At 41.6% G+C, this 288358-nt stretch overlaps 2 protein-coding genes, 1 non-coding gene and 2 pseudogenes across 11 annotated transcripts; 3 read left to right on the forward strand and 2 right to left on the reverse strand.

Moving 5' to 3' along the window:
* Positions 1 to 6456: 6456 nt before the first annotated feature.
* On the reverse strand, positions 6457 to 6767 carry LOC132365264 (U6 snRNA-associated Sm-like protein LSm7; annotated as a pseudogene).
* A 20532-nt stretch (positions 6768 to 27299) lies between these two features.
* Positions 27300 to 183139, forward strand: SCHIP1 (schwannomin interacting protein 1). Of its 9 annotated transcripts, XM_059920458.1 has the most exons (9): positions 27300 to 27368; positions 59699 to 60385; positions 152555 to 152673; positions 173133 to 173250; positions 174201 to 174398; positions 175285 to 175408; positions 178497 to 178590; positions 179043 to 179133; positions 182498 to 183139. In XM_059920458.1, the coding sequence occupies exons 1-8, from the start codon at positions 27309 to 27311 to the stop codon at positions 179089 to 179091; spliced, it is 1449 nt and encodes a 482-aa protein (XP_059776441.1). In that variant the 5' UTR covers positions 27300 to 27308; the 3' UTR covers positions 179092 to 179133; positions 182498 to 183139. The 9 variants fall into 9 exon arrangements, with proteins under 9 accessions (XP_059776441.1, XP_059776440.1, XP_059776444.1 ...); XM_059920457.1 differs by lacking the exon at positions 179043 to 179133; XM_059920461.1 differs by lacking the exons at positions 27300 to 27368; positions 179043 to 179133 and adding an exon at positions 41146 to 41209.
* On the forward strand, positions 29787 to 30029 carry LOC132365266 (cytochrome c-like). Its single transcript, XM_059921954.1, has one exon. The coding sequence runs from the start codon at positions 29820 to 29822 to the stop codon at positions 30027 to 30029; it is 210 nt and encodes a 69-aa protein (XP_059777937.1). The 5' UTR covers positions 29787 to 29819.
* On the forward strand, positions 176156 to 176286 carry LOC132365621 (small nucleolar RNA SNORA18). Its single transcript, XR_009503149.1, has one exon. It is a non-coding gene; the product is annotated as a small nucleolar RNA SNORA18 (small nucleolar RNA).
* An 11679-nt stretch (positions 183140 to 194818) lies between the features above and the next one.
* On the reverse strand, positions 194819 to 197416 carry LOC132364346 (small ribosomal subunit protein uS2-like; annotated as a pseudogene).
* Positions 197417 to 288358: the final 90942 nt, after the last annotated feature.

A 288358-nucleotide genomic window follows, 5' to 3' on the forward strand; every position in this document is an offset into this window, starting at 1 on the left:
CAGGGAAAAATAAGTAACTCTCAAAAGAGGTGGCTTTAGAATCCAGGCTTAAATACCATCTTAAGCTAAAAAAAAAAAAAGAAAAAAAATGGTGTGGAGGAGGCCAGTTATGGGGAGATGACCATGAGCAGGAGGGTTTGTTATGTAGATTTACATTCTTTTAAATCTCCATTCGTAAGAGTTTCTGGTGATTTAGAGTCATCTTTCTCTCCCTGGTAGGGAAAGGGAAAGAAAGAGAGAGAGACTCTAATAAATGGAGATTTCCTTTATAAATATAAATTTCCCTTACAAAAGGGTAACTTCTACTCTGTTTTCAAAGCTTTTCCTCTGTCTGCTGTTTCTCAAAATAATCAGCTCAAAATAACTCTGCCAAAGAGGCACATTTTGGGGTGGCATACTTTACCACCCTTCACCACGAATAGTCAAATTAACTCTCATTGATCTTACTGATCCTTCAGACTGCATTTACTGTGTGTTGTGCACTGTGCTAAGAGCAGTATATGTGTTCCTTGAACCGTAACTCCAATTTAGATGTCCTTCATTTGGGCTCCTAAGCATTCTATGAATACCTCTATTAGAGCGTCAATCATAGATAACATTCATTTTGTCAGCCTCATTCATTTATTCAACCAATATTTATTTACCATATGTCATACGATAGTGGGCAACTTAGACAAGTTTTCTACTCTCCAGTTCTTACAGTCTAGGAAGGAAGAAAGACACCTGAGAAATAACAATAAAGTGGGTAAGTGTCATGGGAGGGAAAGTGGAAGGTTCTGCAGGTTATGGGGCTCTTAACACCAGCCAGAAGGTCAGAAAAGGCTTCTCTAGGGAGTCTTCCTTCAGCTGAGGCTGAGGCATGTTCTAGGAAAAGCGTCAGCCCATGGAAGACCTAAAAACGAGAGAGCACATGCATTTGTAGTGAAAGGAGTTCACTACAAATGGAGACAGTCTGGCAAGACACCAAGTTTGAGAGGCGGTAGAGGCTTGGGCGAGTGGAGGGCTGTGGAAGCCTTTTTAAGGAATTTAGGTTCTTATCCCCCAAATAATGGGAAGGCCATTGATCAGAATAAGATAAGAAGGGAGTGACATGATCAGACTTGCCTTTTAGAATGATCGCTGTGGCAGCCCATGAGTATGGAGTGGTTGGGGGGATCAGGAAGAGGTTAAATGCAGGGACACGAATTAGGACACTGTTACTAATCCAAATGAGAGATGATAGTAGACGAAACTAGATAGTACCGGTAAGGGTGAAGAAATGTGGACAAACTTTAAAGCTGCTTGGGAGGTAGAATTGACAGGATTCATTGACTTATTAGAAAAAAAGACGTGAGGGAGAGGGAGTCAGGGATAATCCCAAATTTCCGGATTTAGAGGAGCGTAGGTATCATTCCCATAATTGGGAATGTTTGGATGGAGAGGCAGTTTTAAGAGAAAGAAAAAAGCTCAGTTTGGGACACATAGATTTTGAGGGAAACAAACAAGTAAAGTTGTCCAGTGGACATTTGAATATGCATGGACCTAAAGTTCAGAGAAGAAGATGAAGACCAGTCTGGAAATAGACATCTGAAAGTCACTAGCATATAGGTTGTAATTAATTAAGGCCAAGAGGATAAATATGATGCCATTAGACCGTAGGTCTAATGAGGCAAGAGCCGTACATTATTTACCTCTGTAACACCAGGGTCTAATATCATGCCTGAAACAGAGTAGGTGCTTTGATCATTTTATTGACTGAATGAATGAGTGAATGAATGAATGTGAGTGAATAAGTGAATGAACAGTGTGAAATACAACCAAGTTTAATTCAAAAAACTGCCTGAATATAAAATATTGAAAGATTAAAATTATTATGGTATTAATATGCACCAACCAAGTTTTTAGAACAACAGTACTGGAATGGATAATCTAGGGAAAAAAGTTGCATAGAATAATAACTACTCTGAAGACCAATCAAATGCATTTCATTTCTACAAATTAAAGCACAGTTACAGTCCAAAAATTACCAAAGCAGGTTGCAAATGCTATTTTATTATCATTATTCATACGTGTCTGTGATGGTGCAATTAAAATTTGATAATCATATTTGTCTATGCATAATGATTAGCAAGAGACAGAGATTAAAGGGATAGTTAAAGAGAAGCAAAAGTGAGCAACCTTTAAGCCTCACCTTTGGCGTCACACAAACTTCCTTTCAGCAGTGGCCTGTCATGGTGCCTTGCTTTCCATTTTCTACTTGCTCCGCTCAGAGATCTTAAATGTGAAGATACAGCAAAACTCCTCCTGTGTATTATAGTGGTAATTTTCTAATTATTTTCAAAGGGAACTCTTTGAATCTTTTTGTTCTTTCATTGAACATAACATTTAAATATAGGAACACAGTCTCTGGAACCAAACCCTGTCTACCAGCAAGGGAAACGGATGTTGGCTCCACTACTGAAAGACTCTGTCCCCGCTACTTTGTAAGCATGTCTCTTTTTTTTCTGTTGATTCTTTCATTTCATCAGAAAGCCTAGGAAGTACAACTGAGAGATTTTTATTTTTGATTTCTGTTTCATAATCCCAGTCATTAGTACAAGGCCAAAAGATAAATCTCAAGTGAGTCGTTATCAAGTGCATACATAGTAGAGGAAAACATCCCTGCCAAAGGCAGACATGGGTGCACGTTGCAATGCACCTGTTCGGTAGGTGGAGGAGCTCAGAGAAGGTTGTTCAACCTGTGTGGGCCTCAGTGATCTCATCTGTAAAGTGAGGGATTGGATTTGGTTGCTTCTAAGACCCCCTACTAGCTCTATAATTTTATTATTTTATTATACCCTCAGGAACATTTTATTATTTTAAACTATGTAGACTTTATTAAATTTGACTTTGCTTCATCATTTTATTATATCTGTTCTCTATTAAATACCATTTTATGATATACTGACTATGTCTCCATGGCTGGTGGAAACTAAAGTGCTAGAGACATCTGATGAGCATGGGGATATGACAACACTAACCATAGCGCTTCCATTCCTTGGGTGTTTACATGGGCCAGGCATTGGCCTAGGCATTTGCTCTACCTCATTTAATCTTCACAGCAATCCCATGGAGTAAGTATTAATATCCCCTTTTTATAGAAGATGAAACTTACGCTTGTATGTATTGATAACTTGGCAGCTAGAAAGTGGTACAGCTCAATTACAACCCCAGGTCTGCCTGCGTCCAGAGCCTCTGCTCTTAACCACTACGTTAGATCTGGATTTCTGGCTGGGTCACATTCTGAAGGTTGGCGTGAACCCAGTAAAACCAGGTAGCACTTGGGGAAGAGAGTTAAACGGAGCCATCGTGGGTGCTTATCACAAAATACAGACTTGAGAGGTAAGCAAGGGAGAGAAAACTAAAATTGTGCTGGAGGATTGTTCACATTGTGGTTGTAAGCCTACATGATATGTCACGTCCAAGAGGAGAGGCAAGAATAGACATGGGAAAATGAACAGTGACATGGGTAACCTGTAGAATCTTAGCAGAATTCCCTCCAAGTCTTCATCATTAAGGCCAGATACAGCAGGATCATGTGGAAATTCTCCTTTAAATAGTACTAGTGGTGGCGTAAGGAAATAGAGTGAAAGTATCCATAAGACAATGGAAATGGACCCCAGGAAACAGATGGCAAGTAGTTTGTGCTCAAGAGAAGCACGTTAGAGAAGCTTTCTGAATTGGTCAAGGAAGGAAAGGAGAGATGGAGAAGATGCGCTGGGCAGAGATCTCATGTGTCTGATACTTACGACTAGGAAATACAACAGGTGTCATTGGGACTGGTGTTCTGTAATGCCAGGCCATCTTGGGTCACTTGGTGAAGCCCTCAGAGGCAACCACACCCACTGTTTAGAAAGGCTTTAATCTTAACAAAAGGTGATTTAGAACATCAAAAGTAAGTGGATTGCTTTCATCAGAAAATTGCAATTGGTTCTTATAAAGTACTCTTGCTTTTTAAAAAAAATTAATCTGAATCTAACCAAACCTCTATATTAGTTATCAGTTTATAGCAAATGGAGGGGATAGAGAAACAAGTTAAATGATACCACAAGGAAGTAATCAGCCAAATTTTGTATTTTATAAAATCCAGTTTCTCCAACCACAAATGTCCCAGTTTCTCCAACAGGCTAATGGCATGAAATAAGGGGAGATAAATGGAATAAAAGATACTTCGATCTTAATTTAGAAATAAGTAATTGGTGTAAGAATACAACTTGTAGTCATTTCAAGGAAGTAATTGGACAATAGAGTACATGTGTGTATGTGGGTTTCCACTGCTCTGTTGTTTGTAATGGTGGAAATACAGTGCTTCCACTGAAAAGGATGCAGTATTGAGACAGAAAAGTAAAGTAAGAGGGAGGAAAAAAAGCAGGGTACAGGCAGTATGGACCATATGCATTGTATGGTAATCAGAAAACCTAGATTTTAATGTAAGGCTAGTTCCCACTGTTAGACCTTGAGCAAATCAACCTTTCTGAGACTCTATTTCCTCATCTTAAAATAAATTATAGTTCCTATCTCATAGAGATGCTATGAGAATTAAATATAATAATGTTAAGCACAAAGTTTGGCAGAGTAAACATTTGCTATATCCTCCTAGAATATACACCAGACTTTCTAGAGTGGTCATGGCTCTCTAGAGAGGAAATTATGGATTTTTTCCCTTTTCTGTTTTAGATAGAATTTCATTGTCATTCAACTCTAATGTTTTTGTCATTTTCATTGTAAGAATACATGTGTGTATCCTTTTAAAATATTAATAAACTTTGTTTCTTAGAGCACTTTTAGGTTCACAGCAAAATTGAGAAGAGAGTACAGCATCTCCACATATGTCCTGACCGCACACACATACAAAATCCCCCACTATCGACACTGTGTCCTTTTTGAACCATGAGTTAGTTAGGTCTGATTTTTAATTTTCAAATAACTGGGAATTTTTAACAGATAATTTGATATTTAGTTGCACTGTCATCAGAGAAAATGGTTTGTATAATCTTGATTCAATAAGAATTTATACTTAAACTTTCATTTTCCTATGTAACCTAATACTTGGTAAATATTTGAAAAGAAAGCATATTTTCCATATGCAGGAGTCTATATATTTTCAATATGCTGTCATTCTTTAACATGTATTTTTAAATCCCTGACTACAACTGTGGATTTGTCCATTTTTCTTGTAATTTTTCTTGTGTTTTAAAGGTTATATAGCAACTCTCTTAATCCTGATTGATCTTTTTTGCCTCCTGTTCTCTTTTGTTATGTGAACTATTTACATAAGGTAGCACAGGAGAAGAAGTGATAGCGAGATGGGAAGACTTCCAGCAGTGCAAGATTCAGAATGCAGAAGGGTGTAGTGGTTACTGGCATGTTCTTTGGATAAAGACTGATGTAGACTGAAGTCCAGGCTTATCATGTCTGAGCTTCAGTGTACTCATCCGTACAATGTGGCTGATGACAATAACAGTACCCACTCCAATCCAAACTCACATCTGGTGGTGCCTTAGGCTAAAGGTCGGGGCATTGCAGAATCCTGAAAGATTTCCTAAAAGTTGTAATTGGGAAATTAATCAGTGTTGACTTGAAATAATGCATGAGCTTAAGAGGGCTTACATACTTGTAGTAATGAAAAGGGAATTATAAAAAATCATTTCCTAGCTAAACTGAAATCCCCAGAGGGTCATTGTAGTGCCACTGGTCGGTGTTCTTGAATCCTTGGTTCATCACCAGTTTTCAGAGGCACTAGAGGAGCTGAAGAAATCCCCTGATTTCTTTTTCATTTTATCACATGCTCCATAGGCAAAGTGAAAGCTTTCCTCAGTTCTTACTTTGTGAGTAAATTCTGACTGAACCAAAGTAATTTGTCAATTCAGTCATAATATTTCTAATATCCCAAGAAACTATAATAATCTAAATAATAATGGGATTTCACTTAATGCCTGTTCCTTTTACTTTCTTACATAAATTAAGACCCTCTGTCCATCTTTTCTCCATGAAAGTACATAAAGCCAAACCTAATCTTCTCCTGACAGAACACATCCATAAAAATGAGCTTTGAAGTCTGCAGATCGCTAAAAGGAATGTTCTGCCTGGAACGGACACAGTTCATAATAGTTGTGAACGTTTAACTTTCCAAAGGGTCCACAAGATTTAATAGCTTTATCCAGCTCTAAAAAAAATACCCTTCTCCGGCCCTCATTTATCTAGAGATCAGTTTATTAGCAAATATTTGTGCTCTGCTATGTGCCAGGCACTGTTCTAGGCTTTGGGGAAACAAAAATTGGTAAGACACGGTCCATGGTGAAGGGAATCCTAGTCTGTTTAGTAAACAAGCAAAGCAATGAATTAATACATTCATTTTACAAAAACATAAGCTATACAAAAAGGAAAGTTCCGTTCCTAGGGGTGGCCTGAGTCCTGGGGGAGGGGCGGCCCCGGGCGCTAGGCATCTTGCTGCTGGATGAAGGGCTGGGGATGGCTTTCATGCCGTCCTGCGGGCAGATGAGCACCACGGAAGTGCCCCTTCACACCACCAGACCCAGCTGCCGGGTGTCCTCTGTGAGCTTGTACTGGTCGTCAGGGTCTCTCATGTACTCGATGGTGCCATCCAGCACGAGGCTGAGCAGCGGGTCAAACCCTTTCAGGATTCCACTGGCTTCTCGGCCTCCCTAGAACTTCACTAGGATCGTCTTGTTGATGTACTTGGACAGGTCCAAGACACTCTCCTTCTTTTTCTTCTCTTTGTCTGCCATCTTGCCCGGCCGCATCGCTGCCTATCTAGGTTTATATCAGAGGTTGAAAAGTAAGCTGAAGACATTTGACCCACGTGGCATTTTTGTTTTTAATCCAGAAATTTCAAATAGAAATATGAGTTTTGGGGTTGTCTGGAAGAGTCAACAAATGTGAAAGAATGGCACTCTGGACTAACTTTCCTGTGTGGCTGCTTTTAACCAAAATTAAGAAGCCCTGCTCCCTTTCGAAGGGACACATACCCCCTCAGGCCCACCTGCTTCACATACCTGGGTTATCTGCCGGGCTGCTGGAGGAAGGAAGCCTGTGACCTTGATCTTTACCAAATAATCACAAACAAGGTGGTTTGCTGAGTACCAGTGATCACTCGCACAGCACTTATAATCTGTGCTTTGATACTTCTTTGTAATCTAAAGATAAGATTCTAAATTAAATTATTTTAATAAATACAAAACCCAGCATCGTTAGTAATGCTGCAGGAGACCCTCAGCAGCCAGGAATGATCTGGAGGTTTCTTTGACTAAAAGATAAAGGTACTAAATATATAAAACTATCTACAGTGAACTGGACCAGATTACTCTGTAAAAGAGTAGTTCTTTAATTGATTTTGTTCAAAATGGCAACATACATGTTCATAATGTTTTTGAGATCTTTTCAGCAAATAACCTATAAGTGTCGTACATGGGTAAGGAACAAAATATTTGCTATTAAGCAGAGAACATCTGTAAAGTAATTGCCCATGTAGTCATAACCTAATTTGAAATGTGTGGGGCAGAGCTCTCTATATCTGAGAGAGCCAGTCACTAAGAGCAAGAAGCTAAGCTGAATTCTACAAAGAAAAAAAATGCACTCTGAAAATAAGTTGCCCAGATAACTCCTAGCAGGTGAATTTAGAACCTGATGTTAGTTTCTGATTGAGATTTTCTGAAAATGAGTACAGCGTTTGAAACTGAAAGTGCAATTGCATTCCTGCACTTAATTTTCCAAGGTTCAACCACATGAATTTAATTATACATGGTTTATACATTTTAAAAGTTTAAAAATATTTTTTCCAGTTCAATGAAAGGATTATTTTCTAAACCAAAGTATAACAAGAGTTTGTGATGATCTCTTGAAACAAGTAGACTTACCAAGTAGGCTTGTTAAAGCCAGTCAATGATACAATTTTTCTTGCATTTCCATTTATCAGTATAAGAATGACAATTCTTTCTTAAACAATTGTCAGTGTAATTGACAAACTACATGCATTTATTCTTCATCTGTTTGCCATTCTCTGAGTGCTGAGGTGTAAAGGAGGAGGCGTTTGTTTGGGACCTTGAGTTGAATTCATACTTCTGATCTTAATTCAGCCAATGATTAGAAGCCAGTGTAGTACCTTTCTGCCTGGACTGGAGAGGGAAAGGAGAATCATCCATAAAGAATCAAATGATTTAAGAATTTGAGCTGCAGTATCCAATAAAGTTCCAGGGTGCTTATAGTTTGAAAGACTAAAAACCTTATTCCATTAACCATTTGCATTGAAGGAAATTGGTTTTCAAAATCTTCTTCTATAAATGTTCTCTTTCCATAATCATTTCCCCCTGATTAACCTAAGAACACATGGCAGAGGAAAAATCACGTCAAAGCTTGGCAGTAAGTTACATTTGCCATTAGCTTGGGATGGATTTCACCCAAGATTTGTAGCTGACCTACCATAGAGATATGGGTAAATTATGTCACAAAAGAACTGCAGGATTGAACTAGAGGTCCCACAGCAGGACCTTTCACTATATTTTACAAAAATTGGATCCTCGAGCAATCTCCCTACTGGAGCCAACCCCTGACACATCTCTGCTTTTGGGTTCCTAGCATTTCTGAGGCACCAGTGTCCCCCAGTATAATGCACTTCATTCATACCAGCATGCTTTTGAATGGCATCCACTTACACAGTCAGGGTTTTATTCCTTTTCTTTTTTTTTTTTTTTTGGCTGAGTTGGATCTTGATTGCTGCACATGGGCTTTCTCTAGTTGCGGCAAGCAGGGACTACTCTTTATTGCGATGCGCGGGCTTCTCATTGCGGTGGCTTCTCTTTGTTGTGGAGCACGGGCTGTAGGTGCACGGGCTTCAGTAGTTGTGGCACATGGGCTCAGTAGTTGTGGCTCGCGGGCTCTAGAGTGCAGGCTCAGTAGTTGTGGCGCATGGGCTTTGTTGCTCCGCGGCATGTGGGATCTTCCCAGACCAGGGCTCGAACCTGTGTCCCCTGAATTGGCAGGCGGATTCTTAACCACTGTGCCACCAGGGAAGCCTGAGTGTTTTATTCTTAAGAAAGAAAGAACACAGGAATTCAGAGAACTTGAGTTCTTTCTTGTGTGTTGACCTGTGTTTGGACAAAAGCCATTCTACTCGGTCTAAATCCATGCAAATTGTCATTCTCCAAACATACTCTTGCATCTCTTGCCTGTGTTTTTCTTGTGTTCTAAAGTATCCATCTCATGTTTCTCACTTCTTAAGCTCCCACTCATCCCTACAAGTAAAGCCTAGCTTCACCTCCTCTGGGAAGTCCCCCATGACGCCCTCTCCTAAGGCCTTCTTTGTCTGCATCAAATAACGTTAAATACAATGTAAAGTAATTATTGTTTTATCTACCTATCTGTCTGCTATACAGTGGGCACAGGTGACATGTCTTTCCTATATATTTAGTGCCAAAGTTTGACCTGGGGCTCAGAAAACATGTTGAATGAATAACTGAATGAATGAGTATACCCATACTAAAATCTCACTAGAATGTTATTTCATTGGAATAAAGACTGCCCTGTTTGTTGCCAGTCAGTATATTGATTCCTATGATTTCCAGACACCTCCTTTTTAAATCAGGAAAGTGGAAAAGCAAGTTCCCTGCCACCTAGCAGTAGCTTAATAAATATTTCTTGAATGAATGAACATTTTTTAATGAGAAGTTATTTTTTGTAGTAGGCAATTCTGTTGGAAATTAAAATGAGAATTTCCTTTACAGAAAATAATCTTTCTTCAACACCATTTAAAAAATTTGAATCCTGTTCTTGAGGCTAAAAGGATCAATGGCACAAGTACAGATAGGGCTTAGTAGCAATACAACTGTAACAGGATAATATCTTTAAAAATTAATTTTGTGCCTTTCTTTTCCCAACCTTCTTTTATTTGACCGCATTGCCTCAAAGAGAGCAGGATGATTAGATTGAGAATAAAAGAGAAGAATGGTACATGTTCAGCTTCGCGGCTCTAAAGCAGGATTTTGCGAATCAAAGGGACACCTTGAGAGAGCCCAGAGATCATGACATAGAAACAAAAAGAGATTAGATGAAGGACCAAGCCACCAGCCCACATGATGACAGCACTTAGGGACAGGGAATGGAGGACAAAAGGACCTGACCTGGGGTACCTGTGAAGTACCACAGGGAAGAGGCTTGGTGGAGGTGAGTATAGGCAACACCAAAAGATTCCCCAGCACTGCTGGAGTTCAGCACCAGGGGGAATCTGAGATTACTAGTCACCTCTCGAAAGAACACTGCACGAGGCATAGGCAGAAGAGCTACTTTGCTAATCCTTCTATCAATAGGTGTCCTCACGTCACCTGTGGATTTTCCAACCTAAGAACATTTACTTGTATCTCAAGTCTTTTCTGAATTCCATCCATACCTCCCCATGTAAATAATCCCCATTTTTTATTGTCCAGGATACCTGTAAGCCTCCTACCAGTCCCTTAATAGGGTGAATGAGAATCCTTGGCCTCCAGTGATGCTGGAGAATAGAGTGGCATGGAAGAGAGGGGCCCAGCGCAGGTACTAGGGGGCCACTGGATAGTGATTAGGTAATTACCTTTATTACACATATTTTAAATAGAAGTTGAAAATTTCTTCAAACTCTATATCAATCCTAGATAAGATTAGCATCTTACTTTAGAGTCTAATAAATCTGGTCAGAACACATACAAAGTTCAGATCTTTATCCTGAGTACTGAACATGACGAGCACACATTCCAGAGAATGTGGACAGATGATCATACAAGGATTGTCCCAGGTACTGGACACATGCAGCCCGAAGAAGACAAGACTTGGATGAAGGCTTTTTTGTGGGTAAGGAAAACTGGAGTTCATTAGTATGCTCCCCTGAACGATGGCACTAGCAGTCAGAGTGGTCCAAAGATGTTTCAAGAACAGTTGATTGACCAGTTGGTTAGAATGATTCCATGGGACTTCTGATGAGTGAGTGGAATAATTAGCAGCTGGGGTGACTTCTGACTCTGAGAATCTATAAGTCTGTAAAATAAAGATAAAAAGTCTTATTAAATCAACCAATAAATGTTTATTGATCACTCACTATATGTCAGGCACTGTGTTCTAAACGCTGGAGATGTAATGGGGCAAAATGACATGCAGCTTACGGTTTAGGGGAGAAGCCAGACATTGATCAAGTAATTAAACAGATATTAATTTCAGTGGTGACAAGTGTTACAAATAAGAAATCCATGGTGCTATGAAAGCTTTCATGAGGGCAAGAAGGTGAGGATGGCTCCCTGAGAATAAGACTCTTGATTACAGATCAAGGACGTGTAGGAGCTATCCAGGAGAGGAGGGAAGGGCAGAGCAACCAAGGTCATTGGAAAGAGCAGCCCTGTCTTTCCATTTCCTGGCGGAAAACAATATGCCTCATTGAGAGACAATATGGCCTAATTATTAAAAGATAGACTTGAATTCCATATCTTTCACTTATGAGTTGTGTGTCCTTGGACAAGTTATTTAGGCTTTCTGCACCTAAGGGTTCTTACCTGTCAAATTAGGAAAATATCTATCTCACAGCGTTGTTGGCTAAGATAAATGAAATAATGAATGTAAAATGCTTAACCCAAGCCTAATACATAGTGTTTATTAAAATTTGTCTATAATCCATAAATAGACATGATGTGACAATGACAATTTATTCATTGAAGGCAAAACATAAGCCTTTTCAACTGCAAACTGGTAGATTCTGGGACATTAAGTATCCCAGCATTAAGGCTGGGAGCACCAAACCATTAAAGGTAGAGAGTGTGAACCATGGTCCACAAACTTGTTATGAAAGAAATCTCACAATTCTTCCTTTTTCTTTGAATCTAATTAAATCTTATTCTTTACCCAGGTCAAGAAATTTTTTTGCTAGATCAAAGAGTTCAATCTCAGTTGTGGCTGGATTCCTTCCCCCTTCCTTCCTAATCTTCAGTCTGTCAAGGTTATTAGTGATTAATTCATTGTCAGAGATAGCTTCACCATTGAAGGCAGGCACCTCAACTGACCAAGGTCTCTGTCCATTTCCTCATCTGGGCACTCACTCCTCTCTGGTGGTGGTGGTAGTGGTGCTTCTTCCTCTTCTTCTCCCCATGCCTCATGAGGGAGGGGTTGTGCACAAAAGGATGATTATTCTTACACCTCTTTTCTCCCATTCTCACCATCTTCTGCCAGTGCCTCCAGTGACCCCAATTGGAAACCAAAGAACAAGGGAGCCTGGTGATGTAATCCTCAAGGGCTGGCCTTCTCCAGCACAGAGTAGGTTAGAAGAGGGCAGATAATGGATGGAAGCAGGGGAAGGGTGATAGTAAGTGTAGTGCAGTCATCTGTGATGAACATTTATGCCATCAAAAGAGATTAGCTATTTTTGAAAAGAAAAAAGCGTAGAAATGAAGAAAAGATTAGTAGTTGTTATGGGTGGGGTTGGGAGGGAAGGGGGTGTCTATAAAAGGGCAGCACGAGGGATTCTTGTGGTGATGGAAATGTTCTGTATCTTGACTGTATTGATACCAATATCCAAGATGTGATATTGTACTATAGTTTTGTACGACACTACCATTGGGGGAAACCAGGTAAAAGGTACACAGGATCACTAATATTATTCTTAAAACAGCATGTGCATTATAATTATCTCAAAATAAAATGTTTAATTAAAAAAGAAAAAACAGGTTAGCTTAAGATCAGATGCTAGATATTTTCTGGCCTTATATCATCAAAGGAAGTGTAATTATTTGCTTCCCCAAAAGACTGAGTATTGCATTTGGTTTACACAGAAATCTGTAGCTCCTGGGATTTTTACTCAGTAATAGTCTCAGAACAAATTGCTTTTTGCTAAAAGGTGCCTCATTCTTCAGCTTGACCACATCTTTAGAATATTCGCTAGATTGCAAAATCCCAAGCACACCCATGAATAGCCTAGGTCTATTAAGACATTGGCAGAAATACATGCTTCAGCACACAAAAGCAGAGAGGACTGAGGAACAGGGGTCTAGTAGACATAACACAAGGAATAGAGTAGGGAAAGTGAACGAACTTTATTTAAATATTTATTCTCCATCATATTACACCAAGGATTTAAAATGGGTTTCAAATATAATACAATAGGATTTTTCTTAATATGTGAAGAAATCTGGGTGAAAAGAAAACCAATGAGTAACAATGAGACACGGTCAGGGGTGGGGTTAATACACAACATACAAGCATGATGTCATGTACGCTATGAGAAGTCAACCACTCAGGTGGCCTTTGGCCCTACCTTTCTGACAGCCAGTGCAAAAAGCAAAACCTGATCTATTACATGCTTATAAGGTAAAATTTGACTTGAAGGAAACCTCTTTGCTGTGTTGTCACAGAGGTGACATTACCGTTTATTCAACATCCTTAGGGTTAATAGAACAACTAGTTTCATAGTTCAATAAAAGCAGTTCTCTCAAGGACCTAAATGATGCAGTTTAGATGTACAGCATTCTGGCTTTGATTGGGGGGGCATTTTGGAGTATATTCGAAATGGAAGAATTATATCCTTTAAGAAACAAAAAAGATCGTTTTCAGCCAATCTGTAGCTAAGGATTAGTGAGGTGGCAAACTAAAATTCCTATAGGGTCCAGGAAGGTAAAATAACTAAGAAAAGTGAGACATCTCTTAAACACACACACACACATACTACAAATACAGTGAAAATGGCCTCCAGTTGGGGAGTTCACTAAGATGTGGTGGGATCTATGCAACCTACAGGCCACTGCTCATTACCAGTCTACTGTTACCATAACCAAAATCAGGGCTGGATGTTACCAGAGCTCCTCTTTTTCCTATATATTCATCAGAGTTCTGTTACAGAAAACAGAAACCACTCTAGCTATTGTAAGCACGAAGGGCAAAGGTCTTCAAACAGGGAATTAGGTTCTCAGAGTGTGTTAAGGCTGGGCCTCCAGGGCTGACCACCAGAAGAACAATGAAGAACCCATCCCCCAAGGAGGCTGCCGACTCCGCCTCAGTCAGGAAGATGAGAAACAGTTCAGTTTCCCCTGAACTGTTAGCTCTAGGAACAGTCTGGAGATTAGGTAGCTACTGATGCAGTCACTGCTGGCTCCAGAGCCATACCTCACCTTTTAAGTCCATGCTGGCAACAAAAATAGAGACCAACAGCTAAAAGATGCTACTGATCTCACTCGTTGGTCCCCACAAAGCTGCTGTCAGGGATGCTGCTACAGAAAAACCCAAAGCATCCTTGACGGTCCTGCCACCAGGGGCAACTGGGACCTCTGCCTTTTACACCTCCCCTGAGTGCATCTGATTGGTCTAAGCTAAAAGTCACTTCCAGATGCCCAGTTTAGAAATGTCATTTTTAGCTGCCCAGTCTCTGGGGGTAGGGAGGGGTGTGTGGAATGCATGCAAAGCAGCAATCTATCTTATCCACCACAATGTATTTTTATGCAAAAATCACCTGAGCTTTTAAAGGCTGGTAATTAAATCGATTTTTAATAAAAATTAACAGGCAGACCAATAATGTGGGAGATGATCAAATACATCTGTTAACAGATTCAGCTGCATGGCAAGTAACCAGAGGGTAGTTTTTGGTCCACTTCAGCACATGGAAGAAGAGAAGATTAAGCCCTGCCCCCTCACCATCAGCTGATATATGAATAACAATTTGTATGGTGCTGTGCTATACTCAAAGCACTTAAAATGTATTTATTACAAATGTAGTAAATGCTTGAAAAAACAATATTCTACCAACACATAAGTTCATACAGTAGAAGTTAGTTTTTCTTTTCTCACTTCCCGCTGTCACTCCCCAGATGTAACTTCAGATAACATTGTGAAATAAATCAGACTTCACCGTGTTTGAAGTTGACTCTTCTAGAAGCACCCTTTGTTTCAAGTGGTCTACCAAGAGAAATCTAGAACCAAGTGTTTGAAGCGTTTGGACTCATGTGAGAATCTATCCAACACATATTTGGGGGTTTAATTAGGCTCGTGAGTCTATTGACTAAGGAACGGGCTTACTATTGAAAGCAGAGTTCATATTCAGTCTGGGAACAAATATAATTTCCTATAACATACTTTATAGCTAAGTAAACAAATACCATTTCCTGTATCAGACATGTTTACAAGCTTTGTGGCAATCTCAGACTTTGTGGTTAATGGTCATATTTATTGTTAATATTTGAAAATCTTAGTGTCAGCCTCTTCTCAGTAAACATGAAAAGACAGGAGCTATAATATATTATATTCTAAAACACTGTAGGCAAATATTTAAATTTAAATTAGACCTTTGTTCCCCTCTGTTGTCTTTCAACAATGTTCCTCATTTATTGTGCTCCTGTTTTCACCAGAAAGTAAATATTCTCTAACCTTCTCTTTCTTGTCTTATGGAAAAGAGTAATAATCAGCACTTCTCAAAGTACTTGGGTCAACAAGACATTTCCTTCTCAAGGCATCTCATCAAATCCATAGTGATCTATCATTTTATTTGCATTTAGCCAAGGTCAAATCAGGGAATTAGGCTTCTGATTATTATATCCACAACTGTGTGACATATACACTTAAGCATTTATAAGATATATATTTTGTGTGTATGTATAGAGACCTGTGTGTACATGCACATGCACGTTTGTATGCATATCATTTTTTTCAAGCACTTTCACATATTTCACAAAGATCCCACTTCCAAATACCATCACATCAAGGGTTAGGGTTTCAACATAAAAATGCGGGGAAGGGTGGGATAGGTGCACAAACATTCAGTCCCCTTAACATGAATTTAGTCCATAGCACTTTCTTTCTTTATAAATGTAAATATTTAAAAATTAAGATATACTGTTTATTCTCTTTACATGTTCTTTTCCTCTAGAAATAGAAATATATCACAAATATATTTCCATGTCATTAAAGAGTCTTCTATAAGAACATTTTTAATGATTGTCTCACTGCATGGTGTCACAGTTTACATTATATTCCAGGTTGGGCTTTTAAGGGATTCCTATTCTTCACCATTCTAGATATGCTATGCCGTTTTAATTTCCTTTCTCTTATGGAGCATGGAGCACCTAACCCTCATCCCACAAACAGCCCCTGGAAGAAGTAACCCTGTACATCCTATGACAGTTCTCTTCCCAGACAAACAATAGTTGATTGGATGAAGTCAGTCAATCTATTGGCACTCAGCAAGCAATCAGTCCAAATCAATCAAGAATTTTAACTAAGAGAACCAGAAAATGCAGAAGAGAATAGGCATTTCAAATGCTTCCATTTGAAAGCCTTGCATGCCTTGCAACCTAATACTTGCAACCAAAAGAAGCTAACTAAAAAAACTGTGGTAAAGCTCAAGGCTGAATCTTTTTTTTTAAAACTGATTCATGCTTATTTCATAGAATAATGCTTAGAAGTGGGATGCTAGCTCAACTTTATATATTTAAAATTTTTTTTTGACTTATATTGCCAAATTGCTCTCTAGAAATGTTAAATCAGTTTATTCTCTTTCCAACTATCACTAAAGATTAGTTTTTCAATTTTATTTCCAAAATCATATCTCACTGTTTTAAGTTGTACAGTTAAACTTAAAACAAGTTCCAAGTGAGCTTTAATATTTTCTGTGGGTATTAGCCATTTGTATTTCTTCTTTCATGGATTGCCGTTAGTGATCATTTGCCCGTTTTTTTCTGAAATAATCATATTTTTCTTATTGATTTAAAATAACTCTTTATATGTTACAGACTTTAATCTTGATCAGGATCCTTTTCATTGTGAGCTAGTGGGAATTAGAAGGAAGGCAGAAAAAGATGGACCAAGGATTTGGGTAAAGGTCAGCAGCCAAAAGAGGGTCAGGTCAGGGGACGCTCCACCTCCTGACTCTTCTTCCTTTTCCCTAGATGTGTCTTAAATGTGGAATACAGGTGTCACTGGATACTCACAGAGACTTTCAAAGGGGTATATAAACAGAGAGATTTTTAAGTCCAGATCCTCACATTTCATATAACTTGTTCCTTAAATTGACTGCCTGAGAACTCCTTTCCTACCTCAATTTTCCAATAGTGTTTCTCCTGTTTTAGAAAATCTCATTAAGGTGATTTGCACTAGGGCATGCATACTGGGAGACATTGCTATAACCACCTTTAGTCCCATCTATGTGAACAAAATTTCTCAGTGTTTTTACTTAGATGCATTTTCAAAAATTAAAAATTATTTTTCTTAAGAATGACCTATCAAAAGTTGTAATATAGGGGCTTCCCTGGTGGCTTAGTGGTTAGAAGTCCGCCTGCCAATGCAGGGGACACGGGTTCGAGCCCTGGTCCGGGAGGATCCCACATGCCGCGGAGCAACTAAGCCTGTGCACCACAACTACTGAGCCTGCACTCTAGAGCCGGTGAGCCACAATTACTGAGCCCACGTGCCACAACTACTGAAGCCCACGAGCCTAGAGCCCGTGCTCCACAACAAGAGAAGCCACCGCAATGAGAAACCTGAGCAACGCAAGGAAGAGTGGCCCCCGCTCACCGCAACTGGAGAAAGCCCACGCACAGCAACAAAGACCCAATGCAGCCAAAAATAGATTAAAAAAAAAAAAAGTTGTAATAGATCCATGCTGTTTTGATCAGTTACGGCATATATTGATCAGGATAGTGTAAGCTACCTTACAGTAACTAATAAACCTAAAACTTCAATGGCTTACCCAACAAAAGTGTATTGCTAATTTTTATATCACAGTCTGGTGAAGACAAGGAGGCTCGTTTGGGGGACTCTCCTCCAAGGGGGCCTTAGATAACTCTGCTTCCATCTTGCATCTTTGCCATCTCAGAGTTTCCAGCTTTCAACAGAGAGAGAGAGAAGGAGAACTAGAGCTCAACTCACTGTGAACTAGGACAGGAAACAATACATCATTTCTGTTCAGACTCCCAAAGGGAAACTGAGAAATATAAACTTCCTGTACCTCCAAGAAGATAAAAGGATGTGGTGAACAGAGCATTGTTTCTGCCACAGGTATTCCCAATAATGATTGTAATGATGACTCAATCCAGGTGAATTTTTTTTTTAGCAGTTAGAACCTTAATGACCAGAGGTAAGGAAAAAAATGCTCTAATTTCACTTTATTTTTATAGAGAAGTATGAAATGGGAAATAGTTAAATACTCTTAATCACAAAAAGACATTTTATTAGGATAAAGTTCGGTAAATGAATAGAAATAAAAATACAAGGGGAAAACGAAAAGATGTAAAATTTGCAACTCTTACCCAGTGGGTGATAGCAGGTATCAATTTGCTGTAGTATTTATTCCATTCCATTCCATTGGATTTATTATTATTTATTTATTATGATGAGTTAAGTAACAGTATCACTTTAAAAAGCCAATACTGACAACAGACCATAAATTATATCCTTTGCTACTGTTCAAGATTTTGATGAAATGTTTTATATTACAACATAAAACTGAAGGAGGGTGCATTGTTTTTCAAAATTCCATTAGGAGATGGTGAACAAAAGCATTGCAGCCCAGTGTCCTATCCTATCTTTAAGGAAACACCCACCCAGTTCGATTTCTTTCTTAAAAAACTAAGAAAGAAAAATCCACTGTAATGGAACTGCTTCTGTTGCACTGGACTTGCAGATGCCGTGAGCTGCAAACCACAGTAGTTTATGACACCAACTTCCCAGGAAGTCCAGGGATAGAGAGTGCCAGATACAGAAACATATTTCTTGGCAGAGTTCACATGTCAAGGTAACAACCAGACCCACAGTCACCCACGCCCTGCTTAGCTTTGCGGTCAAGCTACCTTAGGATTTAAGTCTTCCGCCCAGAAGTCGGTGAATTCTTACTGCCTTGTTCATCAGCTGGTCATATTCATCCACTCTCCCAGCTAAATAAACATCCTGCCACTTTACAGAAGAATCTAAAGCAGCCTGTCTTTTTGACTGTGGAAGATGGCAGTTTTAGACAGGGTTCTAGCTCTCCTTCCTAAAAAGGCCCATTGACCTTTATTGCAAGTGAAATAGCTTATGGGAACAGTAAATGGCTAACCTCACTGTACCATAAAATAGAGCTCCCTACAGCCTCTTCTCTCTCAGCTCTGGCAAGAAGCCTGTAACAGCACTCCTCATAAAAGCCTCTGTGCCATTCCCCAGGTGCAACCCTTACAGAAGTACAAATAGGAAGTTTCCAAAATTGCTTGAAGAGAAGATAGTCTAAGAATAATGCCAACTATTTAGCAGATGTTTCTTGACCGGAATTTGAGATCCCTTTCTTTTTCTCATTTGCTCTTTAACTAGTATAAGTGACAACTGACAACATACTGGAAACATAGGAGAGGAAGCTTACACTAAAAGGCAATTGAGAATGCCATCTGATTTGGAGATTAAAAAAATAAATTCTACTCTCTGAACCAATGAAGTTAGAAGTCATAAAATAGAAACTTTTGTCAGGTTTCAAAAAATAAATAAATACCTGATTCTAAAATATTGATTGAGCACCAACCATTTGCAAGATGAAGTGCTACAGGAACTAAGAAGAAAGATGAGATCAGCTTCAAAGTCAAGAATTCAGAAAGTCCTTTTCTGACCAACACACAGTCATCCCCTTCACATATCTTATTTTATTTTCACCATGGAGTTTATCACTACCTGACATTTGCTCCTTTATTTCTTTATTGGTCTCTCTCCCCATGAGAAAGTAAGCTCCATGATTATTGAGACTTTGCCCATTTTGTCCACAGCTATAACCCCAGGGTTCTGAACAGAGCCCAGCATGTCGTAGACTTTCAGCACATTTTTGTCAAAGAATGAGTAAATTCCCAAGCCTCAGAAGGAGCGTGGACTCACAAGGGGCAGAAATTGAAACCCCAAATACAAATAATATTCATTTATGTATTCATTTAAAAAGAGAACAAACAGCAATAAGACACAAAGAATTGAAGGATCTTATGGAAAGAATCAAGTTTCCTAGAGGAACTAATGATATTGGGCTTCAATTCCCTGGGCTAGTGTGGGGCTGGGGGACAGGGCAAAGTGTGGAGTATACACAGGGAATATTGGTTCCATGCCTATAACTTCATATAAAAAGAAGGATTGCTAGCAAAGACTTTATGATAGTCAACCAATTATTAAGCCTTTGTTCAGTATATTTCCTGTACCCTACATCATGTGTTAGTCAGTCCTTCCTAAATATGGGTATCCAGATGATTCCTGGTTCTGCCCTCTCAGCTTAGGTCACACCCATAGCATCACCAAATAAAAAACCCAGTCTTTAAAAGGAAGGCAATCTGTAATCTTTAAAGAGGCCTCCACCTGGTATGAGCTCCCAAGAGCACATTTTAAGTATGTAATCTACATGATTTCAGGTTACTCTGTGATTGTCTTGCTAGGGCCTTAGGGACAGACCATATGCCTGTGGATGGGTGGATGAACACTTCCTAGAAGGGAATGAATCTTTCTTTTCACTGTCGTTCTAGAAGTTATCAATACTGGGCAGAGAATAAGGGCTCTGGAAGTGGGCCTTACACTTGGGTCAGAGATTATCTTTCTCCTCTTTTATGGGGGAGGGTGGGTAGTCATATTGTCCAAACTCCAGGAAGTAGAGGTTCTCTTGGCATCTGGAGGCAGGTACCCAGCCCCAAAGGGGACCCTGAGGCCAGTCCGGGATGTGTTGTTCTATTTCTCTTCCATTCACTTCCACCTTTCAGTAATGTCTTCTTGTATTTTATCCTGGTGTTAACTGTCTTGGAGATAGAGGTGGGAATCTGTCTCACATTGGTTGGAGTGACAGAAGGGAGAAGAGCTCCCCTTCCCTGTTACCCCCAGTGAGGCTGTCATGGGGTGAGCTGCAGTGGTCACCAGCAGAGGACAGCTGAGTTCAGAAGCATCTCGTGAAGGTCACTTGTAGCAGTGACAGCTGAGTAGAGAGAACAAAAGGAGGCTCTGCCTGCCTTGCTTATGCTTGAGATGGCCTCTGAAAGCATCTGGAAACCTGGAGGAATAGCTGAGGGACAGTTAGAGGAAGAATTATCCCTGGCAGTCAGTTTAGTCACTAAAATTAATAAACTTGTTCCAGATAAATTCTTAGTAAAATTGAAATTTCATACATAACTTTTTTTTAAACATCTTTATTGGAGTATAATTGCTTTGCAATGGTGTGTTAGTTTCTGCTGTATAACAAAGTGTATCAGCTATACACATACATATATCCCCATATCCCCTCCCTCTTGCATCTCCCTCCCACCCTCCCTATCCCACCCCTCTAGGTGGTCACAAAGCACCGAGCTGATCTCCCTGTGCTATGCGGCTGCTTCCCACTAGCTATCGGTTTTGCATTTGGTAGTGTATATATGTCCATGCCACTCTCTCACTTTGTCCCAGCTTACCCTTCCCCCTCCCTGTGTCCTCACGTCCATTCTATAGTAGGTCTGTGTCTTTATTCCTGTCCTGCCCCTAGGTTCTTTATAACCATTTTTTTTTTTTTTTTGGATTCCATATATATGTGTTAGCATACGGTATTTGTTTTTCTCTTTCTGACTTACTTCACTCTGTAAGACAGACTCTAGTAAGGAATTATCCATTCTAATTTTTTTCCAAGGCAGCATCTTGCTCAATAGTGAAATACAAGGTTTCTCTTTAAAGTGAAGAAAAGGCAACATTGGTAACGTATTTCACATATAATATTGTTCAAGTACTACCCAATTGGATAAGAGAAAAATATATATAAATAATTGAAAAGGATGAGCCCCAATGATAACTATTTATAGATGATATAATCACATAGCTAAAAGCGAGCCACATGGAAAACTCCTGGAAATGATAAGATAATCCAGGAAAACTGGTTATAAAATGCAATAATCTATAACCAGTAACTTTTCTACATAAAAACAAATTAGAAAATGTAATGAAAAAAATTCCCATTTACAAGAGTGCTCAGAATAGTAAAATACTTTACAAGAAAAATAACAATAAATGTTCAGGATGTTTATGACTTGGAGGAATCTTGAAAGAATAAAATGGCATTTTCAATGTTTAGATTAAAAATTAAGTATTATAATGATGTCAACTTTCTTTAAATTAAATTATTCATTGAATGTAACAGCAACAAAAATGCCAAGAAGTTTTTTTGGTTATTGTTTGAAATCACATGTCTCAAATAAAGATATTCATTACACAATTATTGTAGTTGCCATAGCCTGGAAACAATATGAATGTACATCAATAAGAGACTGGTTAAATTATAGTTTATTCCCAGAGGATACCATTATGATATCCCACTATTTTAAAAAAATAAGGGAGGGAATTCCCTGGCAGTCCAGTGTTAGGCCTCTCTGCTTTCACTGCCGAGTGCACAAGTTCAATCCCTGTTCAGGGAACTAAGATCCTGCAAGCTGCATGGTGTGGCCAAAAAAAATTAAAAATAAGATAAAATGAAATGAAATGAAATGAAATAAAATAAAACAAAATAGTAAAGTAAAATAAAATAAAATAGAATAAAGGGAGATCTGCAGGCCTGGATGTGGAATAATCTCTAAGTGTATTGTTAACTGAAAAGCTCAAGTTGCAGAAATACATACACACACACAAATGACATACTATATCTATACATGTGTAGATATATAAAGATATACACACATAGATATACATACACATATATACATAGATATATTATGATGTCATGTGTAAACACACACACACATACACGTGCTTCGAAGAGCACTCAAGAAGTTTTGCCACTGGAGATAAGGAATGGGGGATGGTGTAGAAAAGACTTACCTTTTTGCTATATATCCTTTTTATGCCATTTGGTGTTTTTACTATACGTATATCTTAACTTTTCAAGAGAAAAAAAAGTTTTTAAGCAATAAAATGAATAAAAGCATAGACCTGAAAAAGATACTTGTTCAGGTTAACGGTATCAAAATGTAAATGGGCATTCCCATCTACCCGCTGTCAACTTCTACTCATATCCTAGAGAAATTCCTGCCCATGTGCACAAGTAGACACGTACAAGGAGAGAGGGGCATGGCATGGAGGGGGCAACTAAAACATTATCTACCTCTATAGTATCTACGACTTAGAATGTGAATACATATTCATAATAAAAAATTGGAAACAAATATCCATCAGTGGGAGATATTTAATAAATTTTGGTACAGCTAAGGACTATGCAGATGTTAAAAGGAATGCAATAAGTCCATACATAACACAGAAAGTTGTTCATGTTATAATGTTATTAAGTGGAAAATCAAATTGTAGCACTATGTATGTAGTAGTAGTAATTTTTGTGTGTAAGCATAAAAAGTGTATGGAAGGAAAAATATCAAACCATAAATAGTAGATGCCTGAGTGAAACAGTATTTTATCCACTTCCTCCGAGCCAAGCCTGCTCCTCTGTATTTCCTTCCAAGCTGCTTCCTGAGAGAGTAAGAGGTTTCTGTTCTGGGCTGTGAATCCTGGTGAGCTGGGTCACTGATATAGTCCTGGCTCCAATCTGGCCTTTAGCAACTCTTTAGTGGGGTGCAGAGCTCTCTTACAGCCACCAGCAACATTATACTCTGGTTCCTAATCTGCAGCTCCTTGTGTGTATTGGCTCCTGGGGGATTTTGCATGGGGGGGAATGATGGCGTTGACGTGTTCCTGTGGCTCCACCATAACCCCTAAGAGATACCTCCAGGCGTCTCTAGAGGGAACTTTCCCTTTTCACTTTTTACAATCGGCATCCATGGATTTTTGGAAAAAAAGTTTATAAAACTGTAAAGCAAATGTAAATTGCAAAAAAAAAACTTTGACATTCCTAAGAATAAGCTTAACCTTAAGCTTGAACATAAAAATAGCACACGTAAAATGATATATCTTTACTGATGCTTCTCACCATCATGTGCAAAGGATTTGTGACCACAAGAGGATTAATAACCACTCTACTAAACCTGTTTAGTTTATTTTGTTTGTTTGGTTTTTGTTATACTCATTTTTTCTTTTCCAAAATGGGTAATATACTATTACTTGATATGTATTTAGTTAAAAAGAATATTAAATAAGTTTGATCAAGCTACATCTTTACTAGATAAATTTTAGTTTACATTATTAACATTTTATTAAGAAAAAAATTTATTACTTTCCTTTAAGCATTTTATTAAGTTTATTAAGTCTTGATTTATTTACACATTCATTTGGAATCACATGGTCTCCTCTCCCTTTCTTTTCCCTTCTCCCATGAGAGAAATTCTCTGAAATAATTTTAGAAAAGAAAATATGATTACTGAGTCAAAAGCTACAAAAATATTAATGCCTCCTGATGCAAGTTTTCAGTTTGCTTTTTATAGCTTAACTTCTTTGATTTTGCAATACCTTATAAGGTATAAATATATTCATTTAATACAAGCCTCAACAGCTTTAAGCAATACATATAATTTTTAACTGCTAGTTAATTTACACCAAAGTTTCCCTCTTTATTCCTAAAATAAGCCCATCCTCTGAGACATATCTGTTTGTTTACTGATAAACATTATCAGATTTAGAATCTCTCGCTGGAAGTCTTCCCACATAAGGAAACATGTTTGTGAGACTTCTTTCCTGAACATCACTATCACATAATGCTTTATCCTTACCAGGTCCACAAATCATAAGATAGTCAGTGAAAATGGACATTGTAGGATATCACTTTGACGTACAGTCAGTTCAAGGGCGACTGAATGGTAGCTCAGGTGTGTGGCGTGTGACACATGCAGGCCCCACCCCCAGGTGCAGTGAGTCACTCAGCTGGCAGAGAGCTCCCCTGGGATAATGGCACCATCAAGAGAACCTCTTGACACTCACTAATCTAGGCTGATAGCGTCGTTTAGACAAGCTAAGAGCCAAAAGAATGCCAAGGTCAGTGTTTTTGTAGCAAGAATTAATTTTTATTAATTTAAAAGTGAAAATGCTAAATAACATTTAAGACAGTCTTAGAGAAATCATATCATAGTCCAACACTATGAACTATACAGCTATTTTCAGTTTTGCATATGGCCTTCCATTTCTTATAGATAGTTAGCTACTCACAATCATAGGTATTTTATCTTCTGTTTCTCTCAGTTAACTGTATATCACAAGCATGGTTCCATGTTTGTATAGAGCTTTCATAATTATTATTTTTAATGGCTGCATGAAGGCCATTTGATTAATTTTATTACTCTGTCTATTCCAGTGCCTATTATAATAGGCACTGATGAGAGCATAGGATGATGCTAGTCTAAGTGCTGGTGCCAAAACACCTCAGTTCAAATGTAAGTTTATTAACCTCTGTGCCTTAGTTTTCTGGTCTTTAAAATGAGGTTGACGACAATTCCAACCACACGGGTTTGTCATGATTAAATGAATTAATTTGCATAAAGTACTTAGAACAGTGCCTGGTACGTGGTGAGCAGTCAATAAACGTGAACTATTATTATTGATGTATAAATGACTTTGGAGCCTTCAAGTCATCTCTTGCTTTTGCTATTACAGACAGCAGTGCAATGAACATCTCTACTTATCAGATGTTTTGCTTCTGTATAATTATTTCCTTATATTAAATTTCTAGGAATCAGATTTCTGGGTCAAAGAGTTTATCACAGTGATTACTTTTAAAGAAATTCCTTGAACCTTTGCCCTTGAAGAAAATGTGATGGCATGGAAAACAAATACTAGTTGCTATAAAAGAGATGATCAAGAAGAGAAATCATGGCTTTATTTGATAACAATAATTTAGTAAAACCCCATTTTATTCATAAAACTGGGTAGGTAGATCTTATACAAAGAGCCTGGGTTCCATTCAACTGATTTAAGCCAATAAGTATTTCCCAGTCTGCTCTATGCTTGTTCCATGCTAGGTGTTAAGCAGAGTATGGAAGGATATGAAGTGGCCTTTGTCCTTAAAGAGTCAAAATCTATGTAAGAAGGTAAGATATGAAGGTAGTATGAGACTATAGAATCAGGGGCCAAATTACATTTTTTTTCATCTGAAATCTATGGTACAGACATCAAATATTAGGCATAGTCAGCTGGCAATAAAGAGACAATATTCAGTTTCTGGTGAAGAAAAAAGTGTGTGTGGGAGAGACGGGCAATGATACAGATGAACTTGTATACAAAACAGAAATAGACCCACAGACATAGAAAAACTTACGGTTACCAAAGGGGAAAGGGGGGTATGATAAATTAGGAAGATGGGATTAACATATACTCACTACTATATATAAAACAGATAACCAACAAGGACCTACTATATAGCACAGGGAATTCTACTCAATATTTTGTAATAACCTATAAGGGAAAAGAATCTGAAAAAGAATATATATATATATATATATATATATATATATATATATATATATCTTAATCTCTGTGTTGTACACCTGAAACTAACACAACATTGTAAATCAACTATACTTCAATAAAAAATTAGTTCATTGATTAAATATATGAAGGGAAAAAAAGAGAAAGAGAAAAGTGTGTGACCATCCAAGTGATAACTAAACTGAGCTCCACTTTTTTTCTCAGAATCTAACATTTTATAATTGCTTTCAATACACCTCAAACCAACAGGCCAGACCTGCATTTGAATATCAGCCACAGAAAATGTTTGCTCTTGCTAAAACACATTCTTATCCCTGCCAGTTAAGATAAAAGCACTCAGACTTCAACTGTGGGCTTTAGCCAAGGGGGCCCAAAAAGGGTGCTGAGGAGTGGAGATGGCTTTGGTGGAGAACTGGGGGTGTGTGTGTCTGTTTAGGAAGGGCCCCTGCTAGCTGAAATAACAAAATCATCTCTATCTCGCCTGTTTTTAGGGAGCAATGCTAACGTGCCTGAAACAACCAAAATCTCCCACCACCACTCTGCTGTCCTCTCTCTTTTGTCTCAGTGTCGAAGGAAAGGGGTCCAACTGCGTCTCCTCTCTGAGATGAGCAAGATCACTGATTTCCAGGAAGCCAGACCTGAAATAGAAGCAGAGCCTTTTCTTGTCATTGAGGAAGACTTCCCAATCACTGTAAACCCTTTCCGTAGGGGGCAAGCCCCATATAAAGGGTTTTACGGTCTTTGAAAATGGCCTGCCAAACACCATTCTTGTGCCTTATCCAGCAGTTATCAAACTGCCTACTATGTACAGATCCTCTCAAACTGACAGGTACCAGATGCCCCCAGAAGGCTTAAGCCTCTGCAATGTCCAGAGAAGGAGCTGCTTTGCCCAAACAGGTCCCGAAGCAGACAAGTGAAACTGTCTTCCTTATATGGTGAAAAGTGCCCTGTCGCTTTAAGGCCAAGAGACTTGGCTGCAGATGGTCCCTGGGAAGTTTTCGGGCAGCCCCATCCTGTGTCTGAGCCTCGCAGCTGTGCAGGTGAGTTCCCAAACCTTCTTTCCCCAATTTGCCCCCTGCAGTCTCTCTCCTGGCGTGGCTGTTACAGAGGGCTAGGGAAATTCAAGGTCAGTAGAGATGGTGTTGTTTGGAGAAGTTTGAGTTGAAAGGAAAAAACAAGGTTACTAGGGAAATGTGCAGTGATGCAGCCAGTGAGGAGGCTTCTAACTTCCAGTGGGGAGGAAACATCCAGGTTACAAGAGGCCCTGAGGCTTTTCGGGACAAGGCAGGGGAAACAAATTCAGCAGAGGAAGAGGGACAGAGGCTAGGTAAGACCCCACAGGGCTACGTTTGGAATTCTGAGCTATAGAACCTGGTCAGCTGCAAGTTTAAACCAGACATAGGTGGGAGGAAATAATGCTTCTGCAAATGCTGAAGGCTTTGCAGAGCTGCAGGGCTGACTGCAGAAGAGAAAGTGGACGCGAATGTTTGCAGCATCTACTGGAATGGAAGGCTGCAGCCTTAACCCTTCGTTCAACCTAGCTGATTAGCAAGTAGGCTTTGACAGCACAGAACACAGGGTGAGGGTGGGGACACCTGCGTGGAGTATTGTGGTAGAAGACTAAAATAAATGGATAAGACTGTGATCGTGGAACCGCATCTCTGGTATCCCCACAGTCCCACCTGCAGAGAAAAGAGATTTTTCTAAGCTCAGAAATTCTGTGTCATCCACAAGCAAAGAACTGGAAGAAGAAGTCTCATTTAAGCTGATTACTGCTCTGTCATTTACTAATTCAGTTTCCTGACTTATTTTATCCTGTGGCCGGGAGCCTCCTAAAATATTAATTTGGAATTAACGAATAGAACTTTTTAAAGGCTAAAGATGCGCTAGCAAAGCCCTTTGACTGAGCCCACTCATCAGCTACAACCAAAATAGAAGTCCACCCAGGAATTTAAAAAGAGAGATGCCAGATTATAGGACTGGGCTTGTTTTCCCTCTTGGTTGAGTCTGGGGCCATTCATCATTCAGAGGCCAGTGGTTTCTCTACAGTTGTTGTGTGGGGAGTGAACACGGAGGCTGGATTAAAATTCCTTACATACCCCATGCCTTTAAAAAATATTCATTCATCTGGGTAGTCACTGAAGAATTCGTTTTATTATTAACTAACAAGTGCTCTATCTACTTGTTTTCTAAAGACAGAATGTTCATGAAAAAAGATTTGTTTTATCAACAGGGATTTGTTAGTGCAAGGGTTCCCCTTTTCTCACTTCTGATGGCTGGGCCAAGTGGGGATTATAGCTTGCTGAATAGGAAGATCTGTTCTTGACTCTAAAAACAGCAAAGGGCTCTACTTGGGCCTTACCCATTCAGAAACGCAGATGTTCTGAGCAAAAAGTTAACTTTTGAGTTCATAATTTGGAAGAGAGCAGGGTGCGTGGGTATAATTTTGCTTCCTTTGTTTCAAGTTAAATCCAGAAAGCGGTGTCAAATATACTGCTTTCAAATATGAATGCTGCCAAGAAAAATAAAATCCAATCCCCAAAGCTGGAAAATCTCTAAAAGTAACAGACTGTGACCTTTTATAAGCTAAATCAAAGTGTCTAAAAGGAAAAAGGATGTGGCTTCCTGAACATTTCACATAGTGACCCTCAATCACATACTGACTGCACAACATCTCTTAAGCTATTTATTTTATCTGTGCTTCGGTTTCCTCACCGTTAAACTGTGCATTGTTGGGAGGGACTTTCCAATGAAGTGGAAAGATCCATTGGAGATGGAATTGAGCAAATCTGGGTTAAATTTTCAGTCTCTTCATTTATTCCATAACCTTAGACAAGTTACACAGCCAGTCTGAACCTCGGTTTCCTTATTTGTAAAGAGAGTAAATAATTAACAATGTCATTAGAATTAGAGGAATCTACCAGTACACAGGCTCAGGCTTGCGTGTCCTTGGACTTGGAGAGCAGGATGTCCTGCTCACAAGCAGGAACCTTTGTATCTTGCATGAAAAATGGACGATCTAAAAATGGGTGATGTTGGGACTTCCCTGGTGGTGCAGTGGTTAAGAATCCGCCTACCAATGCAGGGGACACGGGTTCGAGCCCTGGCCCGGGAAGATCCCACATGCCGCGTAGCAACGAAGCCTGTGGGCCACAACTACTGAGCCTGTGCTCTGGAGCCCGCTAGCCACAACTACTGAAGCCCGCATGCCACAACTACTGAAGCCCGCGCACCTAGATCCCGTGCTCCGCAACAAAAGGAACCACGGCAATGAGAAGCCTGCGCACCACAACAAAGAGTAGCCCCTGCTCGCCACAACTAGAGAAAGCCCGCACACAGCAACGAAGACCCAACGCAGCCAAAAATAAATGAATAAAAATAAATAAATTTATTTTTTTTTAAAAAACAAAATAAAAAATAAAAAAATAAAAATGGGTGATGTTGAGAAGGGCAAGAAGATTTTAGTTCAGAAGCGGGCCTAGTGCCATACCATGGAAAAGAGAGGCAAGCACAAGACTGGGCCGAATCTCCATGATCTGTTTGGGCAAAAGACAGGTCAGGCCCCTGGATTTTCTTACACAGATGCCAGCAAGAACAAAGGCATCTCTTGGGGAGAGGAGACACTGATGGGGTATATGGAGAATCCCAAGAAGTACATCCCTGGAACAAAAATGATTTTCACAGGCATTAGAAAGGGCTGACTTGATAGCTTATCTCAAAAAAGCAGCTAATGAGTAATAGTTGGCCATTGCCTAATTACAAAACAAAAGTGTCTCATGATTTTTTTTTTTATGTGTACCATATTTGAATCGGCCTCATACACCAGAATTCCAATCATGAATGGCTGGTAGGATATTTCTTTTGGACGGCCCTGATTTATATAGATTGACTCCTAGTTCAATTAACATGATCAGCTTTTTGAATTTTGATACTAATTCCAGCTCAGCAAGTGCTATCCCTGTTTTCCCCTTCTAAAGATATGATTGGACTTGATGTTCAGCTCTTCATAGAGATGGTGAACGCCATCTCAAAACCTACAGGAAATTGGTTTTATATTTAAACTTATATAACTGGTTATATTAATATATTTAAATACAGAGGATATCCCTTCACTGTCTCATAGAACAGTAAGACTCACCTGCATTTCACGTTATATTCATTAGCCTGCTAAAGACCAGGGCTGAAGGTAAGCTGGCAATGTCCACTTTATCTTTTTGGTCTTAACTATGCCAATTAAATTAAAATTCCCTGTATCTAAAATGTTGTCTTTTACTTAATGAAAGGCATTTTAGTGTGGTTTATGTATAATATCAAATAAAGAATATTTAATACTTCTCACATTTCATAGGTGATCTATAAGATCAAATGCTTTTAAATTTTAGCATCACAAGCTATTGCAGCAAACTTTGCTTATGAATTCTTTACCAAGTCAAACTAAGTTATAATTCAGGATTGTCTTTTAAACAGCTATTCAAAAACACATGCAACTGTAGAATTGCCAGATACGCATGATTGGCAATGGTGCTTTTGCCAACTCGTTAGAAAGATTAGAGGAGATATACCATCAGCACAAATTGGTAAATTATGTGATCCTAAGGCTGGAGATAATTAAAAACAAAGTCACGGATCAAAAATAAATTAACAAATAAATAAAGAAGAAAAATTATTAAAGGAAATTTAGAATCCAGTAGAGTCTCCATAAATATTATTTTACAGTTCCTTCTTTTTCTTTATGACTTAGGAAACTATATTGTTCCTTGGGGGAGGAAATGAGTTTTGAGAGTGGAAACCAGCTCTGTAGCACAACTTTAGAACCACTGCTAGTTCACCCCCTTCTCCCCACCCTCCTTCAAAAAAGGATGCCCAACTCCCTTGGAAATCCATTCCTAGTTATTAACCAGGCTCATTGATCAGAAGTCCTTCTTAAAGCAAACCCACTTCTACCTATTTTGTGTTCAGAAATACAAAGAATTGTTGGTTTTCTTCCTATGGTATAGTTATTCCATATGCGTGAAGAACAATAGTAAGCCACCTCAGAATCTCAATAAAGGTGGGCTATCCAAAAGCAAGTTTGAACAGCATTTTTAAAGGAACTTCTTTTGTTGTTATTAGAAGCCACCTCTTACAAGTGGTTCAATAATAACTAATTGCTACCTTTCTGTAAAATCTCCTAACATGTTCACACAGCTATCTTTAAGAACGTGGTTAGTGCTACTCTCAGAATTTTCATCGTTCACTTCAGGCCACTGTAAGAGCAGGGTTGCCATACCTGCAATGGGGCTATGTGTAGGACACATTTTTAATCTGGAAACATTCTCTCCACCAGCTTAGAAAGGTGGTGATAAATTTCAGCAGCAGAAACATTCCATTGGAAGCACAAATCGCAGCACATGCATCAGCTGGGAGTTGAGAGCTGTCAATGACAATGACAGCTGTCAATGACAATGACCTAAGGGTAGGTCACCCCTGTAGCCAATCTTCTAGTGGTGGATTAACACCGCCTCTGTCAGGAGACTGGTGTTTAGGATTCACACTTGGCCACTTAAAGTAGCTGTGGGACCTGGCTTACGTGTCTGAGTCTCAGTTCTGTGGTCTGCCTCGTGGGAATGATAACAATTCCCACGTATGTGGTTATGGGAAAGACAGGAGAATTGGCAGTGCCGAGCTCAGTAATTATGTTGGATCCAAATGCCTGATGGTCTCTAATAAGGTCCTTGTTCTTTACTAATAAGGCAGTGGCCATAGACCTTGTCTACACCCTTTAGACCAATCTGCAAGTATGAGTATGTGTCCAAGAATGTGTGACTTAAACTTTTAATAAAAGTTAAGTTTCAAGTTAGGTGGAAGCAAAGAAAAGTAGGGGCTGAGGCCATTCTACATCGTGCTGCAGGGGTTAACTTTGGAAACAGGTTTAAAATCTGCTGGGTCACATAGGGCTTTGGATTGATTACATTCTTTAAAAATATTTTATAATTTTTGACCCCATGGGAGGTACTTCTGTGTCTGGTAAACTGGCAGAAAGAGTCGGAATGGGGGAACACGATGGTCTAGATTGAGCACATAGAGTAGAGAAATCCTGGTGGAGCTGAATCTCTTGACACATCTTTGATGCCCCCTCCTCCCCACTGCCCCCATGCACGTTGAACTTGTCAGATGCAGTCCTTTCATGAATTCACCAAGCTGGGGAAGCTTGAGAAAGTGTCTAGATCGGCTTCTTTTGCCTTCAGTCAAAGCTGCTCTTGAAACAACCAAGAACAAGGGCCACCTACCTCTGCTCAGGGAAGAAGCCTTTCAAGTTCCATCTGTTGTCTACTTGCACTGGGGCTGCATTTGGGAAGTTATCCTTATGCCTTGTGCTACAAGCCCATTTTCTCCTAACGAGCTCTGGGTCTGTCCTTTGTTGCAGCAAATTGCTATCCTGCCTGTGGAAGCGGCCACTAGGGTGGGGCATGCTCATGGTCACAGCCTCTGCGAGGGGCGGCACTTCTTGTTTCCTCTCTGATTAGTCACCAGGTGAGCAGACATGCTTCTGCCTTGATTTTGTCACCTCTATTCCCCCTCCACCTTCCCTCTCCCTACTGCAGTGCTTCCCAAACTAGAGAGAGCGTGCATCAGGAAGGCTTGTTAACACACACAATGCTGGGACCCATCCCCAGTGTTCTGATCCGTAGGTCTGTGCTGGGGCCTGAGTATTTGCAAGTTGTAATAAGCTCACAGGTGGTCTCAGAACCACACTTTGGGAACCACTCATCCAACACTCAGTCTCACTCTAGTGTTTCCAGTAACTTGCACCGCCTCCTACATATCAAGATAATACCTCCTCTCTGTTCTTGGGGACGGGGATGGGGGTGTGAAATAGAGCCTTCTCCTTACCACTGTTCCGTGCGACTATTCAGTGAATTCTGATTGTAACAAGCATGGTACTAAATACTTTAGAGACATTATTTGCTCTTTCCCAATAACCCTACAAGTTTGATGTTATGAAACAAACGGAAAGAGTGTGAGAAACCAAGATCTCACCAGTGACAAAGAGCAGATATGGTATTCAAACTCAGACTGATCTGGAAAGATTTGCTCTTTCCAGTATTCCAGGTCTGGCACATAGATGTTTAAGTTGTATGTCAACTCCGGTTCACTGGTAGCTGCTGCCTGGAGCACTGTGTGGAGAGTCCCAGGTGGAATGGGTTCTCAGCAAGAGGAAGGACTAGGATTGGTGAGCTGTACCTGCCGAGATGCAGGAGTGGAGAATGAGAACCCAGGTGCTGTGTATTTGCCATCCCCACACGATGCCTTGTTCGTGAATCAATTTTGTCAGCTACTGAAATCAGATGAGAGATGGGTATTCAAATTTGTTCCACAGAGAACAGTAAAACTTATTTCCTTTTTCATCCCCTTCTCTAAAGGGTGAATCTAAATTTTTTTTAATTAATTAATTTAATTTATTTATTTATTGGCTGTGTTGAGTCTTCGTTGCTGCGCGCAGGCTTTCTCTAGTTGTGGCGAGCGGGGGCTACTCTTCGTTGCTGTGCACAGGCTTCTCGTTGTGGTGGCTTCTCTTGCTGTGGAGCACGGGCTGTAGGCACGCGGGCTCAGTAGTTGTGGCTCGCGGGCTTTAGAGCGCAGGCTCAGTAGTTGTGGCGCACGGGCTTAGTTGCTCTGCGGTATGTGGGATCTTCCCAGACCAGGGATGGAACCCGTGTCCCCTGCATTGGCAGGCGGATTCTTAACCACTGCGCCACCAGGGAAGCCCCTGAATCTAAATTTTTGAGGCTAGACTTGAAAAGGTATAATAACTTGTAAAGTAAAATGAAATGCAGCTAGTATATAGATAGTGGACATTTAGCCTTAAAGTGACAGGGATGAGATAATTTATTAATTATTTATGTCTCTGTATGTTATATGTCTTTCAGTGTGACCTAATAGATCACCTTATACTGAAATAATCCACTGTGACTTAATAAGGAGGCAATGACATTTCTGGTTTTGTTTCTCCCTCCATCACTAATATTCAGTGTGAAATTTGTTATTTTTAGTGTCTTAGTGCTTTATCTAAAAAAATGAGTTTCACAATGCTTTTCTGCTTCTTCCTAATATGTATTATGTACATGATTAAATGAAAAAATAACTTTATGGCATCTATTATTCAATCAACAAATATTTATAAAAATTTATCCCCAGGCTCTGGGGATATAGCAAAAACAAACAGACTGCTCTCATGGAACTTACATTCTGGAGAAGGGAGACAGACAATATACAAGTAAACAAAGAAGAAAATTGTGTATTGTGATAAGTATACATAGTGAGAGTGACTCTGTGTGTATGCGTGTATGTGTGTATGTATTGCAATTTTAGATGGGGTGGTCCAGGGAAGGGCTTTCTGAGGTGGTGGCATTTAAGCTAAGACTTGAATGTGGAAAAGGAGCCAAACTGGGTAGTCTGGGAGTGCTTCTTTTCCAGGCAGAGAAAAGAACCCATGCAAAGATCCTGAGGTTGAAGATAGGTAAGGGCCAGATCAAGTAGGCTAGGAGGGATTTTCAGCCGGGGGTGATGCAACCCTCCTTCCCCTACCTAGGTGGTGTTTGAAGATGTGCAGCTGGTGATTTGGGTGCAAAATATGGAGTTGGGGACAGAGCACTATTGGCTTTTGTGGGCAGGACCAGGGATGCTAAACATCTTGTACTGCTTTGGATGGAGGCACATGAGAAGACTTGTGCTGCTCATACTGTCCTGAAGATATTGTCTCTGTTGAGAAATCCTGAAGGATCTCCAAGGCCAGGGTAAGAAGTTTGAATTTTATCCTGTGTACAGTGAGAAGCTCTTGGAGAGTTGTAAGCTTTAAAAGATGATCTTTAAAAGATCATTTTGGCTACTGAGTGGAGAGTGAACTGTAAGAGACAAGGGTGAAAGCAGGGAAATTCAACAGGCAGCTATTTCAGTAATCCAGAGTAGAGACAATGGTGGCCTGGGCACGGGGGTCATGGTGAAGGTTTTGAGAAGTATTTCTACCTTCAAGAAGAAGGCTGCTTAAATAAATATAAAATGCCATTTCTCATGACACCCTATGTTATCGTTTGTTTCCCTTTAAAGATTTTACAGTTTCGGAATCCACTGGTTTCCTCTGCAGCCGTTTAAGAGAATCTTTGCGGCACCACAGACCTCGCTCTTTCCAATGCAAGTCCTTATCCTCTTTCTCTTGAACCTCACAGATCTGTGTGCATTTCAAGTTGTTCATAGCTCGGGAAGGTAATCTATTTGATTTGGGCTTGTAAAAAGAGAGAAAATTACATGCGCTTCTTGAATAACAATATGTGATTTCTCTCTCTGAAGGGTCAATAGGAATTAGCCTACATATATCATTTTAGGAAACCGGTTCCTAATCACATGAATAACAGGGACCAAGTCCACATTTTTTCTGCTGAAAGAGGAACGTGAAGTGAACATCAAAATCTCTTGAAGAGATCGCAGGCATCTCAGTACTAATTTTACTCGGGCATTAAAGCCTTGTCAATAGTTTTCAGGTGCATCAGCTACTCCCCAACAAAGGCAATTCAGCTTCCACAATTTCAGAGAATCCTCCTCGCTGCTATCTTCCTCTCTCGTCGTAGCCATCTCTTCTTCCTGTCCCCCCCACGGAAGTGCCCCTACACTGTCCTCGGAGTGTCCCTGCCAATGCAGAGATCCACAAAGCAACAATGTGGGAAGCTATTAGCTCACCTGCAGAAGAACCCACTTCTCAGATTCCTGGGGGGAGAAGCCTCCTGGCCCCCAGGCTGAGCTGCGGCGGTGGCAGGAGATGAAGAGAGAGGAGACAGCTGGCTTCAGGCCACCGCGCACGGGTGAATGGTCCCACTGAGTGTGGAAGTCAAGAGGTGGGTCTTCCCACCAGAACCTTGCGTCCTGAGAGCGGAGTGGGGGTAGTCACCAGAGAAACGCCGGGGACTGGATGCAGGCAGGCGAAACAACACACCACAGCCTCCAGCTAGAGCTGGTGGAGCCAGGTACACACCCAGCCACATCCCGCCTTCCAATTTCTAGATAAAGCTGAAGAAGAGACACAGAAAGTGGATAGGACCATCCCCCCCAAGACAAATTATTGAAACCCATCACCTAATCTATGTAAGCCAAGCTCCCAGGAATTAAAAAAGCAAGTGGTCTCACTGAACTGTAAAAACCAAGGAAGAGGAAGCTCTGCCTTCACCTCTGGGCACAGGTGTGGTCCAGCAAGAGGTGGGCCACCTCACTGCTGACCGCAAAGGGGGAAACCAGGACCACGTATTGGAAGGGAAGGAGCAAACGTTTCGCATTAGCAGATCCAGCTACCAACTAGCCATGTGAATTTGGACAAGGTCACCTTCTTGGGCTTCCAAAATAGAGTTGATCAAAAGCTCTTTCCGACTCTGATGTGCTTTGAGGCTGTAATTCATAATTCAGCTCAAGGTCTTCATGGCTCCCCTAAAGCCTCTTGCAAAGCAAACCTCCAGCTCACCCAACTCCTATTTCTCTCTCTGTCTGAATTAATAACTGTCCTCATGCTGCCCCCGTTGGGTCCTGAGAACGCTCCTGTTAGCACACCTAGAACACTACTGCTTTTCTTTCTTTCTTTGCATCTCTCTCTCTCCACTAGCTCTTCAACGCCCCGCCCTCAAAGGGAGGTACCAATGTCAGGTTTTTTCTTTGAATCTCCAGGGTTTAACGCTATACCTGACACTCACTTACTAGATGTTCAATAAATGTCTGTTGTTGAATGAATGGAAAGGGAGGATATAAAAATAGAGAAGAACGAGCCCGAGCCAATTCAAAGCTCAAGAGCCAGCTTTTGCTAAAAGCCATATATTCTGCCCATAAGATCTTGGACTTCTTGGAATTAAAAAGAGAGAAGAGGGAATTTTAGAAATTATAGCAATAATTTTCAGACCTCACAGTTTCTAATACCCTATGTCTCCACCGAGATATGCCAATTTCACAGGATTTTAGAAATACTAGAGTTTTACCTAGCCTTTATGGAATGTCTTATATTTGTAAAAACCTAGTATAAAATTGCTGAGTAGGAATTTCCAGATCCCTTACTTCCTGACTTCATGCCTCTTTAAGCTGTTCTCGGGGAGAAAAAACAATCAGAAAGTTTAAAACTGACTACGTCTTGTCTTCATAAACTTTGATCCTTTCACTTATTTAAAATTCATAACCACGCTGGCCTAATAATTAGAATTGCTAAAGTACGTAGGGAAGGCCGCGAGGGATGAACCCCCTGGTCTGTCTAGACAAGTCACCAGAAATGGTGAACCCTTGCTGGTATGGTGCTGGGAGGAGAGGAGGGGCCTGAGGCTGCCAGCAGAGGTGGCCCAGAGCATGACAGACCCAAGCTGGTCCAGTTCCAGGAGTTTGGATTTGAGGGGACTGAGATCCGGTGCAGCGTCAAAACTTTTGGGCAGCGGTCAACTGTTTGATGAGCTTTGGCCTCATCAGGGAGGACCACGCACGAGTGATTCCAGACTCAGGAAAGGGGTCAAAAGGAAAAGGGAAACACAGTTGACCGTGCCTCTTCCTTGTACCAGGCCTGCTGCTGAACGGATGCTTCCGCAGGGCGGGGGCAGGGAGATGCTGTCCCCAGAAGTGTGGGTTCGCCAGTGGTGTCCCCGAGGGATACTGAATGAGGGTTTCTTCCAGAATGTTGCCCACAAGCAAGAACAAAGTACATCTCCAGCTTCAGTGTGGTGATGTGCGATGTATGGTTCATCCATCCATTTGTCTAAGCAACTTGAGTAGCCAATGTCATGAACTCAATTATTTTTAGTTTTTCTGTTCACTGTGTAAAGAAGTGAGTCCCTTTGGCCCTCATGAGTGCTGTCCTGAGACCGGAGAAAAGCATACCATGAGACCATGATACAACCAGAGGTGTAATGACAATAATAAACCTTATTTGAACCAAAAAGAGCAGGGTTTTGGTAGGCTCCCAGGGGTCTTATCTAAGGGGTGCACAAGGGGAAGGCCCTGGGAGGTGGGAGAGACTATTTATCACAGGGCTGCCGGAGGAGTTATATCAGGAGCTCACATTTGCTGTGACTCCGCAGGCTGTTATCTAGGGCATGTGCTTGATAACATGAGGGGCTGGCATCAGTTTAAGTACCCCACAGGCCTCTTGGCCAAACACATTGGATGCTGAAGCAGCAATACCATGGAGTAGCTTAGCTAAACTCTCGACTATACCTTATTGTAAAACTTTAAGGAAAGGCAAGGGGTTAAGCTAAATTTTAGGATAATGTTGAGGAGTCAGAAGGAGAAACAGAGGGAGAAATGTGATTAGGGTGAGACACCCAGAGGGCTTCAAAGGTACCAGAATAATCTGACTTTAAATGGAGAGGTGGGAAATGCTGGTGTTCATTTGATCATTATTCTTTAAACTGTGCATTTATGTTTTTATACCCTGATTTGTATGTATGATATATTTTAAAATAAAAAGGCGTTTAATTCCCTCCCAAAAACTAAAGACCCAGAGCCTGAATGAAAGCAACTGATCAAGAACTAAAAAAAGTTGCCAAAATAAGGCCACTAAGACATTAAGTGAAAATTTAATCTCTTTCTCTCTCTCTCTTTCTCTCTCTCTCTCTGCCTTCACTGGTAAAATTTCTGCTGACTGGAAAAATCTCTGTGGGAGTGAGAAGCATTAGAACTTATCTATGAATTACATTTGAGGGAAAATACTTTTTCCCCTCCCTTCCCATCCTGCTTGTCAGGGCAGGATTGATTCAGCACACGTTCTTTTCCAAAGTTGAAAGGTTAAAAATAATGCCCGCCCTCTGGAAGCCATTGGACAGAAGCCCGCTTGACGTCAGAATGTGTTCAGCTGGGCTGTCCCTCTGTCCTGCCCTCGGCGGCTGCCTTTCCCTGGGTTTGTCCGAGGCTCTCCATTATGCTCTGTGCACCAGCTCAATACTTCTTATTTTGCTTCACTCTTTACACGCCTTGAATAGCTCTTTTATTTTTTTGCTGAGCCCTGGCTTAGCCAAATTCCTTATATTTGGTTTCTTTGATCTTTCTGATCAAATTATTTTCTGTTCCACTCCTCTGAGCCCCTTCCAGTTCCCTCTATTTCTCAAGAAGCCAGGTGTTTAATAAAGAATCTGGATGAGGCTCAGGCAGAATCGGGTGTGTGCAGCTTCTTGCCCCCAGGTCACTTGCTGCTTTCTCCTTAAGCAACGAAGATGGTTTACTAAAGGCATGTGACATTCCGGAGACACCACAGTGCCCTGCACATGGCAAGTGCTCAGTAATTACTGAGTGGAGGAACTAATCAGGATCTCTTTTAAATGAGCTAGCCTATATTCCAATTTACACTTAACCTGTTGCCCCATCCCACCCTCGGACCAGCTTTCTTTCTGCTCTCAGGTTTTCCTTTCCAGTCTAATAGTTATTTCATACCTTATTTCCTTGATGCTTTAGTTTACACATTTTTAAACTCAATTTTCTTTTGTTTCCTGTTCATATATTTAACCCCATTAGTTTAATTCATGTCGTAGGATTTTGCTAGTAACTTTGTTTACCAGATTAGCATTATTTCTAAATTATTGTTTTACCCATTTCTCTAAATAACTGAAAATCACGTTCATATTGTCTTATTAATTTCTCTTTATTAGAAAGTAGACTTTACTTACATATTTATGACTTTTCAGTGTTTTTCTAATTGGCCACAGCGCAAAGTTCATCATATCCTATGATTCTGACACAGGTTTGGGTTAAGAGTAAAGATCATTGTCTTAAAATGATATGATGTCTGGGATTTGCTTCAAAATAATCTAGTAGAAGGATTATAGGTGAAACAAGATTACCGTGGGTTGATAGTTGGCCGAGCTGGGTGATGGATACATGGGGTTCATTGTACTATTCAATTATGTAAATGTTTGAAGTGTTTCCACAATAAAAAGTTTTTTAAAAAAGAAAAATATAGATATATAAATAAAAGTTGATCCAATGGATTATCTTAAGATACACAGAGAGGGAATGCCTCCATCATTCTCCAACCTTCCCTGTCATTGTTACCTACTGGAAGTTCAGCCAATCCTCTGCATTCATTGTGAAGTTTAGCACTTGCTCCTCCCCTTCCTTTCTTTCCAAACTCTTGTTCTCACCTGGGAGATTTCCTTGTGCTGGTGTGTGGCTCTTCCAACACCTCACATCTGCAATGCTAATCGTCTGCACCTTCACGCCCTTTCAGCAGCCCACTATCCTATCCCTTGATTTAAATGGTTTCTTACATGATGCAAATCTCTATCTGCTTACTGTCTAGCACTTTGGCTAAGGCCTTCAGGTTATGTTTTGATACAGAATTTACTTTTTCTCAACATCAGTCAACACATAAAACACATGTATAATCCAGCCATTTCTGGCTTAAAATCTTTCAGGTCTCTCTCTGAACTTCAAATTCAAGTCCAGTAAACTTCGCATCCAGTTCATGCTTTCCTACCATTTCCAGACTCTTTCTCTACCATCCTCCAATATTCACTCTCTTTTCCAGTTATATTAAAGTGTCTCATTTGTGGGTAACAGATCATGCTTTCTTAACCTCTCTAAACTTTGACCATACTGTTCTCTGAGATTCAGATGTCTTTCTGTCATTCGGCCTCCGGAGGACTTCAGCAACTTTTGTTTATACCTCAAGACTCAATTCAAGCATCACTCCTTTTGGAAGACTTCCCTGAGCTGTCCACATTGAGTTAAATGCCCCCTCCAATACTTTTTTCCATTACACTCTTTGACTACGCCCACCCTAATACTCTGAAACCCAACTGTGATCACTGATGTTCTTCTTTTCCTTTCTAGACTGTGAGCTGTTTGACCTCTTCCAACTCCTTCTTTCCAAAGCCCAATCCAGTGCCTGGCACAGGTATTTCAATGAATGAGTAACTGAATGAACAGAGGAATGGAAAAATGAATGCTGTTGTCTTCTTGAGGTAGCACCTCCCTACCCAAGGGCCTTCTCTAGAGGTCTGGGTCAATGCTCTTGGTCCTGGGCAGCCCCTTCAGGCTTTGCCTCCTAACTGCCTTCTTCAACCTACCTGACCCACCTGGTTCTAGCTGTAACCCAACTGTCCCTTTCTCTACTGAGTCCTTCATACTTGGTGCTCCATCTGGACAAGTGTTGCCCAAAGTGTGATACCCAATAATTTTTAGGTGATACTCAGACAAATGTATTTTGACAGTCTTGTATTTACATTCATATATCTGGCAGCAGAGAATGAGCACATAAAACCTGTAATTTCATAGAGAATATTGCTCAGGATGAGACAAATGTAGTAGTGCCATGGTAATCAACCTTACCTGGACCTCATAAATCAGGGGTGGGATGCTCAGGTATAATCATAAGTGTTCCAAGCCCTCAATAACTGAACCATTTGAAGCACAGACAGCCAGGACTCACACCAATAGGGAAGAACTCCCATTCACTGAATTCTACAGGCACCTCTGTGTTTTATTCAGTGATATGTTGAAATATCACTTCCTGAAGTTGAGTATGTAATATACATTTAAATAATACAGATAAAACAGTAAATATCTTTTGAGCTATCTAAATATATCCTCATGGGAGTTCAGCTTTTTAGTGGGTTACTATAGAAACTGACAGATTTGTCTCATTGATGTAGATCCTCATCTTTGTCTGAAACTATCAATTAGAATTTCTAGCTATTTTGATCCAAAAGTTCCATTGTCATCAACAAGAAACTTATATTCAGCCATACATTTTATACATTTTGATTTATTATATTTTTCATTTTTCATTTTTAAAAGTTTAATAACTTTGTTTTTTATAGAATTTACTATATTTCATCAAATCTAATATACCACTGATAAGTAAAACACATCATTATTTCATGTGCTACTATAATATGATGATGCCAATTACAATTGCAAGATGCCATTGATTCTAAGATACATCCAAATTTCAGAGGCGTTAAATTATTTTTAAAATTGATAAAATGTAGTTTGTGTATACTTCACTTCTATTTTAGCAGATAATACTTATATTCCATTTATCATAGTGATATAAAGCTTCCCCCTCGAATGAATTTAATTTAAAAACAATTCATTTAAAGAAAAATATTATGTAAATAGGAGTAGAGGTGGTATACAGTATGGCAAAATCCTGGAGGTGGTAGCCAAGTGACTGTGACTTGGACAGAAAGCCTAGACCCAGATACTGCCCCTTGCCCTACCTGCCAGCTCAGGCCAACCCGACCACCCTCCAGCACTGTGCCCAGATCCACCTGAGGGAGAGCCTGGGTCCTCCACTGAGAATGGGAGAGGAGTTTGAGGTGATCCCTATGCTCAGGTTGAGGAATATGGCTATCATTCATTGAAGGTATTTTATGAGAATGAAAAGAAATTCCTAGGAAATAGACTCATTATAGGTACTGGAATAATGTGGACTTGCCTCTATTTAAATAACAGCATACTCGGAGGTTTCTGTTTTGTTTTCTTTTGAACCCAAGAAATAAGTAAGGAGGGGAAAAGGGCACTTCAGTCTCTGTTGCTTGGCAATTTATTCACTGATCATGGCTACCTAAACCCTAAACACTCAGTTTCAGTGATTATCAAACGAAAGAATGGTCAACTTAGTTCTTCATAATAGATTTATCAGTTGAGAATAACTATGAATAACTTGAAGCAAAATGTATTTCATTGAGAGAGTAGAGAAGTAGCTGATTTCCTTATTTCAGAATAGGAAAAGTGAAGAGAAATCACTTTAGAGGGAGGAGGGAAAAATGGTTAAGTTTCCATTGGGGAAACTCTATGTTTTGTACAGCAGCTACCTGGCTATTGCAGATTTGTGTTCATCATGCTTCCAGCTCTCACTCTGTGCTAGATCCAGCCCTTGGACTGCTGTACACATTTCTCTGAGAGCTATGCACAGAAGGAACCCTATGACTTACTCAGTGCTTATTTTTGAAGATTATTATGAATTATTAACCAGATGCAATAGTGCATGAGGTCACAAACCATATAGGTGCTACGGCTCGCCTGTTTTTGCAAACTTGATTTTGAAGTTTTTAATGTAGGTGTAATTGAGAAGATAAATTGAATACATATGCATATTCTAATAAAGGTATTCTTCCGAGTCAGCAAATAATCACATCATAGTAAGCATCAATGAACCCATTACAGTATAATAAAATGGGAAAGTCTTATAATAAAAGATTATTTATAGCCTATTGGTTATTAGTATAATTTTTAAAATGTAATCAGAAACAATTAGCAAAATTGATAATATTGGAGATGCAGCTGTTTCTACTCACTAGCACAAATAATACTAGCAATAATTCTATATAGTAATGTCAATTGAAAGCTAAATCTCTTCCAAGTTCTTTGTTTATCTTTATGGGTGTTTTTGTTTATCAGATCATTGCTGCATTTTTTTTTTTTAAGACTCTACTGAGTCAGTTTTATTTATTTATTTGTTTGTTTGTTTATTTATTTGTTTATTTATGGCTGTGTTGGGTCTTCGTTTCTGTGCGAGGGCTTTCTCTAGTTGCGGCAAGTGGGGGCCACTCTTCATTGCGGTGCGCGGGCCTCTCATTATCGCGGCCTCCCTTGTTGCGGAGCACAGGCTCCAGACGCGCAGGCTCAGTAATTGTGGCTCACGGGCCTAGTTGTTCCGTGGCATGTGGGATCTTCCCAGACCAGGGCTCGAACCCGTGTCCCCTGCATTGACAGGCAGGTTCTCAACCACTGCGCCACCAGCGAAGCCCCCATTGCTGCATATTTTACAAGAACTACTTCCTGGTATTCATAAAAGTTACTGACATCATACAGTAAATTTTGAAATTTATTCTAATTTTTGAAATTAGAATAAAATTTTAAGAATAATCCAGTCCTGTATCCTTTCTCCAAGCAGATGTAGTGGTCAGAAAGCCAAATATATTTAGAAAGTAGAATCACTGGGATTTGGTGTCTTAGGTCAGGTTCCCTAGAAGCAGAGCCTGAGACAGGGATTTGGGTGCAAGTGGTTTATTAAGGGATAGGCCTGTAAGGAAGTGAGAGAAGCAGGATGGGACAGGAGAAATGTCAAGTAGGATGTGAATCAGATGGTCTTTCCATGGCCTGATGAAGGTGGAGGGATAAATTGCACTGTAGAGGATAGCTGTGAGCCTTCATAAGCCAATATTCACAGCAGCTGGGGGGTGGGTGTAGTGGCCAGGAACAGGGATCTGCTTGGAATACTAACAGCAGTAAATACATCATCTGGTGACTGGAGGCAAGGCCCAGGTGGGGAGGGACAAAGATGGCTCCCAGGTTTGTGGCTTGAATAAGTGAATGGATTCTTGTATATAACAGCAACACTCCCCCCATAATACCAAAAATCTAAGATTATAGAATTGTGAAAAGATTCTTCATTTGTAAAGAAATTTTCCTTTAGCTTTTACTTTCTGGGTAAAAATAACAACTTCTTGACATATTTGCATAGTTTTCCATTAAAAAATATATAAACTTTTAAAAAATGTTTGCTCTTTTAGAACTTTTCCATTTATTCTGCTTCCTGTTGAAAATAGATCCCAACCGGTTCTAGGACTCTAATAATTGAAGATTCACCTAGGTTCAATCCCAGTATTATGTTAGCTTTTAATGAAAAAGTAGTTATGTGTTGTTCTTATGTATTCATCCTTTACTCCAGAGGTCATTGAACTATGGTCTGTGGGCCACATCCAGCCTGCAATCTCGTTTTGTATGGCCAGAGAACTAAGAGTTTTTACATTTTTAAAGGGTTACTTAGGAAAAAGAAAAGAATATTCAACATGACTGTATGACTCACAAAGTCAAAAACATTTACTACTTAGCCATTCACAAAAAAAGTTTGCCGGCGCCTACTTCCCATTCATTAGGACCTCAAACTTTTTTCAGAAGTGTGCTGACTCAACCTATATTTTAAAGGAAAATCTGTTATTCAGAAACTTTAAATTAATAAGTGATTTATGGAACCATAAAATTAAAATTATTTGTTATAAAAGGATTCATCACAGAATATATATACATTCTAGCCCATCTGAAAAATTATCTTAATGGACTTCTTTAACAAATTTAGAATCATTCATTTTAGGTAAAATATATATGCATAATTTGTTCTCTGTTTTATAAAATATTCCCACCTGTTTTGTGATGATCGTAAAGAAATTGAAAAATACAAATAGATACAAAGGTTAAAAAATCACCTGTAATTTTGCCATCCAGAGTTAACCACTGTTAACATTTGGCTACATCTTTTTCTAGGCATATAACCATCTAATTTTTTAAATGTGGATCACATTGTATGTATAATAATATACCCTCTTTTATTCATTTAATGTTATAATTTTCAAAAGCATCTTATTTGACTGCATTTATTCCACAGACTGAATATGTCACAATTTATTTAAATGTCTTCCCATTTTTTGACATTTAGGTTGAAGCTAATTTTTCACTATCGTAAATTCCACAATGAACATCTTTATGCATAAATCTAGATCCTCATTTCTGTGTCCTTAGGCTACACTTTTAAAAGAGTAACTATTGTCTCTCTTCCCATTCTGTTCCTTGTCTTCCTTATAAACACATTCTTCTTCCTCCTAGATCTATACATGATAGGGCTCCTCAGGGCTAGAGACTTGGCCTTCTCTTCCCACTCTATTTGTCTCCAGAGGATGTCACCTATATCCAAGCTTTCAAATACCATCTATATGCTGAGACTCCCATGTTTACATCACCAGCCCCAGATCATTCTCCTAAGCTCCAGACCTATATATCCAAATACCTTCATGTCATCTCCACTTGTATGTCTTATACCACCTCAAACAGAAAATGTCCAAAAAGGAGTCAATATTTCCCTTCCTTCTGCTCCCCTGCCCAAACTCCCTCCTAATTGTCCAATTCAGTAGAGAGACATCACCTTTCCACTAAGTTCCCTACAATAACAACCTGGAAACCATCAGTGACATCTCTCTCTCCCTAACCACCCCCATCTATTCAGTCTCCAGGCCCTGTTGAGTCTACAATCTAAATATATCTTTAATATTTCTATTTCGCTCCATCTCCCCAACTCTCACCTAAGCCACAGCCATCTCTTTCCTGGACCACTATATTTGCTTCCTAATCAGTCTCTCTGCATCCACTCTTGTCCTGCTCTAGCCTCTCCCCACGCAATTCTCCACCATGGAGAAAGTTTCTAAAATGTCAGTCTGCTTTTACAACCTCTAAGTAGCTGGTAGGATGAAGATCTTCATGGCAACCTCTCCTCACCTTTCCACCTTCATTTTGCCACTTTCCCTGAACTCTTTTGCTCCAACCTAGTGGTTTCCTTTCAGTTACTCAATTGTGCTAAGCTTTTTTCAGCCTCAAAACCTTTGTCCAAGATGTTCCTTCTGCCTGTAAGACCCTTCCCTCCCTCTTCAGCTGACCAATCCATCTCCTGACCTTCCCCCAACACACAACACTACCTCCATGTGCCTCTCGGTGTCATATCTGTCTACTTTTTGGTACTTATTATAAATTGTAATCTAAATTGTTACATATTTTTTTCCTATGTAATGTCTTTTTCTCCCATACAATGAAGTTCCATTTTGGGGCAAATAGTATTTGTCTCTTTCACCTCTATATCTCCCAGTGCCTGGCATGTAATAGGTGCTCAATAAACATTTGTTGAATTAACAGATCATGGAGTATGAACTTTGTAAAGACATTTAAAAGATATTATCACATAGTATTTCAGAAAGGTTGTATGAACCAATTTATAAGCCCACCAACAGTGTATGAGTGTTCCTGCGATCACACCCATCCTGACACTGACTGTTGTAGTTATAAATAATTTTTAAACATTTTTACAGGCAAAATTTTACCTCATTATGATTGAAATTGCCTTTCTTTGATTACTAGTGAAGTTGAACACTTTACACAAATTGATAGCCTCTCATATATTTTCTGTGATTTTTAAAATTCATGACATAATGCTTTTATTGAACCATTTTTGTTACAATATTTTGGAAACTTATTTAGATTAATTATCTTTCTACCTATAAAACAGTGCCACCAAACCTGCTTATCTTCATCTGAAGGTCTGGACAGATCTAGGAAATACTCCTCCACAAGGTTTATGTTTAGTCATTGATGATTTCCCCTTACCTGGGATGCTCATGTAATTTATCATGGAAACTGGGACACTTTTGAGAGTGAGGGAGGGTGCCATTAATAATTATGCCAAGACAACAGGTATAAAGCAGGACTGTCCTGTACAAGCCAAGATGTTTGGTCTCTCTAACTCATTTTCATATAGACTTAGAACTCTAAGGACATAGGGCTCAGAACAGAGGTCCAAGTGGTGATCCAGGGATAAACTGAGGATAAACTTGCTTTTTGTTCTGGATTTTAACCCAGATGGCCCTGTACTGTGCTGTTCAGTGATTCAGTGGCTCACCCTGTGACTTCCTGTTGTCCCTGCTGCCAACTTCACTCATTTACCTCACCTACCTGACCCTTGGAGGCATCTGATAATTTCATACAACTCTCCTTTCATGATGAGGCCAGTGGCCCAAAGAGCTACAGGGACCACCTTGCCCATAAATGCAGAGCTGGTCAGAGGCAAAGCCAAGTCTCTTGGAAGAGTTCTCTCCTATCCCACCTCACCGCCTCCTTCTTCACTTTGAATGAATTCCCCCTGCTCACATTGCACTGACAATGCCAGCAGCTATTTTCTAATTTTAGAGTGCTTCCAAAGTTATGTCAAGAAGTGACCAGAATAGAGTTTTCACCTCCTAGAACATCCTGCGAGGATGTTCCTCTTTGACAAGCATAACACATCAAAGTACAAGGCACGCAGTTTCTGAGCACTTCGTCCCGTATCGGGTAATGTGCACGTGCGCTTCAGTTCCCATCACTTGTAACGCTTCCCTGAGCTCATGCAGTGCGTCTACAAACTTTCCCAGCTTTTCCTAAACGTCTTTTTATGTAATTTATACCCTTCAATAAAGCTCAAAAAATAAATTCAGAGTTGCTTGCAGACTTGCATTTTCAAGAATTGTGAGGAACTTACGGAAAGTAGAACCTGATGACAGAAAACTTCTGGAAAAAGATGGAGAGTTTAGACAAGTTGAATTTGTGTCAGTGCCATCCAATCTGAGGTATGACTTGATTAGTAAAAGAACAGCAGCCTTCCTCTTCCAATCTTGTCAACAGAGAACAAATTTCCTATCAGTGGAGTTCCTAATAGAGCCTACGTGTACTGCTGTGCACTGAACAACTCCAGGGGGCATCATTTACATTGTCATCTATGCAAATGGTGCCAAGTGGTCCCTCCTGGCAAGGACCTGTGGTGCAGTTCACAATCCTCCTGGCACTGTACAGGGCACATTCTGTGCGGCCCTATGCTAAGGTCCTGACTGACATCCTCTGTGTGACTTTTCTCTGATAAAGATGCTGTCCCTTTGTCACAGTTAGAGTTGCTTTCTTCACCAATGCCTACAGATTTTTCAGGGTAATCTTCATTTCAAACATGCATTCACCTAGTTTCTGTAAGTGCTGTAGTATTTGTCAAGCCAAGTGTCCTGGTTTCAGGTTTAGAAAATAGGTCATTGGAACTCTCTTTTAAGGGCTGAGTTTTGCCCACATTTTGCTATTTCATTTATATTGAGGAAAAAGTAGGAAATAAATGCAATCTCATGGTTTGCTAGAGAATCAAAACATTTCAGATGTTAATGTTTTTTTAAAGTTTGTTTTCATTAAAATATAGCTCTATAAATGGAAGAAAGAAAAAAAAATTATTTTAGGTGTGTATAGGATCCATCTCCAAAATATCTACACATACAGACTAATAAGTTAAGATCAACCCATTTGCTCTACAGAAATAAAGGAGAAACACCATGTATTCAACCTACCTAAGGGAGATAGACCTTGGTTTTGAACTAGTAGAGGAACGAACCTTGTATCTCCCAAGAAGGAACATGATAAAATGACGCAGAGACATTTCCAAAGGGTTTTTAAGCTGGAAGAAGCCTTTTAGTGCATTCACTTATTCATTCATTCAATTAATTCTTACTATTTGCTTAACACCCTGGTCATGAAATCCAGCCCCTTCATGAGGAAACTGAGGTCACAAAGGCGGTTAGAGACAGGGCTGGAAAGAAAGCCCAGATGTTCTATATCAAGGACACTTCACCCCATAGTCCTGTTAAATATTCCCATGTAGTTACACTCAGGTGATGAAATAGGAGAGCATCTGTGTACTGCGTGTGACTTGCATGTAATTCATGTAATAAAGATAAAATACAAACCCCTCTGCCAGCCATTTCTTTATTACTCTAAATGCCACAACTTAGAGAAGGTTTAGCATTAAGGCTAATATCTTCAGAATTCGTTTGGGAATTTTGCAAATATAGTAAATCTTTTTTTTTTAACATCTTTATTGGAGTATAATTGCTTTACAATGGTGTGTTAGTTTCTGCTTTATAACAAAGTGAATCAGCTATACATATACATATATCCCCATATCTCCTCCCTCTTGAGTCTCCCTCCCACCTTCCCTATCCCAGCCTTCTAGGTGGTCACAAAGCACCAAGCTGATCTCCCTGTGCTATGTGGCTGCTTCCCACTATCTATCTATTTTACATTTGGTAGCGTATATATGTCCATGCCACTCTCTCACTTCGTCCCAGCTTGCCCTTCCCCCTCCCCATGTCCTCAACTCCATTCTCTACGTCTGCGTCTTTATTTCTGTCCTGCCCCTAGGTTCTTCAGAAACTTTTTTATTTTTTTTTTAGATTCCATATACATGTGTTAGCATACGGTATTTGTTTTTCTCTTTCTGACTTACTTCACTCTGTATGACAGACTCTAGATCCATCCACCACACTACAAATAACTAAATTTCATTTATTTTTATGGCTGAGTAATATTCCATTGTATATATGTGCCACATCTTCCTTATCCATTCATCTGTTGATGGACACTTAGGTTGCTTCCATGTCCTGGCTATTGTAAATAGAGCTGCACTGAACACTGTGGTACATGACTCTATTTGAACTATGGTTTTCTCAGGGTATGTGCTCAGTAGTGGGATTGCTGGGTCGTATGGTAGTTCTATTTTTAGTTCTTTAAGGAACCTCCATACTGAACTCCATAGTGGCTGTATCAACTTACATTCCCACCAACAGAGCAAGAGGGTTCCCTTTTCTCCACACCCTCTCCAGCATTTATTGTTTCTAGATTTTTTGATGATGGCCATTCTGACTGGTGTGAGGTGATACCTCATTGTAGTTTTGATTTGCATTTCTCTAATAATTAGTGATGTTGAGCATCCTTTCATGTGTTTGTTGGCAATCTGTATATCTTCTTTGGAGAAATGTCTATTTAGGTCCTCTGCCCATTTTTGGATTGGGTTGGCTTTTTTTGATACTGAGCTGCATGAGTTGCTTGTATGTTTTGGAGATTAATCCTTTGTCAGCTGCTTCGTTTGCAAATATTTTCTCCCATTTTGAGGGTTGTCTTTTCGTCTTGTTTATGATTTCCTTTGTTGTGCAAAAGCTTTTAAGTTTCATTAGGTCTCATTTGTTTATTTTTGTTTTTATTTCCATTTCTCTAGGAGGTGGGTCAAAAAGGATCTTGCTGTGATTTATGTCATAGCGTGTTCTGCCTTCTGCCTATGTTTTCCTCTAAGAGTTTTATCATGTCTGGCCTTACATTTAGGTCTTTAATCCATTTTGAATTTATTTTTGTGTATGGTGTTAGGGAGTGTTCTAATTTCATTCTTTTACATGTAGCTGTCCAGTTTTCCCAGCACCACTTATTGAAGAAGCTGTCTTTTCTCCAATGTATATTCTTGCCTCCTTTATCAAAGATAAGGTGACCGTATGTGCATGGGTTTATCTCTGGGCTTTCTATCCTGTTCCATTGATCTATATTTCTGTTTTTGTGCCAGTACCATACTGTCTTGACTACTGTAGCTTTGTAGTAGAGTCTGAAGTCAGGGAGCCTGATTCCCCCAGCTCCATTTTTCGTTCTCAAGATTGCTTTGGCTATTCGGGGTCTTTTGTGTTTCCATACAAATTGTGAAATATTTTGTTCTAGTGCTGTGAAAAATGCCATTGGTAGTTTGGTAGGGATTGTATTGAATCTGTAGATTGCTTTGGGTAGTATAGTCATTTTCACAATGTTGATTCTTCCAATCCAAAAACATGGTATATCTCTCTCTCTGTTTGTATCATCTTTAATTTCTTTCATGAGTGTCTTATAGTTTTCTGCATACAGGTCTTTTGTCTCCTTAGGTAGGTTTATTCCTAGGTATTTTATTCTTTTTGTTTCAATGGTAAATGGGAGTGTTTCCATAATTTCTCTTTCAGATTTTTCATCATTAGTGTATAGGAATGCAAGAGATTTCTGTGCATTAATTTTGTATCCTGCTACTTTACCAAATTCATTGATTAGCTCTAGTAGTTTTCTGGTAGCATCTTTAGGATTCTCTATGTATAGTATCATGTCATCTGCAAACAGTGACAGCTTTACTTCTTTTCAGATTTGTATTCCTTTCATTTCTTTTTCTTCTCTGATTGCTGTAGCTAAAACTTCCAAAACTATCTTGAATAACAGTGGTGAGAGTGGACAACCTTGTCTTGTTCCTGATCTTAGAGGAAATGGTTTCAATTTTTCACCATTGAGAACGATGTTGGCTGTGGCTTTGTCATATATGGCCTTTATTATGTTGAGGTAAGTTCCTTCTATGCCTACTTCTGGAGGGTTTTTATCATAAATGGGTGTTGAATTTTGTCGAAAGCTTTTTCTGCATCTATTGTGATGATCATATGATTTTTCTCCTTCAATTTGTTAATATGGTTTATCACACTGATTGATTTGCATATATTGAAGAATCCTTGCATTCCTGGGATAAACCCCACTTGATCATGGTGTATGATCCTTTTCATGTGCTGTTGGATTCTGTTTGCTAGTATTTTATTGAGGATTTTGCATCTATGTTCATCAGTGATATTGGCCTGTAGTTTTCTTTCTTTGTCACATCTTTGTCTGGTTTTGGTATCAGGGTGATGGTGGCCTCGTAGAATGAGTTTGGGAGTGTTCCTCCCTCTGCTATATTTTGGAAGAGTTTGAGAAGGATAGGTGTTAGCTTTTCTCTAAATGTATGATAGAATTCACCTGTGAAGCCATCTGGTCCTGGGCTTTTGTTTGTTGGCAGAGTTTTAATCACAGTCTCAATTTCAGTGCTTGTGATTGGTCTGTTTATATTTTCTATTTCTTCCAGGTTCAGTCTCAGAAGGTTGTGCTTTTCTAAGAATTTGTCCATTTCTTCCAGGTTGTCCATTTTATTGACATATAGTTGCCTCTAGTAATCTCTCATGATCCTTTGTATTTCTGAAGTGTCAGTTGTTACTTCTACTTTTTCATTCCTAATTCTATTGGTTTGAGTCTTCTCCCTTTTTTTCTTGATGAGTCTGGCTAATGGTTTATCAATTTTGTTTATCTTCTCAAAGAACCAGCTTTTAGTTTTATTGATCTTTGCTATTGTTTCCTTCAGCAAATATAATAAATCTTTTCCCCACTTCTTCTTACTCTTTATGATTTAAATATTTCAGTCATGCCTTTTCTCAAATGTTGCCTTTACAGATTAAAATCCTATAAATAGCACTGACCCCTAAGGAAGATGATCTCATCCATACCTTTAGACTATTATTCCAGTTTCCTATCCATGCCAAAATGAATACCCCTATCTCAGGGTGGCTACCTTCTTAAAGGATTTGTTTTGGGGGGAACTTAAGTCATCTAATTCATAACAATGTGAAATTCATTTTCTGAGGTGTCTATACTCTTCCTTTAGACAATGAAATCCCTCAACTTGCTGATTATTGCTGAACTTGTTGACAGTTGAGGAGGTTGACTGGAGTACCTATGAGCAGAGGGGAACAGCTGCTCTTGCCAGCTGCCTTTTCCTCTGCATAGACATAAATACTGCCCAAAGAGGCTCTGCAGGGCAGGAGACAGAGAACTCATTGAGGTTGCTGCAAGGAGACCCTGTCTGATATTTTTGCTTAGTCAGTACATCTGTATGCATCTGGACCAACGGATGCTGAGCTCTTAGCTCAATGACTAAGAGCAAGGATTCTGAAGCCCATCTACCTGGGTTCAAATCCTGGCTCTGCCACCCGGCTTTGACATTAGTTACTTAACCTTACTGTCTTCAGCTTCCTTACCTATAGATGGAGATACTATTTTTTTTTATATATACATATAGGGTTTTTGAGGATTAAATGTTACTATTAATAATTCCAGCAACAAATATCAAGTTCCTATTCCATTCCAATTACCATGAACAAGATAGAAATGGCCCCTTCCTTCATGGAATTTAGAGTACTTTTTCATACTAGGAACCCTGACCCATTTAAGGGTTGTGAAGTCAATGGTGAAGTGTGACCACATTTTGTTTTCAGTGACTTAGGATAAAATTTTACAAAATAAGAGTTTTAGGAAACTTTAAAAATATTTTTATATGTATGTGTGGCCTGGGTCTTGATATAAAATGGATTTCTTGATTCTAGTAAAGAAGATAAGAAATTAAACAGCAACCTGGATTCAGCATATGTGATAAGTTCAGTGAGTGTCATGGTGACACAGGAAAGTCACATGATCCCCTTTGGGTGGGTATGAAGAATCAGTGAAGCCTTCCAGGAGGAAGTGGCATTGAAACTGAGACTTAAAGGATGAGTAGAAATTAACCAAAAGAAGTTGGGGGAATAAACAAATACTTTTTTTTTTTTTTTTAAACATCTTTATTGAAGTATAATTGCCTTACAATAGTGTGTTAGCTTCTGCTTTATAACAAAGTGAATCAGTTATACATATACAATATGTTCCCATTTCTCTTCCCTCTTGCATCTCCCTCCCTCCCACCCTCCCCATCCCACCCCTCTAGGTGGTCACAAAGCACCGAGCTGATCTCCCTGTGCTATGCGGCTGCTTCCCACTAGCTATCTATTTTACATTTGGTAGTGTATATATGTCCATGACACTCTCTTACCCTGTCACATCTCACCCCACCCCCTCGCCATATCCTCAAGTCCATTCTCTAGTAGGTCTGTGTCTTTATTCCCGTCTTGCCACTAGGTTCTTCATGGCCTTTTTTTTTTTTTTTTTCCTTAGATTCCGTATATATGTGTTAGCATACTGTATTTGTTTTTCTCTTTCTGACTTACTTCACTCTGTATGACAGACTCTAACTCCATCCACCTCATTACAAATACCTCCATTTCATTTCTTTTTATGGCTGAGTAATATTCCATTGTATATATGTGCCACATCTTCTTTATCCATTCGTCTGTCGATGGACATTTAGGTTGCTTCCAGGTCCTGGCTATTGTAAATAGAGCTGCAATGAACATTGTGGTACATGACACTTTTTGACCTATGGTTTTCTCAGGGTATATGCCCAGTAGTGGGATTGCTGGGTCGTATGGTAGTTCTATTTGTAGTTTTTTAAGGAACCTCCATACTGTTCTCCATAGTGGCAGTATCAATTTACATTCCCACCAACAGTGCAAGAGTGTTCCCTTTCCTCCACACCCTCTCCAGCATTTATTGTTTCTAGATTTTTTGATGATGGCCATTCTGACCGGTGTGAGATGATATCTCATTGTAGTTTTGATTTGCATTTCTCTAATGATTAATGATGTTGAGCATTCTTTCATGTGTCTGTAGGCCATCTGTATATCTTCTTTGGAGAAATGTCTATTTAGGTCTTCTGCCCATTTTTGGATTGGGTTGTTCGTTTTTTTGTTATTGAGCTGCATGAGCTGCTTGTAAATCTTGGAGATTAATCCTTTGTCAGTTGCTTCATTTGCAAATATTTTCTCCCATTCTAAGGGTTGTCTTTTGGTCTTGTTTATGGTTTCCTTTGCTGTGCAAAAGCTTTTAAGTTTCATTAGGTCCCATTTGTTTATTTGTGTTCTTATTTCCATTTCTCTGGGAGCTGGGTCAAAAAGAATCTTGCTGTGATGTATGTCATAGAGTGTTCTGCCTATGTTTTCCTCTAAGAGTTTGATAGTGTCTGGCCTTACACTTAGGTCTTTAATCCATTTGGAGTTTATTTTTGTGCATGGTGTCAGGGAGTGTTCTAATTTCATACTTTTACATGTACCTGTCCAATTTTCCCAGCACCACTTATTGAAGAGGCTGTCTTTTCTCCACTGTATATGCTTGCCTCCTTTATCAAAGATAAGGTGACCATATGTGTGTGGGTTTACCTCTGGGCTTTCTATCCTGTTCCATTGATCTATATTTCTGTTTTTGTGCCAGTACCAAACTGTCTTGATTACTGAAGCTTTGTAGTATAGTCTGAAGTCAGGGAGCCTGATTCCCCCAGCTCCATTTTTCGTTCTCAAGATTGCTTTGGCTATTCGGGGTCTTTTGTGTTTCCATACAAATTGTGAAATTTTTTGTTCTAGTTCTGTGAAAAATGCCAGTGGTAGTTTGATAGGGATTGCATTGAATCTATAGATTGCTTTGGGTAGTAGAGTCATTTTCACAATGTTGATTCTTCCAATCCAGGAACATGGTATATCTCTCCATCTATTTGTATCATCTTTAATTTCTTTCATCAGTGTCTTATAATTTTCTGCATACAGGTCTTTTGTCTCCTTAGGTAGGTTTATTCCTAGATATCTTATTCTTTTTGTTGCAATGGTAAACGGGAGTGTTTTCTTAATTTCACTTTCAGATTTTTCGTCATTAGTGTATAGAAATGCAAGCGATTTCTGTGCATTAATTTTGTATCAACAAATACTTTAAAAAAAAAAAAGAAGTTGGGGGAGGTTGGGCAGGAAACAGTTCCTTTAAGGGCAGTGAGGAGCCCTGGTGTGGGAGGAGGCGTGGGGGGTGGCAGTTGGTTAATGAAGCAAGGAGAGACTTGCTCAGATTTGCATTTTAGAAAGGCACTCTGGCTGCTTGCTGAGAATGGGCAGAGAGAGTAGGGAGACTGTTTAGTAATTTCAGGACACAGTGGTCTAGACTAGGGTGGGGACAGTGGGTATTGAGAGGGACAGGACCTGGTGATTGATGGGGAAAGGTGCCAGTCTGGGATGACACCCATCTGACTCACATGTCTGACACCTAATTTACAGAGGTTGCAGGGGACAAATCTAAGTCTGTAAGCCCCAAGCCCCTGACTTGAGGAACTGTTCCTGTAAACAGGAAGACAGGGCCTTTCAATCACTTTGCATATCATTTCTCCATCCCGCTGGACATATCTGTAGACTGTTGCTGGCCTAGCAGTTGGCAGGGCTTCCTGTTCCAAAGTGGGACGGTTCTTGGCAGGAGATGGAAAGCTGGAAACAGAATGCGAACTGGGCTAGCCAGGCACCTTGCATAAAGAGAAAAGAAAAGAAAGGAAACCTGGTACTTACCCATCTGATCCAGAATATCTGGTCAGAAAATAATTTAAAAGGGCAGATAATTCAAAGATGTTTCTATTTGGCTTTGAAATGCCATGCATTTTTGGCAGTGGATTTACCTTGCCAAATGTTTTTCTAAGGCGTCATTTTGCCTTCCCTGAACACAGACCATCTGGGCAGCAAAGGGCTGAACCAGAGCCCAGGAGGGAGTCTGGGTGGCTGGCTGAGGAGGTACTGATACTTGAAAATTGGACGGAGACCACAACTCTCCCTTATCACCCCAGTTGATCAATACTTGTCTGTCTACCTCTGTCCTGCCACAGAGCAGGGAGCTTTTTCTGACCTAAGCCTTGCCAAGTCACGTGGTGACTTGAAAAGCAGCTATCTAGTTCCCAGGACGCACCCAATGCTTTCTTCCCATATCTCTGAACACTCACAGGGCCACCTCTATTCCACAGGGGGGCAGCCAGCTGACCCAGGGCTCCACAGCAACCTCAAAATCAAACCATATTTGGAGCACGGGGCAGGCTGTTTACAGATGTCACCATAAAAGATATTTTAAGTTATAATCAGTCCTGTTTTATAGAAGGGCTGTAAAGGGGCCAGACCAGAAGACCCCCTTTCCTGTTATTCATAAGATAGCTGCTTCCAGACAAGTTAAAAGATTAGTTTATCTTCCCTGGCTCAAGCCTACCTAAGAGAGGAAAGGGACGCACTTCACAGAAATCACTTGAACAAAGGGTCTCTCCCATTTAGGACCTAGAAGAAACGTCAGGGTGGCAGCCACTCCCTACTAAAGAATTCCAAGCATTCCCCCATTCCTCCATCTGGAGGGTGCCAAGCCAGGGTGGTGGCCTGGTCCAGACTAGAATTCACTGGGAATAATCAGTAACAGGCCCAAATCTGGAAGTTCAAGGAAACTGGTTTTCCCCAATCTGTAGTAAAATTAAGCGGATTTTGTTTTCCCTTCTTTTTCTTAAAAAAAATTTTTTTGGCTTTATTGAAATATAATTGACATATAAAATTGTAAGATATTTAAAGTGTCCACTATGGTGAAAAAATATGTACACACACACACACACACACACGTATATATGTTGTGGAAGGATTCCCCCCATCTAGTTACATCCATCACCACACATATTTATCATTTTTTGCCTGTGGGAGGACATTTAACTTCTAAGTGCTGTTTTTCATAACCAGAGAAGAGAGCATTTCCTACTTCCCCAGGGTTGGGTAACAGTTTCTTCACAGTAAAGTCTTAATCCTTAAAAGGTGCTCTGCGACCCATATCCGTTTTCCAAGTGTTGGTTATCTTTCCCTTCATGGAACCTTGTTCCTAAAGCTGCCAAACTAAGGCCGTCGCTGTGTTTTGAAAAATCCAGCAGAGGTTTTTTTCGACTCGGTTTCCTGAAAAATTTAAGGAAGCCAAGCCAGCGTCTGTGCCAGGAGCTTGTGACCTGACACCCACCTCTTCCCCTCCTTTAATGTCCCCTTGATTGGAGGTGGCCAAAGGGGACTTTGGAGGCTCGCCCAAACCTTTAGCTCAGATTCCCCACCTCCATGCCAGACAGCAATCGCATCTCACACTGCTCCATTCCTCATACACACACACCTCTCATAGGTCATCCTCGGCGCGCAGCCGGGAGGGGAAAGAAAACGTGAGCTAACGCAACAGGTTCCACCCACAGCCTGAACTTAACAAGGGGAGACGGCCAGGCGACTGGAGCTGGGCGGTGGAGGGAGAGGAAGCGGCGAGGAGGAAGGTGGAAGGGAAATGATGGTGCATGACCACCGAGCACACGTCACTCGGACTCCCACATGGGCTTGTGTATGTGCGCATGTAGCGGGAGGGAGGTCCTGCAAGGGGTCACTTGGGGACTTCCGCGCGGGTTTGGGAGGCACCGGGCCTGCGCTTTGGGATGCGCGGGGGTTTAGGCTGGGTAATGAGCCCCGCAGAGAGGGCTTGAGGCTCTCCCAGGAAATATGAGTGTGTCTGGGGGTTAAAATTCACCACCCTCCCCAGGGCGCCGCCCCTACTAAGTGGTCCTGTCTGCGCCCCTAAAGCCCCGAGTCCCCTTCCCTCGGGCCTTTTCCCGGCCCCTCCAACGCGATCCCCGCCCGGCCTCCCGCCCCAGCCTGCTTCCGAGAAAGCCGGGAGAGCGGACTGCGCCGCGCCCGGCAGCCTCTGGGCATGCTCGGTGGCGGGACCGGCTCCGTGCCGGCAGGGCGCGTCCTCCCTCCCCCAGGGCGGCGGCGGCGCCTGCAGCTACGGCCGCCGCGCCCCGGCCCCGCACACCTTTGGGGGCCGCGGGGGCCACCCTGCCCGGCGGGAGCCGAGAGCGGCCCCCACCCCGAGCCTTCCGGCGAGCCGAGGAGGGGCCGGCCGGGGAGGCGCGGAGGCGGGAGTGAGACCTCCGAGCTGCCTGCGGCTCCTTAGAAAGTAAAGCTCGGCTCGCCAGCGGAGCCGGGCTCCCGGCCGCCGGCGGGGGCGGGGCGGGGCCGGGTAGGGGGTGGTCTCGGCGCCCTGCGCGAGGTGCGAATTTAGTAGCCGCCCACCCTCTTCTCGGTCCCCGCCCCCAGGGAGTTATAATTCTCTGGGAAAGTGTCTGGTTCTCGGAGAATCCCTGGGGCGGGGTGCGGGGGCGCGCCCGGCGCAAAATGGTTAAAACAAAGTCCATGTGCGCCCCGGGGTGCCTCTTATGGAAAGTCTACGTGCCGGTGGCTGGGCACCCCCTTTGCTGATTTGAGGGTTAGTTACCCGGAGGAAGTCTGCCTGTCGCAGGGGAGGGGATGGGATGAGGAAAGCCTCAGGCTGGTGCCGGCTCCCCCCCCGCAGGCCTCTTTGGGGGGCGCACCTCCAGCCAGGCGGGCGCGGGGCCCTGGGCCGGGGCGTTCGCGGCGGGCGGCGGGCGGCGGCCGGAGCAGGCTCGGCCCGGCGGCTCACTCTTTCTGCCTCCTCCCCCCAGGATTACCGAGAGGATGGGATGGATCTAGGCAGTGACGCCGGCAGCAGCAGCAGCAGTAGCCGCGCCAGTTCGCAGTCCAACTCCACCAAAGTGACCCCTTGCTCCGACTGCAAATCCTCGTCGTCGCCGGGGGGCAGCCTGGACTTGGTGTCTGCCCTGGAGGACTATGAGGAGCCCTTCCCGGTCTACCAGAAGAAGGTGATTGATGAGTGGGCGCCGGAGGAGGACGGGGAGAAGGAAGAAGAGGAGGAGCGCGGCGAGCGAGGGTACCGGGATGACCGCTGTCCTGCCCAGGAGCGGGGGGACGTGAGCGCCAGGACCCGCAGCGGCGGCGGCAGGGGCGCCACCACCGCCATGCCGCCCCCCGTGCCCAACGGCAACCTCCACGCGCACGACCCCCAGGACCTCAGGCACAATGGCAACGTGGTGGTGGCCAGCCGGCTCAGCGGCTCCCGGGGCCCCCGCCGGGCGGTCCAGAAGCCTCAGCCGGCGGGGGGCCGGCGCGGTGGCCGGGGCCCGGCGGCCGGGGGCCTCTGTCTTCAGCCCACGGACAGCGGGACGTGCGTCCCGGAGGAGCCCCCGGTGCCCCCTATGGACTGGGAGGCTCTGGAGAAGCATCTGGCTGGGCTGCAGTTCCGGGAGCAGGAGGTGCGGAACCAGGGCCAGGCGAGGACCAACTCCACCTCGGTAAGTTGCCCGGGGTGCGTGCCCACGCGCGCACACACGTACACACCCCGCGCACAGCCCGCACGCGCCCTACCCGCGCTCCCGCCCAGCGGCGGCCCCATTCATCCTGCCCCGAGGGTGGGTGCCGGGCAGGAGAGCCTGACTTCTGCTCTCCTGGGGTACCGTTGCTCAGTCTCTGAGCTGTCTGGGTTTGCAGGATGGGCGGGGAGGAGGGAGGGGCAGCCAGAGGGCAGCGGAAAGTCGGGTTAGTGGAACCAGCGACTCATTTTAATGGAATTACTTATGGAGACGAGGTTGTGAGTCACTTGCCTGGAAATAAATCCGGGGAGATTTTGGCACCGAAGTCGGTGGCCTGTGTGTGGGTGATATCTTAGGTCGTAATAGTTGTGGCTTTGTCAGCCGTGGTGGGTGTCCCTTCGTTGCCACTAATGTCTCATCCATATACAGGCTGTCCCTACGCACAAGCACGCATTCGCCTGCCCACACCTCCGGTGAGGCAGCAGGGATTGTTCCCTCTTGGCGTCTGAGCGGATGCTCCTGAATTGTAATGGGTTGACCGCCCTCCTCTGAGATTTTTTCCTTTCTGAAACCCGATCTATTGTTGACCTGAGGGAACGGGTGAATTGACCTGCTAGGATGAGGGAGTGGTTCTTTCCTCTGTGGGCTGACTCACCCCCTCTCCGCTGAATCCCGCCTAGTTTTGATAAGCAGTTCCTTACCGGAGGCTTGCGCCTCAGTTCAGGAAACCCAGAGAGGGAACGGTGCTGGAGTGGAAAAGAGAGAGGGAGGGAAGGAGGGATACATCTATAATAAGAAGCTCTGGCAGGTTCACACTTGTCTCAACATCTTTTTTGCCCCTGAGAGGAGAGCAGATAAATGACTTAAAAGAAAAGCGTCATGAATGTAGCTCCCCTATTTATCACTGTCTTGAGATAAAGCAACAGTTGTAATTTGAAATCATTAATGAACAGATCCTAAATGGGGCTGAAGGGCATACAGTTTAAATGAGCTGCTTTCTGTGTGTGGCAGTGTGGGAGAATGCCTGCTTGCAGGTGTAATTTTTCGGCTCCAGGGCCCTGGGGCTACTGGAAATTGGGCGCATGCACTTCTGACTTCAGGGGTAAGGACAGTTGATTGGCACGGTTTCTATCAGAGGGAGCCCTTGGCTGACAGGGCCCACTGGTTAGTGTCCCTTGAGAAACTACCTATTCAATTAACACACTCATTTTAATACCAGCTGTTTACCGTGGCCACTCGCAGACACGGAATCTTTCCATTACAGGTAGTACTCTGTCTTGTACCTTGCAATTCAAAACATACTTTTCCCACCTAGTGCTGAGAAAAATACCTGATTAAGCTCCCTGGACTTAAACAATGACTTGAAGATACATAAGATTCCTTTACTATGGCCAGACATTTTTACATTCCAGGAAAATGTAATAATTGGGTATACATACAAAGTTAGGGTTTGATGATGACAATGAGTTCCATTATTCAAAAAGTTCTTGAGCGCCCATGTGCTCTGTGCTAAATTCAAGGTGTGATTCTTAGCGCTGCAGTTACACATCTGACCACGTGGGCCTGGAATTACGGTGAGCGAGGTAGGGATGCAGACTGACTCCCCGCCCCCCGCCCCAGGAACTTACAATTTAATGGCTAACCTAACAGACCAGCCTACCCCAACACACACACACACCTTCTTCCTTATTGAAGAATAAGGACTGAATCTTTCCTTCTTGGGCCATCTTTGAAACCTGAGGGTGTCTTGTCTCCTCACCTAGTGAACAGTTTGCATTGTGGGTTCCTCCCCTCTCCTTCCCTCGCCCTCCTGAAAATGTCCCCCCCTGGGCATTTCCTCCACAAGTCACACCGAATTTTGGGTTCCATTGCTTCAAAGTAAGTATATGTACAGGAAAAACGGGAGAAGGAAGTGGCCTGTGAGGTTGTTTAATATTGAAATTTTCCATATTTTGGTTTGTATTGAAACAAAATTACTAGCTGCTGTTAGTTTAGAATAGTGTTTTTCAAACTGCAAGTTCCCCATGATATCACCTTATCACTTTTTAAAAAATAAGATAGAATGTACTGCAGTGTGTTGCAGGTAGTCACAGTAAGATTGTTTTTTTTAGAAAGTTTTGTTTCAGTTTTATGTAGACGCTGGGTTACAGTGTAAGATTTCTTTCCCACTGTGGGTCGCTGTCATAGAAGTTTGGAAAACACTGGTTAAAATCCTGTTTACTCCTGCCTGGAATAAGTGCAAGAATTTATAACCCTGAGGACAGAAGTTTGAGAGTAACAAAGGAGTTGGTGTAAAAGAAGAAGTCTGTCCTGAAGGAGTTGCTCAAATCGAGCGGTATTTTTGCTCCTCCTTAAAAAGTTGTGTGTAAATACATTTAGGTGAAATTAATACATAGTACTGGGAGGAGGGGTATAAAATGAAAAAGGCAGGTACAGCTCCTTCACCTGTGAAGAGACCCAAATAAGCTATTCCCACCACATGACTTTTGCCCGTGCTGTTACCTCTGCTTGGAATCCAGTGGCTGGTTCCTCCTGGTTCCTCCTCATCATCCCAGACTGTGCTCAACTCACCTCCTGAGAGAGGCTGTCCCCGGCCCCCCTCCCTGATACAGAGTAAGGCACTCCACCACCTACCAAGGCACTCCTCGTGTATTAGTGCTTATCACTGCCTGACATTATCATGTTCAGTTCTTCATTTTTGGTTCTCTAGAATCGAATTGGAGTGCAGGGGTCTTGCCTGTGTCGTTTCATTGTTGTAACCTAGAGCCTGCGACAGTGTCTGAGAAGTAGTAGGTTCTCAAATACTGAATAAATGAAGTGTTTATAAGACTCACACGGCCCAGACCTAAGCCAGCCCCCTAATTGTACAGTTGAGAAAATTGAGGCCTAGAGAGGTTAAGAGATTTGCCGAAGATCCCAGTAAGAAAACTACGAAAGGGTTTTTGTCCTTCCTTCTGATGCCAGACTAGGTTTTTTTCCTTTTGATGCTCAAAATTAGTTGAAACAAGAGGAAAGGAAAGAGCTTCCATGTTCCTGAAATAACTTAAAGGGTTTCCTAATGACAGGTCCTCTCTTGGATTTCCTTAGTGTTAAGGACAGAAGTAAACTAGGAAATAATCAAAATCCCATGACTTTACGGGTCTCTTCTCACAGACGGGGTTTGGTGTGAATGGAAACACGTTGAGTTCTGCCCAGCAAAGCAGCAGCTGCCTTCTCATCCCTGTCCAACGCCCCTTTCTTCCTCTTGGCTACAGCGATACACTCCAAACGAAAGACTGAGATCGCAAAGATGTGCTGACGATCAGCTGTCTCCAATCCAGGGAAGATTTAGAGGCATATTTAAAAACACGCAGCGTTTGGGTAGGACGTTTGGGGAGGACTTCAAACCTAGGGCTGACCTTTACCTTGTGAAGCTGTGAGCAGCTCATTTCTCCCTTGGTGCCGGTGGAGGGGCATGAGCTTGGATGCTCCTGGGAACCACCTTTGGTGTCAGAGCAGGAGGTGCCTGGGGAGTCTTGAAGGAAGCTCTGGTCGCCTGACTTCCTGCTGTCTTCTCAGGGCTGCTCCATCACAAACCTGCATCGCCTCAGGTGGCCCACCCCCTCCTCAACGTCCCAACCCCTCACCTTGACGTCAGAGCCTTGAGGGCAGCGAGGTCACTTTATCCCACTGCCTTATCCCCAGTAGCTCCCTTGTGCCTGACACACTCTTTGGGGGGGGGGGGCGGACGGGGAGGGGAGAGGTTTCACCCAACAACCAGAACTACTCCTGGAAGTGCCCCCTCCAGTTGGCCAGACCCCTCCCCGCCTCCATCCCGTGTCCCTGTGTTTCTCATGGTCCTGCCCTGGGCCTGCAGGTGTGTGAACGCCACTGGTAAACTCAAGGGCCACACACAACCCAGGAGTGAGATTTAGAACCAGGGTGCCAAGTTACGTGAGTCCTGCCCCCATATGTTCGCATTCATCCTAAATTCTCTTCTCCCTGCCTGCTCTATGGGAACTGGCGCAGACAATCCTGAGGGGCGGTCCTGAGGGAAACCTGGAACTTCTCTTCCCGTTTCCCTCTTCTGAGCGCAGCCCCAAGGCTCTGTCTTTCTCCTGCTTCGCCAGGACCTTAGTGTGTCACAGTACCATTCTTCTGCCTCCCCATCACCAAGTGGAGGGGGGTACCCACTGCCTCAACCTACTCCTCTTCCTAAGTGGAATATAACTTCACCCTTTTTTCTCCCTCCTACTTCTCCCTCCTTTTGATTCTTTATTTTTTAAAAAATAGCTCCATTGAGGTAGAACTGACATACAATTAACTGCACATTTAAAGCCAAGGTGATGCGTCTATCTCTCACCCGCAACAGTATCCTCTTGCTGCTTTGCAATCCTTCCCATTCTGTTCCTTGGCAACCACTGATCTTATTTCTATCACTATAAGTTAGCTTGCATTTTCTAAAACTAATGTAAAAGGAATCATATAATATGTACTCAATTTTGTCTGGCATCTTTCAGTCAGCATATAATTATTTTGTGATTCATCTGTGTTATCGTGTATGTCAATAGCTCATTCCTTTTTATGGCTGAGTAGAGTTCCATTTTATGGATATACCCTACTCCCTGGTTGATGGACCTTTGGGTGGTTTCTAGTTTTTGTCTATTACAAATAAAAGTGCTGTGAACATTCACGTACAAATCTTTGTATGGACATATCCTTTCATTTCTCTTGGGAAAATACCAAAGAGTGGAATGGCTGGATCCTATGGGAGCTGTGTGTTTAACTGTTCGAGAAGTTGCCTGTTTTCCAAAGAATTTGCACCATTTGATGTTGGTTTCCTCTCCCACCTGTTGGTGTATTCCATCTGTGTCCTTGGGGATTTGCAGGACATCTCTCTTCAGGTGACTGGGGTGACTGATCCCCTATCTTTTAAGAGAAAACAACAGCAAAGTACCAGGATCACATCTTATAGCCAACCGAAGTCATTACACCCATTGCTCAAAAAAAGGAAAGGACTCTTTTTTAAATTAGAGAGGAGTTCTAGTTGTAGACCTGACACATTTTCATTGCAGTTTTATTATTTTTTACTGCCTGTGACAGGTGCATTTTCCTCCATTAATGAGAAGATAAGAATAATTTTAATCAACATGTTAATTGAAAACAAGTGCTGATGAAGTTATTTTCAAAGTACTTGAAAGCAATTTGTCTTTTTATTTGTTTGTACTATTAACTAGTAGCAAACTTTAAATAGCCTACACTTCTTCCTAGAATGGTACTAATTACAGGTTATTTTCAATGTATTATTCTGTAAGAATTATAGCCCAGTTACTCCTTCTCCGTCAATGACACTACTAAAGTAGCTTGAATGGCTGAGTAGTTTGTTTCCTTAGTTACTCAGGCTATGTTTAAATTGCATGAATTCCCATTTTTACAGACTGAATTAAGAGGTCTTTATTATTCCTGCAAAATATAGTAAAGTTTATAAGTTTAATAAGTTATGTGATTCATCAGCCTGGGATACTACAGTGAAAACATTCTGAGTGGTTTGCAGTTATCACTTATCCCTCTTAGAGAGCACGACATGACAGTGTTAAAATCACTTTTTTTTTTTTTTTTTACCATAACCAGAAATTACCGGGCTAGCTATATTCTTTGCTTCAACCTTTACCTTGAAATGTTTAGTGTCATCATCGTCTGCTTTTCTAATTTATGTTGATTTCTGTTTGAGAGCTGCAAAGGCTGCTCTATGCATTAGCATGTACTCAAGACTTTAAAGAAATATGGTTGGGTTTTCCAAAAACTTAGGTTGCAGGTAAACCACAGGTTCTGAGGCTCTGTTTGTGTATTTCAGCTACCATCAGATAGTTCATCCTACTGCAGAAGAGCCTTTTGAAACTATTGTAGTTGGATTAAAGGAAATCTTTGCCCACCAAGTGGTTTGTACATAGTGGTCCTTTAGAACATTCTAAGGATCACTGTCGTGCCGCAGATCTGAAAAACAGATACAGATATTCTCATCACACATTCATTGAGCTGTTTGAACATCTCACCGCCGACATCACGTCGCCATCCTCCATCCCTTTCTAGCTCAGAATGCACTTTCAACTCTAGAACCTTTGCCTGGCATTCCTTGTGACTTCACTCCCAGGAAGGCCCAGCATGAGCCCTTTGCTCTGTAGCAGGTCCCGACGCTACTGTCCACCAAACCGCCCAGCACTCTCTTCCCCAAGGCGTGCTCTGATTCAGCTTCTTTGGGAAGCTGTACCTGATCATCTCGGCTCTAAGCAACCTCTCTTCCGAACTTCTTACTCCGCTTGTGTTCCACTTCCTCATTCTTAGGTTTTTAAAAGGCTCATCCCTGGCAAAACTCAAACCAGACCTGTCAATCTCTGGTTTCAGGCTCTTTCAGTGACATTGTTTGCATTCTCTTTTTGTGGGTATGTCTCTTATCTGCCCAACTATTTTAAATCCCTCCTCCCTTTCAAACACATACATGTACAGGCTCGGGCATTTCCTGAGGACTGGACATTTGATGAATGCTTGTTACCTGGTTAATGTATTTTGTACCACGTTTCTGTTTAGTTTTTAAATTTGCTCAAAGCCGGTATACTATGAACTTTATTAATACTAATAATAGTAATTACAGATCCTTCCTTAAAAGTTTATCTGAACTCTGTGACATTACATTTGCATTTTAAAATAGAAATTTGTTTTTACTCCTGGACCTTTGCCCCTGAAGACATGAATGGTTTTGTTTTCTTACCTCTGAAACTCAGTCCTAAGTTTTTGTTTTTTTTTTAACAACAAGGACCTTTGCAAATGCTTTTCTTTAGCTGCTTTATGTTCCCTGAGCTGTTGGGACAGATGACACTTTATACTGTTGCTGCTTTATACTGTCAGTGACTGGGAGATTATTTTGCACACAGCTTTTGTAGAAATTCAAGTGCCAGTTATGAAACTGAGCATTTTTCATAGAAAAGTAATAGGATTTTAAAGATAGAAAGGATCTGAGAGGTCATCTCATCAAACCCTCGCCACTTTCAAAGGAGGAAGCAGGCTTATGAAGATTAAACGTCTTCACCCACCTTCCTCAGCCCAGGTCTGACCCAGCCTCAAGTCACCTGACTCACAATTCCCACTTTTAATGAACTCGGCCCCCTTCAGCTACCTTTTTTAAAAAGAGTCTTTTCACAACTTAACTGGAGGATAGATCCAGCCTCATCACTTAAGAGCTTCAAGACTGGAAGTAGATTCTAATTTTTATCACCTGATAGAAAAGTTTCATTTTATTGTTTATTTCTTTTTCTTTTTTTAAAACCCATGTTGGAATACAATCATAAAATTGCCTCCTTCCATTCGGATTTCAGCTCATCACCGTATTTCTGCCAGCAGAAGAGCACTCTCCCTGGGTTGACAGATTTTTTTTTTCTGTCCTTTCTCCTTCGCCATCTGTAAACACCTTTTCCTGGCTGTCCACACTCCTTTCCAGCACTGGGCAACACGCAGTCCTCTCCTCTCACAGGTTCAGGGCCGACTGGCCCTTGCGGACCGTGCAAGGAGCCGCCTGAGTACCAGGAGGCAGAGGAGGGAGCAGCGAGGGTGAGGGCTGACCGTTGAGCACTCCCCTTCCATTTACAATCCGTCCATTGACTGTCAGGCTATGAGTCCGTGCCCGGGTTCAGATAGACAGGGCGGAGAAGATTTCCATGTGGCTCACCGCACAAGGGGAAACATTTTGTTCTAACTAGACAGAGTTTTAAGTGAATCGTTTATTATAAGCCCAAAAAAGAGCAAAATAACAAAACCAAGAAGAGACTAGAAAGAAAGGCATTTGTGGAGTTCAGGAGAGGCCCATAAAGTAGTCTCTATTAGGACACTGGCTTTGTTAGAATATGGATGAAAACTAGGAATAGAAAAATGGACGTCAGGGAAGGGAGATGTGTTTGGGTTTTTACGTTGCCTGTATGGCGTTTCTGAGTTTCCCAGTTAAATCTGTAGAAGTGAATCATCACTCTTTCTTCTTGTCAGGTCCAGGAGAGTTGTAATAATCACTCTCCTTCACTTACCAAGTCTTATCAAATCCATAAGAGCGCTCATTGTTTCAGATGTTCTGGGTGTGTTTGTTTTGGTTTGGTTTGGTTACTGCTATTCACTTTTGTGAATGATTCTGTTATTTTCCTTATATATTTGTTAAATAATTATGTCAAGCATGTTCTATCACTAATTTTCATCACTTGTTTTTCTCTGTTTTCATTCATGCATATATTTAACCTAATTTTATTCTCTCCACCTGACCTGTTTTTCAATATTTGTGTTATTATAGGTTATTCCCATTTTTTCCTACTTTTGTGGTATTTTCTCTGTAAAGTATCAATATATGCGATTCAAAGATGATGGTTGGGAATTCCCTGGCCGTCCACTGGTTAGGACTCTACGTTTTCACTGCCAGGGCCCGGGTTTGATCCCTGGTCGGGGCACTAAGATCCTGGGAGCTATGTGGCAGAGCCAAAAAAAAAAAAAAGAGAGAGAGAAAAGGGTGATGGTTTAGACTAGGAAACACCCAGGTGATAGGAATGAACTCGACCACTGCTTGTTCAGTACGAGGTTGATGGTTTTTAAAGTACTTGTAAAATATTTTTTAGTTATGTTTTACTGACATGAGGTTATACTTAAAGCAAAGCTTACTGCAAGTGAAAAAGTTACCAGTTTTCTTCAGTCTAGCTTTGTATATCAGATTTCCTAATAATTGCCTCTTGTATCTGTACGTTTTACTGATACCTCTGTATCTCCATCCACATATTTTATATTTACTTGTAATTGAGTGAACTTTTTGGTGTATCCATCATCAGCAATATCATGTCACCTTTCTCTCTCTTTTTTTTCCTTCCATTTCTCGAAGTCTCTCCTTAATATTTGTGGCTCATGAAAGTGATTGTGAATCTTCCTTGGGATACTAGCATAGTATACCAAAAAAAAAATTTCAATTTTTATGGATTACAAGGAGCAGTGCATTAGTCAGCAGCTGATTTCTGCAGATTCATCAATTCAAGAGTTTTATTACCCGTGTCCTAATAGAGATGATTGATTCTTCAAAACTCTTCCTCGTAGAAATAAATGTCTTAGTTATTCATGAATTTTTGGTTTTGTTTTGTTTTGTTTTAAATGTTACTAAAAGCTTCTATCCAGAAAGTGGTGGCGGCGTGGGGTTGGGGGCTTTTCCAGGTGATGCTCCATTTGCCCAGGTGGATGGGGTTGTTTTCACGGTGCTTGAGGAAGAGCAGAGAACAAAGCAGCATCTCTGCAGCCTTACAGTCAGGCCTGCAACAGGCAGATTTTCTACTGGCGCCTTCTGGACACACACCAGCCAGGCTGGTAGGTCGTTGTCCCCGTGGCAGCACATACCCATTGCTTCCTCCCCTCGGATCCCCCCGCTGTGATCCGCAGCCTGCCTCTGTTTCCCGTTTCACTCCTGTGTGGGTGACCTGTCTGTGAAGAGAACCAATACAAAGTCCATAAGACAGTGGCTCCTCTAGTACTGGGCATCTCTGGTGGCCAGAGCCCCTGGCCAGGCTCCCTCGTGGACCTCTTAGTGATGGAGAGCTGAGGACAGGCACTCTTCCGAGGCCAGCTAGCTGTGGCCAGGGACCACTCGCTCACTAATAGGCTGTAGACATGCCCTGAACAAAACAACAGGTAAGTCTAGACAGCTACTTGGTTCTGTAACTTGATTCTGTTTCCTTCTTGGTCTGCCATATATGGAAAGAACTTCGCTGTCTAAAAAAGTTGAAAGGGAATGAGGTAATTTCCTCGTAATTCCTGAGATCTCCAGCCGTGTTTTAAATTTAGATTTGAGGTTAGAGCATTAAAAAAATAAAAACAGAAAAGCTGCTGTGTTATGAAATGCTAGGGCATTTTAAATGTCAAGTCCGTCAGCATGATAGCTTGTACCCCCATTTTCTCCATCCAAAGAAAGAGTAGTGTTAAACTTCTTTCTAAAATAAGAAGGGGCTGGACCTCTGGGAACCTGGCACAGTGTCTTCTTAGAAAAGAACGTAAAGCCTAATCTCCACTCCTATAAAAATAACATGTTTTCAAATAGTTTCAAAACCAACTTAGCCTTCTGTTTTTCTCCTCATGGCACCAGTGGCTAAAAATTATGCCACTTATGAAAATTACAATTTTTTTCTTTGTGCAGTCTTACAGAATTTTGGTCCATTTTGACCGGGTCTGACATTTTATTATAAGCAACGACATCTTAAGTGCTCTGTCCTTTTTTTTTCCACTCTAAAATTGCTTCTGTGAGGAGTAAGAGAAGACCACTGGGATTTTATTTTTCAATACTTAAATTATGTAAATTATGTAATCAATGATCTCCTATTAGAGTTGTTATCCGGCCAACAGTGACCCCACCGTCTGACCCAAATAGCCCTTAAAGTAAGATCTTGTTCTAGAAGAACAACTTTAGGCAGCAGTAATTTTAAATTTTTCTGAATACTGGCTCTACTATGGTATGGTGATTTCAGTATTAGATGTATTTTTCTTGTGTTTCATACGGAAACTTTCAACAAAGCAAACGTACAATGGTTGTGCTTAAACTAACATGCAAGACCTCTGCAGAAAGTCCAGTGCACTGGAAGCAAATTAAAATTCTCTTTTACTAGTAAACAATCACACTGAGAATGTGAATATTAGAGCTGGAAGGCACGCCATAGCAAGGGTGGCAAACTCAGATGCTTCCAGAGGCCACGGAGGAAACTAATGAGAGGAGTGGAGGACAGGTCCCAGGGACAGAAGACAGCTGTTCTTTCATACTACTGACTTGTTGCTGTGCCAGAACGGAGTCTCAGAGTTACGATATGTCAGGAGAAGCCCAAGACCCAGGTTTTTATGAGAAGTATCTTGAATACTAAATGCACTGCAAATAACTTTAAATAAATGCAGTTTTGTGGAGCTAAGAAACAGGTCTGTGGTTCAAAAGATGGTCTTGGGCTACCAGTTTTCCATCCCACACTTAACCCAACCCCTTCATTTTACAGGTAAGAAAACTGAGACCCAAAGATGTTAGATCACTTACCTGAAGTGGGGATGAGGTGGGATGACTTGCTAAGAGGTTTGGTAAGAGTCTAGAAATGAGAGATCTCAGGGAGGAAAACACCTGAAGGAGTGTTGGTCTTATTTACTGACACCAGCATAACATTTTTCCCCCTTTCAATGCTTAAAGTAATTTGAAACAATAACATCCAGAGGAAAAAAATAAGAGATGCCTTACATACACACCTTCCTCTATTTCACTTTATTTTTTTATACATTCCATTACTTAGAATTTAGTTTTCTGTTTCATCTTCAAAGCAGTTCAAAAATTGATTTGTTATTTGGATTTGGGGTATTTCGTTATTTATGAAGGATGAAAAGGGAAGGGCTCTTTAAGAACAGATTGTCTTAAACATAAACATGCGTGTGCACACAGACACACACACACACACATACAGTGCAGGATATGTGGCCTCAGTTCTTTTATCTGCTGGAAACTCATCTGAGACCATTTAATTCCAAGGGGTGGTGGTAGGGGTGAGTTCTAATAAAATTTATTGTTATATAGAATCTAATGAAACTTTAATATTGATGAATTGTATTGTTTTTATTTAACTAAATATATAGTATTTAGGAGGACTTATTGAAAGTATAGAGATTGGGAAGTTTTTTTTTTCTTCTTTAGAACTATTGGCTATAAGTCCAAAGTCAACAGATTTCAAACAAATGAGACAAGTTTGGGGTGTTAATTCACTTTCCTTTGGAAAAATGGGAAACGTTCACTTAGCTTTTTTTAAAAAAAACTTTTTATCTGGGAATAACTTTAGATTTACAGAGGTGTTACAAAGATAGTACAGAAAGTTTCTGAATATCCTTTACCAACCTCCCCTGATGTTAACATTGTATATAATATGTATATTATATATAATATACACATATATAATTATTAAGGGAAATATACTTGTTTTCTGATATTTCTTCAAATATAATAAATAGTTTGAGTATATGTAAGTGTGTGTGTGTTATATATAACTGTGGTACACTTGTCAAAACTAAGAAATGGACGTTGGCACAGTATTATTACCTAAACTGGAGGCTTTAATTGGATTTATATTAGCTTTTAAAATTAAGAAGGTTGTATTAAAACTACCCAACAAAGGTAATAAATAACACACAGGTTGTGGCTTTTGAAGAGAGGGGAGAGTTGGATCCTTCGTGCTGTCTCTCGGCTCCCCCAAAGTCATCCCAAGCGAACTTGAAACCGGAACAGAAATTCTGCTAGTGTGTTTGCTTTGTAAATGCATTTTGAAGACTGCTACCTCCTCTTCCGACGAGGCTGGCTTCCCTCAGTCTCTCCCCTGCAGGAGGAAGCGTGTGTTGTGAAGGGGCAGGAGAGGCAGGTGAAGAGAGAAACTCCACAGGCCTGTGGAGGGAAGGCTCCTCCCAGCAGGAAGGCAGGAGTCAGGGGGCTGTGTTTTGAGCCATCGTCTGCTTTCACGGGCTGCGGCCAGCCACAAATTGTCACTGTCCTTTGGAATGGTATTTGGCTCGCCAACATCTGAACCGTTTGTTTATTTGTTTTTTAATGATTTTTTTAACATCTTTATTGGAGTATAATTGCTTTACAATGGTGTGTTAGTTTCTGCTGTATAACAAAGTGAATCAGCTATACATATACATATATCCCCATATCTCCTCCCTCTTGTGTCTCCCTCCCACCCTCCCTATCCCACCCCTCTAGGTGGTCACAAAGCACCGAGCTGATCTCCCTGTGCTGTGCAGCTGCTTCCCACTAGCTATCTATTTTACATTTGGTAGTGCATATATGTCAATGTTACTCTCTCACTTCGTCCCAGCTTACCCTTCCCCCTCCCCGTGTCCTCAAGTCCATTCTCTACATCTGCATCCTTATTCCTGTCCTGCCCCTAGGTTCTTCAGAACCATCAGAAAGAGAAAAATAAATACCATATGTTTATTTGTTTTTTAGTGAGGAAGCAGCATTTTGGCCTGGGAGTCTCCTTCTTTAAAGTTAAGGGTCTGGTGGAATTGTGAAGGCTCTGTGAGCCTGTGGCGTGAAAATTCCCACAGAAGGGAGTAAGTTACAGTTGACTAGAAAGAGGTGTAAGTGGCCTGGGGGACAAAGCCCACTCAGGCTGTGAAATGAGGGCTAAGTCATGAGGGACACATTTGGGAGACTTCACAGACTAGAAATGGTGAGGAAAGAGGTTTGAGACTCTCGTGAAAATGGAAAAGGAAAGGAACTTGGTATATCAGAATGTTCAGTATTTGCTGACTGATTGAATAATCCAGATTTTCAAAGCTAAACTGGTTGTGGGCTCCAGGCATAGTTTTATCAGCAATAGAAGGATGTCCCCATGACTCAGTGACTTCTCATAAGGAGCGTTCCCGGTTACTCATTCCCTGCCTTTGGGTGGCCTGGTTTGGCTGGCGGGATCAGTGATTTCCTCTTAGGACTTCTTCAAATTTCCCAGAATTCTTTTACTAATTACATGTTCAATGTATTGTGGATTATGATACTACTAAGTAAACGTTTCTTTCAGTAAAACCCATATAATCAGGTTGAAAACTGTGTGTTCTCCAGACCAAAATGTTTTTTTTTCTTTTTTTTGTATTGAAGTGTAGTTGATTGACAATGCTGTGCCCATCTCTGCTGTGCAGCAAAGTGACTCAGTTATACACATACAGACATTCTTTGTTTTATATTCTTTTCCATTATGGTTTATCACAGGATATTGCAGACCAAATGTTTTGACTAGCTGCTTCAATTTATATACGCCTTTGAAATTCACTAGATGCTATGCTCGAGGATGGGACGTATGCACGTCACTGACATCTATACTCTTAGGTTCTTCCTCCTGTGGTGGATGTGCATGGGGTTTCTGCCCAGCATGGGTTTACCCTTCCTAACAGCACCCAGGTTCTTTTTAGGGAATTACCTCTTTTCTGCTGTGTGCGATTTTGGTGGGAGGGCAATTGCAAGTGGCTGACTCCTGTTCGGGCAACCTTACCCCAGGTTCTCCCTCCCCTGACTCTGCCACAGGTGGAAGAGCTCCCCTGGGACTTTGGGTCTAGAGCGTTCCCTGCGAGGCCCTCAGGAGCAATGGGAGGCCTCCTCGCGGTGGTGACTGCTGCCGAACCCTTCCCATGAGGGGACCACGGCTGTGGCTTCTGCTTCCCAACCTTCCCTGCCTCCCCTGGTTTCTCAGTGCCCACCTCCTGTTGATTCTCTGAGCTTAAATCAGCCAGGGTTGGTTTTATTGCTTTCAAAACAGGAACCTTAACTAACAGCAGGCAGTCTCTCAACTTATGGCTCAGATTCAAACATGACAGTTGTAGGCCCAATAGCACTAAATAGAGGCCTTTAAGGTTTTTCGAGTCTTTCACAGAATCATTGAATATCAAAGGTGGAATGGGGACTTCCCTGGTGGCGCAGTGGTTAAGAATCCACCTGCCAATGCAAGGGACACGGGTTTGACCCCTGGTCCGGGAAGATCCCACCTGGCGCAGAGCAACTAAGCCCGTGCGCCACAACTACTGAGCCTGCGCTCTAGATCCCGCAAGCCACAACTACTGAAGCCTGTGCTCTAGAGCCCGCAAGCCACAACTACTGAAGCCTGTGCTCTAGAGCCCGCAAGCCACAACTACTGAAGCCCGCGCGCTTGGAGCCCCTGCTCCACCACAAGAGAAGCCACCGCAATGAGAAGCCCGCGCACCGCAACAAAGAGTAGCCCCTGCTCGCCGCAACTAGAAAAAGCCCATGCGCAGCAATGAAGACCCAACGCAGCCATAAATAAATAAATTTATAAAAAAAAAATAAAGGTGGAATGGACCTTAGAGCTAGAAGGGTAACTCATGCTGGGTACAGTCCCCTTCTTTTTTATAGGTGAGGAAATAACCACACAAAGTGAAAGTGACTTTCAAGGTGTCATAAACAGAACATGCCACATTGACACCCTACACTGAGATCTCATGAGTCCTCTGCCCAGGGCATCTTGACCTCACACCCTCCTTCTACTTCCCTGACCCTGTGAGCCATGGTACCCATTTATAGGGTGACTGGCCAGAAGTAAAGACAGCCATCTGTGGCCTTGGAGAAGATCAGTGGCCTTGGAAAGGAGCAAAGCTAACTGGACCACATAGGACCTCAACCTATGGCTGGTGGTGTTATAAACAATATTCAAATGCTGAGCTGAAAGGTGCCCTCGGATGCCCGTCCAGACGTGTTCTCTTGATGCAGCTCAGACGTTGCATAAGGAAGTGATTATCAGCAGCCTCCGGAATCGGGTAGACCTGGCCCAGAACAGCAGTAGTGGCATCCTTATGATTAGGGGCGCAAAAACAACCAATGTTATGGTATAAATCTCATGTTTTTAATGTGGATTAGAGATTGTCTTCTAGACATCCCTTAGTTTATAGAAATTGTGCTTTTATGTTGTAAGTGTAGCAAGTCTCCGAGCTTTGAGAGGGTAAATTTTCTGAATTCATTTTGGAGCAAAAGCTATATTTTTAAAATTGCTTATGTGAAAGTTTTCAGCAAAGTGAAAAGTGTGCAATATGATGTCTGCCAAGACTTTCCTTAATATACGTCATTATTTTTTCTTCTTAGCTTTATTCAGTCAGTGACTATATATTTGCATATCTGCTGTGTGTTAGGGATGGCGGATAAAGATGAGCAGAAGCCCATGTGCGGCTGTCATGTCGTGGGGCTTCTTGCCCTCATGGAGCTTGCAGTCAAGCAAGGGAGACTCACATAAATCATATAAGGACACAAATGTGCCAGGTGCTGCTGAAGAAGGCCATGATGCTGTGAGAACTGCAGAGACATGCCCTAAACCTGTTTTAATGAGAGAAACAAGCTGTTGCTTATTGAGTGCCTACTGGGCACACACTGATCTGGCTGCTTTTCATTTATTTGTCTAATGCATGATGGGGCAAGTTGCTGTTACTCCCATTTTATAGACAAAAAAACTGAAGTGTGTGGTGGGATCACAGAGCTAGTGCAGGTCCCTCTGGCTCCAAGGGCCATGTGCTTTCCACTTCTACTAGAAACCACTACACCAACTATTTGGAATTTAGCCCCTCTGACTTTTCATCACACAATAACTGCTTATTTTTGCTGGTGGCTATGGCCACATCTGAATATCTGTGATCTCTTGATATATAATATCCACTTACACCCACGTGCTTCTATTCGAGAATTTTTCATAAACAGAAACTTTAATTAATAATTAGAAATTCATTTGACCTTAAGTGCATGGCTTTCTGTTTGTTTTCTCTGTTTTGGAGGTCCCCGTCACCACCCCTATGCTTACTTTTAATCATCAAATCTATCCAGTTGTTAAGGCTCAGTCAAAAACTCACCCTACGTATTGGCTTGAAGGGAACATAATGATCCTCTGGTTGGGTGGAGGCACATGGAGATAAAACTGTGCATTCTCACTCCCTTGACGCCCAATCTGGAGCTGGCTGCACCTCGTAAACTGTTTTGTGCATAGAATGGGACAATGGGTCCCTGAGGTTCCAGGAAGCCCTGAATGGATGGAGCACGCCTCGGGAGCCCTTACCATCCAGTGGGCAATGCACTCGGAGAGCTTTCCCCCCAAAAGTCCTGGGACCACATTCAGCAATGGCTTCATCTGTGCCAGTAGGTCTAACAAAAGAGACTGTCACCTGAGGGACCAGGAAGAGGGACAAGGTTGGGTAGGGTGAAGCAGAGGGGCTCAAGCTGCAGCTGAACCCACTGCCTTCTGTGATTTTTATTTTTATTTTGCCCATTCATGTACTTACTTAATAGTCATTCACTCAGTAGCTGCACTGTGCTAGACACTAAGGAGACAAGATAGCTGTGATCTTGCCCAAAGGGCATAGTTATTCTGGTGAGGGAGGTGGACATTAAACAGCTTCCTCGGTTATTTACTGAATGCCCAAGGTAAGTGCTGTGAAGGAGAGGTCCAGGAGGCAGAGGCAGCAGGGGGACAGCGGAATGGAGATCTGGAGAGGAGGGAGCCCGGCGCAAGGTGGGATGGCAACAGTTTCCTGGAGCGGAAGTGCCGTGGGGCAGGAGGGAGTTTGGAAAAGTTTGTGGAAATCAGCCGGGGGATCCCTAACCAAAATCACTCTCTTTCTCAGCACACACATCCCAGGCATTTGAGTCTGTACTTCACTTTTGGAACTTTCTACCACCACTCTGAAAGCCATCTTTTTCACAATAAAATCACCTTGCAATTTTCCTATAGTAAATTTTAAAAATGTTTATGCTGCAAGGAGTTTAATAATAGAGGCAATGCTTGAAATGCCATTTCCTTGTACCCAGAGAATTGGGGTACAGTGGGGAATAGAGCCTTTTAGGAAAATAAGAGGGAAGAAGCTATTTGAATTCAGAAATGAATTCATGTTAAACTTCTCAGGCGCCAGGAACTTCTTGAGTGTTTTGGTTTAAAGGAGTTGGCATATTTGTGGGGTTTTCTGCTCAGGTCTCCTGGATGCTGTGGGCTGGGAATACGTTAAACCCAGAAGTCCCAGCCTTTTTCCTAATGAGCTATTTGTGCTTTAGACACACTAACCTAGGATGGGGCAGAGATGTCGAAATGCCAGATGCTGACAGGATTGGGGACAGAGCGTCAGGCATTCTGATGCCGGCCATGTGAGCGTTCCGTCCGGGGACTTCCTTTCAGAAACACCCACAGTGCTCTGTGGGCAGGTCCAGGGAGGTTAGAGAAACCCCTCACCTCCCCCATCCATCCAATTCGAGATGATTGGATCTGAAGTCTTGGTTAGGAGCTAAAGGGTAGTTTCTGGGTCAGAGCAGGACCAGTGAATTGTATGAGCTGAGGTAAAGCTTAATCCTCTCTTCTACCCACCCACAGTGAAAAGATGTTGAACATCAAATAGGGTTGGCAACTTTGAAGTGAAGACATTTCCTGCCGCATATCATCGAGTTGAACAAGTCCACACCTGTTGGTCTGGTCGTTGGTTAGTAGAAGGAGTGAAAGAGAAGAACGGTGTGCCTTTGAGTTAAGGCATTTTAGGTAATTATTACTCTGATTCACTTTCTACCATTCCCCTTCACTGCAGTTTTCCTTGCATCTTGATATTGTAAGTAATGCATCAGCCTTCCCTATGGAACAGTGCAGATCTCATTTAAATGGTAAAAACGTCTCCAGCTCAGGCCCATTTGCTACACAAGAAACGGGAAATATTTTTCTCAGGTTGGAGCCTAAGGATTCCCTGTAACGTGGGTACCTCCCATTGGTTTCCATCACTATATTCCTTTAACCAATGGTTTCTGTTCTTTCAGTTATCCTGTAGACGAAGTGGAAAAATAAACGGCTTCATAGCATTGTGCTGGGTCTGAGAAAATTGTTTATGCATCTCTATCAAAAACCAAACTGCAAAATACTAAGTAAAAGTCGAAAAACCAATCGGAATTTCCTCCTTAGTATGGCTCCTTAGCTTTATAACCTAGAGACTGAACTAGGGCCTAGAGGTTATGAACTAGACAAGTATTGCATGTTTTTTTTTCTTTTTCCAAACACCCTTACCCGTTAAAAAAGAAAAAAGGCTTTAGGGTGAACTCTAAGGTCTGTATTACTTTTTAAAAAAATCACAACTATGTATTATTCGGGTCATCCACCTACCAAAGGCAATACACTTAAAATGCCATATCAGAGCGGTTGTGCAACTTCTCAGTTTGATAGCTTTTCTGAAAAGCGTAACCGTGCATCCATAAATGTAATGAGAGCTTTTTTCATATTAAAGGCATGTTATTGGGAGATGGAATGTTTCCTTCTACCTACATAACTGCACAGTGATTAAATATTGACTAAGAGCCAGGAGCTGACAGCCCTCGGCCTCACACTGGTAGATGCTGATGTGTGAGGCTGAATGTAAATACAGAGCCATCCCCAGCAGGGCCACCGTCTTCTGTTGGGAAGTGGGGAGCAGCAAGTTGTGAGTTATGCACGTCATGCGGTGTCAAAATTCAAGTGCTCAATAGAAGGATGCAATTTGAAACAAGTAATTCTGTAAAAAGCAACCCAACTCTGTCAAAAGAAAAAGATATTTTCCTAATCAATCTGAATAATAAAGAGGATGTTAGTCAGAAGTTTTAACAAAACATCCAGGGTATCCACTGAACACTGCTGTTTGCAGAAACAAAAGAGCTGTCTGTCACTGGAACGGCTTATTCTTTCACAGACAGTGATTACTTGGTTTCTATGAAACAGACTGGTTGAAATCATCAGATTTATTTCTGTGATACTCACTTGATTAGGAAATTTCAATACAGCGTCTGTAGTTTTCTTGTGTGTATATTTTCTTATTTATTGTTGTTTTAAACAGTCTGACCATTTAACACACACAATTAGCTGTTTCTCTCCTTCTGTGGGGGGACGGGAGGGGAAATGCGATGTTCTGCTTGGTTTCTGAAAGAAAATAGTTTTCATTCCATCCTTCTGTTAATAGGATTCATTATATATCTAATTATTTTTAGTCTAAGACTTTTAAACGCTGCAACAAATACCTGGAATTTGTTTCAAAATAGCTCCTGTCCAAGCTGAAGGTAGAATATGAGCTTCAGCCTAACCTCCAACCCGTTTTGTTTGTTTTGGTTTGGGTTTGGGTTGTCTTTTAAGCACTAGAAGTTTCTGAGGCACCTTCCTCAATTTTGCAATCCCTGTTCATCCCTCACACATTCACACCCACTTGTCTGAGGCCTGTACGTTCCGACTGCAGAAGCTGAATGACAGTGCCTGCCAGGGCCTTGCCCCAGAGTCTGCCCCTCGCTGAGTACTTAGTGTGCTGAATGAATTCATGGCGAAATGATGAAATCCCCTTCCTCAAATTCTGTTTTTAAGGTGAGTGGAGAGCAAATCCAACAGACTAGTTCTTAGTGTTTTTCCCCTCCGAAAAAACACCTTTGTGGTTGAACAGGGCTTTCAAAGATCCAACCCAAGGACTGACTGCTGTGTTGGAGAGGTCAGCTGTCAGCCTTGAGTCCTCCTTTCTGCCGGCCTCTGCCCCTCCACTGCACTGGAACCAGCTCCCCTCAGCCCTGCCTGAGCCGGTCAGCCAGCACAGAAAATCGGCTGTGGTTTCCACGAAACTTGACTTGGGCTTCAGTAGGGGGAATGGAGAAGGTTAGCCGAGGAATGTTTATTTTTTCCGATTTCGTGTGGCAGATAGAATGACCATCCTGAGGTTTCAAAATAGCTTAGTGAAGATGACTTGACCCATGCTGAGAGCAGTCGCCTCCACCTGGAGACCAAGCCCTGCCTTTGTTCTTCGTTAGCTGCCCCACTGAGTGGCTAACACGGAAGGGAAGGGGAGCGTCCTTGTCCCTGAGTTCTGTTTCTGTCACCCAGGAAAGCACATTTTTTTAGATTTTTTTAGATTACCGTATTGGGGCAGACATTAAAATAGATAATGTTTGAGACTAAGTTTTCAATTTCACTCTTTCCAGAAAAGCAGTGTACTGATAACCGAAGTGACAAGTTGCAGTCACCATGCTCATGACACTTAAACCAGTGGGTCCTGTGGATAGAACAGAATCTTAAGAATGGCCTGCTGAGTGCTGAGCAGGCTTTCACTTGTAAGAAATTAAATTCAGAAACACTAAACACAATTCCTTGATGTGATTTCCTGTTGGTTCATCTATATACTCTAGAAGATTCCTGAGGAGAGGTTTATTGCTCACAGGAATTTAGTGCAAGTGTCCTCCAACAGTGTTGACTGTTTTCCAAGAGCCCCCTCTCAGGGCCAAATTATCCACTTCCCTTTCTTAGTGAGTTTGCTGCAGATCATACATTTACCAAAAATATAGAGAGAGCCTATTATATCCTGGGCGCTGAGCATACAGTACTGGAAGAAACCGGTAGAATCCTAGTCCTTATGTAGACACATACATTAAACCTTTGAACCCACCTGTGTTAGTGAGGGTTCTCCAGAGAAGCAAAACCAATAGGATGTGTTTGTGTTTGCCTGTCTGTCTGTCTGTCTATCTATCTATCGAGAGAGATTTATTTTAAGGAAATAACTCTTGTCCAGGCTGGCAAGTCTGAAATCTACAGGGCAGGCCACCAGAAGTTGATGCTTCAACTTTAAGTCCAAAGGCAGTCTGGAGACAGAGTTCCTTCCAAGTCAGGGGACCTCAGTTTTTTTCTCTTAAGGCCTTCAGCTGATTAGATGAGACTGACCCACATTGTGGAGGGTAATCTGCTTTACATAAAGCCTATGTAAAATCTTAGTCACATCTAAAAAAAATATCTTCACAGCGACATCTAGACTGGCATTTGACCAAGCAACTGGGCATCATGGCCTTGCCAAGTTGACACATAAAATTAACCATCCATCCCCTACCACCACCCCCAAATAACTATGTCATTTCAATTTAATGGCTCTCAAACGTAAGCAGGTATCAGAAACCCCTGGAGTGCTTGTTAAAACAGAATGCTAGCTCCTGTTCCCTTGACTCAGGAGGTCTGGGATTGGGCCCAAGAATTTGCAATTCTAACAAGTCCCAGGTGACGCTGATGATGCAGGGACCACACCTTGAGAACCACTGGTCTGTGTAATCCAGGAGCTGTCCCTTAGCCTCATGGCTCAGAAACTGATTTTGTGATCATAAGAAAGGTTGTTTTATTTCTCAGGGATAGACGCAAACAAACCAAGATTACAAAGCTGCTGTGTAAAACATCAATGCAAATTTATAGATTTATATTAAGAACTAAAACTACCACAGTGAGCAGAATAATCGTATCAGCTTGGGAGGGATCGTCTCCCCTAGGGCCACGCCATGGAACGCTGAGCCACGATCAGAAGCAGCTGGAGAATCAGAGCCAGGGAATGGGGATGATTGACTGTCTTCTGCAACTACCACACCACAAGGTCGGTCCTGTTCTCAGGGGCCCCTGGCCAAGGCCCTCTCTCCTTGGACTTTGTACATGGATTAAGACAGGGCTGTTGTTTGGGGGATGGATGCTCTAAGTGGACAACTTGTTTGTACTGCTCTGAAAGAATGCTTCTCTCTGCACTGCAAACTCTACTCAGCAGTGGGGCTCAAAGTCCACAGAGATTGGAAATACTTTCAGTGAATCATTTAAAGTTTAGTTTTTATAGTAACTTTTCATTAGGTGTAACACATACCGTTTTTATGAAAGCGGAGATTGGGCAGCATTAGAATTTGTTAGTGTGTGCCCTTTATATGCTGGGTATCCTTTCTTGGTTGTAATTTGAGTGAATTTATAATCTCCCCTTCAAAGGCTATTTTCATCTTTCTTTGCACATTAAGGGGATTTGGCTTTGAAAAAAAGTTATACATTTCATATTTTCAAAATGTTCCATGTCCGTTTAGAAGCCATTTTTCTCTGAGTTTTAGCTTTCTGCCTCCATTGGGCTATTTTTAGATTTTTACATTAAGAATGGGATTCTTAATACAGACCTTTGAAGCAAATTGTGTTGCAAAAAAGTTATATTATTTGTTTCAGTGTTCTCTTTTTAAGAATCCTGCAGTTGCCTTCCTCAGTGTGAAAAGTTTGGCCTTTTGAGTAAAGATAGACCCTTAAAACTGGTTCTGAGAAATCTGTGGGCTGTCTCCGTCACCCCTCCCATCCGGCCTGCCTTGAACTTCTCGTGAAAGACAATTGAATAAATAGCCTTCGGACATAGGGATAGGTGGCCGTGGAGCTGCCCCTGGGTTACCGTACCCGGACCTCAGTGCCGATAAGAAGTAGATCTACACCGGTCTCAGGGACACGGCAAAGGCAGGTGCGTTCTCACGCCTAACCTTCCAGTCTCATTGCCCTACCAGTGCAGGGTCCAGTCAGCAAACAGAAGCCATTCTAGGAATCTCAGGGAGCTGATTTAATATAGGGAACTTGTTACACGAGTGAAGGGAGGCTGAACGAGCCAAAAAGTGGACACGGAGGTAACCTAGAGACATGTAACTGTGCAAGAAGCAGCCATCACCCCTAGAATTGAGGCAACAAACGGGAAGAGATGATATGACCAGACTCTTCCTGGGAGGTGCCTCGGGTGGTCAGGGCACAGCCCCTGGAGGACATGGCAAAGCTTGGGGAGCATCCTGGGGGGTGGGCATCTGGCAGCCACAGTCAGGTCACAGAAGGGTCACCCCAGGGCTGGCGCTCTCTGCAGCTGCTGAAGGAATGGACCTCCCAGAACACATGCCTCTCCCCTCCACTGGCCAGTCTCCCACTGGTGCTTCCCATGGGCAGGGTCTAGCGAGGAGCCAGGTGGCAAAGGAGCCTGAGTGTGGTTTGCAGAGTCCCAGCCTTGGCATCGTAGAGCAGAGGCCTTCCTTGGCTTTCTTTGCTTTCCTTCCTTCCTATGTTGGTCTCTGCTCTCAGTTTTATTCACTTATTTCTATAAAAAACTTAGTATCTCAAGTGAGGGTAATGTCAGTGATAAAGGGATCTCTAAGAACAAGGGAGGAGATCTATTAATCCATTCAGGTGATCCTACAAGGTGCTTCCCCGGTCGTTATTAGGAAATACTTCTGTGTTAATGAGGGAAAGACAAATTTCAGCTTATTTTTAATATTACATTTAAGTTTCCCAGAGACTAGAATGACTGTGTAATATTATCATTTCACTTTTGAGATTTTAAGTCTTGTTTTTATTTGGGGATAAAAGTACGTCCTCATAATAACCATTCTTATGTGCATGCCTATCTTGCATCTAGAAAAATTGATTCATTTTTCTCCTAAAGATCAGACTTTCATGGGCATGACTTTTTGCTACAATTCTTTTATTTGTTCGTATCAGAGATAATGGAGTTGGCAATGATAATGCCCTCCTTGTATTGGATTCAGCTCAGTTCAAGGAGCCTTTTGAAGGGCTTGTCCAATGCCCGGCTGTTCCCCGAAGGCAAGGGGGAGAGCATGGCTTTGGGCTTAGGACAGACTTGGTTTTGAGTTCCAGCTCAACCACCTAAGTTTCTTACCCTGTCAAGCTCAGTTTCCTCATCTATGATATGAGGATAAACACGAGTGTCGCAGGGCTGTTAAAGGATTATATATGACAACACTTGACATCATGTCTGGGACATAGTAAGTGTTCTATAAATGGTAACATGTTTTTACTGTTATTATTATTATTGGCAATGATTCATAGTTTGGGTAGGCTTTGTAGACATTGTTAAATTTAATAGTAAATTTTTCATTGCTTAGATATTTGTGTTTCATCTGTACAGTTAATCAGCATTTTAGTTGTCATTGGCCTAGAAGGGAATTCTTCTTTTAAAATTTCTATAATTTTAAAATCTTTAAACTCATAAGTTTGTTTAGGATTTATACAACACACTTTCCTACCTCCAGAAAGGATTTTAGGTGGCTGGCTTGTCATTTATAAGGTTTTAATAAGAGAATTAAAAATAAATAACTCACATGCTTAAATCATATTTTAGGTCTTTGGCTTTCATACTTACTTACAGGTTGACTGTTTGTTAATCAGAATGGAGATTTGATGTGGACTTGGGTGGGGAGATGTATTCTATTCCAGTGACTAGAGCACTGAATTGAGATTTTAGAAAGAACTTGGATTCTATTTTTAACCATGTCAGAGATTTGCCCATAACTGCAGGCAAACTATTTTATTCTCTCTGCTTGTTTTCATTTTGTATTCGCCATCTTCTTCACTTGATCTTAGCCAAAAGGCCGAGAAGCGATGGCCATCTTCTTCACTTGATCTTAGCCAAAAGGCCGAGAAGCGATCGCCATCTTCTTGATTCACAATGGTCTTGTAAGAATTAATGAGAATGTTTATAAATAGTATATAGCATATATTTACCTTGGATGAAAAGGGCTGTGTACAAACTATATCTTACCCTTCTTTTGTTGGTATGGGGCAAGGTTCTTAGCTCTCCCTGAGTATCAAATCCCTTAGAGCCTTCAATATATTCAGATCCAAGGCATCACCCACCCTACCCTAAGATTCTGATTCAGTTGGGACCCTAGCATTAGAGTGTGTGTGTGTGTGTGTGTGTGTGTGTGTGTGGTCTATCTATTATCTATTTATCTATCTATCTATCTATCTGAGGAGGTTCTGACATGCCACCAGGGTTGAGAAACACTGGTATAAAGGATCAAGCCAACCTGTGTGCTTGGTTCTTTCTCTTATGTTGTATCTATTGGCCATTTCATTGCTTATTGCATATGGGCAGATGCATTAGTTTCCTCCTGCTACTATGATAAATTACCAAAAACTTGGTGGCTTAAAACAACACATATTTATGATCTTACAGTTCTGGAGGCCAGAAGTCAGAAATGGCCTTACAGGGCTAAAATCAACTTGTTGGCAAGGCTAATTCCTTCTGGAGGCTCTAGAGGAAAATCTATTTCCTTGCCTTTTCCAGCTTCTAGAGGCTGCCTGCACTCCTTGGACATCATTCCTACCTCTGCTTCTGTCATTACATCTCATTCTCTGACTCTACCTGCCTCTCTCTTGTAAGGGACCTTGTAATTACATTGGGACCACCTGGATAATCCAGGGTACTCTCCCTATCCCAAGACCTTAACTTAATCACATCTACGAAGTCTCTTTGGCGTGTAAGGAAATTTATATTAGGACATGGACATATCGGGAGAGACCATTATTCTGCCTACCACAGCAGGAAAAAAATTCAAATCCCCCCATTTTTCTTGAGTACAGAAATCTCTGAGTTAGCCACAGTTTGCCTTCTCTACAGTTTTGATAGGCAAGAAAAGAACACTTTGCAAAGGCTGGAAGAGATGACACCATGTTCAAAAATTTGATTTTATTGACTTTTTAGAAGGCTACCAATTTTAAAATTTTCAATTGCCTTAGGAATTGTTTCAGAAATAGATTGCATAACATTTGAATTTCATCAGCTCTGAAATGGTGCATTGCTAATGTATCCCTCAGGTGGGGTACTTTCCTGCTACTAAAACAGTGCTTCTCAACTTATTCTTGAATTTATTCCTCCAATGAGCAATTATTGAGCCCCAAGTGTGTGTTTGATCTCTAGACACAAGAAGACTGCATTCCTGACCTCAAAGTCAGGGTCAAAGAAGTCACCCCAAGTGGTCAATATTTTTGTATTTTAATGTAATTGATTTCTTTGTAATCCTATGGTTTTTTTTACTATATGCATGTGAAAAACATTGTTCTAAGAGGGGGTCCACAGGCTTCGCCAGAGTGCCAAAGGGGTCCTCTTGACATAAAAATGATGAGCTCCTATGAGAGGCCAACAAATAGGATTCTGATAGAATGGTAGTTCTCACCAAAAAGATGATCATGAGACACAGGAAGCTGCCCAAGGGAGGGGGAAGCTCCTGGAAGTGGTTTTCAACTCTAGCTGCTTATTGGGATGATGGTCAGAAGGTGGGTGGGTGGTGCTGCTTAAAAATACCAGTGCCTGGGACCCACCAACAGAGATTCTGACTTCCAGGGAAGGCTCCAACATCTGACCCAGAAGTGATGTTGAGTTCAGTCTTGTAGAAGTGAAGCAGAACGGGAAGACCTGGAGAGTGTGGTAGAAGTCAAGGGTAAAGGCTCTGTAAACAGTTCCATAGAACTGAGACGTGGACACGGCCAGTAAGTCCATTAGCTCATCCCGCCACCAGCCCGACACCCCCCTGCCCGGCCCAATTCTTCTGCCAAACACTGTCTGCTGAAGGCTCTGTGACCTTGGAGCAAGACAGAACCAAACTTAGACACTTGGCAGCTCAACAATCCTCTGTTCCCCCCTTAGCCAGCTCATTTGGCAGCTCAACAATCCTCTGTTCCCCCCTTAGCCAGCTCATTTCCTTGTAGGGAAGACAGGTTTCCAGTAGTTAAGAATGTGGGCATGAGCCAGACTGCTTGGAGGCTAATCCCAACTCCTCCACTTAAATAGCTGTGCGATCTTTGGAAATTTACTTAATCTCCTTGCCTCAGTTTCCTCACTAATAATAACTTCCTAGGATAGTTACCAACAGCTGAGTGGGGTAGGTACTTTTATTGGCTCTATTTAACAGATGAAACTTCGAGATATTAAGTAACTCGTCCAAGATATCACAGCTGCTGTTATGGCCTGAATGTTTGTGTCTCCTAAAAATTCATATGTTCAAGCCCTAACTCCCAATGTGATGATATTAGGAAGTGGGGCTTTGGGGAGCTAATTAGGTTTAAATATGGATGAAGCCCCAGTGATGGGTTTAGTGCCCTTATAAGAGGAGTAATAGAGACCAGAGCTCCTTTCTCTGCCATATGAGGACATGGCAAAAAGCCAGGAAAAGGGCCCTTCAAAGAATCAAATCTGCTGGCACTTTGATCTTGGCCTTCCCAGCCTCCAGGATCATGAGAAATAAATGTCTGTTGTTTAAGTCACCCATTCTATGGTAGTTATAACAGCCCGAATGGGCTAAGATAGCTAGCAAAGGGGCAGAGCTGGAATTGGAGACCGTACCTTTGATTCCCAAATAGAGATGCCTCACAAAGAGGCTAGTCAATGTGATAAAAGTATGCACTAGGCACAGTGGTGGCCCAGAGGAAGGATTCACTTCATCTGAGTAGGTTAGAGGAAAAGAATCTTTAGCTGGGTCTTGAAACAAATGAATCCTCCTGGATTTACCGGAGGATATGGGAGAAGGCATTCCAGGAAAGGGAAGAGCACATGGAAGATTATGGACACATGGAAGCGAGGCTGTGTTGGGGAGCATTTGGCCATGGAGTAGGATATATGGAGGGAAGGCAGCAGCAATAGGGAGTGCTGTGGAGCAGGGTTTCTCCAGGGTTGTGCTGCATCAGGTATATATATTAGAAGCACTGGATATGCAGAATCCGGGCCTCTCCCGGGAATAATGAATCAAAATCACTGAGGTTAGAGCCTGGCCATCTGCATTTTAAATGAAGCATGTCCTATGCATCTAAGAAGACTAAAGTTTGGTGAACCACACACAAGGATGTAGGGGAAAGATAAGTCATAGAGGGTCTTCTGTGTCATCTGAGGTGTTTGGACTCGGGCAGAGCCACTGCAGGTCAAATTTGAATTTTTAGGAAGATCAGTCTGAACACAGTGTAGAAGAGGAAGGTGAGCGCTGTGCAGGGGGATGGCATCTGGTGTGGCGGGAGTGCATTCTAGCAGGGGGATAATGGTCCTAAGTGAAAACACTCCTGAACTAAGATAGCGGATGGCAGCGGAAGAGAAAAGGGCAGAAATAGAATCCATATAAAGCGTGGAGGATCATCGGAACGTAGTGAGAGGTGGTCTCTGTGTGGAGGCGGATGGGAGAGGTGGTGGGGGTATCAGAGAGGAGTCTGGATTGTTGGTGGGCACGAAGTGACTGCTTGGAATCCACTGAGTCTTTGATGTGCTACTTCTTGCAAAAGAGACCTGCCAGGGTTGAGTGTCATGCACCCATCCTCCCCAGATTCCCCAGAGGAAAGCAGAGATGGAAACAGAGCATGACCAGGTGACAGCATCTGGAGGTAACAGGGAGAAAGCCATTTGTGTAAGCACCGTCCTCCCTCTATGTGACACTTGTAGGTAATGATAACCATAGTAAAGGAGATTTGCAGTTTTGATTCGGGATAGAAGCTGTGATGCAAAGAGTTGAGAGTCATTGTGCTAAAGCAAAGTGCTGATCTAGAGAAATACTTGGTGACAAAGAAGCCTTACATTGACCATGGAAAAGAATCACTCTGAGAGCATACCAAGGCCATGAAATCATGAAAGGGAGATTAAAAACCAAAACTATGCACTCTGTATGTCAGGGAGTGAGAATGACTGAAAGTTTCTGGACAAGCACCACTGTGTTTTTCTTCCAGATGATGTCATTCAGTTAGAACAAGGACTTAACGACCAGTGACTGGATTATCTATTTTTCCAAGGCTAACTGGCTTCTCCCGTTGTGTTTGGTGTTTGGATTTCTGCTCCTCGGGAGATCCACATATACTATTTCAACCTCATACCCTTCAAAATTATTGACATGAATGGCTATTGTTTAATACCTCTAAGTTGATGGGAGGCAATGGGGTACCACCCATTTCTGCAGCATGGAACTGATAAGTGGTAAGGTCATTGTATGCTTTTGACCCTGGATGTTTATTTTGCCCCTGTTGGTAACAATTTCCAGCAGGTCATTATAAAACTTGATTTTATAAGATGTCCTTAAATTTCTCTTAGGTTAAAATGTAGAGTCCTACAGCCCCTTATTTCTTAAGACCTTCCTTCAGATTCTTCCTCCAAGGGATTTTTCTCTTTCTTCCCTTCCATTGTTACCTTAAAAAAAATTAAGCATTATATCAACTTTGCGAAGTTTCTTATTGTAGACAACACATTTATAAGATACAAATTAGTACTGAAGTGTTTTTAAAGTAATTCTGTACTACATTGTTCTTAAAAAGGTAAAACTAAGTATTACAAAGTGTAATTTATATTAGTATTACACAAACTAGAAAGTTGGTATTGCCTAGAGCAAGTTTTGGAGGCAGCTGGACTGGGTCTAATCCTTTCTGTCCCATCTAGCTGTGTGACCTTGAGCAAATCACTTGACCTCTCTGTGCTTTGACGGCTGCATCTGTAAAATGGGGGTATTGATAGTACCTAACTTCAGGACTGTTAGAGGATTAATTTGTGATGTGTATACCTGACCCATAATTAAGGTTAGTTATTTTTCTTTATCACCATCATTTACTCCATTTTCATAATAGCTAAACAGGACATATTTTTCCAGGGACCTACTGCAGTTTTCTATACCTGGTTGGCTCTTAACAAATGAACGAATCTGAACTTTTGAATTAGAATGATCATGAGATGAAACAGAAAGTGATTTAAAAATCTTTCCTGGATTTCACGAGCCTTTGTTTTTAATGATAGTCACAGAGCTCCTGGAATTTTCCATTTAGCTATCTTCCACTTGTGGCTTCACATATACAATGAGAAAAGTTGGGTAAAAGAGGGAGACGCTGGGCAGGGCAGTTATTTGACCTACATTCCTTTGCTCTGGTGTTCAAGAGGCTTTATTCACAGTCTTGAGTAACAGCAAACATTCCATCTTCTGCGGGCGGCATTCTTTCTTGCTGAGGTAATAGATGCAATCACCGTGGTGGGCTGCTCAGACACAGGTGAGCTGCCTGGGCTGCTCTCCAGGAAAAGGAGGTGCCAGGTGCCACCACATGGCACCATGCAAAGGAAGCAGGTTCGGGGCCACAGACTTGCACTTGAACCCTAACCCTGGGCAATGACTTAGCCTCCCTGAGCCTCAGCTTTCTCATCCATGAGATCATGAAATGGAGGATTACGAAGAGCACGGCACCAAACCTGGCACAAAATAAAGCATATTTATCCAGTGAAAGTCTCCTCACTGCCTCCTTTGTGCCAGGGACACAGGTGACCCAGGTCACAAGACAGACAGTCTGACAGTGTTAACTGGCCAGCAGACAGACTGTCCAACAGAGAGCCATAGTAAGCGCAGTGTGGGAATAAAGGATGGTGGTGAGAACACATGGAAGACAGAAACTGAGACCTGATGGATGAGTTGGGAGTGTGCCACCCAACCTGGTGGGAGATGGGAAGGAAGGGTGTGCAGGAAAGTGCTGGGCACACAGAGAGGTTCAGTAAGGCTAGCCAGGGCCAGAGGGATGGGGCGGGTGGGGTCTCATTTAAAAATTTGGACTTTATCCTAAGAATAATGAGAAACCTACTGCAGGGTTTTAAGTGGAGAAGTGATCCCAGAGATTTGGATTCTAGAAAGATAACTCAAGGTCGAGATTGGATTTGAGGGGGAGCTGTGCTGAGGTCTGGAGTCCAATTCAGTTGAGAGGCATTCGAGGTCTTCCAGGTGAGAGACGATGGAGGCCTGGTCTTGGAAAGAGGAGGCTTCCAGGGAGAATAAAGTGGTGCTTTCATTCAATCACTTACTCCACACGTATTAATTGATTATGTACCATGTACTGTTCTAACTGCCTAGGATACTGTAGTGAACAAAGTCTCTTGCTCATGGAGCTGCGTTCAGCACATAACACAAGTGAATATAAATGAAATGCATATAACACTCTGATTTTATGACCAAGTTGATACCCACCTCCCTGATCCCACTTTAAGAAGGAGAGGTCAAGCAGAGCTGAGCATGTTTCAGGCCAGCCTCCCGGTGCACAGGATTAGTGCACATCTCTGACCAGGAGAATGGCACACCTGAGTCCCAAGACCCAGAGTCTTCTGATCTCCTCCGGGCGCCCCCCTTGCAGCTGCCCCTCCGCCAGTAACAGATACAGAAAAGGGACCAATTCAAAGCTACTGAATACCAGCCAGGGTCACAAACTCAAATGCCTTCAGGAGCAGAATATCATTATTGGCTTTATGTTACACAGATGGTGTCTGGTGCTGGAAGGTGAACTTTGCAACGAGTCCGTTGGGTCTGAGGAGCACAGACCGCCATAGTAATTGCTGCTGTGAGGCTGTATGGCAGTGGTTCTCCAAGTGTGGTCTTCAACAACTGGTGGGCCAAGAGGGTCCCAGTGACAGACGGAGAACTGAACATGCCAGATCTTTCTTTTGTTGCTCTTGGCCCATGACCTACAGCTGCATGACGTTCCATTTTTACACAGGGCAGAGGTGCATGTGCAGACCCAGACACCTTAAATCATATGTGCAAATTCATACGTCTTCAATACAGGCCAGGCAGGTCTCTAACTAAGGGAAGCTCCCCACAGGTGCCGAGAGAGTAGACTTCATCTAAGGGGGCCCAGATAGCGCTGTACACGGCCAGCTGTGTGTGGCTATGTAGAAATGCCGGTCATGGGATTTTTTTTTTTTTTTTTTTTTTTTTAATTTATTTTTGGCTGCGTTGGGTCTTCGTTGCTGCACGCAGACTTTCTCTAGTTGTGGCGAGCGGGGGCTACTCTTCGTTGCGGTGCACAGGCTTCTCACTGCGGTGGCTTCTCTCGTTGCAGAGCACGGGCTCTAGGCGTGCAGGCTTCAGTAGTTGTGGCACTCGGGCTCAGTAGTTAGGGCTCACGGGCTCTAGAGCGCAGGCTCAGTAGTTGTGGTGCACGGGCTTAGTTGCTCCACGGCATATGGGATCTTCCTGGACCAGGGCTCGAACCCGTGTCCCCTGCATTGGCAGGCGGATTCTTAACCACTGCGCCACCAGGGAAGTCCCTGGTCATGGGATTTTTATGTGAAAATCCTCATTTTTATTTTTATTTTTTTTCAGAATGTAAAATAAGTGTCTGGAAGAAAATCCTCATTTTTCAAATGTTGGCAGCTGAGTCCATTTTGTAAGCATGCAATTTGTAATCGTCTGTGGGCTGGATACTCCCTTGATCTTTTCCAAGGCTGCCCTGCGGAAACCTCCACTTCTGGCAGCTACTTTTCTACCCTTTTCACTCCCCACTGAGTCCTTTAGTCCCTCATTATGTCCAATAGGAGTGACCCCAAATTGGCCAAAATGTTCTTGCATTTATACAAAAGTTATATACAAAAAGAAGTTTGTGTATACAAGGATTTTATATAAGAAGGAATTTTCAGTTGGGGGAAGTTAGGTGGTACTGTTGTAATGTTGTAAATGTTGTTTCTCTAAGGGGAGAAATTTCTGAATTCTAGTCAACTTACAAACACATGTTATGGAACACAAACATTTATTTATAAATAAAAGAGAGAAAGTGCATGCAGATGTGTTCAATATATATTAACACACACTACGTGTAAGTACATAATACATTTTTCTTAGGAATTGTCAGATACTTTTTCCTGAATCAAATGAATCAAAGGCCTACTTAAAGTAAAAAAGAAAGAAAATCAATATATTCTGTATGGATATTTTATCAGTTTTATGGTGAACAATTAGGTAAATAGGTGCCTCTATTCTGGCCTTACGTAGCTTTAGATTATTTTTTAAATTAAATACAAGTTTTAGGAAGGAACAGATGTTTTGCACCTCCTTTTATGATTGAAATCTTTTTCTTTCTAAAATTAAGGTATTTTCTTCTAAAAGAAATAATCCATTTGATCAATACTACTACTGTATTTGTGTGCACCTTACAACTTTATAAATTTCTTTCATGCACAGTATGTTTACTTTTATTCACATCCTTAAAAACATCTCTAGGAGGAAGAAAAAACAGGTTTCACTGAAATAATAATAAAAAAAGGTTTAGTGCAGTGCCTAACACTTGATAATCATGCAACATGCCAACAGTTGTTATTGCTACAATTAATATTATCCCTCTTGTTATAAGCCTGATTGACAGTCGAAGAAACTGAGTCTTGAGTAACAAGTCCACTAGGGTTATAAAGCTAGGGAGTTTTAGAGACTAAACTTATTAAGATATGGTTCTACTGATCTAAACTTTATAGACTTTCATTTATAACAAATAAAAACTAAAGAACAAATGAAAAGAAGCTTTTGTTACTAGAGCACCTATTTATGTCCTGGGTGCGTTGCACATATTCATTTGTTTGATTTTTTTTTTTTTTTTTTTGCATGTACTGTTTGAGGTTTCATTTTATAGATAAAGAAACTGGAGCTAGTAAGGGGTTAAGTTACTTACCAAGGTCACATTGCAAGTAAGTGACAAAGCCAAAAAGTGCTCCTAGGTCTGAAGCCAAGGCCCCTGACCACCTTCCAGAGCACACTGTCTCTTACTACATTGTATCTAATTGATGCTTGCAAGTAACAAGTATTTTATTTTTAACTGATAGTAAGCATTTGTGTCACTACGAAAATAGTCTTCATGTCATAAAATTGCCAGCTAAAGTAGGAGAAAGCAGTCATCTTGAATAGATAGGGTTTTCTGTAAAATAAACGAAAAGGTTTTGTTCTTGTTTTTTTTTCTTTTTTTAAAGAAATCTTTATTTCTTTCCCAGTCTGGGAGATGACCTTTCCGATGTTATACCGTGGATAGAATTCATTCTGTAGGATGTGAGTGGGATTTGGGGAGTATGACGGAAATAACTGATGAATCCATATCCCATTTGTAAGTGGCTTGTCACGTTAAAAACAGTGCCATTCTGCTATCACAGATGCATGGAGAAAACATAAACAATGGATATAGGGAAGTATCCATTCAGATTAGGTTTTGCAATGAGTAACAAAACAAAACAAAAAAAAATGCCAGTGCCTCAGATAAGATAGAATTTTATTTCTCATGCATGGAAAAGAAGTGTGGAGGTCAGGAATCTCAGGCAGTTTCAAGATGACTGAAGATTGTTTTCTGTTTTGCTGCTCCATCCATCCTTAATCCTCAGTACAAGGCTTTCTGCCTTGTGGTCCAGGCTGGGTGCTTAAACACCTACTACCATGTCATAATCTGGCCAGTGGGAAGGAAGAAGGGCACGTCTCCCTACCTTTAAGGGCACTTTCCAGAAGTCATACATGACATCTTTGCTTAGATCCATTTAGCCAGAATGTAGTCCCATGGTTGTGAACGCACACACCTTGTTGCAAGGGAGGCTGGAAAATGTGGTCTTTTGGGGGAGGGGGCAGGGGGATGCGGGGACATATGTTATCAATCAGGAATAGGGAGAGAACAGATATTGGGGGACTAGTAAAGTGTGCCACAGAAAGAATGGAAAAGAGATATAGAGAAAGATTGACTCTGATCCAGCCTCTGTTCTAGAATACCTTATGTGCACTTGCCTTAGGACAGGAATCCTAGAACAGATGTGCAGATGTGGGTCCTAAACTTTTTTACTCTTTGAATGAATGATAGAAATCTTTAGGAGCCCGTGTCTTAAAAAAAGAATCAAAGATGACAGTAATCTTTATTTTTTTAGTAGCTCATTTGCACACTGCTTCACCGCAAATAAGATCTGCCTGGGGAATTACATCATTAATGAATCACTAGCTCCAAACCTACAATGAGTATCTGAAGCTTTCGACTTCCATTTCAAAGTCTCTGCTGCCTGACACAGATACAGACTGTGGACAAGGGACACGGATTTCAAAGTTCTTGGCCCACTGCTCTCATCAATAAACATTCACCCAGGGAATCTCATCATGGGTGGGAAGTAAATACAGTTGTTCCTCCATATCTGTGGGGGATTGGTACCCAGGACCTGCCACGAATACCACACTCTGCAGATGCTCAAGTGCCATAGCCATTTACAGTGAATCATAAACATAATACAAGATCCGAGGATGTGGACCCCATGGATGTGGAGGGCTGACTGTAAATACACTGGGAAGAATGTTAAGGGAGCTGGCTGCTTTTCTGCCAGAGTGCTCCTTTCCTCTCAAGGAATATTGAAATAATAATAATGCTAGCAACTATTCTTTGAATGCCAAACCCATTACATGTTACTACACTTAAACTTCAGAGCAACTCTGAAAGGTAGGGTTTTATTCATTCTCACTTTACAGACATAGAAGCTCAGAGTCACATAACTAGTATGGGGAGTTACTGAGATTTGAATTTGGGTCTGATGGACTCCAAAATCTATACCCTTTATCACCAAGAAGGAACAAGGACCCCTTCAATGTTTTTGTGTGTAACAGTCTAAGGAAAGTAGGGACGTGCGGTCAACTTTTCCTGGTCCCTGGAGCTGTGTTAAGGCTCCCTCGACCCTCTCATTGGTCCTTTACTGAACCAGTGGGCTATAGGTAAAACCGCAATGCAGTCAACTGTAGGAAATGCCACTGTTTTAGAGCTGTGAGGGTAGAGATTGCTTAGGGCTGAGCAGGTGAGAAGGTCAGTAGCAAAGAGCTGGGGCTCTGTCTGTCCCCATTTTTTTGCTTTTCAAATGTATGCTTTCACCACTGTACTCTTCTTTTTTTTTCCAGTCACCTTCGTCTTATAGCTGTTCCTCCACACCTGGTGGTTACCAGATGACTGTCTATATCTCTAGAGCTTTGGGTTTCTTCATCCTAATCCTTGGAGAGAGAGGGAGAGGGAGAGAGAGCGAGATTTACAGAAGCTCTCCCAGAAGAGCAAGGAAACAACTTGCTGCCATCCTCAGAAAATTTCTTCTCAATCTCTATTGGCCCACATAGGGTCACCTGTTTATCTCTGAGCCAATACTGTGGAGTGGGGTGGGGGGGGGGGTAGGATAATGCAAATTAACTTAGGTGGAGCCACAAATCCCACTCCCAGATCAACTTCCCCCAAGAACCTGGACTTTTGCAAGAGCAGCTGAGGGTAGCCAAATAAAAGTTAAGGCTGTTATTAAAAGACTGGGAGTGGGGTTTGGGAAAGCATCCACGGTGTCTTCTAGACTTTCCCTGTTGTGAGAATCATCCCCCACCCACCCCTAGCAGCACCCCAGGAACTGGGGCTCTTAGCTGACTCTCGACTTTTGGAAGGCTGCTGACCCCTAGTGTTTGGAGTAGAGCATTGGAGGGGGAGAATCCAGAGATTTGAGTTAAGCTGCAAAATGAGAATCACAGTGCCACCCGCTCCCCTTCTCACACAGTGAGGGTGTGAGCAAAACGAAGCTTCTAGAAGTAATTTAATGAATATGTGATTTTAGTTAGAACCCTTCCAAAGACCTTCGAGACCCAGTACACAGGCCCTCCCTGACCTTGCAGACCTGCGCCTTCAGAGCACACTCTGGAACCCTTGTCACACCTGTGAATAGTCACCCAAAGTATTTCTTCCTCCCTCAGTGGAGGCTGTGCTCTCTGAGGTCAGACCTGGCTGCGAAGACCCCAGCCCTGAGCACCCAAGCCTCGAGACTTAGTGAAAACTTGTGTAAGTAAGTGAAGAGCCCAGATGTTGCTCAGCTCTCCTGTCCCCTTTCCCAGCCACTACTTTCACTTATAAAGATCCAATAGATCAGCCTAATTGTACTCACAATAATAAAAAGTAAATAAATAAGCAACCCATCGTGTTTGGAATATGTACGTATAAATATGAAAATATGCCAACAACCCAAAATACACATGCTTTGTGATGGTAGGGTAGCAGACAAGACTGATTCGACTTCTGTGCAAATCAGCAGGCACCACTGCTGTCAGCTCGCCTTTGATCTGTCAGCTCTCCTTTGATCTGTAGACAAGCCGTGTTAGATGGGGTCCTTCTTTGGTCTGTGCATTTGGGGTAACAGGACTTTTCCTGCGTTCCATGCTTTGGGATAAGGGTGGAAAGGAAAAGCAAGAACATGGTAATGATAATATAGGATGGCTTTCAAGAAGATAGAATAAGGTTTGGTTTGGTTTTGCTTTTAATTGACTTCTAATTCAAGCGTAAATGTGACAGCTCTCAAGATAAGAGAAATTTTGCACAAACCCGTGAGTAGAATGAACTGCCACTAAGCCGTGGAGGGCACCGAAGGGCAGTTAGGATTTCTCAGTCGGAGTTCAGGGCGAGAGTTCTGGGAAATGGCGGCAGCCACAGCTGTGGAAGCCCTAACCGCTGTTCGGTTCTGTTTGTCAGGGCCAGCTGCTGTGCAGGGAAGGAGTTGTGCTGGCCCAGTGCAGGGCCCTCTCCTGACACACAGCCTGCGAGGTCCCCTCCGGGAGACGAGTCCCACACCGACCTTCTCTTCCTTCCCCTTTTCACACGGAGAAGCAAAATGGGAAAATGGGTTATGGGATGGGGAAAATTAAATCACTGATACAAAGTGACTGGAAAAACCGAACTATATCATCGTGTCCTAAAGTATTATATCCGTTTTGCTAGCCTGCTCTTATCTCTTAATTAAGTAAAGGAAATGCTGTTCATTGTCAAGACTGTTACCATTAATACAATTTGGTATTTTTGAGAGAATGAAGATAGGTACTAAATACTAATTCTGGTGTTCAGTTGACAAATTTCACCATTCCGCTTTGGATTCATTCTTCTCCTTTGAGATAGATACTTAGTGTTCTTACAGAAATATGGGTGTTATTCAGTCAGTGTTTAACTGACTTCTAAAAAGCCACTAAAGTTGCAAACTGATCCCAATCAGCTAGTTTGAGCAGTCTCCTATTTTACACTGTATTTGTGCTTCAGGGAGAAAGTAACGGAAAAGGGTCCATGTTGGCTTTGTCAAACCGATGTATGAATAATGGACAAGCAATGGATGACGCGGGGCTCGTGCCTGCGGAGCCACTTGCACACCTGCTTTCCCAAGCACTTCACATGGTCCCACACTTTTTAATGTGCCAAGTACATAAATTTAGTTGGTGTGTTTTTCTAAGTGCTGGCTCTAAGTCTGTATGAATTACATTCCTAATTCTGTTAGGAAGGTTGCAACACTTTGGGTAAGAAAAGAGAAGTATTTTTAGAAATTTGTTCTCTACAGGTTAACTTTTATCTCCAGGGTGTTTTCTTTGGTTTTGTTTTTGTTTGTTTTATGTGTGTGGTTTTTTGTTTTTTTTTTTTTTTTGCTGTTCCCCTCCCTTTCCCACCCCCCCCCACGCCCTGCAGTTATATTTGTGTGTGTGTGTGTGTGTGTGTGTGTGTGTGTGTGTGTGTGTTTTGAATAGATGGTATCTAATTAGGAATTCTCTTGAGAAAAATTTTCAGCCTGAGAAATATGGGGAAACCATGGCTGAAGAACTCTAAGGCGGCTGTTTAATTTTGGCAAGAAAAAAATTAGGTCTTAATCTTCTTTGTTGGGTGTGTGAGGCACCGTTGTGCCACTCTGCAGTGTGATCTGTGAGGAGAGAGGCTAGTGGACAGGCAAGTGCTTTACACCTGCAGTCTCGTTACATCCTCCCAGTAGCCCTTTAAAGCAGGTATTATCATTCTACTTGAACAGGTGAGGAAATTGAGGCTTAGATAAATTATGGGATTTGCCCAAGGCATAGGCGCTAAAGGGTGTGGCCAAGTGAATCCACGCGTTTGCAAACTCAAGAACTCTGTTCTTTCTACTATTCCAAGTGGCTCAGCTCTCAAATTTTTGTCTTAGAAATAAAAATACAAATAACAACAAACATTTGTTCAGCTTTAGTGTTTCTCAACAGAGTAACAGACAGTTTCTCTGGGACCCTTATGTTTTCACTGAGAATTTGATTGTTTTTGTTTTCATTTGGATGAGAAACCATAAGCATACTCTGGATCATCCGGATCATCCCTTTATAGCAGAGTACTCCTCTATTACGTAAGCAGTGCTGGTTTTATTTGTGTTTCCATTGACCCCAAGAAGTGTTTCTCCACCCCAGAGATTGCTAGCTGCTTTACCCAATATCCACTCTTTCTTTCTTCCTTACTAACAGGACCCTGATTTGACAATATTCCTACATTTCCCAGCCTTCCTTGAAATTAAGAATGGTCACATGACACTGTTCTAGCCAATAATATGCAAGAGAGTTATTGGGTGGGGCTTCCCAGAAAATTCCTTAAAGGTGGCCGATTTAGCAGGCCTTTTACACTCTGTTCTTTCTCCTTTTGTAGCTTGGACGAAAGTCAAGCTATGACCAAGAGGGCAAGAACACGTGCTAGGGATGGCTGAAGATGGAAAAGGCTGGGTCTCTAATGACTACAAAAATCATCAAAACAGCCCTGGACTTGGCTATCTACAGCCACCTTATTATATGGGAACACTAGCTCCCTAATTTTTAAAGTAGCTTTATTGAGATATAATTTACATACCATAAAATTTACCTCTTTTAAATGTACAATTCAATGATTTTTAGTAAATTTTCAGAGTTGTGCAAATATCACCACAATCCAAATTTAGAACATTTCCATCACCCTCGAAAGATCCTGCCTGCCCATTGACGGTCAATTCCCAGTCCCACTCCCAACCCCTGGCAACTACTGATCTGTTTCCTGTCCCTATAAGTTGGACATTTCATATAAATGGGACCATACAATATGCAATCTTTTGCATCTGGTTTCTTTCACTTAGCTTATTGGTTTTGAGATCCGTCCATGTATCAGTAGTTCATCCCTTCTTATTGCTGAATAAGGTTCCATTGTACGGCTGTCCCATGTTTCGTTTATCTCTTCACCAGTTGATGGATATGTGATTGTTTCCACTCTTCTGATATAATGAATAATGCTGCTATGAGCACCTACAGGTCTTTTGTGAGATACGTGTTTTTATGACTCCTGGGTAGATACTTAGGAATGGGATTGCAGGGTCATACGGTAAATTTATGTTTAATTTTTTTTTAAGAAACTGCCAAACTTTTTCATAATGTTTGCACCATCTTACATTCCCATCAGCAAAGTATGAGGGTTCTAGTTTTTCCATATCCTCACCAATAATTATTTTATCTTTTTGATTCTACCCATTCTATTGGGCATGAAATGGTATCTCATTGTTGTTTTAATTTTCATTTCCTTAATGACTAATGATGCTGAACCTCTTTTCATGTGCTGATTAGCCCATTTTTAAATTGGTTTGTTTGTCTTCTTATTGACTTGTAAGAGATCTTTATATATTCTGGATATCAGAAATAATATTTGCACATATTTTCTCTCAGACCGTGGTTTATCTTTTTTATTATTGGTAATTTCTTAAGCACAACAATTTTAAAAAATATTTATTTATTTGTTTGTTTGTTTATTTTGGCTGCTCTTGGTCTTAGTTGCGACACACGGGATCTTCGTGGCGGCATGCGGGCTCTTAGTTGCGGCATGCACGCGGGATCTAGTTCCCCGATGAGGGATCGAACACAGGCCCCCTGCATTGGGAGCGTGAAGTCCTACCCATTGGACCACCAGGGAAGTCCCTAAGCACAAAAATTTTAATCTTGGTGAAGTCTATTTTTTCTTTTTTTTTTTTTTTTTTTCTTTTATGGATCATGCTTTTGGTGTTGTGTTTAGGAACTCTGTCTAACCCAAGTCACAAAAGATCTTCTATATGTTCTCCTAGGAGTTTTATAGTTTTAGCCCCTACATTGGTCTGTGATCAATTTTGAGTTTATTTTTATATATGAGTGAGGTAAGTGTGTAAATTCATCTTTTTGCATGCAGATATCCAGTTGTCCCAGCACCATTTGTTGAAAGACTGCAGTTTCCCCTATTGGGTTACCTTGGTACCTTTGTCAAAAATTGGTGGGCTATAAATGTAAGGGTTTAAGACAAATATCGTATGATATCACTTATATGTGGAATCTAAAAAATGATACAAATGAACTTATAAACAAAACAGAAGCAGACTCACAGACATAGAAAACAAACTTATGGTTACCAAAGGGGAAGTGGCGGAGAGGGATAAATTAGGTGTGTGGGATTAGCAGATACACACTACTATATATAAAATAGATAGACAACAAGATCCTACTGTATAGCTCAGGGAACTATATTCAATATCTTATAATAAGCTATAATAGAAAAGAATCTGAAAAAATATATATATATTATAACTGAATATATGTATATGTATATGTATAACTGAATCACTTCTCTGTACACCAGAAACTAACAGAACATTGTAAATCAACTATACTTCAAAATAAATAAATTAATTAATTAATTAAAGGGTTTATTTCTAGATTCTCAATTCTGTTCCATTTATCTATATGTCCATCCTTATGGCAGTGCCACACTATCTTGATTAATGTACCTCTGTAGTAAGCTTTGAAATTGGGAAGTGTAAGTTCTCCAACTTTGCTCTTTTTCCAGATCGCTTTGGCGTTTCTGGGTCCTTTGCTTTCCCGTATAAATTTTTGGATCAGCTTGTCAATTTCTGCCAAAATCCTATTGAAATTTTAATAGGAATTGTGTTGAATCTATAGATCAGTTTGAGGAGAATTGCCATTCCAACCCATGAATATAGAATGTCTCTCCATTTATTTCGGGTTCTTTAATTTCTCTCAGCAATATTTTGTAGTTTTCAGTGAATAAATCTCATACTTCCTTTGTCCCTTAAATTTTAAGGTCATTGTTTTATGGACTTTTCTTCTGCTAAATTGAAATCCTGCTGTATGTCCTAATGGCCAAATAAAATAGAAAATTAAAGGAATAGAAGTGGACTTAACATACATAAATGATTTTTTGTTGTTGTTGTTACACTTTATTTATTTATTTATTTATTTATTTATTTTTGGCTGTGTTGGGTCTTCGTTTCTGTACGTGGGCTTTCTCTAGTTGCGGCGAGTGGGGGCCACTCTTCATCGCGGTGCGCGGGCCTCTCACTGTCGCGGCCTCTCTTGTTGCAGAGCACAGGCTCCAAACGCGCAGGCTTAGTACTTGTGGCTCACGGGCCTAGTTGCTCCGCGGCATGTGGGATCTTCCCAGACCAGGGCTCGAACCCGTGTCCCCTGCATTGGCAGGCAGATTCCCAACCACTGCGCCACCAGGGAAGCCCCATAAATGATATTTTTACGTGAAGGTCAAATGATGTCATGGTTCATTGTATAAATGACAGGTTTCACAGTGGATAAAATGGAGACAAGTGTTGAGAAAATGGAATTATTGCATGGCACACAGAATTTAGGCATCTCCAGTCCATACGAACCTTTGCCTTAAAGTTAGTATTGTATGTGTAAAAGCTAATAAAGCAACATCACCTGTCACAACTCCATATTTGTTCATTGAAATTGATTGTATATCATTTTTATTTATATTTGTTTATAAATTTGTTTGTATTTTATGTGTTATCAGCATAAAAAATTTATACCTAGTTTTACATTTATTGGCCCAATATTTTTTCCCTTTAATAAGTATCTAGTATGCAACACTGGAAAGCACTGGTTTTAGTTTATTAGTGTACAAAGCATTTTCAGTTCACCATCTTACTGTTCTCACAGCAACCCTGGAGCTTGGGTAAAATAAGGATTCTTAGTAGCCCACATTATAAATGACTAAACTAAGATTCACAGAAATTAAGTGACATGTATAATTTTATACATCTATACCTGGCAATTCTGGGATTTAAAATTAGCATTTCAGGCTCCAAATCCCTTACTCTTTTCGCTACATATATCATTGATTATTGATCACTTTCTTAAACCCTGCCAAGGATACAAGAGAAATATAAAATTTAGGTAGGGAGGGAGATAAAACCCATGAAACATGCTAAAAGTAAAGTTAGTATAACAGAGCCCACAGCGCAGACACAAAGTTGTTTTGGCAGCTACAGAATGCAGACAGGTGCATGGACCTGAATAATTGAGTAGGAACAACGCAGAGGATACCTTCAGGCAGCCCAGATCCATGACACCATGCACCCCATTCAGAAGTGAAGCAGTCATTCCCTGCCCACCCCCCGACACTGCTGGGAATGTTGGCGGCTGACAGATCTCATCAGAGACTCTCTTTGAGGATTGCCCTAGGTGCCTTTGCCCGAAGAGAGCTGCCTTGCCCAAGGTCATACCTTCCTTAGGGCAGCCCATATCCAGCGTCTGGTTGAAGCTGAGAGCCGATTTTCCCAGCTTGGGTCAACTGTCAAGGGCCAGCCTCGCTCCGAGCTCCCTTACAGGATCAGTGAGGCCTTTGCTGCAGCTGTGTCAGAATTCAGCCTCTCCTTCTGCCCTGTGTTGCTGCCTTTATTCCTTCACAGGGGTTGATCCCCAGAGTATTCCTCAGTAAAGGTCCTTCCTGCTGGTGATCTTCACTTCAGAGTCCGCTTCCTGGGGAACCGACCTGCATCAAACGATCTCTTGAGGTTTCCAGGCAGCAGAAACAACACGAACAAAGGCCTAGAGGCCGCAATTCCTCTCGAGGATGTAGCAGAGAGAAAATGGAATAGTGTTTTTAAAAGCCTAGAAAAAAATGGCCGGATGGTGGAGGACTTTGAAAAACACGGTGAAGTGTCAGCCTTGATAGAGAACGCTCCAGAAAGCCTGGTTGACCCACCCGCTATAGATGTTGCTCCGTGAGAATATTGGAGCTCACCCTGACATTCCTTTTGAAAAGTGAGTGCGTAACCCAGATACATCAGCGCTGGCCTTGGGGCAATAAGCGCTAATCCATCAGTGATCCTGTGAATCGGGCCCTGAAGCTGGAGAGGAAGATCTGAATTTAAGATCTCCCTTGCCAGCTTTCTACCTGTGTGATTTTAGAGCTTCTGTTCCTCATTTGGAAAATGGATATGCTGTGAGGATTGAAATATTCCTAATTTCACTGGCATTTCATTGGTGTCATGTGACAGGAGGCTTCCCTGGCCAAAATAACTGGATGATACTAGGCTAAACTTCATTCAGTGGATTTCTTTACTGTAAGATTTCTCAGTCTTGAATATGCTGCTATGCCTTGTGATCTCAGAGAGGGGGATGAAATTCAAATCATCTTACCTTAACTTAACAGAAAGATCTTTCCACACTCCTGACACTTTCCAGGGAGCATCTAATAGGCTTGTGTCCTACTGAAGTCATATTGAGAAACTGGCCCATCACAGAGTAGGCAGTTAATAAAAGATAAACTGGATTCTATTGATCACTATAGTCTGCCCTGCCTTGGCCTTAAACTAAGTTAGGAATCTCTCAGGAATATGTTAAGACTTCTCAGTGACTCTGATACTCAAGATCAATGTGGTCTTGCTTATTTAAATTTGGTAAGGTATAATTCACTTCAAGGGTACCTCCAAATCATGACATGTATCTTTTTAAGAATGATACTCTCTCAAGCCTTTAGATTAGGGGGATTCATGGGTTTCCAATGCCTGCACTCTCCATTGGACTGGCAGTGGCCACCATGCTGTGCTGAAACATATGGCGGCTGCCTCGTGGGGACAGAGCAACTTGTTGAGAAGGATGCTGAAGCTGTGTCTGGGCTGTGTGAGCAAGGATGCTCTGATGGATTAGTGATGTCATCTGCTGTCACAGCCTTAGTTACCTTTATTTCAGACCATAGTTAAATTTAACTTACACATCCCTTTACTTTCGGAAGACAATGGGAGAATAAAGTATACAAACTATCTCAAGTGTGGCATGTTCAAAACCCAACTCATCATCATCTTGTCCTCTAACTTGAGTCAGTGCCAGTACCTTTCATCTCAGCTCACGGCAATGGCCACCACCAAGGTACACGTGATTCCTCCCTGCTCTCCATTTCCTATAATCAATCAGTCACCAAGTCTCGTCAATTTTACCTTCTAAATGTGTCTCAAATCATTACCCTCCCCATTGCAGCTACTGCCCTAATCCTACAAATGCTATTATCTCTCACCCCAACTGCTACAGCTTCTTCCATCCGGTCTCCCTGCCTCCAGCCCTGCACCCTTTAAATCCTCCCCCAATCTACCTGTCTACCTGTTCAGGTGGGCCTCCTTCTCAAATCCTTTAATGACTTCCTCAGGGTAAAGCCTAACCTAAATGTGGCAGTAGAGGCCCCCCATATCTGGGTCCTTCCCTGGTCTCATTTCATGCTACTGTCTGATGCTCTAAGAGAGCAATCTCTCTGACCTGCCTGATTCACATTGTTTCTAGCTTCCATGCCTTTGCTTCTGCTGTACCCTCTGCCTGAAATGTTTCCTCCACCCTGTTCACTCTGCCCGTTACTTGCCCAGTTAATTCCTACTCATCGCTGAAACTCAGCTCAGCCATCGCTAACTACAGAAAACCTTTCCTGACCCCTCCTTCCTCCAGACTTGGTTAGGTGCCCTAACCTATGACATCTATTATGTATAAATAGTATAAATCTGTAATGTATAGTATGATTGTCTGTTTATGTGTCTGTCTGCACTTTGAAAATGGGGTTTGTGTTATTTCATCTCTAGTCCTTGCACCTGTTAACATAACTGCTTTATCTAAAACATTCAATAGATAATGTGTGGACCAAGTGAAGGAATTAAATATCTATGATGAATAAAACTAAGCTAACAGCAGCCCATGCACATCAAAAATATAAGCCATACTCAGGTAAAAAATTTTCTTTATGAATTAAGAACGATTGCCATGCCTGGCTGGTGAGGTTTGAGAGAGGAAAGCGAGCAATGGGTTTCACGAGTGACAGTAGCAGAGTCTAATACATTAAGTGTCACATAAAGCAACGTGGACACTGAATTGCATCTGGTTTCCAGGGAAAGAAAGTCACTCTGAGAAGTGCTTAGCCGGGTTTAAAGTAATTTTCCCACTTTTGTGTGGCCGTTTTGGTGTTGGACCCTATCTGTACTTCGTGGCTGACTTTTTAAAAATGCCTACAATTCGGCTCATTTTTCTCGTGGATTACTGTAAAAAGAACACCTTCTTACTACTGATTAGATCAGATTTAAGTTAACTCGTGTGACCCTATGGTGAATGACCGAGTGGATTAAAACGTGTTTTCAACTAAAGCATTTTTTATGACAACAGAGGAGGAATTGAGTGTAGCCTGTCACCTTCTGGTTAAATTCCTTATTGTACTTTTGTCACTGTATTTTTACTATGGCCAGGATTTCTGCCAGTGACGGCCTCTAAGCCTTGATTTTTGAATGGCCCAGGGAATATGGACTTCCAGACTCTCTCTAGCGCCCTCATTTGTTTTGATTTTCCTTTTTATACGCATACACCCACAATATGCCACAGTCCAGGAACTCGAATTTAAAATAAACATGCAGTCCCCTCACACTCGTCTGATGGTGAGACCCTCAGCAACTGTGGTCGACTGAAGCCTAGACACACATCCTAAACTCAGACAACCCACTGAATGGTCAGCAGCAAAAGAGGGTTTACAAAGTCGTATATGTCACACTCAAGTAGGACAGGAGTGTGTAAAGAGGTAAGCTACAATTGTGTGGCAATTTCACTCATCCTCAAATGACGCTAAATGAAAAACACACTTTACACCAAGGTAATAGTTTCAGTGCTCTTATCGTGTGGCCCCCAGGCAGAGCACTAGTGTCTCATGCTAAAGTTCTAGGGATAAAAAGCAATTGAAAAGCTGTAAACAATAGCTGGGTATACTTTCAGCTGGAGACAATAACACTCTGAGATTCAAAATCAAAGTGGACAGAGTGTGCAAATAGTGCAGCAAGTCTGAGCACTCTTACGCCTCCCGAACATTTTGTCATCAGCATCTCTCCCTGCTCCCCTCTTGTTTCCTAATCACCTCAGGTTCGTGTCCTCTTCCCCAGGAAGGGGCAGCATGGCGCCGTGGGCAGAACACTGTCTGGGAGTCTGCTGGGCCTTTGTGTGTCCCTAGGGCAGCCTGCGGTGGGGGAATCACTGCCACCACCATCAGCCTCCTCAGCGCCAGGAGCTGTGCCAGGTGCTTGGCACTTGCAATCTTGTGCAGCCCTCATAACCACACTGCAAGGAGGCACTGAGGCTTGGAGGAGCCAAGCTACCTGCCCAAGGACACAGAGAGAGGATCAGGCATGGCTGGCCCAGAGGCCTGCTCTGGTCTGTGCTAACATCATAGATCCTTTTCCTTCCTGGCAACTGAAGACTTTTTTTACATCAACAAAATTATATGTTATAGGCTCATAATTTAAACATGAAAAAAGTTTAATTGTGTGGTCCTTACATGTCCTTATTTGTCTTAGTTATCTATTGCTTTGTAACCATTCATTATAAAATTTAATAGTTTAAAACAACAAACATTTGTTATCTCACAGTTTCTGATGGTCGGAAATTTGGGAGCTGCTTAGCTGGGAGGTTCTGGCTCAGGGTCTTTTGTGAGGTTCAGTCAGAATGTCCGTGGGGCTGTAGTCATCCAAAGGCTTGGCTGAGGCTGGAGAGTCCTCTTCCCAGATGGCTCACTCACATGGCTGGAGGCTGGAGGCCTCAGTTCCTCACCATGTGGCCCTCCCCATAGGCTGCCTGGGTGTTCTTGCAACTTGGCTGCTAAGTTCCCCCAGTGCGGGTGAATGGGGAGAGAGAAGAGACAGAGAGAGAGAGAGAAAGCAAATGTATCTTTTTTAACCTAGTCTCTGAAGTAGCTGGTGTGTCACTTCTGCTTTTTTTTTTTTTTTTTTTTTTCTATTCTATACTAGAAAGTCACTAAGTTCAGCCCACACTCAAGAGAAAGAGAATAAGCCTCCACCTCTTCAAAGGGAGAGTATCAGACAATTTGTGGACATATTTTAAACCACCCCACTCTCTCTAACCCATATCCATACATCTTTTAAGCCAAGCAAAACAGAAGAAACCTCCATCACTAAAAAAGCAAATTGCTTTGCTCTTTCTCTGTTTGACTTTGTCTTGCATGTTCTGACCACCCAGTGCCTCCAGTTTCCTATCCCTAAACTGCTATCTAAGGAAATGGTTGTTTCCATAGCAGAGAAATCTTTACTTTTCCAAGGAATTTACAAGGACTGGGAAATACGGAGATACAGCTTATCCTCTTGATTAAGCCCTGACTCTGGGGGCTATCTCGAATCTGTCTCCCACTCTTTGTCCTGCAGGCCAGTGGCGTAAGGGGGGCTGAGCTGGTGCCTGGGGCACCCCACAGATTATTCCCCACATGACTTTCTCTTCCTGTCTCCTAGGTGAGGCCTGGGGCTCAGGGTGGGGCTTAGCCACACACCCCCCACCATGACCTGGTACCCCCCCACCCTCAGGGCAGATGGCTCAGGTAATCAGGTCCTGGGAGCCATCTCTCTCTGGGCCAGTTGGTCTTAGTTGGGATTGGTCAGTTATTTCCAGGTTTGAATGAAGGCTGTGTTGGTTACCAGGGTCGCACGCCAGACAACCTGGACAGCTCTCTGATGGCCATTCCCAGCTCTCTGCCCAGAGTCCAGGTGGACCTTCCATAAGAAGACTTCAGTGGTTCTAGGAGGGAAACCCCAAGGTTAATTCTGTATTTTAAAGTGATTTTCTCAGAGTAAGAGAGAAGAACCAGTTCTAGAATCAAGTTGTTTTTACCTTTCCCCTCTGCACCTACCTTAATCAGATTAAGTATTAGGAACTTCTGCCACTTAAAGGTAAATCAGACACCAAGACTAAACACTTGAAATTATGATTTCTTCCTGTGAGAGGAAATGATTAAAATTTCTTAAAATTATAATTACAGACAAGTTATTCTTAAAGAAACATGTATATGTATATATGTTTTCAAATGAATTTATCAGTAGAGTATAGCCTGTTTTAAAATCTTTAGCTTTCATTCTGTCTGAAATTAAATGAATCTTACCCTAAAGCGGTACAGGCAGTTACTAGAGCAAGGTAACTGAAACCTGAAGAAAAGGAAGAAAAGAAGGAAAGTGTGTGCCTCTGTTGGATCATTCATTCAAGAAATGTCTATTGAGGTGACTGCTATATGTGAGGCAGTTTTCTAGGTGCTGGAGACAGCTGTAAACAAAACAGTCCCTGCGGCCCTAAAGCTGAAATGATACCAGGAGTTAAACAATAAACAAATAAGCACATATATAGTATTTTCAATGTGGTAAAGTACTATGGAGGAAAATAAAGCAGAACTGGGGGGTGGGGAGTGCGGGGGGCAAGGAGAGGCATCGAGGTGGGATTACCACGACTTCAGACAGGGTGGTCAGGGAAGGCCTTGCTGCTAAGGCAGCATTTGAGGGGAGATCTGGAGAAAGTGTGGGAGCAAGTCACAGGCTGTGTGGGGCAAGAGAGTTCCAAGCATGAGAAGCAGAGTGCTTAACGTGATCAAGGGCTAATGAAGAGGGCTTTGTGGCAGGAACTGAGTAAAGGGAAGAACAGGCCCACGAGTGCTGGGAGGCCAATGAGAGGTCTTTGTGGGCTCCGAGCAGGGGTTTGGTTTCTACTCTGACTGAGATGGAGGCTATGAGAGGGTTTTGAGCAGACCTGAAAAGTGATGCAATCAAATTACCTGTTAGAAGAATTAACTCTGTCTATTTTGTTGAGGGTAGACCAAGGTGGAAGAAATTGGAAGGACAGAAACAGAACATCTGAGTAGAAGACCTTTGTAATGATCCAGGTGGGAGATGGTGATGGTTCACAGCAGAATGGTAGGAATGGAGGTGGTGAGAAGTGGACAGATTGTGGATATAGTTGAAGGTCCAGCCAAAGAGGATTTGCTGGCGGGTGGTGGGATGTGAGGGGCAGGGAAGAGTCAAGGATGATCCCCAGAGTTTAGGCCTGATGAACTAGAAGCATGGAGCTGTCAGTTACTAAAATGGGGAAGAACAGATGGAAGAGTTGCAGGAGTTCAGGGTTGGGAGAGATCAGGAGTTCGTTTTAGGATTGATAAACGTAAGATACTTATGAAACGTGCAAGTGGAAATGGCGAGTGGGCAGTCAGATAAAGGAGTCTGGACGTCAGGAAATGGTCCAGGGCAGAGGTGTAAGTTTTGGAGTCAGCAGCCAAGAGGCTGGTTGACATTTCCAAGAGAGTGAGTTCAGATAGAGAAGAAACCCGAGGACTGAGCCTTGGGTATTCTAGTTCAGCACTGCCCGATAGAACATTCTGTGATGATGGAAGTGTTCTCTATCTACTCTGTCCAGTACAGTAGCCACTAGATGTGGCTATCGAGCACTTAGGAACAAAGGAACTAAAACTGTAATTTAATTTAATTCAAATTTAAATTGCCACACATAGCTAGTGGCTACCATATTGGACAGTGCAGCTCCAGTAGGTTAAAGTGGAAGAAATGAGGAGGGATCTGCAGATGACAGGCCTTTAATGTAGGAAAAGAACCAGGAGAGAATGTTGTCTAGGAAGCTGGCAGTGTTGACTGTTGTTCATAGATCTAGTATGAGAAAGACTGGGACTTGTTCTTGGCATTTAGGAAGGCGTAGCCATTTCAATGGCACGGGGGAGACGAAAGCCTCCTCGCTGGAGGGTGTTCAATAGGAAATAAAGGGCAGAGAGAAATTGCAGACAGTGAGTCTGGACAGCTCTCTGAAGGAGTGTTGTGGTTGTCTAGGGGAGTGTGGGAGTGAATGGATGGAGAGATATAGAGGACACCAGGCAGCGCTGAGGGCGCCCTTGGGGTTAGTGGTCATGAATTTAAAGTGAGATCAGTTAGTATGGTTGTGTATTTTTCTCCAGCTGAGCATATCAGCCTGGGAACAGGCACAGAGTAGCAAAGAGCTGAATTATCCACAGTTGGACCTTAACCAGAGGAGTGTGAAGGGAGAGGGGCAAGTGAGAGGGGCAAGTGAGAAGCAGAGAGAGAGTTGGTGGCTGCAGTGATGGGCCATGGAGTCTTCGATGTTGTAGAGAGAGAAGGGAGGACATGATGGGAGAGAGGGATGGTAGAAAGGTGGGCAGGAAATGGGGTATAGGGCCCAGTGCAGTTGAAGAATTGTTGGAATTAGAATACTAGGGAGAGTTAGCCGGAGTGATGAGGCGAGATTGATGGAGAATAGGAGGCTTGATCAGTGATGGCAAGGTCAGGAGAAGAGCATGGGAGCAGGTATAACTGAGATAGAATGGAAGAAGAAGGAGTCAAGGAATTTACAGGCCAAGATATTAGAGGGATTGTCTAGCAAACATGGAAACTCCTTGGAATTGTAACAGGTCTCACATCGGAGAGGGACTCCTCAAGGCATGAGGCAGAGTAACCTGGGGAGGAATAGGTGACTAACTAGGAGGGCTAGCTAGGGGTGACTGAGGGCTCTGATGGTGGGAGAGTCAGAGCAGGGTGTTAGGGAGAGCAACAGTGGTCTGCAAGCAGGAGATGAGCAGGGAGACGCCCCCCATCCAACAGGCCCTTTAGCAAGAGGGAGGTGGGAAGGAGAAGAGCTGTAGGGGAGACAGTGCCTTCAGGGACTGTTAGAGCAAGACAGTGAAGCGGGCCCCCTGGAAACGCTGTGGAGGACTTTGGGAGCCGGAGAGGGGTTTACAGAGCCATTGAGGGAGCGTAACTAAGGGTGAAAAGACCTTGCGGTAAGGTTGATGATGTGTCTCCAAGACAGACAGTGAGGGGAACGCTGCTAGGGTTGGAAGCAGGGGGACGGTTCTTGCCCACAGCACACAGACCTCTGGGGTCTTTGGGCTGATAGCAGTGGAGGATGAGTGGTCTTAAGCGGAGGATGTGGGTCAGGAGAGAAATCCCCTCCAGAGTTACAGGACAGCCCCAGGTGTCCTGTGGTGTCTGCATCCCTTACCCCGCTCTTTCTAAACTTAAGGCAGTTAAGCTTAAACTCATCATTGACCTCAGTTAGCTTCTGCTTCTTCAGTGTGGACTTAATCCCACGCTGGAGCAAGAAAGAATAGCGCCAGTGTCAGGGCCAGCTCAGGGCCCGGCAGCTGGCATGTGGTGGGCGCTTGGTAAAGGTCATTTTCCTCTTCTCCTCAGCAGACTCTGAAATTCCATTTCCTCTCCTACTGAGGGAAGTTACGTCTTTCCATTGATATTCGCATGCCAAAATCAAAGATACTTTTTCTTTGTATCTGAGAACCCATGTAATTCGCAAAGGAAATGTCTGTATGTCTGGTTCTCTCTCCTCCCCCATCTGCCACCCAGGACGGGTGTCGTGGGCATGTAACCTCTGCAGTTAGCAAAGGGCCCTGGACTTCAAGGGGACCAGCTCTTGGCTTCACGCTCTGCTGCTGCCATCCTGAAATTCTTAAAAATTTTTGAACAAAGGGGCCCCGTTTTCATTTTTCACAGGGCCCTGCAGAGTATGTCGCTGGCCCTGTACTTATTCCAACCCCTAAAAGAACAAATAACAGGTAAAAGTGACCATAGAGGGGTCAGGCCATTGGATTTATCATGCCGTCCACATGTTAACATTTCAGTGATGAAGGGTCATTTGCAAATAATGAAAACACCCTAACCGTATCATTTGTAAATAAGAAAATAATTGAGTGCATCTGAAATCTTATGAATGCCTAATTTTTAATCATCTATTTTTTTCAACATTAAGAACCAGCATCACTTTCAGAAGGATTCTTCATTTATTGTCATTACCTCCATGTATTAATACATTAAAAATCTGAAAGTTATTCTTAACTCCAAGTGAAGCATGACTGAATTATTATCACGCCAAACAGAGCATTGAATCCTTCCCTTGGAGCCTTTCTTACCTGCTTGTAGGAACTCTCTTGTCTTTACAGGAGACATCCATTTCCTATAGTGTGTACAGTCAAGAGCAATAGCCTTTGGGGAAGGAAAGAGATAACGGGGCAGGGCAGGTATGCATACCAGTTATTTATCTGGGGATAGACGCCATACCTGCCTCATCTTCTCACTGTCTGGGAAAAGCAGAGTCCCTACATAGGTTAAGGCATCAATCCTGGATTATGGTGACTTGTGCTAAATGAAGAGACCTCTCGGGTTCCCCAGATTCAGCAGTGCCAGACCTGTGCTCTTTGCATCCTTTGACCGGATTCATGATTAATTTATCATCGAGACAAGGCAAGCGAGTGCCTGGAGTCCTAAAACTTGGGTAGCTCCTTTACTGTGGAGATCACCATCAGTGATGGCGCTGTGCTGTAGAACAGTAAGTATTTTCTATGGAGATCACGCATTAGGATTAGAGAGACTCCAGCCACATCCAGCATTTCTTCTTCAAACAGTAGAATACTTTCTGGAAAACCACAGCCTAAATTGTAGCTTATTGCTTGTTTTTAAGCTGTCATTTTTGTTTGTTTTCCTCTAAGAAAACAAATGTGCTAATTTTTTTCTTTTTATGCCTTTTTTTTTTCCAGCCTAAATCTCCGTGGGAGGCAGGCAAATTTTTAAATGTCAGTCATTCACAAACCCAGTTCATCTTCCTACCAGTCATTTTGCATCTTATTCTTTTGATTAGAAAACTAGTTGGGACTCTCTATCATCCTTAAATATAAGAATTCTGACTTCGTACTCTTATCAATATCCTTTTTTTTTTGGGTGTACAAGTTGCCGGTGGTAAATTGAGAAGGGAGGAAAAAACCCCACTAGGCTGTTTCCTTTTTTTTCTTACTAATTTTGGATTCAATTGGAGGCGGCAGTCTAGTGAATGCACTTTAGTATGTGTTAACCTTACATGGGGAGCTATAAATGATTATTTTTGCCCTCAGGTCCAGCTGACAGTCAGTCCTGTCTCTGAGGCAAATCTACAGGGTGAGGGGCCCCTCTGAGCCTGCCAGAGCCACAGTTCATAGCGAGGAGGGAAATGCAGCCAGAAGGCCTCACCCGGCTGACAGACTGGCCATCACCCACTTAGCTGTCCAGGTGAGGCTTCCCCTGCTGTCTTGAGATGAGGAAGTGGCTACTTGACCAGCTTTGGCACAGTGATGAACTAATAGCCGCTGATCGCAGGCACTGTCCTGCCCTGGGTCCCAAGGCCTGATATGAAAGAACTTCAAGGATTTCATTCATTCATTTCTTCAAATATTTGTTGGACACCAGCTATATTCCTGGCACTGTGCTAGATGCTGGATGGACAACAGTAGACATGATGGATGAAGCATACTGTCTAGTGGAGCAAAGCAACATTATACATCCCACAAATTAACAGACACACATTGTGGTAAGCGCTAAGAAAGAAAACGTAGTGTGATAAGTGAACCTGAAGCAGGTCCTTATTTAGCCTGGGGGCTAAGGAAAGGCCTCCAACTTGAAGCCAGAGATGTTACTCCCTCGAGGGGCGTCCAGGTTGAGAAACACCTCCTAAGAAGTCCCTGAGGCAGCAGCAATCTTGGCTTTTCTAGGAAACTGAAAGGCAGCTAGTGTGCCCAGGGCTAGGTAAGCAAGAATGTGACAGGCACAAAGGAAGCCTAGAGGGTAGAGCAGAAGCAACGTTAGGGAGTTAGGATTTCAGCCTAAATGTTGTGGGAAACCACTGAGGAGTTTTAAGCCAAGATGTGACATAATCTGACTTATGTTTCTAGAAGTATTTTTCATTCACAAAAGGGAAGCCTGCCAGCGCTTAATTTTGTATAACAACTTGGGAACTAGATCGAGAAAGCATGCAGCTACGGAGACTATCAAATCAGGGGCAGCTGCGTGAGTGAACGAGGCTAAATTTCTTTTAAAGTGACATTTTATAAATTTATGCCATCTAAAATTAGGGTCATAGGTCTGATTGCCTCAGTTGTAGTGACAGCTCTGCTGAAGAAATCACTTCGTCCTTTGGAAAACGAATTTGATTTTAAAGCCCTCAAAACAAGACCCAAGTAGCTTAAACCATCTGTATAAACTTCCACCACTGTCTGTCTGCAAAGCAGACGTGAGCGTTTTCAGCGGGCTGCTATTCCTCAAGTTACACTGGGGGTCAGAGGCGATGAGAGGAGAGGAAGCATGGGCGTCTAGGCAAAAATGGATTGTGTTTATTTTCCTTTTCTTCCTCCTCTTTGACTGAATGGCAGGAATGAGAGCAAGTGAACTCTACCTTCTCATAGCATCATCTCTGATGAGGGGAGAGAGGGGAGAGGAGTGAGGTAAACAGGTATTCTAGGAGGCACCAGACAGCAGAAGGACTGCTAATTTCTCTCTTGGCTTTCTTAGTAAATAATGAAAAAGCGCAAGCACTTAACGAGCAGCGGACGTTTGGTTGACCCAGCTTATGTGTCTGAAAGAGGCTCTCTTTGCTATTCCCAAAGGAAAACTGGTTAAATTAGGGAGTTTTAGAACACTTGGGATTAATGTGCAGATTAACTTTACTGCTTATGAATAACCCACGACTGATCTTTTTTTAAAAAATTTTATTAAAATATAGTTGATTTACAATGTTGTGTTAATTTCAAGTGTACAGTAAAGTGATTCAGTTATACATATATATAAATATATATTCTTTTTTACATTCCCTTCTATTATAGGTTATTATAAGATATTGAGAAGAGTTCCCTGTGCTATACAGTAGGACCTTGTTGTTTATCTATTTTATATATAGTAGTGTGTATCTGTTAATCCCAAACTCCTAATTTATCCCTCTCCCACCCCTTTGGTAACCATAAGTTTGTTTTCTATGTCTGTGATCTGTTTTGGAAATAAGTTCATTTATATCTTTTTTTTTAGATTCCACATATAAGTGATATCATATGATATTTGTCTTTCTCTGAACCCATGACTGATCTTAACCCTTAACGAGTTCACGCCTTGTCCACTGTTTGGAGTAGCACAACTTCCTAACCAGTACCTTTATATTGTGAAAGAATTTATTTCTAGAAGATGAGAAACTTTCTTAATTCAGTAGCTTTAAGATAAAGCAAGTTAATGAAAGTATTCAATAATATTCTGACATTTTTATTATACTTCAAAATACTTTTTAGACTAGTGTTTTATCTCCTGCCTTTTAGCAACTAAAATCACCTCTTTTGAGGAGCGAGAATGAGAAAGATTATAAAACCATTCCAGATTGCTGTTTAACTGGCCCTGGGAAAGCTGGTTAGAGAATTTACCTGAGGAAGCTCTTAAGTACTAAATCCCATTATAACTAGTTGCATTTCAACACTGCTCTTGTATTGAGGGGGGGAAAAAAGATTTAAAGGCCACTAAAGAATTTTAATAGTTCCTTAGAGATTATGTTGAGTTTAATCCTAAATTATTATGCCTCTGACCTGTGTTCAGTGATAAAGTAGGAATATATGTCAGTTGGTGAACAGGTAGTTTTCAGAAGAGATATATACTCATAAATTATGATGTTTCCCTTCTTGTCATTATTTTTGTTTTCTATGAAATAATTTTTGAAAATAGTAGCTCTAACTTTCATAATAAACTAAAATTTCATAATAAACTCATAATCTATGTGTTTAAGTTTTGAAATACTTTTTCCCACAGTCAATGTAAAAAGAAAAGTTGAAAATCATTGCCTTTCATTACATTTATATTAGGAAAGACCTTAAGTTGAAAGCAGATAGTTTTTGTGGACCTACCAAGTGCTAATATATAATGTGATATTTTGCTTTATGGTTGATGTTGTTGCTGATTTGGAAGCCTCATCATGTAAAATAAACTTGATTTTAAAGGACAACCATATGGTAGCCTGAAAGAGGGGGGCAGAGTGGGGGTTACAAGGAGATGATATTTTGTGAATAAACCCATTTTATAGATTAGGAAATAGAGGCTCTTACATATGAAGTTGCCCAAGAGAATACATCTAGTCAGAGGCACAGTCGAGCCCAGAACCCAGGCCTATGAATCCTGGTTCAAGGCTCCATCCATTCTGGAACCATCAAAGATGGCCTAGATTGTAATTTTGGATATATTAGCATTAGTGTGACTTTTATACTCTTTTATTAATGAAGACTTATGTATTTATATTTATAACTGGTATTAAAAATATCATTGAAATGTCAGTAGGACAGTGGAGCATATTTTTAACATTATTATTGTTCTCTAATCCTATTCATAGTTTGAACTGATTGCAAAACGCAGTTGTCCACTAGAGGTCACCTTTCTTTAAGATGAGGGTCGGTTCCCTTCCCTAATACTGTTGAGTCTGGTTTTAAATCAACCACCACCTGAGAGAGATAAACAGCCTTTACTGTCGTCAGGGATTTCATGTGTTGCTTTAGCTAAATGCACTTATATTGGTAGGTAAGGCTATCAGTGGGGATGAAGGGGAGGTGTGCTCCCTTCTTCCCCTATACGCACACACACACACACACACACACACACACACACACACACACACACACACTTTGTGTGAGGTCTGGCTTGGCCCCTCTTGACAGACCAACTTATGTTTCTTTGGAAACTCTTGTGTTAGCCCTGGCAGGTTTATACTACCTTCCACTTTTTCTGCCACTGCTCTCTCTGACTACAAAGCCAGAGACTAAATGAAGACTAAAAGAAATGGTCCTTAAACATTGGCACAATTGGGGATGAAACCATGTAGACTTCACCCAAACTTATCTATGAGTCAGTTACTATTTTTCTGCAGTGTGTGAATTTCAGTCAGGGTTAGCCAGAGAGTACTATGGGGAGAGGGCTAGGACTGTGTCCAATAAACAAGCACTTTGGCAGATTCTATTGAAATATAAACCATCTCAATATTCTGGAGGGAGAGGGAGGCCACGGCTACAGCACTGCCTGATGCATCAGGTTTCAAACTATCTGTAGAAACCCAGAGCTGCTGGAGGTATTTTTAGAGGTTCATTTGCACCTATTATATGAACTGCTAAACACCTCAGCCCCTAAAAAATCAAAGTGGAAATTAAAGAGTTCTGAGATGTGAAAGCAATTCAGAATAGAGATGCAAATGAGATTGTGAGGCTCTGGGCATTTGGAGAAGAGTTGTCCTGTAAAGCCGTGGTGAGAAGCGTATAACAACATTCCAGCCCAAATGGTAGGGGTTCATTCCTTCATATCTATGCAAAGAACTTCTCTCTGCCCCCTTTTCTGACATCAGCATATTAATTTATCCTGCCAGGTTAAGTAGTCTTTTACAGTTCTCAAAACTGAACTTGTAAATATGTCATTGACCGTGGAGGTGGTCGCTCTGTACTGGTCTTGCTGAAAGTTCGTGCCTGTGCATGTCCAGGTGGGAAAAATGATCTGGGCTGTCCCAGAGGCCCAGCTGGGTTCAGTGCCAGGTTAGGGGCGGCACATCTGTTTGGCACATTCCACATCAAGCCTAACAGGTGGATTGTGCAAATCACAAGTGAATGCCCAATGTATCAAACGAGGAGGTCTGGTTCCTGGTTGATGACGTATTGTCAGTTTCGGTAGTCCGTCTTTTCTTATCTTGTTTTTAATAAGAAATGTGAGCAGTTGCTGTATGTTATTAGTAAACCAATTTTGAACTAAATTTCTTGTGACTTTGCTTTCAAGCTCCCGGACATGTTTAATGAAGAATATCCGGAGATTGCAGCATAAGCTATTATAAAGGACTGTTACCATTTCCAACCACTTATCTGTGCGAAACAGGATTCTCTTGGTGTGGCACAAACAAAATGAAGACATAAATGTAAAACTACAGTGGGTATAAGACTGTAACTGACTTCTGTAAATTCTGTTTTCAAGTGTTTGTGTATAACAAAACAGCCTCATGTTCCCTGTGAGGGATTTAATAAGTAAATAATATCAATTGGAATGAAAAATAATTTTATTTTGATTAAAAACAATTTTGATTGTTTCATACATTAGTTTTCACTTGAAAAGCAGAGTCTAATACTTAAAAAGTGCCAGCCATTGACTCACAGTTGACTCAGGCAACTATTTTTTAATATCTGAAAGGATAAACACAGGTGCAACCGTCCGTAGATTGGTCAAAACTTCTGAGTAAATTAGTTGACACATACACTTGTAAGATTCTCAGGTAATTTTGTTATAAGGATAAAAAATTACAACCTATTTTTACCCTTCTCTCTCTTTCCATTTCTGGGGCTCAGATTATGTGGGAAGAAGCTGTGGGACTATACAAATACCAAGCATCCTTTTCTGTGGGAAATGACCTTGGTGCAATAGTAGCCTCCGAGTCCACTACCAGGCACTCCTCCGAGAAGTCTCAGACCAAATTAAGATACTCAAATCACAGCTGATTAAATCAATTTAAAATGTGTATCAAGATGCAAGGGAAGGAGATGGGATGAGCTGCCATACTTAGTGTGATATTGTGATGTGGTCTTCGTCCCTGCTTCTGTCACAGAGCTCCTAAAACGCTTGGAATTTCCTAAGTGATAGGAGCGATAAAGGTGTCTCTTGCTATGTTAGTCAGGTGACTTTTGAACATACCTCAGGATGGGGACCAGTTGCCTGAAGGGCCAACCAAGGGATTAGAGAGTTGGAATTTTCAGTCCCACCCACCCCTGACCTCAGAGAGGGGCCAGAGGTTGAATCAGTCGCCAGTGGCCTGTGATTTAATCAGTCACGCCTATGAAATGAAGCCTTCATAAAAATCCAAAAAGGACAGGATTCCGAGAGCTTCCAGGTCGGTGAGCACTTGGGGGTTTAGGGAGAGTGGAATGCTCAGGGAGAAGGCATGAAAGCTCTTTGCCTTTCCCCCATACTTTGCACTGTGCATCTCTCCCATCTGGCTGTTCCTGAGTTATGTCCTTTTATAATAAACCAGTAATCTAATAAGCAAAATGTTTCTTTGAGTTCTGTGAGCCACTCTAGCAAATTAATTGAACCCAAGGAGGGGTTCGTTGGAACCTCCCATCTATAGCCTGTTGGTCAGGAGCACAGGTAACAACCCGGACTTGCAGTTGGCATGTGAAGTGGGGAGGGGGGACAATCACATGGACTGAGCCCTCAACCTGTGGAATCTGATGCCATCTCCAGGTAGAGAGTGTCAGAACTGAGCTGAATTGTAGGACACCCAGTTGGTATCCAAGAACCTGTGTTTTCATGTAGGGAAAACCCCACCTCCACATGAATTGGAATTGGTGCCAGAATCCTACTTGGGATATGGTCCAGGAATGTGAAGGACCGCACTACCTGAGTCTTGGGTTATGCAGTATTTACATGTCCAGCCTTTCTGCCACAGCCACCTTCCCTGTTGATGATATGGTTACAAGTCAGCCTTGAGGTTGTAGAAGGGAAGCCCAGTTAGACAGAAGGTGTCTGCCAATGACACACAACCTGCTTTATCAGAGACACAGGGGCAAGTCCCTCAGGCTCCCTCTGTAGCTTACCCCCTCACCTGATGAGCAGCTATGGAATTGTATTTCTTGGGCAGAGGACACATAGGGCCAGAATGGGTGTCACCAACGGGCAGTCAGTGTACCATCTAATGAATATTGAGTGCCTAGGGGTTATTTAGTGTGTCATGAATATTAGGCGCTTCTTTAGTCTTTCCATCCCTTTCTATGCTCAGCTTGATCTAGGTCTAACACATCCAGTTAACTAACTTCCTTTTTTTTTTTTAATTTTTATTTTATTTATTTTTGGCTGCGTTGGGTCTTCGTTGCTGCGTGCGGGCTTTCTCTAGTTGCGGCGAGCGGGGGCTACTGTTCGTTGCAGCGTGCAGGCTTCTCATTTCAGTGGCTTCTCTTGTCGCAGAGCATGGGCTCTAGGCTCGCGGGCTTCAGTAGTTGTGGCCCACGGGGCTTAGCTGCTCCGCAGCACATGGAATCTTCCCAGACCAGGGATGGAACCTGTGTCCCCTGCATTGTCAGGCAGATTCTTATCCACTGCGCCACCAGGGAAGCCCCTAACTTACTTTTTAATACTTCACATCTCATGAACTCTGCTTCATCGTCTAAATCTTGCACATTTCACTTGTGTCTGACAAGCCACTACATATTCATTATCTATGCTTAACACAGCTTGTAAGTTTCATCTAGCCCATTTGTTTTTCTTCTATAGCATTAATCAGCATTACTCAAATATTCTCAAGTAATACAGCAACACCTTCTACAAAATATCTTAGAAGAGCTTCCCCCACACTGCTCCGCCTCCCTGATTCCATTCTAGCCAGCCTCCCAGTCCTTGAGGTCTTCACCATCCTTCCTCCTTCAAGGACCCAATCAAGATACTCACCCATGTGTGCTCCTGCATCTTTCCCCATCTCCACTAAAATCTCCTCTTTCCTCAACGTTCCTTTATAATTTCACTGCCCGTATCTTCAGTTCCAAGGCTGAATGAAGCCCTGTTAGGTGATCCTGATCTAACTTGTCCAGGACCTGGCCCTTCCAGTTATTTCCCACCCACCATAGTCAGTTTCTCCCGTCTTGCTGGCTCCTTCCCTGATGCCCACACAGACGTTTGGATCTCCTTATCTTAAAGACCAACCACCTCTCTGATTCCATTATACACTCAGGCTACCACCCCAATGCTCTAATTCATCCACAACCTTCTTTACAGACTGCTCTCTACACCGTCCCTCAACTTCTTAACCACTTGTAACTCGGCTTCCACCCCTAACACACTAGTATTCTCTCAAGGGAAACTGATGACTTCCTAATTGTCAAAACTTATGGCTTTTGGTTGTGTTTCCCTTTCCACCTGTTAGTCTTTTCTGCTTCCCTGCGGTATTTGAAGCCTTGACCCCTCACTCTGTTGGTTTTCCTTCTCCTCTCACCTTGTTGGCCACACCCCCTTTGCTTCCTCTTGCCCTCTGAATGCTGGTTTTCACCCAAGGGGATTGTCATTTTCTATTGCAGCTATAAAAGGTCACCCCAGGGCTTCCCTGGTAGCGCAGTGGTTAGGAATCCGCCTGCCAATGCAGGGCACACGGGTTCGTGCCCCGGTCCGGGAAGATCCCACATGCCGCGGAGCGGCTAGGCCCGTGAGTCACAACTACTGAGCCTGCGCGTCTGGAGCCTGTGCTCCGCAATGGGAGAGGCCACGACAGGGAGAGGCCCGTGCACCGCGATGAAGAGTTGCCCCCGCTCGCCGCAACTAGAGAAAGCCCTCGCACAGAAACTAAGACCCAACACAGCCAAAAATAAATTAATTAATTAATTAATTAAAAAAATATATATATTAAAAAAAAAAAAAAAAAAGATCACCCCAAACTTAGTGACTTAAGTCAATATACATTTATTATCCTACAATTCTGGAGGTCAGAAGTCCCTAACGAATCTCACGAACTAAAATCAAGGTGTCAGCAGAGCTACAATCCTTCTGGAGGCTCTAAGGGAAAATCCACTTCCTTGCCTTTTCCCTTTTCTAGAGGCCTCCCACATTCCTGGGCTCGTGATCCTTCCTGTGTCTTCAAAGCCAACAACGCTGGGCAGAGTCTTGCTCACACTGCCATCTCTCTGATTCTTCCTCTGCTGCCTCCTCTTTTTACCTTATAAGGACCCTCGTGATAACATTGGGCCCGCCTGGATAACCCAGGATAATCTCCTCATCTCAAGGTCAGCTGATTAGCAAGCCTAATTCCCCTCCCCCACCCCCAGCCCCCGTGGGGATCGATGTGCCCACCACAGTGGTGTCTTTGTTTCTGATCAGTCCTTTCTCTACAATCTCTCCCTTCATCTCATCCATTTCTGCAACTATCCTCTCCCCGCAAAAGACCCCCACGTTCTATCTGTTGACCTGACTTCTCTTTTGAGCCCCAGTTGCTTCCTGCACCTTCAACTCAAAACTTTATGGTGAAAAATAAAAGACCTCATTACTGCAACCCAATCCCTCAGAATCAGTTCCTCCTTCTAACTGCCTGTTTCTTTTCACAGCACCAAGTTTACTCTGGCAGTGGTCTCGAAACCTCATGACCCCGTGTCCTGTTCACTCTTCCAGGTCGGATCACTGGCTAGGTGCTGTCAGTTTATTTTTCACAGTCTCATGGAATACCTTCCTCTGTCTTTAACTTTCCATTCCCACTATCATCTCCATCCTTCAGGCCTCTCTTTATTCCTCGGACTGTTGATATTGCCTTTAATTAGGAGAAGGGGAAAAAAATCCATTTCTGTTCCTTTCCAGGGCACCTAAGAGCTGTTTTACATGTTATTCTCATTTTATCCTATCATCAACCCAATAAACCAGGAATTAACATCCTTAGTTTATAGATGAGGAAACTGAGGCTAAGAGCCATGAAGTAACTTTCTGAAAGTCACAATCATGTATTCATTCATTTAAAAATATTGAGAGCCTATTATATGCCAGGTATTATTTCAAATGTTGGGGATAATAGCACTGAATTAGCCAACCACGATCCAAGTTCTAAGGAAATTTACATTAATCTAGAAATAGAAAAGACAGACATTCAAGAAGTAAACAACCAAATGAACAAGATTATTGCCGTCTCCTGGCTAACCTAGCTAAGAGTTCTCTTGCTCTCCTGAATTCCTAGTGAGCAAACAACAAAATCTCTTTGGTAGCACTTTACTCATTCACCACTCTATGCAGTCATTTGTATACTGCCTTATTTCCCTTACCAAACTCCTTGGGGGCAGAAACACTTCCTCACGTGGCACATAATAGGAATTTCTTTCAACCACAAGGTTGTAAGAGTCAAAGGAGATGTTGGGGAAAGTACTTTGTAAACTGTAAAGCCATTTTCTAAGGTTTGTCGTCATTGGTGACGCTGACTGTGATCTTCTTTGGGCAGGTTATTCAAGGACCCGATTCCCCTTGATGTGAACAGGATTAATTTTCCTCATAATTCCTTTTCCTCCCTTGCCTGGTAAAGAAGCACAACATAACGCTATATAAAATGTCTACCTGCTTTCCACAAATTCCTAAGGAAAAGTTTAAAAGTTATTGCTTAAAACAATGACTTTCTTGCTCATCTTCCCCACCCCCAATAACTTCATTTTTCCCCAATATTTCATTACAAACTGTTTCAAACTGAAAAGTTTTTAGGCGAATCTCCATTTATGCACCACACAGATTCTGCAATTACTGTTTTACTAAACTCCCTTTGTCAACAGCTTTCCATCTATCCATCCGTCAATTCACCTCATTTATTTGATGCATTTAAAGTGAGTTGCATTGTGACCACCTAGAGGTGTGGGATAGGGAGGGCGGGAGGGAGGGAGATGCAAGAGGGAAGAGATATGGGAACATATGTATATGTATAACTGATCCACTTTGTTATAAAGCAGAAACTAACACACCATTGTAAAGCAATTATACTCCAATAAAGATGTTAAAAAAATAAAAATAAAATAAAAATAAAAAATAAAATAAAATAAAGTGAGTTGCAGACATCCCTAAGCTATCCGCTAAATACTTCAGCTGCATATCATTAACCGGATCTTTTTTTATTCTTTTGAGGTAAATTTTACATACAATGAAATGCACAAATCTTAAATGTATTATTCAATAAGTTTTGACAAATGTAAACTCCTCTGTAAACCAGGCCCTTTCAAGTCATACAGCTTGTGCCAGAAAGTTCCCTATGCCCTTCCCAAGTCAGTCCCTGACCCCAGTAATTCATTTTTGAAACTGTATTCTCAGATGACCTGCAGATGTGACTTTTTAACCACTATATTTACTACCCCCCGCAAAAAAAACCCTTCATTCTGTTGCTATTTCAAAAATTTATTTATTTTAATCTTTTTTTTCAGCCTTTTTGAGGTATAATTGACAAAACTTGTATATATTTAAGGTGTACAATGTGATGGTTTCACATTAATATACATTGTGAAGTGATCACCACTATCAAGCTAATTAGCATTCATTACCTCACATAGTTACCTTTTTTTTTCTTTTGACCCCTCGCCCCCTCTCCCTGGCAACCACCTGTTTGTTCTCTGTATCTGTGAGTCTGTTTCTGTTCAGTTATGTTTGTTCATTTGTTTGTCTTTTAAATTCCACATGTAAGTGGAATTTATGCCATATTCCACAGTGGAATACTGCAGTGGAAATCATGCAGTATTTGTCTTTCTCTGTCTGACTTATTTCACTTAACATAATACCCTCTAGGTCTATCCATTTTGTCGCAAACGGCAAGAGTGCCATCTTTTTTTATGGCTGAGTAATATATATATGCCACATTTTCTTTATCCATTCATCTGTTGGTGGACACTTAGGTTGCTTCTATATCTTGGCTATTATAAATAATACTGCAATGAACATAGGGGTGCATATATCTTTTCAAATTAGTGTTTTTGTTTTCTTGGGGAAAATACCCAGAAGTGGAATTGCTGGATCATATGGTAGTTCTATTTTTAATTTTTTTGAGGAATCTCCATACTGTTTTCCATAGTGCCTATACCAGTTTACATTCCCACCAACAGTGCACAAGGATTCCCTTTTCTCTACATCCTCTCCAACACTTGTTATTTGTTGTCTTTTTGATGACAGACATTCTGATGTATGTGAACTGATATCTCATTATGGTTTTGATTTGCATTTCCCTGATGATTAGTGATGTTGAGCATCTTTTCATGTGTCTGTTGGCCATCTTCATTCTGTTGCTATTAATTGCCACAAATGAAAAAATATTTTTCTGGATTTAAAGACATAATAGTTTGCTTGGTGGCAGAAATAGGATCATTAGCTTAATGAGGAAATGCTCTAATATTTCTTCTTTTAAAACATACCTTGGATTCGGATTTAGGTAGAACCACACTGCAACCTCCCTCTTACCTTATGATGGATTTTGATTTCAAGGCCAGCCTACATTGGCTCAGTCAAAGGGGGTTTATTTCTCCAAGTCTAGTGGCCCTCAATTTAGCAGTTTTTATATGAACACACTCACAAAGAAAATCTGGAGGGTTTTTTTTTTTTCCTCTTACTTTGAGGCCTTTTTGCTGCTGTTGGAGGATTTACGTTCTTGGGCATGTCACAACTCTCTTAGGCCTCAGTTTCCATATCTGGAAAATAACAGTTTATCTCTTGAGGTCCCATCTAAATCTGAAATCCAATACTTTTTATGGGAAGAGAAGTTGTGAAGACCTGAGAAGAAAAAATAATCTCTATGCTACATAGATCACACTACTTAAACAGTTCATCAATATTTTTTAGTCCAAAAATAACAAATGTCACTGTAGCTTGGTAAGTTATTCTAGCTTAAATGTTCTTGGAACAGCTGGTTTCTGTTTAAAGTTTTTTGTACTAGCAAATCATAATTTAAATTATAACACAAAGTCCTTTCCAATGAATGACTATAAAGGGAAGCTTGCTTGACATATTCCTCTTTTTTTTCTTTTTATCTTGTTTACACCTCTTGAGAGGTTTTTTGACAGGATTTAGGATACAATTGTCAGAAGTCTGTTCTCCCCAGAGCCAGCTCTGAGTCACTTCCACTATTTATGGAACAGCAACTGTGAAGAGTGGGATCATGTTTAGGCTTTTTTTTTTTTTTTTAAACAACACATGATAAATGTCTTTAGGAGTTTATGTAATATATCCCAGAGCCTTCAGTTTTCAGAAGAGAACAGAGTCCAGGAAGCAACTTCTTAGACCTTGTATAGCTTGAAAGCATGCTCCCAAGCCTTAAGGTCATAGATTGTCAAAGTAGTAACTTGGATAAAGTTTTAACAGCCTTTCAAGTAAAGCTGTTCTGTCTTGGAAAGTTGGGATTGTGTTTTATGTTTGGCATAAAATTTCCATTTGATCTTATTTGCTACCTTGCAAAAGGAACTTTTACTTCGGCTTACTTTTCCTTGCACATACTTCGGATTCCAGAGCCTTCATCTGGGCAGTTGTATAGCAAAGCACTCCACAAAGAAGTCTGTCTCTGTCTCTGTCCTGTACGGATTACTCAACAAGGAGGGATGAAATTTTGGATGGGGATATGTTGCATGTTATTTCCTTTCACTGAAGAGTTTCTGTCCTCTTTTCTTCATCATCTTTTTAAGAAGACTCATAATCTAGCTCAGGCTTCTGCTTTGTTCATCAAGCTCTCATTGTGCCACCCGCCAACGAACAGGCCTCAAAAGTCTTGCACATGTTAGGTGGCCTAGCTCTCTCCTAGATTCCAGGGAGAAGGCCCGTGAGCTTTGCAGGGTGCATGTCCAGAGTGCTTTTTCCTTTGAACCCATTGGACCAGTGCTGAAATGCCAGCCTGTGAGATCATCAGCTGGGCCTTTCCTGCCACCTTTCCACTGTCCTAACCAGGAAGCTGAAGCCAGGCTTGTGAGTGTGTCTCTGGGGTTGAACTCAGAGGGCCAACTTTTCTCCTGTCAGAATCTCAAATCACGAAAATTAAGAATATTTAGAAAAATAGGTTTGTTTCTTTCCAAGAAGCAGAGATGTTATAAAATTAAAAATATATCACCAAATATTCCTAACACAAATTCTCAGCATTCCTTAAGATCGAGCTGGATATGAAAACTTGTCAAACATGTTGACTCCATTCATCGGGCAAAAAGTACTTGTTTTTCTCGATTAATAGCATAATGAAGACTTTGCAGTTATTAGTAAGATTATTTAAGAAGATAGATATAGCTATATCAAAATAGCTTAAGAATAATATCTCTATTGAATTTTTTTTATTTGATGGTTTAAATTCAGTCAAGATTTTATTGAATACCATTGACTTGCTCAGAGCCATTTTATTAAGAAATAGCAAGATGAGTTGCCCTATGGCAACTAAGAAATATAGATAAGAAAATTTTATTGTGTTTAGTTTTTAAATTATCTATCATTAAATTAGCTTCACAAATTTATAAGCCTAGTCGTTCCTCTTTATATATCCTAAAATCCTAGAACCACCCTGAAGTATTTTAGAAATTCGCTCCTCTTTTTACCAGAGACATGTATGGTCCAACTTGTATGTCCTTTGATTACTATCTGAAAGCCCAGAATCCTTTCCATTACTGTCTCTTAGGTGGAATGGTCTGTCTCTAGAATCATATTGTGCTATGTTGGGGGTGTCTATATATTCAGGTCACAGCATTGGGCCATATATATATATGGCCTTACTGGCAAAAAATACCTTGCAGTTTCATTTCATTTTCATGAAATGAATGAATTATACTGACTTTAATACTTTAATAAGCTCCCTCCCTAAAAAATTATAGGAAAATTATTTCATCGTATTTCTGTTTGACTTAAAAAACATGCTGATAAGAGCCAAAAATAAGTGGGAAATCAAAAGAATTACAAAATAATATTTTTTGAAAGAATGAAGGCCCTCCTTTTAGTTATAAAGTTGACAAACACTTCAGACACTCAACACAGAGAACATCCCTTCAGTGTCAATATTCAGAACGGATTGTTTTCCCTTTCGCCTGTTAAAAGTTATGAAATGATCCTTAAGGCCTCTCGTTTCATAAGCACCATGCAAGCAGCATCTGCGGGCAGGAAGGATGATGCCGGAGGTTAGAAATGTTCAACTGCAACATTGATTTGTGTCTGTCTCTCTCCTTCTCCCTCGCCGGCCTTTTTCCCTTTAATGAGGACTAGAATGTTTCCACATCAGTTAACTGCCTTCATAAAGCACCAGAAGGTCACACCAGCCCCAGACTGATCCTTTCCTTTGTGCCTATAATATAATTGGCTGATTGTGCCAGTGATGAGCGCGCCCCCTCCCCCAGCCCGGTCCTAGCTCCATGTTTGTAAGCCTCACTGCTGCTTTCCGAGGAGAGCAGCTCGGCTCGCTGCGCGCTTCCCGGCACAGGCAGTGCCACTGCGCAGGTTGATCAGCGAAACAGCATCCATTTTAATCTGCGGGGAGCCCCTGCCTTCCCAGGGCTTGCTCTCTGCCAGTGGGTGCTCCGCGCTTTCCCTCCGCAGCTTCGCTGAGCAGTCCTGTTTGGGGTCTGCGCCCTAGGATGCACTGAGATGGTACATCAGGAGAACTGTTCGTATCAGGTAAGATTTAAAGCCTGATTGTGAGGCCGGCATCCTTTGGGGGAGGAGGCCTTCCTCTTCCAAAGCAGCAGGTTGCCTCTTTCCGGATTTTCAAGGGATTTTGCTATCCTCCCCTCCTGGCCTTCATCGCATACAATATCTGAATTGTAATTAGATTTTCTGGGGAGTAATGGGGCAGAAAACACTGCTTCTTTGGCCTTTAAAGCATATGTGAAATCCACTAAGGTGATCTGTGCTTTGCACATTCTGTATGTCTGTGCAAATGAGACGAACTGCTTTGAACTGTAATTGAGTTTCAGGGGCTTTGGAGAAGGAAAATCTATCTGGAATTTCACGTAGATAACAATGAAAAATACGATTTTTGCTCATTGCGTAGGGTTGTGACTTGCTTCACATACAGTTTTTAGGATTGTCTTGAAGGATATTAAATAGGAAGTAATAATTGATGATCTAAGAATTTTCAAAAATTAGCTGGCATGCACTTGACGTTTAAAGTTGCACTTGTATGTCTCTCCAAACTTATTTTTACTAGTGTGTTGTTTTAAATGACTAGTAAATAAGAATTAAGGTACCAACATGCATAAAAAACTCCAAATAGAAAATTTTGAGTAATACATACTCATCTGTGTGCTAATTTGCTCTCTGGAGTTTTGAAGTAAACACAGACGATTTCAGAAGACCAGTTCTACAGTGTGACTGGACTGTGGAGGCAACATTGAAAGTATCCTCGTTGTCAACAGACAACGAGAATGTTCTCAGAGAAATTGCTCTTTGCAGCAGCAAGCAATGGCTAGTCCAAGTCCTGGATAGTTAATATCAGGGTATCACTCAACTGACCGAGTTTAGACGCTCTAAGGGACCATTTCTCTAATCTAACAATACCTCTTCCTTGTGTGAGGTAGGTTACCTGAGACCAGCAGGTGTTTCTCATAAGGTCGGGTTTCACAGTGGTGAATATATGCAGGCAGAATAGTACATCTCACAAGACTCAAGGCAGTCATTTCTCAGCCAAGTATTGTGTGCCTAGAAAGTGTATTTATCCACTTTTTCTCTGCTTAATAATTGGAATTTTGTAACTGTAGACATCTTATAGTATTTTTATTTTATAGTACATTTAGGGCCATAGATCCTAAATATCAAGATTGTGCTTCGTAGGAGCTCTTTCCAAGAGAAAAGGGTCATGATCTGAGGAAACAACCAAAACTTACACAGAATACCGTTTGGGAGCGTAGTGTCAACATCCATGGAGAGCCTAACCTACTTATGGCCTGGCTCCAGGTGATTAAATTACTATAATAATTAAAATCATTTTTCTGCTCAGTTTTCAAAGATGCTATGTAATTTAATTTTTGAAAGGCAAGATACTATAAGATTATCCCCTATATCTTTTCATTAGGTTGAGCATGGAATCACTGGTTTTACAAGTCAAAAATTAGTCAAATATCAGCAATTTCATCTGGAGAGGAGAGATTTTTTTAGCCTACTGCTTCCAGAGGAAGACAAATTGATTTTATTTTATATGAACTACAACATATAACAGTCGTTATGTGTTCGATAGTTTTGAAGTATTTATTGCTTATTTTCACAATAAAATTACGTGCATTAGGCAGATAATAATAGGCAATAGATTCTGCATCTCCATGGAGTTTTATAGGACTATCTTCATGTGTATGTTCTTTTGAAATGCTCTCCCTTTATTCATAACTCAGCATAAACAAAAACATTAACCTTGAAGCCACGTCTCAATCCTACTTAGAAACCTTAGTTTTAGAACCCACTGGGCACCATGTGCGTTTGGATTCAGAAAGGGCAGTTTCTCTAAGTGCTTGGCTTGATGTTGTCATGGTCACTGGTGATATCTACAGTTCGATGTTTTTCAGAAACTTCCCCTTTTCTGATGAAGGCTTATTTATTTATTAACTTATTCTTAAGGATGATAATGTAGTGGTTAAAGCAAATTCCTCAGGGTTAGCATCTCAGTGAGTAGAAGGAATTTATTTGTAGGACTGATTTCTTTCCTCCATAAATGTGTACCAAGGTTTCTTAATGGAGAGCCCGTGAATGGGGCTTCGGAGGCCATTCCCCTCAAACTTACTTGGACATTTTGGTGCACATGTCTAGACATATGTTGTTATTACTCTTGTTCCATCATCGTCGTCATCATCAGAGCAGTAACGGCCTCCTGACTGGTACTGCTCCTGCCCTTGCCCCCATTCCGTAGTCTGTTTTCAACAAGTATCCAAAGTGATCTTTCAAGACCTAAGTCAGAGCCTGTCACCCATCTCAAAATTCTCCTCCTCGACATAAAAGCCCATGTCCTCCCAGGGCCCCCAGGGCCTTACATCACCTCACCCCTGATTCCTCTCCCACATCCCCCTCCCTCCATCCCTTCCTCCCCTCCCCCCATGCTGGCCTGGCCCTGCACTTGCTGCCCCTCCTGCCTGACATGTGCTTCCTCCAGGTACCCTGTGTAGGGTTGCAGATTTAGCAAACAATCTGCAGTGTTTGGGGCATGTTTATATTAAAAAATTGTTCACTGGTAATGTGAAATTCAGATTCACGCGGGCATCCTATATTTGTCCTGTTGGTAACCCCCATGGCTTTCTGTCTCACTTTCTTCAGATCTTTGCTCAAATGTCACCTTCTTGTGAAGGCCTTCTCTGGACTTACTATGTCAACTTCCAACTCCCCAGTTCTATCCCAGTATTTCTGTTACACTTTATTTTTATATTTGGCATTCATCACCAGCCATGAGACTTTTACTCATTTGTCTATTTTCTGTCTCCCTCTCTCCATGGAAGCTCCATGAGGGCAGCGATTTTCAGGTTTATGTCCATCTGCTCTCCCAGTGCTAAGAACAAGCTCTCAAATAAAATGGATGGATGTGCCTACTGTATATAAAATTGACTAAGTAGAAAGACACTGTTAACATTCCATAGCATTGTGGTTTGTTACATTTTGATGGCCATTGGGGTGACTTTCAATCCTATTCTAACCTCCTACCATTAATCTGCCCTGGTTTCAGTGTTTGTGGGTCAGATTATCCCCTTAATTCTTGTTCCTTTTCTCATCTGTGAAACGGGATTTTTCCTAGTTAACATCCTGGCATGAGAGTTGGCAGGTCCCTGCCAGAGGCCACCTTTCTGCATCAGCAAGTCAGTTACCGTGAATTAAGAGACACCTTCTCCCAATGCACATAAAGGGCTCAGTGAAGATTATAAGCAGCCCAGGAAAACCATGCATCACTTCACTTCCCAATTATTTATTACTAATATGTAGAAATATAGCTGATTCTCATGTATTGCTTTTCCAAATAGATGACTGTTTTGAAAAAAAGAGTGTCACTGCTTCCAAGAGCTTGAAAACCACTGCTTGAGGTGGATGGATGCACTGTGCTTTGAACAACTTAATCCAAGGAGGGATGATCAGAGAGAAATTCTCAGGCAGAATTTTTCATGGTTGTTTTGTTTTAAAAGGTTCTCACATTGTCATCATCTTCGTGTACTTTCCTCCCTCCCAGGGTTTACATTAGCACAGAGGTTACTGCGGCATGTGTTGTCATTTTCAGTTGTAGCCGTGTTAAAAGATAGAGCTATCGACCTCCATTTTCCAGTCTTGGGAGGAAGCCAGTCTCTTCAGGAAAGAGGCTTGCCCACAGCTTCAGGCCTGGCAGCCTTCAAGAGGTCAGATTCTTCTAAACGATCTCTGATAGAAAGCTTTGAAATATCGTTAACTTGAAAATACACGCTTAGGTCAAAGGGTCCATTTTGCTTAAAAACTCCCAAATATTTTCTCCTCTCTCCCTGCAGTTCATTTTGGAGATTGATGCGAATGTAAAGCCAATGACACGCTTTTATCCCTTTCTTTCCGTTGCTTAAATTCCCTTATCACCACCCCAGATACAAACCACACCCTCACGTTCTTAGCTACCATAGGAATAGAGGAGAAAGAAAGTAAAATGGTATGTGAATGACTCTCGTCCTTTTCCTCCCTTGGGAGCATAAAGAAACTCTTCTTCAAATACACACCTGGTCTTGAAAAAGCAGAGTAGAAATCTTTGATGCTTCCCCATTTTCTTTAGGATAAATTTCCAACCCCTTTGTATGGCAGTCAAGGCCTAACCGTGATCAGAACCCTGGGCAGAAACACTCCTCCCTCCAAACCGCTATACTCCTGCCCCCAAATTGCCATCAGTCCTTTTTCTTTGCTGTGATGCCTCAGCCTACAAAGTCTGCCACCCACACACCTGCTTCTACCTGTTGCAAGCTGATGTACTCTGAGGCTCAAATGTCACCTCCTTCAGGAAGCTTTCTCCTTCTCAGGGCATTTTGCTTTTACTTCTGTTAGAACCCATTTACAGCTAGTGACATATAAGTCTGTCTCCCCCATTAGACAACAGGCTTCTTGAGAACAAAGACCTGATTTTCATTTCCTGCCCTGCAAACATAGTATGTGTTCAATAAATGTGTGTTGGACTGAATTGCATCTTCTACAGTTGGTGCTGTTCCGAGTCCCCATGACGAGGCTTTTGCATCATAATACCAGAGAGAAGCTCAGATCTGTGCACTGCAACAGGGAGTTGGTGAAGCTGATCCTGGTATTCCGTATACCTGGCTTACGAGCCTCTTTCCCAGTTGCCAGCATCCCATATGCCGAGATGGGAGACACAGTGCAAAGAAGAAAATGAAAGAGACAGACACCCCCCCCCCCTTCCCAGAGACAATGCATTAAGAACACACCTCCATACCTACTTCTCCTTCACCAAGAGAATTTTCCCAAGGTGAACCTCATGGTCCATCCCCAAGTACTTTTTCAAAATACCTGTGGTCAGTTGAGGCAAATACTCATCCTCAAGCCACCTTTCTTAATATATTGAATTTTGCGAAGTTTTCAGAAATCTTTTTACCATATAGAGGGATAATTTTACTGGCTCCTGAAACACCAAATACCTCTTGGACAAAATGTTTCAGCCCAATTGAAGTGTCATACCCAGCACATAAAAGATGTCCTATATTGGTCTCAAATGATAAAACTAGGGATTATATCAGTTTAAATAGTACATTAAAAATTCTTGCTGGAGAAAGTAGTAAACAGCCTTTCATGTCCAGATTCTAGTGGGTTATTTCATGGTTAACAAAGGAAAGGAAATATAGTCTGTCCCTATTGACACCAGGGCAAGGGAGGGCTCATTTCCCAATTCCCTCTTCCTGTGAATGAGAAAACAAGGTATCAAATTTGACTTCATTTAAGATTCCACTCAATTTAAGCCTGGTTTCATCCATAGCAGGGAAAAAATATATTGACCTAATGGAGAGGGGAATTTCAAAGCATTTAGTGCATTCTTTGATACAGGCTTTTAAATATAAGTTCAATGAAAAATAAATAAAGTTCAATGAAGTTATTTTTCCATCTTGTTCTATAGATTTTTATTTGATTGGGAAATTTTTTTCCCCATAGTTAAGTGCTGAAGAATACTTGTTTTCATTGTTTTGCCTGGTTGGGGTATAGTTGTGTTTTGCCTTGTTGAGATGCGGTGTGTTTGTCTGAGGAGAGAGTAACATGTCCATCACCTTAAAAATTAAGAAAATAGTTCTGGATGTAAACTCGTCTGCACTTGTTTTTAGGCTGTATATCTGAAAATCTAATGTTGTACATTTTTTACCACAAAAGGAGCACAGTGATAGGTGCCCAAATGGGGGGGAAAATCATGGATTTTTTCAGTATTCATACAGGATTTCAGTATGGGCCTGATCTGAAATAGAAATTTAGTACAAGCACATCATTCCTATTTAAAGTAGCACTGGGCGCCTCAAACATCACGTTTTAGACATCAAGCGATTTTAAGAAATAAATATGCATATGCATATTTTAAGCCAAAAGTCTAGTATTTTCTCTTGGAAAGGGGCTGGGGATAGAGGAGGGGAAGGAAATGGAAACATCACTATGATACATATCAGTGCATGCATGATTTTTGGAGAGTAGAGACCCCACCTTCACACACACACACACGCACACACACACGATCTTAAACTAAGATTTCACATGCAGAAGCTCAACATCAATAGCGCCGTATTCTATCATTTATTTATATTCTCTATACCAAGGGAAAATTTGAAACCTTGGTGTACTTAGTATTCCTCTGGGCACTATCTAGAAGCATCAGAAATTACCAAGCTTCCTGAAATAGAAAGTACTTTGATAAAATTGCTTGAATTCAGAAGAAAACAACCATCCAAAGGCCTAGTGACAATCAGCGTAGGAGAGCCATTAAGGGGGAGAGAATGCTAAGAACACAGAAAAACATAATGAGGGCATTAATCCTGGTCTCCCTCGGAAGCTGTGCCGCCGTCGTCCAAGTGACTGCAGTTGAGTTTCTTGTACTCAGGTCTTCAGCTGGGCAGAAAGCTTGATGTCTGTGGTTCTCAGTTTTTCTGATGTGGGTCAACGACTGGCACTCTGTCTCCTCCCAACATTTTCACCTCCTCCACTCCATGCTCCCAATGCCATTAGTTTAACTTTTTAAACCTACACTGAAAAGTCCACTGCAAAATTGCACGCATATGTTCGTGGTTTATCTAGCTATCGGAATACCTTAATTGAAAAGCAAAGCAAATTTAGACGAACATTGCACAGAAGAAAATAGTTTATTTGAAAAGAGATTATAAATCAGGTGTCGGTTTGTATAGCACATGGAATTTGGATATTAAGGTAGAAGGAAAGGCGGTAGGAGGCTAAAGGGTTAATCAGGATGAAATAGTTTCCATCAATAGGAATAGGAAAATCTTTTGACAATGCATAAGTGATTTCCCAGTAATGCGGTGGGTGTTCTCACAGTCAATAATTTCCACCAGTGGCCGATAATGATCATTTAAAAGCATTAGCTCACGTGAGCAATGCACCTTGCAGTTCAGATCATGGCTTGACAGGAAACTGAAGCTCTCCGTTCTAGTCCTTGAATTTCAGGGCAGTGGGGTGAGCAGAGGCCCTTTCAACCTCAGGGACTGTAAGTGGCTCTGTGTACATTTTCTAAGGGGAAGCATTAGTATCTGGGCCCATGTTTTGCCAGCACAGTTCATTTTAGAGAGGGCAGCAGTAGAGGAAGGAACCAGGAAAAATTCTCTGTAGGAAAGACATGAGTGACTGTTATCCCCTTGTTTGTGCGTAGCTGCTACAAAACCACCAACCATTATGTTCAGCTCAAGCCTTTTGAGGTCGTGTTTTGTTTTGTTTTTTCCTTTCCTGCGTTCATTTGGACCTCTTGGAAGTGAAATTAATTACAGCGTTGATCCCAGGCATCTAAAGTCAAGATCTTGCTACCATGCCTAGAAATATGATCTAAAATAATATAATCTCTTATAATGAATTTTTTCAAGGTCTAGAGCTGTGCTTCTAAAATTTAAAGCGCACTCAAAAAATCCTAGCGCTCTTGTAAAAGTGCATTTTTTGATTCAGTAGGTCTGGGGTGAGAGCTGAGAGTTTGCGCTTGCAGTCTGCTCCCAGGTGATGTGCGTGCTCTGGTCGGAGGACGCACTTTGAGTAGCAAAGCTCTAGAAAGCATCGAAGATCAGTTCACATGTTAGGAAAATAGCAGGTATTTTAAGCCGGCACAAGCCATCCAGATAGCGGTGGTACAGCTCCTTCTGGAAAGGGTCTGGTCTACGAGTGTATGTGTTGAGCACTTCTTTAGGGAGGGTACAAAATAAATTCATCACCACTGGGGACCAAGTTTCAAGAGGAGATGTTTTATCACTTGTCTCTATATTAGTACTTATTAGAGAATCACTTATGCCAAGAAAAGATGTAGGGGGTAGAGGAGGGGAATGATCTTTAGTACTTTCTTAGTACTAATCCTTGCTGCTGTTGTATGGCTGGGGAATTTCCATCTTGGATTTTGAGGTGCCCTTCTCCAAAAGGTAATATATTATTAATGTATATGCATATGCATTTATATGTATGTATGTGGTCAATGTATTATTGGTGTATGTAAATTAATTTGAATATGTTTAGACGTATACGTAGTTAATAGTGAGGGTTCAGTCATTTTAACTGTATATTTAAGGCCACCCTGTTAAAATTAAAGTCAAAAGGTATTAGTAATTAGGCTTATAGTTTTATGTACCTTACTAAGTCTTGTACTCTCTAAGTTTTTATTGGGAATTCCCTGGCAGTGCAGTGGTTAGGACTCAGCACTTTCACTGCGGTGGCCTGGGTTCAATCCCTGGTCGGGGAACTAAGATCCTGCAAGCCGTGTGGCACAGCCAAATAAATAAATTTTTATAGCTGCATCCGTGTTAGCTCTTGATTATAGACTGCTAAGTGGGCTAGGATGCTAGCCTAGGTAAGAGGCTGAAATCACTGAAGTTCACGGTAGGCCCCCTCCTTCAACCTGAGCAGACCCGTGTTTACCTTCTAAATGTATGTGGTTTCCACAGAAGATTTCGGTTGAAAAGCACTCATATGAACTATTAATGTTTCCTTCTGTGGACAACGTTCCAAGGACAAGGGAGATCTCTGCTAGAGAGAAGCCCTTCCCAAAAGCAAGTGTGGCTCGGGAGATACAACTTCCGTCAAACTGTCTGACAAAGGCACAAGACATTCTCTTGGGAATTGAGGTGGAGGATGAGGGTGGATGGAGTTAAAGGGGTGTTTGGATGTGGGTCACGGGGTGCAGGGAAAATATTTGTTTTAAGGAAGTAGGGCTACTACAGTGAGACACCTTGATGCTACAAGTCTACCACGAATTGAATTTTTTTTAATTTGTGGAGAGGAAGGGTAGACAAGTGAATGTGAGCATGTCAGCAAAGGTTCAGATGCCAAAAGCTGTCTTGAACAGCACTTTTGCTTTAGAACTCTGTTCTTTTTTTTTTTTTTTAATGGTATTCTTGTCTGCTTACATTCTTTTTTTTATGTATGTATGTATGGCTTTGTTGGGTCTTCGTTTCTGTGCGAGGGCTTTCTCTAGTTGTGGCAAGCGGGGGCCACTCTTCATCGCGGTGCGGGGGCCACTCTTCATCGCAGTGCGCGGGCCTCTCACTATCGCGGCCTCTCTTGTTGCGGAGCACAGGCTCCAGACGCGCAGGCTCAGCAATTGTGGCTCACGGGCCGAGTTGCTCCGCGGCATGTGGGATCTTCCCAGACCAGGGCTCGAACCCGCGTCCCCTGCATTGGCAGGCAGACTCTCAACCACTGCGCCACCAGGGAAGCCCTAGAACTCTGTTCTTAACAGCATTGAGGTTGGTCAGGAATTCACACTGGAAGAAGTATTGACTGGTACATTTGCTGCTTTCTGTCGAAGCGTGTCAGACGATAAGACTGTGCTGCTGAACGGAGCCTTGGCCTTTGAATTCTTCTTTGGTCCATTTCTCCCACACACAGTAACTTTTAAAAAATACTGGATATAAGTTTTAGTTTATGGCAGTAGTAATTCGATAACAAGGAGTGTGTGTGTGTGTGCACTTCTGTTTATCTGCTTCTTGCATCAAAACATCCTCCAGCTGTGGCCCTTTTCCTTCTCTGTATGTAAAGCCAGCAAACAAAACCAAAGCCATGGGAAAAGGGTAAAGAGAGCAGCAGAAAGGAACGTCCTCTTTTGTGAAAAAGCCTGCCACCGGCTTTTAAAGAAAAGTTGATGGATCTTTTTCTCTTGCCTACATTAATAGAACAAAGCAGCGATCCTGGAGCAGAAATGAATTTGGAAATGTGTTGGAAATGAATTTCATTCTTGTGCTGGGGTTTCTCCCTGAAGATGAGACTTTTACATCTGATTTTAAGGAATGATTGGTTATGGGAAAAAGGAAAAAAAGGCAAGCATCTGTCTTACAGGTTAACTTTTAAATTATACTGTTTGGTTTTGGCACGGGAGACCCGGCTTTTAACTTACCAGTGAAGTCTGCGAGGCTGGGCTTTGCATCTATTTTTATCCCATACACTCTACCCCTGGTTCAGAAAAAGGTTGCTGGATTCCTTACAGAACTCCTACCCACATTCAGCCCTGAAGGGGGGAGTTGGGGAGTTGAATCAGCTTTTCCTTGACTTGGGGTAGAAAAGGTGCTGGGGAGAGGAATCCAGGCAGGATCCTTCAGGGTAAGGTGACAGCAGACGTGGGAAGGCTGAACTCAACCAGCTGAGTGTCAGGGCAGAGTTAGTCTCGGAGAACAGCAGCTGCCCCCGTGCTGGAGCGCAGGACAGACCAGGGAGGCCGGGTGGGGCGGTGTCTCTGGGACAGAGGGGGGCAAGGTTACGTACAGCCGGACACAGACTCTTAGCTGGCTCTCCATGTCAGCATGAGCGGTAACCAGGGTCCTGGGCAACTGCACGTCAGCCTATCAGAATTCATGGGAGGTTATTTCTTAAGTGAAATTCTAAAGAGTTAAAGGATGAATTTGGACAGTGATGGAATGGATGACATCATCAGTCAAGAATCCCCATTGGATCTGGAGGGGGATTATAAAAAGGTAAGGGGGGCGAGCTCTTTTGTTTGTAAACAATCGGACCATTTTTCTAACCGGGAGAAAGATCACCCTTGAGGAGTGGCCAAATTCCACACTCAGTGGCCATTGCCATAATATATTCAGGAAGGCTAAATGCACAGAATCGAATGCATTAAGCTGGGAGAGTTCTTCTTTCTGTGTTTCCCAGTTTGTATTCATTAATATATTATAGCAGTAACTGGAATACACATGTTGTTATTCTGAAGTTGAAAGACATTCTATTATGCATATAGTTTCTAGGCAGGCTTTTTATGTAAAGGAATAATTTTTTAAATTACTGACATGTTGACAGTTCACCTGCAAGAAATAATTACTAGCATGTTTAATCTATCTTTCTAAGTTTGGCTTTTTTAAACAATGAAAAATATAAAGTTTTACTAACAGAAGTGTGAGGTTTTAAAAAAAAACTGATACAGTATCTGCTAATTCTTTGCTTGCCTTTTCTTTTGAAAGTCAGTAAATATATTTTTGGTATGTTTTTTATGGTAATTGGTAATAACAGCCCCAAGTAAAAATAGCTTTAGTTATATGTGTGAGGTCATGAAATTAAACTACAAGCATGTGCTTGTCTGTCCACAGAAGGCTAAACACTATGTCCTCCCCCCTTATTATTTCCCATAAGTCAAGTGTAGGTCACAACACAGCCCAGTATGAAGAATCAGGGACCTTCTGTCATGGACCTGGAAAGAAAGACCTGTTTTCCCTCAAAGGCAAATATCCTAAAACAGTAAAACTTGCTCCTAAATTTTTAATTTGATCAAATACGTCACTAACTTTTTTTCCCCTAGATTGAGATAGAAGCTTCTGTCTTGATAGATCTTTACGTATAATAATGTAAAATATGGCAATTTAAATCTTATATACATAATTGTGTGTATGAGGCCTGTTTTAAGGACATACTTTATTTCTTAGAGCAGTTCACAATAGTTTATGTTCTTTCTCCAGGAGTTGAAACTTAAATAGGTTTAAATGACCTGCCTTGTTGCTCTGTGTGTTTTTTGTCCTTTGTGATCCCCAAGAAGGAAGTGAGGGCCCAAGGGGATAAGTGCTCAGAGTCTTGAAACCCTGACACCTCTCCGATGTCCCCTCCTGCCGGAAGTGGGTGTGCAAAAGATACTTGGGACACTCAGCAATCAGAGTCGGGCACTTACCCAACCCAGTAGAACAAGTGCACAGTTCTCATATTGCCTCTATTTTCAGTGCCAAAGGACTAGTCACGGTTTTCTTTGTCACAGCGTTTCTCAGCTAGGAAAGTGTAGGTCAGTTTGCACTTAGGAAAATGAAAGACATACCACTGCTAATGCAATAACAATAAAAGTAATGACCACTGTAGTTTCATCCTACTTAGAAACAGAGAGAGCCCAGATGCCTGGAATGACTGAGCCATGGTATGCGGGCAACCTGATACAGCGTTGACTAAAGTGACAAACATGTAAGGCTCAAGTAGCTCTAAAACATCAACAACAACAAAACAGAGTTGAATTGTACAACCCTTAATCTCACTAAGGCAGTAGAACACCACATGTGACTTCAAGAGAAATAGTATCTGAGAGGTTAGTACAAAAGACCACTAGATGAAACTTTTAGATGTGAAGGATGCCCAGATATCAGTGTATATTGTTGTGGACCCTAAACATGGAAGTCGTTCTGTTGTCATTTCAGCGTTTAACTATTTTTCTCAGGCAAAGTGCTTTCAAATGTATGCATATCATGATAACTACAAAGGCTTCCTTTTTTTTTTTTTTTTAAATTAATTAATTTATTTTTATTTTTGGCTGTGTTGGGTCTTCGTTTCTGTGCGAGGGCTTTCTCTAGTTGCGGCGAGCGGGGGCCACTCTTCATCGCGGTGCGCGGGCCTCTCACTATCGCAGCCTCTCTTCTTGCGGAGCACAGGCTCCAGACGCGCAGGCTCAGTAGTTGTGGCTCACGGGCCTAATTGCTCCGCGGCATGTGGGATCTTCCCAGACCAGGGCTCGAACCCGTGTCCCCTGCATTGACAGGCAGATTCTCAACCACTGCGCCACCAGGGAAGCCCAAAGGCTTCCTTTTTGAAAAACCATTATTGATCATTTCATTAAGAACTTCTAGTGAAACAGGGCAACATATGCTTTCTTTAAAATACAAAGGATAGAAAATAATTAGCTAATATAAAAATCACTTTTCCTAAGTAGAATCTTTCTTTTCTAAGTTTTTTTTCTCTGTTTTGTTTTTGCTGTTTGGCTGACTAACTAGAAAATTAAATTAGATGCCATAAAGCAGTGGTCTGTAGGGTTTTTTCACCTTGTATTCATCAGTAAAATGTTTTTGAGCCCAAGCCTTTAATATACATATATTCTATTCATAAATTACACATATATACCACTGTAAAAATACATCTTGTATGTATAAAACATATACAGTCGTCCCTTGGTATCCACAGGGGATTGGTTCCAGGATCTCCACAGATACCAAAATCCCAGGATGCTCAAGTCCCTTTTATGAAATGGCATGGTATTTGCATATAACTCACACACATCCTCCTGTATACTTTAAATCATCTTTAGATTACTTATAGTACCTAATACGGTGTAAATGCTATGCTATGTAAATAGTTACTGGGTACATGGCAAATTCATGTCTTGCTTTTTGGAACTTTCTGGCATTTTCCCAAATATTTTTGATCTCTGGTTGGTTAAAGCTGCAGATGCAGAACCCAGAGACATGGAGGGCTGACTGTATATAAGTAGATATTTTTAAGAATAAGAAGTTTAAAACGTAAATAAAAATAAAAGTTTTAATAACTTCTTCTTTCATCTCCTGTCACTCTGAGGTCAGTTGTCCAAAACACTTGGAAAATTGGTATATCCCTGCCTGGGTACGGTAGAATTTTTTATACCAGTTGCACTAATAAATACTGCATGTATATAGGGATTATTTTACAAGGTTGTGTTAAAGTCAGGCAAACAGCCTTCAGGGGAAAGGTCACTTTATGATGACTAAAATTAGATTCCACCCAGGCAAAGGAAGGAAAGGAGTACACATCTGTTCCATTTCCTTGGGGAAGGTCCTGATGTTTCATTAAGGACCTCTGGTTTGTTTAGGAATAGTAGTAAGACTGTACTCAACCGAAAGCACATCTTAGTATCTAGGAAGGAAAGCCTGCACCTTGGCAGAATCCTAGGTGTGTAAGTCCAGTCTATCATGGCCCTGCCTTGCTCTGAGCAACCTCTGACCCTCTGGGTCCCACAGCCCATTGTCTTCAGGACACGGAGGCACATAGCCTGCCAGTCAAAGTCCTGATCCCGTCAGCCGTCACTCACCAAGAGCCTTCCTGTGTCCCTGGCATTGTGTGCGGGGCCAGGATCACGAAAGGGAGGCTGGGCTTTCCCTCAAGGAGCTCACAGTCCAAATGGGGAGGCGTACAAACAAATAAGCTGCCATGGAATTGATGCCACCTGGAAGGACGTTCAGATGGTCACTGTGGCCCTAGAAAACGCACAGCCTGCACCATCTCAGGGCTGGGGATAGATCCACATTATAGCAGTGGAGAGAGAGAGGAAATCAAGAATATTTAACATGAAGCACGGTAGAGGACTGGTTCCCACTTTGTCCCAGAGCAGAGCAAACACCGGCAAGCTGGCCTTGCCTTCTGTCCCCAGGCTACTCCTGGCAGGAGGAGCTGCGGACAGGGCCGTGTGTGGTCGGAGGATGGGCAAGCCCGCTTGCCTGGCTTTGTTTCTCCGGGGTGCTGTCTCTCGTGTGGTGCATCCAATTATGGTGAAAGATTAGGGAGGAGCCCGTGAAAAAATTAAAAGGCTGGAAGGAACAATATTTAAAGTGAAGCCACAGCTGCGCCTCATGTTTTTTTAAAAAGGTGAATGGAAATGACTGCTTGAGATAAACTGTAATAAACAGGAACACAGAATGCCAGCTGCCATTCCAGACAAGAGCTCTGCCCTCCCCACACAATTACTGAGGAAAAGCAGCCGTCGACCTCCGTGAACCCTCCCGTCTTCCTGTCTGTAAGGGCTGAATATGCTTGAGGAACTCCATTAAGTTACTGAACCCCGGAGCCCAGCCCTACCTCAGCCCCCCGGGACAGTCTCTTCCACTTTCTGGGCCAGGGTCTCCTTTTCTTTCAAGGGAGGAACGGGCCCGGTTGGTTTTAGGTCTTGTAAATATGAAGCCTCGTAACTCCCAGTTCAGGCCTCTTTGCATCATATAACCCTGTTGGCGCACCTCAGTAAGCCAGCATGGTAGGGAGTGGGTTCTTTCAGATAACTAGATTTTCCAGATACATGGTATGTGAGTTATACCTCAATTTAAAAAATAAACACACACACATTTTGGGGGGAGGGTACGGTTTATTTTTTAATTGAGATATAATTCACATACCATAAGATTCATATGTCCAATTATATACTTTGATGGTTTTTAGTATATTCATAAGGTTCTACAAACCACTAGTATCTAATTCCAGAATATTTGCATCAGCACCCCCCAAAAAAAGCCTGTCCCCATTAGCAATTACTCCTGATTCCCACCTCCCCACCACAATCATCAATGTCTTTCTGGATTTGTCTGTTCTGGACATTTCTGTATCTCTTTTATCCTTTTCTCTACTCTTCTCAGCAGGTTACCCCGCCCCTACCTTTAATATTAGCAACAAGACCATTTAATGAATTTCTCTCTGGATCAGACACTGTGCCAAGTACTTTCTATATAGTATTGTATTTAATCCTTAAGACAACCTAAAAAATAAGGTATCTTTATCCCTTTTTTCAGAAAAAGACACTGGGGCTTAAACTGTTTCCGTAACTTGCAGTAGTGTCAGAGTGAAGAGGTTAACTTGGGTCTTCTTGGCCCCGATTGCCCTGAGCCGGGCTCCTGCTCTCCTTCCTGGTCACACACCTGTGTTCGGCTCCCCCAGATCCTCAGCCCACCTTGACATGGGAGGCGGGGGACACCAGCTTCCTGGTGGTTGATTGTGGTTTGGCTGTTGCATAACCTTGCAGTAGGTGTTTTGGACTGTTGTGTTCTGACAGTGATACTGAATGACTGAGATGGTTTTACAGACTTGCAAAATGGCACCTGTTAAAAATAGAGTCCCCAGATAACACTGTCCTGTGATAAAAGTAGTCTCTGAAGGCAATCGTTTGAGAACCCGAGAGAGCTCAAGATGCACCCAGCAGTTCATGTTTTGGCTATGCTGCTCAGAGATGAGGAAAACTTTAATTTTCAACTGTGTCCCTTTAGGATTTGACATTGAAACACTCCCACTACAGAAGTCATCCCTGTAGATTGCACCCTGGGCTCCTTTACCTCCACCAGAGTTCCCATTCAGCCAGGAAATGGCTACTGAACTTCAACCCTAGGGGTTTGTTAAATACTTTTGCTCCGGTCCTTAACAATTAGATGTTCAAGTGTTAGGGACTCTGCAGGACAGCACTTCTGTCTGCCTGCTCATGTTTATCTCCTCTCCCTATAGCGTGAGGAGAAGGAATGCAGTCGATAGGCCAAACAAACCATCATCAGGGTTAACTAATTGTAAACAAACATCTCCATCCTCTGAACTGGCATCCCAACCCTTTTGATGTTGGCAAATCCTTTAGTGAAACAGGTGTCAGAAGGCCCCTGGACCCCGCCTTGGATGCCCGTCCTGGACTTCAGGTATCTAAAGGCAGCTGTCCCGTGATTCTGATGCTGAGCAAGCCGAACCCAGGTCTCAACATTGCCCAACAGCCCGGCCTGACGTCTAGTCCAGAGGACTTGTTTAGGTAGATGGGTGCGAGGATGCAAAGATAAGAGATTTCAACAGCATTTCAGGAGACCTTTCTGGATTGTTTAGTGTAAGTATCTGAAATAGAAAATGTCAGGAAAACAAACTGAAAACAAAACAACCAGACTTACTATCCACTCAGTGATACAATGGAAAGATACTAGGTTATTTAACTTTCACTTCCACTAATAATTGAAAAGCTCTTCCCAGGAAGCTTGCGTCTTGAAGTAAGATGCAAGAACTTGAAATAACCTGCACAGAGCAAGTATTTATGCCCTTGACATTCAAAAGCATACAATCCATATTTTTACAGAATGCTGTTTTCATATTTTGATCTTGTGATAAACCCATAGTGAGAAAATAATTAGAAAGTACTATCAGTATATTTGGGTTTTCTTTTATTTTTATTTTTTGTTTTAAAGAAAATTAATAAAGTTTGCCTAATTAATGAATAAGTTCTGTCCTTCTGGTTCCAAATGTTTAAAAGCCTCAGACTCCTCCACACTAGAATGCTGCCTATAAATTTATAATGCTGCCTATAAATTTAAATTTTTTTCTTAAGCCGAGGAGAGAAATAAGAGTGACTATTATTTTACTAAAGGAAGAGTTCTCTTCCACCGGGAGCTGCAGAATCCCAATTGCGTTCCCTGGTGGATGCCGCTAATGGCAATGATGCCAGATATCACTAGGCAATAGATTGCACTGAAGCAACGGGATCATTAATTGCTTCAAAACAGGCATCCCGGCAAGGCCTTTGGCAGAGGCCAGACGGCTGCAAATGCAATGCACCTGGATCCAGAGTCTGGACGTTCCACAGGCAGCAGATCTGTGCTCAATTAAAGAAGAACCAACTCTGTGTTGCATGTAGCTCCTTGATCTGTTCAGGTGTTTAAAGCCATGGTTCTCAGGGTGTTTGAGCCAACAGCATCTGGGAACTTGTTAGAAATGCACTTTCTCAGCCCCACCTCAGACCTTCTGAATCAGAAAAATAGTCTCTGGTTTTGCAAGCCTTCCAGGTGATTCTCATGCAGAATCAAGTTTGAGCACTACTGGTTTAAAGAAATTTGTGACCAGAGAGAGAGAGGGCCACGTTGTGCGTGTACCCACCCATGCGATTCTCCACTTGGCACACCGATGGCACAGCAACCTCCCTGCATCCAGAGTTTCTTCCTGGGCCTTGCGGGACCAGGGTATTCATCAGCTTCTAGAATAATGCAGCCTCAAACCCTTAGGAAGTTTTTTCTCAATGGCACATTGCTTTCCTTTTTCCCATTGGTTATCATTGCTTTAACAGACATGAGACCTGTGTGGGACACCCAGGTAGAAGATGGAGAAAGAAAATTCAAGGCCTGGAGGCTTCTTCAACTTAGAGAGAGAAACTTCTGGTGAAATAGCTAACCCCTCGCAACTTCTGGGGCTTGTTAGAAATACAGGACCCCTGAATCAGAATCTGCATTTTAATAAGATCCCCAGGGGATTTGTATGCACCCTGAAGTGTAAGAAGCACTGACGGAGGTAACAACTTTAGCAAGGCAGAAAGGAGGCTGCTAGAAGTGGTATCTTCCTGGATTTGTAGTGAATTGTACTGAGGCAGGATTATAAAATAAGCACATCCAATAATATAACAGGCTATTTCAGTTCCCATGATGCACAGGTAAAAGTAAGAAACTGTGGAGCTGGGGAGGAGGGGAAGATCAATCCAGGGAAGAGATGGAAGACAGGAAACCTGGGAGGAAACATTTTCCTTTCTCCCACTTCCCTTCCCCACAACTGAATCCCATCCAGGCCCCGGTTGTCCCTGCTCCTAAGCTTACATCTGCTTTTGTTCCTAGAGCACTGCTGTGCCATTCGCATCAACTGCGCCCCCTGACTCTCTAAGCCAAGCTTCCTTAAATGTCTTCCTCCTTTGGGGAGTTTAAGGAACCCCTTCCTCTGGGTCAGACAGGCCCTCTCCTTTCCAGCTATGTGGGGTCAGCATCTGTGCAGGAGTCAGAAGGAAGCAGCTGCTGGCAGTGTCCTGAGCACCAGCTGGCTTTCGGTTTAGGCTCAGGATGTTATGTTCCAAAGTGTGTTTCTGAGAACCTCAGTGGGCCCGCAGCTGCCCCCAAGAAAATGCAGTTTGCCAATTAAATTTTAGAAATGCACAAGACACACAGTCTTCTGCTTATACATTTATAAGACCAGCATGTGAAAGACTAGGTGGCCCCTGCTTCAGAGACACAAGGATGCTTCGAGCAAGGTGAACGGGGTGCCAGAGGGACGAAGGCGGGACCCAAGGAGGGTCTCGGGTAACCGGTGTGTAAGGGCCGGGTGCAGCCGTGTCCCAAAGAAAGTATGGAAAGGACTTGGGGACGGACCAGATCTGGAGATAGCCGATATTTACCCAAGCAGAACATTAGCTTGGGCCGTTTGCTTTTTATTTCTTTTACCAAATCCCCCCTCTTTCTTCTCGTCGACTTTGGGGAATTGCAGCAAAACGGTGGCACAATGGGAAAGGCTGAGCACGGGCGTTCGGGGTCTGAAAGGGCTCAGTGGTCTGTGTTCTGAGATCGTGGCTCACATGATGCCCTCAGAAGCCATCGTGAGCCTTATCTGCCCAGGCACAGGGGGTGGCAGCAGGGAATTCGTCGACAGGCAAGGACAAAAAACTGCCTGTGGCTGGTCAATGGTGAGTTTGTGAGGACATTTTCACTCTTGATAATGGTCTTTCTGTCTCATAGTGACGAGCCGCTCCTCCTCAGGCGCCCTCTTGCTTTTTGCCTGCAACATCAATTTTAGACGTTTCACTTTTGTTTTATGACAATATTTCCCAAGACCATTTTAGGAGGGGACATGGCTCTGCTTGCCATAAACACAGTTGGCGAGTGTAGTTTTGAGTCCGCCTCTCCCTTTTCCTGTGCACTTCGCTGTTCCTCGCCCTGGGGCATGTTTGGGCTTTGGGGGTTTGGAGGACGTAATTGCCCTGCAGGTGTAATTCCTTAGAGAGCAAAAGAATTTTGAAACTACACATACATACACACACACACACACACACACACACACACACACTCATACTTTACACGTGTGGGCAACAAGAAGGAAATCAGGTTCCAATTGTTGAATTTTAAGAGAAAAACTATTTTACTAGTCAGTCGAATCATAGTTACTTGAAAGGTTAGGGCGGTTTGTTCCAAAAGGAAGATTGAGCAGTGGTGTCCAATGAGTGGCTCTGATAAGAAGACATTTGTATTGTAAGTATCTGCGGTTATGATTAGGCATGTGGTGTGTATGTTTTGCAGTCAGGTGTGTTCCCCTTTTCTGAGAAAGCATCACATCCATCTCAGGAAAGAAGTCGATCTGAATCTACGTCCCGCCTCTTATCTTCAGCATGGTGTCCACATGGACACCTTACTGATGGATGTGGAGGAGTGATGTGGAAGAGGAGCAGGAAGATCTGGCACCGGAAAGAAGGACTTGAATCCTAGCTCTTCTATCTAACAGTAGAGTAACCTTCCTTCACCCTCTGTTTCCTCATCTTCAGACCAGGAATTGTTGGAGGATTAATCATAATAGCTACCGCTTATTGCAGATTTACATTACCATAGGGCAGGTACTGCTACTAAGCAATTTACATAAATTTTCTCATTTAATCCTCCATCATCAAGTGGGATCCTTTACCTCTGGACTGGGAAGGGCTTTCCAAGCACAGAGCCAGCAGACACTTCAGAGGGAGTGAGCTATTGACTTAACTGTATAACATTTAGATTCCAAACTCAAAAGGACTAATCATATGCTTACTATAAAATTTTCAAAACTCTCAGATCTTTATAGAAAAATAAGCAAAGCTAGGAGTGAGTAGAGGAAAGCAAGTACATTAACTGAAAAAAATTAAATATTTAATCTCACTGGTAATCAAAGAAATTAAAAGGATAGCACTTTTTGCCTATCAAATAAAAAACACTAGCATTTTTTTTTTTTTAAGTGAAAATACTCAGTGTTAGCCAGGATATAGTGAAAGCTGCACCCTTTTTCGTTGCTGGTGGGCACGTACATTGGAACAGATTTTCTCTCGAGCAGTGTGACAGAATGTGTCAGGAGCTTCAACAAGTGCTCACACTCAGCTGATCTGGTAATTCCACTTCCAGGAACTTATCATGAGGAAATAATCAGACATGTGGGCAGGAATTTATGTAAAATGCTAACTTCTCTGTAATTTTTAATTGGATACAACCTAAATGGGTAACAATAGAAGATAACTCCAGAGGAAAGAATGATAATGCGGCCATTCACAATTGTATTTTTTAAGAATTTTGAATGAAGGAGGGAAATTCTCATAATATAAACATTATGATCTCAATTTTATAAAAAAGAGAAAAATACACACATAAGGTAAAAAACTAGAAGAAAATATACCAAAATGTTAGCAGCGATCTGTGTCTAAGTGGTGGGATTATGGTGGCTTTTATATGCTTTATACTTTTCTTGATTTGTTCAGTGGGATCCAGAGAGAGAAGAGGAGAAGAGGAGAAAGTTTGTGTATTACAAAACAGTTGTCTTTAAACTGTTAATGAAGTATTCCGGTATAAAAATAGTAATTAATGTAAATAGAAATATTTTTAAGACCTTCTCCACTATCTATAGCTTTAGCGTACAAAGTAAATCAGGAAAGATAGACATGAAATCAAGTGTGTGTTCACACCTCACACCTGGGATAGGTGTTTTCTTTAAATAAAACCTCTTCCAGACCCCAGGCTAATGTTAGACAACATTAGTCATTAACACTCATGTTGTGATCTACCGATTTTATATTTGAATATTTCATTCCACTCAACAGTTTTCTGACTGTAGTGGACATTGAGTGAGATTCTCTTTTGGCTGTTATATGGATTGAGAAATAGGTTCACTGACTACATTGAATCTGTGTGGCAGATTTGGGGATTTTGAAATGAATTTGTTTTAAATAAAGATGTCAAGTGTTGTGGTTCTGTTTTGGCAGGACCATCACCAGTACCAGTCTTACATATTTGGAAGGGTGGGTTGCTTTAATTAAGGTTCCCAGCAGTACAGTTGCAAGTAGTTAGTGAAAATAAAAGCATTCTTACTTCCCTTTACAACTTCATGGTTACTTTCTCAGGGCTCAGTGCTGTGCTAGCCCAGTAACAATATGAGATCAGCATCACGTCTGTAACTGTATAGAAGTAGTCTTTCACCTTGTGGCTGTATTAACACATACACACAAATACAGGAGCTCCTAGTATGACACAGTTCCACTGGTACATGACAAAATGGGGGGGGGGGGGATATCTATATAGACAGATAGATTTAAATATAATTGCTAAGTTTGAAAGTTGGAAGAGTGCTTGTAGTGTCCAAGAATGTTAAAATGTTAGAGAAAAGGAGAATAAAGATGAGCTTTCCTTTGACCAGAAGTTCTCAAACCCACTGAAACTAAATACCCAGTGCTAGAGTCTAGGGATGTGTATTTTACACTTGATCTTAGCCCAAAGGCTCAGAAGCAGTGGGAATGTGCATTTTAAAGTCTCTACAGGAAATTCTGATGCAGACTGTTGAAGCTGACGCTGTCTTAGCGGTGCTGCGCTGTCATATATTTTATTCTGTGCTTCCCATATGATATCTACTAGCCACCTGTGGCTCTGGAGCTCTTGAAATGCAGCTAGTATGACTGAGGAACTGAATTTTTTATTTTAATTAATTAATTTTTAATTTGAATGTAAACAGTTACATGTGACTAGTAACTATCATATTAAACAGCAGCCTTAACCTGTAGTGTATTGCCCTTCACTTGGGGATGAAATGAAGCCATTTTTCAGCCTGCCCTTCCGATAGGTTGTACATTTCATTACTGTGACACAGTGAGGCCCAGAGGATGGCTCAGAGCCTTCACTGTAACCTGTGGGTACTGGTAGCAGCCAATGTAGCTCCAGAACCTCCTACTGAGAGAATCAAGGCGGTCGTGCGTTCCGTAACCGCACCCACTCGCGTGAGCTGGGTTTCATTATATAATTTGTTCTGCAGAGCCTTCAGCCCCCTGCTCAGAACATAAAATGGTGCTTCTCACAGTCTCCCTCATCCCATGAAACAGAAAACCAAACTCTCATTCTCACCCCAGGATGTCTAACTCATTATTTGTTTTTTGTAGTTGTTTTATTTTTAACTAAGGAAATCGTGTCTCATCTTCTGTTGTTTAAAGGGTTTAAAAGTTCAGCATGGTGAGTTTTTATGGGACTTTTATGCGAAGCCAAGTGTTGTAAACGTATCCAAGTTATCTCAGTAGTGTAGTTTACCAAATCCTTTTCCTATGCACACCGACCTGACTTCCCTTCAAAATATGAAACAGATGGGTCCAGTGAGAATCCTCCAGCTATTCCAGGCACTAGGTTAGGATTTCTCACAATCTAAACCTGGTGAGATGAGCTTGAATGGAAACAAGAGTCCCCGTCAAGTCTGTAATGGGTGGAGGCAGGGGCTGTGTCTATCCGTCCTGGGCCGCCTTCTAGCGTCACAGTGTGACTTCTGCCTCTCAGAGAGGCTTGGTGCCTGTTGGTTGAACGAATTAATGTTCTTGCCATAGAGAAAGTGGACTGAAGGGACCATGTAAAGAAGGGAAAAGAACCAGGGAAGGGCCATATTTGAGATAAAAGTGATTTGGTTTAGGACAAAGTGCTTGCCCTCCATGACTTTACTCTGTTATATTTAGCAGGTAAGAAGAAGAAAGATTATAGTGCCAAATAATCTACAGGTGACCCTTTAACAACCCCTGGGGATAGGAGCACCGACCCTCTACACAGTCAGAAATCTGCCTATAATTTATAGTTAGCCCTCCGTCTGTGTGGTTCCCCATATGCAGATTCAATCAACTGTGGGTGGTGTAGCACTGTAGTATTTACTGTTGAGAAAAATCTGCTGTAAGTGGACCTGAGCAGTTCAAACCCATGTTGTTCAGGGGTCAACTGTGGTTCTATCTTGATGACGATCATTTACTACCATGATGGTGATTTCCGAGACTAGTGATCATAAAGGACTCCAAAGAACTGAAAATGCTCACAGACGTGGAATCAGGAAAGACTGGTTGAATTTCAGTCTTAATAATTCACATGCTCTTGTGCTTTGGCCTGTTTATTTTTTGTCTAATATTGTAGTTCTAAGAGACTTAGCAGTTAGATTGCCTCTGGTTGTGACATATCTGCCTGCTTATCGGCATGTTTTATTTTTCTGAAATTTTAGGCACAGAAAAATGAAAGAGAATCTATCCGACAGAAGTTGGCACTTGGAAGCTTCTTTGATGATGGCCCGGGAATTTATACCAGCTGTAGCAAAAGTGGGAAGCCAAGCCTTTCCTCCCGGTGAGTGTTTTGAGTTGATTTTCTGATATGTACCTAATGGATTTTGTCATCTGACTATGTATGTCTAATAAGAGATATCCTTTAAATCCTTGAGTATTTTTTCCCCATAATACTGCCACCTTTATTTGCGTGCTAGACAGATCCCTCTCTACCTGTTTGTTGGGTTTGTTTTTTGGGTTTTAGTTTTGGGGATTTTTGGCCCATTTACCCAGCCATTTGAGGTCAGATTTCTATATTTCATTTTTTTTCTAGACACAATTCTGATTTTGCATTGTGAAGGGGGAATCAAGCTACACTCTTAAGCAAGCCGACTGGTGCTTGGAGAAGTGTGGCAGACCACCAGATTTCCCATTAAGCAGTCCCAAAGCATCCAGCCTAACCCCCCTGATGCATTTGATTGCAGTGGATACTGGTAACTGAGAAATACAATTCCCACTTTGATCATTGAATGTTTATTACAGAGCTTAACCTGTCCTGCAGGTGGGTTTGTTTTTTTTTTATCTTAATTGATTTCAGGGTATCGTTGATCATTTGCATAACTTCTAATTCCAATTAAAATATATTAAAATTATAATTCTATCTAGAAAATAGGATTGGAGACCAGAGCTTCTCAAACTTTAATGTGCATATGTATCACCTGGGAATTGTGTTAAAATGCTGATTCTGATTTAGTAGGTTGGGGTGGGGTTTAAGAGTCTGTATTTTTTTTCTTTTTTTTTTAAATTAATTAATTTATTTATTTTTGGCTGCATTGGGTCTTCGTTGCTGCACTCAGGCTTTCTCTAGTTGCGGCGAGCAGGGCCTACTCTTCATTGCGATGCGTGGACTTCTCATTGCGGTGGCTTCTCTTGTTGCAGAGCGTGGGCTCTGGGTACACAGGCTTCAGTAGTTGCAGCACACGGCCTCAGTAGCTGTGGCTCGCAGGCTCTAGAGCACAGGTTCAGTGGCACACGGGCTTAGTTGCTCCACGGCATGTGGGATCTTCCCGGACCAGGGCTCGAGCCCGTGTCCCCTGCACTGGCAGGCGGATTCTTTACCACTGCACCACCAGGGAAACCCCAAGATTCTGTATTTCTAGCAAGCTCCCAGCTGATGTTCATGCTGCGAGTCCATAGGTCACACTTTGATTAGGGAGGGTATAGACAATCTGCAAAATTAACTGTTATGAGTACAGGTATTCCAAGTGATTAAAGCACATAAAACATTGTTTTAATAAAGATGGTAGTAACTGAAGACCCATCAGCATTCTCTTGATCCCTCCCCAAATATCTATTTCTTGTCAGAATGTCTGGCTCTTCCTTTGGGCTCTCTAAGAGCAAACATCCCCTGTATAAATACTAGGTATACTTACCATGTTAAACCAGGCGTGGGAGACAAATGATAGCATTCATACATTCATTCAGCCAACGGATTTCCACTCTTTCCTTCATATGAGGCCCAGAATTAGACACTTTAGTATCTATTTTATCTGGCTTTCAGTAAGCCTCATACTTCTGTCTGATCCTTACAGATTCATCTAAATCAGCAAAAATCAGAAAGCACACACACACTCATATATGTGCGTATTTAGGAGTCACTGCTGGTGGGTTAGTGCCTGGGGACAGGAGCTGTGGCCTGGCCATGCAGTGTTGAGGCCATGGCGTGTCCTCCTCAGCTGGGTGTGGGCCAGCTCAGGCTCAGAGGATTCCCGCGCTCTCCGCATATGTCATTCCAGAGCTGGTAGGTCAGCCTTCCCCTCTGCCGTAGAAGCGCCTCTTTCTCCTCCTAGTGGGATGTGGCAGGAGGAGCTCGGGCCTAGGGACCTGGACACCTGAGGGTTAGTCCTAGTCAGCTTCTAATTCTGAGACTTGAGCAATTTACTTAGTTTTTACCATGCCTCAGTTTCCTCATTTTTGTAAAATGAGTAGATTGGACCCCATAGTCTTATGGATCTCTGCTACTGCCTCTGCCCTCTAGTAGTCCCCAAAGCACCAAAAAGTTTTCTTCTAGAAACCCCATCTCTTTGCTCAGCCATGTCATATCCATCTGGTCCAAACGAGAGCTGTGGTTTTTAAAATCAAAGTTGTGTGTGTGTGTGTGTGTGTGTGTGTGTGTGTGTGTGTGTATTACATGACTTTGAAAGTAAAGTAGAATTAACTACAGAGTATATAATAACAACATAAAATAAAAGTAACAGTCCCCGGTCCCATCCCTCTCTATCCTCATCTCACTCTCCAGAAACAATAACTTTTAACTCCTTAGTTGTTTCTGCCGGTATTTATATCTCTGAGTAAAATGCTTATCTTCTTACCTTTTACTTTTAAACCATTTACTGACTGCTAAATACAGAAGGTTGGGATTTCACTCTCTTTTACAGCCGTCCTACAGACATATCTATATATCCCTCCCCGTCCTCCTCATATAATTACTTTATAATTTGGGGTCAAATAACTGTTCAATTTTACATTATTAAGATCATATATTATTCACCTTGAACCATGTAGTAAACTATGATTACTTGAGAAATTTTATTGTTTGTTCTGAAATTTAAATTGCCCCATTTTCCCCTTTGCCAGTCCCTGATTTGACTGCTGTATTACATTCCACCATGTGAATGTATCACAGTTCATCGAGCCACTCTTCTGATGATAGGCATTGGGTTGTTTCAGAGGTTCTACTCTTATAAACAGTGCCGCTTATAAACATCCTCGTACGTGTCTTCTGCTGTCTGTGTGCAAGAGTTTCTCTCTGGTGTGTACCTTGGACTGGTATTCCTAGGAAAATACATGAATGTTCCTATTTAGAAGATAATGCCAAACTGTTCAAAATAGTTGCACAAGTTACACTCCTACCAGCAATGGTTCAGAGATCCTGTGGATCCATAGCCTTTCTAACACTCAATATTGTCAATTTCTTTCACACTTTTGTTAACTGAATGGATATTAAATGATATTTCATTACGTTTATTAGCCATCTCTGTTTCCCCTTCTGTGAAATGTCTTTTTGGGCCTCATGTCCAAATTTCTATTGGATTCTTTATGCTTTTTTCATTGATTTATGGAAGTTCTTTAGTTATGATACTAATCCTTAATATGCTGTATGTATGGCAAATATCTTCTCCCAGGTTGTAACTTGTCTTTTCACTTCCTCAGTGTGTCTTTATGACCAGAGGTTCTTAATTTTAATTTTAATGGTAATTTTTATCTAACTTTTCTTTTAGAGTCAGTGCTTTCTGAGGCTTGTATAAAAAATCTTCTTCTACCCTAAGGTCCAAAAGGCGTTAACCTAGATTTCCTGTTAAGAGTTAAAAGTCTTGTTTTTTTTTTAAAGTCTGTAAGCAATCAGGGGTTGGTTTCCTGATATGGTATGGAGAAGTCTAATTTCATCTCTTTCCATATACATGACCATTTTTTCCATCATATTTATTAGTAACAATTCTCTTTTACTGACTGATCTAACAGACCACTTCTGTATGACTATACATTAATGGGAATACATTCTATTTCACTGGTTAGTGTTTCTATCCCTGCACCAGTACCATACGGTCTTAATTACTATAGCTTCAAAATAAGTCCTGTTATCTGGACTCTTTACTCTTTTACTGCCTATTCTTAGTTTGTTATTCTTCCATATAAATTTTGAATCATCAAATCAAGTTCAGCAAAATACTGTCTTGGGATTTTTGACTAGAATTGCATTGAATCTGGAAATATTGGGTTGGCCAAAAAGTCCGTTCTGGTTTTTCCGTAAGATGTTACGGGAAAACCCAAATGAACTTACGGAAAACGAACTTACGGAAAAACCCAAACAATGTTTTTGGCCAACCCAATAATTTAGGGGAGAATTACATTTTCACAATATTAAATTTTCCTATCCCTGTTTTCCATTTAGAGATACTGCATGCCTTTTGCTATATTTATTTCTAGATATTTGATATTCTGATATTATCTTAAATTCTCTTTGATAATGCTTTCTTTTTTTTTTTTTTAAAGGAATTCCTTTATTTTATTTATTTATTTTTGGCTGTGTTGGGTCTTCGTTTCTGTGCAAGGGCTTTCTCTAGTTGCGGCAAGCGGGGGCCACCCTTTATCGCGGTGCACGGGCCTCTCACTATTGCGGCCTCTCTTGTTGCAGAGCACAAGCTCCAGACGCGCAGGCTCAGTAGTTGTGGCTCACGGGCCTAGTTGCTCCGTGGCATGTGGGATCTTCCCAGACCAGGACTCGAACCCGTGTCCCCTGAATTGGCAGGCAGATTCTCAACCACTGCACCACCAGGGAAGCCCGATAATGCATTCTTGTTGTTTGCTGCAGCTTACTTTGTACACTAGTCGTGTATCCAGCCATTTCGTTATTATTATACCTAGTATTTCTCTACTCTCCTATCATTTCCAGTAAAGTTGTCTGTACATTCTTTGGAAGTTTAAAACAATATCATCTACAAAAAATAGCAGCTTTTAAAATTCCTTTCTAATCCTTGTACTTCTGGTTTCTTTCTTTGTTTTACTGCACTGGATAGGTACCCTAGTACACTGAGGATTAAAAGTGGTAGTAGTTGGAATCCTTAGCTCATTTCTCATATTAAATGGAATGCTTCTAATGTTTCCATTTAGGATGATGTTAATTTTATGTTTTCTTTAATTTTACTCTTTATGAGATTAACATTGTTCCCTTATATTCATAATTTTAAAAACATTTTTATCATGAATGGGTATTTGATGTTATCATGTGCTTTTTCTGCATCTGTTGAGATGATTGTATGATTTTCTCTATTAATCTGTTAATGAATTACATTTATAGGTTTTCAAAATATTGAACAATCTTTGCATACCTATTATAAACCAAAATTCATTGGGAGTATTATCTTTTTTTGAACAGTATTGGATTTTATACATAATATTTTATTTAGGGTTGTTATACTTATATTCATGAGTCACATGAATGACTGTTGTATTCTTTTCTTGTAACTTTTTTTTCTGGTTTTAGTATAAATTTATGCTGGTGTAAATGAATTAGCTACTATTCCCCCTTTCGTATTGTCTAAGAAAAGTCTACATAATATTGGAATGAGCTGTTTCTTACCAGTATAACCATCTGGGCCTGGTGTCTACTTTGTATGTTTGATTTAACTGCTTCTGTTTTTTAAGTGGTTTTAAGATTGTACACACTTTTGATTTCTTCTTGAGTCAGTTCTGATGAGTTGTTTCTGATGATTTTCTAAGAATTTGTCCATTTTGTTTATGTTTTCAAAATTTTTCCCATCATACTTTCTCATTTCACTGAGGGCATTAATTTTAGTTAAATTGTTCAAAATGTTTCCTTCTGATTTCTACATTGTCCATGATTTTTTCTGAGTTTGTTTTTTTGTTCATTTTGATTTCTATTAATAATTAAGTGTAAAACACTAAAAGCTGTTGTAAAGTTTCTGGTTGGGGCTTGGAGACATATATTGTCTCCTCAGAGAGACCTTCCCTGACCACCCAATTAAAAGGTAAACTCCCAACCTACCTACCACTTTCTCTTCTCTTACCCTGCTTATCCTCTTACCCTGATTTGTTTTTCTTTGTGGTCCTTATCATTACCTAATGTTGTATTATATATATTTTTAATCTGTTCCTTGTCTTTCTCTAGTATGAAAATAATTAACCCCAAGAGAGCAGGCCTTTGTCTGTTTTGTTCACCACGATAACTATTGCTTAGATAGTGTCTAATACATAGTCAGTCACTGAATAGTTGTTGAATTAATAAATGGTGAACTTCACTTTAGAATGGTCAAATAAAAACACAACTATTTTGTAAGGGTGCATCCAATTAAAAGTGCCCAAAGTTCTTTTCTCTTGGGCTGTAAGTTGTCATAGGGAAGAACTCTCCAACTTCATCCTAAGGAATTTTAAGCCTGGCTGCCAGTGTAAGACTCTAGCAGGGGAACGGTTGACGATTCAGCACGTAGAATTTCACTTAATTCCCTTGATTTCAGTAAGGCGCTTCATTGCCACCTCAGCTGTGCCTGAGGGAGCCCTAGCCCAGAGCTCCCCTGATGCAGCCTCTCTAGATAGTAAACTTTCTCATTCTGCCAGGCCACACGTAGTCAGGGCAAGTTAGAAGATCTAGGTTTTCCTTTCAGTTGTTTTATCAGTCTTGGTTTGTACGCAGCCTTACCCCACTCCCCTGCCTTTGGATGCACCTGAGTATTTCCAGGATCCTGAAGTGAAAATGCATGTGCCTTCTCCACCAGCCACCCCTGCAGACACCTAGCAAATTGAAGTAGTTAAGTCAAATACCCCTCATCCATCTGCATTTTGTCTTTCAAAATTTTTTCAAACTCTCTTGTGTGCCACTGTCTCCTTTTCCATTTCCTTTGTCCATGTAGATTCATACCTTATTTCTTCCTTTAATATTGTTTTAGTAGGATTTCAGAAGAGAGAGAAGATAAATTCCTGTGTTCCATATGCCATGTGTAACTAGAAGTCTCATGAAGGTTTTTGTTATTTTTAATAGCAGAAATATAAAATCCTTTGCAGAAACCATGGGTGTAAGACAAAGCAGACCTCTGGTCCAGGAGGACTGAAGGAGAGGGGTTGGGATACCCCTGCCCAGAACATGCCATCCCCCACCATTTCCCTTCAATGCCACTCTACTTCACATTCAGTGCCCCTCACCATCCCTCCCCTATAAACCCTCAAAGCCCACATGAAACTCTTCTGGCAGAGCAGAATTTGAGAATCACTTAGTCATCTACCCCCTTTGGAGAGACAGCTATCTAAACACATATGTATTTCACAGTAGCTCATAACAAGCTACACTTGTTGACTCGCCATAAGGAAGATTATTTATATCCTGTTCTTTCATATGTTTTCCTCTCCACATCCAGGGATGAGATCATCCTCTCTGAGAACACGATGACTTTTTGGATCCCCCTTAGGATGATGGTTAATAATGAGACTTAACGTTCCTAAGAAATGTCACTTTTTCCCTGTAAATTTAAAGTCTGCAAAGACTGCCATTCTCCTTCCTCAGTAATAATGTAGGAGAAAAGCCTTAGGAAATGTTCAGTTGCAATTGTGTAACCCATATTCTCCATCCCTATTAGAATTAGTCTTTCTCTAATGTATTACAATTCCTGAAATTCTTCATTGAGCTAGAAGTACCTTACCTCTTTCTTACAAAAGTACTTGAGGGATGTTAGAACTTTGAGGTCACTGATGTGGCACTCCAAAATGCTCCATAACACACATGTTGAATTAGTTAAATAATCAAAACCAGGTAAATATTAGCTGAATTTACTGCTTTAAGGAGCTCAGTACTCAATTTTAAATGAGGCTGAGGACTTGAAAATTAATTGCCCAAGCAATGGATTCTGAAGTGCTAAGCTTACTTTTAAGGCAGGGCCTACCCAGGTAAGTAGGATCCTTTGGCAAAATAGTGGACTTCTATTTATGCATTTTAAAGGGTGTGTGTTTACCTGTAAAAATTAACTTCATATTATGTGAGAAATTGTGAAGTAGCGGGAGGGTCCTTTGGGAAGACATGTTTAAGCTGCTCCTGTGAGGGTAGGTCCTTCTCAGTTGGCCTTTGGGTTTCAGCCCCACTGAATTTTTCTAATTGGTGCTATCTCCTAAAGCACTTTTTAAAAGAATGACAAGCTATTAAATGTAAGCTAGACTTAATGATAATCCCATAAAGACATTTCATGCCCAATACTTCAGCAAAAGAATTTTTGATATTGCTTCATAACTCAACTAATTAAATTTGACTTATACTGAAATGTGGCAAGTATAGGAAGTGCCATATTTTTCTTCAAAATGTGCTAATCCACACATAATCAGCCTTTTCAAACTGAGATCATATGACCTTTGTCAGTTTTCTCTGTTTAAAAATGTTCCAGCTAAAAGCTTAAAAGGAAATGAGAGAAATGAATTACCTATTTTTGAAATAAGTTTCTAAGAAATGTTAGATTTACTCATGTTCTTAGAAAAATTAAATATTCCTTTTCTCTTATGACTAGTATAATACTTTGCTATAAAATATTTTTTCATTGACCAAATTAATCTTGAATCAGCATTATATTTCAGATTCTGAGTTTATATAGCTTAGTGTTATTAAAGGAATGGAAACTGGCTTGGCTGCTATGAAAACACAAGACAGAGTGGTCATTAGTAATAGACATCTAGGAAGTCTTTCATTTTTCAAACATTACCACCTGATTTGACATCATGGAGAAAACTTTTTCTGCCATCTCCATTCTCCTTTTCTCAGAGTAACACAAAATAAACCTGACCCCCAACTTCTCTTCTTCCCTTACCCCAAGATAGATTTTATTTACATGCACATAAATATAAATACAACATAATACAGTCTATTCACAAAGTATGCAATGTAATATTGTAACCTAGAAAAGGCTATATACCCTTCTCTCCATGCGTTGTGAAGATTATGAAAAACAGAAATTCCCCAGAGAGCTTTTGAGACACTGGTTTGAATAATGATTACTGTTTATTTATCTCAGCCATTCCAACATCCCCAAATCAAAACTCATTTCTTTCATGTTCTTATAGGTTTATTGGTGAATGGCTGAGATAAGACCAGTAATAGTTACCCACCACCTCCTCTTGTGTTTGGGCTGCGTGGAGAGAAGGGGGCGGGGAGGCAGCATGGCCCAGGGAGTTGTATCGATAGGACAGATAGCAGTGATCTAGAGAGCCTTTAAAGAAATTGGATTCATAGGAGCTTCGAATGTGAGGAACTGAGAATCTGAATATATAATCTGCCACAGATCACAGGTCAAACCAGCCTCATTTTGCCAGGAAAATATATCATCCTTTTGTCTCTGACAGTAATAATTTTTGCATAATTTCCTGGAAGAAGTGAGCACAGTGGTCATATATACCCAGCATGGGTGAGAAGAGGTTGTCCTGTTTCAACACAATGAAATTTGCTTTCCTGAAGTAAGAGGTACATACTACAACAACCTATTTGTAACATGCAACATACCTTTTGAACTTCATATTAATCTCATACATGTGCACTATTAATTTGCTTAGAAAATCCTTCATATGAGTAATTCCAAAGTACCTGTCATTGCAAATGGTAGTTTGCAAATTCTTTTTTTATACTATTTGAAAATTCGTCGGGTAATCTACAGAAAACCTATCATCTTTATGCCCTCCTCCAAGAATTATCTGCAGTATTCTAAAATATTACACAATTTTTAAAGTGAAACAGAATTTGAAGTGGATCTTTTGAAGAGTAATAAGATTAAAATGGCAAAACTAATCATGTAAGCAATTCTTCTCTTTTACAAACCTGAAAGAAAAGCAAATTGGCATTTGTGAAATTTTCTTTGTCTAATAAATAGCCTCACTTTACAATAAAGCCAATGACCCCAGTTTAATTAGGTGCAATTAATTTTGTGCAAGTGAAATTTGACATCTTGCTAGAGGCATATCCAGCTGTACTCTGTCTTATGAATTTTATTATTATCGCCAGTGAGAATTCAGTTGTCAGAGCTACTGCAAAAGGGTGGGAGACAGGGAGAAAAAGGCCACAGGGCTGCATTTTATATTTAAAAATGGCTCCAGTGGACAGCCAAATGTTTAATTAAAAGAACTTCTAGAAATGATTTTTCATTGGTGCATCATCTTTGACAAGTTATCATGACTTTATTACTGAAATCTGCACTCCCTTTAGACAGTGGTCTCTCACATGTGTCTGGACACACAAAACTCATATGAAGACCGGCTCCTCTGAGAGTTTACATAAGCACTCACTGCTATGAGAAAACAGCCTCACTGACTGCACGTGAGCTCTGTCATCTGGAGTTTTAACACAATCCTTTTGTTCAGTATTTTTGTAAAATTTTCTGTGCCCCTCAGATTATTCTCATTCAGATTATCACATGCATCAAAAACCCATGGGGCTTCCCTGGTGGTGCAGTGGTTGGGAATCTGCCTGCCAATGCAGGGGACAGGGGTTCGAGCCCTGGTCTGGGAAGATCCCACATGCTGCGGAGCAACTAGGCCCATGAGCCACAACTACTGAGCCTGCGTGTCTGGAGCCTGTGCTCTGCAACAAGAAAGGCCGCAATAGTGAGAGGCCCGCGCACCGCGATGAAGAGTGGCCCCCACTTGCCGCAACTAGAGAAAGCCCTTGCACAGAAACGAAGACCCAACACAGCCATAAATAAATAAATAAAAATTTAAAAATACGTTTAAAAAAAAAAAAAACCCATAGAAGATATTTCAGAAAACCACTGCCAATTAAATGGTGACACATGCCTCCTTAACACTTAGAATTTTTTTTGTTTTTTGTTGTTTGTTTTGGTGATGTGCCTTGCGGCATGCGGGAATCTTAGTTCCCCAACCAGGAATCCAACTTGCTCCCCCTGCAGTGGAAGCGTGGAGCCCTAACCACTGGACCACCAGGGAATTCCAGAATTTTTGTTTTAGTTATTGAAAAGTCCTTTCAGGTTTATTTGGGTATATATTTTTATCACATGTGTCTTTTGTGCATACAAAAAAATAAGAAAAAGTGAAATTGGTTAAGGTAGTCCTACACCCTTTTCACATTCACAATTCAGTTCTCCATTTAACCACTTTCCCTTAGAGTTGTCCATCTTTGCTTTTCCCCACAGTGTCACCCTTTGTGCCATCAGGAGGTGCTGTGCCTCACCTTCCAAGCCACTGTCCCCCATTCTGCAGGTTTCGATGCTGGCACTTTTTTGTTATCAGAAGGCATGAATGGTCAACTACCAGAGCCCACCTCTTCTTCAGTGGTCCTTATATGGTTTGTTGGTCGACAGAGTTACAGCTCAGTAGAGCAGTCATGCCACCAGCTGCATGGGTGGCTGAGATTGTGAGACATGTCCCGACGTTGAAGATGGCCAAAGATGAATAACCATGCGTCATAGGATTAATGCAATTCAGTAAATCTACTGCATTCTTTTTAATGACTGAATAGAATCAAATGACCACAAATTAAGTCATGTAACAGAAGGTCTTTGACATGAAGCTTACTATGGGACCAAGCTTAAATGGCAGCCCCAACATTATTTTAAACATGAACCATAAGAAGTGGTGAAAGCAGTGATTCAGTGTTCAAGACAGTAAAAGAATTTGCAATTAAGATTTTCACCAAATCTAACCATACCCCTCAGAAACATCCACAGGCACTGACTCTTCAACTGCCGTATCTTCAAGCACGTGTGTCCCGTCAGTGACACTGACCTCAGGCATGAAGAGACGCGGTCCCCCCGTGAGGGATGCGGTCAGCGGATGAGGCTACGCTGAGTCTCCACGGGCACATGCTGACCATGATCGTTACGGTTTGTCACTCTGGCATTTGGGCCGTGACAAGCTCAGTGTAAGCCTCCGTTACGGAACTCTGAGAGCCAAGCTAGAACCCCAAGGGCAGCCTCTCTTTCCTGCTTTTTACTTCTGTGATATTTAGGAGACCTTACACACCTTATCATCGGTCCGGAAGGGGATGAGCCTAACTTCAGCTCCAGCAGCTGAAACTCATCAGCAGGTCGGGCAGATACAAGTTTAAAGTCTGTCTGGGCTGAGCAGAGTAAATAGGCAGGCTGGCTTTAAAAATACAAAGAGTGGGGCTTCCCTGGTGGCGCAGTGGTTGAGAGTCTGCCTGCCAATGCAGGGGACACAGGTTCGAGCCCTGGTCTGGGAAGATCCCACATGCCACGGAGCAACTAGGCCCGTGAGCCACAATTACTAAGCCTGCGCGTCTGAAGCCTGTGCTCCGCAACAAGAGAGGCCACGATAGTGAGAGGCCCACGCAGCGCGATAAAGGGTGGCCCCCGCTTGCCGCAACTAGAGAAAGTCCTCGCACAGAAACGAAGACCCAACACAGCAAATAAATAAATAAATAAATAAATAAATAAATAAATAAATAAATAAATAAATAAGGAGTTAGTTGTATTGTGGAATGTGAAACCATATCAGCGAACTTTAAAAAAAAAAAAAAATACAAAGAGTGAAGTGTATATCCCTTACTTGAGAGTCTATCATCTATGCAGATCCAAAAAGGAGAATGAGATTGAGACTGGGTTGAGGAGGGATGGCAACAGTTGAATCAAAGAGTCCATCCACAGAAATGTTTACTTATAAGAAAATTTGTTTCTTACTGCCCTCCCCCGTGCTGGGGGCAGGATCTCCCACCCCCAGCACCCTGCCAAAAACAAAAGCCCAGCCTGACTCACACGTGAGTCATGGTCCCTGCATAGACACCATCTGAGTCAGACACGCAGCCATCCTCTTCCAGCTGTCAATTACTTAATCCTACTCACCTTTCTCCAACACACAAGCGCTAATCAACTCACCCATTTTCTCTCCTTTTCCTTTTTTAAATTCCTGCTAAAGGCCCACACATAGCAGCTCAGAGACACTCAAAAGAGAAAAATTTGAAGTCAACTGAATTTCTTCCACGAAAAAATATCTAGGTATATTTCCTGCCACTTTTTCTCTACAGAAAGCTCCACATTTTTGTTTACAAACTTGGAATCATAGTATACCTATTGTTTTAGAGCTTGGTTTTTGTTTCTGTTTTTGAGTTAACAATACCTCAGGAATATTTGCCCATATTCATAACTGTTCCATTATATATGTTTTTACTAGCTGCATAATGGCCCGTCATATATTTCACCATAATATACTTTTTTTTGTAGTTCTATCAATCTTTTTTTTTAATTGGGGTATAGTTGTTTTACAATGTTGTGTTAGTTTCTACTGTACAGCGAAGTGAATCAGCTATGTGTATACTTATATCCCCTCTTTTTTGGATTTCCTTCCCATTTAGGTCACCACAGAGCACTAAGCAGAGTTCCCTGTGCTATACAGTATGTTCTCATTAGTTATCTATTTTATACATATCAGTGTATATTTGTCAATCCATAATATACTTAATCTCTTATTGTTAGACATTGAAGTTGTTTCCAATTTTTTGTTTTGTTTTTGTTTTGCTTTTTTTTCATCTTCTCTTCTATTCTTCCATTCAGGAATTTATTCTAGCCTTCTTATAGTGCCCTGGCTTCTCACCACACTCTCCTAGAATAAAATGCCAGCTTTGTGACCTTGTATAATTTAACCTCTGAGCCTTAGTTTTCTCATATGCTAAATGGAGATCATAATACTTGTTTTAGGTGTATCTGAGGATTAGAGGTAATATATATGAAGTGCCTACAGTATAGTAGATGCTCAAAAGTGGTAATTCTTTTTATTTCAGAAAGTAGATTGCTGAGAAATCATTTGGCTTTAATTAAGAGAAAGTAGACCACATTTGGCACCTAGGAGAGATGGCTGTTTTGTTCCATTATTATTGCAGTATCAGAAGAGTACTCATTCTGGTCTTCAATTCGTGCAGAAAATATTTCTAGTGAAAATGCATTTTTTAACATTAAGATCCTATAATTCCAAATTTAATTACATAGAAGTGGCCATTATTGAAGGAACGAGACACTGATGTGGAATTAGAATCAGCAGCTGTCTGAGGAATGCCAGTATTTATAGCTCCCTAGAGAATCGGGTTAGGCTACAGGGGCTGCTGCTTCACCAGAGAAAAGCTGGTGAACGCTAGTCCGCTTCTCTATCCGTCACTTAAGTAGTGAGAAGATTCTGTGGCCATGTGGAGTCGGATGCCTCCCAGCCCTCACGCGAACACATACAGATGGAAGGTCCAGAACTAACGAGCCTTAGAAAAGGAAGCAGACAAAACGTATGCGCAGGATTGGGAGAAGAAAACCCAGAGAGGGCCATTCACACTCCAGCCGTCTTTGGAGCTACCTTCTGTGGCTTTTGCTGAGGAAGCCAAAAGCCTGAGTCCTGTAAGATGTGGGGACAGGACAGGACATGAAGAGACATGGTGCCCCCCTTTCCCCCAGTCCTCTCTCTAGCACAGAGTTTGAAACTGCCCTTAACTGCTCTGGGCACATAACAGTGGGAGAGCCGGCTTTCCATCCCTCTTCTGCATTTGCTTCCCTGACCCCGCAGACCGCTTTTCTACTGCAGTTAGTTCCCTGCTCATTCACTCTTCTTGGTTAACACCTTACTTACTAATTAATGTCCAGGTAAGTGGAAGTGTCTCTTTTCTCATCTATAAGATAGGGAGTGTCTAGTAAGTGTTTTTTTGAGTTCTGTTCCAATGCTCTATAAAGTCCACATTTCTATTTGTATATTGTGATTTAATGATGCAAGCATTTGGTACCTGTTAGAAGACCTGATTTCTGTCCCTGGATCAACTACTACTATACATCCACTTAATATAGGGGTCGTGAACTGTAACATGCCTGCAGGGGCCAGCAAGAAACATAAAGGAATGAAGTAGCCCAGATAAAAGGCAATAGGTGGGACCGTAGTGAACTAGAAAGTGTGTGCCCTGGCCAAAGGGGAAGCATCAGCTCAGCACTGGCCAGTCAGTGCCGTGGGGTTTGCAGAGATGTTATTGCCTGATCATCAAATGAACAAACAAATGAACAGTTAAACATCCCCTTTCTTTCTAATATAGTTGTAAAAATCATTTATAGTACTTCTGTGTGTATGATCATATATGTTAGACCAGCAGTGTTTGCACCTGTTATGTGAATATCACTCTTTTTTAAAAAGTCAGCTCAGCCATAAAAAAGGAATGAAATTTTGCCATTTGCAGCAGCATGGATGGACTTGGAGGGCATTATGCTATGTGAAATAAGTCAGACAGAGAAAGACAAATACTGTATGATATCACTTATATGTGGAATCTTAAAAAATACAGCAAACTAGTGAATATAACAGAAAAGAAGCAGACTCACAGTTATAGAGAACAAACTAGTGGTTACCACCTTTGGCACCTAGGAGAGATGGCTGTGGGGAAACGGAAGCAGGAGGAGAAACAGGGGTAGTGGAGTAAGAGGTACAAACTATTAGGTATAAAATAAGCTACAAGGATATATTGTACAACACAGGGAATATAGCCAATATTTTGTAATAACTATAAATGGAGTATAACCTTTAAAAATTGAGAATTACTGTATTGTACACCTGTAACTTATACAACATTGTACAGCAACTATACTTCAATTTTTAAAATTTTTAAATTTTTAAAAAGTCAAATTATCATCCCATGCATTGCACACTCTTTAGCAAAAGCAAGTTAACACAATCCCACTAAAGTAAAATAAGAAATAGCAGTATATTTTCACAATAACAAATATTGGGAAGCAGAAACTTTGCCTTTCCTTTTTTCTTTCCAATAGTAATGCTGTAACTTTCATGGTAAATGTCAATACAAAGCAGTCAGTAGGGAAAAGAAGAGTAAGGAGCAAGGTTTGGGAAATGGGAAAGGTATTTCACAATTTATTAAGGAATAGCAGCACCTCATTTTAACCCACCTCAGCACATTCTATAGAGACACCATCACACACGCAGTACACTTACCCAAACCTCAATTGTTCCCACGTTCTTTCTTCACGACAAATCCTTAGAAAAATGAAATGTGTTTACAGCTACCCTTGGGTAATTACAACCCACATTTTATATTCCGTCCCCTTTGAAATTCTCATGAAACAGGAAAAGATAATGTGTGATAATATTCATTATGTAGAAAGCCTTTGAATAATGCATCGGAGATCCATTAAAATAAATAGAGATAATATATTTTAACAGCCCAGCCACAAACTAGTTGGGAATACTGAATAATGAATGGATGGCATGGCAGGGCCAGAGGCTCTCACAGCCACACTGGTTTTGGACAGAAGATGAGCAATGCATGTTTGAAATCCATAGGCATTTCAAAGTTTCCTCTCACTCTGTTTCTTAAGGAAACCATACAATTGCCTTGAAATTATAAGCAACTACAGGAGGCATTATGTGCTTAAAATTATATTGCCATCACAGGCAAGACCTAATAAATCCAAACCTAAGGTTAAGTGCAGTATGGGGGAAAGGCCACTGGATTCAAAAACCAGAGGCCCAGCCTATAGTCTCTTGCTTTGTGATCTTGTACCATTTATCTGTTGCCATGGTGGTGATGTGCAATAAAAACCCACCCACATCAGTGGCATCCGATGATAAGCACTGATTTCTGCTGCTGATCAGAGCTGGGTTCCCATGGGGCTTACTCGTGTGTCTATGATCGGCTACGGGCTGGCGAGGTGCCGCTAACTGCTCTTGGCTGAGCTCCGTCAGGTGCCTGGGGCTTCAGTTGGGACAACGGCCGATTGAGTTCTGTGCTACGAAGTCCCTCCTCTGCCAGCAGGCTGAGCTGGGCTTGTTCTGCGGGCAGCGGCAGGGTTCCCTGGGGCAGCGGGGAGTGGGGGCGCGGATGGAGGGGCTCGGAACCGGAATACTGTCACTTCCTCTGCATTCTGTTGGCCAAGGCAAGTCAGGAGGCCAGCCCAGGGGTCCGGAAATAGACTCCACCTCTTGATGGAGAACCCGCAGTCTTATTATAGGGGGACCAGATAGAGAGAGGGGAAGAATTGGGACCATTTTAATAATCAGGCTGTCACAGATCTGGGGCAAGTTATCTGACTTCTTTGAGTAACCGCTGCCTTGCCTGTAATCCACAGGTGGTTGTACAGCCCAAGGAGAGAGTGAAGTGAACACACTTTTAAACTCAAATTCACTGTAACCGTTCAAGTGAAGTTAACTAAGGCGTGGTGCAGGGGATAGAACCAAAGAATCTTCAGCTTTTCTCTGTGGATGCTGGCGGTCTAAGCTAGTGCTGGGAGATTCCTGTTCTTAAAATGAGAAAACACCAAATAGTTCTGGGATTCAGAGCTGGCCGTCAGACCAGGCCACTCCCCGTCACTGCAACCCAAGGCCAAGAACAAAGGCCAGATTCCCAATGCTGCTGCCCCACTAGAAGTCACAGCAGACTTTAAGATCACCCCATCACTTCTCCCACGGAGTAAACTGGTCTTGTCCCTGTATTTTGAAAAAGGTATTGTCTTTATACCAAATCATATCACCAGGTAGCTAGGTTTTTGAGATATCCTCTTAGTAGTTAAGATCTTTCCATCTCTGTCATTCTCTCAATTCCGAGCATATTTTCATAATATCCCTGCTGACAGTAGTTGGAGGTCAGCACACGTGTTTTCTAAGTAAGTTTTCCTCACTGTAAATGCCAAGTGGACACTGGTGCTGAACAGCCTATCAACTAAATGCTTTCCCGATCCTGGCCAACAGGAACTGTCACTCAGAAAGCCACGTCCACTCACCCTGAGATGTCCAGGAAGCACACTTAGTCTCTATCTCGTCATGTTTCTGAGCCTTCTCCATCCATGACAACCCCCTCTCCATACCCTCGGCTCCCTGTCAGTAACTCTGGGATGCAGTGTGGTTTTTCGTGGCATAAGGAGAAGAGGTTTCTGGGGTGACCAGGACGTAGACCTTCCCGTAATCAAATCCACAGGCGAGGCAGACATCAAGCAGCATTTTGCTCATAGCCCTCTGCCGAACGCCGTTCCAAACATCAAGCAACCCTGAACTGGATACCTTAAATGATACCACTAATTAACAAGAAGAGGATAGTGTTGTGTTTTCACCTCAGACGGTGCTTGAGAGCTCCAAGCAAATTAGCCCCCGGCTGCTGGGATTTCGCTAGACTGCGTAGCCTGGTTATAGGCGAGACGCCGCGGTGTGAGGGGCAGGGGCTCTGAGTGGCTGGAGGGAGAGCCTCAGAGCAGCCACGCCTCCCCGGGATGGGAAGGGGCCAGGAACAGGGGCTATCGTTCCTGGACGCAGTGGCACAGAGGCCCTCAGCAGCACTGGCCGCTGCTTGCGAGCTGTGGTCGAGTTTCCCCAAGGCCGCCTTCATCTTAAACCCTCTTAAAGGCTAAAGGCAAACAAATCCTTCTTGAAACCTGAGTCCGTTTTAAGATGTCTGTACTAAAATCCCCGCTGAACTATTAGCTGTAATATCATGTAATTTCCTTTTCCTGAGAGTAACACTTGGCGATTACCGCTATAAGGAATTATAAGGCTCACCCTGTAAGAAGCTCTGCTCAGTTTCCCACGGTGATAATGTGTTACTAAGGCGATTTTCTGAATTTCTACCTGAGGTGTTTTTTCATTTCACTCCGACTACTAGATCCTTCCCTTTTTTTTTTTTTTCTTGGCCTTTCCTGAGTTAGAAACGCTGCGTGGGATAGTTGATTTAGGTCTGAGTTGATCCTTAGCACAAAGGTCAGTTTGGGGGCAGAACAACAGAATTTATGATCAGACTTTCTTCATAATGAAAATATATATCTTTGGATGTTTTAAGCCTTATTTTGCAGTGGTATCATGTGTTATATTTTTATAATCTGTGTATATAGTGTCTTCTTTCTTCTTTTCAAGACTTTAGTTATTCAATAAATAGGAAATACTACATAATCCTTGATTTGAATTAAGTTTAATTTTAAATGTCTTTTTTATTTTAAAGTATGACTTTAAAATATGTCTGTTTTTAATTTGCACTTTTTTAATTTCCACTGTTGTCCAATCCATGGATCTTGAGTTTTATTGTTAAAAATGGGTTGATTTGGGGTTTTTTTTTTACCAACTACAGACAATAAATTTTAAAACTTAATTTATATGTGATCAAAGGGTAACCTGAACATATTACATTTCTCCAGGAAAAAAATATATATATTATAATGGTAGAAAGTTAAAAGGAGACAAATTCCAGCTCAATAAATGTTCAAGCTGCCTAACAGTGAAAGTCAGCTCGGGACGCTCCCAGTGAGTCAGTTGTGCATCAGGAATTGCTGTGACCAGGCCAGGTATTCAAGTAGGTGACTGTAAGGATCCCCTTACGAAGTCACATCACCTTTAAAATTCTGTGGTTTTTTTGTCTAGGCTTTCAGAAAGTAGAGAAAGGAGGATAATGAACAGAGCACCTGCCCTGTGCCCATCTCTGAGCTCTTTTCATCCTTTCTACAAACCACTGAATTATTCACCCTATTTTACAGATGGGGAAACTGAGGTTCATAAAGTAATGTGCCTTGGGAAAGAAGTAAGGATTCAAACCTAAGTCCTACTGATTGCAAGCACCCTGAGCTGGATCACAGCAGAACCTGTCCCCTTCTGCGGCCAGCCCTAGGCCTGGGCCTGCTTGCCTGCACCGGGGGGTAGTGGGGGAATGGAACTGGACCTACAGAGGGAAAGGCTGCGTTTCTCTCCTGGGGAAAATAAGCTGGGACTTTCAGTCATTAGAGAAGTTAACAATAGGTGGCGGTACATACCCATAACAATGATGGTGCCTGTGTTAAATCAGTACATTTTCTTTTTCTGAGTTCTGTATTGTTTTCAATCAAAGTGCTTTAAATGAGTCATTTGAGCAATTTATGCAGAGCATCTCTACCCATTTGAATAAAAAAAATAAAAAAAAAAAGCAAATGGGAATGTCAGCTATCAGACGAGTTGCTCTTTGCATTTCTCACTGTGACAATAATAACGCCAGAGCAGATTTGGTGTCCCCTGTCCTAAACCTGGCTTACGGGAGCCTCCTTATGACCCCTTGCTGCTTAGGAGTTTCTTTCTGCCTTTTCTTTCTCTAAACTTACAGACTGGGGCTACTAGAGATGCTAAGAAAGTGCTTCTTGAAAAACACTTTGTTGTCAAACAGCAATGAAATGTGTTCGACTTCAAATGAAGGTTAGGACACAGAGTTGGATCCACAGCCTGGTTGCGTGTATAGCGGATACACAGCCGGCTGGCCCTTTGTGACCACATTTCCAGCAACATCCCTCTGGAGCTTCCCGGATTCGCCACAAACATAATGAGCTCCCAAGACATCTCTGCCTCTGAAGCTCTGTACGCGAGGCAGTCTGTAGAGCCTTGCTGTGTTCCAACGTTCTGCTTTTCTGACTAAGCTGGAGGTTTCCTTAAGTTTCTCGAGGGTGAACCTCTGGTGTGTTTTTTTCTTAATGACATAAATGGGCTCCCTTGGTTGGCTTTTGACAACCGCCTCAAATAAGATTTTCCTTCAGACGACCTTATTCTATTTGGGAAAAAAAAGGAGTCTTTCTTCGGAGAGCTCTGGCCCCAGGATGCGGGATCTAATGAGCATCATTGGATTGTCCCCGTGGGGCAGGACACTGGATGACACCAGGCAGCCTTGTTTGGCTGGGGACCCATTCCTCTTCATCGACAAAAAATGCAAACTCAGTGTCTCAACGCATTTTTATTGTGTACCAACTATGTGTTTGGTATTGTGCTGGGGGCTATGATGTGGCCTGAAATTACTTTTCTCCCAGCGTGAATTTGTGTGTGGAAAAAAACCTAATACAGTATGAGTTAAAAGTTATCATCTTATCATTTATCGACTTATCAAGTTATCTTTCTTATCTTCTAGTAAAAGTGATCATTTATGAGTCGGGAGTAATATTGATCACTCACTGCTCCCTGTGAAGAGCACATTCAACTACTTTCTTTAGCAAAATCAGGCAGTTCTTTTGGATGCTACCAGATAACAAATAGCTGAATGGAATGAGTGTCCTGTTTGCTTGTGCCCAGCCTGCAGAGTGGGATGAACCTGCAGATATGCTTTGTCAACGACAGTGGCAGCGACAAGGACAGCGATGCTGATGACAGCAAGACTGAAACGAGCTTGGACACCCCCTTGTCTCCCATGGTGAGTCCCAAAGCTGCCACTGGGGCTCAGAGTGTGCTTTCCTGGTCATCTAGCTTCTTTTCTGTTGTTAGTCAGAAGCAAACATTTCAGAGAGTAAAAAAGAAATGTCTCATGACATTTCTTGACATGGCATGCTCCTAAAATTTGACAGTGATTGGAAAATCAAAACTGTGATCCAAGAAGGATACATAAGCTCTGTTAAAGTTAGCGACTACTTTCATATTAAATCATAAGAGAAATCACATAGGCCCTATACCAATCCTTCCCCACTGGGCTTAGAAATATGAGCACAGACTAGCAATGGGACACATTTTAAAAGGCAGGGGATGGGGTCCAGGCAGAGGTGGGAAGGCTAGCACATGGATGTTGCTCAGAGAAACCAGCAAGGTAATGTGGGTTTAACATTGGTTACTATTCCTTGCACACATATTACGGAAGATGGCTTGATGATCCTGGGTGCTTGTTGCTGGATTTATTTCCTCTCTGGGAGGTCTATCGCCTTTCTTACCAAAAACTAACTAACAGGAAACCGTGTTGGTTGTTGAGTGCAATGCCGCGTCAGAACTTCATTGGATATCTGAGATCCTGTCCGCTCCAGGGAGCAACGCACCGCCTTAGCTCTGGGTTAAATATTTTGCTGTGTCTGTTCACTTCAAGAAAGTTTTGAGAGTAAGAATCAAAGAAATGTCTCAAGTTTGTTACAAATATATATTCTCCCTATTATTAATTATGTAACTTTTTATGCTAAAATCAGAGTCTGTCACTGACTGAGGAAATAAAGTAGCTTTTAAAATGTTACTTGCGATTGGTACAAATCAAATCAAGAGTTGAGTCCCTTGATGGAGGGGACTCTTGGCTGCTTTGAGAGAGGGCTCAGGGAAGACTGTAGCTCATCTCCAAAGATGGTACCCGGCACGCAAAGCTCAGGGCTGCTCTTTTTCCCTTCACAGAGCAAACAGAGTTCTTCCTATTCCGATAGAGACACTACTGAAGAGGAATCCGAATCCCTGGATGACATGGATTTCCTCACAAGGCAAAAGAAATTGCAAGCCGAAGCCAAAATGGCCCTTGCCATGGCCAAACCAATGGCCAAAATGCAAGTAGAAGTGGAAAAACAGAACAGGAAAAAGTCTCCCGTCGCTGATCTTGTAAGCAGCGAACGCTGAAACGCAAGCGAGTGTTTGGTGGCTGCAAATGGTTGAGGCTGTCCCAGTCCTTTCCCAGAGTTATGCAAACTTGGGTTTTTACAAGGCAGTGTGTAAAACGTACTGTCATTGAGAAATATTTAAGTCTGTTTCTTTTTCCTTCCTACTGTATCACTGAAGGATACACACGCAACAGATTTGACAAAAGTAAACTTTGCTCTTGATTCATATCTACTGTGTTTCTTAGGGGCAGTATTAGCTGTCATGGGAATATTTTAATTCCTTTAAAGCAGTCTCAGTTTAAGAACCCATTGCTATGGCAAACTCACTATTGCTTTAGCTCTTGTTCCCCCCTTTTCGATGAAGACAGTATGGCAGAGTGGATGAGAGCCCTGGGCTTTGGAGCTTAAGACTAGCTCTGCCATTGACCTACTGTGGGGCTCTGGACACGTCTCAGTTTTCTCATCTATAAAATGGGAATAATAATAATAGCTGTGTCAGAGCACAATTGTGGAAAAAGTAATCAAAGCACTTAGTACAGTGCTTGTAGCGTGCTATAAGTTAATGAATAGCTGATATTATTAATTTTATCCATGTCACTGACATTACTTGAGCTCCCTGGTAATTCATTTGTGGATGTAATAAGTGACTCTCAGTTGTAGACCAGTCCAAAAGCTTTTGATTTGAGTAGTGTCCCATTCTGATGCCAATAGTGTTTCAGATGATGTGCATATATGGAGGGCCTCACATTGGGAAAGTCAGATGGGGAAAGCTTTTAAGCAAGGAACCTGAAGTGGGTGAATGAAGGTGGGTCTTTTAGGAGAAAACTGGGTCGTACGTTCAGTGTGCTTGCTGCTCACCCCTCCATTTCTTCCCTTTCTGTCTTCAGCTGCCACACATGCCTCATATAAGTGAATGCTTGATGAAAAGAAGTTTAAAGCCCACTGACCTGAGAGACATGACTATTGGTCAGCTACAAGTGATAGTCAATGATCTCCATTCCCAGATAGAAAGTAAGTGTAAGATGCTCTGGAAAATGGGATATTAAGTGTAAAATATCATGGGATGGATAGTACTATTTCCTTGATTCAGTTCCTTGGTACGTTTCATTGGGGTCCTCCTGTGTACTTGCAAGGAAAAGAAGAGAATCACAAGGCTCTCTTTTTGTTTTTGTTTTTTTTACTGTAAAATGTTGAGAAACTTTAAGACTTTGTCAAGGTTCACAGAGGTTAGGGATCCTTTTTATTCATCTGAAATCCCCAGCTCCCAGCACAGTGCCTGGCATATAGTTGGCTCCCAACTCCTGTTTGTAGAATACAGTTTAGTAGTTACAAGTCATTTATTATACAGTTATACGCTCAGCTTTACTTGCACGTACATTCATTTTAGGTCATCAAATTCTATTCGACTTATGCTGTGGGACTCCAGGTGGTGAAAGTATATGTGACCGATATGTGAAAATTATAGGGTGAGAAAGCGTGGGCCTTTTTCCCCCAGAATGAAGAAGGACCTCTACTGGAAGTGTGCAGGGCGGGTGGTGAGTGAGTGGCATTCACTCGAAGTGATTGGTTACGCAGAGAAGGGCAGGTGCTGGACCAATGAGAGAGCTCACTCACTGGGAAAGCGTGCTTAGCCCAGGTGAACTCACGAGCCCTCCAGCCTCTGGAACATACAAGTCCATAAAGTCCGTAGGCTGATAGATTAAAACCACCTAAGAGACATGCCAACCAAATGCAAACCAACTATAAAAAAGCATTGAGGTTGAGGTCTATCCCGATGGGGCTTTTTCTGTAAACCTACATCGTTGGAAACGCCTCATAGATTAACTGTGTGGTTTCCTTTACTCATAGAACTACCTGTTAGATCTGTGGGAAAGAACTACAAGACAGAGCTGCCAAGTAAATTATGAAAAACCTAACAAACTTTTTATCTTAGGTATTGGCATAGCCCAATGATCTGTACTGTTCTAGGGTGTGATGGCTTAGGAGTGAATATGATTTGAACCTAATACATTTTTAGAGGGTGTCAAATTCAGAACCAGGCAGATCCATCGCCTGACCCTAAACATGGTCCTAAAGTAAATCGCTTGAGGAAATTGGATCCCAAAGATTACAGGTGGGGAATTTTGAAGTGTGTCCATATTTCATTGGAGATCAAAGAAGCCTAACTAAAAGAATTGTGGGCTGACTCACACGATAACTTCTTTTTGAAAGGGCTACTTTATCTTGAAGATTATGAGTTTGGAGGAACTAAGGTGATTGGCAGTGGAAAGAATCAGAACATGTGAAATTCCTTAAAAATTTATTGACTTAAATAACTTTGTGTTACACATAATTTAAAAAAACCCTTTACACTTAAAAAACAAAAACAAAAACAAAACAAAACAAAACAAAAAACATTGAGGAGCCAAGCGGGGAAATTCGAACACTGACTAAATGTTTTATTAAAGATGTATTTACTTATTCAGGTACAATAAATGTATTGTGGTTATGTTAAATTTTTTTAAAAACGAGCCCTGTCTTTAGAGACACATACTGAAGCATTTACAGATGAAATAATATGATGTCTGAAATTTGCTTTCAAATGATCTAGAGGGAGAAGGGGTGATACATGAGTCAAGACTGGCCATGAGTTGATAACTGTTGAAGCTGGCTGGATGCATGGGGCAGGGGGATTCCTTCAACAATTCTCTTTACTTTTGTATCTCTTTGAAAATGTCCATAATAAAAAACTTAAAACTTCATACAGAAAAGACATTCCCACGCACTATGCAGGCACTCTACTGAGTACTAGTATAAAAAGCTACCCTAAGAACCCACTAGAAAAAATAAAATTGGATGTATTCAGTGGCAGGTTAATACCTTCAGCATTTTAAAATCAAGAGAAAGGATTTAACATTTTAATTAGGAAACCATAGATTCACAGGCTTTTTAAAAATTCTACTACATTTTAATTTTAGTTGAGCATAAATTACTAGGAATTAAGGACTTAAAAGGCTTTCTGATCTTTTACCACTGAAACATCTTCCTTAGACTTTTAAATAATAACATTGCCAGCTAGTCCTTTTCAGGAGTAGATGGAGTTTTAGACCTCTTTGTATGACTTTTTTGCTCCTTTTTTAAATTGAAAACTAATCTGAACTAAAGGCAGACAAATGCATCATTTGAGGTCAGGATCTCTGAAAACATTTCCAAGGAGGACCTCGCTGAATACCCCCTTCCTTTCTTTGGTTTTTGGGCCCAGAGCTCTTGCTAAATGAATGCTATGCCTCATGGGTCCACATGTCCAGACCTAGAAGCTTTCATTCTTAGCTGATGTGAGGGGGAAAAAACAAGAGAGAGCCCCCTGCTTGTTTATATTTTTCAATGGCAGAAGCCAAATTAAACCCAGTACACTGATTTCAGGAAGACTAGTTATGTTTCCATCTATTTTATGCCCAGTATAAATCCTAAAGAATATTTTCCTCAGCACCCATTGTCTGGAGAACTCAGGGGTTATTTCTTCAGGTCTTACACATCTGGTTCTCCCACAGCTTTAGATATTACTGTTTCCTAGAACAACCTGCACATAGGGCTGCTTATCCCCTCGACCCCGAGGAGCCTTTGAGCATCCTCAAGGCGCCTTCCTCCCCAGCGGGGGGTCTGATGGGGCTCTTGTCGGGTGCAGTGGCCCCTCCAGCTCTCCGTGTGGCAGGAGCACCCTGAAGATGAACGGTGGAAAACTTAACGTGCCCCAGACTTTTGCGTTCACATTTCTTGAAAACAAAATCCGGCTTCTTCTAACAAGCTCTTTTCCTAACAGCTAACAATTTCTTTTCCCACTCTAATGTGAATGTAATTGGATATACTTTGTACTCCTTTTCTTTCAACACTTCTATAAGTACGCAAGCTAGTCGTGCTCTCAAATTGGTGACTTCTCCTGGGCTTATGAGAAGCTAATGTAAGAACTCTACATTTTAGCAAAGATAGTCTCCTACTGTGTTTAGCTATTTGTATATATGTATGTATCGTACGTACGTATACAATGGTCCATAAGTAGTTTCACGTCCTGACTTAGATGCAATTTTATCTATTTCTAAACGCTTTCGTTTCTTTGCCCCAGGCTTGAATGAAGAGTTGGTCCAGCTGCTCCTCATCCGAGATGAGCTGCACACAGAGCAAGATGCCATGCTGGTGGACATCGAGGACTTGACCAGGTCAGTGGTGCCTCCTCTTTCCAAAGAAGGGAAGAAGCCTGGGATGGTTGGAAGTCTAAGAATTAAGGCACGAGCGAGCTCTAGAGAACTTCTTTCCTTACTTCCATGAGTAACTCGCCTAATCTCTGCTGGTGTCAGCTGTTTAGATGGAGGGGAAGCGGCCAAAACTGCTCCCATCCAAATGCATGGCTTCTTCACAACCATCCTCCCCTAGTGATGGACTGTAAGTGCATTAGAACTTCGTCCACCCCCGCTTAAATCAGGTCAGCAGTTCTGGCCTAAGGACTTTATCCTGAAGGACTGTCCCCTTGAGAGTCGTCCCTAAGCCATTCCATGCTGGCACGATTCCAGCACGTGGTGGGTGCCACCAAGTGGCACTTGCTGTTATATGACCCGACTCTTGATCGCATCTGCCATGCCCGGAAGGCAAGGACACTGGCATCTTTCCACAGCACCAGCGCCACCAGATTGCTCTCACCATGGGGACACTCCAAGACTTGAGTTTCTAGCTGGGCCTGGTTCCGAGCACCTGTCTGTAAAGAGGTAAAGAATGCTTCCTTCCCTGGGGGATAAGGAAACTAGGCTAATGCTGGTCAAGATCTTGCATTTCTTCATAGTTTTCCTTGTGGAAAAGCCTCTCGCCATAAGTATATAAAGTATATGAAATACCGTGAGCGTTCCTATGATCCTATATTGTATTTACGACGCCACCTTTTCTGAGACAGTTTATAGGAAGTCTTTAAACCACAAGGCAACAGTTACTATTAATCCCAGAAATGGTATTCAGAGAGTAGAAGCTCCCAAGGAGAGAAAGAAAACTGCTTATCACGGTAACATAAGGAATTAACCACGTGATCCAGAACCATCCAAGAGAAGTTTGAAAACATATGTAGTGAAAATGCTCTCAGCACTCACCACAGGGACCACTTCTCAATGTGTAACACTGGGTAAAATATTTTTCTAAATGCAGTGTTATAAAAATAGCTTGGGTAGCAAAATAAATGCTGCAGAACTATGTTTAAGTTTGTGTTTAAAGACCCATGGGCAGCACTCTGTTTTGTATGCTTTGGATGTTATATTGCCTCACCCCTAACAAAAAAACAAAAACAAAAAAACCCAGAAGGTCTTCTCATACCTTCTTAGCATATTTGCCTGCATGTGAAATACAGTAACACTCAAATACTATTAGTGCCCCCTACAGCTGTATACAGGCACTGCACCAACAATTGTTAAGACACCTGCCTTTTTGTTAGGCTAAAAACTTTGCATATTAGGGATTAAGATTATGGGAAATCAGTAGTGAAATATACAACCAGGACATGCATCTTCTGAAAAATATATAGACTCTTTCGTCAGTTCTGTGGCTTGCCTGTGATGACAGAGACCGTTTCTCTGCCCGTCAGAGCGGCGTTGGCGCCCCTCGTTGCAGACACGACATTCAGAGCTCCTCCCTTCTCTCAGAATGTTAGGCTATTACTTAGGTTTGCAGTGAATTTTGCTTATCCCTTCAGATGGTGTGATCATGGGAGACAGGGTGGGCAGAACCATGGGGTTCAAAGGAGAGGAGTCACTAATATAAAGGTACTAGAGGATCCCTTTAAATTAGAGCAGGTGGGGAGAAGTTTCTATGCCCATTCCTGGCTGCAGAAATATAATTTTGCTCATGGAGGGATCTAAGGATACTTAAACTTCCCTAAAGGTAGCAGTGCCAGAGTTTTGCAGCCAGATCCCAGAAGGCCGAGAGCATGGCCGCTGGGAAGCCCTGTTCACCTATTCCCTTTACCTGTGCAGCTCCTGCCATTCAGGTGTCAGTTCAGATCTGTGCTTCTCAATTTTGGCTGCACATTGGAACCACCTGGGGAGCTTTTAAAATACTGATGCCTGGGTCTCACTCCCAGAGATTCTGATTTAATTATTCTGTGAAGTAGCCTGTGCATTAGGAGTTTTTAAATCTTTCCAGATGATTCCAATGCACAGCCTAATTTGAAAACCACGGGTTTAGATACCTCTTTGGAGAAGTGCTCCCTGATCCCCCAAGACTGATGTAGGACCCTCTGTGCTCCTGGCAGCCTGACATCCCTCCCAAGTAGAGGCTAATCCTATTGTGTTATATGGTTGACAACCAACCTAGCTATAAGCCACCTGAAAGCAGAGACAACACTATTTTCACTCATTGCTGTGTCCCCAGAACCTAATACAGCGCCTGCCAAGTACATAGTAGGTCCTCAATAGGGATTGTTGATAAAAAGAAGTCCTTGTGGGGCTTGAGTGAAATAAATCCTAATAAAGACTTTATAAATAGTTGACGAGAACCTTTTGGTTTTATGGACGGAAACCCTTTCCCTCCTTTGTTTACAATTTTAATGAAATTCACCCTTGTATGTATGTCTCAAAATAACACCCAGCTTTCAATATTTTCTGAAGCTCTTGCCTGCCTGTTCTTTCCTTCTCTCTCAGAAAACCCCTTGTTGTTTGTATGCACGCGCACACACACACACACACACACACACACACACACAGATACATATTTTAAAACTGCTATAAGAACTATACTTTAATTAGCTACCGTGGAATCTTAGTCACTGGGCATCAAAATATTTCTTGAGCTGAATTTGTTCAAGTGAGGCCCATGAGTTACTTTATGAAAATGATAAAAAAGATGGTCTGCTAGAAGGCATAATTTCTTTTTTAGGAATAGGGTGCTATTGATGTCTTTTTCCTGAGTCCCTTTGTTGGTATATGAATATCAGAATATTCTTTGTGGGCTGCTGCGTGTGGCAGGGACGCTGCTGTCACTTCTCTGTTTCTGAATGTATTTGTGGTCTTCCCTGTAACACAGATGGGAGACATTCTGCATAATACCAGTGAGTTAAACTTGATGTCACTGACTACCCAAGTCTAGGCAGCACCCAGAAACTGCCCCTGGACCTTTGATGACAGCTGGAAACCACACCCTTAGATGCTTTTCTCTTGCCAGATTTATAATTTCCTAAGATCCTCCTTCAAAACATTTGTTTCTTGCAGCCTTCAGACCCTGCCACTCTCTGGGAAGACGTTTACTTAGTGCCGGATTGAGTGATGTAAGCAGCTTGGCCATTCCTCCCACTCCGTCTCCACTGGCCAGCTGCTGGTTAGCCCAACTTTGGGCTCACAGGCCGTAATAGGGCTTGATGAGTAAGACTCACCCCGCCCTGTCCCCCCCTCACTGCCGTGATCATGCCCTTGGGACTAACTGTGGGGGAAAAAATATGCAAATGTGGGAAATCTTGACATCCACAAAGACCTACCGTTTGTTTGGAAGACATTAGCCTTTGTAAGAATAAAATTGAACTATTGTATTATTAACAAGAGCCTTGTTAATACTTAGATTTGCATCTATGTGCGTGTTTGGATAAAGTAGTCACGCAGTTACTCTCTATCACAACACCTTGTTTTGACTTTTTGCTTAGCACTTAATCTTCTATCTGCTATCTCCTTGCTTGCTGTCTGTTCCTTTCTTGTCTCTTTCCATTAGCATACATGCTCCATGAGAACAAAGATCATTGTCTGCTCACCACCAAATCCCCAGCACCAGGAGCACAGAGAAGGCACATATTAAACATTTGTTGAATAAATTATCCTAGTTTCTTTCCTCTTTTCATTTTTAAACATGGCACTTTTCTTCTCAAAGGAATGTGATATCTACATGTCTCAGGTTAATCCAGTGGCTTACTAAACAAAAGGAATCATACATAGAATATAAAAATTGGAAGAGGGCAATTCCATTTGAATTAAGTACCGTTTCTTGATTCTCTCGATTTCACTCTGAGTAACTCCGAGCCTCCGTTTGGAGGATATTTTAGCAGTTGATGGGAAAGCAGTTTGGCTTTCTCCTTAGCACTAAATAATTGTACTATTCATTTTACAGACACGCTGAGAGTCAGCAGAAGCACATGGCCGAGAAAATGCCTGCAAAGTGAAAAGAAGCCATCCAACCAGAGGACAAGCTAGAATTTATTTTGCTTCTGTGGTTGTAAAAATGCTGTTGCTAAAGGTGGCACAGAAACAAACAAATATCAGTGTTAGTCATCGATAATGTCTGAAGCTTAACGTCCAGTGATTGGCCTTTGCTTCTTAATTTATTTTAATTTTTTTACTGTGCCACTAAATATCAGGCATTTTAATAAAATATTGTTACAAAAAATGTACAGTACTTACACCATCACAAATCATGGTTAATCAAAGAGGGTAGTTTTAACTTTATTTTTATTTGTTTAGAGATTCTGAGTCGGAGCAGTATTTTACCATTGACTGCTTTCATTCTTCACTGTAGTTTTAAAGAAGAACTGTAAATGACGGTGCTATCCAAGTCAAAAAATACATGCCTGCCTCGTAGTGAAGTTGTAGGTCTCCGTAATATGTATATTTTAATCAGTTTTCAACATTTTGTGAATGTTGACTACCTGAAGTTCATTTTTAGATGTGCTATTAACATTCTGTTGGATTCAGAGGGTTCCTTAAAAGTTTTATGTATAAATATGTAAAATAAAAATTAAAACTTTGTTTCATAGGATATGTCTTTTTGCTCACTAGCAAGCTCTACACTGGCTGTACTTCTTCCCTCTTCACTCTTCCTCAACTGAAATCCCCACCGGGAAGCTTTTATCAGTGAAGAAACAAAGGGCTCCGGAGGACAAAAAAGGCAGGGAATCGCCAAGAAGATTGTGGAGAGTATGGGAGTGTGTGTGTGTGTGTGTGTGTGATCCAAAGACGACAACATCAGGCACATCAAAGCCAGCACTGTTACTGCTCAAAGTTATCAGTCTGGAATTTCAATACTTTATTATTTAATAGCTGCTGGTCTTGTCAGAGCCAATGACTGCATCCAAACTGCATTTCCCAATTTGCCACGTGAACAGATGATGCCTGCATTTACACTTTTCCCAAAGCCGGTTGGTGCCATTTTTCACATTTTAACCACTTATGTTGGTCTCATGAAGAAAAATGCCAAGTCTAAAGCAGATTACAGACTGTTCCTCAATAGGTAGAGAGTTTCAGAAAATCGATGTAATTAGCAAATGTCCACGCAGGTGTTAGAGAACCTTAAACTAAAGCTGAGATGAGCAATCAACATTCCAGAACCACCCACAGACCACCTGGTTTCACTATAAGGTCCGTGATGTAATCTGAAGATAGAAGGTTAGTCAGTTTCCTTTTTCAAAAATACCCAGATAGATATTTTAAGTAATTCAGAGTTGCCAATTTTCATAGCCTTCTTATTTTAGTAAAATAGTCCATCTTACATTGAAACACTCATCATTTCTTTATGGGCTTCAATCAAGTTATTTTCATTTGGAATAGAAAAATAATGCAGCCCATAAATATATTTTGGTTTTCGACAGTTGGCTACGGAGCAGGACAGGTTGCTCGCCACTGGGCTGAAGGGTGGAGCCCGAAGTCCTCTTTGCACCAAGGTGTCTAACTGAGCCCCGGAGTCCTGCACCAGCTGTCAGTGCTCCCCTGGGGTGACCCCAGCCCTGAAAATCCAGGCACAGCTAGTGGAGCTTTGTTGCTTCAGCTGGGTGAGAATATTGGTCACTAAGCCAGCGGTTCTCATCTTCAGCGACACAGTGGAATCACTTGGGAAACTTTAGAAACCACGGGGACCTGGGTCCCACCCCCATAGACACTGATTTAATTGGTCCGGGGTGTGGTGTGGGCAACAGGATTTTTTAAAGGTCCCTTGGTGACACTAATGTAAAGAACCACTGCCTTGGACTTCCTTCTTTTTTAGCTTTTCTTAAACCATTTTTTAGTATCTATTTTTTTTTTTCTAATTGAAATATATTCCTATTAATTTGGAACTTTGGGGGAAAGCCAACCTAGGAACAGTGCCACGAAAATGCCTGAGCCCAAGTGAGACTGGTAACGTGACCGAAACCTCCTACAGTGACATCTGTAACCTGAAATCCTGACGCTAAAACTCAGCCCACCGAGAAAGACGATCTTCATTTTTTAAATCCTTGCCAGAACTGCCAACTCCAGTAAGAATTTAGAAATGAGTTTTCTCTTTGTCTTAAGCAATGCCGCCTCTCTGGTTTGAAATATGTTCTGAAGAAATCCATGGCCTCGAAACGCTTCAGTTGTCTGAAACCCATATTATAAGTGAAGAGCCCTAACTCGAGAAGGAAGGAAGTGAGATTACACCCACAAGGGCCCCTCAAAACACTTCCGGGGGCAAAGCCAGCTGAAAGAAGAGCAGTTCTCCCCACCACCCCAAGACCATCAAAGGAGATTATACCAGTGTACCCATGTTCCTTTCACATGTCCCTGCCTCTGGTAGAGATGTCACCAAGTGACTCACCTCCAAGGGGATTCTTTCAAAATTGGGTCTTTCCAGTCCCTTTGATTAGCTTTTTCAGCAAAGATTGGGATTATTCCCAACAGGATTCTTATCTGCACTAGATCACCCTTCCATACGTTAATTAGCACCCTCACTAGTTTACCTGGCTTAGTTAGATGCTAGAATTCCTGTAGTTAAAAAATAGGGCCACCTATCCTCCCAATTTTAAGAAAGAGGTGTGAGCAAGAATGCACAGGCTCTGGGGCCGGAAGGGACTGGGCCCAATGCTGACTCCACCATCTTCCTAGTGATTTGATCTTAAGCAAGTTACTAAAGCCCTACGTTATCTTGTTTTACCTTCTGCAAATAAGATCTCCTGGGATTATTCTAAAGATTGAATAAAACAGTGTCCGTGAAAGCACTGGCACCCAGTAGATACCCAATAATTGTTGACAGGAGAAGTAAATGATCACAGTTTAGGTGGAGGAGGCATTCGGTATTTTACCAGTTTCTGAGGTTTAACACATCCTTGTAGGCTTTTTCTTGTTTATTAATCATTAACTTACAAAACAGATGCTTAAGGGAAAAGTTCACTTCAATCTTCAAACCCCCCTCCCTCCTCCAAATATTGATGTTAAAACTTAGAGTGTATTCTCACACACCTTTCTCCACACTTATACAAACAGATACACACATACAGGTTTTGTGTTTCAATTTGTTTATGCAAAGGTGGGAGCACGTAAAACTCAGTGCTTTGCAACCTGCTTTATCCGTGGACACCCTTCCAGGTCAGTACATACACACCTAAGCCATTCTTTTTAACAGCTGTATAGTAATGCCCAGTATGCTGGAACATACTTTATTAGTCATTCCCTTTACTGATGGACATGAAGGATCTTCCCAGATCTCTGCCACTAAAAACAGCAATGCAGTAAACATGCTTGTACTTACATGTCCTTGTGCTTTAATTCTGTGATGACCTCATTTTTTTCTTTAACCATTACTTGGTATTTGTTTAGATAATTCAAACTACAGAGAGCTAATTAAGGTAGGGAAGACCAGGTGAGTCTACTGAAGAGAAGTTCAGTTTCTTAAAACAAAATTAGACCAACTCCCCTTATCTGACTAACACCAACTCATTTCTAGAGTGTAGGTGTTACTTCCTTGATGCAACTGTTTCTTTCTCTCTATTACACACACACACACACACACACACACACACACACGTAACTTAGCCTCCAAGGATTGTCATCTGCTTCCTGAATACAGATTTTTCTCTATTTCCTGTTTGAGGGTAAAGGCAAACCTCAGCCATCTTTGTAATGATAGCTCTCAGCACAGAATGCAGAGTTTTCTCTTGAAGAGAAACGCTGATCATTGGGACCCACCCTTTTGACACTTCCACTAGCTGGTGGACCCTACTCTTCCTGATGCCTGACACCTCTTCTCTCAGCTGCCAGAAGAGCCCCTCAGCCTGATTTTCACTCAGGTTTAATCTCATTGTTTTCAAGCTTGAAACCCTGTGACTGGCTGTCTCTTCTTAAGTCCCTCCCCGCTCAAAATTTTTGATCTATGATCCCGGAGACTTTCCTTCCACAGAATGTCATCTCTGCTGTCTCTGACAGACAGCCCTATGGCAGGTATAGCTAGCCATCTACTGAAATTCATCCCTCTCCACCATGTTCTTAGTTACGGAGTTGTCCCTGGGAAGTGGCTAAACAAACAGGGACTGCATTTCCCACCCACCATCCATTTGCATTTAGATGTGACCCATGACCGATTTTCACCAACAGAGTGAGTGTGATGTGTCTTAATTCTAGCCAAGGCTTTGAAGAAGGGGTTTGCCTTCTCCATGGTTTCTTTTTCTCCTTGCACCAGCTGCTATCACAAGGACCTAGAGGAAGGCAGAGCCACAATATGGAAGGAGTTTGGGTCCCTGAGTCCACTGCATGAGGAGAGCTGCCTGCTGTCCAGTAGGGTTTGCCCCATACAGTTGCAGAAGTGAGAAATAAACTCTGATTATGTTTGAGCCATTATACTGCATTGAATCTCTTTGTTACCATAGCTAGCATTACCATAACTAATGCAAGTCCTTAACAAAGACAGCCATAGTCCTTTAAGAAAGAGCTGGAACACAAACCCAGGTCTCTGAAGACAAACCCTGTGTTCTTAACCACCAACCCACACTGCTAGAGGCTGTGCCTCTTCCCTCTAGAAAATCTTCTCTAGGTCAGTGACTCACCCTTTTTCACTTCATGGACCTCTTCAGTTTAGTTTAAATCCTAACCCCCAGTCTGTATTTTCCTTTAGCCACTGGGGCAGAAACTGGATAAGGTCAAAATAAGATTTGTCATGAGCAAACAATCAATTCATGCCAGAAACAAGAACTTGGATTTTACTATAATGTCAGAAACACAAATATTTATCAAGTGACTACAGGAGACTACTTTGGTGTCCAACTGGAAGAGCCTTGGGTATCTGCAATCCTCAGCACCAGGCTTTGACTATTACCACCCCAGCTGAATTCTGATGCTTAGAAATGCAATTACCTTTTGCATTGACGTTCATTTATTTTTTCTAAATAGGATACGACACATTCATTATGAAGTAGGTTGATGGGTAATGAGTTTTTCAGGATATTTTAATTGAGGCTTATAGTCAATTGTTGGTATAAATTAGTATTATATTAAATAATTTATGAATTATGGTCTAGCTGCACAGAATGAAAAGAACGTCTCACTCCTAATTTCTGAGAATCCAAAAGGTCTTTCATTTAGTAGCTTTGGTAGGAAATGATTTACCAGGACTAATTAATTGGCCATAAGAAATGCTTTGCCTGAGCATCCTTCTCTCCGTCCATCCCCCTATTCTATAACAACGCTCTGCCTATGTTTGTAACATGGCCCTTGTTTTTAAGACTACTGAATCCACTTCCTTGCACACTGTACAAGAGCACAAGGTAGAAAAGTGATACTTAGTGAAAAGCAGTTTTATTTTCACCCTCCAGACTAGCCATTCAAACTTTCTTCATGATTATTTACTACCAGAGTCTCTCTCCTTTTATATTCAATCAATACCTTATTTGCTTTCTGGCTTTGCAGAAAATAGTGGCGTGTATCCTGACTCTGGTAATGCATAGACAAGGCTGGAAGTGAGTTCTTTAATTTTCTGCCTCATAAAGTTACTTCCTTCCAGATGTCTGTTAGTTCTCAGTAGAAATTACAGTCTGTAATGACGTGTTCTTTCACCTTGTGAGGGGGCTTTTTAGGTCACAGAGCACCCCCATGTATTAGAAATAGCATTTGAAAGACAACCAAGGGTTCACCTTGGGAGCAATTCAGATGTGAGGGTTCAAGGTGAAAACGGTGTGGACTCTTATAGGCAACAGGGAGGGAGGACTTTCCTGTTTATCACAAAGCATCCGTTTCCTCTTTCCAGTGATGTCAAGGACTCCCGTCCCTGCTGCTTAAGAAGGCCGATTTTAAGATGTGTCATTGTCTCCGATGCAAATCAGGTTGAGAATGGAGCTCCAGGCGACTCTGTCAGGCTAAGTAATTTTTTTAAGGGAAGTAATAAATGCCTCAGGAGCAATAATTTGGTGTGGGGATATTTCGTATGGGAGGAATAAATCCGTCTTCCTGCAGTTCTGGTTAAACTAAGAGTGGGAGGAAAACAGAACATGGGCCTTTTCGGAGTTCCCAAACAGTCTGACCACACTGCAAGTCGGGGTGCTGGGTCTTTAGGGAGACAGCAGTTTTCACTTCCCGGACCCGAGGCCAAGAGCCGGGGAGGCGAACGTGCGGACTGGGGATGTGGACGCTTCAATGAGCGGCCCAGGAAACCAGGCCACATCTGCAGACCAGGGCACCTCTGCTGCAGGACTTCACATGATGGCCACATCCTCCGCGATGGCATTTTGGTGCTTGGAACCCGTTTGCCAAGCAGCTCCTGGTGCTGTTGCCTCTGTGAGAGTCAGAGGTAGAGACCTCCCAGCGTGCCTTTCAGGGACCTGCAGTTTCCCATGAGGACGTTATGTTCTGCAGTCCCCAGTGGGACCCCATGAAGCTCTGAGGCAGGCCCACCTCCAGGAGGTCTGAGGCCTGGAAGGGGTTTGGCAAAGGCAGCCTTGAAGGGGCTGAACAACTGAGGTGTTATGAGTTTTGCAAGCAATATGTAAACAATTAAAAACCTCATTTGAGTTTCCTCTACTTCCCAAGCTGATCTGAGGGCTATCTGCCCCAAACACTCAGGCAAGAATCACTCAGGAAATGCAAATTAATGGGCTTTAGAAGGAAGGGGTAAATCCAATAATAAAAAATAAAACATAAAAGTTTAGAATTATGCCCCTTTTGGCCACACTTGAAATTTGTTGTCCATTTGCCCCTTACAAGAAAGAGTCCTAGATAAATCGTTGTCTTGAAATCTAAACTGTATCTCAAGTCTTATTTTCTTGGTCTCTTGTTTCTACTATAATCAGCCCAGTCCCCTGATTTGCATAACTGCTGCGTCAATGTAGTACCAACAATGCCCTCCCCAATCCACTAAACTAAAAAGTCTCAATGCCCACTTCCTCTTTTCAAAAGTACACACATGTGTATCACTTCCTAAATTACACTCATTGTCAAGAATTTTGGCCTATAAAATCATCCAAGAGTTGTTTTTATCTGAGGCAGTTAACCGCTCCTTTAAAACATCGCAGTTGCCTTCACTTCATATCTTAAGAGCCTCTGTACATACAAGTTGGGGCCAAATATACTTACTCATCCTCAGAATTTTGAATTTCAAAGAAAGCAGGAAGTTCACATACAAATGACGTTCATTTCAGGTGCTTGCATGGATTTTCCTCTACCACCAATTAATTGGGCAAGCAGCATTGCTTTCACATCACACCAGAAAGTGAAAAACAAATCTTAGGGCTACTTCAGATTTCTGAGACAATACTTATGGTCATTCCCAACTCAAAGTTACTCAGGCTTCTTGGCTCAAGATGAAAGCATTTTCATTGGGAATTCCTTTGGCTTCACTTTCCAGGCCAGTCATGCAAACCATCCAAAACATAGACCAGTCTCACAACAACTGCAAGGGGCGGGGGGGGGGGGGGGGGGTTGCCAGGTCTTTATGAAAATGGTAGCCTTACCTTCCAAGTCCTGAAGCCAAGAGCACAAGAGGGTTGACCATGAGGACTTGTCCAAAGAAGATTGGAGGAGAATGGAAGAGGTATTTGATAAAACCAGTATTAGAGGCAGCTGGGAAGGGGAAAAGAAGACACTGAGGTACACTAACATGTAGGTTGACCTGTGTAGAGGGGCAAGGAGTTGGACTACTGGTTATGTACATCTCTTCCAGAGGTCACACGTGCTGACCTATTTAGGAGCCAGATTGGTAATGAAAGTAACTGAAACAAGTTGAGTACAAAACAAAAAAGAATGATGGAGAGCACATATCCTGACTAAAGGGATTCACAGCTAAATAAATGCTAACTACACACATAACTGTTGAGCTGAGCTGGCTTCTGCAAAACTTTTCTAGGATTTAAAAATATCCTGGATTCAGTGCAGAGTACATCACTTCTACTAACTAATGTTTTAGCTATATGACATTATTAGCCACCATTGAAAGTCATTCTAAGAAAGGGCCCCACAAAACGTACTATTATGTTTACTGACAGAAAGATATTACTATAACATTACACCATGACAACTTTATGAGGGCCTGGGGAGATATTCCTTTCAGGTGTCAGCACCAATATTAGTCAAGTTTCTCTGATGATCATTGTCAATTTTTTGACTGATAATGTTGCCCTCTTTGCTTTGGCTTCCACGAAGCAAAGAACTAAATTTGCAGCACACCTATGACAAATTAGTTAAGAACTTGGGGTGATGTAACTGTTAAGTGACTGTATTATCCCTATAAGTTGCCTCAATTTCTTTTGAGGAACCGAGAAAGGTGTCATAAGCAAATAAATATATCTCTATATTTATTTACATTTATATATATATATTTATCTCTATATATTTATTTAGCCCTCTCTAGCTAACAACACCTGGAAACTTCTCACAGTGGTAGAATCTCCAGGTAGCTGCCAAAGACAGAAATCTCTTTTGTTTTAGAAGATCAAGTAAATAAAAACAAGTCCTGATGTCAACTATACCCCACCCCAAATCTCTTTTGTCTGTCTTCTCTTCCATATTTCCACTATCATACTGTAATCAGATTCTGCTATTGTGATCAGTGATAGCTATTGTCTTTGTATTCTCAGTGCATGTTACCATTCTTCTGGTTTCTTTGGGGATCTCTTTCCAACTCTGTGTGGTTCTGCCAGGGCTGGGAGACTTGCTGCCTACCCTCTCTATCACAGGAGTGACCCAGGCAGTCACCCCAAATGGAATACCCATTCCCCCCACCCTCCATTAATAATTGGTTCATTAATGTGCATGTGACCCCAGCAACACCAATCAGAAGCTTCCCTGGGATTGGTATACAGATACTGGACTTGCTCCACTGAGAAAATAAGAGCCTGGCAGCCCTCTTGTATACTATGTGGAGAGAGAGTTTGCATCAGAAGCTAAGGAGAGCAGCAGAGCCAAGAGATGGTGGGGGAGAAAGAGAAAACCTTGATGACATCCTAGAATTTGGATTTAGTCTGAAGCCAGATCCTCCCCTGAACATTTTGTTATAGCAGCCAATAATATCCCATTTTTCTCATACTAGTTCAGTCAAGTTTCTGTCAAGACTGAAAGAGTCCTGATTGTACTCTGTCTTTGATCTTATGGCCTTGTCCCTATCACCTCAACCCACCCTCCACACAGCTAAGTGATCTTGTAACATTTCTAAGAAACATCTGACCTTGACATGTCCCTGCTCAATGTACTAAAACCTGTCACCCACAGGATAAAATAGAAACTCTCTGCATGATGTTCAAGGCTTATTATGTGGACTGACCACCCTCAGTTACCTGAATAGGTGTTAATAGTGACAATACTATGTTCTCTGGCTGAGTCAATGTTCTCTGGGCTAAGATACATTTGGGAAGAAAGTTTAGTCTTGTTGGCTTAGCTGTTGTGTAGTCAGTCTGTGATTTCTCTTGCTGACCATCAGAGTAGAACCTTGGACTGAGCCCTGAAATAGAGTTAGGTCCCTCCTTGCTAACCCTGTGATGCAGTGACACAGAAACTAACCCTATGATATTAGATCTCTCTAGTGAAGTTCCCAACACTGAATCAAAACTGGGGGAAAGTGGAGACCATAGTAAAGTAGAGGTAGTAATAAGAATACCTTTCATTTATACTTTCTGGAGAACTAACAGTATCCTGTTAACCTGAAAAAGTTATTGAAACTTCCCAGAGGTGTCCAACTTGCCCCCAGGAAATAATCTAGACTTTTCACATTAGTTCATTATCTCGTATGATCTCAGAACATTCCTGAGAATAAGGGAAAGCAAGCAGGTGTGCTTTTTATTTTGCAGAAAGAGAAATGGACACAGAGGGATTAAGAAGGGCATTTCCCGAGGCTTGACAGTAACTGTGCAGCCAGGATTAGAATGCCACACTTGTAGTATTAGCCCAGTGGTCTTCAGACTTTTTGTTGGCATAGCCCCCAGAAAAATGTTCAAAACTCTGCACTCCTCATACATTTCTAAGGTGACTTCAAAATTTGTCCATCCTATATTTAAAGAACTGCAAAAAATATCATTTCCAGAACTTTCTAAATATAAACATTTAAAAATATATCTGATGTGTCCAATGGAATGCATCTTTTAAATGTCTGATAGAGGACTTCCCTGGTGGTGCAGTGGTTAAGAATCCACCTGCCAATGCAGGGAACACGGGTTTGAGCCCTGGTCTGGGAAAATCCCACATGCTGCAGAGCAACTAAGCCCGTGCGCCACATCTACTGAGCCCATGTGTCACACTACTGAAGCCTGCGCGCCTAGAGCCCGTGCTGTGCAACAAGAGAAGCCACCGCAATGAGAAGCCTGTGCACTGCAACAAAGAGAAACTAGAGGAACCACTCACTGCAACTAGAGAAAGCCCGCGTGCAGCAACGAAGACCCAACACAACCAAAACAATAATTAATTAATTTTAAAAAAATAAATTAAAAAAATGTCCAATGGAACTTAAATACCAAACCAATTTGAGTATCATATCCATTTTTTTTTTTTTTTTTTTGGCCGCCACGACGCGGCTTGTGGGATTTTAGTTCCCCGGCCAGGGATCGAACCCAGGCCCTTGGCAGTGAGATTGCGGAGTCCTAACCACTGGACTGCCAGGGAATTCCTTATCATATCCTGTTAAAAAAAATAAATGAGTGAGCTCTAATTTATTTATTCTTATTCTATTCTACTTCCCCCTCAAAATTTAGTACTAATGTAATTTTATTTAGTTTTTCAAAATGGTTTATTGATCACCTTATCAAACTTCTTTACACATAAATATATATATAACTATCAATTTACATTTTTAAGTTTCCTGTGACCATAAGGTTCTAAGTAAAAAAGTCTTCTATATTTGTTACAGTTACTATAATTAATCATTTGACTAAAACAACATACATATATTATAAACTTTAATGGACAATTATAGAATAAGAAGGGAAATTGTATTGGAAATGCACCTTTTATTGAGAGGATGGGTTTTTTTTTCCCCAATTCATTCATGTATCTGTCAATGAATATTACTTATTGACAGAATGAGACAGAGTTCTCCATTATTTCTATTCCCATTATTGTATTTATAGATGTAAATCTTGGAAAAATCCTGCTCATAATTAAGTAGGTGGGAATGGAAAGACCCTTGTACAGTGACATCAATCAATTCTTTGAGTTCCCTTTGAATTATATGCCAAAAACATGTTGTGATCTACCATCAAAAATTATTTTTAGTGATCTTTCAGATGACAACTCCATTAGTTCTTGAGTTTTGTGACAGCAAAGTATTGGAAACCACTTGACTTGCAAAAATATATTAACCAGTCATTAGAGCCATTTACTGTCTCACACCTGTCCCTATACCTCCCAGAGTTTCTTCACGGGTGTTTTTTTACCACCTGGGGGAAAGCATCTCAGTAAGACTGGAGAGAAAAGCTATTCATTTGTGGAGTAAGAGAAAAGGATTGTAAAACAGAAGATGGAAAAGAAACCAGCAGGACACGTTTCTCAGTGCATTCTCAGGCAGGTCAACTTTGAGAAATAACGCATACAGAAGTTGAAGATCTGGAAATTGATTCCCCTAAAGCTATCCATCCCATCCATCTCTTGGAAAGTCTTTGTAAACTCTTTCTGGATAAGCATACTGCAGTTTGAAGACCACTGTGTTAGCTTCTATCACCTTTTAAAATATCCTTCAAACTTGTGACCCATGCTTACACCTTGTATGTCAATCACCAATAATATGTTGGGCATTCTTCCAGTTATTGGACATACAACAATCAATAAAAGGGACAAAATTCCTGCCTTCCATGCTAGTGGAGGAGATAGACAATAAATTATCAGAGTTTGACTCCATTTTACACTGAGCGTGACAATGACATGGACATGCATGGCAGAGCCAGAAATAGAAAGCTCAGGCAGCTGCTGATCTTAGAACACAGCTGTCTTGTCTCCTCTGTAGCCTGCAAGGGCAGAGGATATTGTGACCTTTGTCCTAAGTTTCCCCAGCACCAAGCAAAATGCCAGGCACATAATAGGCTCCTTCATACAAATTTGTCTAATTAATTGAGTGAAGTTGCAAGTCAAAGAAATTGTATTTATCTTTCTAAAGTGTCTCACACAATTGTCCTTTAAAGGAGGAATACTGTAGAACCATTCCTAAAATCAAAGCATTTTTAGATCCAAAAGGAAACTCAGTAACCACCTGATCCCATTTCTCCTTTTTTTTTTTTAAGAAATTGCTTATTTTCCATCGACCTTATTTCCATCTTCTGTTTAAGAGTCTGTGGAAGAGCAGCTTTGAGACCACTCTGGTTGTTTCTCCCCATTTAGTGGTCTGAGCAGCGGCAGCTGCAAACCGGCCTTCAGAGGCTGGCTGCACGCCGCGGTCCTTCAGGAGACGCTGCTGGAAGGTGCTGAGGCCACCTGCGCCTTCAGACCCGTCTGCAACTTCGGGTTGAGTAGCAATAAGCTCGGGACCTGGAGCGGCTCATTCACCCCGAAATTCCTCCGAGGTCTCAGCCTTTTCAGCAGCCGCCTGCTCTTCCTTTTCAGTCTCTCCACGATCCCTGTAGAAGCAGAGATGGGATCTGACCTCCCACGAGCGCACACCTGAGACGGAGCCGCGCAGGCGCACAATCCCCAGGCCAGCATCACCACATCAGACCCGCCGGGAGCGCCCCTCGCGCTGCAGGGATGGCGGTGTCCACACAGCGCAGGGGGAGAGTCTGTGTGACGTGGAGCAACCGTAGGCGGGTTACCATAAGACGCCTCTGTGAGGCTGGTGGTCACCCTGATAACCACACAGCACACAGCGGAAGGCTGCCTGGATCCGGTTAGTGAAGCTGCCAGGAGTGGTTGGAGCACCTGCAATAGAGAGGCTCCCGTGGCAGCAGCAAACTTCAGCACAGATCGCTGGCCCGCATTCCTGGAGGGCATGACACTGGCATCTGCTGGGTTTTCAGTGTCGACAATGGCACGAGCTGCTGGCAGAAGCTTCTCCCGGGTTCGCTTCAGATTTATAAGGTAACGCCATCACTTTTCCTTTGTTCCATTTGGAAGTCAGGTTGGTGCCACCTAAGTGGGCTCTGCTGTGAGGGATTTGAGGACATCCTCTTCCTTCATCTGCAGGACATCAAGGGCTCCGGTTATTGTGAAATTTTCCCTGTAAGTTACAAGGGGGAGCCCAGACTAATGCCGCCATATGGACCCCTCTCTGGCTAGTGTGGAAAGACTATTTTGCCTTTTCTTGAAGAAGAAAATTTAAGCCTGGAAAGGTGAAGCAATTTGTCAAGGTCATGAATCTAGACAGTGACAGATACTGTATTTGTGGCCAGTGGAAAATTTCTAGATACCTTCAATCCAGGCAAATTCTGCATCCAGTTTCCTTTAACGTTGCCCTAGTTTGATAGTTGCCACTGAGAAATGTCCCTGCCCCATACCCATGTAACCTCCCAACGCAACCTTAGTGTCTATATAAAAAGTGAAATAAGAAAATGTTTCTCCCTTTATTTCATGAATTCCCTTGGAATTCACACAAAATATATATATCATAACAGAAACAATAGGTCAATTGGGTCATTTAGAGTGGCTACTTCTACAACCCAAAATGTGGTTTCTGGTTTTTAGCTTGGAGAGTATGAATGGAATTTCTAATGAATGGGAGTCTTGTACAGTTTCACTGTGAATTTAATATCTGTAAACGGAGCCCCAAGGCCAAATTTCCCATAAAGGGTTAGCAGGATTATTGGTCAGGAAGATTCCTTAGACAGAGAAATAACAGTTCAAGTGGAAATGCAGTTGCTTCTGTTCTGAGGCCTCTGGGGTAAGTCCTTGGGGTGGGTGCTGCCCCTACTAGAGGGAAGTCCCAGGTGGCTGAATAAAGAGGTTCCAAGTAAAAGAAAGAAAGAGTTGTTTTATTACCCTGGCACAAATGGAAACCAAACAAGTAAATAAAGGAAGAGTTTCTGAGAGAAGAATTTGTTGGTTTGGTTTCTGGGTGTGTCCCCAGTGGTTTCACTTTGCATTTCTGTAGCATTTGATTGAAGTGATATACTGTGAGAAGTTTCTGCTCATGGCTTTCCAATAAGAAACTCTGGAAACCACACTCAGGGGGAGGGACCAATGAAACCCAAAGAAGAGATCACTTCATAGCTATCCTTCAGCCTCCACTGGTGACTCTCAGGTAATGAGCTCCATCCCCATGCTCTCTTCTGTGTCCTAAGCTGGATTTCTCACTCCCTTCTGGAAGTCTTTATTTGAGGGTTCCCAAAACATCTCATATGGACCCCTCTCTGGCTAGTGCAGAAAGACCATTTTGCCTTTTCTTGAAGAAGAAAATTTAAGCCTGGAAAAGTGAAGCAACTTGTCAAGGTCATGAATCTAGTCAGTGACAGACGCTGTATTTGTGGCCAGTGGAAAAATCTCTAGAAACCTTCAATCCAGGCAAATTATCTTCATTATCTTTGCCCCTGAAACTGCTCCTTCTCCTATTTTCTCTTGTTCAGCAAACAGCCCTACCATTTATCCAGGTACCCCAGTCTGAAACTTGGAACTTCTTCTTGACTCTTTCTCTGAAACCACTTCAAATTCATCATCAGGTCCTCTCATGGCTGCATTCTAAATACATTTCACACCTTGCTCGTCCTCAGCAGGCCTAGGGCCAATGCCTTACTGGAGTGAGTCACCAGTTCTTACCAGAGCTGCTATGAAAACCTCCTCCCCAGAGTCCCAGCCTCCACAAAGTTCCCTCCAATCCATCCACCACATCATTCCTCATGCTTTTTCAGAAAAGCAAATCCAATTACCTACCTTTCCACTCTGCAAAGTCCTTCAGTGGCTCTGGCCACAGAGGCATCTATGAAATATGAAACAAGGAGGAAACCTATAAGTCTGGATGTGTGAGCAGGAATTCTAGCCCTGCTACTCATCTTGGGCAAGTCACTTGGCCTTTATGAGCCTCCATTTCCTTACCCATAATACAAGGTATTTTGAACTAGGACAATAGATTTAAACTTTTTAGTCCAGGATCAACAGTAAGAAATACATTTCAACCATCACACACACACACACACACACACACACAGACACTTATGCATAAACACACAGCACACACAAAAGTGCACACACAAAAAACACATATATGCACATGCAGACCACACGTATACACACACGAACTCACCTGCTACACACAAATACACATATGTACACACAAATCGTATTGTAAAACACAAAGTTTCTCAATATGAAATGTAGCCTTTCTATGTACAATGTACTCTGATACTTTTTGTCCATATTATTTAATTTTTAAATTTTTAATGATTGAAGTAATGCTAGTTGTGACCCACAAAACTGATGACAGGACTCACTAGGAGGCTGAAACCTGCTGTTAAATACTGAGCTACATGATTTCTAAGTTTCCTTCTAACTCTGAAGAGGTAGGTGGGCCAAGTCAGAAAAAAGAAGAGCTTCCAGAGTATAAGAAGAAAGGTTAGGAAGAATTCCTTCTAACTAATAAAACCCTGAGCACAATAGCCTTTCCATGTCCCCTGTTTACTGTTTGTAGGAAAAAGGCTTCAGCCTCTTAGTCCTTCCCTGATTTCCAAAGGATGGATTCAAACAGTTACTCATTAGGGGAGTGAAGGAAGGCAGAAAGAAACAATAGTACCGCAATGGGACAGGGTCCTGGTTCCTCCTGGGGTGGGGTGGGGGATTGGGGGAGAACAATCTGATATACATCTCTGAGTTCTTCTATGGAAACTAAGGCCTCCACCCAGGTGGAGGATGGTAGCTTCAGGCTGAGCACATGTATGTGGACCCCAGACAGATTGGAACCAGAAGGCTGATGACTGAGATTCCTGGAACACCACCTAGCTACCTCACCGTTAACCAATCAGAGGAAGGTTGCACATTCTGCAGCCCTCCCCCCAAATTTGCCACCTGTTCTCCCTGCTTGGACCTTCAATAGACCTTTCTCTGCTCCAAACTCCGACATTTCGATTTGTTTGGCCTCACTATGCTGGGCACACAAACTTGAATTTAACAACACTAATACCATAAAAACACTCACTTCATCACAAGGCAGTCCCATATCCTAGTCAACAGCTCACTATTTTGCTAATTGCAAATATGGAAACCACAGCCACCAGTTAAAAATTAACCACAGACCTCAGTTAAAAATTGTGTAATTGGCTCATGATAGTATCCACAATTCCCCATTTCTCAGTCCCTTTTAAAACAACACACAGAAAGTGTGGGGAACAGCTTATTTTTAGCTTAATAATTATCTTGCAGACCATTCTACTCATATATCTATATTCAGATGCATCTCTTTCTTAATGGCTACATAGGATTCCATTTTATGAATTGAGCCTAATTTAACTAATTCCTTATTGATGGCCATTTCTACTCTACTACAAACATCCTAGAAGTGAAATTCCAAAGACAAAGAATATATGCAGCTGTCATGTGATAGGTATGGCCAAGCTATCTTCCACGGAAACTTTACCAGCTTACACCCTACTTACCAAGTATGAGTGCCAGTTACCCCAGATCCTTGCCAACATTTGTTTGAGAATCAGACACATGGATTCTAATCTCAGCTTCTGCTTGATGTATGTGGCCTTGAACAAGTTGCTGAACAACTCTGAGCCTCGGTTTCCCTCCTTTTGGCAAAACCCACAAGGTTGTAATGAGGATTAAATGCAATAGTGAATGCAGTAGATCTTTCATAAATTATCAGGTGTGGTTGGCTGCATCTTTTTTTTCCAGCCCCATCCCAGTAATACTAATATAATATTTAACTTTAACATACTATTGTATGTTAACTTACAATTGTAACAGTGTACATTCCTTGAGGGTAGTCAAATTTAAACAGCATGCCTCCTAGCTTCTGTCTGTGGCAAACTTCTGTGCTCAATAAACGTTGACACATCATGAGCACATCTTTTTTTTAAATATATGGTTTTCAAGTGAGTCTTGCTTATTGATGATCTTGGGTATTTAAAGTCTTCTAAGCTCTTTTGCAGGACAGAAAGTGCTGAAGAACTCATTGTAGATGATCAATATCTATCACCAAAAATAGTTATTTATTGTTCTGACAGAAGTTGGTTTTGGAGTGCCATAATATAACCAAAGAAAAATTAAAACAACATTTCTTAGAGCTGTTTATTAGAACTTGAATGTTTTTAACAGATTTATTGATGTATAATTTACATACCTTAAAATCAATCTGTTTTGAGTATAAAATTAGTGATTTGGGATAAATTTACAGAGTTGGGCAAACATCACCAGAATCCAGTTTTAGAACATTTCTATCAACCCCGTAAGATTCCCGAATGCCCATTCACATCTCTGCAAGTTCATGGCATCAGTTAGCCAGGGATGAGTGAAGAGCTTGGATCATCTCTGGTCCCCACCCCGCCCAGCACGTGCTCAGAAGGCAGCCAGTGGGTGTGGGGTAGTTGTTCAAGCTGTTCTGTAGTTGTCTCATTTCTAGGATCTCCTAATTAAATTCCTAGCTTGTCAACCATAATACTGCTTTCCCCAACCTGGACTGCAGCCTCAGGGGAACAAAGTGCTGGCTTTCCTTATTCGCTTGCCACCAGGATCATTCCTTTAACTGACAACACAACCAGGGGTGGGTTTTCTGCCTTCTGCTAAAACTCAGTTGCACTCTCCCAAGCACTGAAGCTGCGGGCTTTATCGGTATGTCCCATCCTTCTAGAACCTTCTCACTGACTGAGCTGGCACTGGGCTGGGAGCAGTCCAGGGAAGAATGTCACAGATTCCCACTATTCTTAATGAAATATAGCAGTTCTTTATGAAAAAACAAAAAAACACTTCTCAGTTTGTTGTTTGCCTTTGGTCAATTTCCAGAGCCCTGAAATTGATGTGCTTTACAATGTTGTCTCGGTTTATCATTATTTTCTAAGGAGATGATTTGCTGACTTGCTTACTCTGCCCTATTGGAAGTCTGGAACTTGGGTTTTAAGACGAGTAGTTTTCCTCTATTTGGCTTCTCAGTGTTCCAGCAGCTTTGATCCTTGGCCTCAGTGGACATTCTCCTATAAGTGATGCCTTCAGAAGGCGAGTCAAGACTCAACGTCACCATGCCAGACCTGTCAATCAGGAGGTGGCTGGCCATCACTCAGCATACACAGATTGTCTTGGTTCTTCAGGAGCAACTTGATGGGCAAAATGAGCACAATAGGACAAGAAAGCAGCAGTAAAAAGACGTACTAACTATTCATAGAGTAATAAAACCTCCTCTGTGGTTTAAAATCCGAGAACTGAACCCTTCCCCAGCCTAGAAAATCCAGAGGCGAGGACCTTTGGACAAATGACAACCCAGTACAGGACTGTGCACAATTAGAATTCTAGGAGAGGGCTATAGGGCTGAAAGAAGTTGTTGTTTTGGGCCTGACATATTTTATTCTATGCAGTGTAGCAAATTCAGGGCTCCTCTTATATCCGGAGAGAGGAATCCCCTTAATAATATACCAAGAAGGCATATAGCATAGTAGTTGATATGCAGGGTCTGGAGCCAAACTCCCTCAGCTTGAACCCATTCCCCCTTTCTGCCTGCCTCTTTTACTGCAGGGTGACCTTGGACAATTTTCATAAGCTCCCTTGGCCTCACCTGCCACAACCATAAAATGGGGAAGAAGGTGATATAAACAATACCAGCCTCAGAGGCCTGGTACGTGTGGAAGTTCTTAGAATCATTCCTGACCCATCGCTTGAGCTCAGGAGATGTTAGTTCTTATTAATATTTTTAAACATCATCATTTCTAGGGCTCCCCAGTATATGCCACATGAGAGGCTATTGGCCGTGAAATCTCCTTACCAGTTCTGGGATAGAGCAGGGGAATGAGAGCAGGAGCTTAAGAACAGTGCTGCTTTCAGATGAAGAATTGTGCCCAACAAAACGGCACTGAATCCAGTCAGAATGACCCACTGGCTACCACATTCCTCAGACTCGTGTTCTGAGGCTCCTTGGGACCAGTGCACCTCCATCCCCTGGGCCATCTTACCTCCACTGTGCCTGGGCCACACCCCTACTGCCCAGCACCGCTTTCCCCAAGCTGTGCATCCAAGAGGCAAAGGTGCCTTCACCTGGATTCCTTGCTCTTCCCTTCGGCTCCTGTGGCCAGGGCCCTGGCAGCCTGCACCGCCCAGATCAGCCTGCTAGCTCGGCCTGGCTCCAGGCAATGGCTAACATACCCTAAGGTGACACTTGGGAGCCCCATAACCCTGCCAGGACAGCAGGTATCTGTCTTTCTGATCATCTGAAATAACAAGCCACCAGACTGATAAAGACAAACTAAGTGACATATATATATATACACACATATGTATGTGTGCATGTATATATGAAACATATATACACACATATGTATGTGTCTGTATATATGAAACATATATACACATATGTATGCGTATATATGAAACATATATATACACATATGTATGTGTATGTATGAAACATATATATACACATACATATGTGTATATATGACACATATATACACACATACGTATGTGTATATATATGACACATATGTATGTGTGTATATATGAAACATATATATATACACATATGTATGTGTGTGTGTGTATATATATATATATATATATATATATATATATATATATATATATATATGCCATATTCTGCATATGGGTCAAAATTACAAATATTCCAAAATCTGGCTTCAATTCTTGCTTAAGACTACATGAAACACCATAGAATATTTTCAGTGATTCTTAATCTCTTAGAAATATAGGCCAGTGCTATTTGGAGAGCTCAATATTAAACATGCTAAGAGTCTTTACATTGAATTCCCACTTTCATGGCATATTAACATAAAACTCAGATCTATACCATATGGGTTTAAGTGAAAAAAAATAAAGGTGAAGACAACCAAATCAAAACAAAATAAAACTTGGGCTTCCCTGGTGGCGCAGTGGTGAGAATCTGCCTGCCAATGCAGGGGACACAGGTTCGAACCCTGGTCTGGGAAGATCCCACATGCCACGGAGCAACTAGGCCCGTGAGCCACAATTACTGAGCCTGCGCGTCTGGAGCCTGTGCTCCGCAACAAGAGAGGCCGCGATAATGAGAGGCCCCGCGCACCGCGATGAAGAGTGGCCCCCACTTGCCACAACTAGAGAAAGCCCTCGCACAGAAACGAAGACCCAACACAGCCATAAATAAATAAAATAAATAAAATAGTGTTAAAAATAAATAAATAAAAATAAAACAAAACAAAGCACTAAGAAGGCAGCATGTGTAGTGGATTCGAGTGTAGCCAGTGAGCACAGCCTGCCTGCGTTCATACACTCTTCCCCAAGTAGCCACGTGAGCTTGGTCAAGCTGATTGACCTTCCTGCACCTGCTCCTTCATCTGGAGAACAGGGATAATCATAGTACCTGCCCCACGGGGTTGTTTTAAAAAATAAAGTATGTAATGTGTGTAGCACACTTAGGACAGTGCCTGACACATTGCTGATGCTTATAAATGTTCGATGTTTGTTATTTATTCTAATTCTTATCCTATTATTTACTGGCCAGATAAATCAGCATTTCCTAATTGCTGGTCCAGGGAACTCAAAGAGGCCACAAAAACCTACCGCTAAACGAACTTAGTTTTTAAGACCAAAAACTCACATGACTCATAATCACTAAGATAAATAACATATAAGTCAATGTGTTCGATGCAATTTGTATTTTCAGTGGTAAAATAAATAAAGGAAAAATTATTATTCAAATGTTTTACTCTTTTTATTGAAAATGTTAAGAAGAATATAGTCTATGCTTTCAAAGATTTAACAGTCTGTGGAGGAGAATTTTTATATTTTACCAATCCACACTAAACCAGTGCGGGGACACGCTGCTAGAATAAGCACTTAGAAAGAGCCTGCTACGCTCTTTCATTAGGATGTAAATTATAGATGCGGTAGATTAGTGACTGTCCCAGGACACACTCAGCATCAATAACAACACTAAAATAATTAGAAAATAGTTATTTTAACGAGAATGTTTCATTGTGCCTAAAATGTGCAAGCAGTATGGCTTATGCTGAGTACTTGCCTTCCTTTTAAGAGTCTGGAATTCTGGTATGTACTAGGCAGAGTGTGCCTTCATGACCAGCTCCCAGTAAGAACCCTGGTCACTGAGTCTATTTTTTTTTTTTGGCTGCGTTGGGTCTTCGTTGCTGCACATGGGCTTTCTCTAGTTACGGCGAGAGGGGGCTACTCTTCATTGCGGTGCATGGGCTTCTCATTGCAGTGGCTTATCTTGTTGCAGAGAATGGGCTCTAGGTGCATGGGCTTCAGTAGTTGCAGCACACGGGATCAGTAGTTGTGGCACACGGGCTTAGTTGCTCTGTGGCATGTGGGATCTTCCCGGACCAGGGAGCGAACCCGGGTCCCCTGAAGTGGCAGGTGGATTCTAAACCACTGCACCACCAGGGAAGTCCCAGGTCACTGAGTCTTAATGAGCTTCCCTGGTAGACAGCATTTCACACATGTTGTCCCAATCTGTGGTTGGAAGAATTCAGTGCATTCTGCATGACTCCAATGGCAATAAACTCTTGGAAACCCACACCTGGTTTCCTCTGGTCTTTGCTCCATGTACATTTCCTCTTTGCTGATTTTGCTTTCTATCCTTTCGCTATAGTAAATCATAGCTGTGAACACACACAAACACACAAAGAAAAAAGTTATTTGAAACAGGGTGCTAAATATATTTATAACACATATAACAAAGGCATAATATTCACAATATCTTTTTTTAATTAATTTTTTTGGAGTATAGTTGCTTTACTATTCACAATATCTTAAAACATCTTACTTATCAACTAGAAACAGACTAACAATTCAAATCATAAATGACAAAAGAGAATGAATAAGCAACTTATAAAAGAAATACAGGGCTTCCCTGGTGGCGCAGTGGTTGAGAATCTGCCTGCCAATGCAGGGGACACGGGTTCGAGCCCTGGTCTGGGAGGATCCCATATGCCACGGAGCAACTGGGCCCGTGAGCCACAACTACTGAGCCTGCGCGTCTGGAGCCTGTGCTCCGCAACAAGAGAGGCCGCGATGAGGAGTGGCCCCTGCTTGCCACAACTGGAGAAAGCCCTCGCACAGAAACAAAGACCCAACACAGCCAAAAATAAATAATAAATAAATAATAATAAATTAAAAGAAATACAAATGACCATATAATATGAAAATATTCTTAACCTCGTTAAAAATGAACAATATGTAAACTAGATATATTTGCTCCTAACACACTGGCAAAGAGAAAAATAAATAATTGGTAATACCTAGGATAAGTAGCAGTTTGGTGGCAGTGTGAACTTGTACAGCCTATGGCAGGAATGCTACAAGACTTTTCTTTCTCTTAGGTTCAAAGCCAGCTGGAAGAAGTTCCATCAAAGTCACATAGGCTCTAACTGAGTCTAATGCTCTTCCCTAAACCAATCTCTGTGGCCACAGAATGCAGTACCATGATTGGCTTAGCCTGAGCCAGAATTGGAACCCCTTCCAAAAGAGACAAAAATTTGGGGGTCTTCAGCATGAAGACATGTAAAGCCACTGAAATGAATAAGATCACCCAGGAAGAAAATTTAGAGAGGAACCCCAGCACCTAACCTTGAGAAACTACAGTATGACCACAGATACTGTGAGTACCTTTCCAGTTATTCTGTGCCCTTAAGTTCATATTTATGTACTTCTATTTTTATTTTGTCTGTTAATGCACAAGGGATTAGCTCATGTGTATTGTTCTACAGCATGTTTGTTTGTTTCACTTACTATTATATCCTGGAGAAATTTCCATGTCTGGCGTCCCCAAGTTAAGAGCATCCCTGACCCATTTTTCTGAAGAATTAACTCTTGACTGGGGCCAGGAAGGAAGTGGAAGTGGTCTGCTCCCCAAACACATCTGGTTTAGGCCCCCACCCACCTCCCCCCACCTTCCTGGACAATGGTACCACCATTTCCTGAGACTTGTTTTATGTTTTATTTTTTGTTACCCTTTTCAAAATTTATTTTCATGATTTGGTCTCTTTAGGGATACTTTTGTGCGGTCATTTCAATGAGATTTGAGAAGGATAAGTGTGTAAATCGTATGGTCAGCCTGCTCTAGCGAAGCAAAGTCTTCATAATGTAATTTTAAGGGATAAAAGCAAGTTGCAGAAATATTTACATATACATGTATAACACATATATATTTACATATAATGCCATTTTCGAAATTAATAAATGTATGCTCTGTATGTTTAGAAATTGAGCAAGAACTTTCCAGAGTATACATTTCTATATTTTTAAAAGTTTTTTGAATGGGCAGAGATCGATACTTTTTAAAAACAGTAAACTGGGTCTTCCCTGGTGGTGCAGTCGTTAAGAATCTGCCTGCCAATGCAGGGGACACAGGTTTGATCCCTGGTCCGGGAAGATCCCACATGCCATGGAGCAACTAAGCCAGTGCATCACAGCTACTGAAGCCCGCACGCCTAGAGCTCGTGCTCTGCAACAAGAGAAGCCACCACAATGAGAAGCCCGCGCACCACAATGAAGAGTAGCCTTCGCTCACCACAACTAGAGAAAGCCCGCACACAGAAATGAAGACCCAACACAGCCAATAAATAAATAAATAAATACAAATTAAAAAAACAAAAACAGTAAACTGATTTTTAATTTTTTACTGTTCACTGAAGAAATTATTGAAAATTCAACAAACAAAACTAATTAAAAAAAAAAACCAGAAACCTTCCACTGTCCTTTCACTCTGGTTATAATTATCTGGCAGATAACTATTTGGGCTTACATCCCCTTCATCTTTTCTCCCTGCAGGCATGCACACACTTGTTCTCCCCAGTGCAATCATTGTTAACATGATGTTTTCTCTCAACAATATGTCATAGGCATCTTTCCAAATCAATAAAAGAAGTATCAACTGATCTCAAAGAATAGATTTAATATCCTCTGTCCACAGAGCAATAAAATCAATCAGTGTGAGAGCAATGTGAGAAGATAGGAAAAAATACATTTGGAATTTTAAGGACATCATTCTAATAATGTATGGGTACAAGAAGAAATTGCAAGAAAATTTCAAAATATTGGTAACTAAAAGATAATCAAAGCTCTAAAAAATCAAGATGCAATGAACGTTGTATTTATATGGAAATGTGTAGTCTTAACTGCTTTTATTAAGAAATACAAGAAATATTTAGTAAATAAGATTTAAAAAATCTGGGTACGATATTGTGATTTATAGGAAGAAATATATATTTGGTCTTTCGGATTTCTGGCACAGAGCTCCCAAAACCCTCAGAGTTTCCTAAGTGTTGAGAGCTATAAAGGTGTCTTTTGTTATGTTAATGAGGTGGCTTTTGGAAAGCCCCTAGGTCATCTGAGGATGGGGATTGGTCACCAGAGGAAACAACCAAGGGATTAAAGGGTTGGAACTTTCAGTCCCACCCCCGATCTCCAAGAAGGGGAGGGGGCTGAAGGTTGAATAAATCGTCAATGGCCAATGACTTAATCACTCATAACTACTTAATGAAACCTCTGTAAAGACTCGAAGCACAGGGTTCAGAGAGCTTCAAGTTTAGCGAGCACATGGAGACTGGGGGAGAGCGGTGTGCCTGGAGAGGGTAAGGAAGCTCTGAGCCCTTTCCCATACCTTGCCCTATGCATCTTCTCCATCTGGCTTTTCCTGAGTTATATCCTTTAATAATAAATTGGTGAGCTAGTAAGTGAAATGTTTCTCTGACTTCTGTGGTCTTCTCTAGCAAATTAATCAAACCCAAAGAGGGGGTTTTTGGAAACTCCCACCAGAAGCACAGGTGGCATCTGAAATGAAGGGGGAGACACTCTTGTGAGACTGAGCCCTTAACCTGTGGAATCTGATGCCATTTCCAGGTAGACAGTGTCAGAATTGTATTGAATTGCTAGACACACAGTTGGTGTCAGAGAATTGCCTGGTGCCATGGGAAACCCTCCTCCCAGTTTCCCACACATTTGAATTGGGTGGAGAATTGTTCCTGGGTTTTAGTTACATTGGTGTCTATTACATATATATTAACTGGGGGGTGGGGAGTTGTTTGGTTTTTGGTTTTCTGGGTGTTCAGGATATCTCATATATTAAAACTTTTGAAGAAAAATAAAGGAGTTAACTCAGGAAGCATTTGACTCAAAGTAAACTCAAAGAAAGCAGGAAAAAAGAAATAAATACAAAAGCAGAAATTAATGATGATCAATAAAAATAAAAGCCAGTTCTTTGAAGAGACAATAAATAAATTCCTGACTACAGTGACCAAGAAAAATGAGAGAAGCCATGAATTCGGCATGGCATGAGAAAGGAAGGGGAAGACATAAATACAGATGCGGTAGAAATTGTTAAAACTATGAGAGAACAACATTATAAATTTGAAAAATATAATCATATAAATAAATTTAAAGCAAAACAGAAGAGTTGAATAAGCCAACAATATTTAAGAACTTAAGTAAGTTCCAGGGGAGAAAAATTCCCCTCGTCCTCTCACAAATGGCACAATGTGGTTTCATAGGCAGGTTTTAACACCATTCAACAGATTATTGCTATCCAATGCAACAATCTCAGCAAACTAATTTTAAAGAGAAAGAAAGCTACCAACTTACTTTCTAAGACAAAACTGTCTTCGCCTGGGTTTCTCTGAAAACAGAGCCTGAGATACAGGCTTGCATGTAGGTAGTTTATTTGGAATGGGATCTCAGGAAGCAAAAGTGAGAGATAGAAGGTTGAAGCAAGGAAGGAAAAAGGTTAATGTAAGGATGCATCTTTGAGTCGGCTTCAGGAGAGGGATGGATTGAGGATTGATGGCTCAAGGATAAGCAGGGTTATTTTGTTTTTTGGGGTTTTTTTTAGAGACTGAGTATTTTTATTTTATTTTATATATTTTCCTTTTTTTTTTGGCTGCGTCAGGTCTTAGTTGTGGCACACAGGCTCTTCGTTGAGGCCTGCAGGATCTTTCGTTACAGCACGTGGTCTCTTCGTTGCGGTGTGCAGGTTTTCTCTCTCTAGTTGTGGCTCACGGGCTCCAGGGCACATGGGCTCTGTAGTTTTCGGCATGCGGGCTCTCTCATTGAGGCGCGCCAGCTCAATAGTTGTGGTGCACTGGCTTAGTTGCCTCGTGGCATGTAGGATCTTAGTCCCCTGACCAGGGATCGAACTCATGTCCCCTGCATTGGAAGGTGGATTCTTTACCACTGGACCACCAGGGAAGTCCTAAGGATAAGCAGTTTTTTACAAGGGGTGATGAAAAATGTCCTAAAATTGATTGTAATGATAGTTACATAACTGTAAATATACTAAAAGCCATTGAATTTTACAATTGAAATGGGTAAATTGTATGTGAATTATGTCTCAATAAAGCTGTTACAAAATCAAAAGGGGACTGACCTTCAAGATGGCAGAGGAGTAAGACGTGTAGATCACCTTCCTCCCCACAAATGCATCAAAAATACATCTACATGTGGAACAACTCCTACAGAACACCTACTGAACACTGGCAGAAGACCTCAGACTTCCCAAAAGGCAAGAAACTCCCCACGTACGTGAGTAGGGCAAAAGAATAAAGAAAAAACAGAGACAAAAGAATAGGGATGGGACCTGCACCTCCGGGAGGGAGTTGTGAAGGAGGAAAAGTTTCCACACACTAGGAAGCCCCTTCACTGGTGGAGACGGGGGTTGGGTGTGGGGGAAGCTTCGGAGCCATGGAGGAGAACGCAGCAACAGGGGTGCAGAGGGCAAAGCAGAGAGATTCCCACACAGAGGATCAGTGTCGACCAGCACTTACCAGCCTGAGAAGCTTGTCTGCTCACCCGCCGGGGCAGGTGGGGGCTAGGAGCTGAGGCTCGGGCTTCGGAGGTCAGATGCCAAGGAGAGGACTGGGGTTGGCTGCGTGAACACAGCCTGAAGGGGGCTAGTGCACCACAGCTAGCCGGGAGGGAGTCTGGGGAAAACACTGGACCTGCCTAAGGGGCAAGAGACCATTGTTTCAGGGTGCGTGAGGAGAAGGGATTCAGAGCACTGCCTAAACAAGCTCCAGAGACAGGCACGAGCTGCGGCTATCAGCGCGAACACCAGAGACGGGTATGAAATGCTAAGGCTGCTGCTGCCGCCACCAAGAAGCCTGTGTGCAAGCACAGGTCACTCTCCACACCTCCCCTCCTGGGAGCCTGTGCAGCCTGCCACTGCCAGGGTCCCGTGATGCAGGGACAACTTCCCCGGGAGAACACACGGTGTGCATCAGGCTGTTGCAACGTCACACCTGCCTCGGCCACCACAGGCTCACCCTGAATTCCAATTATAACTACCATACCCCTCCCTCCCCCATGCCTGAGTGAGTCAGAGCCCCATAATCAGCTGCTCCTTTAACTCCCTCCTGTCTGGGTGAAGAACTGTTGCCCTCAGGCGACCTACGTGTAGAGACGGAGCCAAATTCAAAGCTGAACACCAGGAGCTGTGTGAACAAAGAAGAGGAAGGGAAATCTCTCTGTGCAGCCTCAGGAGCAGCAGATTAAATCTCCACAATCAACTTGATGTACGCTGCATCTGTGGAATACCTGAATAGACAACAAATCATCCCAAAACTGAGGCAGTGGACTTTGGGAGCAACTGTAGACTTGGGGTTTGCTTTCTACATCTAATTTGTTTCCGGTTTTACGTTTATCTTAGTTCAGTACTTAGAGCTTATTATCACTAGTAGATTTCTTTATTGATTTGGTTGCTCTCTTCCTTTTTTTTTAAATATATATATATTTTTTCCTTTTTCTGTTTTTGTGAGTGTGAATGTGTATGCTTCTTTGTGTGATTTTGTCTGTATAGGTTTGCTTTTACCATTTGTCCTAGGGAATCTGTCTGTCTGGTTTTTTTTAATATAGTTTTTAGCGCTTGTTATCATTGGTGAATTTGTTTATTGGTTTGGTTTCTCTCTTCTTTTTTTTTTAATTACTTTTTAATTTTATTTAAATAATTTTTTTTATTTTTTATTTTAATAACTTTTTTTTCCTTTCTTTTTTTTCGCTTTTCTCCCTTTTCTTTTGAGCCGTGTGGCTGACAGTGTCTTGGTGCTCCAGCTGGGTGTCAGGCCTGAGCTTCTGAGGTGGGAGAGCCAAGTTCAGGACGTTGGCCCACCAGAGACCTCCCAGCCCCTCATAATACCAATCAGAGAGAGCTCTCCCAGAGATCTCTGTCTCAACATTAAGATCCAGTTCCACTCAATGACCAGAAAGCTCCAGTGCTGGTCACCCCATGCCAAACAATTAGCAGGACAGGAACACAACCCCACCCATTAGCAGAAAGTCTGCCTAAAATCATAATAAGTTCACAGACACACAAAAACACACCACCAAACACGGTCCTGCCCACCAGAAAGACAAGATCCAGCCTCATCCACCAGAACACAGGCACCAGTCCCCCCCACCAGGAAGCTTACACAACCCACTGAACTAACCTTACCCACTGGGGGAAGACACCAAAAACAACGGGAATTACAAATGAGCAGCTTGTGAAAAGGAGACGCCAAACACAGTGAGTTAAGCAAAATGGGAAGACAGAGAAATACACGGCAGATGAAGGAGCAAGGTAAAAACCCACCAGACCAAACAAATGAAGAGGAAATAGGCAGTCTACCTGAAAAAGAATTCAGAATAATGATAGTAAAGATGATCAAAAATCTTAGAAATAGAATGGAGAAAATATAAGAAACATTTAACAAGGACCTAAAAGAACTAAAGAGCAAACAAATAATGATGAACAACAAAATAAATGAAATTTAAAATTCTCTAGAAGGAAGCAATAGCAGAATAACGGAGGCAGAAGAACAGATAAGTGCCCTAGAAGATAAAATAGTGGAAATAACTACCACAGAGCAAAATAAAGAAAAAGAATGAAAAGAATTGAGGACAGTCTCAGAGACGTCTGGAACAGCATTAAATGCACCAGTGTTCGAATTATAGGGGTTCCAGAAGAAGAAGAGAAAAAGAAAGAGACTGAGAAAATATTTGAAGAGATTATAGTTGAAAACTTCCCTAATATGGGAAAGGAAATAGTCAATCAAGTCCAGGAAGCACAGAGAGTCCCATACAGGATAAATCCAAGGAGAAACACTCCAAGACACATATTAATCAAACTATCAAAAATTAAATACAGGGCTTCCCTGGTGGCGCAGTGGTTGAGAATCTGCCTGCCAATGCAGGGGACACGGGTTCGAGCCCTGGTCTGGGAAGATCCCACATGCCACGGAGCAACTAGGCCCGTGAGCCACAATTACTGAGCCTGCACGTCTGGAGCCTGTGCTCCGCAACAAGAGAGGCCACGATAGTGAGAAGAGTGGCCCCCGCTTGCCGCAACTAGAGAAAGCCCTCGCACAGAAACGAAAACCCAACACAGCCATAAATAAATAAATAAATAAATCCCATTTTAAAAAAAAATTAAATACAAAGAAAAAATATTGAAAACAGCAAGGGAAAAGCAACAAATAACATACAGGGGAATCCCCATAAGGTTAACAGCTGATCTTTCAGCAGAAACTCTGCAAGCCAGAGGGTGTGGCAGGACATATTTAAAGTGATGAAGGGGAAAAACCTACAACAAAAATTACTCTAGCCAGCAGGAATCTCATTCAGATTCAACAGAGAAATTAAAACCTTTACAGAGAAGCAAAAGCTAAGAGAATTCAGCACCACCAAACCAGCTTTACAACAAATGCTAAAGGAACTTCTCTAGGCAGGAAACACAAGAGAAGGAAAAGACCTACAATAACAAACTGAAAACAATTAAGAAAATGGTGATAGGAACATACATATCGATAATTACTTTAAATGTAAATGGATTAAATGCTCCAACTAAAAGACATAGACTAGCTGAATGAATACAAAAACAAGACCTGTATATATGCTGTCTAAAAGAGGCCCACTTCAGGCCTAGGGACACATACAGACTGAAAGTGAGGGGATGGAAAAAGATATTCCATGTAAATAGAAATCAAAAGAAAGATGGAGTAGCAATTCTCATATATATCACACAAAATAAACTTTAAAATAAAGTCTGTTACAAGAGACAAAGAAGGACACTACATAATGATCAAGGGATCAATCCAAGAATAAGATATAAGAACTGTAAATATTTACGCACCCAACAGAGGAGCACCTCAGTACGTAAGGCAAATGCTAACAGCCATAAAAGGGGAAATCGACAGTAACAAAATAATAGTAGGGGACTTTAACATCCCACTTTCACCAATGGACAGATCATCCAAAATGAAAACAAATAAGGAAACACAAGCTTTAAATGACAAATTAAACAAAATGGACTTAATTGATATTTATAGGACATTCCATCCAAAAGCAACAGAATACACTTTCTTCTCAAGTGCTCATGGAACATTCTCCAGGCTAGCTCATATCATGGGTCACAAATCAAACCTTGGTAAATTTAAGAAAACTGAAATCATATCAAGAATCCTTTCCAAACACAATGCTATAAGACTAGACATCAATTACAGGGAAAAAAAGTAAAAAATACAAACATGTGGAGGCTACACAATACACTACTTAATAACGAAGTGATCACTGAAGAAATCAAAGAGGAAATCAAAAAATACCTAGAAACAAATGACAATGAAAAAACAATGACCCAAACCTATGGAACGCAGCAAAAGCAGTTCTAAGAGGGAAGTTTATAGCAATATAATTCTACCTCCAGAAACAAGAAAAATCTCAAATAAACAACCTAACATTACATCTAAAGCAATTAAAGAAAGAAGAACCAAAAAACCCCAAAGTTAGCAGAAGGAAAGAAATCATAAAGATCAGATCAGAAATAAATGAAAAAGAAATGAAGGAAACGATAGCAAAGATCAATAAAACTAAAAGCTGGTTCTTTGAGAAGATAAAAAAAATTGATAAACCATTACCCAAACTCATCAAGAAACAAAGGGAAAAGGCTCAAATCAATAGAATTAGAAATGAAAAAGGAGAAGTGACAACTGACACTGCAGAAATACAAAGGATCATGAGAGATTACTACAAGCAACTCTAGGCCAATAAAATGGACAACCTGGAAGAAATGGACAAATTCTCAGAAAAGCACAACCTTCTGAGACTGAACCAGGAAGAAACAGAAAATATAAACAGACCGATCACAAGCACTGAAATTGAAATTGTGATTTAAAACCTTCCAACAAACAAAAGCCCAGGACCAGGTGGCTTCACAGGTGAATTCTATCAAACATTTAGAGACGAGCTAACACCTATCCTTCTCAAACTCTTCCAAAATATAGCAGAGGGAGGAACACTCCCAAACTCATTCTACAAGGCCACCATCACCCTGATATCAAAACCAGAAAAAGATGTCACAAAAAAAAGAAAACTACAGGCCAATACAACTGATGAACATAGACGCAAAAATCCTCAACAAAATACTAGCAAACAGAATCCAACAGCACATGAAAAGGATCATACACCATGATCAAGTGAGGTTTATCCCAGGAATGCAAGGATTCTTCAATATATGCAAATCAATCAATGTGTTGAACCATAGTACAAAATTGAAGGAGAAAAACCAAATAATCATCTCAATAGATGCAGAAAAAGCTTTTGACAGATTTCAGCATGGATGTATGATAAAAACCCTCCAGAAAGTAGGAATAGACGGAACTTACCTCAACATAATAAAGGCCATATATGACAAACACACAGCCAATATCATTCCCAATGGTGAAAAACAAAAACCATTTCCACTACAATCAGGAACAAGACAAGGTTGCCCAATCTCTCCACTATTATTCAACATAGTTTTGGAAGTTTTAGCCACAGCAATCAGAGACAAAAAAGAAATAAAAGGAATCCAAATCAGAAAAGAAAAACTAAAACTGTCACTGTTTGTAGATGACATGATACTATACATAGAGAATCCTAAAGATGCTACCAGAAAACTACTAGAGCTAATCAATGAATTTGGCAAAGTAGCAGGATACAAAATTAATGAACAGAAATCTCTTGCATTCTTATATACTAATGATGAAAAATCTGAAAGAGAAATGAAGGAAACACTTCCATTTACCGTTGCAACAAAAAGAATAAAATACCTAGGAATACACCTACATAAGGAGACATAAAACCTGTATGCAGAAAACTATAAGACACTAATGAAAGGAATTAAAAATGACACAAACAGTTGGAGAGATATACCATGTTCTTGGATTGGAAGAATCAACATTGTGAAAATGACTCTACTACCCAAAGCAATCTACAGATTCAATGCAATCCTTGTCAAACTACCAGTGGCATTTTTAACAGAATTAGAACAAAACATTTCACAATGTGTATGGAAACACAAAAGACTCCGAATAGCCACAGCAATCTTGAGAAAGAAAAACGGAGCTGGAGGAATCAGGCTCCCTGACTTCAGACTATACTACAAAGCTACAGTAATCAAGATAGTATGGTACTGGCACAAAAACAGAAATATAGATCAATGGAACAGGATAGAAAGCCTAGAGATAAACCCAAGCACTTATGGTCACCTTATCTTTGATAAAGGAGGTAACAATATACAGTGGAGAAAAGACAGCCTCTTCAATAACTGGTGCTGGGAAAACTGGACAGCTACATGTAAAAGAATGAAATTAGAACACTCCCTAACACCATACACAAAAATAAACTCAAAATGGATTAAAGACCTAAATGTAAGCCCAGACACTGTAAAACTCTTAGAGGAAAACATAGGCAGAACACTCTATGACATAAATCACAGCAAGATCCTTTTTGACCCACCTCCTAGAGAAATGGAAATAAACACAAAAATAAACAAATGGGACCTAATGAAACTTAAAAGCTTTTGCACAGCAAAGGAAACCATAAACAAGATGAAAAGACAACCCTCAGAATGGGAGAAAATATTTGCTAATGAAGCAACTGACAAAGGATTAATCTCCAAAATATACAAGCAGTTCATGCAGCTCAATATCAAAAAAACAAACAACCCAATCAGAAAATGGGCAGAAGACCTAAATAGACATTTCTCCAAAGAAGATATACAGATTGCCGACAAACACATGAAAGGATGCTCAACATCACTAATCATTAGAGAAATGCAAATCAAACTACAATGAGGTATCACCTCACACCGGTCAGAATGGCCATCATCAAAAAGTCTACACCCAATAAATGCTGGAGAGAGGTGGAGAAAAGGGAACCCTCTTACATTGTTGGTGAGAATGTAAATGGATACAGCCACTGTGGAGAACAGTATGGAGGTTCCTTAAAACTCTAAAAATAGAACTACCGTATGACCCAGCAATCCCACTATGGGGCATATACCCTGAGAAAACCATAATTCAAAAAGAACCATGTACCACAGTGTTCATTGCAGCACTATTTACAATAGCCAGGACATGGAATAAACTTAAGTGTCCAATGACAGATGAATGGATAAAGAAGATGTGGCACATATATACAATGGAAAATTACTCAGCCATAAAAAGAAGCAAAAGTGAGTTATTTGCAGTGAGGTGGATGGACCTAGAGTCTGTTGTACAGAGTGAAGTAAATCAGAAAGAGAAAAACAAATACCATATGCTAACATATATATATGGAATCTAAAAAAAAAAAAAGAAAAAAATGGTTCTGAAGAACCTAGGGGCTGGACAGGAAAAAAGACGCAGACATAGAGAATGGACTTGAGGACACGGGGAGGGGTAAGCTGGGACGAAGTGAAAGAGTAGCACTGACATATATACACGACCAAATGTAAAATAGATAGCTAGTGGGAAGCAGCTGCACAGCACAGGGAGGTCAGCTCAGTGCTTTATGTCCACCTAGAGGGGTGGGATAGGGAGGGTGGGAGGGAGACGCAAAAGGGAGGGGATATGGGATATATGTATATGTATAGCTGATTCACTTTGTTATACAGCAGAAGCTAACACACCATTGTAAAGCAATTATACTCTAATAAAGATGTTAAAAATAAACAAATTTTTTAAAAAACACAAAAGGAAAATAATTATTTGAAAATTATTCTCATTATTTAAAAATAAGAAAATAAGGGGCTTCCCTGCTGGCACAGTGGTTGACAGTGTGCCTGCCAATGCAGGGGACACAGGTTCGAGCCCTGGTCTGGGAAGATCCCACATGCTGCAGAGCATCTGAGCCCATGAGCCACAACTACCGAGCCTGCGCATCTGGAGCCTGTGCTCTGCAACAAGAGAGGCCACGACAGTGAGAGGCCCGTGCACTGCAATGTAGCGTGGCCCCCGCTCGCCGCAACTAGAGAAAGTCCTCGCACAGAAACGAAGACCCAACACAGCCAAAAATAAATAAATAAACAAATAAAAAAATTTTTTTAATTAAAAAAAAATAAGAAGAAAATAAGACCAAAGTAATAAAGAGAAGAAAGAGAAAAAGAAGGAGAATGCAAAGAAGGTTGTGCCCAGGGAGAGGGAGAGGGAGTGAAAAGGAAGAATAAAACTTCTTTGAATCAGTAGGTAAATACAAAATTGTTAATTTCTTGCGATATAATTGTCTATATAGAAAAGTTGACTCTTAAGACAAACCCTTTAAATGTTGCTGAATCCAAGGTTAACACACCAAAATCAATAGCAGTCTGTAGCAGGCTTATTAATGGCCCCCAGTTATATCAGGTCCTAATCCCTGGAATCTAATAAATGTTGCCTTATTTGAAAAAAGGATCTTTGCAGATGCGATTAAGTTAAGCATCTTGTGAAGAGGAGATGATCCTGAATTATCCAGGTGGATATATTTTTGTGTGTGTTTATTTTTTATTTATATTTTCTCATTAGTCATCCATTTTGTACACATCAGTGTATATATGTCAATCCCAATCTCCCAATTCATCACACCACAACCCCCGCTGCCCGCCACTTCCCCCCTTGGTGTCCATACGTTTTTTTCTCTACTTTTGTGTCTCAATTTCTGCTCTCCAAACCGGTTCATCTGTATCATTTTCTACGTTCCACATATATGTGTTAACATACGATATTTGTTTTGCTCTTTCTGACATACTTCACTCTGTATGACAGTCTCAAGGTCCATCCACATCTCTACAAATGACCCAATTTCATTCCTTTTTATGGCTGAGTAATATTCCATTATATATATGTACCACATCTTCTTTATCCATTCATCTGTCGATGGGCATATAGGTTGCTTCCATGAGCTGGCTATTGTAAATAGTGCTGCAATGAACATTGGGGTGCATGTGTCTTTTTGAATTTTGGTTTTCTCTGGGTGTATGCCCAGTAGTGGGATTGCTGGGTCATATGGTAATTCTATTTTTAGTTCTTTAAGGAACCTCCATACTGTTCTCCATAGTGGCTGTATCAATTTACATTCCCACCAACAGTGCAGGAGGGTCCCCTTTTCTCCACACCCTCTCCAGCATTTGTTGTTTGTAGATTTTCTGATGATGCCCATTCTAACTGGTGTGAGGTGATACCTCATTGTAGTTTTGATTTGCATTTCTCTAATAATTAGTGATGTTGAGCAGCTTTTCATGTTCTTCTTGGCCATCTGTATGTCTTCCTTGGAGGAATGTCTATTTAGGTCTTCTGCCCATCTTTGGACTGGGTTGTTTGTTTTTTTAATATTGAGCTGCATGAGCTGTTTATATGTTTTGGAGATTGATCCTTTGTCCGATGATTCATTTGCAAATCTTTTCTCCCATTCTGAGTGCTGTCTTTTCATCTTGTTTATGGTTTCCTTTGCTGTGCAAAAACTTTTAAGTTTCATTAGGTCCCATTTGTTTATTTTTGTTTTTACTTCCATTACCCTAGGAGGTGAATCAAAAAATGGTGATTTATGTCAAAGAGTGTTCTTCCTATGTTTTCCTCTAAGAGTTTTATAGTGCCTGGTCTTACATTTAGGTCTCAAATCCATTTTGAGTTTATTTTTCTGTGTGCTGTTAGAGAGTGTTCTAATTTCATTCTTTTACATGTAGCTGTCCAGTTTTCCCAGCACCACTTATTGAGGAGACTGTCTTTTCTCCATTGTATATCCTTGCCTCCTTTTTCATAGATTAGTTGACCATAGGTGCGTGAGTTTTATCTCTGGGCTTTGTATTCTGTTCCAATGATCTATATTTCTGTTTTTGTGCCAGTACAATATTGTCTTGATTACTGTAGCTTTGTAGTACAGTCGGAAGTCAGGGAGTCTGATTCCTCCAGCTCCGTTTTTTTCCCTCAAGACTGCTTTGGCTATTCGGGGTTTCTTGTGTCTCCATAAAAATTTTAAGATGATTTGTTCTAGTTCCGTAAAAAATGCCATTGGTAATTTAATAGGGATTGCAATGAATCTGTAGATTGCTTTGGGTAGTATAGTCATTTTCACAATACTGATTCTTCCAATCCAAGAACATGGTACATCTCTCCAACTGTTTGTGTCATCGTTAATTTCTTTCATCAGTGTCTTATAGTCAGTCTTCTGCATACAGGTCTTTTGTCTCCCTAGGTAGGTTTATTCCTAGGTATTTTATTCTTTTTGTTGCAATGGTAAATGCGAGTGTTTCCTTAATTTCTCTTTCAGATTTTTCATCATTAGTGTATAGAAATGCAAGAGATTTCTGTGCATTAATTTTGTATCCTGCTACTTTACCAAATTCATTGATTAACTCTAGTAGTTTTCTGGTGGCATCTTTAGGATTCTCTATGTATAGTATCATGTCATCTACAAACAGTGACAGTTTTACTTCTTCTTTTCCAATTTGTATTCCTTTTATTTCTTTTTCTTCTCTGATTGCCATGGCTAGGACATCCAAAACTATGTTGAATAATAGTGGTGAGAATGGACATCCTTGTCTTGTTCCTGATATTAGACGAAATGTTTTCAGTTTTTCACCATTGAGAATGAAGTTTGCTGTGGGTTTGTCATATAAGGCCTTTATTATGTTGAAGTAGGTTCTCTCTATGCCTACTTTCTGGAGAGTTTTTATCATACATCAGTGTTGAATTTTGTCAAAAGCTTTTTCTGCATCTATTGAGATGATCATATGCTTTTTATTCTTCAATTTGTTAATATGGTGTATCACATTGATTGATTTGCATATATTGAAGAATCCTTGCATCTCTGGAATAAATCCCACTTGATCATGCTGTATGATCCTTTTAATGTGTTGTTGGAGTCTGTTTGCTAGTATTTTCTTGAGGATTTTTGCATCTATATTCATTAGTGATATTGGTCTGTAATTTTCTTTTTTTGTAGTATCTTTGTCTGGTTTTGGTATCAGGGTGATGGTGGCCCCATAGAGTGAGTTTGGGAGTGTTCCTTCCTCTGAAATTTTTTGGAAGAGTTTGGGAAGCATGCGTGTTAGCTCTTCTGTAAATGTTTGATAGAATTCACCTGTGAAGCCATCTGGTCCTGGACTTTGGTTTGTTGGAAGATTTTTAATCACAGTTTCAATTTCACTACTTGTGATTGGTCTGTTCATATTTTCTATTTCTTCCTGGTTCAGTCTTGGAAGGTTATACCTTTCTAAGAATTTGTCCATTTCTTCCAGGTTGTCCATTTTATTGGCATAGAGTTGCTTGTACTAGTCTCTTAGGATGCTTTGTATTTCTGCGGTGTCTGTTGTAACTTCTCGTTTTTCATTTCTAATTTTATTGATTTGAGTCCTCTCCCTCTTTTTCTTGATGAGTCTGGCTAATGGTTTATCAATTTTGTTTATCTTCTCAAAGAACCAGCTTTTAGTTTTATTGATCTTTGCTATTGTTTTCTTTGTTTCTATTTTATTTATTTCTGCTCTGATCTTTATGATTTCTTTCCTTCTGCTTACTTTGGGTTTTGTTTGTTTGTTCTTCTTTCTCTAGTTCCTTTAGGTGTAAGGTTAGATTTTTTGACATTTTTCTTGTTTCTTGAGGTAGGCTTGTATCGCTATAAACTTCCCTCTTAGAACTGCTTTTGCTGCATACCATAGGTTTTGGATCGTCATGTTTCATTGCCATTTGTCTCTAGGTATTTTTTGATTTCCTCTTTGATTTCTTCAGTGATCTCTTGGTTATTTAGTAATGTATTGTTTAGCCTCCATGTGTTTGTGTTTTTAAGTTTTTTTTCCCTGTAATTCATTTTTAATCGCATAGTGTTGTGGTCAGAAAAGATGCTTGATATGATTTCAATTTTCTTAAATTTATTGAGACTTGATTTGTGACCCAAGATGTGATCTATCCTGGAGAATGTTCCATGCGCACTTGAGAAGAAAGTGTAATCTGCTGTTTTTCGATGGAATGTCCTGTAAATATCGATTAAATCTATCTGATCTATTGTGTCATTTAAAGCTTGTGTTTCCTTATTAATTTTCTGTTTGGATGATCTGTCCATTGGTGTAAGTGAGGTGTTAAAGTCCCCCACTATTACTGTGTTACTGTCGATTTCCTCTTTTAGAGCTGTTAGCAGTTGCCTTGTGTATTGAGGTGCTCCTATGTTGGTTGCATATATATTTATAATTGTTATATCTTCTTCTTGGATTGATCCCTTGATCCTTTTGTAGTGTCCTTCCTTCTATCTTGTAACATTCTTTATTTTAAAGTCTATTTTATCTGATATGAGTATAGCTACTTCATCTTTCTTTTGATTTCCATTTGCATGGAATATCGTTTTCCATCCCTCACTTTCAGTCTGTATGTGCCCCTAGGTCTGAAGTGTGTCTCTTGTAGACAGCATATATATGGGTCTTGTTTTTGTATCCATTCAGCAAGCCTGTGTCTTTTGGTTGGAGCATTTAATCCATTCACGTTTAGGGTAATTATCGATATGTATGTTCCTATCACCATTTTTTTAATTGTTTTGGGTTTGTTTTTGTAGGTTCTTTTCTTCTCTTGTGTTTCCCACTTAGAGAAGTTCCTTTAACATTTGTTGTAGAGCTGGTTTGGTGGTGCTGAATTCTCTTAGCTTTTGCTTGTCTCTAAAGCTTTTGATTTCTCCATCAAATCTGAATGAGATCCTTGCTGGGTAGAGTCATCTTGGTTGTAGGTTCTTCCCTTTCATCACTTTAAGTATATCGTCCAGTCCCTTCTGGCTTGTAGAGTTTCTGCTGAGAAATCAGCTGTTAACCTTATGGGAGTTCCCTTGTATGTTATTTGTCGTTTTTCCCTTGCTGTTTTCAATATTTTTTCTTTGTATTTAATTTTTGCTAATTTGATTACTATGTGTCTTGGCGTGTTTCTCCTTGGGTTTATCCTGTATGGGACTCTCTGTGCTTCCTGGACTTGGGTGGCTATTTCCTTTCCCATGTTAAGGAAGTTTTCAACTATAATCTCTTCAAATATTTTCTCTGGTCCTTTGTCTCTCTCTTCTCCTTCTGGGACCCCTATAATGCGAATGTTGTTGCATTTAATGTTGTCCCAGAGGTCTCTTAGGCTATCTTCATTTCTTTTCATTCTTTTTTCTTTATTCTCTTCTGCAGCAGTGAATTCCACCATTGTGTCTTCCGGGTCACTTATCTGTTCTTCTGCCTCAGTTATTCTGCTATTGATTCCTTCTATTATATTTTTCATTTCAGTTATTGCATTGTTCATCTCTGTTTGTCTGTTCTTTTATTCTTCTAGATCTTTGTTAAACATTTCTTGCATCTTCTTGATCTTTGCCTCCATTCTTTTTCTGAAGTCCTGGATCATCTTCACTATCATTATTCTGAATTCTTTTTCTGGAAGATTGCCTATCTCCATTTCATTTAGTTGTTTTTCTGGGGTTTTAACTTGTTCCTTCTTCTGGTACATAGCCCTCTGTCTTTTCATCTTATCTACCTTTCTGTGAACGTGGTTTTTGTTCCACAGGCTGCAGGATTGTAGTTCTTCTTGCTTCTGCTGTCTGCCCTCTGGTGGATTAGGCTATCTAAGAGGCTTGTGGAAGTTTCCTGATGGGTGGTGGGTAGAGCTGGCTTTTGCTGTGGTAAGCAGAGCTCAGTGAAACTTTAATCCGCTTGTCTGCTGATGGGTGGGGCTGGGTTCCCTCCCTGTTGGTTGTTTAGCCTGAGGCAACCCAACACTGGAGCCTACCCGGCTCTTTGGTAGGGTTAATTGTGGACTCTGGGAGAGCTCATGCCAAGGAGTACTTCCCCGAACTTCTGCTGCCAGTGTCCTTGTCCCTTGGTGAGCCACAGCTGCCCCCCGCCTCTGCTGGAGACCCTCCAACACTAACAGGTAGGTCTGGTTCAGTCTCCTATGGGGTCACTGCTCCTTCCCCATGGGTCCCAATGCACACACTACTTTGTGTGTGCCCTCCACGAGTGGAGTCTCTGTCTCCCCCAGTCCTGCCGGAGTCCTGCAATCAAATCCCGCTAGCCTTCAAAGTCTGATTCTCTAGGAATTCCTCCTCCCGTTGCCAGGCCCCCAGGTTGGGAAGCCTGACGTGGGGCTCAGAACCTTCACTCCAGTGGGTGGACTTCTGTGGTGTAAGTGTTCTCCAGTTTGTGAGTCACCCACCCAGCAGTTATGGGATTTGATTTTATTGTGATAGTGCCCCTCCTACCAACTCCTTGCAGCTTCTCCTTTGTCTTTGCATGTGGGGTATCTTTTTTGATGAGTTCCAGTGTCTTCCTGTTGATGATTGCTCAGCAGTTATTTGTGATTCCAGTGTTCTCGAAAGAGGGAGTGAGAGCATGTCCTTCTACTCTGCCATTTTGAACCAATCTCTCCATGTGGATCTTAAATGCAATCATATGTATCATAGGAGGGAGATTTCACACACACACACACACACACACACACACACACACACACTGGAGAAGGCAATGTGAAGACAGAGCACAGAAGGATTTGAAGACTGACCTTTAAGACAGGAATGATGTGGCCACAAACCAAGGAACACTGGCAACCACCAGAAGCTGGAAGAGGTGAGGAATGGATTCTTCCCTGGAACCTCTGGAGGGAAAGCAGCCCTGCCGACAGCTTGATCTCGGCCCAGTGGTATTTTTTTGTGCTTCTGGCCTCCAGAACTGTGAAAGAATAGATTTCTGTCGTTTTAAGTCATCAAGCTTTTAGAAATTTGTTATGGCAGCCATGGGAAACTAATGCACAGTCCTATACCATCCACCAGAAGAAACGAATTAAAAGGTATAATGAACGAAAGTTCCTACTCATAAAGCAATAAACACTTCAAGATACTTAGGAACAGATCTCACACTCTACAGCACTCGTCACGGACTTTCTGTATGCACCCAGGTCTGGCTTCCCTATCAGAGCAAAAGTCCTCTGAGATTGGAGAACACGTCTTTAGGAATGATGTGTGAAGTACAGGTGCTAGAGATTTAAAAATAAATAGACATAGACTCTGTCTTCAAAGCAGACAGACAGGTAATAACAGTAGAATTCAGTAAGTATCTCAATGGTAACAAGAGTTCTGTGGGAATTTGGTAGGGAAGAGGGTAGGAGCAACTAGCCTTGAAAACTACCTTGAAAAATTAAGAACGTTTCAGAAAGGAGATAGCACCAGAACTGGCTCTTCAAACTTCAGACCAAGAAGAGGTGGGGAGGTTAGTGCAGGTCGAGGGAACAGTGAGTGCAAAGATAAGGAAGTATCAGGAAAGAACCTGACGTGTTTGGGGAAGGGTACAAAGTGCACTCTGATTATTTACACTGCGAGCGCTATTCCGTACGTATTATATACTTCATAGGAAAAAAGCTAGGGAGTCAGAAGAAGCCAGATCAAAAAGGAAAATTTCCTTAAACCAAAGTGTTCCTTGGTGAAAAGGGAGATAGAGAAAGTCTTCAGCTGTGGAGCAGAATTGATTTTTTCTAGTTCACTCTGGTGGCGGGTGGGAGCGGACTGGTATCAGGCCAGTTAGGAGACCATGAAGCCATCTAGGTAAGAGGTGATGAGAGCATGCGGAAAGCAGTGGGGGTGGGGGACAGGGGACAGATTGGAGAGGTTTTAAGCATTGAGGACACGGAGACCAGCTAGACATGGAGGCGAAGGGGAAGGAACAGTCCTCCAGAGTGGCAGCCCCACAAGGACAGGGAATTTTTATACCCTGCTGTATCCTTGGCATTTACACGAATTCCTGGCACATGGTAAGTGCTCAAAAAAGAACCATCTAATGAATAAATGACGTATGATTCCCAGTTTCTAGGTTGGAAGATAGATTCAATGGTGACACAAATAAGCAAAAACATGGGAGGGGAAATCAATTTATGGGCAGAAGTACAATGGCTTATTTGAGTCCTATTGGTTTACATGCCTGTAAGTGAGATGTGGGTTTGGAGCTGAGGAAAAAGTTTGAAACCACTGGAAAAAGATGAAATTTCCCAGGAAAAAAGTACCAGAGCAAGAAGGGATAAGATCAAGAATGGACCTTCCCCCTTACTCAGTCCGCTTGGGCTGCCATAACAAAATACCATAGATTGAGTGGTTTAGACAACAGAAGTTTATCTTCTCTCAATTTTGAAGGCTTGAAGTCCAAGGTCAGGGTGCCAGCATGGTGGGGTTCTGGTGAGAGCTCTCTTCCTGGCTTGCAGATGGCTACATCCTCCCTGTGTCCTTACATGGCAGAGAGAGAGAGAGAGAGAGAGAGAGAGAGAAGGAGAGGGGTCCCTAGCATCTCTTCTTATAAACTCACCAAGCGCATCATGATGGCTCACCCTCAGGACTCCATCTAAACGTAATTACCTCCCAAAGACTTCATCTCTAAATACCATCACATTGGAGGTTAAGGCTTCAAAATGTGACTTTGGGGGGTTGGGGGGGACACAACTGAGTCCGTGGCAGAGATTGTTAATGCCCTTTGAGAGAGCTGCTTCAGAAGAGTGGGAGGAGCAGAAGCAGATGATAATGGTAGAAAGTGGATGGAAATAACCTACATTTTTAGCCCTTTGTGCCTGGAGTATAGTAGTATCTTAACAGACATTCCTTAAATGAATGTTTGGGGGGATTCTCTGAACCTGAATCTGCCCCCTTCCTAACCTAAAATATTCAATAATTACACCTTATCTTGAGTTTCTCCTGCATCCTTCCATCAAATCCCTGTGGACTAACTTTTGCTGTAGATTTCACAGTTGTTCGGTGAAAGCACCCGATAACCATGCCCCAGTGGAGAGCACCAGCCCGAGACCCAGAAGCTGGCTTCGCACTGGGAAGACCAAGGCTGAGACATGCTGTGCTGAATATCTACAAGATCATGGCTGTGATCGTAGACCTCAGGGTCCTGAATGCTTTGGGAAGGCTATTCCTGGGCTTACAAACTAAAAAAAAAAAAAAAAAAAAAAATTAACAGCTGAGCAGGTAAAATAAATGAGTATAGCCAGCTGCATGGAAGGCAGCTGAGAGTGGGGAAGACGGGGGAGTGTCCAAAGGTCTGCATGAGGCGAACTCGACTCAGTTCCAGCCAACTAGTCCACGAAGAACTGTGGTCCAGACCTGCCGGATATCTGTATCTTCCAAGGGAGGCCATCATCTCAGATTATTCTATAAAACTGCCCAATTTTTAATCTTGGCAACTAATTCAAATTAGTCATGGGGGTTCAACAGGGCACACCTGCAGGGCCATGAGACACTCAAGTCACAGGAGCCTCTCAAGTTGCCTGCGGTGGCCCTGCCTTAGATCTTGCAAGAAGTAAATGAAAGATTCATGAAGAAAAGTTTTACTCCTACATTATAAGTCATAAAGTTAGAAACCTCATTAACCCCCAGGGTATGATTTGGGTTGAGAATAAAAATAAAGTCTCATTAAATTCATGGAAACAGAACCAAATTTGAAGTTATGGAGGACACCCCGTGATGTCAGGCACGTCCCTAACTGCTCAAGAAGGACAAGCAGACTGTTGACAACACAGCCCGCCACGTCCCCATCAGAACAGACCCTGCGAGGAATGGCCCACAGGGCGATGATGTCGTGCAGATCCTCTCTCTCATTAGGAGCAGGTGGGAGTAGCAGTGGGGGGGCAGTCAGGAAAAACAGGACAGGATCAGCTTTCTCATTTATACAACAAAGGGGCTGAGCCTGAGATGTTCTCTCCCGTCCCTTCTACTCTACAGTTTGCACAGAACGATGGGCTGACTCATTGCTGCTCTCCTGCCCCGACACTGTGCTGTTTTCTGACCGGCAGGAAGAAGCTGTGCCTCCTAGACTTGATGAAAAGCTGTCACCACAGACCTCAACAGTCAGCACACTGAACGAACGTCTTGGGGAAAAAAAAAAAAAACCAGTGTCAGAAATTCATCTTCATAACCAGTAAGTGAAGACTGGCCGAGGAGAAAGACAAGACTAGCAGGAATAATCTGGTATTTTTTGGTTTTCCACTCAGCATCCCTTCCCTTATGAGAAGGAAAGAGACAACTTCAGAAAAAGTCTTGCTCTGGGAGAGTAAATTACACTCGTTTATCCATTCAGTCACTCACTCAACAAGTATTTATTGAGTCCTCCAGGCTCCAGCCCCTGTGTGAGGCTGCGGGGCACCTCAGTGAAGGCCAGGCGCGCTCCTGCCCTCAGGAAGCTCACGTGCTCCCAGGATGGGACAGACCTCAAATAAGTAAGCATAATAAACCAAATTTAGGTAATACAGATTTTATATTTTTTTTTAAAAGATTTTTTGATGTGGACCATTTTTAAAGTCTTTATTGAATTTGTTACAATTTTGCTTCTGTTTCATGTTTTTGGTTTTTTTGGCCACAAGGCACGTGGGATCTTAACTCCCCAACCAGGGATCAAACCCGCACCCGCTGCACTGGAGGGTGAAATCTCAGCCACTGGCCTGCCAGGGAAGTCCCAAGATTATATAGTTTTAAAATTTATTATTATTTTTTATGAGCTATGAAAGAAGGCACCATGTGCTGTGATACAGTAACTTCAGGAGTTGTGCAGAGGCCCCTTTAAAAATGATATAATGGGGGCTTCCCTGGTGGCGCAGTGGTTGAGAATCTGCCTGCCAATGCAGGGCACACGGGTTCGAGCCCTGGTCTGGGAGGATCCCACATGCCGCGGAGCAACTAGGCCCGTGAGCCACAATTACTGAGCCTGCGCGTCTGGAGCCTGTGCTCCGCAACGAGAGGCCGCGACAGTGAGAGGCCCACGCACTGCGATGAAGAGTAGCCCCCGCTGGCCGCAACTAGAGAAAGCCCTCGCACAGAAACGAAGACCCAACACAGCCATAAATAAATAAATAAATAAATTTTAAAAAAATGATATAATGATATAAAATGATAAGCTGGAAGTTGGGGGAGGAGCGGGTGGCAGGAACGGCTCAGGGAAGGGTGTTATAGGAAGAGGACATAGAAGTCCAAAGTACTGAATCAGAAAGAGCTTAGCAAGTCCTAGAAGCCATCAGAGGGCCAGCTGGCCAGAGCCTGCTAACAAGAGGGTGAGTAAACTGAGTCTGAGATTACGGGAGAGGTGCTGGACCTCCGATAGCCACCATGAGGAGTTTGGATTTTGTCTCAAGGGCAGTGGGGAGCTGTTTTTAAGGGGATATAAGGAGGGACTTGACATTATCTGAATTTTTTCAAAGATCCCTCTGGCTGCCGCATGGAGATTAGATTGCAGGAAGGCAGGAACCTCATTACAAAGCAGATAACAATCATCCAGGCCAGAGAGACGGCTATGGAGAGCAATGAATGGACTTGGGATACGTCTTAGAGGCAGAACAGAGAGAACTGTTGATGGGTTGGATGTAGGTGATGCAGGAAAGAGAGGAATCAAGGATGACCAATAGATATTTGACCTGAGACACAGACATTTGTGGGTACCGTTTACCACAGTGGGGAAGGCTAGAGAAAAAGGGGGTTCAAAGAAGAAAAAATGGTTACATTAGTAAGTAAGTGACTGGGCTTGGGAAACACTGTCCTGGAAGATCCCACAATGTCCCACGTCACAGTGCTGATCATGCCACTGCCTTGCCTGAAACATACCAACAACTTCTCAATGCCATTGAGACACATTGCGAAGTAGCAAGGAGTCTACAATGCTTTATGGTTTGGGCTCAACTTTATTTCATCAGCTTTATTTGCCAGCTTCATCTGCTTCCACTTGCTACACACATTCTACCCTCTTTTCTTTTTTTTTTTTTTTAACATCTTTATTGGAGTATAATTGCTTTACAATGGTGTGTTAGTTTCTGCTTTACAACAAAGTGAATCAGCTATACATATACATATATCCCCATATCCCCTCCCTCTTGCATCTCCCTCCCTCCCACCCTCCCTATCCCACCCCTCTAGGTGGTCACAAAGCACCGAGCTGATCTCCCTGTGCTATGTGGCTGCTTCCCACTAGCTATCGGTTTTACATTTTCTACCCTCTTTTCTTCATTATTATTATTTTTGCCATTCCACATAATTTGCAGTTGCTTGAATATGCCTTTCTCTCCTCACACCTCTTAGCCTTTGAACTTATTGTTTGGTTTCCCTAGAACAGGCTTCCTTCTTCATTCACTTGTTGAACTCAGCTCAGCTCAAAAGTAATACCTCTTCTAAGAAGCCTTCCTTGATTGCTCCAGGCGGACTTGCCTGTTTTCTAACTGGGCAACATAGTATTAATTTAGAACATAAGAACAGGGAGTCAGAGGGCCTGGGTTCAAATCCACGCAGCAGCTGGGAGTTCCTCAAGGTCAGGGACTACACCTGGATCAACTCCGTACCACCGAAGCACCTGGGACAATCCTTGGCACAGAGTGCGGAGTTGCCTGGTGAAGATCTGGTGAAGAGGTGTAAAAGACCTCACTGTTCATGCTAGGCTTCTAATCCTCAAACCATGTTCTTAAATCTTCCTTCTAAACTGAGAGGATACACTCCAGAGACACCTATGTCTGCACTACTAAAGGGCCCCAAATAAGAAGTGATTGCACTCATTTTCCTCCAGTGCTTTCTCTCCCCTGTGACTTTTTTTCTCATCCCAGCCCTCCAGGCTCACCTCTGTAGAGCCAATCCTTACCCCAACCGCCAAGACCCCAGCCCTCATCGGGAGTGGAGGAGGTCAAGCGGTGGTCTGCAAGATTTCCAGATACACTTCAAGGATCATTTAAATTTCCCAGAACCTATTGACCGAAAATTAATTATTGAAAGCCTACTATGTGCACACTACCAAGCTAAATGTATTGGTGGATCAAAGTTTTATATTATGGGGTGTGAAACATGTACAAATGCTGGGGTCTTTTAAGAAAAGTAATATAAAGTGACAAATGCAAGTTTAGGAACAGAGTCCGGAAAAGCATGGTAGAGTGAGGGACCTTGAAGCTTAAACTTTATTAGCTTCACATAAATCTGCTTCTAGCTTAAAAGCTCTTAACCTATTTTGTGCTATTTGATAGCCTGGTAAAAGTATAGATCTCTTCTACGTTTTTAAATGCATAAAATAAATTACAGAGCATTACAAAAGAAACTATTTATATTGAAATACATCTGGGAAATACATTCGAAAAACAAATTTGTGATATAGTCATCTGTTTTTCTTTATTAGGGCATTAAACATCAAGATCTTGCAACAGGTCAAAGAACTAGTGCTTTCCTTTCTTTAGAATTTCCCTACTGTGAGTTCAGTATCTACTTTGTCTCAGTAACCAGCATGCTCTTGGGTGCCTCGCACATGGGTGAGCTGAACACCCTCCAGTGTTCACAGCTGTGTCAGCCAGCTTACGGGTCCTCGTGCTCTGTCTCTAGTAACCAGTAGTGGTGGAGCCAGCTTGAAAGTTGGAGCCATAATCACATGCACCCCACATATATGTTCTCCATTTCTTCCTTATTCAACCATCCAAAAGATCTCATGTTAGTCTGGAGATTTGCACCACTGGCTGGGAGGCACAGGAAGAAAGAAAAACAGCAAGATTCACAGTCTGCAAATCTGGGTTCAACTAGTTAGGTGGTCTTCGCAACCACGCTGAATCAAATCTCCAAAATGGGCAGAAGGAAGGTTTCTGCCCTGCAGGGGTGTTCTGCATACGGGAAGGTACGTTAAAAGCACTTTGATAACTAAACATTTCCGGGAAGAAGTTATATACTTTGACATCCTGAAAAAGGAAGAGAGAATATTGAATTTAGTGATGCTTCCAGCCATCCATTCTCTCAGTATTGTGAGAAGCGCTTTAACATTCATTCCCAAGTTTATTAAAATTGATTGTCTGACATAGTATGTGCTCTGCCCCAAGGCACATGACAGAGTAAAGCAGGGCTGGGTTCAAACTCAGGTCCCTGGGTTCTGAGTCCACTAGTTTTTCCATTCTGCTGGGTAGCTGGGTTCCAGGTCAGCTGGGAGCCAGTCTCCGTGCTCAGGGGGCCAGACCATAGTGTACAGTGAGTTTCCTCACATATTCCTCTACTTAGGTCACCCAAATTCTGGTTGTCCCCCTTTTCTTCATGGCTTCAGTACTCCTCAAGACCACGAATCCATCTGTTAAGACAGAGGAGACCTCTTCCTCTTCCTGAAGGCCTTGGCCCCTGGGGTGAGGTCCAGCTGTTAGTACAGCTGTTAGAACAACACTTATTGCTTCATAACAAGTCTTTACTCCCCTTCATAGGACCCTCACCAAGCAATTCATGCACATATTTAGAACGTCTTGAATACCTACAAGGTGTTAGGCACTGTCCCAGGCCCTTTGTGGGGGGACAGATTTGACCCAGGTAGAGTCAGTCCCTGACCTTGAGAATCCCCGGATGATGGAGTTAGGATTTGAACCCAGGCAGGTTATGAGTTTTGTTTTTTTTTAATTTTTATTTTATATTGAGTATAGTTGATTTACAACATTAGTGGTTATGAATTTTATATGGAAAGTGCTCTCAGAGTTCACCGGATCCAATCCTCCCATTTTACAGATGAAAACGCTACTTCCATATTTACTAGGTGCCAGGCAGTATTCTAAGGACTTTAAAAATGTGAAATAGGTACAAAAGAAAAAATGAAGGCAAAGAACTTTTAAGTAACTTGCCTAAGATCACATAGCCAGGAATAAATGGCAGAGCTGGGCTTCAAACCCAGAGAATCCAGCTTCGGCATTCACACTGTCAACCTGCTTTACTGAGGGAGGACTAGGATGCCGGCCCCTGTGCCGGGTTGCCAGCCCTTCCCCCCCACACCTGTCCGGATGCTCCCCCAAGCATCTGGCAGGCCAGACCTGACCCAGTCTTGAGTCAGAGAGCAGAGATCCAATCAGTGACAACCCTGAGAACAAACAAGAGACGACTTGTTCTCTGCTATTTTTTTCCAGCCGTTAGTCAGCCTGGAGTGGTTAGTTTCCCAGCATTTCCAGTCACAGAGAAAAGCCCCCAAGACACAATGGAGACGGAGCAAACAGTGGCCCCCACCCACCCTTCCAGCTAAGCCTTCTCTACTCTTCTCTCCCAAATCCTGCAGCCTCCTTTGCCCTTGACCCGACTTGGAAAGGACAAATCATCAGTCTCCCATTAGGGCTGACATTTGAGTGGAGGAATATCAATAGATGTGTTGAGAGAGATCTGCTGATTGGATCCAGGCAGCTCATGAAATGTGGCATCAAAAGCCCCTCCGGGGGCTCCCAGGCAAAGTGCTCCAGCTGGCCCTGGGCAGAGCAGACCTGCAGAATCTAGACAGAGACCTCAGGCCTGCCAGCCCTGAGTCTTGGCTGCAGAGACACTCTTCCCCGCCCAGTACATTTTTGCAGCTCCTTCCTGCTGCCAGAGAAGAACAGACTGGTCTCCTCTGCGCTGTTGTTTCCAGGTCCCAGCTGCTGTCAGCATCAGCCCCTCTCATACCCCTGCAATACAAGGAACCTGGTCTGAAAACACCCCAGACTCTCTGGCTGGTTTCAGGGCCTCACAACTGCTTTCAAGCCATCATTTACCCCATACTTATTGAGCATCTACTATGTGCCAGGCATTGTGCTCCATGCCAGAGATCAAGTAGTAAATAAGGCAAATATGATCCCTGCCCTTAAGGAACTTACAGTCCAGTGGGGACAAAGGCAATCATGACAGGGACTAACAAGTACAGGACAAGAGGAATGTAGCCATTGTCTGGGTGGTCAGGGAAGGCTTCCTGGAAGAAGAGGTATCTAATCTAAGATCTGAAGAATTAGTGAGGCTTAACTAAGCAGAAGTAAGAGGAAGGAGAACTGGGTGAAAAAGTATTTGAGGTAGAGAAAGGAACATATGCAGAGGTCTTCATGAGAGGAAACCCTTGGCTTTCAAGAAATGAATGTTGTGAAGAACGTGAAGGGCAGAAAGGTCATGGAATGTGGAGAAAGGCTGGAGTGACTACAAAGGGCTACAGACCGAGGTAGAAGTTAGATTTATGAAGATAATCAAGGCCATTATTGGGTTTTATGTAAGCAAGAGTGTGTCTGGCTGACCACTCATCATTCCTCTGGCCATGATTTAAGTGACCTGGCCCTTCAGCTCATATGTCAGTTCCACAGAAGGGCTGTCCTTGAGCATCTAGCTTGCACAAGGAGGGGGGTCAGAGCTCTGGCTTGAGTGAAGGTTGGACATTTTGACTGAGCTCGGCTGTGACTGAGAAGCTATGAGACCTGGCTGGGCAGAATCCTAAAGAGGGATTCAAAGATCTCAGTCAGCCACAGCTCTTGGAAAACTAAAGCCTCCCAACCTATAGTCAAAGGGTAGAAGCTCTTCCCTGAAACCAGTTCCACAAGGTCAGGGAATCCCTTGCGACAGTGAACGCCAGAGGGAACCAAAGCCGGGCCTTTGAGGAAGAGGTTTGAGGAGAATGTGGGCGTTTCTCATAAAAGGGTAAACAGGATCTTTCATTTTCTCTTGGCCTCAGGCAGGTATGAATTGCAAAACCAAATTATTGAGCCTTTTCACCAGAAACAGTGCTACTCTCACAACAACCCACCCTGACAGAGTCTCATTACTCAGCTCTAAGGGTTTAAAAACCCCACAGGGCTTAGCAGCAACGCTGAGAGAAGTGAGAGAAGGGGAGACCTGTGAGCTCATGGGGTGAGAGCGGGACCCTCTGCAAGGGCAGGACCTGCACCCATCTGAGAAACCAAAATAAAGAAGAGGCACCAACACGGAGTGCGTTGGAAGACAGCTGGTCACCTCCAAAAGAAGGAAATGAAAAATCCCACAAATGTGAGTGGAACCAGGGTGAGCGGAATTTCCTCCTGCTGTTCAGGAAGGAGGGTTTCATGAGGCAGGTCTCCAAGACAGAAAGCAATGATTCATGAGCACAGAGCTCTGTGTCTGCCTGGGCTCCATCCTCAGAAGACCCTCAGGAAGAAATGAGGTCTTAGTGCTCAAAAGTTCCCATCAGTCTTTTCTCTTGAAAGGCCATTGTGAAAAGCCTGACGAAAACTCGGCAAGTGTAAATATTAACCATGTGTTGAGTGAAGAGAACTTCTCAAGCAAGAAACTAGCCGCTATTTTTACAGATGTGTGTAAAATAAATATCGCCCCCTGGAAACACGTCTTCCTATCTTTAACACCACATCTCAAGTGGTGCTTGAGGTCCACCCAGGCTCTGGGCTCTGAGAGGAAGTGTTTCTTGATGCAGGTGAGACTTGCATGGACCAGCTTTGAGCAAGTCTGGCTTCTAAATAAGTTCGGAAACCGAGGGACTCCTTGGTGATCAATGAAAATGATAAATGGGCTGGAAAAATGACCATTATGTGGGAAGGCTACAGAAATTGAGGTCTTTTATTAGTCTGAAGAAATAGGTTGAAGAAGAAAAGCCTGGGGAACTGGCGGGGCTTGGGGAGCAAAGCACTTGATAGCAGTCATCAGATATATGAAAAGCTACGTGTAAGATGTGAGTAAGGTCTTCTCAAACGCAATGGGGAAAAATGAGAAAAAGCACTTAACTAGCCACTCAGTCCTCTAACCCAGTTTGCACACTCCCTTTTCCCCCAACTACTATCCTCTCCTCCAAAAGCTATTTAGAGAACCTGGGAGCTTGTTTGTGTTTCAAGACCACATATACTCTTCACTCGTCCTACGGCTTTATCTCTGCAGCTATCATTTTTCAAAATAGCTGCCAAACAACTATGGACCACTGTTTGACAGAATATGAGATCATTAGTAAAATACAAGATTTCATATGAGTAAGCACACTATCTCAGCTATCACTTCTGTCCTTAAAAGTCCCCTCCTTACCCATGGCCAAAGTCATAGGCACCTTATAAAAATAATGATAAAGAGGCTTTAAAGATTTCAAGAACTCTTGGCTTCTCTCACATTTGGATTCAAGCCCTCTCACTTTAGTCTGGTTTCCTAAGATACCATTCTGTTGCCGCAAACCTGGAGTCTCCACAGGGCCTCTGGATGGATGACTCAGTTGTCCTGAAACATTGGTTTTGTTTTTTGTTTCAGCCCAATTTCATTTACCGTCTTATCTTCGGTTTCGTAGTTTACAGTCTATGGGCAAATCCCACCCAACGTTATTGGTCAGCTCCACAGTTCAGCTCCCTGAGGAAGGCTCCTATTCTCTAGAGGGAGGCGCCTACAAGTCCTGTCGGCGGGAAGGTTAACATAAGCTCAGGAAGACCCAGCCAACATCTCACAAATGGCATTCTTTAGAACAAGCCATGTTATTGGATTACACTAACATCAGGACTGCAGAGTCAGATAAGTGGGGAGAATGCTGGGCTTAAGTTTATCACTCTATCCCAGTGCCTAGAACAGTACCTGACACACAGTAAATATGCAAGAGTTGTTGATTGAATATGTGAATTAAATACCTATTGATAGGACTTCTCAAAAGCTTTAAAGTGCTGGTGTGCATTATAAACCTGCAGGAGGGTGACGATTTGCTCAAAACTTCCTCAAGGGACCCCTCTCTTATTTTTCACCAAATACCAATTAACATCTCATGGGACACAATTATACTGAGGAACTCAGTTTGGGAAATGCTGACCTAGTTTCTTTTTCCCCTCCAATGTGATTTATCTACTGTTTTAGCCAGTCATATCTTTGAAGCCAAAGCTACCTAAAAATAAATAACTATTTTTTATAATGCATATTTTCCTCCAAACCGCAAAAGAGAGTTTCCTAGCTGTGGAATCAGTTTTTTATGTAGTTCCCCAAAGGAGCAGCACAGGAGAGAATGACTGGCCCTTTAGAGGAGCCATATGCGTTAAAGATCTTGAGTGACTGGTCGAATCCCAAGAAATAGAGGCTATTTGGTGATTTGCTATTGTTATTTTCTGGCCAAAAATACCTGATTCAAATAAACTTAGGTAAAGTTTTAATATCGGTATGGTTTTCATGCAGTAGGTTTAAATTAAGGGTCATTTTTCCTAGAAGTTTGAGTGCCAGATAGCATTTAATGTAGCCGTGCCTCAGTTTCTCCTGCTTCATGAGACATCCTCCTCCTCCTGCCTTCTGTGTATGCTAAGAAAATGCCTGAGTCACCCATAAATTCAACAACAAAAAAACCAAACAATCCAATTAAAATATAGGCAGTGGATCTGAATAGATTTTTTTTTTCAAAGAAGACATACTGATGGCCAACAGGCACATGAAAAGATGTTCAACGTCACTAATTATTAGGGAAACGCAAACCAATACCACAATGAGATATCACTTCACACCTGTTAGAATGGCTATTACTGAAAAGACAAGAAATAACAAACGTTAGAGAGGATGTGGAGAAAAGGGAAGCCTCATCCATCGTTGGTAGGACTGAAAATCGGTGCAGCCACTATAGAAAACAGATCCCTCAAAAAATTAAAACGGAACTATCATATGGCCTGGCTATTCCACTTCTGGGTATTTATCCAGAGAACAAGAAAACATTAATTTTAAAAGATATATACACTCCTATGTTCACTGCAGCATTATTTACAGTAGCCAAATATGGAAACAACTTAAGTGTCCATCAATGGATGAATGAATAAAGAAGATGTGGTATACATACACAGTGCAATACTACTCAGCCATAAAAAAGAATGAAATCCTGCCATTTGCAACAACATGGATGGACCTTGAAGGTACACTAAGTGAAATAAGTCAGAGAAAGACAAATACCATATGATTTCACTCATATGTGGAACCTAAAAACAAAACAAAAAAAAGAACAAACAAGACAAAAACTCATAGATCAGAGATCAGATTAGTGGCTACCAGAGGGGAAGGGGATTGGGAGTAGGTGAAATGGATGAAGGGGGTCAACTGTTTGATGACAGATGGTAACTAGACTTGTGGTCTAGTGTGGGAATCACTTTTTAGTGTATACAGATGTCAAAGTATAATGCTGTACAGCTGAAAAGATATATATATATAAATGCCTGAGCCAACAGAGGTAAAGAATCTACAACTTTTCATACATCTGTGCTTTGTATGTATTCACAATTAATTATAACATTTTATCTACCATGCAATTATTTATCAGGAGCAGACAGAAAATATGAAGTTGGAATGGTCTCAGAGTGGCCAAAAGAAACATCTATTTCATGATTTTGCCCTGAAGTTTATATACTTTCCTCACTGTAGTGATTCTCATATTTTCACTCAGAGCCATCTTTTCTTTTTTTTAATCACTTGGACAACTTCTCAATTTTTAAAAATTAAAAGAAATTTTAAACATTTTAATACAATTTTTAAAGGATACATTTCATTTGCAGTTATTATAAAATATTGTCTATATTCCCCATGTTGTACAATAATATATCCTTGAGCCTATCTTACACCCAGTAGTTTGTACCTCCCACTTCCCCACCCCTACATGCCCCCACCCCACTGGCTACCACTAGTTTGTTCTCTATATCTGTGAGTCTGCTTCTTCTTTTGTTATATTCACTAATTTGCTGCATTTTTCAGATTCCACATATAAGTGATATCATACAGTATTTGTCTTTCTCTGTCTGACTGATTTCACTTAGCATAATGCCCTCCAAGTCCATCCGTGTTGCTGCAAATAGCAAAATTTCATTCTTTTTTATGAGAGCTAACTTATTTTCATCTCACACATAATGCTATCAAGTTTAAGAACTAGTTTAAAACTTTAAGAACAAACTTAAGTTTCTGAGAATTAAAAAAAAAAAAAAAAAAAAACAACAACAACCAAGCCTGGGGCTCTTCAGCGTGATGGACAAATGACCTTACTGCAGTGATCTGTTTAACCCCTTGTCCTGGCATCCCTTTCATTCTGATGGCTGCGGGCTCTATCTCTTTACATCTGTAAGTCTGGCTGATGTCTCACATCCGGAAGCAATCCTCCTTGGGAGGCACAGGAAGAATAAGGTGCCACCAGTTCCTCGGTGGCTCAGCATCACACTGGCTTTAGAGCCCTGCTCTGACAGTAGTACCCCAGCTGTCCATCACTGAGTTCTGCCATGTTCTGGAGATATATCCCTGCCCTATACCAATCTGGTCCCCGATGAAGTCAGTTTTGGGCCAGTCTACTTTAGGACACTCTAATTTGAAGGCTGATATTTTTTTCCTTTAAGAATGATGACTCCATTTTTCAAAAACAAAACTTAGGACAAAATCTGATGACAAATAATTTTCTGACTTGGGTCTCACATTCAATGGCACATTTAATACATTATCATTATGGAAGCGAAATCCAAAGACAGAAATAAATTCAGCTATTTACATCTATATGTAATCAGCTATACAATTATTAAACATTAGAAATTGGAATTTTCTTTGAAATCTGGGTTACATGGCCACCTTTGTTCCAGATACCTGTAGGTAGACATATTTGTTTCTTGAATTAACTTTATTTCTCTCTGCTATGGGAATATTTCTACATATAAAAACAGACTCAAGCATTTTAGTTTCTATGGCACTAGGAAAAAATGAAACCTGTTTTCTTTATGAAAAAAAAAAAAAGAAAAAGGAGCCCATTTCTTTGCGTGTAGGCATATGTGTCTCCCTCTGGCTTCCTGGCCAAGTCAAACAGGTTGGTTCAGCGCAGAGGCCTTTTATAGTGTGGCGATCTGGGCTGCACGTGTCTCATCTGTAAAAATAAAGTACAGAACGAGGGTTTCTGTCAGTTTCAAATGCGATGATATGCATGCTAGTGCTTTGAGAGGGGCTATAAAAATACAAGGCATATTATTACCAGTGGGGTGGGGATTCCAGCCGGGTACCAGGGTAAACGTGGTCAGGAGATGGGGGCAAAGACTCTCAGGAAGCCCCTGAAGGCCTTGCCCACCTACTCCTTAAGCTGCAGAAAGGCCTCCACCCTGACCCTGGCAGGGTGAGAGAGAGAAACTCAACCTCTCCTTTTCTGCTTCTTGTGGTCCTAGAACTCTGCTTCCTTCTGACCACCCTCTGCAGAGAGAAAGTAAAGTAAAATAGATGGCAATAGAAGAAAGCAATGTGTACGCATTCTTATGAGCCTGGCCATGTTAATACCAATCCTTTCCTGGGACAACTGCTTCATCCCTGTAAGTCTGGCTGATCTCTCAACTCTGAAACAATCCACCTTGGGAAGGATGGGGCAGGATAAGGAGTTTTTTTTTTTTTTTAATTAATTTTTATTTTATTTTTTTGGCTGTGTTGGGTCTTCGTTTCTGTGCGAGGGCTTTCTCCAGTTGTGGCAAGCGGGGGCCACTCTTCATCGCGGTGCGCGGGCCTCTCACTATCACGGCCTCTCTTGAGGAGCACAGGCTCCAGACGCGCAGGCTCAGTAGTTGTGGCTCACGGGCCCAGTTGCTCCACGGCATGTGGGATCTTCCCAGACCAGGGCTCGAACCCGTGTCCCCTGCACTGGCAGGCAGATTCTCAACCACTGCGCCACCAGGGAAGCCCAGGAGCTTTTATATTGCTCCTAAAAAAAGTATTTATACATAAGATATATACATATATAATATATGTATGACATGTGTATAAGATATAGATATAAACGTATAAAGTCGGGGGTTTGTATCGATATCCAGCCAGTCCTTTCACTGGAATCATGGACTTTCATTAGAATCACTGTCCTTCTATCAGAGGTCCCCAACCCCGGGCCACAGCCCGGGATCAGCCCTCCTATGATACAGGGCAGAGCTGTAAATGTTGAAGAATGGATCTAAAAGTAAAAACGCCCAAGACTGGCCCAGGTATTAACAGTTCTGAAATGTGAAAATTGGTCTTCCAGTAGCTGGAGCTAATGGGCTTCAGGAGGCAATTCACTGGGTAAATAAAGGCTTGTTCTCTAAATCTCTGGTCACTCTAACAAGGGGGAAATCCTCTTTTTTGGTTGAAAGAATTCGTAAGTAAAATACTTCATTCTACAGGTAGCAAAACCATGGTATTGTTACTCAAGAGAGGTTGAAAATATAAACAGAGTTATACACTTAGGTAAATTAATTCCATAAAAGTGCATTTAGCACCTATGATGTTCACGTTGCAAAGGCAGAGATTCCTAAATGATGTGGCCATGGCATTCTGGAGTGCTATAAGCCAGGGGTCCCCAACCCGCAGGCCGCAGACTGGTACCGGTCCTCGGCCTGGTAGGAACTGGGTCGCACAGCAGGCGGTGAGCGGCGTGCAAGCCAGCAAAGCTTCATCTGCCTCTCCCCATCTCTCCCCATCGCTCCCCATCACTCCCCATCACTCGCATTACTGCCTGAACCATCCCTCCCCCCCACCGCCCGCCATAGAAAAATTGTCTTCCACGAAACTGGTCCCTGGTGCCAAAAAGGTTGGGGACCGCCACTTCTATAGCTCCTTTGATGTCTTTCTATTGATGGGCCAACCAAAGTATCAAACTAGTTATCTACCAGGACAGTGTACATGGAAACAACATAGCCCGCTTGCAGCAACTTCTCCAGCCATAGAGCAGCTTAGGTCAAGACTGGCTTTCTTAGTGTTTCCCTGTGGACAAAACTTACTGCAAATGATAAACTCTCTCTCTCTCTGGATTGTATGTCTGTTCCCCTATGTTCGTGCACTGCTCTATACCTGGGTACATGTTCTTTAATCACTCCTTCATTCATTCATCTAGTATGTATTGATCTCCTTCAATGAGTCAGATTTGCCTAAAATGCCTTTTTTAAAAACAAAGACCCTTTGCCTTCTCTCCTCCAGAGCCAGGCCACATACCACCTTATTTGTGAAGAATTGCTCATTGCATTTATCACACTATATTTCACCTGCTCACTGCCTGCCTCCCTCACCAGGCTATGAGTACCTTCAAGGCAGGACCAAATCTTGATCATTTTTTAATTCCTAGTTCCAAATACTGGCACATAGGAGACAGTCAATAAACGTTTGTTCACTTTAATTCTATGTGACAGATCCAGGGTCAGGCATGGCAATAAAAAGATGATTAAGACAAGGACCTTGGGACTTCCCTGGTGGCACAGTGGTTAGGAATCCACCTGCCAATGCAGCGGACACAGGTTCAATCCCTGGTCCAGGAAGATCCCACATGCCACGGAGCAACTAAGCCCGTGAGCCACAACTACTGAGCCTGCGCTCTAGAGCCCCTGTGTCGCAACTACTGAGCCTGCATGCTGCAACTACTGAAGCCCACGCGCCTAGAGTCCGTGCTCCACAAGAGAAGCCACAGCAATGAGAAGCCCGCGCACCGCAATAAAGAGTAGACCCCGCTCTCCACAACTAGAGAAAGCCCATGAGCAGCAACGAAGACCCAACGCAGCCAAAAAAATAAAAAAAATACAAGGACCTTTCCTCAAGGAGCTCACAGCCATCCCCTCCCAGTTCACCTTACATAAGCCTGTGAAGTATCCATGCCCTTTCTTCTTTTCCTCGTTCTTTCTAGTCCTGCATTAAATATTAAGCAAAATAAGCACGTGCTTACTTGTTCAAGGGGAAGGGGCACCTTGGCATTTTCCCCTACCTCAGGCCCTTAACTTTCGCTGCTACTCTAGATAGACCTGAGCGGAATTTTTTTGTAATTGTCATTATCCTCTTATATTCAATTCTAATCAGCACTGTTAAAAACAATTTTCTTTGGCACACTGACTAAATTTTAAGTTTGATTTGAAGGTGTCGTCAGATATCTCATTTGTTTCCACCTCATGGTGTGAGAGTTTCACTTCCATTCAGTGTAAACACAAGGGCTGGGTCTGACTAGCATTTAACTCATCAGCTGACTTGTGTAACAGACCTGTATTTGAAGTGATGGACCAGCCAAGGAGGCAGCATTGTTGGTCTGTGTTTAGGGTATCAGTTGACCTTAATCTAGCCCTGCTCCTTCCATTACTTGTTAGCAACTGTGGTGAAAGGCTTGTTGCAGGAACATGAAACATCTGGATAAAAAGAGGCACCTTGGGTATCAAGTCCAATCTGGCCCTGGTCTAACTGCTCAGTCTTTTTTCTTACATGTACCCAGCCCTGTGCTCCATTCCACATCTACTGGGACCCTCAGTTTCTCCCCAAATCACACCCCTCCACAATATGGACTTCTTCCCCATCCTATTCGCTCATCTAGAGTTTACCCCTAGGAGGACTCAGCTTCAGTCCGGCCTCCTCCACGGGGCCCGTTTGGAAAATGCCTGGAACTCATAATACATCGTGGCAAGTAATAGGCATGGAGCATCTTTATCCAACGTCCCATGAGCTCTTGTGTGTCATTTTTGAATGTTCACTTATAAATAGTTTTTAACTCTCAATTAGCAAGTTCCTGGAGGTCTGAGTTTGTGTTTTTTGGTACAGGGTAACGTGAAGAGTAGGTGTACAATAAATGTTTTGTATTAAATACTTCCCAGATTTCAGTTGTTCATGGGACCCCCATCTCTCCCCATTCTCCCCTTTCCCAAATCACAGATCATGGTTGTCACTCCTTAATCCAAATTTGGGCACATTTAAGAGTCTTGTCTGCATCTCTCCCTTAAGGGAGGACATCCCCACGAAAATTCAAATAAACATAACTATGGGAAGTTTGAACCTGACACCCTCATTTATGTGTCCTCCTGAAGAGCAGTGGAGAGTTTCACTTCCTTATTGTAGTAAAGTTCTCCCCTGTCTTTCAACAAGTGAAGGAGGTCTCCTGGGAGGGATTAAGCAGGATCTAAACAAGGAAATCTCAGTATGTCAAGTACCTACCGTCAGCAGAACTGTCTCCTGGAGCCATGGGCAGGGACTGCTGACCTGAGCAAGGTGGGCAAGGTGACAAGTTTGGAGTTGAGCAGGATGGCAGCACCAGTAACCTCAGCTGCCGCTCTGCATCTACCATAAGCCGGGTATTCTGAGAAGAACGTGACAGGCACACTATCCTTTAATCCTCACAACACTCCCATGAAAGCAGGACTGTTATTGCCCCCATTTAACAGATGAACAAACTGGGGCTCTGTCTATCTAATGACATGCCTGAAATCCAGCATCGGCCCAGCCACTACACCACACTGAGTGGGGTTTTCTAATAACTACTTAGGCTCAAGTCCAAGAAATAAAAATGTTAAACCTGAACTGAGTATTCTTTATGAGCATGAACTGATTCTGAAGTTGAGGCTTCTAAAATGGCTCCAAATATAATTTGAAGTAATTTCCAAGTGTTTAGATTTATTGGGTCCAGAAAGCTCTGAAGATTATAGAAAAAAGGTTGTTATATGACACAGCAAGACCAGCTGCCCGCTCTGGCCAGTCTTGAAAGCTTCACTAAACACAGGCAAAAATATAAACTCACCTGACTGCACAAGAGCAGAATGGTGCTGCAGGTGACCCTTCCTGACCCAGCTAGGGATCCCACCTTGACCTCTAATTGCCTTTATTGTAGACGTGATGGGCAGGGCCAAAGATATGACAATAGCCGTTTATTACAAGTCACTCAGCTGCTGGGAGGGGATGATTCAAGGGTCTTAGTGCAGTGTTCTGGAGCTGAGCTTTTAAAATGCATTGGTTGTGGTACATGTCTCTTTTTGAATTATGGTTTTCTCAGGGTATATGCCCAGTAGTGGGATTGCTGGGTCATATGGTAGTCCTATTTTTAGTTTTTTGAAGATCAGCTCAGTGCTTTGTGACCACCTAGAGGGGTGGGATAGGGAGGGTGGGAGGGAGTCTCAAGAGGGAGGGGATGTGGGGATATATGTATACATATAGCTGATTCACTTTGTTATACAGCAGAAACTAACACAACATTGTAAAGCAATTATACTCCAATAAAGATGTAAAATGCATTGGTTATCTGTTAAATGATTGTAGTGAGTAGTTACCAGCATGAGAGAGAGAGAAATGGGGGTGGGGGGAGGAAGAAGGAAAGAAAGAAAGAAAGAAAGAAAGAAAGAAAGAAAGAAAGAAAGAAAGAAAGAAAGAAAAAGAAAGAAAGAAAGAAAGAAAGAAAGGAAGGAAGGAAGAAAGGAAGGAAGAAAGGAAGAAAGAAAGGAAGAAAGAAAGAAAGGAAGGAAGAAAGAAAGGAAGAAAGAAAGGAAGGAAGGAAGGAAGAAAGAAAGAAAGAAAGAAAGAAAGAAAGAAAGAAAGAAAGAAAAAGAAAGGAAGGAAGAAAGAAAGGTGGAGGGAGGGAAGGAGAGAGGAAGGGAGAGAGGAGAGAGGAAGAGGGGAAGACGGATGGGGAAGGGGAAAAAAAGAGAGAAAATGGAGTGCATTTCACACAGTTTAAGTATTGTTTTGTTGGAAATCATTTTTTAAATATATAGGTTTACTGGAACATGATGTAGAAATCATAGTCTAAAAACACATGAGAAACACTGGCTTTGATCCTTGAAGTAAAAAGTTTCTTCAAAATACAGACTATTGAACTTCCACAATGACTGGACTAAATGGAAACCCTTCCAAAGTTTTCCTTCCTTCCCACCTAGCTTAGCTCGCTGGAGACGTTTGAGAACATTTCACATTTGTTTAACGTGTCCACAAGATTCCCTCCCTGTCCTCCATCCTTGGGAGCTAAGAAAACACATGAGTGACTATTTCCTGAACCCTTTTTCCTAGCCACCTAAAAAGGTTTCAAACTGTCTTAAGTTTCTGAGCATTTCTTGGGCTGGGCACTGAGTGTAGGATTCAGACCCCCCATGAGCCCAGGCTGAGTGAGTGACCCCACTCTGCTCCCATCTCATCTCTTCCTTTGTCTCTCACCAAATTGGGATGCCTTGTGCTTAGAACTATTTACTGTCTCTGCATCCCAACAATTCAGTGCGCTGTATGCAATAGACACTCCGTAAATTTTTGGTGAATAAAAAAAAAAAAAGAGTGAATCTGCTATCAGTAAAGATCAGCTAGGTGAAGTACATTTAGCTTTGTTAAGGCCTTTCATTGACCAAGAGGTTAATGAAATTTGCTTGCATAGTCAGTGTCTGGTTTTGAACCCAATTAAAATTCGTCTTCCTCTGATTAACGGGGTTAAGTGAAGGTCTCCAAATTACAGTAAAGGATCTAGGAGATGTGTGTTCCCATCTCATAAATGGTGGCCCCAGAGAGCATTGCCAGGAGACCAGTTATTTGCCTAAGAAAGCAAATAAATAATACCTGGAAGAGGAAAAATGCTTCTGCATTTGGGATACAGACAGGTGAACAAAGGAGAGAGAGGAAAAGGCAGACTCGGCCTCACAGGGAGAACCCTGGTGGATCAGGAACTCACCCAGAGGCCAGAGAAGATGCTGGGTGCCACACTGGAAACCAGTGAGGACTGGTGGGGAGAGACGTTTCTGGGTGCCACCCACATGATGCCTTTCAGTTGTCCCCCAACTTTGCCCCAAGGGAGTTAAGTGTCAGTCCTTGAGAGAGAGGGCTATTAAACATCAGACCATACAGCACCCTTTCTGGGCTAATTCAGGAGCTGTGTCACTAGGGGGGAGCGACTGTCCCCCACCTCAGTCCACACAGGGTGAAACCCCAACAGTAATGGCGTCACAGAGATTGCCTCAGGGTGAGAGACCATGGCAGCAGGGGCTCCTGGTCAGACTCCCAGCATGACAGTGTGAAGCCTACGCCCGTAGCAGACATACTCTGAAAGGCATCACGGAGAACTATGGAGTCGCTCAGAGACTGAGGAAAGGAGAATCCTGTGTGTTCTGGCCCAGGCTGTTGGGTAGCTGCTCAACGCTAAAGTTAGCTTCCCTTCCTGTCACCATGATTAGCCAACCCTTCATCTGACCCTTCTCAGCTGATGTGGCTTGGCAGAAAATAGGGCTACACAGCACTGTGGAAAATTCTTCAGCATCAATCAGCCTTTTTCCAAAGAATTCAGATATCTGCCAACCCAACCCTGGGGAGCTCATTCATGTCCAGGAAATGTGCTAGTGAGTCAGGCCCTGGGAGCTTAATTTCATTATTAAAGAAGGTTCCTATCCTATGAGGAACTACAGATCTGGACTCTGTCTCTCTCCGCATATTCTAAACTTAGGATACGGGTTTCCATTGTGCAAAGCACACTTCTCTACAAAGCCACAGAAATCCCTTCTGAAATTACAGCCAGGCAATACTCTTTTGTTTCTATTCCATTATCACATCAATTCACTGACAACATGTACCAAAACATCTAGGAAATTTTCAAGCTTTGTACAACTGTTGAAGAGACTTATACAGAGGAATACTGTCATTGACTCATGATTTCCAGTAAGAGGGAAAAAAACCAGGCTCCTTATTTCTTAAGAAAAATCTATCCATTGAAATGTCATCCGCTTGTTTTGTTAAAGACCTTGGGTGCTCACATGCCCTATAAGCTCTTGAGGTGGAGACAGTGTGTCCTCATGTTAAAGGAGAGAGAAAACATTGGTGGGCTGAGGGGTGTCTCACGTTTTTAAGATTTAAGTTTCTACATTGCACGTTCGATTGGAAAGCTACCAAAACCAGCTGTAACAATAATAGCTGTTGTTTATTCTGTATTTACCATATGCCAAACACTTTCTATGCAGTGTCTTATTTAATCCTCAAAACAACCCAATGAGCAGAGCTGACATTCAGCCTGTGTGCATCAGTAGGTTTATAAGCTACTGAAATATTTCCTTACTGGTTGGTAAAATATTCACTGCCCTGGGACCCCTGTGTGACAGCTCCCACCCTCCCCACGTACACAGCATGCTGTCTATCCTTACTCTCCTCTGAGGACCTCCAGGACTGTTGTTCTCTACACTAACGTGTTAATGCTGGTGATGTTGTGATTGGGCAGTGTCTAGGCTGTACTCCTGATTAAACATCTTCAGTGTCTCCCCTGCCTTATGAGGTACATATGGTTATCCTCATTTGCAGATGAAGATCGGGAAGCTTTAGACAGTATGGCAGACTCTCTTTTCCAAAATTAGCTCCAATAATATTTCCAAGCACACATGCTCTTCAAGAACCTTGTCACTTCCCCATCAAAAGTTGGTATCTATCTCCCCTCCCCTAGAAACTGGGTGGGCCTGTGGGGCTGTCTCAATGAACAGAATGTGGCAGAAGCAATGCTGTGTGACTTCTAGGGCTAGGTCAGCAAAGGTGATCCAGTTTCCACTTGGCTTTCTCCGGACACTCACTGGAAGAATACAACCACCATGGAGAAGAAGCCCTGGCCACTTGAAGAGGCTGTGTGCAGGCGCTCTGGCTGACAGTCTCGGCTGAGGTCCCAGCTGACAGCCAGCATCAATAGCTAGACGTGTGAGTGAAGGAGCCTTCAGGTGATTTCAGCCCCCAGCCTGTGAGTTTCCAGCTAAGGCCCCAGACATAAGGGAGCAGAGACCAGCTGTCCTGCTGTGCCCTGTCTAAATTTCTGACCTAAAATGTGTGAGTATGCCAAATGGGAGGAATTTGTTACATGGTACTACATGATCCTAACAGAGAGATTAAACAATTTGCCCAAGGTCACACAGCTAATAAGTGGTGAAGCCAGGATTTCTACTGCAAATCACCTGACTTTGAAAGTTGGCATTCTTAACCACCAGGTGACACTGATCCTGTGGCCACAACACCAATTGGCAACATGGTAGGGCAAAGATGCCAGCTGGACAGTCTTTCAATGGATGCATGGTGTTGAAGGATGGGCCAAGCTCTTTTTATCCTGTGGCTCTGTGGTTCCCATTTCCAACATCATCTCCCAATCCAAGATGGCAGCTCCAATTCTCGCCATCACATCTGCATTCCAGGCATTAGGAAGAAGGAAAGAAGAGAGGAGCATGCACTGCTCCTTTCAAGAAGCTTTCCTGGGAGGTGCAGACCCTATTTCCGTTTAACATACCACCATCCAGACCTTAGGTACATGGTGCACCTAGCAGCAAGTGATGTTGGGTGACCTTGTGTACAGTTAAAAACTAGGGGCATATTTCTGTATATTCTAGAGAGTAAAAGGAAAGATCTGACATTGGGACAACTTTCAATCTCTGCCATAGAAAATAAAGGGGATTGGGTAGGAAAAGTGATTTTGAATTTGGAGCTATACTAATCCCTGTCTGTCTTCCTCTACTTTCCCCAATCTTTTGGCTTAAAAAAATTATCATCTATTAGTAAATGTTTTGTAGAGGATTTAAGCTGACTTTACTGTAAGAGTTTTGAATACCTTGAGACAACAGGAATCCCCTGGCTGTGTTGCAAGGGGAGATCTGCCCCGAAGATAATCTGGGCTCAATCTACTATATGGTCCATCGTGCTCCGAAAGAGTGGAAATGCTGGGTGGACCAAGAACCTAAGAAAATGGTGTCCTATTCAGGCATCACACCAGAGAAAGCCACACATGGTTGGCTGGTGGTTCTGGCATGACTGAGAAATAAATGTTACAGTGAACTTTGAAGGAGCCCATTTCCAGTTTTCAAGGTGTATTTCCTTCCCTCTTAAGTGTACATCTAGAGAATATTTCAGATGATGGCTGCTCAGATGAATACACTGCTGAAACTGATTTCACTGATTACTCTCTAAAATCTGAATGTCTACTGTCTTCTACATTTCCAAATCCTTCCCAACATGGAAAGCTTTTAGGTAGGTGAAGGTGGAAATCACAGGGTCCCTTGGAACAAATACATCATTTGATCTCATTACAAGCCTCTAAGCTTTGCATTTTTCAGGGCTTGATGACTCAAACACAAAGAATTCTTTAAAGAAGGGACCTGGAACGCCATAAACAACAGAAGTGAGTTTAAAGGAAAGAAAATCATAGCATCCCCAATACACAAATCTGTCTTTACATAATTTTGATGAAAATTTGCCACCATGTTACTAAATAAAACAGAAAATCAAGTATGGCTTAGCAGTAGGGAGAAAGGGCTGCAAATAAAATGTTCTGTTGGCACAAAAATGCAACATCTGTTTCTGAAGTGGAGTCTATCTGATCTTAATTAGAGATGTCTTCAACTTGTTTCTACAAGAAATAGGACTACAGCCTGTATAGAATGTTTCACCCAGGCCTCCAGAGGAACTCGGGAAAGGGTACATAAAAAGAAGGCTTAACCCCATGAACTCCCTGAAATCTAAAAGCCTGATCCTGAAATAAAACTGGGTAGGAACTCTGTGACCAGCAGATGAGAAAGGGGCAGGGGTTTGTGCTCTGCCCACAGAGGAACAGGGTAAATTTTGCTATGGATATTTCCCTCAACCACATGTAAAGCCAGCCTGAATATAAAAGCAGTGTAAGTCTGCATAGCATTTTGTGATATACAAATAAGTTTTCACACACATCACCCTTAGCCCTCTATAAGACTTTCTGCAGCTTGTAGGGAAGGCATACTGTCCATTTAATTCTGATAATGGAAACTAAGTTTCAGAGCACTTGTGATTTTCTAGGAGTCACCAGCTGGTGAATGGAAAAGCCAGAACTCAAGCCAGGTCTCTGTTCCCAAATAGATTATTCTTTCCACTACACCACATTTCTCTCTCTCCACTTTTCCAGGAGTCCAGACTGTGTAAATACATACAGCACAGATATAGTGGTTTTAAAATATGTCCACAGAATTCTTCAAAACTCCTTCTTAAAACAGTAGGGCATACTCATTCCTCTCGCTTTCAGCATGGACTGGACTTAGTGACTGTCATCTAACAAATAGAATACGGTAGAAATGACTGTGTCATGACAAGTTCATAAAAAGCACTGTGGCCTTCTCCCTGCTCTCTCTTGGATAACTCATCTGGGAGAAGCAAGTGGCCACGTTGTAAGGGCACTCAAGCAGCCCTACGGAGAGAACTAAGGCCCCCTTCCAACAGCCGGCAAAGAACTGAAGCTCCTGCCAACAGCCTTGTGAGTGAGCCACCTTGGAAAAGGATGTCATCCCAGTCAGGTATTCACATGACTGCAGCCTCATCTGACATCTTGACTACAGGCTCGTGGGAGACTATGAGCCAGAATCACCCAGCTAAGCCACTTTCAAGTTCCAGGCACATAGAAATTGTGAGATAACAAATATTTATGGCTTCATACCACTAAGTTTTGGGGGCAATTTGCTACACAGAAATAGATAACTAAGATATTAGGGAATACTTTATTCTGTTCCTTGACTCCCAAGGGTGTGTTCTTTCCACTATACCATACATTTTCCTATCTTACTCCACTTTTCCAGGTTTCCAGACTGTGAAGTACATACAACCCAAGAAACTCCTCATTCAGTTCCTTGGCTCCCAGAAGCCCTACCTTTTGGGCACAATCACCCAGATTCTTATTATCCTTTAGCTATTCTATTCATCTGAGTCAGTACGTTAATATTTAATAATTTAATAATAATCATCCCTTCCAGATACTATGTCTGTATTTTAACAGGGAACTTCATCATCTTAAGCTAAAGGGCAGTCTCAGCATAAGGTAGAGTGGGAGGGGAATTTCTGGCCCTTGAAGATCCCTAGAGCTGTACTCATAGTGTTCCCTAGTCTTTCTCTTTGCGTGGATACCCTACAGGCTATGCTCACTGTATGACTACCCACGACATCCAGGGACCCAAACCCTGAATTTGAAAAGGGTCCTACAAAGGAAGTAATTGACAGATGAAAAGTAGAAGGTGGAATCTGAAAAGGCTACACACCGAATCATTCTAAATGCTATGACATTCTGGAAAAGGCAAAACTATGGAGACGATAAAAAGATCAGTGGTTGCCAAAGGTTAAGGGCAAGGGAGGGATAAATAGGCAGGGCACAGAGGACATTTAGGGCAGTGGAACTACTCTGTACAATACTGTACTGACGGACACATGTCATTATGTACTTGTCCAAACCCATTAAGCTGTACAACACCAAGAGTGAACCCTAATGTAAACTATGGCCTCTGGGTGATCATGATCTGTTGATCTAGGTTCACTGGTTGTAACACATGTACCACAGTGGTGCAGGATGTTGATAGTAGAGGAAACAAGGGCATATGTGGGGACACAGGGTAGATGGGAAACCTCTGTACTTTCTACTCAATTTTGCTGTGAATCTAAGATTGCTGTTTAAAAAAGTCTATGAAGACCTAAAAAATAACATCTAAAAAAACAAGTAGGAGGTTAGTCTAGATTCATAAATTGTACAGAAGAGAGGCAGACAGCAATGGAGAAGGCCACAGTTTTAAGGAAGGCCTCCATCCAACATCAGAATTCTTGATGCCCATGTAATGAGGAGTCAATATGGCACCTCATCAACAGCAGAATCTATTTCTGAGCTATTTGTTTCCTGCCCAGCCTTGGGCTAGATCCTGGGAGTACAGTAGATGACTTCCCAGATCTACATTCTACTTAAGGAAACAGCATAACACACAAAAAGGAGAACAAGCAAGAGCAATGAATACAAACCAGCATGATATTGGTTGCTGAAATGCAAGGCAGTGAGGTCAGGTGTGGATTGGCTAGTAAGATGGGGGATGAGAAGTGGCTGAAGTGGGGTTTAAATGATGCAATGCACAGAAGATAAGATAAAAGGTAAAGAATTGGGTGGGAAGAGTGGCTATTTGGTGGGGATTCGAGTGAAGGTATCTTAGAGGAGCTGGATTCTGGGTGATGTTTTGGGGGCACTGTTTTGGGATTTTCAAAGAAGTAACTCTAAGTCTATGGACTTGATGTTTCTCTCCAAAGTCTCGGAAGATGCAGAGCGCTCCCGATGGTGGAAATGGAACGTGGATGAGCTCCCTCTGCCTCCACAGGGAGCCCTGCCTGCTGCTGAGTGGGGATTGCGCATGGGGATGCTAAATCTGCTTTCACAGGAGGACCTGGTGTTCCCGCCCTGCCCCGTGCTTTACTCCCAGAGCCCGGCAGCCTGCGGAACTACCCACTCTGACCCCAGGCAAGGGTTCCAGAGGCCAGCTGGGTGCTGGGGTAAGGCGGGGCTGGCTTGTGGGCTGTGGGTACGAGCCCAGGGCACTCAGACAGACAGAGGTCAGAACTGACTGCCAGACACACAGTGGAAATGAAGGATTAGGGTGCGGGGGCCCCCAAGAGGGCGGCCGATCAGGAGGCAGAACCAGCAAGACTCTCTGAGCTGGGAAACCGAAAGCCCAGACATTGTTACAAAACTTCGCTCTCAAATGGGAAGAGGACCCCTAAGGTGCAGCCCTGAAACTGTGCCTGTCTTTATCTGGTTCCTATCTGTGAAATGGGGATGCTAAATTGTCCTTGCCTCACAGGGACGCTATGAGGATTAGGTGAATTCGTACATGCACGATCACTTAGAGCAACGCCTCGCACAAAATAAGTGGTTGATAAGGATTAGTTGTCATGAAACTTGGACAGAAGCATCAACAGCTCCTAGAAAGAAAGTGCCAGAGGAATACACACACCACTTGGTGACAAATACACATCTTGACAGCATGCTAGAAACTCTTTCTGAAAGCATTCTGCTGAGCTGACTGCCCTCTGCTTTAGGGAATGGTACATCCGGCCAAGCCCCCAGGATCCTGCCTCACTCTGTGTGGAAAGCCGCAGCGGGGCTGCGCAGTATCGGGCCCGCCCGTCTCTCACCGTACGCGCAGTGCGGACCGTCCCGCAGCCGTGCAGCCATCCCAAGCCTCAGCCCCCAGCCTGTGGTCAGCAGAGCAACGCTGCTTTCTCCTTTCAGGGGGAGATGTGACCTGGGAAAATCAAGTGGCCATTATCTCGGGCACAGCCCACCCTGAAGCCCGCAGTAACTCCCTCGATTTCGTGAAGGAGCAGTTCCCAGGGTTATCTTTAGAATTCACACTCCAAATGCTGTAGCAAGGGAAGAATTTTACTGATGAGTGAGGAGATGAAATGGCTTCGCTCAGTCGTCACAGTCACAGAAGGAGGGGCCTTGGCTTGTCGGTAGGACAGAGAAAGTGTTTCAAAAATGTCCATGGCATCTCCCGAGAACTTTCACTTTCTCCCCACTGAAGCAGCTTTCCTTGTCACCATGTGTTGGGTGTCACCAAGGGTGAACGATTCAGAAGTCTTGGGATCTTCTTCCCTTTCTTTGTGGAGACCCCCCTCCCCACTACTCTTGTGCCAGCATCTGTGTTTTATTCCTCGGCTCAGCTGTCTTCTAGACTTGGAAGCATCTAGCAATGTCGGTCATTCATTCAGAAATATTTCTTAAGGACCCATCATGACCCTGCAGGTGAAAAGATGGATATGATAAATTGTCTGCTCTCTAGGGTCCCTGTCTACTTGGTAGGGTGACAATCAAGAAAAAAGCAATGCGGTAAACTCTACACTATAGGATCGTTACATTATTATAACAGGGTTACGTGTATTGTAACAGTGTATTATAGCAGTGTACCTGAAGGTCCGTACCCATAACCCACCCCCTGATGAATGTCTTAGAGTCCATCCCTGTCAGGGAGAGTTACGTTTTAATAAAAGTACTGAAAAGCAGAAAAGCTTTCAACACAAAAGAATTGATCTGTGGGGAAGAAGAAACTCCTTGCCAGTGAGAGAGAATTGGGGGCAGGAATTTTCCTTGCACTTTTCAGTCATTTGAATGTACCTTCCTTAGACGGTAGTCCCAGGACCTAAGATGGTAACTCCGATGCCCCACCCTCATGCCAAGTGCCTTAGCAAAAGAATCACCTAGGAGTAACAGTTTTTCTATGGAGAGGGGAAGGTTTGTCTGCTGTGAAGAAAAGCAAGATTTTTTTCACCATGTCTTCACAGTGAGGACATGATTTCTTCCAAGACTCAAACCCCTTTCCAGGGGAAGGAGATGTCTGGAGTTGGTTGCTAATGCAACATCATTTATCTGCAAAGGATGCTAATGGGTCCCTGGCCATGGAGGGGGGACTGTCATGGTCCAGGATGCCCAGCTGATGCCCAGCAGCATCAGCTAAAATTAGGCTTCATCTCAGCTGGAAAGATCTCCCTCTTTTGGGAAAAGCTATTATGGGAGATAAAGGGATCTAGTTGTTGCCTTTTCATAACCCATTTCTGGCTAAGAATGACTTCACGGGATCTCAACCACAAGGAAAAGGGGAAGCACTCTACTATTTCAGGCATCTTGGAAAGAGCCCCTGCTTTGAACTCTGCCCTGCCCACTGCCACTGATCATGGCCAAAATTAGGGGCACACTGTCCTGGGACCCCACCACTGCTAAGAGTTGACACTCATTTAAAAATAAACAAAACTGGAGAAAAAGCCACTGGAGTTGGGTCTGCAGGTCAACAGAATACCCATAGGACAAACACAGTGTGAAAGGGTCCAAGACAGAAGCCCAGGAGAAATAAAGGGACACAGATCCTCATGCTGCCTTCAAAGAGTTAACAACCCACATGCAAATTCCCCCCAATAGAGCAGAGATTATCTAATAGCCACCTCTCCCCAAGGGCTGCTGAGTGGAATACTCAGTGCTATAAAAGGAGGGGGGAGCTAAGGAGGAGAGCAATTCTGTTGGTCAAAGAAACTTAAAGAAAACACAGGACTTGTGTTGGGTTCTTGAAGCCCAGAAAAAAGGCAAAGTAAGTCAGTCTCAGGACTAGTAATTGTAACTCAAATGACGTTTTCAGGTATCTGAGTCACAGATCTGAATTGTATATATGAGGGGTAGAGCACACTAACTTACAGAAACTTGAGCTGGCTCACATAGCAAATTTTTATTAAACTATGAATTGATTTTAATTGGGAAAGATTTGTTTTTACAAAATGACTGAATCAATTCAGATGGAAAGAAACCAACATATTTTTCAAAAATGACTGATCCAAATGAAAGCAAAGGCATTTATTCATTCATTTTCTCATTCAAAAAACATTGAGTGTCTGTTAGTGCCAGCCAGTGTTCTACGTATAACGTTCCTGCCTTTGGAGCTTACAGTTTGGTAGGGGAAAGCCAGACAGTAAAACAGATTGAATAAACAAGGAAATATCAGGAAGTAATAAGATGAAAGTAAAACCAAGTTATGTGCTCGAGCTACTAATTCAGATTGGGTGGTCAGGGAAGGATTTTCGGGAGAAGTGATTTTTAATAAGAAATGGAAATGACCAGAAGGAGCTGGAAAGGTAATGATAGGGCGTTGGGGTCATTCCAGGCAAAAAGGAACAAGACTGAAGGTAGAAGGAAGCTTAATATGTTCAAAAAACCGAAAGGAAACGAGGGCTGGAAAGTGATGGGCAAGGGGAGGGTGGTACAAAATTAGTTAGGAAAGCCAGGCAGGGCCACATCATGGAGGCCTCATAGGCCAGGGTTAGGGGCTTGGACTTTATTCTACGTGTGACGAGAAGCTATCAGTGATTTCAGGTGCTGTGTGGAGTGAGCAGCGGTGGTAGGGAGACCACATCAGGGGCCAGAAGCCTGGTGGGGATGGCCATGGCTTGGACTGGGCATGCATGCCAGCTGACCCAAATCTTGACTTTTCCATTGCCCATTGGAAAGCATCAACAAGCTGTACTTGTGTGTGGCTGAAAAACAGAAACAAATTCTCCCAAATAAGATTCAATCAAACCATATAGGGATGCTTTTTTCCAACAGGCCATCCTAGAGGTCAGTTAGTCTCAGACAAAAGCACAGACCAGACACCGCTGTTGAGGTGTCCGTAAATCTTTAGGAGCCTCGGAATTTGGTGAGAAGATGGGTTTGAATTAACTGGACTGGGTCTTGGACAGCTGATGTGGAAAGGGGTTTGGCTGCCGTGGTAAAGAGCAGGGGATACCCCTGCATCGCCATCTTCCTAAAGTAGCAAAGGTCTGTCCCTCTGGTGTAAGATGATTTCACAGAGACTCGGTTTGATCTCGAAAGGCATCATAGAGAGTAAGTTTGGAGAACACGAGATGGGACTTGAATATGAATCTCCTCTGGTACCTTCTGAGCTTTTCAGCATATCATTCACTGGTTCTTCTTGGCTGGGCAGAAGAAAGGATCAGATTTCATCACTCACTGTGCGCACAGAGTATTATATAACGTTCTACAAGGTACACGGAAACTTTAAAAAGCCTATTATCATTTGCCAGATGCCAGCTGTGTTTATATAACTTGATTTTCTTGGTTACTGGTCTCCATTTTGTAAATTAGTTCAAACCAATAAATCAAACTCCATTTCATCCTACGAGAGAGCTTCAGACTAGGCTAGCAAGCCCTGTGTGGGAACTCTTTATAAAAGAATAAGAGAGCCAAGGTTGTGTTCTTAATGCCCATTTTATATGCATGACTTGAGTTGAGCCCTTATGCATAATTCATGCAGTCATTTACAGGCTTTTACACGAGTCCTTCCTTTAAGAGTTAACTAACAGAGGACAATATCAGCCATGGCAACCAGGATGTTATGTAAATCTCTGTACCAACAGAAGAGGGGGTGGGTTGAGAGGAGGAAAGGGGGGTATACATGCCTCCTGATGTTACTCATCATTTATTAATGTATTTAACTGAAAAGAATTCTGCAGGGTAAATATGTGTTTGTACATTACCTCTGGGTGTGAGGGCACTGTTTAACCCTGTGAGCAACCATTTGAATAAATGGAAAATAACTGATTTCACTCATTTCATTTCCTCTCCTTCCAAGGAACAGCATCATGAGAAGGTGAACAAAGTCTTGGATTTGATATCAGGTGACACAACATTCTTGTGCCTATAGCCCATTATACTAATCAAGTTACTTAACTCCTTTGAGTCTCAGTTTCTTGTATATACAATATAAATAAAAATACTTGTTCCCATTTATTTACCTCATACAGGGTGAGAGGGGACTACACAAGGGTATAAATAGGAAGAGGAAGGAATTATTGGGGGTCATCTGGAAGACAAGTGACCAGATGTCAGTAGTAGATTTTCCCAGAGTCATTGGGATGATACAGAGCCAAGCCAAAGCAAAGGTCTAGCGAAGTCTTTCTACGACAAAGGTCCTGACATAACTGCTGTTCACTGAATTGCTGGAGGGAACCAAAGTGGGACCCTCTATCTTGCTGAATGGGACTTTGAAATTTTCATTTCCAAAAGCTGATCCAAAAGCAGTGATAGGGTCTGACCCATGAGTATTTAAAATATTTACCCTTTACCTGACGAGCAGATGTTTCCTTCAAGTGCAGGTATAACGCAAGACTAAGTCAAGAAGCAAGTTAGGCGCTCTCTGTCTCTGTGTGTGTGTGTGTGTGTGTGTGTGTGTGTGTGTGTGTGTGTGTGTGTATCTCCTAGGCTTTCAGTACTGAGACCAGGCCAGGGCTCCTGTCCAGGAGAATCTTCCAGACGGACTGAGTGAAGCCATCACAGTTCTTTCTGGGTTTCATACACAGTCCTCGGGTAGCTTCTAACTAATGGGTGATGACTCCTAGACTAACAGAATTCCTGTAGAAAGACAGCAGTCACATTTCCCTGTGAACAACTGGCTTTTGACCTTATTTCCAACACCTGAGAACTGAAGACACCTTCTCGTATATCCCCAGTACTTACTCTTCAATATTTCCTATTTTTAAATTATGGTGTAACTGCATTCTTATCCCCCATTACAGAGGATTTGTGGATTGTTCTGATTCAGCTGTGGAGTAGACAGTACTGTGTTTCTGTTCCAAAATAACCTGTTATTTTTTATTATAAAATAATATATGCTTATTATATACATTTCAGAAATCAAAGAAACATCTGAATGAAGAATTAAAAATTCACTGTCAATATTTGATGTCTTAGGAATTTTTTTTCTGTACGTATGTGAATATACCTTACATTACAACATTAAGAAACATGGTCTATTTTCCCATAGGAAAGTTCATAATTGGGGTTGTCTTCTGTCTGGATTTCATCATTTCATACATCACAGGGGCCACAAATGATGTGCCATAAAACATAGCAACAACTATAAACTTCTATAACTACTTAAAATTATAAAATGAATAACAGGTAATGAATAAATGGGTAATGTTCATAATTCCTACCATAGATAGCATCCCAAATTACAACGAATGCACAGAGGATTCCGAGCCACTGAGCACCACTGCTAATTTCTCAAGAGGTGAGCATTCTTGGAACCAAAGAGTTCCCTTCCCAACCTTCCAGGAAGAGGAGTCTCCAGGATCACCAGGACAATGGATTCTTCACAGATTTGCTGTATTCCCAGCAAAGGTGATGCCCATAGCCCCAGTCTCTAAGTATGACCAGTTATTGGGCTGATGTCACTGGGGTCTTTGCCTTTACTCTCTGGAAACTAGAGGCCAGTTCATCCCATAATCCTTTATATCCCTAAACCATAGTCCAAAAGGCAAGCCTCTCTCAGTTTCTGGTATCTCGCATATCCTTAATTCTGTATTCCTTAGAATATCTTTCTCCATCTCCTGCCATTATGATGTTTTCTTCTAAGAAAACTTCTGATCATTCCCTCTGGAATCCTCACTCCATGTAAAGAAACTTCCAACGCCTCCTATTTCTGGTAATATCGTAGGTTATTTGGAACAACTTCCTGCTGGAAACAACTAAAAACAGCTGAGTTCATCTGCACTCTCTCAACACCTCCATTTCCATTTCCAAAGGATATTGAAACAGCTCGCTTCACTTCAAATGTCAGTGTTTATTAACACCAGAGCAGGGAAGATGCACTTCTGAACTGTCAGAGATTAAATAGTTGAGACAGACATAAAAGCTTTTTTATTTTTTCATAAAAGCTTTTTATGTTGATGTTCTTACATATCATTTATTGACAATCCAATCCTGTTTAACGCTTTCCCATCTCATTTCAGGGTTTGTCAAGAGCCTGCTGGGACATTTTTCACAAGCCATTTTGGACCAATTCCTTGGCAAGCAAATGAAATCTCTTTGGAGGGTGGCAGGCCAATGGTGGCCACATCAGGAGAATCAGACTGTGATTCTCTGTCTGGTGCCAAGAGGGCCCATGCTCCCCTTTACACTTGGTTCAGATGGCTCCCCTCTTTGTGTATGAGTGCGATTTGATCATTGCCTCCCCCTCTGAGCCCCTCCTGCTCAATCATTTTTCCTACTTGCAGTTTGCGTGAATGATGGGCAGAACTTAGGACTGGGATGGAACTCTGTAACAAGCAGGCAAGACAGACATGCTCCTTGGTCGATGGGAGCATGCAATCAAAACCAGACATCACCATATGGTAAGTGGAAGACCTACAGATAGAATACTAAAACCCCACACAAATATGAAAGCAGTATTTACACGGCACAGCCAGTCCAGGGTCAAGTACGTCTGAGCATAAAGAGAGATCCGGAGCTGGGAGAAATACCAGGTGTGTGTACCTGCATTCAGAGAGCACTTGGGCCCCATTAACATACCTACACTGAACGTCTAGTATAGAAATCGTCGAGACATCATTCTCGTATCTGATACAAGATTTCTTCACCTTTAATGAGAGCGCATACAGCACAGCAGTTAAAGCCCAGGCTTTGGATCCAAAAGCCCAGGCTCTGGACCCAAACATATCCAGGCTCAGATTCTACTTCCCTGAACTATACTTTTCTCAAGCCCAATGGGAAAAATAACAATACCTCCCTTCCTAAGATAACTGTATAAATTAAATGAAAATATGCACATAAAGTACTGAATATAATGCCTAGCACATCCAGAGAACTTAAAAATTATAAGCAATTGTCATCATATATTAGCTTATAGGTGAATTTCTTTTTTTGGCTACTTGAGATAAACAGTTAGAGATTGAATCAGTTTCCTTGAATCTCCAGCAATACCAGCAAACATATTGATAACATTAATTCCAACACTGTGATTATAATATGTTTATTTTAAAGGTGAGTTTCATGAGTTTTTAAAAATTCCGCCTATCATTGTCTTTATTTTTCTTTATTTTTTTGTCCTGTTAAGGATACTTTTTTTTTTTTTTTTTGGTAATTCTATATATTTGAAAGTCCTTGTAGAAATTATCATAGTCTTATTCATTTCTTCAGTTTAACATTTCTGAAGTAGCTAGCACATAATAGCGTTTCTTTAGAACAGTAACTTATCATGTGTTGAAATTATACCTTAAAAGCATAAACTTCTATAAAATATTAGAGCCCATTTTAGGTGAAGTCATTTTCTTCTTTCAATAATTCTGTGTGTGCAAAGATTTAACACCAGAGGCAGTAAAATTCATAGTCTGAAAGGGCTATCAATATTCAGGTAGCCTGAAGGACATGGCACATTGTTAGTGCTTAATAATAATGTATCTTATTATTATTAACACTGACTTCTTCTTTGCTTTTAGAGTGTTTTAGAAAATCTTCAATGGATGTGCCACCTTGTGGGGTTAGTTGTACCAAGAACTTGAATATGGAAGCCACAGATGTTCACAGCATCATCACTGAGGTCTTTGCACACCAAGTGGATCTCAGTAGATTCCAGGATTGGTTAATTCAGTGCTAGATCACCAAGGACTCAGATTCTATCTTTCCATTCTGCTATCTATTTCCAGTGTGTCACCTTTATCCTCAGGCTGTCTGCCTTTCTCATAACTTCCCATCCAGGCCTAAGAGTGTCCAAAGGGAGAAGAGGTGTCTGGCTTACGCATCCTTTTTTAAACTTTTTTCTATGAAAGAAAAGGATTTAGCTTTCTTCTCCCCACCATATAATGCCCCTTCCTAGTCCCCCATCCTCTCATCAGAGTCATATCACAACTTTGATTAGAGAGATAGTCAGTGTTTACATTCTGATGACTATTTGGACTTTATTCAAACTGAGTCAGAAGTTGTACTATGATTTATATTCCCTTTCCTCTACAACTTTGTGTATCCCCTAGAATTAATAATTACCTATTTTTATTTGCTTATTTTTCAACGTACTTCCTAGCAATTTGACTGCAAATTCTCCATTAATCCTCTAAATTCCTCTCAAGATGTTTGGAGACATTGGGTATCTATCAAATCATATTCCTGAGGAGTTTTCTTTTGGAGACTTCTGACTTGTTCTGATCTGGGCTGGCTGCCATTTGGGGGTCTTTCTTTAACATCAGCCTAGATGTTCTCTTTCCCTGTCTCTTCTTTCAGCAGTTTTCTTTCTTGGTTTACTCCTTAGTTTTTTGTGGTGCACACCCTCCAGTCACCTCCCTAAAAAGGAGTGGATCAGAGGTAAATTTATGAGATCTTGACAATGTCTCTGTCTTATCTTCATTTGATTGATAGTTTGGTGGGTATAAAATTGCAGGCTGGAAATCATTTTGCTTCTGATATTTTTGAGGACATTTCTCTACTTTCTTTTAGTTTCCAGTTTTGCTGTTGAAAAATCCAGAACTATTCTGATTCATGACTCTCTTTTGCATAGGCTGTTTTCTTTGCCCTCTAGAAACTTGTAAGATCTTATCTGTGTCCCCTGTGCTGTGAAATGTCTTGAGACTATGCATTGACTTGAGTCTATTTTCATCTATGTTGATGGCCACTCAGTCAGCTATATTTCCTTTAGTTCTAGGAAATTTTGTTGAACCATTTCCTTGATGATTTCTTTGTCTCCATTTTTTTCCAGTTCCACCTGATGAATCTTTTTCTTAATTGCCAATGTAGTGAGCAAAAAAACATAAATTTTAAAAGGCTCAATTTTCATTTCTGTGGTTCCTAGTGATGTAGCCTATCTTTTCATACTACCTTTACTATCTTTATTTCCTAGGTTAATTATCTCCTGTATCCTTTGTCCATTGCATTCCCTTCCTTTCTAGCAGGTCTATATTTAAAATTGAGGGAAAAAACCTAGCCTATGTTTAAGTAAAAGATTCTTCAACCATTATAAAAGTAAAACAAGAAGAAACAAAGGAAGAAAAGAGCTTAGGTAGTCCCACCCCAAAGACAGCCAGCCACAGTGGATATTTTGGTGTTTTCTTCCATTCTCCTTTTCTTTTCTTTCTATGCATATGATTTTGGACTGTGTTGTTATCTGACAAAGTTGTGATCACCTTATTTGTACAGTTGTGTGCCCTACAATCCTATCTTTATTTTGAAACCTCTAAAGAAGGTACTTTGGAAGGTGTGAGTCATTCAGTCCTTTTAAAATTTTTTTATCAAGGCGTTTTCTCCTATAAAATCCTAATTTTCACTCTGCCCACACAGCACTTGCTCTGAAATCAAGGCAGGGAAAAGGCTGCACCTCTGGGGACATATGTAACTGGAAAATCTTAAAATAGTTCTGTGAGGAAAGGGAGTGAGTTTAAGATAAAAGTTGTGAATCTCTAAGTTTCCAAGCTCAGGAATTCCCCACTCTAGGGACAGCTTCCTGATTGCTCTTTCTTTCCCGCACGAACTGCGCCCAGACCCTCTCACTCTCCCCATCTAAGACCCAGGTCCTTGCCTCACCTCTCCTCCCTCACTGCCCGTTCTAGATCCCGGTGGTCCAGGTATCTTCCTGACTCACACCCTCACTTCCTTGAAGTCTCAGTGCCCAGCCACACATCCTCACCCACTCCTGGTCCACACTCCCAATTCCCTCCACCCTGCACAATCATTTCTTTTGTTCCTCATTACACACATTATTGTGATTATTCCTTATGCTGTGTCCCCTCCTCACCCCACTCTCACATTTAGGGATCTTAGTTATTGTTCACTGATGTATCCAAGAATAACTAGGACACTGCCTGGTACACAGTATGTGTCAAAAAGTATAAGTTTTGCTGAGAGAATAAATGATTGCTCAAACAAGCACCCTAGATGCTTTTACCACCCTGGTTTTCTCCCAGCTTCATTGTGTCGATTTCCAAACTTGAATTTACCCAACACCCATTTTCTCAGCCTCTGATGCTGTGGCTTCTGCTATTTTCAGGCTGCTGAGAGTTGCTGGAGAAAATCACAGATGTCTGCCAAGCGGATCCACCACAAAAATCATATTGCTGAACCTCATATGTGCCTTTAATCGTGCCTAACAATCTTTGTATGTATCTCACGTTGCCTCCCTAGCAAATTCCACGCTGTGATGTTCTAAAACATCTTTCCTTTTCGAATTTGCAAAGAGTCAGACTTGTGGCCCAACCATAGCCAATGTTCAGACTTGAGCAATTGTTTTCGTTTTTGTAATAGGTTCTTTCCAGCTCTTAGTTTTTCTCTACTCTTGTTGGCCTCTTTCCCTCACCTACTTCTAACCTAGGCAATCTTGCTGAATTTTAAATCTACTCACAAGCTGCCTTAGGTCATTTTGTTTTAACAGAGAGGGTTATAAGTTTGTTGTTGCTGATTTTTTTTAATGTTCTTAGGTGATTTTAAAGCTCTTTGTAGCTTAATTTTGATGGCCATGTCATATTCTAATATATGATAATGTACTTGCCTTTACTAGTGTTGGACATACACATATTATTCCATTTATTTTATCATAAAAACCTAGGCATTGGGGCTTCCCTGGTGGTGCAGTGGTTGAGAACCTGCCTGCCAATGCAGGGGACACGGGTTCGAGCCCTGGCCTGGGAAGATCCCACATGCCGCGGAGCGGCTAGGCCCGTGAGCCACAACTACTGAGCCTGCGCGTCTGGAGCCTGTGCTCCGCAACAAGAGAGGCCGCGACAGTGAGAGGCCCGTGCACCGCGATGAAGAGTGGCCCCCGCTTGCCACAACTAGAGAAAGCCTTCGCACAGAAACGAAGACCCAACACAGCCAAAAATAAATAAATAAATTAATTAATTAATTAAAAAAAAAAAAAACCTAGGCACATAAATCTTTATTTTGCACTTCTGCAAATTCCTTATGGTAGATTCCTAGATTTATTGGAGTCAAAAGGTATAAGCATTTTAAGACTCATGATAAATGTTGCCAAATTTCTTTTCAGAAAAATGGTACTGATTTATGTTCCTACCCGTCACAGTGATCATTTCATTATACCCTCACCAGTACTAGCATTCTCGTTTTATCATTTTTTTCCAACTGGATAGACAAAGAATGTTTCATTTTAACTGCATCTCTTTGGACATTTGTGAATATGACATTTTTCACATATTCATTAACTATATGTACTTTTCTTTTTGTGAATTGTCTATTAAATATTTTTCCCCATTCATCTGTTGAGGTATTCCTGTTCTTGGTCATTTTATCTGTTTAGTTGAGAAATTTATGGCAGTAATTTTGTGTAATGTTTACTAGAAATAATTTTCCAGCTTGATAATTGTCGCTTATTCTTTTTGTTTTTTTCTTTTGCTTCTTTATATGTACACACTGTTTTTAAATCTTGTTAGAGCTATGTATCTTTGCCTTTGGGATCTTTGCATTTGTTTGTAACCTTGGAGAGTCTTCTCTGATCCGGAAATTTGATATTGTCTTCCAGTTTTTATTTTTAATAGTTTAACATTTATAAAAGTTATTCTTCATATACTGACATGCATTATGATATACATTTTTTCCCCAACTAGCCAACCACTTGGTCCAGTTTTGGAGTTCTAACTGGACCAACAAATAATATCCTTTCCCCTTCATGAGTTAGAAACCAATTGAGAGATAAAGGGAATGCAGGCCGATGTTGTCTCCTTTATTTCTGGGTAAAGCTGATTAGAATATGTAATTTAAGATTAAACAGCCAAAATAGTCTGTTAATACACCTCACCCCTGGATTAAGCTGCCTGGGCCACCCGAACCCAGGCCCTGCTAGACCACAGTGAATCCCCAAAGGGCAGGAGCAGGAACTTCCTCAATAAGGGGCCACAGAGCAGAGGGCAGAACAGCACTCGGCTTCTCTGCAGCCCAGCAGATCCAAGAGAGGAGGGGTCTGAGCCGCTCACACTCTATTTCTTCTTCTAAACTCATCATCAGTGAGGTGCTTCCCTCCTCCTACCCTAGGGAATAGAAAGTGAGGGCTTGGGAGAGAAGTGGGATGTGGGACTCTAGCTGAAGACCGGTGCACAGAAACACACACTTAGCAACACTTTCCCTCCAATCCTTCCTCCCACCCCCACCAACAAATATCTAGGACCATTCATTGGAGAATCCCCCACTTCCGTCCTGTGCTGTGTACCATCTTTATCATCATCATATATATTCTATGGGCTATTACTGGCCTATCTATTCTGTTTCCCTAAACTATACTAGCAGTAGAAACAAACTGAAAACATTATTGTTCCTTTCTGTTGTCTTTTACTTTCTGGGAAAACTAATCCCTCTCCGCCATCCACATTGTTTTTTTTTCTCAAAATGTATTAGTTGCCCATGCGCCACAGCTACTGAGCCCAAGCGCCTAGAGCCCGTGCTCCGCAACAAGAGAAGCCACCGCGATGAGAAGCCCGCGCATTGCAACGAAGAGTAGTCCCCGCTCGCTGCAACTAGAGAAAAGCCCGCACACAGCAACGAAGACCCAACGCAGCCAAACATAAATAAATAAAATAAACAATTTTATTTTTTAAAAAATGTATTAGTTACTTTTGCTGGTTGTCCTCCAGCTGCACTATAGAATGATTTTGTCACATTCCAAAAATAACTCTATTGGGATTTTGATTGGAGTTATAGTATAACTATAAATTAATTTGGTAGGAAATTGACATCTTTATAATATTCAGTTCTCCCATCCAAGAACACGGTATGGTTCTATTTATTGAAGTCTTCTTTTATACTTTGCAGTAAAATCTTGTCATTTATTCATATAAATCTCTCATATTTCTTGTTAAGTTATTCCTAGGTATTTCATCTCTTTTGTTGCTATTGGGAGCGCAATCTTTTTTTCTGTTATGTTTCCTCACTCATTATAGTTAGTAAATAGAAAATCCGGTAATTTTCAAATATTTACCTTAACATATATATGCATGTATCTTTCATATATTAAGTCATTCTTCTCACTCTTTTATTCATGTCAATACTTTCTTCCTTTGGCTTTCCAGACCGGAGCTTTCCAGTTGGTGCGCTGCGTGCGGTCCGCTGCTGTGCCGAGAGGGGGACTCGGGTGCTCTGTAAGATACTGACTGCCCAGCGGTCAGGGAGGGTCTGGTGCGGCCACTTGTAACTCGTCACCTACATTCAATAAGCTCCTTGGAGGCTCGAGAGAGAGCCCTAAGCAGAGAAGCTCTGATTGTGTGAGATCACTATTAGCAATGAGCAGAACCGGCCACATCCCGCACACCTTGCTTTGTGGCAACCTGTTAAAACAGCCCAAGGGTGCCCTCCAGCCAGGATGCCCCCTCAGTGCCAGCTGCAGAGCACATCTCTGCCTTGTGGCCCTAGGACCATGGAGCTGCTGGAGGGGTTTGGGTACCAGGTGCCCATGGTGCCCAGATCACAGCCCAAGGGGGCTCAGGGCAGGCACTTCACCAGGTGGCAGCTTGGAATCTTGGTCCTGACACAGGAGATGCTGCCACGTATTTGTGCTGATGGATTCTTTTAGTGACATTCAAGCTACTTGCAAAGTGACTGCTCTAATAACACCTGTCTTTTCCTCACATTAGAGCTTTGTCACTACTTTGAAGTACATGATATGAAAAAGCTATATTGTTTTGAAAAATCTATTTGCATCATCACAACAAATTTCAATATCACATTTGTCTATAAAGCAGAAACTAACACACCATTGTAAAGCAATTATACTCCAATAAAGATGTTTAAAAAAAAAAAAGAATGAAAGAACTGTTTGATTTTCCTGGCAACTATTATAAATTTTAAAAATTAAATTAAATATTTTAAATTAGCAATTTATATGAACAAAGTTTCTCGTTCGTGTTGACTAGCAAGAGATGATCATTAAAAAGTCAACACCAAGAAATGCTGATGGCCCCTTATATAATCTTATATTAATCTCATATTAAAGATTTAGGCATATAATCTTATATTAAAGTTATGTCCAGAGAAGTAAGCCTAAGTATCTAGGTAAATAATCTGAGAATATTTTACATGGAAGTTTTATATAAGTTCAATATTGAATATCTTTTGTAATACATTATGTTTTATTTTTATTATCATAATTATATAATATAAAAACACACTAAAATTTTTTTACCAAGCCACAGAAAATTGCCTCCAAATCCCCTATGGCTTACTCCAATATATCTTATAGATACTATCATTTTCTTCAAGGGCCATGTGTGGAAAGGGCTGAGAATCTCTGTTTTAGAACAGTAAACATATCATCTGCAAACCATGATAATCATGCACTTTCTTTTGTAATAGACTTGTTATCTCTGCTTTAAGCCATTGCAACAACAAACACATCCACACAAAAAAAGAAAAAACACACAAAAAAACCAACTGTGGGTTTGATCCAATCACTTCCTGTGCCATCAGGCATCCCATTTTTCTCCTGAACCATTAATCGCTTCCTCTCCTGGGCACCTTCCCTTCAGCTTAGAAAAACAGGATCAAATTCTCCATCTTGAAAAAGGAAGGAATATTCCATCAGCTTTGCATTCTCAAGCAAGTATTTTAGCTCTCTCCTTCTTTTCATCACCAAACTTTGTCAAAAAATGCTTATGCTGACTTCTCCTCCTCCCTCTGCCCTCATTTACTCCTCAGTTCACAATAGTCTGGCTCCTGCTCTGACCATGCTACCAAAATCATCTCGGATGATCATCTCCTTTGTGCAAAACCCTATGGTCTCTTTTCAGTCCTCATCATCCTTGGCTTCTTTGCTGACCACCCTCTTTCCCCGTTTTAAAAAGCTATCATTTATTCATCACTTCTTGTGATTCAGGAATTGTGCTAAGTGCTTTATTTAGATTACTGAATTCAATCTTCACGATAGCCTTATTTTAGATAGGCCTTACTCTACCCATTTTACAGATGAGGAAACTGAGACTCAGAAACATAAGCAAAATTCCCCTAGGTCTCACAGTAAGTAAGGGGCAGTATTGGGCATTCATATGTCCAAAATCTTTTCAATCCCTTGTTGTCTTCTATGACATTTTGTTTGCCTTGTTCTTTATTCTTATCCTGTATCTCTGTGGCTCGTTTCCAAAGTTAGGGAAATTTTCAGGAATTCCCTGGTGGTCCAGTGGTTCAGACTCCAAGCTCCCACTGCCGAGGGCCCGGCTTCAATCCCTGGTCGGGGAGCTAAAATCCCACAAGCCACGTGGTGCGGCCAAAAAAAAATAAAAAAATTGGGGAAATTTTCACTCATTATTCTTTCAAATACTTTTTCTGAAGTTTCCTCCTTCTACTCTCTTTCTGGGACTCTAATGACATGAATGTTAGATCTTTTGGTATGCTCCCACAGGAGAGAGAGGGGCTATGCTCTTCCTACCCTCATCAAATCTTTTTTTTTCTCTGTTGTTCAGATTGGATAATTTTCATTGATTTGTCTTCGAATGTACTGACTTTTTCTTCTGTTATATCCATTCTGCTATTCAGTCCATCTGGGAAACTTTTTATTTTGGTTATTGTATCTTTTTAGTTCAATATTGTATCTGGTTCTTTTTATATCTTCTATTTCTTTGCTGAGACTTTCTATCTTTCCATTCATTTCAAGACTGCTTACCTTTACTTCTTGGAGCATTTCTATAATAGCTACTTAAAAGTGATAATTCCAAAATCTGTTGGCTGCTGTCACTTATCTTGTCTCCTGTGAGTTGACATTTCCCTGGTTCTTTGTATGATGAGTAATTTTGGAATGCACCTTTGATATTCTGAGTGTTGTGTAATGAGACTCAGGTTCTTGTTTATATCCTATGGAGAATTATGATATTTCTGTCTTAGCAGGCAATTGATCTGGTTGGGTTCAGGTCACAAGTTCTGACCTGCCTTCTATGGGTTGCAGTTCTAATGACAGTTCGGTTTTCCGAGTCTTTGCAGGCTATTGGGATCTGTGCCCTGTATGTGCCATCCAGTGACCAGTGTGGGACCAGCATGGTGGCCTGTCCCATAGTCCAGTTCTCATAGTCTTTGGCAATCTATTTAGAGCCATGTCTATACATGTACAGGCCAAGGGTGAGCCCAGGGATTCATAAACAACTTGATGAGGTTGATTTCCTGAACTCTTCTCTCTCCATGATCATCTTATCTTTTCATTTCCCTGGGGCTTCCCTTTTCAGTCTGGGTGTTTAGCTACCTGATTCTGCTGTCCACTTCCTACAACATGGAGTGTACATTCCCAGACATGGACTATGCACTCAATATGGTAGGGTCAATTAAGTGCCACGTCCACCCCTGGACCAGGAACAGTCAGCAGGGGGGTCTCCTCGAGCTGATAGCTTACACCAATTAGGATACTCCTAAGGGACTGAGGATGATTGACATTTGACAGAACTGGGCTCTGTGAAGAACAGAGACATGGCCATTGGGTAGACAACCAGTAGTGTTTAGCCAGTGCTTCTTTCCTCCTTTTCTTCCCTAAACCACTAAATGTCAGCACCACCCTCCCAATCACTCAAGCTTAAAACCTCAGAGTTTTCTTCCCCTCTGTGCTTCTCCTCCCCATCCTCACACCTGTAAACATCTAGGTAGATGCTCAGCCTAAACATGCCTCCTCATCAAGGCCTCTCTCTTTGATCCTCTCTGTCTAGCCACATTTTAATTTTAATTTAAAAAAATTTTTGGCAGTACCCTGTGGCATGTGGGATTTTAGTTCCCCGACCAGGTATCAAACCCACACCCCCTGCATTGGAAGCACAGAGTCTCAACCACTGGACCACCAGAGAAGTCCCCTAGCCACGTTTTAAAGCTCTCCTTTCCTGCTTCAGATTTCCCTTCTCTGTGGTTAGCTTCTAAAAGCAGAGGGGAACTGATCATCAAACTCCCCTGGCCTACAGAAGAAAGTCCTCAGCGCTGTGATCAAGGCCTCCCCGCATCTGCCCTAACTTCTATGCCTAGGGTCACACAGCACCCCTCTACCCCCAACACTCCACCAGCTACATTTGACTAAAAGTCAGTCCTTAAACATACCCTGCATTTTGTGCGTTTTGTTCCAGCTGTGTCCTCCTAAAAGACCCTTCTACACAGTCACAGGATTCAAGGCTCAGCTAAGACACCATGAAGACTGAGACCACACAGTGTTAGCACTCATCTCCCTTTGCCCCGAGGCCTTGTGGACATCTCTACTGTAGCTCTTGATCACAATGCCTTGAGTTGCACTGTTGTCTCCTTCACTAGAGCATGAGCTACTTAAGACGTGAGACCCATTCTCGTTCTCTTTTGTAGCCTCTGCAGTTCCTGGCCCAGTACCTCAGACACAGTAGATACTGAAGACATGGTTGTTTCATTAGATTCAGTTAAATGGACTTGACTCTATAGCCTCTGGTATAACATTCTTGGGATCAAAGCAATCTAGAAAAATAATTTTCTCCTTCTAATAGGCTTCTGTGGGTGTTTTATTCAGAAAGGCATTTAACAGAAATTATTCTCTCCCCAACGTAGGCTGGGTGCTCACCTCTATGCTGCTATAGCTCCCTGTACCCCTCATTTTATATCATTCATCATTTTTCAATTACTTGATTAGTATCTGTTCCCCCACCTCACGCTTTCATATCATTCTTTGAAGGCAGGGACTGATCTTTCTTTTTCTCCACTGTATGTCTGACACCTACCACAGTTTCAGGTTTGCAGAAAGCACTCACAAATAGTTATTCTTTGAATGGAGTTGAGTAAATAAGAGCTACTGAGAAGAGATAAACGGAGGTTTATTGCATTGCAAACTGCAGTGATCAGAAATAAATTCAGACGTCTAGAGTCAACTGACCAACAGAAAAAAGAAAACACCATATATAGTCTACGTTTATCAAGACAACCTTTGCCTTTTCCTTCTCCCATTCTCTTTCTCCCTCTTTCTTAACTTCTCCAATTCTTTCATTCTCCTTTATTCTCCCTCCTGGTTTGTACATGGGGTTGGGGCTGCCAGTTGTCCCCTCATTTCCATTCTCATCTTCTTACACATGAATAGAGTTTTTAGCTTGTCATAAGGCCACCTAAGTAAAGTTGACATTTCTTAGCCATGTTTGTGGCTTGGTGCAGCCATTTGACTAAGTTCTGGCCAGTGGGATGTAAGTAGAATGAGGTATGCAACTTTGGGATCATACCCCTGAGAGAAAGCAGTGAGCTCTCCCCTTCCATCTCTCCCCTTCCCAACAGCTGAAATGCAGATGTGCTGGCTGGAGCCAGAACAGTCATGTTGGTCCACAAAGTAGAAGCTGCATGTTAAGTGTAGTAAGAAGATCAAAGAAGCCAGATCCCTAACTCCACGTAGCCACCAGACCCACCCTGGCTGCTTCTACCCACATTGTTAGGAAAGTGATCTAGAGAAATGTCTATTTTATTAAACTTTGTCTCTAAAATAATACCAATACTTACCTCCTTAATAATATAATGCATGGCCATCTTTATGGCCATTTTTCCCAATAGAAAGAAAAAAAAAAAAGATAAAGGTACCTTTGAAAAATCCTACTCCCATAGACCAAAACTCTTGGCTATACACCATGTGACAATACTTCTATCATCTGGAACCTACCTCCAGAAGAGAATGATATGGGCTGTCGGTGCACAATATCTCATTTCCAAAGGGTAATATGCTACCACAAAGGAATGAATTCAAGCAAAAGACATTTTGCAAAAATTTTATGTCTTGCTCTGTGTCTTGAAAAATTATGGATACTTGCTACTTTGGGATATTTCTATTAAAAAATAAAGTTGACCTTTCAGTGTCTAAATGAGAAAGGAAATGTTATAATTGGATGTCTACTGAGAATCATCTTGGTTATAAGAAAGGGGTTAGACTATACCCATTTGGACTTTCGGGACAAAAGAAAAACATTACTGATTATTTTTTAATGTTACCTTGAGTAGATAGCAAAAGGGATTCTATTGAAAAAGCCCTTTGAATTATGTTTGTCTCTCAGAGTTCTGAATCTTTCATTCATTTCTCAGTAAAAATAGTTAACTACTTAATTTATGGTCTGGCAAAGCGAGGGAAATTATTGGCCCAGAATCCCCCTAAAACACCTAGAGTAAGTACTGAAATGTGTGCATTTTATTAATTTAGCCACTGAGAGCTTTGATTACTTACTCATATTTATGCAACTTTTCAAATTTACTGATGACAATAACTTCATATTTTGTTTTGTTTTTTCTTTAAAGTAGTCTCTTAGCATTCTTAGATTTAACCTCATGGTTTCTAATATCCATGAAAAACTTGGGAAGTATATAGTATGATATTACATAATTGCTGCAGTTCACAATGGAAATTATATCCTAGAATGATCTATATGACAGCTCACAACGGTCTGCGAACGTTCAGGATCTCACCTCAGCATTATGACTGTCCTCTCTCTTCAGCAGGAAGCTTGCCTGGTTCAATAGACTTTGTTCATCAAGAAATCTGATGAAGGTTTCCTTCTATAGAGTCTAGGGTTTGTGGTTCCTGAAGGACAAAGAGAAGAGACTATTTCCTTTCAAAGCCCTTTTGTTAGTCCTTATTGATAATAGGGCGAATCGAGTGTTAGTTACTGGTCCCTCTTCCTTACAAATCATTCCCTTGTTGAAGGGACAGAGCAAATATTACTGGTAGGTGTGCAGTTTGGAAGGAAGACTATCACTCAAGAGATCTCAAATGAGTAAGGCCCTTCACAGTGGCTTCCGAGCGTTCATTGCTCTGTTCAAGAACCTAGCACAGGGTCATGTACACAGCAGGTACTCAACAAATATCTGCTGAATGAATAAACAAATAGATTCAGTGCATAATGCAAGAAAACGTAAGAAATACTTCCTGCCTTCAAAGAGTTTACCAGTCATACATACACATTACTTAAATTAAAAGAAACCAATTTCCTAAGAAGCAAAGGATGAGTACAGATTTTAAGTACTGTAGCTTTTCTGGAAGGTCATTCTCTAGGGCATAGAATGAAAAAGTTGAAAGTGAGATGGGCCATAAGAGAAGAGAAGGCAGAGAGGGAGAAATTCCAGAGAAAAAGAAGGACAGGCATGAATGTGTAAGGTACAGCCAAAGACACCAGGCAGATGAAATGGCCGAGGAAGAAGGGAGTGGTTGAGAATGAGGTTAGGGCAAGAAGTGGGGCTGTGTGTGGAAGGCTCGAGACGGCTGGCTGAGAGCTTGGAGTCCGCCGCGGTTAACAGGGAGCTACTGTGGTTCGCGCCACTGGAGGAGACAGACAGGAGGGGGCAGGAAGACCACTTAGGGGGCAACTGCTATCTGGTCCACATGACCAGGAAAGAGTCTAAATTAGGGCAGTGGCGGGGCAATGGAGAAAAGGAATGACAACATCGAGAAGGACAGCGAATGTCCCCTGTGGGAGCCAGGAGGTAAACCTGCAATACCTCTTCCTGGAATTTCAGCTGGTGAGTCAGTCACCCGTGGGCTGCTTTGACACAGGGTAGACTAGAATCAGCTCTAGAGTAGAAAAAAACGTTTTATAGAACAGCTCTATTAGCTTTGTTTACATTTTTTTCAGAAATACACAAGGTCATTTATTTTAAAAAATACACAAAGTATACAGAAACAATAAAAAGAATCCCAAATCCCACTCCCACCCACCAAGATTACTGCTATTATTTTAGTGAATACCTTTCCTCACATTCTTCTATGCACAGATACATACAAAGTACGAAAGAATCTTATTAAGATGCGATCATTCCATATATGCTGTTCCTGAATCAATTTTCCTTACCCCCAACATGTTGTAAACATTTTTCCACGTTGATCAATATTGATTTACATATAACAATGTCAGTTTGTTTGCCTATATCACAATGTTCCACTAATGGATATTTAGATTCTCACTCTGTGTGTTACTGTAAACAATCCTGCGATTAACCTTATTATGTATATTATTTTTCAACTGTATCATTACCTCCTTAATGCAAATCTAAGAAGTTGGATTGGCTAGGTCAAAGGTATGTATCATTTTATGTTTTGATACATATTCCCAAACCATATGGGATACAAAACCCTCCAGAAAAGTACGTTCATTTATTTATTTACTCAATAACTATTTTTTGAGCACCTACTATGTACCAAACATTGTTCTATATGCTGGGAATACAATAGTGAATAAAATGGACAAAGTCCCTGCCCTCATGGAGTATACATTCTAATGCAGGACAATAAGCAGTAAACAAACAATTAAACATATAATATATTGTCAAATAGTGGTAAGTGCTAGGAAAGCAAAATAAAACTGAGTAGGGGGCTGGAGAGTCCCAGGGGGCAGGGGGAGGGAAGAGAGTGTGTTACATAAGATGCCAGGGAAGGGACTATGAGGGAGAGACATGTGATCCGACGTGTGAATGACCATGGGAACAGTGGTGCAGAGAAGGAACAGGAAGGGCAAAACATCTGACGTGGGAACATGCCTGGCGTGCTTCATGGCCAAAAAGCCAGTGTCTCTGGAGCAACTCGAACAAGAGGCAGAGTTGTGGGAGATGCCGGTGGAGAGGTGGCCAGGTCAGACCAAAGAATTAGGGATGAGCACTTGTAGAGGTGTTCTAACTCATTATGATATTGGCCGAAGGAATCTGAGATTCTAGTCTGAGACTTTTAAAAGGAGAAGGAGAAAGATGGAACTGGGTCTGCTTTAGTTGTGTCTTACCACTTCTCAGTCTTCTATTCATTAGACACTGCTTAGTGGACGTCTGCACTCCTTCTCCCTCACCACTGCCCACCCAACCCCGCTTTCCCACTTATAAACAGCATCTTTCCCACTTATAAACAGTTCCGGCAAGGAGGGAACACAGGTAGGACTTCGTACCTGGGAGGTGATTTAAGTTTCCCTTATGTTCATTATTCAGGTCTTACCTCACAATACCTCCCAACTTCAATCAGATTTGAAAACTCCTTTTGCCAGCCTCTTAACTACGCTGAGAGAGTCTCTGCTCCCCTGATTGGAGACCCTCTGTCACCCTAACAAAAACTCAGGCAGCCTCGTGGGCTTATCATGGCTGACTTATACTAACTTTCCCAAGCCCTCCTAACACAGAATTTCTAACATGGAAGGTGGTCTATAAATATTTGCTGGATAAACAAAAGAATGTATTCACAATTTTTCTCTGAAGGCGTCTTTACTTTGTAGGAGCTCTGTTCTACTACTTTGATTAGCGTCAATTTCAGAGGATATATTCTGACCATGTTCTCCATGTTTTGATGCACTTTGATTGCAGCTCCCTGAGCCCTGCCTTTGGGTGTCTCCTTACCATCTGTTGGGAAGGTCCAGGGGATTTAAATGTGCCCAAGGAGAGCACTTATAGACAGCGCTTAGGGCAAGCCTCGAGTAAACGCAGGGCTTCACTCTGCTCCAAGATATCTGCCTGTGATGATGATTTCTTCTACAGTGATATTCTAGAAATTGCACAGCAAAAAAAGGACTAAGAGCAAAACAAATTTTTTTAATTAAAAGCAAAAGGTGATTTGCTGACAATGGAAATTGCAATGTTGGTTAATTTATTGTTCTTCAGTTTAAACAAAATTAATAATAGCGTTTTCTTCTGGTTATAAAAGTACTTCATACTCATTCTAGATAAAACTTTTAAATATCAAAAAGCATAAAGGAGAAAATAAAAATTACTCATAATCCATTATCCGCAGATAGGCATTGTTGACATTTTGCTGGATCTCCTTCCATTTTAAACATCATTATTATCATACTATACATCTATGGTTTTATATCTCTCTTTTTCACCTGACAGAAAATTCTGAACATTTTCCCCAAAATACGTGTTTTAATATTATTACTAAAAGATGCACAATGTTCCAACTATGCCTTTGTCATAATTTATATTATGTGCCTATTATAATTAGTAGAGACCATTAGTTTTCAACCTATATTATAAACTCTTATAAATAATGTTGCAGTGAACATTCTTGTACATAATCATTGTCTAAATCTCTGAACAATGCCCTAAACTAGACCCTCAGAAGTGTAATTATTTGGTCAAAATATATGGTATTTTTAAAAGGCTTCTGATAAGTATTTCAAAACTGCTTTCCAAAAAGTTTATATTAACTTACACTCCCCTCCCACTAATCTCAAGCATCCCCCTCATGCCACTGTATTTTAATAGAGTAGCAAAGATATGCTGGGTTCAAATCCCAGCTCTACTGTCTTAGGAAAGTTATTTAACCTCACTAAAGCTCAGTTTCCCTGTAAATCGGGGATAGTAACAGTATCTAGCTCATAGAGTTGTTGTGAGGATTAAATTACATAATATAAAATTGCCTAGTACGGTCCCCAGAACATACCATGTAGTCAATATTAGCAACTATTACCAGTAACCAGTAAAATCACCCTTCCCCAGATCATTCCAGAGTAATATTTGGGTACAAAATCCCCTAAACACAGTCAGAAAAAGTACCAAGCTTCCCTGTTTAACAAGACTGTTTAAGTAGCTGAAGTCACTCAATTATTGTATCCATACACAAAGCCTCAGCATTCTAAAAATACTAGCCTATTTGGCTTCCACCTGGAAGCAAAGAGGTCTTCTGAAAGGTGTTTTCAGCCCTTTATATGTTATTTTAACAATGGTATGTTTTTCTTTATTATTTAAAGGGAAACATTTATTTAAGGGCCAATGGCTCAAATTTGGATTTTTTTTTCCAGCGAAAGAAGGAATCAGCATAAACAGCCTTGTAATTCATCATCATAAACAGATCTCATAAGCATCAATCCACTACATTTTGGCCAGAGCCTCTCAAAAGAGATCACTGTTTTTTTAAAAAAAAAGTCCCTGAGCAACTTAACAAAGAAAAAGTTATTCCAATTAATGTGAAAGGTCTGCTGGAACTTTGCTTAGAATTCAGTGAGTTTTTCGTTGCCTATTCCCAGAATTTTTGGTTGAGATGATCCCAAGATATATAAAATCACTTGTAGAAAGTTGTTTATTAGATAGATGCCCTAAAATTGTTGCATGAAATTGGTTTAACTCTATTTAAATCCAAAATAGATCAATTTCACGTGCTTTATGAGAATATATTTGCTTAACCTCTTTATAGAGCTAAATATTTACTGGGTGTGGGAACATTAGTTCTCAGCTTCTGGAGAGAAACCACTCAACATTGTTCTGTGTCCATTGTCTAAAAGGATATTACTACCAGTGGAATAAATATACAGAATGTGCTCTAAGGTCTTTGGAGTTCCTTGACATTGGGTAAACTTATGTCACTGGTTAGGAGAGAAACACTGGGGCATTTCATGCTGTGAAAACAACAGAGGAAATGAAATTGTAGGATATCAGAAAAGGCCCTGGCTGCTACTTTCACCTGGAGTTTCTTCTCTGGAAATCTACTACACAAAAAGCTTTGGTCTGACACCAAAGATAGCATTTGAGAACAGAAAGCTGATTCAACTCTTCCCTTTCTGAAGTACAAATATGCCCAGTGCTTTCCTGTCCTATTTTCCTTCTCCTTACTCTGAGATCAGTGTCATCAGACCCTGTAAATTTCCCATGCAGTGGGTCCCAAATAAACAGAGGTATACGATAACAAACAGTTGGGTCTAGACATCTTCCTGTTCAACTGCTTTGGCCAGAAAAGATGGGTAATTCCTCCTGTGAGATAGATTAGAGAAAAATTCTAACTTAGAGTTGTCCAGAACCTGAATGAGAAAAAGGTACCCTTTCCTCCCTGCTGCAGTGGGTATCCCTTAGCTTGACAAGCAAAGCACAGGATAGATTTTGCCCTAAACTATCTCTTTGGGCTGCACAATCATACTGTGTATCCCTAAATTTCATTTTCATAAATGCAATATGTGTTGCTGAATTCTTAACGGTAACACAAGAAAAGCAACAAGACAAATGATAAAATATAACTTCAGACCTCAGCTTTACACTGGAAATCAAAATGTTTTATTGTGAATCTGCATGTGCCCAGCTCTGTGAAAGGCTTGTAGGGGATACAAATGGAAAAGAAAAATCCAGTGAGTTCCTGAAGGATGCTATGGTATAAAGGTCTCTCTGTATATTTGTTATTGCTTGTTATAGATCTGGGGGAAGGGAGAGAGAAAGAGTATCATACTACATTCTCAATAATAAGACCTTGTTTAATGTCCTATGCTTCTGTTAAGAGTGACCTCAAGAATCATACCACATGGATTCAAATCCCAGCACTGTTACTTGCTAGCTATATGACTTTCAGTGACTGACTGAGATGCCCTGTTCCTCAGTTTCCTCATCTATAAAAATGGGGCTGATAATAGTAATGACTTATGTTATAAGTCATTACTATTATTCTGTGTCCATTACAGTTCTTCTAGTACCAAGGACAGTATATTATTTTTAAAAAGGAGAACACCATCAGTTGTCATAATCACTCTGAATTTAAACTTCAACTTTGGAACTCTGAGCAGACCCTGTATTTAAAATGGTTATTTGGTTTCTATTTCTAGCCATGGCAGATAGCTTGTAGCAAGAAAATCCTCCCATGAGAACACCTAGAAGAGTTAAATTAAAAAAAAAATTTTAATGTCTGAAAACATTGAAGAGCCACCAAGGCAGCCAGGGCTTGAAGAGTCAAGATCCTTGAAAGAAGGCAAACTCACTGAGATAAGCCTGACATTCTACAATCCCCACTGAGTCATCTGCTGACTCATATTTATAATGGATAGAGGACAGAGAAGCTGAGCAGAAAGTGGCTGTTAAAAAGCAGAAAATGTGAGCAGAAGTTTTGGCAGATTCACTGGAGAGACAAATATGGAAGATCAGGGCCACCAAAGGAACCAGGACTTGAGATGCCAAGATTTTGGAGGGAAAGAAAGTGCAGAGAACTGATTTAAATAGAATTATCTGCTTTAGGACTTCCCTGGTGGCACAATGGTTAAGAATCTGCCTGCCAATGCAGGGGACACAGGTTTGAGCCCTGGTCCAGGAAGATCCCACATGCCGCGGAGCAACTAAGCCTGTGCGTCTCAACTACTGAGCCTGCGCTCTAGAGCCCACGAGCCACAACTACTGAGCCCACGTGCCTAGAGCCCATGCTCCGCAACAAGAGAAGCCACTGCAATGAGAAGCCCGCACACAGCAACGAAGAGCAGCCCCTGCTCGCCACAACTAGAGACAGCCTGTGCACAGCGAAGACCCAACGCAGCCAAAAATAAGTAAATAAATTTTTTAAAAACATAAAAAAATAATAAGTAAATTGAATTATCTGTTTTTTGACTCTACATATTTGCCAGTTAGTAAGCAGAACAGGCTAAGAGTTAGAGAGGCAGAACAAAAAGTGGCTGTTAAGTGACTGAGAAACTAAACAGAGCTAATGACAGTACCACAGTGCTGGATAAATAAACATTAGCATTCAGAGCCTACCAAAGCAGAGTGGCCATGGTAAACACCTTCTGCTTTCAGCTGGAACTGATGGGACTACATCCTAGAAATAAGGATAAATAGATATAGACCAACCTTTGTAAAGGCTTAAAACCCAGCCTCAAGTAAGCTTATTCCCTGATTGGTTTAAGGTATTCTGCTTTTAATCTGACTGTCTGCCAGAGTTAACATCATTGAGAGTCTTTACAATTTTTCATATGCATTGTCTGGCATTCAATCAAAAATTACCAGGCATACAAACAGACAGGGACAAGAGAAAAAATACACAATAGAAACAGACACAGAGATGATCCAGACACCGGAATTATCAGACACAGAATGTAAAATAACCGTGATTGACATGTTCAAGAAAATAGATGACAAGGTGGAGAATTTCATCAGAGAACTGAAATCTATGTATTACAAAAAAGCCAAATATAAATTCTAAAACTGCAAAATTCAATAAATGAGTTTAAAAACAGTTTAGACAGATGAAGAATGCATTAGCAACCTGGAAGATTGGTTGGCAGAAAATATCCAGATGGAAGCATCCAAACCAAAAAAGAAGAAAAAAGGGTGGAAAATCGCATAAAAAAGCATGTAAGACATTGTGAAAAGGTCAAACATATATGTAATTGGAGTTCCAGAAGGGTTCCAGAGCGAAATTGAGTTGAGCTCAATAGGAGCAATATTTGAAAAGGTGATGACTAAGAATTTTTCAAAACTGATTTAAAGGGATCAAGGTATAGATCAAGAAGTACTACAAACCTCAAGCAGGATAAATACAAACACACACACACACACACACACACACACACACACACACCCCTAGGAATGTTCATAACCAAGTTTCTGGGAAAACTAAACAAAACAAAACAAAACAGAAAATCCTAAAAGCAGCCAGACTATATCCCCAAATTACCTTCAAAGAAGCAACAATTAAACAGCAACTTCTAAACAGAAACAGTGGCAGCCGGAAGACACTGCAATAACATCTTCAAAATGCTGAAAGAAAATAACTGCCAAACAACGATGTATTTCAAATATTAAGCCAAAATAAAGACATTTAAGACAAACGAAAGTTGAGAGAATTTATTGCCAGCAGACCTGTGCTTGTTTTAAAAAAAAAAAGTCTCAAAGGAGTTCTTCAGGCAGAAGGAACATTATCTCTGATAGAAGACCATACAAATGTGGAGGAATGAAAAATGCTGGAGACTAAACAAATAAATAATGACTATATAAAACTATAAAAATGGCTGTTTGGGGACTTTAAAAAGCTAGTAGTAACCAGCCTACTTTTCAGGTCTTGTATGTTGAGAAAGGTTCATTGTTTTTTAAGAAGCAAAAAAAAGATCACCTTAACTAGGAATATTCCATTTCCTTCCACATTAGGAGCCTTACAGCATCACATGCTAGCCCCGACCCTTCTACTCACTGAAGAATAAGGCATGTGATGGGCCCCTGAGGGATTATTTAAAGCCTCATTAGTCACTGTTTAGAAACCAATGCCACAAAAGGAAATAGCAACATGCTCAGGGCAATGCTGCTGTGTTACAGGGCTCCACCCATTGTCTCACTGTGTGTACATTATCCCAATAAGTTGCCCCAACAACCCCAGCAGGTAGGTGTTTTTCTCCCTATTTTATAGAAGTTCAGAAAAGTTAATGAAATTGCCCTAATTGCACAGTTAGAAAGTGACAGGGGGCTGGATTTTAACCCAGTACTGCAAACAAAGCCCATGGTCTTTCCACTCTACCAGGCCAGAGGCTAGAAAGGCTCCACCCAGTAAACTAATGTGAGTGCACATAATAGTTAAAAGAGAAGATCTAAATGTGCGTAGCACACATGTAGAATATTCTTCAAAATAAGAGTGAGAAGATGGAAGGATGGATGGATGGATGGATGGATGGAGTCAGACACAAAAGCCCCTGCCTCAGCAGTAGATGGTTAATCCACTGACAGATTCAATGTTTATATTACAAATCAAGCAAAAATGCTGAAACTTAGAGGAAATTCTCTGTTCAAAAGCTGCAACAACATGGATGGACCTAGGGATTATCATGCTAAGTGAAGTAAGTCAGAAAGAGAAAGACAAATATCATTTGATATCACTGATATGTGGAATCTAAAAAAAAAAAAGAAACAAATGAACTTATTTACAAAACAGAAATAGGCTCACAGACATAGAAAACAAACTTATGGTTACCAAAGGGGAAAGGGGGGGAGGAATCAATTAGGAGTTTGGGATTAAAATATACATACTACTATATATAAAATAGATAACCAGGGACTTCCCTGGTGGCGCAGTGGTTAAGAATCCTCCTGCTAATGCAGGGGACACGGGTTCGATCCCTGGTCCGGGAAGATCCCACATGTCGCAGAGCAACTAAGCCTGTGCACCACAACTACTGAGCCTGCGCTTTAGAGCCCACGAGCCACAACTACTGAGCCCGCGAGCCAGAGCCACAACTACTGAAGCCCGCACGCTTAGAGCCCATGCTCCACAACAAGAGAAGCCACCACAATGAGAAGTATGCGCAGTGCAAAGAAGAGTAGCCCCCGCTCGCCGCAATTAGAGAAAGCCCTCACGCAGCAACGAAGACCCAACGCAGCCAAAAGTAAATAAACATATTAATTTAAAAAAAATAGATAACCAACAGGACCTACCGTATAGTACAGGGAACTATACCTAGTATCTTATAATAACATATACTGGAAAAGAATCTAAAAAAGAATATATATATGTCTCTGAATCACCTTGCTGTACACCTGAAACTAAAACAACATTGTAAATCAACTATTTTTCAAAAAAAAACTAAAAAAAAAAAGCTGTCAGAATGGGCCCAGCAGCTCTCTTAGCAGTTCACTTCACCTGCCATTAGGTGATCTTTCAGAATACAAATAAAACAAAGCAAAAAATAAATAAATAAAGCTGCAATATATTTGCATGTTAAATAATTCAAACGGTACAGAGAATATTAAATAAAAGGCAGGTTTTCCCCCTACTTCAAAGATTCAATCTCCTTCTCCAGAGGAAATGGTCATTGATTTTCTATGCTCTTATGAGTGTAGATCTATGTTGATACTGTACCTATATCTATGTGTATGTATATATATATATATACTTTTTTCCTTGCACAGATGGAAGCATATTACACACTGGTGTGAACCTTGGTTTTTCACATGACTTTTCACGTAATGAAGATTGTTCCTAACACACGTATAAATCTAATTCAATCTTTTTAATAGCTACATTGAAAAATTCATTGAAAAGATGAATTAGGCTTTGTTGAAACAATTCTCTATTAATGGACATTTAGAATGTTTCGAGTCTTTTGATATTAAAAATAATACTTTTAATGGAAATCAGTCTTTATGTATACGTGCAAATAGTTTACAGGATAAATACTTGGAAATGGAATTGCTGAGCAAAAGTATACATATATTTTTTATTTTAATAGCTATTGCCAACTAACCCTCCAAATATATTGCACTGGATTATACTGCCTCCAACAGAATATGGAAACCTATTTCCACATACCCATAAGTCATCAAACTTTCTAGTTTTGCAAATTACAGGTTAAAAATCATATCTAGTAATTTTAATTTGCATTTCTTTAATTTTGAGTGCAGCCGAGTATTTGTCATATGTTTCTAAGTAATTTGTATTTTTCTTTCTTTAAACTGTCTATTCATATCCTTTGCCCATTTTTTATTGGATTGTTGGCTTTTTTTCTTTTTAATATTCACATTCATATACTAAGGAGATCAGCCCTTGATCTGTCATACGCCGTTGCAAATTTTTTTTGAGGTTATCATTTGTCTTTAAATGTTATCTATGGTATCTTTTTCTTGTAGAAATGTTTATTCTTTATATAGTCAAATTCATGATTTCTTTTCTTTTTAATGTCTAAGCATCAGGTGATATCATCATGCATGACGCTGCAATGCCCAGGAGCTGTATCATTTTTGTTTGTTTGCTTAACTGTCTCAAGATGCAGAAAAGTTTGCAACAATATTCATAAAAATCTTTATTCTGGAGCATCAGTAAGCAATAACAACACCTTTCCTGGAATTTTTTCTTGAAGACCACTGTTAATACTTTTGAGGTTCTTCAAGACAGTATGATAACATACGGATGTTGCCTGTAGAAACAGTGCTATGAATATTTAGGACTCCCCTTCCCCCCTCATTGGGAAGTTGCCACTTAACATTTAAAAGAGTGCAAAGAGGCAGTTGTGGAAGAAACTGGTGAGTGTGTGCCTTAATCCAAAAATAATAACTGCACCTCTCATTGTATAGTGATATCTCATAGCGATGACACTCTACCACTGTACAAAAGTCTTACCTGGTCATTATATGATCTGATTCATATGACAAAGCTAGACAATCAGGGATTACTGTCTCCATTTTTCAGATATGAAAATTAGGAAAGGCAGTGGCTTGTCTAAGCTTACATGGTTACCAAGTCGCAGAAGGGGGCTAGAACCTAAGTCTTTGGCTCATAGATGCAAAGTTACTGTAGACTCTACCGTAGCCTCTCTGGCTCAGCTCACTACTGTTCTCCCTGCTGCTGAAACACCTCACCACCAAAGAAGAAATTTCTCCATGGAACCAGCCTCATCAGCATGTCATGTTTGAGGTTGGTATATGCAGCCAGGAACATAAGGCTCTGCCTCTTAGCTAACAGGTCACCTTTTAAGAGCAGAGCTGTACTGGACCCCACACTGTCAGATGGCATGCGAACACCAGCTGATTTATGCTCAAATTCAGTAGTCCCTATAGAATAGAACTGCAGGAAATCTGACAGCAGAGTCCTTGCTATATTATGAAGGATGCTAGTGTTTACAACACCTACCTACAGATTCACATTTACAGTTTCAACTGATCACAAGTCTCTTTGGAATCTCACTTCTTCCAAGAATGGGCTGCCACTCTAAATTATGGGACCAAAGATACAGTCCTAAGTCTATTGTTCAGAGCCTATGACTACGAACATGTCTACTCACGGAGAAGAATAATGATGAAGGCAGGTAGCCTGAGTTGCTACTCATATTTGGTACTATTGCAGGTATCCAGCACTATTGATAATTTGGATGGTATAACTTCTTTTAGTTTGGGGAAGCGAGGAGCCATCCTGTGTACTGTAGGATGTTTAGCAACATGTTACATCAATTCTCTACCCACTAGATGCCAGTAGCAACCCCCTTCCCCCTTTATGATAACCAAAACTTTCTTCAGACATTTCCAAATGTCCCCTGGGGAACAAGATCGCCTCCAGTTGAGAAACTCTGATACAGAGCCTTAATACATTCTGCCAAATTCCTGAAAAGACCTTTGATTCCCAGTGATGGATCTACTAGGTGAGATCTCAGATTGGCCCACTGCTCAAACTGAAAGGGAAAGGAATGACTAATAGAAAAAATATCTGAATATACTAAACTACAATTAAAGTTTGCAAACAACTATCGAGTTATCTGCTTAGAAAGGGTGTCTTTACTTATCAACATTTTGGGCAGAATAAGGACTTCAGATGAAGAGGATTAAGTTGATCATATTCTTCAATTCATGACATCACAGGTCCCTTCTTTTATATGTGTGTATACTTATATTTTATTTATCTCCATTCCTTATTCTCATTCCCATCACTCCTCAATGGGATCTATCCTAATATGTTTAACACGTATCTTTTTGTTTGCAGGTGTCCTTGTATAATGTGTACCATTTTGAATATATTCTTCTCATTAAAGTATATGGAAGTCCACAATCACTTACAATTCTGAAACCTCACAGCTTTGGACACCAAAGTTTTTTTTCTTAAGCTCACTTAGCAGCAAAATATGACTCACGGTATGTGAGGTTATTTGTAGTCTTTATCCACTTAATGTAACCATTCCTACATTTTGCTGCAGAAATATTGTGTTCAATCATGAGATGTTACCTTTTCACTTTCTAAAATCCAAATTTTTTGTATTCCCAAACAAATCTGACTCCAAGGGGTTTAATTGTCTACCTCTAGTGTTATATACAGATTTTACTCTGTTTTTATCTTTATATTTTTACCCAGTATTATGTTTTAAAGATCTACCCATGTTGATGCATGTACATATAGTCCATTATTTCTTTTTTTTATAAATTTATTTATTTTTTTGGCTGTGTTGGGTCTTCGTTACTGTGCGAGGGCTTTCTCTAGTTGCGGCGAGCGGGGTCCACTCTTCATCGCGGTGCGCGGGCCTCTCACTATCGCGGACTCCCCCGTTGCGGAGCACAGGCTCCAGACGCGCAGGCTCAGCAGTCGTGGCTCATGGGCCCAGTTGCTCCGCGGCATGTGGGATCTTCCCAGACCAGGGCCCGAACCCGTGCCTCCTGCATTGGCAGGCAGACTCTCAACCACTGCGCCACCAGGGAAGCCCCCTAGTCCATTATTTCTAACTGCTGCAGAGTACTCCATGAAGTGGATCCCTCACATTTCACCTACTCATTTACCCACTGGTGGGCAACTAGATTGCCTTCAACTCCCACCACTACAAACAGTGACTTAAAGAACATCTTCATATACAGGCTTTATGGACCTGTATAAGAATCTCTTTGGGATGTACATGCCAAGGTAGAATGCTGGGTCATCAGGTATGCATATACTTAATCTGACCAAAGCTAGACGCCAGAATGCCCTCTAGTATAGCTGCATCAGTCTACTTGCATTATATAAAAGATCCTAGAATCCTACATTTCACCAACATTTGTCAATATCCAATGTACTCATTTTTGCCAGTCTAAAAGGTACAAAGTGATATCTTATTCTTATTTTCTTTGGCATTTTTCAGATTATAATATATCTGAGCCTCCCATGATGCTGGTTAGCCTTTGGGGTTTCCTCTTCGTATATTGCCTGTTCATAAGTTTTGCCCATTTTCATTGGGGTTTCTTTTTCTTGCTGACTTGTAGGAGTTCCTTGTATACTCTCCTATTGGTTTTAGACATTGCAAAATATCTTCTCCCAGTTTGTCAGCTATCTGTTAACTTTGTCGATGGTTAACAGGAAATCATACTACAGAAATTCTTAATCTTTATATAATCAAATTTATGAGTATTTCACTTATGGCTTGGGGCTTTGATGTTTTTAAGAAGTCCTTCCCACTCTTAAGTGACAAAGATAGTCTCCTACATTTTCTTCTACTATTGTAATAATTTTACTTTTCACATTTAGTCTTTAACCTACTTCCAGGTGGCTTCACTTCTGTATGTTGTTTTAGGTTGGAGTCCAGTTTTATTTTTCACCTTACAGTGAGAATTTTCTAGTAAACAATCCATGTTTCCCTGATTGTTCTGGGTGCCATTGTATCTTTATACTAAATATGCATATATATGAGTCTGTCTGTAATTTTCTATTTTGTTTTAAAGGTCCATTTGGCTGTCCTTTTGCCAAACACTATTTTTATTACTATTGCTCTGAACTATGTCTTTATATCTGGTAGGGCTACTCCCCCATCTTTATTATTCCTTTGCAAGTTTAACTTAGATATTCATGGGCTTTTATTCTCATATATTTTAGAGTAGGCTTATCATTAAGTTCTTCAGAAAAGTTATTTGTAATTTGTGTTGGGATTGCATTGAATATGTGAATTAACTAGAAGAGACTTGAGCTATTTATATCTCAAGATCTTCCACCCAAGGGTATGTGTTTCCCATTTAAATTAAATCACTCCATGTTCTTGATTAAATTTTCTCCAAAGACTATTTTATGCTTCTGCTAACCCATGTAATAATCACAACAAACCTATGGTACTTTTATTATCATCATTTTCCAGATGAGGAAACTGAGCCCAGAGAGGTAAGTAACTTGCCCAAGAACACACAGCAAGTAACTAACAGAACCTGGATTCAAATAGTTTAGAGTCCATATTCTTAACCACTGTACTGCCTCTCCATCTACAGGCAGTTGCTTTATAGTTTGGCTGCTACTGTGAATGGTATCTTCTTTTTATTACTGTCTATTTATTATCTGGTATATTATTTTTATTATATTTTCTAATTGGTTGTTGCAGATGTAGAGAAATCTGGTTGATTTTTGAAAGTTGGTATTTGTATCCAGTGAAGGTGCTGAATTCTCTTATTAGTTCTAGTATTTGATCTGTTGTATCTGTTGCTAATAGCGAGTTTTGTCTTTTATGTTCCAATTTTTAAATCTCTCATTTCTTTTTCTTTCCTTATAGCATTGGCCAAGACTGCCAGTACAATGCTAGATATCATGTAGTAGTAATCATGGGCAAAGAATGTCTCTTATAGAAAAGTAATGTTACTCCAGAAGAAGGCTGTTGTTCTATCTTGGCTAAAGGATGTGCAGCACATCAGAGAACTTTCACAAAAGTATAGGCTAGAAACTGTGTCTGGTGGCCAAGAATCCATTCTGAGCAGAGGCCCTATGCACATTTATGCTGCAGAAATTACTTTTCCATAGGAGATGGCCCTTCCAAGGGAGAAATAGCTCAGTTGTGATAAACTTGACTTCATCTGACTTAAGTACATTTAACTCCATTCTAAACCCCTATGGCAACAACACAGCTCAGCACCTGTCATTTGCTTCAGACAATCTGCTAGATGCAATTGTTTCTGACAATGCATTGCTCTCTATGCCCAAGGGGTAATTCACAGACCGCAGCATTGGAAGGAGCCTTGGAGATCAACTATTGCTCCCATTATACACACATCTACAAGTCCCTGTGGTGGGTACCTCATCGCCCTTGAGCAGATGATCTGCTAGGGGGACTGATGCCAACAACAGAGAGAGTTTGAATCAGACAAGGGGTTAACACAGCTTCCTCCTTTCTCCTAGTTGGCTTCATCACTCCATTTTCAGTAAAGGTTGGCCCTGCCGAGTGTTCATGGTAACATCTCAAGGCTTACCTCATCCTTCCCGACTTCAACAGGGACCCAGAGGAAGCACCCTCTATTCTCTCCTGTATTCCAAAAGGCTTATCCCTATCCAAGTTTAGTGCATCTGCACGAAGGTGGGCACTGGCACCTCCATTGTGAAGTCCTGGGGCTTTAGCGCAGTCAGATCCATCAGAGATGCTGAGTGGGTGACCAAACACATCCCTTCCTTTCACACACACCCAGGGTGACTAATGCTCGTGGTAGAAATGAGTGAACTGAAAAGTCCCACAGGAACCTCAAACCCAACACATCCAAAGTGGAACTTCTCAGTGTCTCCTCCAAACTCACTCCCCTCTTACAGTAACCCCTGTGCAGGAACTGGAACAACCTCCATTCAGCCATTCTCAGCACCTTCCTATCCCTCTCACCTGAGGAGTTACCAAGTCTTGGTCCCTCCCCACCCTAAGGATCCCTCTTGCCTACCCTCCATTCTGATTAGGGCCTTGGCCACGCCCCCCCACTCCTGACCCCTGGGATCCATCCTCCATACGACTGCTGAAAGATCTTCCCATCATGCAGATCCAACCATATCTCCTGCCTAAAACCCTAGAAGGCTCCCCACCACCCTCAGCAGAAAGTACACTCCTTAGCACGGCATCTACTACCCTCACCGCACAGCCCCATCACCCTCAGCAACCTCACACCCTGTACAGGACCCCTAGATCCACCTCCCTCTCCCTTCCCAGGCTGTGCTTCTGA

The sequence above is a fragment of the Balaenoptera ricei genome, chromosome 4, assembly GCF_028023285.1.
Source record: "Balaenoptera ricei isolate mBalRic1 chromosome 4, mBalRic1.hap2, whole genome shotgun sequence".
Lineage (NCBI taxonomy): Eukaryota > Metazoa > Chordata > Mammalia > Artiodactyla > Balaenopteridae > Balaenoptera > Balaenoptera ricei.

Bases quoted from the DNA above. Each gene is read 5' to 3' on its own strand.
- SCHIP1 (XM_059920457.1), top strand. From the start codon at position 27,309: ATGGTCCCTGGGAAGTTTTCGGGCAGCCCCATCCTGTGTCTGAGCCTC. The intron at 60,386-152,554 runs GTAAGTTGCCCG...CTGAAATTTTAG, and splicing joins CGAGGACCAACTCCACCTCG to GCACAGAAAAATGAAAGAGA. The intron at 178,591-182,497 runs GTCAGTGGTGCC...TTCATTTTACAG, and splicing joins GACATCGAGGACTTGACCAG to ACACGCTGAGAGTCAGCAGA.
- LOC132365266 (XM_059921954.1), top strand. From the start codon at position 29,820: ATGGAAAAGAGAGGCAAGCACAAGACTGGGCCGAATCTCCATGATCTG.